This window comes from Phaseolus vulgaris, chromosome 6 (genome assembly GCF_000499845.2).
Source record: "Phaseolus vulgaris cultivar G19833 chromosome 6, P. vulgaris v2.0, whole genome shotgun sequence".
Lineage (NCBI taxonomy): Eukaryota > Viridiplantae > Streptophyta > Magnoliopsida > Fabales > Fabaceae > Phaseolus > Phaseolus vulgaris.
Genome location: NC_023754.2, coordinates 29,497,149 through 29,780,833, shown reverse-complemented (window position 1 = coordinate 29,780,833; position 283,685 = coordinate 29,497,149). Strand labels below are relative to the sequence as shown.

The window sequence follows — 283,685 nt, the reverse complement described above, 5'->3', positions numbered from 1 at the left end:
TTTGTTATTTCTCAATTATAATTATTATTTTGGATTTTTTAATTTGGAATAAGGGTAGTTTTGGAAATTTAAAAAATTGATATGGTGGAGGTTAAAATTGATATGGTGCAGGAAGAATTTGCCATTTTAAAGATAAATATAAGTCATTGAAAAAGTATATATATACTATTATTTTCTCATGTCCAAATCATAATAATAGTATAGAAAAACATGAGCCTAAGAAAAAATAATAATTGTTTTCATTTTTTTTCTTAATCTTTTCTCCAACCCACAAAATTTGTACATATGAAAAGTGACAAAGACGAAGAAGAGACTTGAGTCGTTGAAAGAAAATATGAAAAACAAAATAGAAATAATAATGACTTTTATTTCACTTCAAGTCATTAAGCTTCTTTGACCTTCACCTAACAAAGACTATAAGTACATAAAATTATAATTTATTCTCAATTTTTATATTTTATTAAAAACGATAAATAGTTGATAGTGTAACTTTCTTTTTATTTAGCCTAAAGTGAAAATTGTGGCTGTAATTTAAAAACTTTATAAGGGACTAAATATATTTCAAACTCTAAATTTAATAGGATATTACTTACCAACTTTACTATAATATATTAGGTCAGTTGTGTTTTTTCCTTAAACAAGTATAAATGTGGATCACAAAGTGTGTTTGTATAAATATTCTTTTATGCTAAATATAAATTTTATAATTTTTGTTTTTAATTACATTATGTGTGTCTGTAGAAAATTTCTCAAGCACTGTGCCTTTAATCCCTCAAACAAATTAAAACCTGTTTTTTCAGTTTATGAAAATCAGAAAATGTTGTTTTTATAGTCATGACATATGTAATCAAAATAATGACATGAAGATACTTTATATAATTTTTTACTAAAATATATTTTTAATTCATCGAATTTAATTTAATTTTAATTTTAATCTCACTGAAAATCATTAAATATAAATTAATTTTAGAAATTAAAATAATTAGTTACTATTTAATTTTTTTATGAATATGTATAGTCTACCTATGTATCGTTTTTGTTAATATATGAGTTTTGGTATAGTCCTCCATATTTTTGTATCTTTTTTTTCTTTCTTTTAATAATATTTTTTTTCATGTGATGACAAATGATTGTTGTTATTTGAGGTGTCAGTCTTGCTGAGATGTCAAGTTGCATAGATGCCTAACATGAAAACTTTTTATATAAAAAAAAAATTAGAGACTTTTTATAAATTAAAAAAAAAATTGGTATTTAAAGTAGTTTCTATTATTAATAAAAATTTATAAAATAGTTTTTAAGTTGATATTTAACCATTAACTACCAAGATTTTAACTACTTACTATTTTATATTATAAATTAGTATCTATTAGTCTTTTGAGACTAATATATAATCTAAGTCGCCAAAACTTAGGTAGTTATTTTAGATACAAATTTAAAAATATTTTATAAATTTTTATTTATAATAGAAATCACTTTAAAATATAAATAATTTTTTAATATATAATTTAGTTAATACAGTGACTAATTATTTTCGATCTTTAAATTTGATTATTATTTAATTTTTTTTTTTTAATATCTTCGTAATTTAAACATAATTATTTTATTCCTTTAAATTTAAAGTAATTTTTCGGTAACTTAAATTTAAAAAATAAATTAATATATCTGATTCAAAATTGAATATGATGTTCCATTATATTTCTATGCATAAAAAACCAAACAATGGGAAATTAAAAAAAAAAATGAGTCTTAACATCTTATGTCTATAACCTCCTAAATTTTACCCATATATATAATGAAATAAAAGTAAAACAAACAATATCTAATTACGAATAATATATATACTACTTTCTCATATGTGTATCTCAAAAGAAATATCCCTCTTCATAGGGATTTAATATATACATCAAAAGTTTTAGCAACAAAACAAAGCATTCAAATAAAACTATCTCATTCTCTAGCTGCGGAGCTCTATTACCTGCAATCTCATCTCCCGTGTAAAACACGATCATCACAAATAAAGAAACAAACACAAACAAATAACGAGATAAGCTATCTATATAAAAAGTTTTGATATAATTCAAATTTTAAATTAATAAGCATAATTCATCAATTCTCATACGATTTCTCAAACCATCATCAAGTGTCTATTACATTCATAAAATTCATATTTCATATGTCAGACTTCTACTGACTCATAACACATAGACTCTGGACTCTACTTCCGGAAGACTCGTGCGTTGACTTAGACTCAGAGATCTGCACGTGTCATACTATCTCAGTGTGAAATATGCGCATAAAGAATCTCAATATCATATCTCTCCTAGTATGATATGGTTAACTCATATAACAAGTCAAGTTAGTTATCTTTCAAACAACTTACCCATTCATATGAACCTCCTTCGACTCTCACCACCTGAATAACTTCGTCTATATGATTTCATTATCTCAGGAGAGTCAGGATATCTCCTTCTAGACGAATCCCTAGTCAATGCACATCCTAAACAATCTTAACACGGTATTTTCTTTCCTGAAAATACTATGTTTTGATTAAAAATATATTCTAAACATAAAATTCTCCCACCTCAAACAATCAAATCATTCCACAATTTAGAATTTCCAAAACACCCAACAATTCATTCACTAATCATATAAATGTCTTGAATCAAAAGGATTCCAAAGTGTATCTAAATAACATCAAGTTTTACTATCCAAAAAGAGAGACAATAAAAGGAGAATGAAATAAAATTATCTTCCAACTACAACTATATCAACAGTATTTAATAAAAAGGATGAGGAAGCCACAACATGAAAATTAAAGTTTGATCACTTATCTCCAAAAACACCAGAATTCATATTACAATCAACATAGCTCTCAAAATAATCAACTCATAATTTACTTTAAAAATTGTCACAGACAATTTTAGTTCATAAACTGAATCATCAGGAAATATTCAAAATATATGCTCTTTAAATCAATCATAATCTGAAATCACACAACCACCTCTCATCAAAGTAATTCAACAAAATATTCAAAAAGAACCGTTCAACTCATTTATATTATCATTCAAACACTTTCAATTCTCAATCACAAATAGTTTCAACAAATTATTCACCTTAAAATCAATATAAAAGATTCAAAATCAACCATTTCAGTCAATATATTACTTCACTCTTCAAAAGAGACAATCCTGCAAGCAAAAACAATTGAAATTGGTGGCCACGTCACCTCCAAATCCAGAATCTTCTAACCTAGGGTTTCATTGAAAATAATAAGACTCTTATGTTGATGCTCACTAAGAGCTCCAAATCTACCAAAAACCTAAAGGTAATTAACCTGCACCACATAGTCCTAATCAAAATCTAACTATATAACTAGGACCTTGAGTTAACAGAGATTAACCCGTACAAAATCTAAGATTAATCCGTACAAAATCTAAGATTAACCCGTACAAAATCTACTAAGATCAAAATTAACTCAAAAGAAAAAGAGGCTAAGAAGGAACTTACTCTATCTGAGATTTTGATCCGGCAAACTTATAGGGTTCACTACCAGGAGTCCAACGGCAGACTCCGATCGTCAAACTGATGAGTGAAGAGAGAAGGGAGAGTAAGGAAAAGGGAAACCTTCAGAAAGATGGTGTGGTTTTTCTTAAATGAAACCTGAATAACTGATTTTTCATATGTCCGTTTTCATTTTAAAATATTCAGGTATCATTTAAAATATACCACTTCTACTCTAAGGTTATTTTCTAGATGCTTACAATGTCAACCTTTTTGTATTATATAAATAAGTTTAAGTGATTAATAACATATTTTTTTAGCAACCTTAGAAATAAATTATCAAATATTTGTTGAGAAATTTGTTTATAATTTACATCCCAAAATCTAGTGAAATAGAATGAAACTTGTATTTACAAATTATAATTACGATTATTAATCTAAAAATAAAAACTCATGACATTGTAAGAAAAATGAAGAAAAAAGAAAAGAAATGTATATATTATTGTGGACGTAATAACAATCACTTTTATAAGAGAGCATAAAAATAAAAAAACGAGAAAACATTTTAAAAATAGTTTTTTTTTAAAATTAAATACATATTAGTTGCATACTTTTTTAACAATTTAATTTTAATAATAAAAAGAAATTATTTTGAGATTAGAAGACTTACAAAACCAGTTTTAAAATTGGGACAAAAAATAGTTTTAGGTTTAAAGAGTAAAAAGTAGGTGCTGGAGGGGGCCATGAAGTGAAAGTGAAAAGTTATGAGTAATTAATTACACAAAACCTATAAGATACATAAATGGACCATCTCATTCATTTTTTTTTTCTTTTACAGTTATGTAGGTGGTTAGATAGATTTTTCAATGGACCCAGACAAAAAAAAGGGCAAAAATAATTTAAAATATTTCAATTAACTTAAAAATAATTATGTATTATTCATAATAAAATATTTCATAAATACTATTTTTTATCAAATGTATTATATTTATAGTAAATTTCTTTATTTTGAACTAGGTTACAAGAAGAAGTTTGTACCCACTTATATTATATATATATTTAAAAATAGTTTGATAACGAGTAAGATAATAAGTTCAACAAATATTCATAAAAAATAATTTTTTTATAAGATAACATCTTCCTAATCTATAGTTAATTTTTTTAATTTTTATTAATCATATGATATTTGGTAGACTGTTTCTTGTGGTTATCACATATCATACTCTTAATCTTTCGGTAATATAACTTAATGGTTTTTACTTGAGTGTTCAACTATAGTTTTTAAAAATATTTAATCATTCGATTATTTTGTAATTGGTTTGTTGACAAATTTGTTTTATATAAAAGCATTCATGTTAAATATCATTATGCAACTTGACATTAGAGTGACACTTCAACTAACAACAATCATCTCTCATCACATAAAAAAAAATATTATTATTAAAAAAATAAAAGGGGAATTATATCATATGTTAAAAAAACAATTTATAGATAGATTATCGTATTCATAAAAAAAAATTAAAAAAAATTAATCTTTCGTTAATATAACTTAATGGTTTTTCGGTAATATAACTTAATGGTTTTTACTTGAGTGTTCAACTATAGTTTTTAAAAATATTTAATCATTCGATTATTTTGTAATTGGTTTGTTGACAAATTTGTTTTATATATGTTAAATATCATTAGGGATTATCCAGGTCTTGCCGCTTGTGAAAGTATTTTCCGTGGGAGTATGGGGGAGTTTATTGGAGCTTTCTCTGTGTTTCTTGACGTTCAGAATGCTTTGGTTGCTGAATTTTATGGAGTTATATATGCTTTAGAGGAAGCTCAAAAGTTGGGTCTTACTAATGTCTGGTTGTAATGTGACTCTGTCTTGGTTTGTGTTGCGTTTACTGCTAAGACAAATGTTCCTTAGATGCTTCGTAATCGATGAAATACTTGTCTTAATTACTGTGGAAAGTTCAGGTTTAGGGTTAGTCATATTTTGTGTGAAGGGAATGCATGTGCTGATAAGTTAACTAATTTATGATTTATTCATAGAGAACCCTTTCATCTAGTCTGTTCTTAGAATTCTTTATTAATAGGTATAACCTACCTATGTATCGTTTTTGTTAACATATGAGTTTTGGTCTAGTCTCCATATATTTGTATTTTTTTTTATTTTTTTTAATAATACTTTTTTCATGTGATGAAAAATGATTGTTGTTAGTTGAGGTGTCAACGTAACTGAAATGTCAAGTAGCATAATTATGCCTGAAAACTTTTTATAAATAAAATAAAATAATATATATATATATAATTTTTATAATTTTTGTTTTTAATTACATTTTGTGTCTGTAGAAAGTTTCTCAAGCACTGTGCCTTTAATCCCTCAAACAAATTAAAACTTGATTTTTCAGTTTATGAAAATCAGAAAATGTTGTTTTTATAGTCATGACATATGACATATGTAATCAAAATAATGACATGAAGATACTTTATATAATTTTTTACTAAAATATATTTTTAATTCGTCGAATTTAATTTAAATTTAATTTTTAATCTCATTAAAAATCATAGAAATTAATTTTAAAAATTAAAATAATTAGTTACTATTTGATTAAATTAGATGACATTTTATAAACTAAAAATATTATTGGTATTTAAAGTAATTTTTATTATTAATAAAAATTTATAAAATAGTTTCTAAATTGATATCTAATCACTAACTATCAAGGTTTTAACTACTTACTGTTTTATATTCTAAATTAGTATCTATTAGTCTTTTAGGAACTAATCTAGAATTTAAAATATTAATCGCCAAAACTTAGGTAGCTAATTTAGATACAAATTTAAAAATATTTTATAAATTTTTTTTATAACAGAAACTACTTTAGAATATGAATAATTTTTTAGTATCTAATTTTTTTTTAAACAAAAGCTTTCATGTTAGGTATCACTATGTCACTTAAGATCTCTGCTAGGCTGACACCTCAAGTAACAACCATCATTTACCATCACATGAAAAAAATATTATTAAACAAAAGAAAAAAGAAAAAAAATATTATTAAACAAAAGAAAAAAGAAAAAAAATATACAAAAATACGGGGACTAATTATTTTCGATCTCTAAATTTGGTTAATATTTAATTTTTTTTTAATTTCTTCGCAATTTAAACATAATTATTTTATTCCTTTAAATTTAAAATAATTTTTCGGTAACTTAAATTGCAAAAATAAATTAATATATCTGATTCAAAATTGAATATGATGTTCCATTCTATTTCTATACATAAAAAAAACAATGGGAAACTAAAAAAAAATGAGTCTTAACATCTTATTTATTAAAATAAATAAAAAAGTAGCTTAAAAGACTAAAAAGTAGGTGCAGGAGGGGCCATGAATTAATTACATAAAACCTATAACATACATAAATGGGTCATCTCATTTATTTTTTTCGTACTATAGTTTGAAGGTACAACTTCCACTACAATATTTTTTTTTTATGTATTCAATATTATTTTCGGATTATCCTACGTAGTTTGAAAGCCACTTCGTAATATCCTTCCTCGTTCGTCGTGCTCTAGTATATTTTGGATATATTTCTTTTATGATCTCTTCGAGTAGGTTGGTTTCAGATCTCTCGAATAGATTTTACGTGCAGAATCAATTTGATTGAGTTATAATTTGTGTTAAGAAGTGGTTTTAAGCCTAACTCAACCCCATAAAACCGGTTCATGGGGTGAGGTTTGCACCCACTTATACATTATGAAATGTCCTTATATTTAGTCGATGTGGGATACCATGTAAGAAAATGATAAAAAATGGTAAGAAGAAGAGATGTTTCTTATTCTCTTATGTGTATATTACATCACTTCTTGTATAGGAAATATATAGGATTTCTCTCCCCCAAATTACAATATAATTAGGTAGGATACTAATAATGAGATTCTATAATTATTAAATTAATGGCATATAATTGGATACAATATCGTCAAATATTGCATACAATAATTGCATATAATTTGATAATTATTATTTCCTTAATACTCCCCTCAAGTTGGTAGGTGAAGATCAAGAACCCCTAACTTGTGTCGTAGCGTCAAAAATCGTTCCTTGCCCAATGCCTTCGTAAAAATATCTGCAAGCTGATACTGTGTCAGTACATATGAAGGACTGATTATCCCAGCTTGTAATTTTTCTCGCACAATGTGGCAGTCTATCTCAATGTGTTTTGTGCGTTCATGAAATACTGGGTTTGCTGCTATATGTAATGCCGCTTGATTGTCACAGAAAAGTTGAGCTGGCAAGTTACATGGCACCTTTAAATCCGATATCGCAACCAAACAAGTATTGGCCATTGCGCGGTATTCTGCTTCCGCTGATGATCTTGATACGTTTGTCTGTGAGATAATAGAGGAACAAAGAAAAATGCAATATCCAGATACTGATCTCCGAGTTGTCTGACAACCTCCCCAGTCTGAGTCGCAATAAGCTGTCAATGTCAGATTGTTTTCGGATGGCAATAGCAATCCTTGTCCTGGTGATCCTTTGATATACTTTAGGACTCGAATTGCGGCATCCCAATGAGGTTTCCGTGGATCCTGTATATATTGACTTAGGGTCCGAACCGAAAATGCTATGTCAGGCCGAGTAACCGTGAGGTATATCAGTTGTCCCACGAGTCGCCTGTATTTGACTGGATCCTTTAATAACTCTCCATCGTCTGGTGTGAGTTTTAGGTATTGTTCCATTGGAAATTTGTCTGGACGAGCACCTGTGAGTCCCGTATCCTGCAAAATATCAAGCGCATATTTTCTTTGGGACATGTAAATACCAGCTTTGGAACGGGAAAATTCAATCCCTAGAAAATATTTTAGGTCTCCAAGATCTTTAATGCGAAATTGTTGTAATAAACAATCTTTAACACGCTGAATTTCTGTCAAATCATTTCCTGTCAAAAGGATATCATCCACATATTGTGAATAGAGAGTAATCTGTCTTGGACTGTTGAAATCCTACAGATTTAATCACATAAGAAAATGTTAAAAACCATGTTCGAGATGCTTGTTTGAGACCATAAAGGGATTTGTTGAGTCGACATATAATGTTCTCCCCCTGTCGATGATGCCCGGGTGGCAAGTCCATGTAAATAATTTCATGCAATGTGTCATGTAAGAAGGCATTTTGCACATCTAGCTGGTGAGTAAACCAATTTCTGGCTGCTGCAATGGTGAGGAGACACCTCAAAGTTGTTAATTTTGCTGTTGGTGAAAAAGTTTCAGAATAGTCGACACCTTCAATCTGAGTGTACCCCTTTGCGACAAGGCGCGCCTTATATCAGTCGACGCTACCATATGAGTTGTACTTTATTTTATAGACCCATTTGCATCCGATGGGTTTCTGCCCAGCGGGTAACGGTGTCAAGGTCCACGTTTGATTTAGCGGCAAGGCGGAAAGCTCTTCGTCCATTGCTTTTTGCCAATTTGGATCAAGGATAGCTTGAGCATAAGTGTGAGGTTCTTTGGTGGCTGTGATGTTAGCAAGATATGCACTATGTGTAGAAGAAAATCGTGAATTAGAAAGAAAATGATGCATAGGATACCTGGTTCCATTCGGTCGGTCTTGGGCAGTGGTCGAATGATTGGCTTGGGATCCCGTTACGTAGTCTTGAAGCCAGGAAGGTTGGGTTGATGTGCGACTGGATCGTCGAACAGGAAGGTCGATTGAAGAAGGTTTGGTAATGGGTGCTAAACTTCTTGGCATGGGAGAAGAAGGTTGGTCTACTGGAGGTTCAGGTGTATTATGACGAGTAGGAGAAGGAGGTTCAGGTGTATTATGACGAGTAGGAGAAGAAGGTTGGTTTGATGGAGGTTCAGGTGCATTGTGACGAGTAGGAGAAGAGAGTTGGTTTGATGGAGGTTTAGGTGCATTGTGATGGGTAAGAGAAGAAGGTTGATCGAGTGAATGTTGGACAGGAGTGGGTAAGTCAATGTCAATAGTGGGCAAAATACCTTGTAATGGAGGTGATGATTGTGTCTATGACTGTTGGCAGAATGGGAAAACACTTTCATGGAAGATGACATCCCAACTTGTAAAAGAAGTGCCTGCATCTATATAAAATAATTTGTATGCTTTTTGACTCTGAGGATAACCAATGAAGATGCATTGTTCGGCACGCGAATCAAATTTTTGCAACCAAAAGTTTTTAGGTGAGAAAGTGAAGGTGGTTGATTATATAGTAGTATAAGCCTGATATCATATTAAGAAGTGGTTTTAAGCCTAACTCAACCCCATAAAACCAGCTTATGGGGTGAGGTTTGCACCCACTTATATATTATGAAATGTCCTTATCTCTAGTCGATGTGGGATTTCCAACATACTGACTTTATTTTTAATATTTTGAGCTTAATCTTTAAATTTTTATACACTATTATAGTTGGTAATTATTTTATATTCTCCTATTTTATAATTAAAATATTTTGATCCTTATTAACTAATAGTTTCTTTTGGTTTATCGACCTCTCTACCTCTTTTGTTATATAACTTAATATATAACTTAATGGTTTTTAAGTGGACAAGTATAGTTTTTAAAAATATTTAATCATTTGATTATTTTGTTATTGGTTTGTTGACAAACTTATATAGAGAACAATTTATATAGAACAGTGAAGCATTGAATGAAGTAGGCGTGTAGCGTGTGTGAGTCTAATTATGCCATTATACATCTTTATCTTCTCTTTCAATTTTCCATCTATTGCAACTCTCAATATTTTAAAACTATCATTACACTTCATTCCACTACTATTTTTACCTTCTTTACTCTTAAAAACAAATTACTATTACAATAATATTAGTTGTTATCTCTTAAACAAGGTTTTCATACAATTTTTTTTTATCTATAGTTATCTCTTAAACAAGATTTTCATATTTTATTTTTTTTATGTATATGGTGGATTACAGAAACAGTTGTGAACATTTTTTCTAAGTTATCCTACGAGTTATGAGGCTCGGATACTTTAAATGGTGTGTCCGTGTAAAACACACGTATTGGATATTGACATTCATAAAATATATATCAATGAAGTGTCTAATTTAAAAAATATTAATTTAAATATATATATATATATATATATTAATTTTTTTAAAATTGTATAAATTTTTATTGTATTACAAAAATAAATAAATAAAATTTGAATCAGCCATAAGAAAATTTTTTACTAAAAAAAGTTATATATATTTTTCTGTCCTTATTTTTTTTACGTGTTAGTGTGTTTAGTATGAGTATCCGTGGGTATGGGGTGACGTAGGTTACGCGTTGGAAGTGTTTGGGTTTGGATGCGCGTCGTGGAAGCTTCGGCAACATGTTTTTGCGTTTGCGTGGCTTTTATTTGATCACATATTTGACGTGAAAGTGTGTGTTAATAATGTGTGTGGGTAACCAACCTCCATTAATAATATTCTCTTTCTTTTATATATTTGTGGCTCATATTCCTTAAACACCTTCTTTTATTTATTTCACACACTCAAATATTACAAACTCAGACCAAATATAAAAATAGTGTGAAGGGAATAATGTCAGTGTTGAATTTTAGACTTTTATGTTCTGTCTATCTGTTTCCTGATAATGATAATGGATTCTTTACCTACTCAATTTTTTCTTCTATTAAATATAACTGTTCTTCTATATTCTGTTTTTTACTTTTTATCATCCAATCTAACTTATCATGTCACTAATAACATTTTAACTAATTAGATATCTAATATCAAATATAAATAAAAATATTTTATAATATATAAATAGATATAAATTTTATTTTATAAATTGATTTTATAAAATTGAGTTAAACTTAAAGTGCATTTTTTATAAATGTTTTTATCTATAATAATGTAGAATCTCCAATATATCTCTTCATGTCGAGATCTTCCAACTCATACATGAGACTATATATTATGAGTAGTTTATGACATCATAAGCTTAATACACATTCACTAAGATAAACTTTAAATAACTCTCATACCATATTAAAAAGTATATTTTAAACTGACTTTAATACATATTAATTATTAAAGAAATGAACTTTATAATCGATGTGCATTAGATCTCTAATACAACTTTTGATATCAAGTCTAAAATAAGACTTTTGTATGTATTTTATTTTAAAAAAATCATTATAAATATATAATTTTTTACATATAAAAAAATATATTTATTTTATTTTAGTATCTATTAGTATATCATCTTTCATTTTACTCTCAACAATGTTATTAGACAAAAGTGATATTTTTTATGACATCAACATTATTAATTTGACAATTTTAGTAACATTACATATCATGATTTCATTACTACTGAGAAAGTTGTTGACAATGAAAATAAAAGAGAGGGATGAAAATAAATAAAAAAGGTACTGAACCTAAAATACTTATATTTTCTAAAAAAAAAAACTTAATTCTTCTGAGTAGCACTACATAATATTAGTAATATCTTAATTTAATCCTAATGTCTACAAAATATATAGTTATTGTCATAAATTATATGAACTAACTTTTTCGTTCCTAGAAAGTGTAGAGTTTATATTAATTTTTTGTTGTCCAAAATTCACGTATATTTTGTATATTTCTCATCATTTTCCTATATAATAGTGGTTTAAGGTTCACTTAAGTTAATAAAAATAATAAATTCTTATATTTCCAATGTAATTTTAAACAAATTGTCTATTATATATTATTTCTCATTTATTTCTTATTAAAATCAAATTCAATGCATAATAAATTATAATACGAAATTACTTTTTGTATTTGACTAAAAAATTATTTTTAAAAAAAAATTAATGTTGTTTTTAATTGTAGATTGATATTCTATAGTTATTTTTAATAGATTGATAAAGTGGAACTTCAAATTGAATCGATTTTATACGCAAATAATACATTTTAATCATTTTCACACTACAGATACTTCGATGGTCTAAAGTTTGAATGAGAAAAAAAATGATTTCTTATTATAATACATAGACAAAAACATACATAAAAATTTATAAAATAGTTTCTAAATTGATATTTAATCATTAACTATCAAGGTTTTAACTACTTACTGTTTTATATTCTAAATTAGTATCTATTAGTCTTTTAGGAACTAATCTAGAATTTAAAATATTAATCGCGAAAACTTAGGTAGCTAATTTAGATACAAATTTAAAAATATTTTATAAATTGTTTTTTATAACAGAAACCACTTTAGAATATGAATAATTTTTTAGTATCTAATTTAATTAATATAGTGAATAATTATTTTCGATCTCTAAATTTGGTTAATATTTTTTTTTTTAATTTCTTCGCAATTTAAACATAATTATTTTATTCCTTTAAATTTAAAGTAATTTTTCGGTAACTTAAATTGCAAAAATAAATTAATATATCTGATTCAAAATTGAATATGATGTTCCATTCTATTTCTATACATAAAAAAAACAAACAATGGGAAACTAAAAAAAATGAGTCTTAACATCTTATTTATTAAAATAAATAAAAGAGTAGCTTAAAAAACTAAAAAGTAGGTGCAGGAGGGGCCATGAATTAATTACATAAAACCTATAACATACATAAATGGGTCATCTCATTTATTTTTTTCGTACTATAGTTTGAAGGTACAACTTCCACTACTTTATATTTATAAAATGCATTTTTCAATAATGTCTCTCCTATTCAAAATTTTCAGATTATTCAAAAAGTAACAAATTTAAACATGTTATTTTAAATTATATAATTTAGTTTTTTAATGTTAAACAACATTCTGGTTCCCAATTCTTTGAAGCAATTTACTCTATTAATTAATTAGTAGTAATTTTAAAAGTAATGAGGTAACACAAATTAAAAATATAAAATTAATTTTTAATATATTAAAATTAGTTTATCAAATATTAAAAAGTAAATTTTGTGGAAATTATAATAATTTTTGTCATAAACAAACTTACATATAAATTGATTTTAATTTTAAAAAGGTTAATTTTACTGTTATTTATTTAATTTTTTAATAAAATTTTGTCCTAATACTATTAAATTATGATAATATTACTTTCGATACAGAAATTTTCTTAAAAAACATAGATAATTTTGTATATTTTATTTTATTTTTATTTCTTTTACTTTTATATTATTATTAATGTTAAAAATAAACTCACAATAAATTTTAATCACCAGATAAATTTGATTCTCACAATTATAATTTTATTATTATATTTCTTATTATTAATATTATAAATACTATTAATATTATTATTATCACTAATATTAATAATGATTAATACTATTGATATTATTAATACTATTTATATTATCAATATCATTAATAATATAAATATTATTAATATTTATTATATTATTAATAATGCTTTTATTATTTATAAATAATATTAACATTATTTATATTAATAATATTAGTAATACTATTTATATTCTTATTAATAATTTTAGTATTATTAGTATTATTAATATTATTAAAAAAATCACTAAATTTAGATAATTTTCATCAATTTTAGTCCGAATTATCTATTGGTTTGAGTACGTAAGTAATACTAATTAACTTGAATTTATAATTAATTTTTACTAACTCCAATGCGTAGGATAATCCGAAAATAATATTGTATACATTTTTTAATTTTTTTTTAATTTTTATTTTATTTTTTATATCCACTTTTATGATGCGTTTTTAATCGTTCATTAATTTACTTATTGTTATTAATATTGTCTACAATCTCTGACTCCCATAACTTCTCAACTGTTTTTTCTTACATCGCTAATAATGTTCTTAAATTGCAGCGTACGCACTCTAGCCTAGAAAAGTTGTTAGAAGAAAGTGTCTTTGCTAAGGGATTTATACTTTTTAACATTTTTATATAAAAATAAAATAAAAATGAATGGAAAGCATTTTTTTTTTATCCTCTACCACTAACACACATTTCACGCGGTAGATGTGGTAATGACGTGACAGTGTGACATTGCGCGCAAATGAGTGGCGTGAGCTTCAAAATAGGGTAGAAAAAAATATATTACATCAGTTCTTAGAAACAATCAGTGTAATATATATATTTTTTTATTTTTTTTTTACTTAGAATAACTCATATTACATCGGCTAAGTCATCTAACCGATGTAATATATGACCCATATTAAAAAAAATTGAATTTTTTCATAAAAAGTGAGTCATAAACTTCACATAGGTAACCACTTACAGACACACCGGTAACCAGTTGTTGTGTGTCAGTATATGTGGAGAAACCTACATCGGTTAAGCCATCTAACTGATGTAATATATGATTTTTATTAAAAAAATTGATTTTTTTTTCATGAAGAGTGGGTGACCATAAACGTCACATAGGTAACCACTTACAGATACACGGGTAACCAGTTTAGTGTGCGTTACTATATGTGGAGAAACCTACATCGGTTCAGTCATCTAACCGATGTAATATATGATTTTTACATCGGTTAAGCCATCTAACCGATGTAATATATGGTTTTTATTAAAAAAATAATTTTTTTTCATGAAGGGTGGGTGACCATAAACGTCACATAAGTAACCACTTACAGACACACGGGTAACCAGTTTTGCGTGTGCCAGTATTTGTGGAGGAACATATGGCTGGGTAGTGCTGGTAGGGTTATTACACCGGTTAAGTCATCTAACCGATGTAATATATGGTTCTTATTAAAAAAAATGAATTTTTTTTCATGAAGAGTGAGTCGACATGAACGTCACATAAGTAATCACTTACACACACGGGTTACCAGTTTTGCGTGCGTCACATAAGTAACCCCTTACAGACACATAGTTAACCAGTTTTGCATGTGCTACGGATCATATATTATAATATAGAATCAGTGTCACATCCTCATCAAATATCACATCTACAACGTCAATTAATGTCACACAAGCGGTGTCAAGTCTGTGTTAATGGCCGAAGTGTCAATAAAACATTTTTCATTTTTTCATGGAAAGTGTGATGAGCAAGGGAGAATATATTGAAGTGTTCACAGATCTATATAATAGATAACCCAACAAAATTCCATTGTTCTCATTCCTCTGAGCTCAAAACACACCAAATTATGGAAAATTCAGAAGGGAAGAAACATGTTGCAGTGTTTAATTTCCCCTTTGCAAGGCACTCTACTTCTCTCTTAAACCTGGTGCTGAAGCTAGCTAATGCTGCTCCCAACTTGCAATTCTCATTCATAGGCACTCACCAATCCAACAAAACTCTTCTGATCTCAAAGCCCCAGATCCCTGACACCATCAAGTTCTACAGTGTAAGCGATGGAGTCCCAGAGGGTCATGTCCCGGGTGACCACCCAGTTGAGCGAGTCAACCTTTTTCTTCAGGCTTGTCCTCAGAACTTGCTAGATGGCGTAGACATGGCAGTGGCTTACACAAAAGAGAGAGTTACTTGTATCATATCTGATGCTCTTGTGGCACCTTCTCTCACTGTGGCTCAGCGCTTGAACGTTCCATTGGTTTTAGTTTGGCCTCCTTGGTCATACTCACTCTCTGCACATTTTTACACTGATTTAATACGCAGCAGGTATAACTCTGCAGCAGGAGACACCCCTTTGAATTTGGTTCCTGGACTGTCTATGATGCGAGTTGAAGACTTGCCAGAAGATACGATCATCGGTGTCGGTGAAGAGGAGACACTGTTTTCAAAGACATTAGCATCATTTGGAAGTGTGTTGCCTCAAGCTGAGGCAGTGGTTGTGAATTTTTACGAGGAACTAGACCCACCGTTGTTGGTTAATGACATGAGGTCAAAGTTTAAGAATTTTCTTTATGCTGGTTTTGTCTCTCTTTCACTGCCTCTGCCACCCTTGCCTCCATCAGACACAGATGAAACTGGGTGCTTGTCATGGTTGGACAAGCAGAAGGGTGGGTCAGTGGCATATCTTGGCTTTGGGACAGTGGTGATACCATCTCCACATGAGATTGTGGCAGTGGCAGAAGCACTGGAAGAAAGTGGTTTTCCCTTTTTGTGGTCTCTTAAGGAGCATCTCATGGGTCTTCTGCCAAGTGGGTTTCTTGAGAGGACAAGTGGAAGTGGGAAAGTTGTAGCTTGGGCTCCTCAGACTCAGGTTTTGGGACATGGTTCTGTGGGAGTGTTTGTGACTCACTGTGGTTCTAACTCAGTGTCTGAGAGCATATGCAATGGAGTGCCTATGATAGTGAGGCCTTTCTTTGGGAACCAGGGGTTAAATGCGAGGATGATTGAGGATATTTGGGAGATTGGTGTGAGAGTGGAAGGTGGGGTGTTCACCAAAGATGGGTTGGTGAAATGCTTGAGGCTGATTCTGGTGCAGGAAGAGGGGAAGAGGATGAAGGAAAAGGTTGTGAAAATGAAAAGGACAGTGCTAGATGCAGCCGGTCCACAAGGGAGTGCAGCACAAGATTTCAACACTTTGCTGGAACTGGTTTCTAGATCTTAGTTCATGGCCACTGGTTGTAGCACTCAGCATGCAAGTCATTGTAATTTTATTTTCACATTTTGTTTCTTTTTTTTTTAGCTGAATAATAAGATAAATGTCTCATCTTTCATTGGTGGGAGAGTTTATCAGAAATAAAACAATGGAGAAAGTTGGATGGGGATGCCCACCATTCAAAGTAGAAGGAAACTTGAATTTCAGCAATGAATGTTGTCTTTTAAGCCTTTTTCTTAAAATTTCAGTTATTTAGCTTCTCTTTTTGCATCTTACTTTTGTTCAAAATTTCAGATAAAGTTATGAACACATGCATTCTCTATAGGTGCTATTTTTTACTAATTAAAACTTGCTAAGATTCGCAAACACATAAGAGTTGATTTACAAATACTGATACATTTCTGGACACTAATGCTAATTGCTTTTATTTCTTTATCAAGTGATCCAAGGTTTAATTATTGGTTTACAAATGATTTGGACAGTTGTTGGTTTTTAAAGTTTTTTTTTGTGTATTTCTTAAATGAATCTTAATTATATTTTAGATTGTGATCCGGTTTAATTAGTATTAATACTTCACTAGTTCACTAGGAGAACACTAGTTTTCCTAATAATTATGTATTATTCATAATAAAATATTTTATAAATACTATTTTATATAGAACAGTGAAGTAGGAGTGCAGTGTGTGTGAGTCTGAATTTGGAGAATCCTCTGCCCTGCATGTTCTTCTTCACCCCACGCCTTTTCACCACTGTGGCCCCCACATGTTCTTCCCCTTCCAACCAGATCAAAACGTTCCTCTCAAAGGGTCTTTATTATCAAATACTTCAACTTTTCACTCAACTCCATTTCTCCGCCCACTCTTCCATTCCCTTTCTTCTTCCTTCAGTCATCAGGGCAAGCTCCTCTGCCCAATCTCATGCTTTTGCCACACAGCTTCATTGCTTCGCTCTCAAGACAGCCTATCACTCTGAAGCAGTTGTGTCCAATTCTATCATCACCATGTATGCAAAGTTTTCAGATGTTGAATCAGCACGGCAAGTGTTTGACACAAGCTCTCACAGAGACCCCATCACCTGGAACTCCTTGATTAATTGTTATTTGCAAAATGGGTGTTTCGAAGAAGCTTTGGAAGTGTTGAAAGATGTGTACTTTCATGGTCTTGTTCCTAAGCCTGAGTTGCTAGCTAGTGTGGTATCCGTGTGTGGGAGGAAAATTGGTTCAAGGAGGATAGGGAGACAGATTCATGCTCTTGTTGTTGTTGATGAGAGGATAGGACATTCAGTGTTTCTGTCAACAGCTTTTCTGGATTTTTATTTTAGGTGTGATGATTATTTGATGGCTTTACGTGTGTTTGATGGGATGGAGGTGAAAAATGAGGTTTCTTGGACTGCTATGATATCTGGATGCATTGCTAACCAAGATTATGATGGGGCTTTTGCATGCTTTCGAGCAATGCAGGCCGAGGGAGTTTTTCCAAACAGAGTGACATCAATTGCTCTGTTACAAGCTTGTGCCGCGCCAGGCTTTCTTAAGCATGGGAAGGAGATTCACGGTTATGCATTTCGTCGTGGGTTTGAATCATGTTCTACTTTCTCATCAGCACTTATAAATATGTATTGTCATTGTGGAGAATCACTGCACCTTGCCGAGCTAATTTTTGAAGGGTCTTGTTGTAGAGATGTGGTGTTATGGAGTTCAGTCATAGGGAGCTATTCTCGAAGAGGGGATAGCCACAGAGCATTAGAGCTTTTCAATAAGATGAGAAGTGAGGAAACTGAACCAAACCATGTAACTTTGTTGGCAGTGATCTCTGCCTGCACAAATATATCTTCACTAAAGTGTGGTTGTGGACTCCATGGCCATGTCTTTAAATGTGGATTTAGTTTTAGCATCTCTGTGGGAAATGCACTTATAAACATGTATGCCAAGTGTGGTTGTTTAGATGGTTCTCGTAAGATATTCCTAGAAATGTGGAACAGAGATTCTGTTACGTGGAGTAGTTTGATCAATGCCTATGGCCTTCACGGATGTGGTAAACAAGCTTTACAACTTTTTTATGAAATGAGGGAGAGAGGAGTGAAACCTGATGCAATCACCATCCTTGCAGTTTTATCTGCTTGTAATCATGCTGGTCTTGTAGCTGAGGGACAACAGATATTCAAGCAAGTAAATGCAGATTGTAAAATTCCGTTAACTATTGAGCATTATGCATGCCTAGTTGATCTTCTTGGAAGATCAGGCAAGCTTGAAGATGCTTTGGAAATACTGAGGACAATGCCCATGAAACCAAGTGCAAGAGTATGGAGCTCTCTAGTATCGGCTTGCAAGCTTCACGGCAGATTGGACATAGCAGAAATGCTAGCTCCACATCTTATTAGATCAGAACCAAATAACACTGGTAATTACACATTGCTGAATATGATCTATGCCGAACATGGTCATTGGCTTGATACAGAACAAGTGAGGAAAGCCATGAAACTACAAAGGTTGATGAAATGCTACGGGTTCAGCCGCATTGAGGCTGGAGATGAGAGTTTCTAGCATGGCAGAATGCGCAGCTTTATACAAGAGTGGAAAAGAAATTCATATGATTATGGATACCAAGACATTGTGCATTGGTTAGTGTATATTCTTAACAAATATCAGCTTTATTTTTTGTGAAAAACGTACGTGCTAACAAGTCTACCAGGTGGATTTGTTTAAAGGAACAATGCAAGGTCACATGTCTGACATAATAATGTCTTTATTCTATAGGATTCTCTAGAAAAGTTTACTCACAGTACTCCAAGACGTTACAGGCTTATTACCCTTATTCTCTTGAGGGTGTTTATTGTATTCTGGTAAGCTTATTTGGTGCTTCCTAACATACCATGTATGATATATCCGTCATGCTCCTTCAATTTTCTGTCATCTTACCTTACTAATATTATTTTGCAGAAAGTGTATAACTCAGACAAGATTAAGGCAACTTTAAGATAGAAAAGAACTGTAAGGATACTTTCACAATGATATGAAGAAAGATTATTTTCGACTGATGAAAGTTTTAGACAGAAAAAATAGGATTGTAAACTGATGTAAGTTATAAATATATCACTTTTCATAGAAAAATATTACATCGTTGTGTAGGGTATTTTTGGCTTTCTTCCTCTCTGTTTTCATGTTTTGATTTTTTTTTTCTTGTTCCATTCCTTTCTATTTTTCCTCTGTATAAAAAAAAACTATTTTTGATATGTGAACAAAAACTAAGGCTTTTGTGCTGGAAAAGCTTCTAGTTTTTTTTTTTTTTTTAATTAAATATAACCTTCGTAAAATTTAACAAATTTATAATAATATCTAAAAAATATGGATACACGTCAATTTATAATAAAATTAAATATATATATATATATATACCATATTCATTTTAATCCATACTTAATTAATCAAAATTATAAGTTTAATAGACTTTTTTTTGTCTTACTTTTTCTTTCCTGATAAGTCCAAACACAAATAATCAATAACTAACGTAACGGACTACTTGTAATTCTAGAAACAGATTTCGAATTTCTTCATTTTTAATAACTAATAAAAAAACACTATACACGACTTAAGAGGATAAGTTTCCATTTAATTGGCACTAATATTATTAATGAAAAATTTAATAGTAACACTTCAGTTTTAAAATGAAAAAAAAATGTTTAATAAAAAAATTCTGAGTTAACTTTCACAAAGAAATTGGTGTTTTATATATTTCTTCTTCTTAAATTCTTTATAAAATGCGAAGTTTATAAATTTACTTGTTGATTATAAGATAAAAAATTTGTTTATCAAAATTTTAGATAAGTTGAGTATTTATAAGTATATAATCTTAAAACTAACATTTAGTTATATCTTGAAAAATATATTAGATGTATTTCGGAGCCTGGATTAGCTAAAAAAGAGAAAAGAGATTAAATGGAACCAATTACTTGTATTTCTCGTGAGTGAGGTTTTGATAAAAAGGTAAATGATAAAATTCATATTTAACATAATTATTAAAAAGTTCCTAATCATAAAAGCTTTACTCAATTTTTGTTTTTCCATTAAAAAAAAAATAAAAATAAAAAATAAAATAAAAAATAAAATAAAAATAAAATATATATATATATATTAATATTATGTTCACATAGTAACATGAGAGTGTATTTTATTTTGTTTCTATTTTAGTTTATTAGCAAAGCTTTACAATCTTACTCTATATATCATGTTGACCTCTAGTCTCAAAGTTAAATGTTGAATTTGAAATACATTTTTTTTGTATTGTTGATGTTTTAATTCTTTTTTCCCAAATAAACATATCAAAGTGAATGAAAATATATGATTTATTGTTAAAATAGTTTTTGCAAGGCATGTATTTGATCACAACTATTAAACTAATTTATAAATAATTACATATATTAATAATTATTAGCTAAATTCAAGGACATCACTGATAAGATTTCAAACCAAATCTTTTATTTAAATCAAGTTGTTAACTTAACTTATATATGATTAATATGTATACCATTTTTAGAAGTTATTTTTAAACTTATGATAATTGAAAACATATTTAATAAAGTATTTTGATGCTGTAAGTATTTAAATTTTAAATAGTAAACTTGATATAAAGATAAATAGTATGAAAGTTAATGTAAGTTATAAAGGATAGAAAAAAAATATGAAAAATAAGACAGTGATGTAATTTATAAGCAATGTAAGATTTGATTGAAATTTCAAATAATACTTTCATGAATGAAGAAGGTCAGAGTAAATAGTGAATTTTAAAGACTAAATTGAAAATGACTGGTTATAACCGTTGTATCATCTCATAATTCTCGAAAAATTAAAAAAAAAAAATCAACTTTCACTCTAATTGAATTGGATAACATTTTTTTATATTTAAGGACTTTTAATTAATCATTTTATGAGTTATGTTAGTTCCAAGGACTAACTTTGTTTACATTATTTAATTAAGGAGACACTTTCACGAATTTCTTCATTTTAGCTTATAAACAAGAAACCAGATATGAAATATGAAGTCAAGAATCAAGAATGAAGAAGATACTTGTTTTTGTTCCTCTATTTGACATATTTCTTTTACACACATTTCTTCAAACCAAATAATAGAAAACTGTTTCTTCCACTCAAAGGGAGGCACAATAAGAAAATACATTCAGAAAGGACGAGCGCTTGATCAAAATTTGAAAGGGTAAAAACTCATTTGATTTCTACAACACTTTTTAACTTCTGATATTTGCTATCTTCTTACAACTAATGTTTAGTATCTTAAAGCCTGAAGTTGAAATGGCTGTAAGATTTCCATGTCATCACTAAATGCCAGAACTTCTGGTTCTGAATATCCTAAAGATGTAAAGAACAAAAAAGTAGAATCCTTGTCCTAAATCCGCTTGTGACATTACCCGACAAACACCACTTGGCCCATATGATTCAACCAATCTCTAGGACCACTTCACTGGGTTGTTTGCTTCCTCATTCATCAGATACCTAACTCTACTACACTCACTCAATCAAAATGGCAACTTCTACATTTTTCTATTGTGAGGTTTCTAACAAAAATATTTTCCAGCAAACCAGATAAAAAATAACAATCCAGAAGGTAAAGGAATGCAACAAAACCACCAATTTGGACAGATACTTGTGCATCATGAAATTCACTCAGTCACAAACACACACACACAATTAGTACACCAAACCTGAACCAACTTTGAACCTATATTCCTGTGTAGCTATTTCATCAACACTGTTAACGAAACATGTGGATAAAACAAACAGCAAAGAAATATATAAATGAAAATTTACATTTGAAAGGCAAAAAAGGCACTTTTTCATTGAACAACCATGTCCATGTGCATCATGTGACTTACAAGTGCTGTGGTGTATGAGGGGGAGAGAGATTTTGCGAAGAGGCCGCATCTAAATCATTATATTCAACAGAGAAATTCAAGAACCCGCCGCTACCACTATCGGCATCCTCATCACGATCGTTATCTACTTGACCAACATCAAGATCAAGATCAACGTCAACATCAACATCCACATCCACATCACTGGCTGTGCCTTGTTCATGTTCATGTTGTTCATGTTGTTCATGTTCTTGTTCCTGTTGCTGTTCTTGGAGCCGCTGCTGAATCTCGCGATCATTGATGAAGTCTCTGAGCCTCTCCCTCAAAACCCCTAACTGGCGTTCCAGAAGGTTCTTCTGCGACTCCACCTGCTCCACCGTCCACTGTAGCGACTCGATCACTTCAAGATCGTACTCCTGTTTCTGCTCCACCACCCTCCGGAACTGCTTCGCCTGAATTTCCACGGCGCTCTTCTCGCTCTGCAACCGCAGGATCATCGCCATCGCCTCCTCGGCCGCGGAGGCCGCCGCCCCCCTCTCCTGCTCAATCTCCGCGCACGCCGCATTGAGCCGCTGGCGCTCCGCCTTGACCATCCTCCTCAGGGACACTACGTCGAACAACTCGTCCTCCAAACTCTCCTCCCTCGACCCACTACCACTACCACCACTATTATTATTATTATTATTATTGCTATTACTATTTTCCGTTTCCTCCTTCAAGTTCTCCTCTCTCCGCGGTTTCTCCTCATTGGAGATGATCGGAGACCGCAGAAAGCGTAACCCGAATAGGAAGATCAATAGGAGTCCGAGGATGTTGAAGATTCGCGAAACGTAGCCTAGTAGGAGAAACCCGCAACCGAGTTCAGTGAGTTGGGTGAGGAAGTTGAATGTGGAAGGGAAATCCATGAACATGAGGAGAATGAAGCGGATAAAAAATCGGAGGAACCTGTGGTAAAATCCAAGAACAGGAGCCACCAACAAACCCAGAGTCTGCATCTGCGTCTGGGTTGGGTTGGGTGAAGCTACCCGATTTTGACACCACACCCAATCTTAGCGTCAAAGGGATGATGCAATCCAATCCCAATCAGAGAAAGGGAACGAAAATATAAAAAAAAACAAAAACTAGGGATTTGGATTTGGATTGGGATTGTGAATAGAAGCAAAACGAAAGCGAAAAGGTGTGTGGAAATGGAAATGGAAGAAGAACGTTGGGTGGCGTTACAAGGGTAGAAGGAGAAGTGGCGTCACTCTTGTAAGCCCAGAGAGCGATGAAGTAATGCAGTTATGTATGTATGAATTCAGATTTTGGATCTGACCGGTTACCGAAGAAATAGATGTGTGAACAATCACAATTACTCCGACTATTTCAGACATCCATTTTTCCGTACCGTTACCACTTCTACTTTTTTTCTTTTCTTTCGTTTAATCAACTTTATAATTCACATTTTCTCACTTTCATAGCTTCACACACTTCAAAAATGTGTAATTACGATCCTATCCACTTCATCACACAGAGATCAACATTAAGACCGTTGTTGATAGTAATTCATAATTATTAATAATAATAATAAATAGCAATGATGACGATTATTAGTGCTAATAAATTCTTTCGCCTCCCTTTTATAATAATAAAAACTCACTTTTAAGAATTGGACTGTCCATTTAAAATGAACAAAAGAACACACTAAATACTGAAACAGATAGTTTACAAAAATTAATTTTAAATAAAGTTATTCCCTCTTCCAAAATTCCTATGCAAAGTTTTTTTAATGAACGACTAAGGTTTGCATTTTTCTTAATTTTTTTCTTTAATTAAGAGTGATTAAATTGATTAAATTTACATAATTTTGTTTGTATTTGAATGATATGACATATAAGAAATTATGTTAAATTTGAGGTTAAGATTGAGATTTTTAAGATTATTATTGTAATTAAATATTTAATTTTATAGTAAAAAATTGTCTAAAGTTTTAATAAAAAATAATATATTGAATTTCAATGTGATTAAAGTTTTTTTTTATTAATACTCGTAGTGATAAAAAAATTTGTTTTGATGGAATTTTTTTTTACGGATTCAAATTAACATTGCTATACAAATACATTTATATCTTGTACTAAATTAATGTCTTTATATTTCAGTTTCACTCTCTAAGGCAAAATAATAAAGTTATTTGTTCTTTGATTTTGGTAGATTTTCCTCTTCTAGATTGGAGTATCATATCTTTATTTTAATTTTCTGTAAAAAAATAATAAGTATGCATCAATGCAGTTAATAAATTGATTTACTTGATAAGATATTAATTTATATTTCTTATGGGAAAATAATTTTCCTTTATTTTTTTATGAATTAAAAATATGTAAAATATATTTTTTTATCAGTGTTCTACCCACTAAGTGAATGCTTACTATGTATTTTAAGTTTTTCTGTAAATAAACAATTAGACAACAATGTTGATGATAAGTTAATATGATTAATAATTATTGGTACAAACTTGCCTTTTTATAAATTAAAATATAAATAAAGTAGAAAGTATTTTATTATTATTCTATGCACCAAGTGGATAATTAATATTTATCTATAAAAACATAAATAATCATGAACCACATCTGATAATCAAATTCCTTTTAAAACAATTTGATGATAAATCAATGTGCTGATAATTATTAATTTGTACTTTTCTATGACAAAATAACTTTCATGGTTTTTACGACAAAAAATTTAACATTTTAGTAAAAGTAAGAAGAAATTCTTAACTCTGATGTTAGATGAGAGTTAGACTTATTGTAGTTTCAAAATATACATTAACAAAATGATAGATACTATTTATAAGTTTTTAGATAAATAAAAATCATTTACGATATTTTTTTATAAAGTGACACACATTTATTTTATCTTATTTTACAATATAAATAAAACTTAAATACTATGAAAATTAAAAATTAAAGTTTGAAAATATAAAAAAAACAACTTTATATAAAGGACCGAATGGTTCATTTATAGAAAAAAAATACACTTATCTTTTTCATGGTCTTTTTTAAATGACGTGTACATGATTTACGAACTCATATATAGAAAAAATACACTTACATAAAAGAATGTGTGTGTGTGAAAAATCATTAATTTAGGATAATCACATTATTGTAAAGTGATTAGCTTCTAACTTAGTAACTTGGAGAAATATCCATGATAGAAAAAAAATTAATGATATTAAAATTTAATCTTAAAATAGACAATTATCTTTTTATGTAATTAATAAAGTGGCATTCATATTCTTAATAACTTGAATCATATTTGAAAGATATTTTCTATATTAAAATAACATTTTTTTTAATAAATATTTTCATTCTATTTTTATAAGATGGTTTATAATTTAATGATTACATAGCTTTTATGATATTTTAAGGACATAATAATTAAATCATTCAATTTTATTTATAAATAATATGTAACTTTTACATTTTAAAATTTTAATTTCTAATCTTTTTATAATATTTTATGTAATATAATATTTTAAAAAAATACATATAACTAAAGTAAAAATTAAAGAAATTGAAGGATACCCAGAGGAATGATGATTGATAAATTTGTGTAAAGTGTGTGAATGGTTACGTCAGAAAAGATTGAGTGGCATGCACGAAGAAAATGAATTCTTTTTAGGTTAGATCCTATCATCAACAACATTTAAAAAATGTTAGATACTTGATAAACCCTAGTTCTATCTACAGCTCCTGTTGGAAATTGGAATATGCACATGAACACCATATCCAGACATCAATTATTCAGTTTTCACTGTTCAGGATATGTTTGGATGAAGACATTATAGTTTTCATTTTTTTTATATACACTCCTTCTTTTACTTTTTGTCGACTTAATATTTCTTTTCTTTTGCTTTTGTTTCTTCAATTAAGTCAAGTTTTTCATTTTCTTTTAACTTTTTGTCACAAGAACAACTGTAAAAGATAAGTTAAATGTTTGATATAATAAATGCATAATAATAATTTAGCGCTTTCTTGAAAATTGTACCAATATATATATATATTTATAGTAAATCTGTTATGTTGGATCGAGATTAACGCATAAATTATGATTAAGGATGTATTTTCATAATTTTTATTTTAGGTACGGTCTAACCTTGTTAATATCCTCTTGATTTTAATGTATTTTGAAAATGTCATTAAGTCGAAATCGGATACCAAATTTCTAGGTTTTGTCAATTCCAGCAATTACATCATTAAATATTAAATATTGGATAATATGTTTGACACTTTTCTTTTAAATTATATTATTTCCATTGCCAGTTAATTTGGGGAAAAAACTAGTATGAATTAGTATTTGAAGTGCTTGAGAGATTGACTAGTCCCCTGCAGTGCAAGCAATAACAATATTTTTGAGGAAAAAACACGTTAGGTTAAAAATTTGAAGCAATTTCAGCCTTTGATAATAAGACTGATATCCATTGACACTAACATTTGACAAAAAAAATGATGTTAACTTTAAACACTTGCCTTTTAAACAAACCAACAAAATGTGGATCCCATTTTGTTTCAAGAGCAATGCACCCTAATTCAGTTCTATATTGATTTAAACGACTGAATCTCCTCAATGCATTACCCAACTAAAGTTTTGAAAAAAACTAGCTGAAAGATCTCTCAATATGTAATGATTTATGAAATGTTTACTAATTCATACTTTTACAACAAGATATTTGAAGTTAGAAATTGGGATTTAAATTCCTTAAATACAAGTAACGTTGAAAATTACACGTCAATTAAAAATAAAGATATTTCATAATATATGTGAATGGAAATTTTATTTCAGAAGTCAGTTTTATAAGGTTGAGTTAGGTTTAAAGTTTACTTTTTAATATGGTATTAAAGTCATTTAGAGTTTATCCTAAAAGAATTTTATTATCTTCATTAGATCACTCGTTATCGAACTGCTATCGGATCATCACCCATTATATAGTCTCATACACGAATTGACATGTGATAGTCAAATTCTCCAACTTTGTAGTGTTTGATGTAGGAATGAGGAATGAAGTGAAACTGATGTCTTCTCCTCCAACTTCTTTCACAATATGCTTCCTCTTAGGATTTCTTCCTCATACTCCAACCTTGAAGCAATCAATTGATTTTTTTGTTTTCATTTTGGTGAGAATGTGTTTGATTTAGACGAAAGAAATAGTAATAGCTCAAATAAAAAGAAAAAAAAGTTGACAAAAGAGAAATAGTTGAGTAAAATTGAATCTTTTGTCATTGATACGTAGAAATATGAGAGAAATACTAGAAACGGGTTTGTAAAAGTAATGTAATTTGATAGCAAATATAGAGAAATAAAAGTAGAAATAGGTAAAAAATAATAGAGGGTCGTTCAATATACTTGAAAAGAAATCAAAATACCAAATCAGAATTTTAACTGACTTCATATGTGAAAGTTTTTTGCTATAATGCTGTGCAGAAAATGACTTAATGGGGTTAAAATAACAGTGGCAAAAACTGTAGCCTATGCTGTACTAGAATAGAGATGTCAGTACCAAACTTTAAGAAGCATGAACATTCCAATAACTTTATGTACATCAAATTCCCCTATTGCTTACAACTTACATTGTATTTGGTTCTAACATGTAGTCAGAGAGGGGAGAAGAAATAGAAGCAAATATTGTACACATAATTGGAGAATCATAATTTGGCTCAGGCAATTTTTGTGGGAGAACTGGTAAAGGAGCTTCAAACTTCAGCACTTGAATCAATTGCCTTACAGATGGTCTAGAAGTATAATCTGGATTGGCACACCAAAGGCCAGCAATCACCAAATGTTTCATTTGTTCCTCATCAAATGCTCCCCCAAGTTTTGTGTCTACCACTTCAAGTAACTTTCCCAATTTATAGAGCTCCCAAACCCACTCAAATATGGTAATTTGACCTTCCTTGGCATTGAGATCAACTGGTTTTCTTCCAGTGGCTAATTCCAGTAAAACAACCCCTAGACTGTATATATCAGATTCCTTCCTAGCCTTCCCTGTAGTGAAGTATTCAGGGGCTATGTAGCCTCTTGTCCCTGCTAGAATTGTGGTTTGGAATCCTTTCTCATGATCAACCAGCCTAGCTAAACCAAAATCCCCAAGCTTAGCATTGAAACTTGAATCCAACATAATGTTGCTGGATTTAATGTCCCTATGAAGCACACACTGGTCCCATTCTTCATGAAGGTACAACACTGCCAGAGCCAAGTCCATGGCAATGTTGTACCTCATCTGGCATGTCAAGATGCTTTTTCCACCATATAGGTGGGAATCTAAGCTACCCTTTTGCATGAACTCGTATATAAGGAGGAGATCTTTCTTCATGTGGCACCAACCAATTAATTGTACCAAATTCCTGTGCCTTAGTTGGCTGATGATCTTAACTTCACTTGCATATTCCTTTGCTCCTTGTCTAGATTCACTTGATATCCTCTTTATAGCAACATTGGAGTTCAATTCCTTCAAATGGCCTTTATACACACCACCAAAACCACCCTGTCCAATCTTTTGTGACTCTGCAAAGTTATTTGTTGCACTTGCCAATTCTTTATAGCAGAATCTTTTGGATCCAGTGACCTTTTGGAATTCATCATCCATGCCCAGATCAAGAATTGAATCTTCTTTTTTCCCTTTAGCCATCCTCCTCCACATTAAAATACAAACCAACCCTACAATAAGGAAACTTGCAGCTATGCCTACCCCAACTTTTAGTCCCATCAATAAACCTTTGTTTCCCTCTTGTCTAGAGCTAATATTATCAGTGGAATTTGGTGAAGGACTAGGATTTGGGATTGGTGAAGGACTAGGATTTGGGATTGGTGAGGCTGGAATTGGAGGTATCTTATTTGACACATTCTCATTAATTTGTGAAGTTGAATGGAAGGACCATGAGTGCAGTGTGTTCAACTCAAACATAAATCCTGTAGCAGCTGAGAAGCCAAATATAACCCACTCTGGTAGGTAATATCTCAGGTCAACATTGCATGAGACATAACTTTTTACTGGCTTGGCGACATTGAAAAAGTTTCCAGTGAAAGAAACATTTAAACTGTGAGTAGTTGCATTGTACTCAATTACACAATAATAAACTTTCATTTCCCTAATATCAACGGCCCATGGAACAGTTTTGTTAGATCTCATAGAGTTGAAATTTATACCTACATGAGGGCCAGGTGGATCCCATGAATTTGTATGAGTGTCAAACTCCACTGCTACAAATGGATATTTAGTTGAATCCAACAATTGGTTACCATCCAGAAGACCAAGACCACCTCCTTCTTGTATTTGATGGGAAAATGGGAGCTCTGGATCTGCAAAGAAAAAAGCCAAGCCATCTCCAAAACTAGTCTCATTTGAGAAAATGACAAAGGAAAATTCGGTAGTGAAGTCAGTGATTTTTCCTGTGCTCATGTCCCACAGGTGCAATCTCTCAAAACTTGTGACCCTCCCAACACTATAAGCATTACTTTGGTACCTTGTGGTTTTAGTGAGTTGGATTTCTGACTCTGACAAAGTAGCATCTCCTTCAACCTTGGCATCATTATTCTCAAATCCCTCGTGATGAAATGAAAGTGGGTTTGCAAAACCAACCATAAGAAGAAGTAAGAACACCATTCCCACTGCATAGCACAATAGATTGTTGGTTGCATGGAGACCAACATGCCAAGGATCCATCTCTGTGAAAGAGTTGATTTAGAAACCTTTCTTGGCCATAGTAACCATATAATACTTTGATTTTCTTAGTTATGTAACTTAGACAGTGATGTTATTCGTTGTTTTTTATGAGTTTTGGATTTGTGTTATTGTCTTAATTCTGCTTAGCCAACCTTGCAACATAGAAAAGAACTTAATTAGAATTCAATTGTTTTGATTAAAATCAAATTCACCAAGTCATACTCATGGGACCCATACGATGTGAACTCCAACCTTGCAACATAAAAATTATTTCATGAAACATATTCTAGCATTAACATTTTGTTATTAGAAACAAGGATATTACCACGCGGACATCGATACTCATACGACACTCGTAGGATATATATATATATATATATATATATATATATATATATATATATATATATATATATATATATATATATATATATAGTGCTAAATTTAAAAAATATTTGTTAGAATTTTAACCATTGTAACATGTTTCTAACCCAATTTTAAAAAATATAAATACATTAGTTTTCTAAAAACTCAAATTTATTGTATAAATTTTTATTATGATTACAAAAATAAACAACAAATCCTTTTGAAACAACTATAAAAAAAAACATTTTTCTACTATTGAAACAAATTGTGCACATAAATCTTTATTATCAATTTATATAATTCATAATTATATAATATATAAATCTGTTATCCCGTATCCTACGTTTAGAGATTATGCATATCTTTGTGAATATATTTGTGTTATCCGTCTGTGTTACATAGGATACTACTTCTTCACCAAACTCATACACAACTATTCTCTCTATTTTTTTTATCTCAAAATGAACTTTCGCAGAAATAAAAAAAGACAATAATCAATGATCAAAGACGATTAAACCACTATGTCAGGGGAAGTAATACGAGGAAGGTTCCATTAATTTACATTAAATAATTTTTAACTACATTGTGAGTTTTTGAAAAATATTAAAGTAGAATACGTTTGATATGACTTACAACTCCCTTCATATATTTGAATTATAAATGTGTCACAAGTTTGTTTCCCTATTGTAAGAGAAGACAAATGCTAAAGTTCATTAAGAAAATTCCTTTTTTTTGCAGCCGAAGAGAAGCTATCCTTACAGCAATGAAGGTGACACAAATTTTAATTAAAAATGTGGTATGGAATATGAGTTTATAAAAAAGATAATTTCATAATATCTTTAAATTTTTTTATCAAACATTGAATATAATAAATTTTTTTCTTAATTTTCTCACACTTTCTCAAATGATAGAATTGTTCTATCAAATGTCTATCTTTAATAAAATTTACTAAATAACCTTTTTAAAAGAGTGTTAAAATTATTATAAATTGGTCTTTCAAAAAAATGTTAAATTATTGTTTGGATGATTTTCTTTTGAAAAAGATAAAAAAAAGTTAAGATAGAATGACTTTATCTTAAAAAAACTTATTTCCCAATGATACATTTTTTAATAGAATGTTATCGAATGATTTTGCATTCATTTTAAAATATTTTTCAGAGAAGAGGTATTTTTGTTCCAGAAAGGTCTTTCTGAAATAGATAATATTTTATGAGGTGCAACAAAATTTTAAAAAAATATTTAAGGACAAATTGGTTATTTTGTATTTTGGTGGTGCGGATGGGGGTGCAAGGGATATTCCACTCTGTGGAAGAAAGACTCGGAAAGGCCCGTTAGAAGAGAAAGGCCCGTTTGAAGAGAAAGGCCCGTTCGAAGAGAAAGGCCCAATACAGTTTCTAAAACCCTTGCTGCAGCTTTTTCTCTGAGCTAAAACCTAAAAACGCTTCCGTCGTCACTCTCACTCCGCCACAACCGTCGCGTTCAATTCCAAATTGGCCATTAACGAGGTATTCCCACTCTTTTATTGGCGTTAATGTATTTGATTTAAGCGCCTTCGTATTTCTTTATGCTTTTGATTTTGCCGATCATAGCGTTACCTACTTTTAATTGTTTCATCATATGAATTTCTTTTTTGCTCTCTCTCTAATTCATTTTTTGTTTGTTTCGTATTTTATTTCATGATTCTAATTCCTAAATGTCAAATTGGTTGAACTTTATTTACCTTGCAGGCTGGGTTGTGAAAGATGAGTTTGTTATCCCAAAATGTTCGCACTAAAAACGAGGTTGTTAAGAGCAAGAGGGAGGTTGAAGATGAAGTCGAGAATAATGATTCTCTGAAAGTGAGGAAGAGGAAGAAAAAAATCGAGGGGGAAGAATTGGCTGTCGAACAAGTGAATGAAATGAAGAAACTTGAGAGCTTTTTGTTTGGTTCTCTCTATTCCCCTGTTGAGTTTGGAAAGGAAGATGAAGAAGCGGAACTCGGGAAGGCTGCTGAAAAGGTTCCAGATTTGTTCTTCACTGACCGTTCTGCGGATAGTGCTCTCTCTGTTTACCAGAAGGAAGATGCTGACTTGTCTGAGGGAAGTCGTGGCCATGATGATGAACTTGCTTTGCAAAGGAAAGCTGTGTGGGTGGATGATGAAGAAGAAAATGCCACTGTGAACATAGCCAAGGTTTTCAGATTGAGAAAGCTGAGGAAGGTAGAGAACGAGGAGTTGATCTCGGGTTCGGAGTATGTCTCAAGATTGAGGGCTCAGCATGTTAAGCTGAACCCAGGAACAGAATGGGCACGGGCTGATTCAAAAATGGATAGAGGTTCCGATGATGAGTTGACTGATGATGAAAACGAAGTGTTTGTGAGCCGAGGTTTTGAGGATTTGGATGGTGTTCTCAAGACAAATGAAGACCTGGTTGTAAAGAGTGGTGGAAAATTGTTGCCCGGAAATCTTGAGTACTCCAGACTTGTGGATGCAAATATACAGGATCCTTCTAATGGTCCCATCAATTCAGTTCAGTTCCATCAGAATGCACAGCTGTTTCTTGCAGCTGGATTGGACCGGAAGCTTAGATTTTTTCAAATTGATGGCAAGCGGAATGCTAAAATTCAGAGCATCTTCCTTGAAGATTGCCCCATTCGAAAAGCGTCTTTCTTGCCAGATGGATCTCAGGTTATTGTATCCGGAAGAAGAAAGTTTTTTTATAGTTTTGATTTAGTTAAGGCTAGAGTTGATAAAATAGGTCCTCTGGTTGGTAGGGAAGAGAAGAGTTTGGAGGATTTTGAGGTATCTCCTGATTCTAAATTGATAGCATTTATAGGTAATGAAGGTTATATATTATTGGTTTCAACAAAAACAAAGCAATTAGTTGGTACTCTAAAGATGAATGGAACAATTCGTTCATTAGCTTTTGCTGAGAATGGACAGCAGTTGTTAAGCGGTGGTGGTGATGGCCATGTTTACCACTGGGATCTGAGAACGAGAACTTGCATGCATAAAGGTGTAGATGAAGGTTGCTTAAACAGCACAGCTCTATGTACTTCACCAAGTGGGACTCATTTTGCAGCTGGTTCAGACAGTGGAATTGTGAATATTTACAGTAGAGAGGAATTTCTTGGGGGCAAGAAAAAGCCTATCAAGGCCATAGAGAATTTGACTACGAGAGTGGATTTTATGAGATTTAGTCATGACTCTCAAATATTAGCAATCTGTTCAGGCATGAAGAAGAGCAGCTTAAAGTTAATACATATCCCATCGTATACTGTGTTCTCCAACTGGCCACCCTCTAACAGGAGCCTGTATTATCCCCGCTGTATTGATTTTAGTCCAGGTGGTGGTTTCATGGCTGTGGGAAACGCTTCAGGCAAAGTGTTATTGTACAAGTTGCACCATTACCAGCATGCCTAAGGTATATTTAGAATACTGGCAGTTTTGAGGAGTCTTAGTGTATTTTTTTGTTGGAAATTTTGAGACTTGATTTGTATTTTATCATTATTAATCAATGAAGCTTCATGTGTTTCTTCTTCGAAGTTAGAAGTTACCAAGTTTCATGTATTTTGTCACAATTTTATTGGGATTTAACTCTCCTCTTCTGTTCAATTTTTTAAAGTTAATGTTCATTTAATTATTTATTTGTTTCTTATGAATTGTATTTTGTCATTCTTCAAAAGGGTGATTACTTTAAGAACCGGCTTATCTGTTATTGACATGGCTGATATGTGATTTGATATGTTTATTGTGCGTTCATATATTTTACTGTAATTGTAACTTGAGATTGCGATGTTACTGAATTTCGGCTTTTATTTCTATACATTGTTTACCTGTTTCTTTTTTCACCATTATCTTGTCAGTTTCGTCAGAAATAAAAAATGATTGAGAATGCAAAATCTCAACAAATTGTTAGATTTAGTAGCAGAAAGGGAATTTTGTATTCGTTGGAATCAAGCTTAAACTAGCTGTTTCCATAGAAGCTATTGTTGTTGTAGTGTGAGATCTTGCAATGAGACATTGATATCTTGGTTAAAATGGTTATGAAGCTTGTGATTACTGTAAAAATGTTACCCCAAGCAGTAATCAAAATCATTAAAGCTGCAGGTGATATCTTGCTTAAGTACCAATACCAAAAACTCACTGTGTGTAGGCTATATAACAGATAGAAGAAAAAAAAACTATGAACTACATAATTCAATAACTAAATTATCCAGATCTCCCAAATATCCATCAACTGAGCTGATCTGAGGTTGATTCCAACGAATTTGAATATTCAAAATGTTTCAAATCATTTCAATTAAATTTAGTTAGTATTTTATAAGTTTAAAATACTTGATAAATTTATATGTTTTAAATTAAGTATTTATTGAATTAAGTTAATAAAAGTGTTTTTTTTAAATATAATTGTTATTTTTTTCTTCTTCTAACTCGTCAGTCAACTTATCTCTCTGAGTCTCTTTTAACGGTCAACTCATCTTCATAGAAAGAGTAATTTTACTAATTACAATTTGTAAATATTTTTCATCATTTTATTTTTGCCAATCATAAATAATGAAATTTTATTATCGACTTTAATAGTATGAATAATTAAAAATATATATAATAAGATCAATTCATTTTAAAGGAGAGTCACTTTAGCAGCCCACAATGCATACCAAACTCAAAGCTTCACATTTTTTGGGATTTCTTTTTCCACACTGACATTTTTCTTCTATACTCATAAATACAAAAATTCTCACTTCAATCTGAAAGTCATGTTTTAGCATAAAAAAAAAATTATGTAATATGAAAGTCTTTACTTTCAGATGGTGTAATTTGAAAACTTTATTTATTTTTGAACCGTATAGTCCAATTTGCTTTTTACTTTAAAATTATATAATTCATAAAAAATACTTTTAAATTGTATAATTTAAAATTTATTTCTTTTATGGAAAAAAGTTTTCGAGATGCATAATTTAATGGTCATTTTTTCATAAAATAACTTTCAGAATGTGTAATGAGAAAGTTTTTTTTTTGTTAATTACACAATTTGAAAGTTGTTTAAACAAAAAATAACTTCTAAACTACACAATCTAATACACTTTGTTCTTTAATTCGTCAACAACACAACGTACAGACAAAGGTGAAGAGAATGAGAAAGGAGACACTTTGGTCTTGGTGCAATTGAAACTATGGAATGCAGAATAAAAATGAACATTTAATAGGGTTTTTAATAATAAAAATCCAAATTTAAAATGTTCTCTTATAATCTTTGAGTGTATCTGTGGGATAAAGGAACTACAGCAGATCTTTCTTAATTATAGGAGTTAAAAATATCAATTTTAAATTTAGGAGAAAAACAAATTAATCCCAAATTTAAATTCAAAAAATATTTAAGCAAGATAATAATAATAATAATAATAATAATAATAATAATAATAATAATAATAATAATAATAATATAGGTCGTTAACAACAATTTATATACATTTTCCCCTAAAACTCTAATCATCTATTTAAAGACAAAACAACACCAACTATGGAATTCCAAAGGAGGATACCTTAAATAACACGATATTAATTTCCATGACCCAAAATATTCCAATAATCATATGATATCAGTTACACAAAACAATTAAGGAAAATTCAACATTTCATGTATCCCATACTCCATTGCAACCATGTCTACGGAAGTAAGTATGAACACTAAGCATCATTACCTTTTGAACAAGATAAACTCCAATGATGTCTGGTTTTGCAAGCAACTTCTTAATTTTCTTTTAGGGAGTTCTCAATATCTATTACAAACCGGTATTTGACGTCTCTATTTATGAGCCTCTCAAGAGCTTCATTGGCATACTCAATCGGAATCACCTCTATACTTGGGTGAATATCGTTTGCAGCACAGAAGTCAATCATCTCTTGTGTATCTTTTGTACCACCTGTAATGCTTCCGGCAACCGTCTTCGATCCTGTCAAACAGAAGATGCATATTTAAATGCAGTTCCACTGCATACATAAATTGAATTACCCGAATGAAAACTGATAATCCCTACAAAAGTATGCTTCAAAAGCAACATACCTATATTAAGACTTGCAGGGCTGAATTTGACTTCACTAGGGAAACCAACTAGGACAAAAACACCATATGGCTTCAAAAGTGACATGTAAGGATCAAATGGGTGATCACCAGATGCTGTGTCGATTATAAAGTCCAACGATTTTGCCAACGCCTGTATGCGAATCACCATCAGTTTTGATGACAAAGTACGAGGTCTGTCAATATCAGTGTTTTATTCATGGTCTGAAGCAAATTTTACGAGTAGATGTTGTAGTTAATTAGGCTTTAAAACGAACAAAATTGGTTTCCCGAGGCGTGAGTAATCACTGTCCGTAAGGACTTATCCGCGGTGTATTCCGAGGATCAGAACTAGCAAGTTTCTCTTTATTTGAGTAATACTCAAATCAAACCCAGAATTATTATAATAATAAAATATTGAAGAGAGAGAAAGAAAAAGAAAATGTGAAGAATGGAGAAGAAGCACGGTAGAGGGTTTCAATAGGATGAAGAACCGTGAGTGAGAGTTGTATCAAGCAAGAGGATGGAATACGGTATTTATAGATGAAAAAACCCCAAGTTACCGCATCTTCAAACCCTAACGGAGCCGTGACCGTCGCCGGAGTTGGAGGAAGACCCACGGGAAAGGAGGAGCCAACCACCCACGAATCTCGCAACGTTCTCCAGATTCCACACGATCAACAGAGCGAAGGCGTGAGCATTCCCAGTCGTGCGGCTACGATTCTGGGTGGAAGGGGCAACGACGCGCGATAACCTCAGAGCAAATCCGGTCTTCGCTGAACCTCCGCGATCTCCTCCAACGGTCACTGAAGAAATCTAGGGTTTTACCACTTACTCTGTTTTCGTTTCACACATTCTGTTTTTCGTTTTTATTTTGCTATATTAGGTTCTTGTTTACAACAGATGCTTCATGTTATGCTTACCCTCATTTCCTCTTGATTAGATGAAAGAACAAATTTGTCTGCACCAAGCAGGCTCAGTGCCTCTTCTTTCTTGGATATACTAGTGCTAAAAATTGTTACACTCAAACCAAATGCCTTTCCAAATTTCACTGCCATATGACCAAGGCCACCAAGACCAATCACCCCTAGAGATTTTCCAGGTTGATTCATCTTGTGGCGCACCATTGGAGAATAAACAGTAACTCCAGCACAAAGCAAAGGAGCTGCTGAAGCCAATGGATAGCCTTTTGGTATCGTGAAGCAGTACCTGCAGATGCAACACCAAATATTATATGAACCAGAACTATAATCAGACCAGAAGACCTTATAAAACTCACAATTAGCTTCTAGCCATCTATTAATTATACCTCTCATGGACTACTATGTAACTTGAGTATCCTCCTTTTGTTATTGTACCATCAAAATCAACACCATTAAAAGTGAAAACTGATCCCTTGCTACAAAGAACTTCTTGTTTTTCGTTACAATACTCACAATCCCTACACGAGTTGACATAAGTCCCCACTCCAACATGGTCACCAACCTTGAAACTGTGGACATTAGTGCCAACCTTTGTCACAATCCCTGCAATCTCATGACTGACATGAAAAAGAAAAAAACATATTCAGATTAGGTAAAGTACATAGGATTCTCAACTACTCATCCACACACACAAAAAAAAGCACGCATACCCAGGCACAACAGGATACTTTGAGTCGCCGTGTTTATTCCTTGTCCAAACTACATCAGCGTAGCAAACACCACAGTGTGTAATCTTAATATGAACATCTTCAGTCCCAAGATTCCTGAACAATCATATTATCATAAGAAAAAGGTCAGAAAGTCAACTTTTATCTCAAGACAAGAGAAAAATGATAACAAAAATATATACATGACCAAATTGATATCAGTATGTAGCACCCAACCAGGAACTGCTACAACTAGTAACTTTTGGAAACAGGTTCCCATGAAAAAATAGTATGACCATTTTTACAGAAAACAGATACTCCACCACCACCAGTCCATTCTATAAAGGGGGATATGAGAGAGACTTACCTGCGACTGAATTTGTAAGGTGATAGAACTCCGGATGCATCTCTTGCTGCCCATCCCAGGCACTGTTCATCACCACCTTTGGAACTCATAATCTTTCTACTCCAGCATAAAGCAATTAACTATCAGTTTACTTTTCATCACATAGAAAATGCAAGAATTTACAGGTTATTATTATCCCCATGTAACTTCTAACAAATCAGAGAAGTCAGGGAGAGATAGAGAATGCCACATGCCATAGAAATGGAAAAAATGTAGCAGGAAAAATCCCTAATCATCAATATTCAATCAAGAAAGCTGTATTTGACATAATTATTCCATGCTTGCAAGTGCAAAGAGCAAAATCACAGGCTGAGTTGATAAAAACGGATATAAGAAGGCAAAAAATTATCTAATTAATTAACCCAACAACCTAAAGATCCATCAACAGAAGAACATATTAACCCTTTTCTTCAATTCAACAAATGGTAGTAACCTTGCTTATGAACCTAAACTGAGATGGCGAAAATTTACCAAATAGCTTTGTAAATTATAATAATTGAGCGAAAATGGTTGTTAGTGCGAAGAGTGATGAGAGAGTCACCTGTGGTGTGTTTGAGTAAGGATCCACAAAACCAAACCAATGGATGAAGATGTAAAATAAATTGCCCTTTTATTTTTTATTTTATTTCTTAAAACAATTACATCACCCATCACATTAATTTAAGGCAAAGGAAAATTAAATTCAGGATTCTTTTCACATTCATATTTATTAATTAATATTAACACCCAACAAAGAAGACCAATCTCTAAACTCAATAATAAAAAATGTGAAATAAACACCTATGGTGTGTTTATTCTCTTAATTTAAGTCAATTCATTGAATGTTGTGTATTCTTTTCTCATTCAGATTTTTATTAACATATTTTTAATTTAATTGTTAAATCTAACTCAATCTCATATTAAATAAAATTTATATTTATTTTAAAAGAAAAAAATATCTTAATTTATTTATAAAATAAAATTTACATTTATTTATAAAAAAGAAATATTCTAATCTATTATTATAAGACAAGAATTGAGTTTTTCCAATGTAAAATGGTCAGCAACATCCATTTGAATAGTTTATTCTACAAAAAATCCTCCTTAAACAGAGTGTTTGAAGGAGATGAAAAAATTGCTTTTACTGTTAAAGGATAGAAGTTTTGGAGTGGCAAGAACTTTGGGAGAGTTGGCAATTCAGCTTCAAATTTAAGCATTTGGATAACTTGCATCACAGAAGGCCTGAATCTGTAGTTTGGATGAGCACACCAAAGCCCTATAGCCACCAACCTTTCCATTTCCTCCTCATCAAATTCTCCACACAGTTTTGGGTCTGCTACTTCAACTATCTCTCCCAATTCATACAACTCCCAAGCCCACTCTACCACTGTTACCTTCCCCTCCTTGGCACTTAGGTCTATGGGCTTTCTTCCACTTGCTATCTCCAACAAAACTACCCCAAAACTGTATATGTCAGATTCCTTATAAGCTTTCCCTGTAGTCACATATTCTGGTGCAATGTACCCTCTTGTCCCAGCTATAAATGTTGTTTGTGACCCTTTCTCATGATCCACCAACCTAGCCAAACCAAAGTCACCAAGCTTAGCATTGAAACTTGAATCCAACATTATGTTGCTTGATTTTATGTCCCTGTGAAGAACACATTTTTCCCACTCTTCTTGCAGGTATAGCAATGCTGAAGCCAGGCCTAGAGCTATGTTATACCTTATTGGCCATGTCAAGAACCCCTTCCCATATAAATGGAAATCCAAGCTTCCATTTGGCATGAATTCATACACAAGAAGGAGATCTTTTTCTCTGTGGCACCAACCAAGGAGTTGCACCAGATTCTTGTGCCTCAACTGGCTAATGATCTTAACTTCAGTAGCATATTCCTTTACCCCCTGCTTAGACTCTCTTGATACCCTCTTGATAGCAACATAGGAGTTTAGATCCTTCAGAAAACCCCTATAGACGCTGCCGAAGCCACCTTGTCCCAGCTTCTCTGACTCTGAAAATTTAGGAAAATGATAGTTTGAGAAACAATAGAATTATATACAAGTCGTAGAAAAAATGTGGTTGTAAATGTAAATTACCTGAAAATTTATTTGTTGCACTTTCAAGTTCATTGTAGCGAAACCTCTTGGGTCCTATTCCCTTTTGGAATTCATCATCCATTTGTAGATCAAGTTCCAAGATTTCTCCCTTTCCTTTGATCCTTCTCCAGATCAGAAAACAGGACAATCCTAACAATCCTAACAAAACCACCAAACCCATCCCAATTCCTAGCCACTCAACTACTTTGTTATTACCATCAGAACTATGACTAATTTGTAAGGTTGAACTAAAAGACCATGACTTCAGAATATGGTTCTCAAACAAGTCTCCCGTAGCTGCTGAGAACCCAACCATAACCCTCTCTGGTAAGTGCTTTCTCAAATCAACTTGGTATGAAAAGCTATTTTCTACTCGACCACCTTTTTGGTAATTGTAGCCACTGAAAGAAACACTTAAACTAAGAGTGGTGGAATTGTACTCAATGCTACAACTGTAAGAATCATTAGTTGACATATCAGCTAGCCATGGCACAGTTATGTTGGACTCCATAGAGTTGAAATTCATACCCACATGAGGGTCTTCAGGGTCCCATGGATTTTGGAAGGTGTCAAACTCCAGTGCCACAAATGAGTGGTGAGTTGAGTTCAACACTTGGCCACCATCCACAAGGCCAAGACCACCCCCTTCTGTGATGTTATTCAAAAGGGGAAGCTCAGGATCCGCCAAGAAGAATGCCAACCCATCTCCATACAGAGCTTCATCTGAATAAACAGAGAAGTTAAATTGAGTAGTGAAGTCTGCGAGTTTCCCAGAACTCATATCCCATAGCTGCATGTTTTCAAGAGGTGTGACACGTCCAACACTGTAACTGTTGCTTTGGCCTTCCCCGTTATATGTGACTTGGATTTCTGAACGTGAAACTTCTGCGTCTCCTTGCAGTTGCAGCCTTGCATCATCTTCCCAAAAGTGGGAGTAGCTGAACGTTAGTGGATTTGTAGGAGGAAGGAATGAAACTGTTAGCATTGCATAGCACAACACAAGACTTAGTGTGCTAAAACCTCCATTCCCCATATGCCAGTTACTCACTTTTGGTATCAATCCAACCTAACATGCATACGGTTAACACTTCAAAAGGCTTCTCATGTATTATATATACAATAATTGTTAGAAATCTACACAGATTTAGTACATTTCATATTTCATATAATATAAATGAGTATAAACCTCACATTATAAGTCAGTTTGATGAGGTTGAGTTAAGCTTAAAAAGTTCACTTCTTAATATGATATCAGAGTTATTTCGAGACTAGCCTAATAATGGTTTGTTGGACTTATCAGGTCACTCCGTTATCGGACCGTTATCGGATCACCCATAGTATATTGTCTCACACACGAACTCTCACTCTCTCAACGTGAGGGGATGTGTTCTCGTGAGAAGTGTGTTGGAGATCTAGGATATTTCATAATATTTAACTAGATGGAATTCTCATTTTATAAACTGATTTTACAAGATTAAGTTAGGTTTAATGTGTATTTCTTATTAATAATTTATTTTTCATTCTACTTTTGTCAGATTTAATAGTAATTTATTTTTCAGTCTGACTTTTGTGAGATTTGTTATATGGTTTGTCTGATATTGATACTAGAGACAGAAAATAATCGAGTTGGAAATTACCAACGTTGGAAACAATCCAAGTACTTAGTAACTTGCACAATGCGATGGTAGGATATGACGACGTCTTTTAGGTTTCATGATACAAGTTTAATAATATTCATATGATATGGTGTAACTTCTTGCATTTGGAGTGGTGTGATAATATCAAAGTTGAAATGTTTGGCTTAAAGGTGACAACAGACAGCTATGAAGAAAGTGATGACATTGTTTGACAAACAAAATAAGAAAAAGTATGACTCTGCTGCATTCGGCACCATTGTGCTTTGTAAAATCTTCAACGTTCAATCACTCCACCAATACATTCAAGGGGAAAGACATAATTATTGTTGCAACCCAAGTAGAAGAACAACAACAATGTGATATGAGTTTCTTTGGGAACTTCTTTACAATGGAAAATTATTTATTCCCCAAACTCCTATATAAACATTAAATGGAAAAATAAAAATTCAAATTTAATAGAAGAGAGTAAATAGAAGAGATTAAAAAAACTTTAAAAAAAGTTGGCAACATAAATTTAGTATTTAATTTTAATTAACAAATATTTTATGTTGAAAATAATTATATCTCTTTTAAATTACAGATATTATTTTATTTTTTATTTTTTTACTCTTAAATATATTTAAGATAAAAAAAAATTAACATTTTATTTAATAATTTAAAAAATAAATATCAAATTAAGAAAAACATATTTTTATTAAAAATATATATTATTTTTAGTTTATTTTTTTAATATATTTATATTTTATCATTCTGGTGGTTTTTTTCTTAAAACAATTCAAATTTATTGTATTTAAATTTTTTTAATTTATATTTAATAATTTTAATTATCTGAACGACTATTGAAAATTATTTTACACAAAAATAGTTAAACAAATAATAAATTTGTATTCAGCAGTTAACCGTATATTCAGATTAGAATATCCCAATGACTTTTAATATGAGTAATTGGCTTCTATTAAAAGAATTGTTCATATTTAATATAATTGCCTAAAAAAATACTGAGCCAAAACAATTATATATATATATATAATATTTTATGATTTAAATTTAATTAAATACATATTAAACATATCATAAAAGATAGATAATTTATTAAGCTTTACAGTTAATAATCAATATCTAATTTATAAAATATCAGTGTTATATTACGTAGAATGTAGGTAGGCGCAATTTTAATTCACATATAAAACAAAAATATATACAGTAGAAATAGGGGGAGTAGGATTGTACTTACATTTTATTATTAAATTAAAAAAATATTAATATTATATAAGCTAATAATTAAAATTAATAATATTTACTTGTTAACTTGCTGAGGAGTTTGCCTACGGTGCATGATATTATTTTGGGTAGCCAAACAGTGCGAAGTTAATATATTTTTAAAAAAACATGATAAAAATGTATTAATTAATAGTTAAAAAAATTCATGACAAATATCATTTTTCAAGAGAATTACATAAAAGAATATTAAAGCAGCAGTAACATCTTATTTGAATAAATATATAACATATAAAAAGAAAAAAAAAAGTATAAAAAAAATGTAAAAAACACTTTTTCGTTGGACGATATATCATGTTGTCAGTGTCAGTACAATGTAGTTTTAGTAAGTAGAATTTTAATTATAGTTTTTTAAGATTATACAATTATTTTATAAATACTTAATTGATTAAAAAATAAATAAAGTTAATTGAAACCTATAAGTTATTGTTGGTGATCCCACATTGACTAGAGATGAGAGTCTTTCATAATATATAAGTGGGTGCAAACCTAATCCTATTGAGCCGGTTTTATGGTGTTGAGTTAGACTTAAAGTCTACTTCGTAATAATTATAATTTAACCTTAACTTTATCAATCTATATATAATTTAGAATTTTTTATAGATTACAACAAAGAAAGATGAATGTAACTATCTCTGAATTTTTTGTTAGACAATTATACAAAATATTTAATGTAAAACCATTGATTAAACTATATCTGAATATGGCTTAGAGTAATTATTAAGTGTATTATAATAAGGAATATTTGAATCTCTTGATGATGTTGTAGGAAATATTGATAAAAAAAAAGTTTTATTTCAGTGATGTGTCAATAACCTAAGTTTAAATAATTATCTTATTTTATCTTATCTCAATCAACCTCTTACGATTACATAGTACAATCTAGTATTCAAAGATGCATAAAAAATATATTAAAATTATTGACATTAATTAGTAAACTATAACATTTGACTTTGTTTTAGCTTATGAAAGTCATATGACGGAACGAAGTAAAAGCCCATTGGGCCTACTTTTATGTTGAATCAATTATTGTTGTCTCATGAATCAGTGCTTAACTTTAAGTGCCACGGTTCCCTGCACCTATTTTGACATTCGAAAATACTCTTTCTCACTTTTCAATTGTTAAATTTTTTTAATTTAAGACTTTCTGTTGTTAATTTTATTTTATTAATGTGATTTTTGGTTACCAATATTTTAAGAAGTAGACTTTAAACCTAATTAAACCTTATCAAATCGGTTTATAAAAAGATATTTTGCATTTATTTATATATTATGAAATATTTTTATCTCTAGTTGATTTATGATCTCTAATACATCTCCTCATATCAAAACCTTTAACTTGTGTCTGAGATATATATTTATGGATGGTTTGATAAACTCAACAAAATATCCTTAATATAATTCTAAATAACCCTGATACCATATTAAAAAAAGCTAATTTTAAACATAACTCAACTTTATAAAATTGAGTGATTCTAATACATTCAAAACAATATTATATTTATATCTTATGCCAAAAAACTAAAGTAAATGGCAGATGTAAACACTGTGAATTAGTAAGTAAATTATATAAGTGTTAGTTTTATTTTAACATAAAGAGTTTAGCCAAATGAAAAATGGGAAGCATATCCGCAGAACTTTACAGGCTGTTGATGGTGCATACTATCTGAAGGATGAATGATGAATAATGAATAATGAATATGGTTCTGTAGGTATCCTCGTACTATAATAATGACTCATAAAACTAAGTGACTACTATTCTTTTCTATTATCTCATAGCATCTACAAATCTGAAATCTCACTCTCTCTCCATTCAATGAATCCTGCATTATTTAGTTTACACTCACTATATTCTAAATTTATAAAAAATTATATATAAAATATTTTCTATTATTAATTCCATTTTTTTATGAATAATTCACATGCATACCTATTCCAGCATATCCAATAATTATACATTGTTTAGTTTAGAAATTGAGATTAATTACTTTAAATATTTTTTTTTAATTTTTAAAACATGTAAAAAAGTTGTGATAAAATTTCAGATAATACTTAAATATATCATTCTATTTGAAGGAGTTGGAAATATTATTATTACTGTATCGGTCGGGTTCGTACGACAAGTGGAGGTGGAGTTGGTTAGAGTCGACCGACACGACCAAATTCATTAAATCCAACAGAAAATTAACGAGATTAAATCGTGATTAAGTATTAGATAATATCCTTAATTATGATCTAAAATCTTAATCCGATCCAATAACAAAGTACCCATAACAATCATATAAATAGTCACAAATTTCAAGAATAAGGTATGTCATCATTACACATTAATTTTATCAAACACTAATACCGAAATCTTACTTAACGTCGAAATATCTATATCATCTGAGTTTGGAGTATGTAGAAGAAAATGATTACCATTAATATTTATTTTTTCAAGAAATAAATTGTCTCATGCCTGTGATGGGTGTGTTTATCTATGCCGGAGTGCGGAGGGAATGGGAAATGGGTAATAATTTATATGTCTGTCTGAGGCAATTAATTAATTAATGTATTAATGAAAAGTTGAGAGAAGCATGAGAGAGTGGGTATAATTTATTTGAGTGTTAGAGTAATTAGATATGTTAATTAATTGGGATATGAGTTGAGTCGGTTTGACTAATAATGGGCATGATTTGTTGATGATTGACACGTGTAGTTGGAGATGTTAGAAATGGTTATTTTGATTGGCATTCCTTAAATAGAGATTTAAGGTACAGTGTGAACATACACAACAATTAATGAAACCATTGATTGTTTAAGGAAACAAGATATCTTGATTGGCCACAAAATCTCCATCACGTGGCCTTTGCCCAATCACTTGCGTAAGTTCCAAAAGTGTCCTATAGTATAAAAAGGGTTTAGTGTTTGGGTTCAGTGCCCTTTAATAAAGCACTATAATTAAACATTTCTTTATACAACAACATTGCAAATGCTTTATTATACTCTTCTTTCAACGTATATCATGTCTTACAACTCAACCTATTCTCTAAATTGCAACCTTCCATTTTAGACTATGCACAAAACATACCACCATAAACTATTATTTCACCACCCTATCCATTTTTAATACATATTAACACACAAACATAAAAATACGTAATAATTTATAAAAGATAAGATATAAATCACGAATTTATATATTATATAATTATGAATTATATAAATTGATAATAAAGATTTATGTGTATAAATATGTTTCGATTTTTTTAATAAAAATATGTTTTTCATAACTGTTTTAAAAGGTTTTTTTTTATTTTTATAATTATAATAAAAAATTATACAATAAATTTAAAATTTTAAAAAAATAATATATTTTTTATTTTTTAAATTATGTTAGAATTGTCAGAAATTCAATAAATATTGTTTGAATTAGGAACTTTACTTATAGGACATAGTATCGTATTAATGTCGATGTTCGATATGTGTATCTCTGACACGAAGAGATCTTTTAATAGATCTTTTAATAGAAAGAAGTATGTGTGAATCTTTGATTTTTAATGCATTAATAGCTTTACAAAAATATCCATAATTGTGATAATACAGCCACAAAATGTACAGCGTACTTTCTTTGCCTTTCAGTTCATGATTTTTGGGAAGGATATGTGTAGGGAAAGAAGAAACTATTAAATAAGTTAATTTATATCATATATAAAATAACATAATCTTTTATAATTGTTCTTTTCTCGTTTTTGTCTAAATATTTTTTTTTATTAAATTAAAATAATTTTTTGATTTGATTAAATACTTTTACTTTTTTTTTCTAAACAGAACACATAACCTCTTAATTAAAAAATAATTATAGAAATCCTCAATTTTTTAACTTTTTAAAGTTATTTGTTTTTATATCTTATTTTTTTAAGTAATAAATTCTGAATACTCCCTTTTTTTTCCTATATTCATTTTGTATAGTTTTGACCGATGTTTATTTCTCGCTTATGGTAGTTTTTATTAGAACTCTTTAGTTTTTTTACCATATCTTTTGATAGACTATTTTCAGTAGTTTTATTTAATAAGAGTTAAAGTATTTCTTAAATATTCTCATTTTTTTATTATTGATTAAAAGATATTACTGTATACATACATATGCTTGATTTGAATATAAAAATGAATATTGATATTCATTCATTTTTATATTAGATTATTTCCCTATATTCATTTTGTTTGAAAAATAATATTAATCATCATATTTGATACAAAATTTTAAGATTATATTTTTGTCACTTCATTGGTTGAAAGTATGATATAAAAAGTGGTGTTCTTTTTTATAAATATCAGATTATTAAAATGTTCCATTAAACTATAACGATATTAAAAAACATAGAATTCATATTTACAAAAATGGTAACAACAATCAATGTTTATAACTCTAACTCTTGAAGAAAAATGCAAAACCAATTTAGTCCTCATATCCTAAAACATGAAAAAAATAAGTATTAAAAATAATTATGAGGTTCGGACACTTCTTTTAAATGATGTATCCATGTCGGACACACATATCGGTGTCGACACTCGTACGATATTCGTAGAACACTTATTGGTGAAGTGTTCAATTCAAAAAATATTTGTTAGATTTTTGAAAATTTTAGCACGGTTTTATAACACAATTTTAAAAGGTATAAATACAATAATTTTCTAAAAACTCAAATTTATTGTATAAATATTTATTATGATTATAAAAATAAGAAACAAATTTTTTTGAACCTTTCATGAAAAATATCTTCCTGCTCCCAAAAAAAATCTGAAACATACTTTTACACATAAATATTTATTTTTAATTTATATAATTTAAAATCATATAATATATAAGTGTCCTACATTTTAAAAATTATACGTATCTCTGTGTCTGTGTCGTGTCAATATCCGTATCTGTAATGCATTTAAAACAAAAATAATCATGTAAAAGAACAATGGTTACAGAATAGGAGAAGTTGTGAAAGGTACCCAAGATGCAAAACTTTGGCGGTTAATTACAACAGTGAAAATAGACAATTACAGATAGATACGCAAGTTAAAATTGTAAATAGTAGATAAAAAAAATAATTGAAGTTACAAAATATATATATATATATATATATATATATATATATAAATTTTTATATTGTTTAAAAAAATAATCACTATAATATAAAGATATTCTTTTTAATATTTATATGATATGTAAACCTCGATTTCTTATATACTTATATTCATGACATAACAAAAATATTTTTATAATAGTATAAGTGGTAAGTAAAGTATATTAGTATATGAGTTTTTTTTTTATAGTATTTCATTTTTTTTAATATATTTTTTACGTGTGTTGATGTATTGTTGTTTGAGGTATCGTGAGATATCAACATGAAATTTTATATATATATATATATATAAAAAAAAAGTATATTAACAATAGTTATAGTCAATAAATTGTTTATAAATTTTTCTAATTTTTTGAGCTGCATTTTTTTCATGAATATTAGAGGAGATAACTTCAGTTTTAAACAGAATTGTTATAAAGATAAATGTTAGATGTGGAAATATATTATCTTTTATTTTTTAGCAAACCTAAACGTGTGACAAATTTTGTTACAGTATTAATCTCAAAAGAACAACTTTTGATACTATTCGATTGGCTGAAATGTTTGGATAAAAATATATTTAAATATTGTTAGAAGAATGACGTTAATGAAACGTTAGAGATATTTTAAACTCTTCCTACTAAACACTTTTTGGCAAGATGATAGAAGTTATATATATTTTTGTAACTTTAAAAAATATTATATCATTTAGTATTTTATTAATAAGATCATATTTTTTTTTCAAAAACTTACACTTAGATTTAAGTTTTATTCATATAAATTATATCTATTAATTTTTTTATTAATTTAAAATTATTTAATGTTTTATTTGTATAGATTAAAGTCGACATAATATTTATTTCAAAAATATTAAAATATGAATTATTTAATTATCTCATAAAATTATAATTTAAAATCAACAAACTTTTTATATAAAATCATTGGTAAAGTAATATTCAATAAAAAAAATATAAATATAGTTTAATATAAAAATTTGAGACTAAAATTGATAGTGATCACTATAAAAAAAATAATTAAATAAAATTAATTTTAAAGATCAAAATAATTAGTTACTATTTAATTAAATTAGATACCATTTTATAAACTAAAAAAAAACTATTGGTATTTAGAGTAGTTTCTATTATTAATAAAAAATTATAAAATGGTTTCTAATTTGGTATCTAATCATTAGCTACTAAGGTTTTATGAGGCTCGAACACTTCTCTTAAATGGGTGTATCCATGTCGGACACACGTATCGATGTCGACACTCGTAGGACACTTATCGGTGAAGTGTTCAATTCAAAAAAATATTTGTTGGATTTTTTAAAATTCGAACACGTTTCTAACACAATTTTAAAAGGTATAAATACAATATTTTTTTAAAACTCAAATTTATTGTATAAATTTTTATTATGATTATAAAAATAAGGAACAAATTCTTTTGAACTAGTCATGAAAAATATTTTCCTGCTCCCAAAAGAATCTGAAACATACTTTTGCACATAAATATTTATTTTTAATTTATATAATTCAAAATTATATAATATATAGATCTCTGTCCCGTGTCCTACATTTTAGAGATTATATGTATCTTCGTGTCCGTATCCGTGTCGTGTGAGTGTCCGTATCCGTATTTGTGCTACACATTTCAACAACTTATTACTTCATATTATTCTAAATTAATCTCTCTCAATCTTTTAAAGACTAATTTAGAATCTAAAATATTAGCCGTTAAAACGTAAGTAGCTAATTTATATACAAATTTAAAAATCCTTTTATAAAATTTTATTGATAATAGAAATCAATTTAGATATAAATAATTTTGTAGTCTCTAAATTAATATATAATTTAGTTAATATAGTGACTAATTATTTTTTATCTTTAAATTTAATTATTATTTAATGATTTTTTTCAGTGTGAATGATAAAACCCAAAAATATTTGATAAAGATAAACTATAAATGATTCTTCACTATAATAATCTAACATGGAATCTTCAAATATAGGAGTAATTAAATTATAATTTTAGAAAGTTGAATGAATGTGGAGTATGAAGAAGTTGAATAGTAGAAATGGTGGTTAGTGGTTGTGTTTCAGATTTTGACAGTGCATCACATGTACAATGTTACTATGTTTGTTAGTGGTTGTGTTTCATGCAATCACGTGTATTCTCCATTTTCCAATTCTTACCTTTTTCAAAACTATCGTTTCATCTCCCTACCCAAAATTAACCACCACAAATAATAAATTATTTCAAAATAAACTCAACTATCTCACACAATAAAATCATTTCTTTTCTTCACAGAATCCATGTACAATTATTCTTACCAAATTATCATTTTTAAAAAAAATAGATTATTTTAATATAAAACGAGTCAAGGAGATCATATGTTTTCGCTGTCATCAATAATTTTTTAGCCATTATTATTATTATTATTTGTTATGTTATCATTTAAAAGGGGATCGAATCCAAGTCCAATGAATAAATATAAAACATATAATCACTGCACCAGTTAAACGTTTTAGCCATATATTAATTAATATAAAGTTTTGAATCCATAGAAAGCTTGTTCTACTTTAGCCCAAGTGTAATAATACCTCTTCCCTCAACTTGTTATACACTAATTATTTATTTCCATTTTGGAAAAAAAAACAGACGAAACAGGAAAAAGGCACAGTGTATTATTGTATATAAAATTTTCTTGTTTTGCACTGAAAATAAAAAAATAAAAAGGTTGAATATTAATAATAATATTAATATTATTATTATTATTATTATTTAGTTGAATATAAACATAGTTACCTGGGTATGTTACTTGCAACGGATACAATTGTCAATAATGGAAAGCAGACAGAGTGAAGAGCCATTTTCACGCTTTTCGCCAAACCTAAAAGTAGGAAAAGTAAGCGCCCTCGGTTTTGGAAAGCCACGTGTCGCTTCCCCATACGTCACGCTTTTGCACATTACAGGGTCCCCACGATTCCTGGACTCTAAAATAGTACTAGGTTTAACTTTGCCCCACTCGCACCTCTCTTGCGTCTATCCCACTCGCCCTCTCCTTCCGACACGTGCCCGTTGCTATCTAATTACCCTCGCGGATCCTCCCACACATGTCAACTGATAACGCAGCGCGCGAGTAGGTGTGCGTTGTGTACTCCAGCCGGTAAACCTCGTATGCCTCACACGAAAACCACTAAAGTGGTCAGAAAAACCGCTTTTAAGAAGAAAAACCAGAAAGGGATAGTGGTTGGGACCTTTGTCCAAATAAAACCACTCTGGCTTTCCTTATAAAGCATATAATAGTATTGCATCATGTAACTCTCCTAGGATTAGGAACATTCATCTACGGAAAACTTGTCCTTCTTCTTCTTCTTCTCTCTCATTACAAACCCACTCCCATAATTTTCAAGTAAGTTACTTTCGTTCCTTCTTTGACTTTTCACTCTTTATTATTGGGGGGTTTTATTTTTCGCAAAAAAAAACAAAAAACTGTTCCTTTATGTTTTCAATTTCATGCTTCCTTTTCAAGCCAATTTCTTCTCATTTTGTAAATATTTAGTCTGATGAAGGGTATTAGTGTTCAATAACTCTTGTTCTTGACGATCTCAGTAGAATTTTTTTACCAACAATAAACAATATATACAAATGAATCACTTCAGAGTTGATCCAACTCATTTAATTGTTGTTCATTGATGTATCAGGTTGAAGGTGGTATCTGTGGAGGAACCCTAATATAGATATATATATTTTTTCTGATATGGGTAGAGGGAAGATTGCGATTCGAAGGATCGACAACTCCACTAGCCGTCAAGTGACTTTCTCAAAGAGAAGAAATGGATTGCTGAAGAAAGCTAGAGAATTATCAATTCTCTGTGATGCTGAAGTTGGATTGATGGTGTTCTCCAGCACTGGGAAGCTTTATGACTATGCAAGCACAAGGTAATTGATTAAGATCAATTTATTTGAACAAAATATCTTGGCCCTTTCGATCTATAATTCTGGGTGCAACATTATTGTGTCATTTTTTAACACTTTGCTAATATAAAATCTGTTCTATAAAGTGAATATATAAAATTATTAAAAATTTACAGAGGTACACGTTGGTGGTTGTTGTGATGTTGTGCTGTACGAAGCATTATATATATCTCCCACTTGCATTTAGGAATGGAATAAATATATATATCTGTGAGCTTAATTCTTTAATGCTTGCCCTGCTAGAACTTGCTCTCTCATATGGTGTTGCTTTGGTTGATATAATAATCACAACTTCTATGCATGCGCTTCTGCATGGTACGGTGTTAATGTTCATCACTCCTATTATCCTCATCTGCATTAATTACTCTTTCTTGAGGAAACAAAACCAGAAACTGTTGAATAACTTTTGAAAAAGTTATCTCTTATTCTCAATCTTTTGAGTTGTTAAATGCTTCCAAAGTACAATGCAGTGCAGTCAATGTTCCTAGTAAAGTTATGAAAAGAATACAAACGTAACCTTCCAATTTTCTTCTGTTAATCTAATTAAGAACTCACTAGGTTTTGAATAAGATAGAACATAAGGTACCATTTGGGAATCTATAACTTACATTCATGAACTCGTGGATATACGGTAATGCATATATCATTAGCTTTGAGGTTTTTTATGAGTTCATTGAATCTATATATATAAAATGCAGTCTTAAATTGGTTTTATGATAAACTGGTGAAAGAAGTGTATGCATGCGATGATTGTTCCTCATGCGATGTATAAATAAAAACTACGAAGGAACATAGGAGTGAGGAAACAATAAAAAAATGTGGCAATCAATTACATAACGCGAATGACATGTTGTGATAAAGTTCTTTAAATCATTAGGCTACGTCTTCCTGTTGTATCTCTCATATAGAAGATGCATGGATGAAGCTCATGCAAAGGTAGTTAGCAAAATGGGCCATCCAAGAGCAGATAAATGCATGAAGCTCAAGTAGAGGTAGAGGTGTGAAAATGATCATGCCAAGTTTAACTAAATGCATGTTGCTAACCTTCCTCAAACCAGTTAAGTTTTTGTGAATTGAAAGGCTAGCTTCAACAAGGTGTGGTTGATGGTTAACTACCACAGTAGCTCTATTGGTAAAACATTATAGTCCAAATGGTATCTCGTAGGACATGGTTGCAGTTGTTCTGGAAGAAGACAGGGCTTGAACCTTTAAGTTCCCACTCTCTCTTTTAGGAAAGATGGTTGGAGAAGATTAAGGAGATAATTTCTTTTCATGTATGTAGCCTGAACCTATTGATCAGGAAGTTTCATGGGTTACAAACCATTTTGACATTTTGTGGTGTAGTTGATTGGTATGTTCACAACAATGGTGATGACTGTCTTACTCATTGTGAAGAAATAAAAATAGTGAGAGCTTTGGAATAGGTTTAGTTGCCTTGAACTCTAACACTATGGTCTCAAATGATAATAACACCATTCAACTTTTCTGGTTTGTTTGTGATGAGAAAAAGAAGAAATTCATTATTGAAAATTAACAATACTTGGGGATACTTTCAATATTCTTTGGGTAAGAAAAAAATATCTTGACAACCCACTTTCCATAACCCTTTAAGAACTCTAAATATCGATGAAATATTAAACTAAAGTTATTTAATTAAAATATAAACTAAATTAATTATTGAATAAAAAAAAGTAGTAAAAGTAGTTGTAAGATATAGTGGTATAAATTTTCAAAGTTGATAAATTATCATTACCTGATCCTTCTTCCAATAACCTTCTTATAATATGATATCAACAATAAAGGGTAAAATAAAGTATCATTTTGATGAAGATTGTGGTTTAATATCATACACTAGGTACCAATTAATTGCTCTTCATCAAGAAAAGAATAAATAATTGTTAATGGTGTTAGTTTATTATTTTAATTAAAGCCCGAGAGAAATAAACACAAATAATTGGTTAAGAAAAAAATCAGGTATTATAATCCTATCAGTTCTCTACTGATCTAATCTTGTCACTTCCTAATTTCCTTTTATGCAGTTGATATGCATTTTCTCTAATTCAATTTATCTCCAATTTCTTTAACATATGTTCCTAATTTCTTGTTGTTTTAAACTTGATGCCATGCGTTTTATTATGTTACATACTCATTTTTCTTATTTATTTATTTATTTTTCTGATAAAAAATTATCTTTAATTTCTTAAGTTTATGTTAAAAAAACACATATACTTTATTTTTAGTTGCAATCATTTTAGACCAATAACATTCAAATTCCAATAATTTTTTTTATCGAGGAGAGTCAATCTTCAAGACAATAAACTCAATTTCCATTATTCTAATAATCACAAGAAGGTTCAATAGTTAGAAAATGAAACAACTACATAGTCTTCACAAGACAAAGAATCACGTATCAAAGTTGACAGTGAGGAGGGAACAAAAGAAAGTATTGAAATAGGTTTTGTTTTCTAACCTTTTAAGGCTAAGATCTCAAATGAAAGATGTCATAACATTTAACCAACCAACTCTAGTATTTTTAAAAGGAGAAGAAAAAAAGAATATTTGTTTAGAAGTTGATGAAATATATGTGGAGGATTAAAACCTTTAAAACAAAAATAAAAGATAATTTCCATCAACATTTTTTTGGATTGTAAGTTGGATAGGCCACATCTTCTACATTTTCAATTCTTTCTTTTAGTAAAGGGAATAACAAGAGTTGATTCCAACAAAGTCAGAGTAGGATAAAATCAAGAGTGTGAGATTGTGTTAATTACCTAAAAGTCTGTGGGATTAGATGGCATCATTTTTCTTTATGTAAGATTTTTAAGAGACAAAAGTGATTTTGTTCTAACTCTCTAATTAGAAGATTAAACAACTCATTTGGTCCTTACAAAACATAAAGGAATGATTACCTTTTATTCTTATGAGGATTTTTATAAAGGTATTTGTTGGAACAACTAGCTCTAGAAAAGAGGGGTTAATACAATTTTGGATTTTTTTGCGAAAAAAATTATAGTAAACAGTCTAACAAACAAGTAAAACAACATATTTTTACACTGGTTCAGAGACTAGATCTATGTCTTCCTTTAGCAAATCACTTACGAGGTTCCACTAACAATAAAAAAAATTACAATTCAAAAATAAAATCACTTCTAGTTACACGAGTACATAAACCAACCTTGATTTTGTTTTCTTAAGATTAAGAACTCTCAAAAGAAAGAAACATTCTTAGAGAGCATAAATAAAACTCAATGGATAAACTTCACAATGTGAACAATTACAAAGACAAATGCTCATACTACATAGAATACTTCAAGATCACTGGAAGGTAGAAAGAATTGTATAGTAGTTGTGTGTTCTTCATCTTTATCTTTGACTCTTTGTATGAAGTCTAGAAGATTATCATTGTAACTTTGAATCAACTTACACTTAATATATGCTAGCCATTAAAGGAAATCTTCATCCTTACTGGCTTAAACGCTTGATAAAGAAATATTTGCTAGCATTTTGAAAGGGCTTATGCCTCGACTTTGCTCATGGAAATAATTCAAACATTACTTGCAGATATCATAATTGAACATAAGGTGTTAATACATTTGTTTCTATATTAGTATAACTATTTAATCATTTGTATAAAATCATTTTTGTACATAGATAATATAGTTGTTTCATGAAATCATTTTCAAAACTTGTATTTATCTAAAAAAATTATTTGATCATTGTGGCTTATTCTGTTAAAAAATTTCAAATTATAAGATCACATGGTCTGATAGATCGCCTAATGCGAAAATTGCATAACTATTTAATGATTTCATGGATCTTACACATGTTAGAGTGTTCACATAAATTAAACACAAATTCAAATAGATAAAATACTTAAATTATTCGTTATCATCAAAACTTCATAAATGGTTATAAGATTGTCTAGTAAGATTGTCTAATAATACTGTCTAATTAGACTATCTAGGATCTCTTAGTATTTTCCAAAAAATTATATATACTCAAAATTTTAAAAAAATCAAACAACTTTGAAGAGAACGTGAATTCTTGATGAATATTCATTTAAAGTGGAATGTTAGATATTACAAAGGAAATATTACAAAGGAAAGGATATGGGATAACGTACTTAAAAAGGTTAATTTGAAAATATATATATGATTTAGTATTTTGGAATTACTTTTTATATCATATGATATGTAGATTTTGGAATAAAATAAAAAAATATATGCATGTTTATTGATTTCAAGAATATTTGGATTAGCGAATGATAATATGTTTATTAATCATATTACATATTTTTTTATATATTATTTTATCCAAAATACTAAACAAAAAAGTTAGTTTCATTTTAACACGCATATACACATACACCCATAACTTGTTTAGATGACATTATATTATTTTTTTATTATATATTTTACTTACATAATAGTTATATCTCGTGCTTAAATTAATGGTTTTTTCTTCATTAATAAAATAATTTTGTCTACAATAAAAGTTTGGTTATTTTAAAGGCCCTCTCTTTGAAGGTATGTATGTATAATTTTAGATATATTTATCCTATATATCTTTTTAAAACTGGACCGAGTCGTACACAGTTTCTTATGGAATTATTTCTTATATACAGTATTTTAAACATTATATATATATATGATGTTTTATTATACATATTTTATTTTTCTTATTTTACCTTTATAATTATCACTGTGAACTATTATTTTCCTTGCAATAATCTTATATTTTTAGTCTTTCTGGTCTTTCCTACCTTACATCTAGTAACTATACTTCTCATATCACTCTTATCTTAGCATACAAATTACATATTATTTAGTAATTTAACTTTCTTTATCACTTTTTATTTTTCATTTATATTTTTAAAATCACAAAGAGTATATATATATATATATATATATATATATATATAAATAGTTGAATTCACAAATTATATCATTAACACACTTAATTATTTAAATCTTAATTTATTAGAGAATTGGACCTAAATCTCTTAGTTGTAATTTTAATTCCTCAACAACCTCAGTCAAATAATCTTTATAAATAAAACATTTAAAGAGATCTAACTAGAAATGACTTATTTACATTATTAGTTTCAATCAAATGTCATTAAGATGTTTGAAGTTTAAAAGCATTTGTTAACATAAATTAAATCTTAATTAAAAAAACAAAAGGTAATATAAATATTAAAAACAAAAAATAATGATATAGGTAAGTAAAAGCTCAGATAAACAAAATTATTTTACCCTATCTTAACAATTGAAAATTAGCTACTCATCATTATTCCAACAATATATATTTTTACCTAAGGTGATTGAAACAATCATGAAACACCAATGCTCATTATATTTAAATTTCCCAATAATTACTTGTAAGAGTGTAATATATTAGTTATTTCAGATAATTAAAATCCAAAAGTATAGTACAGGTGTTCAACAATTGTTAATAATACAACTATCAATACATAGCTTAAATATTAAGGTCCAACCCCAATATCAGTACATTAAAACTAAATTACATGTAAAAGAAAATCTAAACAAAACGAAATACTTCAAAAGCAATAATTCTGTTTTATTTTTTTTTCTAAAAGAAACGAATTAAAACGAAATAAAGGCCAGGAATAATTAGAAATCTCTTGAACCTTTGCTAGACTGTAGCTTTTTTTAACCGTTAGGGATAATTTAATAAATAGGCAATTTTTTAACAATGAAAGGATATAAATAAGTTTTATTTTAAAAACGATCTTGTTTATAGTTTAGTTTTTAAAATAACACTGAAGTGGTGTTTTCAAAAATAACTATTGTTTCTTGTAAAAAATTAAAACTGTACCTTTTATTGGAAATTGATTTTAAAATAATATTTTCTTTGATAAAATCTTATTTCAAAACACGACCTACTAAAATATATAAATTTTTAAAATTTGACTTATTTTGATAATATATTTACAAAATTTACCTACAAATAGAAAAAAAAATCATAAATTTGAACATAATTTTCTACTAGATAAGACAATTCTTTTAGGCTCATTCTTTGCCTAACAGTTGAATTCTTCAAATAGAAAACTTTCACAGCCTTATAGTCTTCAATAATTTCACAATTTATCCACTCCAACATGAAAATAACATTGAAATGACATGCTTCTACGATAATACATTAAAGCCACAATTTCAAAGCTAAGCATTATATAGATAGATGTCATCCTTTACTCTTTCAAAAAAATCCAATATTTCGTTGAATGACTAAACTAAAATCATAAGTTTAAAAGCTATGTTTAGTTTGTCTCCAAAATTATAATATAGATACTTCTTACAATAACTAGATTTTGTAACGTGCTGAACTGAATCTTTTACTTGAAAACAAAATACTCAGATACTGTTGTAATGTCTGGCAGCATGAAATCTGTTTTTGAGCGCTACAACAAGCTAAAAGAGGAACATCATCACCTCATGAATCCGGTTTCAGAAGAGAAGGTAACTGTTTCTACACCATCCTTCCTTCCACTTTGTTTCCAGCGTTGGAGCATTACATTACATTTTCTTGAATTCATTAATTCGCAAAAGATATTTTTGTTCAGTATCTTTCAAATGATACATACCAAAAGTACAACCACAGTTTTGAGGCCGATGCACAAGTCAACCCATTTATGCATTGATGTGGCTAACTACTAATTGTTAAGTCTGATATAAACTGTATTTCATAGCCAGTATATATAGCATATAGAGAATCTTCAAAAATTTAAATATTCTCAGTAATGAATAAAATAAATGTCTTCTAAGTATAAGAATTAAAAAATAAATTTAACTACATTAGTAATCAAACTAACTTACACCATCCATAAATCTTGCCTTTACTTTAGGGTTTACATAATTACCAAACTCTTAATCTAATACCCTATCCTTATTATAATAGGTTTAATGATAAGTTTCAGAAAACTATAAAGTGAACTTAACCTCACAAAATGAACATGCTAAATTACAATCTGTCCATCATTCTTCCCTGACTAATGTTATAAAAACAGAGTAAGAGCTTATGTTGGGTCCAATAATTCCACTCATCAACGTCTATTTCACCAATTTATAGTCCGTCTTTGATAATTAGGATACTAGTAAGGTCTAACTAATGCTTAAAGTAGTTGCTCCCCTTCAAATGGATTGAATGACCATGTCTACTACTATTTTAAGGGTACTACTATGTTGAGAAATTTCACATAGTTTACTGTAAGTCTTAGGGAGCTTGGATAACTTCATTTATTGCTTTAAAATGAAATCTAAATTTCCTTTTTGATAAACTTTCTTGTTCTGACATACATGTTTATAATTGAAGTATTTGGAAGTTCCATATATTTCTCTTATACAAGTTCACTTAATGTCTATTGTTTTAAAATGGAATCTAAAATAATTATTCAAAGTGCTTTAAAGGTATAGTTGACCTTGATTGAGATGGTTCACCCTATTCAGTATCTTGCCCACCAACTGTGAATGGTATAGTCAAATTATCAATATTAGCTTTTATATCACCTAATTGCCAACCAATCCAATCCCCAAGAGAACAAAGTCAACTCCTTCCAATCTGAAAAGCAAAAAGTTTTGTATCTCCATTTTCTGCGGTTGCAGCATCAACTCTTGACATAACTCCTTGGTACTTTATGTTGCACAGATCATCCTTACTTTGATGGATACCAAATTGTGAACTCCACAATCCATCATCCCTACCTTCTGACTTCCCAAACATTTCCAACACTTTCAAGGATCCTCTTATAGCCAGTCCCACTATGCTGCTATGCGGTGAAAGTTGAACCCCTTGGACCTCCATTGCCTGATAAGCTGAATCCTTAACATTCTCCTCGCCTTCTTCCTCAAACAATATCATCTAGTATTTGTTCTTACAAACGTAATTAGGTCTATATTTCTCTTAACATCCGAATCACTTCCTTGATCCAACATTTTCCCCCATCTTTTTCTCTAACAACTGCTGGAATCTTCCCAATCTCCTTTTCAGTTATCCTCAATTGCTTGAAAAATCTATTAACTAAAGTACCTCTGATCTCACACTTTCACCCCACTTTTTAGAGTCCGACATCACTTTCCATGTCAACCTCTATTGCCAATGCTTGATTCTTCTCTACCGTCACTGCCTTCTCTACCAATTGAGAGAACATGGATCATAAAGTCCAACCTCGGTTTGCACCTCCTCTTTTATTCAGTTCAAGAAAATGCTCATACAATGTTGCTCAATTCTCCTAAAATAAGCTCCTGGATATCTAACAAAATTTTCAACCATATCTACTACCGACTCTATTTGTAGCAGACCTAGAAGGATTTCAAAATGGATTTTTGATCAAGAAGGGTTGGAATCTCTTTACACCGTTACCTTGAATTGCTCCTAAGAAGGATGTGGGTCGTCATTACCCCACCACTGAAACCAACCCGAAGCTCTTTCTCTTCTGTTGCTTCTTTGATGCAAAAGTACCGTTCCAACTCCCAGCCTACTGGTCCACCTGAATGCGTCGTCTCCCAACAATAAGAAATGGGAATCTAAAGTTTTCTCCATTACTCCCTAAATAATTGTCAGGGACTCCTCATTCTGAGATGTGACATTCTTCCTAGTTTGATGCTCGCTCTCTACAATTTGGATTGTTCTCCATCAAGCACATCAATCATTTCCTCAACTTCCTTGAGTCGGACCTCTTGCACCTTGCAGTGGATCTGTCGCTCCTTCTTTTCTTGCCCCAATATGCATTCTTCCTCCAAAAATCTATCCACCGATTCCAATCTTGTTCCCATTTCTCATACCAACCAAAATGCTTCTAACCTTTATTTGTATGCAATACCCATAAGTCCATAATGGGGCTTTGATACCAAGTGCTAAATCTGGATCAAGATTCTGAACAAAGGAATAAATCGTTACTGGCGAACCCTAGTTCACCAACCTGCCCCAATGTGGACACAACCAAGAACTGAAGTACACAAAAAAGAGTGCATTTCTGGATGTCTGACAGATCTAAGGTTCTTCCCCTCTGTTTTGGTCTATTTCAACTGCTGTTCTTTCCTTCTCTAAATTTCCTTATTTATTCTCTCAGCTTAACTAACTCTGACCATAGGGAATGAAACGCTCTTCTAACAACAGCAACCTCTTAAATAACTCTAATATGTCGTCTGCTTCTCTTTTATGTTTCCTACATAAACCCTCTTAATCAGCATCATAACCAACATGGTGCCTGGATTTTGAATGAGAAAAAACCAAAACAGGGGTGAAGGACATTGGTATTTTTAAAGAGAATCTCGTAAAATGCAATTATTTCTTCTAAAATATTCTGAAGCATATACACACTGAGGTTTTCCTATTTAAGAATGGGTAAGGAAAACTAAGGAGAACTCGTCCGTTGATTAAAATGATTCCAGCATCAAATCAAGAGGTTAGACATGAAACTTGAAGAACATTATATCCATTTAATAACCTTCTTCTATACAAACAGGAGCTGTTAGATTCCCACATTACATCTCACAAGGCATCCAAGTTCCACTCTAGAGTGTAATACACCACATTAAATCTTCCCTTTCTGATCTTTTAAAAGCTATTCTGTCCAATTATTTTGGCTTAGCTCAAGGGAGTTGGGATAGGCAGTGCAGAATTGAGAAAAGATTAAAGCCACGGTAATGACAACTTCATGTGCCAAAATAACATATAGTGGATCCTGTCCCCTTCCCCTCTAATTTCTATGCTTAAAAAGACACTAGTTGCTCCCTACGAAAAACTATCTTAAAAATAAATCTTGAGGCCACATATAACAAAAGAATGATCTGGGAAAGGAACTCTAGAGGAGGCATGCAACGGATCCATGCCTAGCAGCACACAATGCCAGTTTGAGGATGGAAAATACATAAGTGACAAACCGCAGAAAATGAAGATGTAAACAGGACATTAAACGATTATTATAGGCAATATGAGAAATGGGCAAAAAATTTACGAAATTAATAAATGATCCAAGAAAAATACAAATCGACGTAAGTTAGATAACTGATAGGTATAAACTAACTTCACCAAGCTCATTTTCAAGGAAAATGTAACTTATTCACCTAACTGAAGTCTACCATTAGTGAAACAATAAACTTGAGAGATTATCAAAAACAAGGTTAGAACAAACAAAACTACTTGCAGCAAAATAATATTGTACAGGACCATATTAGCAATACTTTTAGTCTTAAAAAGCATCCTTAAGTTGGTTTTCAACTCTAACGTTACTATGTTAGTCCTCCAATTGTCTATCCTGCAATTCTTTGATTTAAAATTAGTTCCTTAAGTAATAACTGTTTAATTGATATCTGCGTTTCTCTTCTTGCTAGTTTTGGCAGACAGAAGCAGCAAGCTTGAGGCAACAGCTTCAGTACTTGCAAGAATGCCACAGGTAAAAATATAAATAAACTAACACCCATTAGAAGCATTAATGCACTATATGAGCAAGCCAAAGGTATAGAATCGAACAGGTTATTTGATCGGAGTTGACTCCAGTAAAGAGATATGTTAAGTGACCAAGTAATGGGTACCTATCAACCATTGATTTGAATTAGTGGGATAAATTTACAATGCATCTTTTTTCAATTCCTCAGAAGATGTCTCTACTTTCTCACTTTACACATCCAAATTCTACATCGCCACCTTTGGGAAGAAAAAAAATATTGAGGGCATAAAACCGGAAAAGGAAAAGGGGAAATTTTATATTACAACATCCAAAAAAGAAAAACGAATCCATCTTTACTTCTTTTTTCTCTCGAAGCATTTCCAGAGAATGAACTTAAAATATATTAAAAAGTACTTCACATATTTGTTATTTGTTGGTATGTCAATCTGTTCATGTCAAACGCTTGAGGCACCCCTCAGCTGTATGAAATGTGAAGATGTTACAAGACCCAAAAGGTTGATTCAGTAGCTCATTCCTGGAAACAAACTTATGGTAAATCAAACAATTTTGTTCTACAGACTCTGTAGAGTTTTATATCAGTTAAACACGTGATGCTATCTTGGAAATTTTACTGATATCTTTAAAAGGGGTAATGGACAGCTTAGTTTCTTAAACAAAAAGACAGAAATGCAAAAAAAACTTATTTCAGAAACTTACGATATTTTTTTCTGTCAAGAGATAAACCAATTTAAAATTGAGACAGCATTTCATTTTTTCTTTCTTTCGGCAATAGCAGGCAATTAATGGGTGAAGAACTCACGGGTTTGGGTATCAAAGAACTACAAAATCTGGAAAACCAACTGGAGATGAGTCTAAAGGGTGTTCGCATGAAAAAGGTATGATTGTTCAGTTCAAATTAAACCTCTTCTTCCCTATAAGATTTCATCCTTTTATGGAAAATTTATAACTTACAAGTTACATTATCATCTATGTCCCTCCAGGATCAAATTTTAACAAGTGAGATTAAAGAACTACGCCAAAAGGTTTTTAAAAGTCTTGTTTTATTCTTGCCGATATTGACTAAGATTTTCCCAAAAAATTCTGACCAATTGTCTTTAACGCCATTGCAGGGAAATCTCATTCATCAGGATAATGTTGAACTTTATCAAAAAATGGACCAGATTCAAAAGGAAAATGCAGAGCTACAGAAGAAGGTAAATAATCCAACACATTATATAATTCAAAAAATCTATTATTTCATTTTTTCATAAACGCACGTGCATGCCTAAGACTAACAGAGGCTTGTACAATGAATAAGTCAGCACATACACAGACACTTCATATGAATAAGGCCATGTCAAAGAGATTTCACTCATTCATTGAGCTTAATTCTATTTATCTAGAAGCTAAAGGCTTAAAGTTTCCTTTAGATAAACCTAAACAGAAGATTTTGGATGTTAGGTTTATGGAAGCAGGAGCACAGGTGAAGAAAATGCGGCATCCAATCCTTCTTTCATGGTCAGAAATGGATATGATTTACATGCACCTATCGGTCTCCAGCTAAGTCAGCCACAGACTCAATACAGTGAATCATCAGCCAAAGTAATGAAACTCGGGTATTCCCTCAAACTGATAATAAATCGAGTCAATAATTTTTCCTTTTAATTTCACAAGACCCTAAAAACTTAATTTCTGTACCAGACTGCAGCTGCATTAGCAAAAAACTGTTCAGTAATCGGGGAGGGTTGTCATTTTGTGACAAGAAGCAACTATGTTACAACTTCTGCTTAGAATGATCAAACTTTCTATGAGTTCAGTCTTGTAGTTCCTCAACCATATTCGTTCCATCCAACACTACAATGCATGTATGGTACGAGATTATCTATCAAGAAGCTTATGATTGCTGTTAATGATTAGACATAATGATTGCCCTTGTAAAGTTTAAGCAATAAAAATATCAACAATTGAGCCTGGTGTTGTTTTCTATAAATTCTAAATACATATTTCGAGATCAATTAAATCAAATTTAGAACACAACCACCTGCGCCTATACATTCAATAAGTCATCCAAAACACATTGGAAACTATGTAGGTCAGAAAGTAAGTGACAAATAAGCATGACTGATGATTCTTCAAAATGAATTATAAAGAAGTATTGTTCACAATGAAGAGGAGGAAATCAATATCCCCAAATCATACAAACCAATATATTCTGCAATAACATGGGCCTGCTTCATGCATAGCTTACACATGAAGCAGAAACAGAAACTTATCAACCGATAATAGGAAAAATATTCATCTTCAGACAAACACACCTAAATTTATATTTAAATAGTTAAATCATCATTGCTGATTCATACTACTAGACTTTCCTTATGGCTGATAGTACATTATTCTAATTTTCACAATCTAACAAATTCACATCTTTGTACTTGCAATATCATAAGATTCTGCATATAATGTTAGTCACATATCCACATGTCAAGTGGGACTAGACTGTATCTCCCTTTCATCCCAGTCAAGTGCCACTAGAGCAAACAATATAGACCGGGAATTGAAGACATTAATCTTCTGGACTCAGAAGGGTTACTATATAGAATAGAATATCATATCATATCAAAGGTAAAAATAATCATAGTGCATAATGCAACTGAAAAGAGCAATGGCAGGGCATGCTACAGCACTTACAATTTTTGTGAATTATTCGCACATAAAATCAGTATCAAATTGCCAAGAATAACAATAAAGGGAGCTTTTTCTTGCAGATGCTTCAATCATGCAATATCAAAGGTAAAAATAATCATAGTGCATAATGCAAGTGAAAAGAGCAATGGCAAGGCATGCTACAGCACTAACAATTTTTGTGAATTATTCACACATAAAATCAGTATCAAATTGACAAGAATAACAATAAAGGAAGCTTTTTCTTGCAGATGCTTCAATCATGCAATAGAACAATCTGAAGAGATATTAAAATTCAGGTACATATTATAAAGAATTAGCCATGGATTAGAACAAGTTAAGGCCAGTAAAAGCAGGAGCAGACATTAAGGACAAATAAAAGACTTAACAAAAGGAAGCTTATAACATGAGTAAAACCCATCCTTTTAAAAACCAATCTGCGTCACCAAACAAGATTGTCAAATCGCAATCCTCAAAGTCATAATTTTTTTATTTAAAATTACTTTTGTGACCTAACTTGACATCTCATACAAGATAACAGAAATAAACTATTGATTTGTGTCAGCCATGTGACAGTTGACAGATTGACACTAACATTGACAGTTGATGCAAATGCACAGATTGTTCATAACTATATTAAGGGATTAACTTTCGAGTACTTATTAATGTATAGCTGGGTTTTCCCATCCAGCGGCCACCCAGAGAACATGGTCATTAATGTGTATAAATATAGTCTATTATTTCAAAAGTGCCCAATAGTAAATGAACATGATTGTATATAATTATCAATATGATTAACACTAACCACCATTAGGTACTTCAATAAAGTCATTATATTATTTGACTACTTGTGAGACAAAGTTAGCCAATACTAGACATTTCAATGACCACTAAAGTTTATTTCTCTATAGGAAAAGCAAATAAATTTAAGATAAGCCAGACATCCATCTTATCATTAGTTGGTTATTATAGTTGAGTAACCAATGTACTTAGTGACATTCATGATAGGTCAAACATCCTGTCCTTTTTCTCCTTTCTAATACTCTCAATTTTCTCTCATGTTGTCCCCTTAAAGTCCCTTCATTATTATATAATATATAGTAAGCGGAACCTATAGCAGTACAATAAAACTTGCCTTCCAGTTTAGTATGTAATTTGCAATCACAAATAACTCGATATCATTCTCCATTTTAGTCATCCCACTTGAACCCTATGGGTGACATCCCCCTTAGTTTCTCTATCATTTTGTATTATTAATCGTAGATATTAGAACTTAGAAACGTGTAGTATGACATTTGTTCCTATCTTTAATTCCAAGACATATTCCTCGTCTCTTGCAAAAAATTCCAATGCATATTGTCTTATCCCTGCTTAAGAAAAAAAAACTTTGTTTCCCTAGTTGTCTCAAAGTTCAAGTTTGATGTTAACTGATTTCCTTGATTCCTCAATTAAAACTGTTTCATCTGCAAAAAACAAGCAAATAGGGATAACATTTATCTAAGAATTTAAGGATGAAGATTTTTATAAAATTGTTTTATTACTTTATATATTTGTTTTTCATTGTTCTTAAAAATTTTGTCGTGCAAATTTTATCAATTGGGATATTGTATATTATGCAGGGACGTCGAGGTTACACCGAGCTGATAATCTTGCACAAAAAGCATCGAATGAATCTATAGAATTTTTGGGGAAGGAATAGTACCATTCCAGGGCTAGTCCCTTGAAAGTAGATGGGAAAAGTCTGCAATGTACTTCGAAGTTCTCATAGAAGGTGTCCGCCTTGGTCAGGTATGCCTTGATGTGTGTCTTTGGGTCCAACAATCCATCATACTTTTCAATGGAATGCCACTTCCACTTTTCGGGAAGTTGAGCCTTCATCACCTCATTTAATGGAGGCATTAGAACAACCTTAAAAGATTGTTGTCCATCACACACCTGTCCATCATTGGATAGATCCGAAGCTCGGGATTGGATGTCAGTCTAAAATTGTTGAATTCACGTCTCGGACAAAGTGAACTAGTTGTCTTCCATCCTCAGTAGGTTGCTTTTCTGATAGGATTGGATGAGATTCAGCAACCTGCTCGGTGCGTTGAGTTCTGAATTGCAAGTTCTTCTTCAACCAGTATGCATTCTGGTCCTGGTTGAGTATTGCGAATTGCTCATGGATAGCTTGCAACTCAACCCGATGCTGGTTCAACTTGCGCTAATGTTAGTTATGAATAAGCTCCAAATCCTTGTCAAATTTGGCATGCATGCTAGCTATTGCATTTTGGAAATTCTCATTTTTTGGAAGAAGAGTCTCCACATTTGATTTTAGGGCTCTGACAATCAATGGGTTCATGTCAAGGTTTGACGACGATGATGCAATAGTTCTGCTTCTAGTAAAGACCACAAGACTTGTGATCGGGGAATAGTTTTACACAGGCTTCACAATGGGCGCCAAATGAGGAGAAATGGAAAAATGCTTGTAAAGATAAACCCATGTTCCCCTTAGATTTAAGGCAATCTAAATACAGTTTCCTCCCTTAACCCTCTAAGACGGTTTTTAAGGACAAAACTGACATGGCTCTTAAGCTCTAAACTTCAAAGTAGACAATACCTTGAATGTGGTGATTGACTCTCGCAATGCTATCTCAATCAACTTGAGGTCAAAATATTGACACATCTGTGAGAATGAAAAAGTGGTTTCAAGGACGAACTCTCGTTCTCTTAGCTCTAAACTTAGGGACAATGGAAAAGCGGTTCTAAAGACGAACCCGCATTCCCTGTAGACATCGACTGGGAAGTTTGTTTAAATACATTTAATAGTCTCACATCTCTTAGGAGTTGAAGTCAAAACAATTTAAGTACACATTCCTTCCTTAATCTTCTGAGACACCTTTCATGAGCAAAACCATAATGATGTATATCAAATGTAATGATTGACCTTAATGATGTATATCAACGAAAGTTCGGAACACGTACTCTACAATCATTTTGACACCCATACAGTTTAAATTTGAATGTTGTGTTTATAGTGTTCACGCAATAATATTAATAACAATAATTATTATTAGAAAACATTTGTACCAAACACTTTAAGTTTATCGTCAAATCCAAGACTCAACCCTATTCAGGAAATGAAAACTACCAAATTTTAGTATGATAGGGAATGAGGGAATTTGCATTGAATCGGTGAAATGCATAGATAATTGAAAGAATACAAAGGGCATAAGTACATTTTGGGCTCACACTAGCTAAAAGCTATAGGAGTAATTGTCATTTGATACCGCACTAGTTATAGCTGGAAACTATGAATATTAGACGCTTTTGCTCTCTTTTTTCAAGGCCAAATAATTGTATTATTACAAAAACAAAAGGTAGATAGCAATCACAATGTAAATAACGACATCTAACAGTAAAACTAACTAAGTCTCATCCTATCATTAAGCTTATAAAACTATAACACAATGTATTTTCTTTCAATGAGTTCATTTTTGTTCACATATAAATAATGTATTTTGATTGGATTGTTTATAATATTTAAAGAAATAATTTATTGAAATAATTGTCATTGTTATAATCAATTATATGAAACAAATTTTATTTAGGACATGCTATGTTAAAAGTGCGTTTAAGATGTTTCATTTGGATTATTGAAAACAATAAAATTGTTGTAGGAAAAAAATGAAGTCATTTTTATATAAAATTGCCAATTATATTTATTATATTTTAAGTCCGAACAAGTCCCGTTTTTTTAAAATATTATTCTTGTAATTATACAATTATCCTCGAATTTAAATTAATTTAACTGTCTTTCGCATTTTAAAATAATATAGAAACTAATTATATAGAATAAAATAATATAATAATGCGGTTATAGTTACTATTTGATAAATTTACAAGGATTAAAATGCTAATTATAATATAATTTTCAAGAACATAATTAATACGAGAGAATAAGATTATAAACAGATATTTTTATATTAAAAGAGGCTATATAATTATAATCCAAAAATATAATTCAATCCAACGCGTCACTCCAAAATCCAAATATGATCAAATTGTATAATTAGGCTCCTCTAAAATGAGAAATCCTTTAGGATGTGTTTATTTTCAAGATTATGATTTTGGATCCTTTCATGTTTTATCAGGTAACATGATATCGTATTGAAGAAAAAAGATACATTATTTATTAAATAGAGATCCAACATGATTAATTTTCGCAACCAATAATTATATTATATAAACATTGCTTAATATAAGAATATCCAAATCCCAATCTTACATTCAGAATGAAAAAAAAAATTACTAATGTTACTTTTAAATATGTTTGATTATTTAGAGTATAATCCAAGGTTAAAATATTAAAAATAAAAATTATAATAAACAATCTTTAAAATTATGATTAAAAGTTAGCAAGTTATTTTTCAGCTAATATTTGTTTCCTCACTTTATTCTCAATAACTAAAAAATTTAAATACAAAAATAGTTATAAGAGATATCTTCATGCTACTTCTATAAAAAAAATGTAATAAAATTTTTGTTTGCTTTAAGACAATCAAATAAAAATAAATCCTTCCAAACTATTCTCTACATTACCCATCTAAAAATAAAACATAATAGCATAATCAACTATAAAATAATTGATTATATATTGTTCCATATATTAGAAAAGGTCTTTTGAAAGAAATAACAGTTTATAAACATCTTCTTTAATTCATTAATAAATTGAGACACTTTTAAGACAAAACCATAAAAGATCTATACAAAACTAAAAACAAACAATATCTCAAATTTAGCAATGCAAATTGAGTTCGAAACAAGTATAATTAAATATTGAAATCATCCCTAAAAATTATATCGCCCTTTACATAAAGGTAAACTAAGTTCTTCTAGACATTCTAGGATCAACTTTCTTTACCAGTAATAATATTTCCTTATTTTTCGAAAGCTCTCTCACTCCTCAAAGTAACTTACACTGAACACTCATTTAGTTTGAATGATCAATGTGTACGCCCTCACATGTATACTTTATAGGTTTTGCCACAATAAAAGCTATCTCCGAAATCGGAATCAGTCATCAGTTTCATCTCCAAAGTATGACCCTCTCTCCCTCCAGAATTATGTATGCGTTCCATATAAATTACTAGAAATCATACTGAATAGTTTTTTTAAATATTAAAAATAGTCCTTCAATATTAGTAAAATACTACTAAGGAACTATTTTAACGAATATTCAATATTATAGATATTACTTATAAATCTCACACACATGAGTTTCTTATCAAGTAATATTTTGATATGAATATCATAAATATGATTTATTTTTTAAAAAGAGTTTGTTACTAAAGAATATTCAAGGATACTTCTAAACCTTTACTAAAGAATGAAAGAGAGTACTGTTCAAATGACAAAATTGATGGTTATTCCCAAGGATTCATGATTGTAATTATATAAAAATTATTAATGGTAAGCGATACGGAACCATTACCAACCTCGATAGATAAGCTATCTTAATTATCTATTTATCCAAAACATTACCATTAACATATGTAAGCTAAATAAATTAAAAAACAATTAACGCTAAAAAAGGTAAAGCAACAAACACAAACACAATGTTGCACCATTTGCTACTTGCAATTGGCATAGAGCGGGGGAGGAAAAAACCACGAATCAGCGGATTCTCATTACCACAGAATCCATATCGATCTCTCACAAGTCGCAAAAAGAAGAGAAAAAGCCAGAAACATGAAAATATACATCAAAACTTCAAAACAAATGGGGGCAAAAACAATGAATCACTCGCACAATCATATATACGTTAAAAGAAGGCTAATAAATGCATACGTATGTATGAAGATGAATTTGAACCGTACCTTGGCAGATCCGTTTGTATTCTATAGCTTCCTCGTTCTCCACGTTAGGTCACAGAACTAAGCATAAAACTGTTCACAATAAGCAAAAGCGTAAGGTGAGTTAAAAACGGCGGCGAAAACGAAATGGAGAAAGAAAGAACCGTGTGATTGGCGACGAGAAGCGAAGCACGAGCGCGATCGGCGAAGAGAAGGAACGAATGGTTTTTCATTGTGAATGATTCAGAGATTAAAGAGGAATCACTAATCAGCTTTCTCACGAGATGAGTCTGGTTTGAAGAAGGGCATGGGTACTATTACAACGGCAACGTGGTAGAGAGAGAAGAAAATATCTTCGTTAAGAGGCATTAAATTAATAATTAATTATTGGAGAGGTATAATCCTCTGCGGCAGAGGTAATGGTGATCTGCACAGCTATTACTCACTTCACTCTTAATTTAATAAGGTTTAAATATATTTTAAATCAATGCAAATTTCAATATCTACTCCTCCTCTCCTCTCCTCACCGCAGCAGACACACAACACAACGACAGGAAGATACGTATAATTTTTAAAATATAGAATATGAGGACACAGATTTATATATTATATAATTATGAATTATATAAATTAATAATAAAGATTTATGTACATAAGTATGTTTTAAATTATTTTTTAGAGTAAAATGATATTTTTCATGACTGATTCAAAAATATTTGTTTCTTATTTTTATAATCATAATAAAAATTTATACAGTAAGATTGAATTTTAAAAAAATTAATATATTTTTCTTTTATAAAATTATATTAAAACCGTATTAAAATTGTCCAAATCTAACAAATACTTTTTGAATTTGACACTTCACGGACACGTGCCTTACAAGTGTCATACGAGTATCGATGTCCGATACGAATATCTGACACCGACACGCCTGTCTGAGGTTCATAGCGCTCCTGAGAGATATATATGTAACTTTTTAATTACTAATATTTATATTTTTAAGAGTTATTATTATTAATTAAAATATACTAAATTTATATTTAATTCATAGTGTATTAACATATTTTGTCACTGATTATTCATTATATACAAAAATAATAAATTTAAACAGAAAATAAAATTATATATAATAATTTTATTTTAGTGATATTTTTTAATACAAATAATATAAAATTTATTATGCATAATATTTTTAAAATAAAAATTCCATGCACTTAATTTAAATATATTACTTAATTTGATTATACGCTTAAAAATTAAAAGTAACAAAAAAAATATGGAGAGTGAACCCAGACCAATAATATTCATAAGGATTTAAACTATATTTGAGTCGATTATTTTATATTAGTTTTACATTATATAAAAATAGAAAAAGAATAGGAAAAGAGTGATAATTATTTTCTATATTACATACAGTTTTCATATATTACAATTATTAATTCTGAAAATACAAAACATATCCTTCGTCTATAGATAAAATTCATGTTTATAATATTTTAAAAATTATTTTGTAATAATTTTAAAATAAATTATAACTTTTGTGTAAAATATAATTATTTTAAAAAAATATTAAAAGTAAATTGATAAGGATGAAAGTAATAATTAACATATTCATATTAAATAATAAATATTTTACTCAATTAAATTATGTGTTTAAAAAATATAACTATTTTTAACTTAAAATATTTTTTTGTTGTATTGATTATACTAATTAATATTTTTTAATCTTAAATTATTGAAGAAAACAATAAGGATTAAAAAAGGACTTAAGAAATGTCAAAAATTTAAATTTCAGTTCATAATATACCAATGCTATTTTTCACTTTTTATTTGTTAACTTTTCTTAACTATTTTTAAACTCGCAATTATTGTTTTTCATTTTTAATTTATAAATCTAAATTGAGTTTTTGTTTTGAGGACAATTTTGTTACAACACTCTTAAACACATACAGTTTTTCTAAAATTAACATTAAATACTAAACCATAAATCCTAAACCCTAAATTAAATCAACTTACATAAAACTTAACACACCACATATAATATAATTAATTTTCCTGAACACATCTTTCAGCTATTTTACAACCACATAAGTTATCTCTACATGTAAACATGTAAAAATAACTCCATAATACATAATATCTTCAATTCCATTTTCTTCTATTCTCATTATTAATATCATAATAAGTCTAATTTTTATTGGAAATGAACTCGAATCATTTAAGATAAATATTTTATTAATATTTTATTTAAGGATTATTTATCTTAGTTAATGAGGATCGAGTAGAGACTTATCTGTAAATGATTTTCGACACTTAAGTTAGTAAGAACTTAGAAATAATTATAAGTGAGTAAGAGATATTTCGTTAAAATAAATACTCTTTGAAGTTATATTTATATTCTTTTGAGTCTGTCAAAATATTCACATAATTAATATCTGTTATGGAATATAAAGACAATTTACACGATAATCGAAGCCAGTTTTCTAAGATATGTTCAAATTATGTGAATTTACAAATGATTAATGACAATTATTAAGTATTATTTACTCACTATTTTTTTCGGTATTTTTGGTTCATCGTTATCTATAAGACTTAGAAGAATTTAGATTAATTGAAGACATAATTTAAAAACAATTATTTCATATCAAACCCTAAATCATAAATCATAAACCCCAAAGTCTAAACCGTATTCTCTAATTTTAAAAAAATGTTTATATAAATGTATAGATTGTGAAGTTTTGTGCTAAGCTTGTTTGGTTTCTAGGGATGAAGCTAAAAACATCTAAGCAACCTAGTGAGGAGGATTGAGCTTTAGAAAAAGGTAGTGTGAAGAAAAATAAAATAAAAAGTTGTGTAGGGAAAGTGTTTGATAGAAAGACAATGAATGTGGACGAGAAGAGAGGAAGTAGTGGGCAAGTTGAGCATGATTCCTATAGCTTTGGCAACATCAAATGCTTAAAAATTATTAATATTTATGCATTTAAGAACACAAATGTTCCTTTTCATGCTCCACCTTCCACTTATCTTTTCACTACATAACAATCAACATGTTGATAAGGAACATCAATTATATAAATGTGCTAATATACAAGTCTTTCTAAATTATATTAAACATCACAGATTGTATTTAACTTTTTCAGACCTTATTCTAAATCACCTTTCTTCATGTTTCTTTTAGTATAATGACACTTATATTAGCTTTTGATTATCATTCTTAATAAATAATGTTCATACTCTTGGGTTTTTAACAGATAACATCCCCTCGTATTTCAATAAAGTGGTAATTTTAAAATATTATATTAGTTGTAAATAAAAAAATTAAATTTAGAATGTAAAAGTAAAGATTTTTTATAAAATATATAAGTATTTAATAATATCATAAAATTTATACTGACACTAGATTATAAGTTATTTTATAATATAAAAATATACAGTTTAGAAAAAATATTATTTTAATATAAAATAAATATTGATGAAATCTATTCATTTATAGTTGTATGTTTTTATTACATTGAATCTTTATATAAACATTACTAGTCTAACGTTATTGGATGTGTTTGACAGAAAAGATATTATCATTTGTTTTATAAAAAGTAAATAATAAATTATTATCATTTAATTAAAACTAAACCCTATAAAAAATTTACTATTTTTATGATAATTTTTTAGTATGTAATGATGATTTATATATATATATATATATATATATATATATATATATATAATTAACTTTAAAGTTACTTTCAGTACCAAAAATGCTTTAGCACTTTCACAAAATTGATATGAAATAAAAAATACATATTAAAATAATGAAGTAAATATATATCAATTTGAAATAAAAATATCACCTTTATAAGTATAAATATTTTTTTCCATTGATAACTAATAGTAAAGTTCTGTAATAATTAATTAATTTGATTAGATTTTTGTGTAACGTTTTCTTAAAAAACTACATTTAAAAATAAAAGGATTTTGTAATACGATTTAAGAAAATGTCATAAAATATTTATGTGATTTACTCAATTTGTTTGAATTAAATGTTATCTAAAACAGTGTTACAATACCATTTATTTAATGAAAAAAAAAATTGAAAAGGCATTGTGTAACAGTTAGTTTAATAGGAAGTGTAAGTTGTTGTATAAAATTGGGTCAAGTTGACTATGTTTTAAGAGGTGATTCATAATTTAATGTTTGCAATGGAGCAAGTGGGGTGTTTGTTTGTTTGCAAATGGTAGTTTAATTTGGAATAGTTTATTAGAACAAGTAGTAGTAAAAAGCTTAAAAGCTGGATTTTAATATTCATCTCTGTGACCTAAATTTGACTGGACTTTAGTTGCAGCTTCTTCGGGAATAGTTTTAAGGTGGACTCAAGTTTAATATTTCCTAGTGGCTAGTTCCACAAATAATATATATGCTTTATATAATAAAAATATATAAGTTGTAGCTGAATGTATTCGGTAAATTAGATTAATTTTGGACGTATTAATTAAATAAAACATGTATGAAAATTAGATAATATATTTTAATTCATGTTGAATAGTAGAGAGCTTCATTGGATTAACACATTTTTATTCTTAGGTCAAGTATATGACTCTTTTTGATATTCGAAAGAAAAAAATAAGAAAAATTTCTTCATAAATAAATACTTTTAAATTAAATAATTTTGAACAAAATTTCTTATAATTTATTTATTTTTCTTATTTTCTTTATAAATGTTTACGAAATTCAAACATGTTATTAATTGAAATTAACTTAAATGAGATAATTATTTATGATGAAGAAGGGTAATAAACCAAGTAATACTAGCTATTTACTTTAATGCCTATTCTAATGCATGAACACATCTTAACAGTTAAAAAGTTTTTTTTTTTAATGTAAGTTTTTAGTATTTTTAGGGGAGAGAGTAAGCTATAATTAAAAAGTATTAATTCTAATTTTATATACTTTTATTATAATTTTCAACCCTACTTTTTCTCTTCAATACATTTAGAAAATTTATATAACTTCATAATTATTTTTTAATAAAATTTAGATTAATTAGTTTTATTTCTTGCTGGTAGAACTTGTCGATATTGGAATTTTGATGGATAAATAATTTGAGTAGTTGTGTGGTTGTGAAATGAGTAAAGAAATAATGCTTCCAAACTTTTCCATTTTTTTGTTTTCATTAAATCGAACCATTTCAACAGAAAATTCATGTTTCTTTGCATATTTTTGATAAAATTCTAAAGTTCTTTTTTTTATAAATATTGACAAAAAAATGGTTCAAATATTATATTTAAATTATTCGATGAATTTTGTTCTCTACTAAATTATTCAATGTTTAGGTGATAAATTTTAAATTGTTTTACAAAAGAGAAATTTTTTTCACACAAAAATAATTTATAATATTTAATGCTTTTTTTGAAAAATATTTATTGATTTGTTATTATAATATAGTTTGTTAATAAAAAAACATACATATTTATTTTTCAGTAACTAAGTAAAAATGTAAATAAAGAAATATTTCGATAGGAAAAAGAATAACATCTATTTTTTAGGACACCTTAAGTATAATTAACTATAAAATTATTTGTAGAAATGTTTGATTCTAATATTTTATATCAAGGTGACAATTTATAATAAAAATGAAAAAAAAAAAGGGTATAAAACTTAAGATTAATGCAGTTTAATGAAACCGCTAAAGAGACCTAAAATGTATCACTAATTTGTTGGGCAACCATTAACCGTTACGCCTTTGGCAAGCTGCGCGAGTGGAGAATGTTCACTGTGATATTTCCCACCAATTTTAATTTTAAATAATTCTGATATGATATTTAATTTTATAAAATTAGTTTCTAAGATAAAGTTTATATTTTTTTATATTTTTATATTTAGTGATATGAGATTTTCAATAGAAAATATGCGATAACAGAATTTGAAGGTATTTTCGTATTACAAGAATTCAGGAAGTATTTTTAAATTTAGAAATATCTTTCTAATTTTATAATATGAAATGTAATTTTATGATTAAAAATACCTTCTAGATTATCAATATGAGAAATGTAAACAAATAAAAATTACATTTTTAAATTGTAGAATCTATAATGTATTTTTTGAGGATAGAATGGTCTTTTGCTTAACCTACGGAGTCTCAAATAAGTTATGGAGGAGAATACCCAAAAATGAGAGGAAATGTGAATATCAATATCAAGACTCTTTCTTCTTACACCGGTGCAGCAGCCCAATATGAAACATGTTTATAATTGGGACTGTTTCTTCTTGCACCTCCATATCTTCTTCTGGCACTTCCATACATAACATGAAAATACATTTTTATCCTTCTTGTGCCACCTCCATAGAATAACTTCCGGATTATGTAATCCAGAAACCCATTTGAAAAAAGACTTCCGGATTACATAATTCGAAAGTTAAAAAAGACTTCCGGATTATGTAATCCATAAAGTAATCATGCATCTGAAAAAAGACTTCCAGATTATATAATCCGGAAGCTAATTACAAATTTGAAAAATGACTTCCAGATTATGTAATCCGGAATATTACAGAGGAGCATTTTTGGAAATACGAAAATCTATGGAAGTGAGAGAAGAAGGTATGGAGGTGCAGGAAGAAGCAGCCTATAATTGGTCATGTGGGCTTTCTTGGCCCATGTATGCCAGGACCAAATTTTGTGGATGGCTGTTTCTCCCTGCACCCCCAACAAATGACTTCCTGCACCATCATTTTTATAAAAGATTATTTTATTCCTTTTAAAAATGACTTTCAGATTACTCTTTCTGAAATATTTCTAGATCATACTTTTCAGAACACATTTTATAAATTCTGGAAACACATTTTGCTTATAGAACTACTATTCCAGAAATACCTTTTGTTTATGGAATCCTTATTCCAGAATTATCCAAAATTATCAAGGATAATTCTGGTATTGCATAGAAAAATGTATAGGTGCAAGAAGAAATACTCCTGGTAGATTAAGTCAAACTGACCGGTCTAGCTACAAATTAAAAATATAAAAAGTTTCAGTTTGTAAACCTTTTTGGGAAAAAAATGTAAATCTTTGAAAGAGAATAAATTAGAGAAAGTGGGACTATTGTCGCTTTTGTAATACTCAAAATTACTAACCATTTCTGCCATTAGCTATGCATCACAGTAAGATCCATATTCAATGACAAGTGCTAAACCATGTAACAATAGCTATTTACTTGAAAATATAGGTCTTTCATTTTCTACATTTTGCATGTGTTACAAATAAGTGTTTTTTTATGCGTGGTATTGTAATGAAACCATTAAGAGGCACAAAACCTATGACTAGTTTGCAGGGCAACCATCAACGATTACGCCTTTTGCAGTTGGGCAAGCTGCCAGTGGACAATGTTCACCATCATTTCCCCACCAATTTAGACTCCTGTTTTCCAAGCCCAATGTGAAGTAGAGTAAAACAGTCATAAAAGCAACCCCACTGTCAAGTGCCGCTGACAGAACATAGTTGTACCTCTGCCACCATTTCTTTCTGTAACGGAAGATAAAGAAGTTAAAAATTGTCCCCACCAAGATCCATGCATTGTAGTTCAATGGTGTTGCTGGTGGCATCATTCCAGTTGCTCCCAGGAGAACTGGGAGGTTGATCAGTGGAATCCATGACTGTTTCGGAAATGCTTTGTGCAATAGCCAAACAATTACGGGTCCTAAAGCCCCACCAAGGAAAAACCAATTCATTGCACTGTAGTTTCCTTGAGAACCAAAGATTCGCTTTGGCCCCACAAGGCCCCAAATAACTGATGCATCAAAGAATACACGGTCACCAGGGCATGTCCATGGACTGTCTGCAGGAAGGAGATCATCATGACATATGTTCTTGATGGAGTTCAGCAACCACCATGCTACCCCAATGTTGATGGTTCCAGCCAGCATTGTACCAATGAACTGTGCATGCATACACACATGTGTGAATAAATTGAGTACACACACAGAAACTACAGAATAAAATGCAATATCTTTGTCAGCATATATACAAGGTGAGCTATTTTTGTGTGTGCGCTTTATTAATAATGTACCTGAACCAAGAACATTGATCTTGGAGGGATTTTCATGTAGTGCCCAAGTTTGAAATCACTGAGGAAAGAGACAGACTGGGCCATGCTAATGTAACCATAGGTTTTGAAGCAGACATTTGCAATTGGTCTTCCCGGGTAAATGAGACCAAAGACATACTCAGCGATGACATTCAAACCTGGTGTCTGAACACACAACAAAAAAGGGCAAAAGTAAAAATTTAGATTATGTGGTTCCGTGAACAACGTACCTATTGTTTAAAACGACAGGAAAGCTTTCGAGCTAAAATTAAATACAAGATGCAAACACTCTATCAACATCTTATCTTACATTGTTCTGAAGTAACCATTGAGAAATCATTTTAGGTATTACTGTACCTAGTGTTGTGACGAGACATTCATGCCAATTCAGACATGATTTTTTTTTATATATCAAATTGAAATGTGTATATATTCATATCATTTTGTGGGTAAATGTTATAAATAAAATACATCATATATGTTGATCGAAAAGCACAAGCTTTTAGTATAGCTAGTATTTGAAACAATATTAGAATTCCTATGACGATTCGCTTGTAGCTCGACCTATACCATAAGTGGTCTTTCAAATTGAGTTAAATTTCTGCAAAAATATGCATGTGTTATATCATATAACAGGGTGCAAAAGTTGCAGTCTCTAACCTGGTTTGTGGTGGCAGTAATGATGCTAACGGGGAGGGTAAATCCAAAAGCTAGGGCTACCGCAAAGAGAAGTCCCCACCAGGGCATTTGAACCTGGTCCTTTAGAAAGATGCATAGTGCGAGAGAAACCACAAGGGTCACAACCAGCAATAAATAAAACCACCACGAAGGTATGTCTTTGTATCTTTTCATCAATTTTGTGTGAATATCTTCTGTCACGTTGAAAGAAGCACGATAGCGCTCCATAATCTCCCTGCATGTTTGGTAATACGTCAACATATGATCTTTTGTTTAATGATATAGCTGATAGTCTAAAAAAATATAAATTTGTGTGCCTTACATGTTAAGACATTGCATGTGAACCTTGAGAAAATTGTGGAAAGAGTCATATTCTTCTAGACTGACATACTGAAGGTCCTGAGTACATTACCTAACCTAATAATCTAGTGTTCCGAGAATATTTTCTCAAATGTAAGACATTTATCGGTTTGCACGGCATGCAACTGTAAAGTGTGTATTACATTACAAAATTTGCAACCAGGACAATATAGAATTTAGAACATTGTACTCCGTGTTTATTCCAGAATTTCAAAGGCAGTAACATCAGTCTTCTTTACTATCATCTTATTACTAAGTTAATATAGTAAGAAATTAAGACAAAATAATTTGAGTGGCATTACCTTCCATAGAAGCAGAACACATGTGTGAGGGTGGATGCTATGGTGGCAAATCCGAAGCCATAACTGAGGGCGAAAAACACACTGAGATGAATTCTCCCTTGCTTTTCATACTCTGCAACATTTAACTTGAAATGGTCGTCTACAATAGCAGGTATGTTGTACCTTTGACCTTGTACTGTAAATAAGTGTGAAGAGAAAATGGGAAACCTCTTGGCATTGTACACATTGAGGCCCCAGTAAGCTATAGGAGTAACAACATAGACTATTAATGTGTAGCCCACAAAAATATTGACAATGGCAAAGAAGGGTGAGATAAGAGGGCTGAACAAGAATGATGTCACAGCAACCCAATCAAGTGTGAGGGCTCCAACTCCAAGGCCCCTCATGCCTGAACCTATCTGCTGAGCTGTGACTGACTTGGAGAATATCCAACACACCCATGAGATGTTTGTGAGCGTTGTGAACAAGTATCCAGGGATCACGTACCACGCCATACTGCACAATAGTGCATAAAAGAAAAACTTTGTTCTTGCTCTGTTGTTATCCGTCTCATGCATTGCTCTGCATGGCCACAATGTCTATAAGTATGTCATGAATGCATATTGACTCAATCAAGATTTTGAGTCAGTTGTTGAATGGATGGGTTACTGATTTTTCTTCTATCCAAAAAAAGTCGGTGGTTTGGTTAATCAAACGAAGTGATATGGTGAAGGGTGTTGATATGTTTACACCAAAAATAGTAACAAACATATACTTCACAGATCAATCAAATAATATTTTAATGTGTTGTCAAGTGTCTAGAATATGATGAATTATTAAATGAAAAAAGTTTTGTTGATACTTTTCCAAAAAAAAATCACTTAACAGCACTTTCATAATATAATAATAATGTATATTAAAATTTTAAATTAAAAAATATTATTATTTAAGTGTCGGTATCAATATTTAAAGGGTGTCAAATTGTATCATCATAAAGGAAAAAAGTTTTGTTAACACCAGAAAATAGTAAATAAAACTACTCCACAACCCTTTATAATAATATTATTTTATTTTAAATTAAAAATTAAAATTAAAATAGTTAAAATATTAATTTATTTGTTTGTTAAGAGTGTGTTTTTACTTTATAGAGTATGAATGTATCATGATCCTTCTTTAAAATAACAACATCGACACCAAAGTCGAACTCAAATGACACTTACTCCACCTTCACCTTTTATGAGACTAATAGGAAAATGATGTTTTGATAACCCAGTTGTATAGAACACAGGTTGATGTGATGAGTTTAAAAATAAAATATATATAATAAAAAATAAATTTTTAATTAAATTATATCAAAAAATATTAAAATAATAATATTAAGAATTGTAATATGATTATATAAAAAAATGTGGATTGTAAATGTATCATTACTTATAAAAAAAATAATTTTTCAAAAGTAAATTATATTCTTAAAAAGATAATTAAAAAGACTATTGACTCATTAGTCTACAATAGGTTAAACTAAACTATATTTTTTAAAGAACGTAAAATAGGATTTTTAATAGTTAATAAGTTGGAAGTTGGAAATTTGTAAGTTGCATTTTTTATTTTATTTTTATGTCTGATTTCACGAAGAAGTTTTAAACATTTTTATACTATAAAAAATTGCACTGTTTTAAAGTAAAAAAAAAAAATGTTTTGTTTTAATAATACACAATCACATTGAGAGGAACTAAAGTGGTGACTAAAAAAACTGAGGAACTAAAGGTGGTAAAAAAATTGTTAAAAAAGTAAAATGGTCAAATAAAAATTTATCCGAAACAAAAAAATACAAATTTATCCACACAAAAAATAGATATATTTATCTTATAAGATTTATAATCCACTTGAAAAAAAGTATAAATATAGATTTCTAACTATATGTACTAAAATCATTACATATTAAAGTTAAGATAGTGAAATTTTTATTGAGAGAGTAAAAAAGAAAATTTAAAAAGATTAAGGTACTAAAAAATCATGTTTATATGAAAATCAAACTCAATCTATCTTCTATCGAATTTGGTACATGTTCAAATGAGTTACGTATGAATATTTAGTGCATTTTGTAAATTTAGTCATTCGTTAATAGTATACCGAATGACATACACGAGTAATTATTCACTCTATAGCGCAGATAAATACGGGTTTGTATTTTTGAAAATTTGAAAAACTAATTTGAGTAAATATTTTATAATATAATTAAAATGTTATAAATATACAACTTCTTTTAAATGTGTTTTAATTTGAATTTTTTATTTATTTGATGAAAAATAAAAGTTGATTCAAACTATTACAATAAAATTAACTACTATATGACGTATATGATAAGAAAATAATTATACCTAAAATAATTTTTTAAGAAAATCAAAATTATATATTGTTATATATAAATTGAAATATATAAATATTTCAAATATATTTTAATTTATCTTTTTTATTTTATGTAGAAGACATTAGAAATTAAATGTGTAGATGAAATAATTACAGTGTTAAAAAAATATATCACTAAATAACATAATTCTCATAAAAAATGGTTATAGATAACACATCAAATTAATAACTAATATTTTCATCTCTAATTTTTGTATCACCTAAGAGTAGGTTTTTTATTTATTTTGTAAGTCTAATATAATAATTCATTATTCATTTGAATACAATGCTGAATACTATTAAAATAAATATCAAACATAATTTTATTGGTTTTATAATTAATTTCATAATGATTATTAACATAAAAATGGGCATTGACTTCTTAGGAAACAAAAGTAAGTCCAAATCGAAGTCAATGCATTTTGCACCTCCCTTTGAAGGTGCACCCACATAAGGTGATGAAAAGATAAAAGTGTCCTACTTCAAATTTATGAAATATATTTTAAATTTTACAATTCAAATTAAATTATGTATTACGAAATATATTTCGAAATCTAAATATATATTTTGAAATGGATTTGTAGATTTAAAAACATACTCTACACAATTCATAATGTATTTTATATTTCAAAAATATAATTTTTTTTAAATCATACATTTTATATTAAAAATATTGATATTTCATATTTTAAACTTATAATTAAAAAAAAAGACAATCCAAATCTAAAAATAAGCGTGATAGAGGTTGAAATTACGGAGTTGCAGGATGAGTTAGCCCCACATTGTGCAACTCCATACCTTCTTCTCTCACCTCCATAGATTTTCGTATTTTTAAAAATGCTCCTCTATAATATTTTGGATTACATAATTTGGAAGTCATTTTTTAAATTTGTAATTAGCTTCTGGATTATATAATCCGGAAGTTTTTTTTCAGATGCATGATTACTTTTCAGATTACATAATCTGGAAGTCTTTTTTCAAATGCGTTTAAGAATTACATAATCCGAAAGTTATTCTATGGGATGACACAAGAAGGATAAAAATGTATTTTCATGTTGTGTATGGAGGTGGCAGAAGAAGATATGAAGGTGCAAGAAGAAACATCCTTGATTACAAAACTAGCCCAGTGGGCCATATGCTGTTTATTAGCCCAGTGGGCCATATGCTGTCTATTAGCGTGGCGCCCATATTCATTGACTTCCTTCAGGCTTAGTAAGTCGTTTCCATTTTGGTGGCTAAAAAAATATACTTAGCAAGTTAACAAAATTATATAATTAAAATATCAATATTTTGATTATCGAGTGGTAATAAAAAAAATTGAAAATACCTCGTTGGTCAAACTCAATTGTTATGTTAATTCTTGACGGCCAGGTTATTTTTTTTTTTATAAAAATTCCTTTTAGAATTTATTTATTTATTTTAAATATTTTCTCTTTTCATTGGAGACTTGTTTGTTTTTTACTTAATAACAATTAATAAATTATGTATTTTAAATTGTTCAGTCTTTTGATAAAAGCAGTAGTAATAGAAAGTAGTTTACATATTATTAATTCAAAAATATATTTAAAAATTCGACTGTTATATTTTATACAAAAGTCAATAGTAATTTTTTGATCTTTTTAGAGTGTAAAAATTGTATATAGTGACATTAATTAAAGTCTTAAAATAATTTGGAAAAATAAAAAATAATAGCCTTAAATAATTTTGATTGACCTACCGGAAAACTGAAGCTTGGACAAGGGAGCCTGGCCACCACATATGTGGTGGTTCAACAACGTATTTCCTCAGTAACCCAGCCCACCCGTATCCTAGCACCTGCACATGCATCATAGATTTTAGAAAATTAATATATATATATATATATATTAAAATTATTAAAAATTCAATAAATAGTTTTTCAATCCCATATTTTACTGGTATTTGAGTGTTGATGTACAAAATATGTGTGTTGGAACCTGTGTAGTAACTATGAGAAGCCAAGAGGCGAAAAAGGAGATGCCGCGTCCGTAAAAGGCTTTAATAATGTTAACGATGCCAACAGCGTATGGAGACCCGGACCCGAAAGCGCTTCCGGCATTGGCGAACATGGTAATCAGCACGTGCTCCTTCACGTTAAACGGACCCGGGTTGAAGGAGAAGCTCCTGGGACCGAACCCGGGGATTGTGAACTTGGTCTTGGGTAGAACCACGGCCATGAAGTGCGCCACGGGAAGAACAGCCACCTGAATGGAGGTCTGAACCATGATAAGAGGCTCGGTGCGGTAGGCGAAGGACTGGTTGATGAAGGAGAGGAGGCAGCAGAAGAGAAGACCCAGGAACCACACACGGAAGGTCCATATTGGTTGGGTCGGGTCGTCGGAGTTGGATACTGTGAGACGAACTTCCTCAATGGGAGACACCTCGTCTTCGTCCACTTCGCTTGTGTTTGGGTTCTCTGTGTCGAACCACATGCTGTGCTGTGCTGTGCTGTCAGAGACAAAAATGGAAAACTTTTGTTTCAGACTTCAAATAGTAAAGGAAAATGATTTTTTACACGCCACACTTTACACTAAATATTAATTTTTTAACTTTTTTAATTTTACAAATTATTTTTACATTTTTCATTTTATCTATATTTTTATTAAAAACATCTTTTTATTTTTTTATTCAAATTATCATCACCTAATAGATAAAAAGATACACTTGATACTTCTCATAATAATATAATATTTTTAATTACAAAATAAAATAAAAATAATAAAAATATTAATTTAAAATGTTTGGTGTACACATTTATTATTGATGATGTAAATATATCACCTTCTCATTTTTGAAAACTTTGAGAGTGTTGTTTTTATTCTATTATATTTGGAAGTCGTAATGAGGAAAACTAGTTTTTCCTCGCAGCAAGGAAGATCTTTCCATGCATAAATTTCTAAGAAGACTGATATGTGTTTTTTTCTATAAGGCTTTTCACCCTCGTTTGTGTGTTCATATTGAAACTATATGTGTAGAATAAATATTTGTGAAGTATTTAATTTAAAAAATATTTGTTAAATTTTTAATAATTTTAATAAAATTTTAACATAATTTTAAATAAAAATATATATTATTTTTTAAAAAATTTAAATTTATTGTATAAATTTTGAATATAATTATAAAAATAAGAGACAAATTATTTTGAAGCAGCTAAAAACATTTTAGAAATTATAATGTATGTGTTACAAAGTTTTTGTGAATAATTTTTTTTTTTTTTACAAATGTTTTGTTTCTTTTCGTTTAAATAAACTATTTCCTTTTTCTACTTCAAACCAATTTTTATACAATGAAATTCTTATTAAACACACTCTTAATTATCAAATTAAGAAAAGGTCATGACAACCAAGAGTCAAGACAAAACTAAAATTACATAGACATATATATATTTCCTAAACGAATCACATATGATTAAAAAAAAAATTTAAAAAATGCATACCTCAACTAAACTTTCAAGCATGTCCACCATTTTTATTATAATATTTTAAAAAAAAACCATTCTATGATTTTGAACGTTTTAAATTTAATTTATTTTTAAATAAAAGCATATGACATGAACATAAATGAAAGGATCATCATTTAAGAAAAGAGATTATATTAATGTATTTTTAAAAGCTTAAATTAAATTAAAAATGCTAAGTATCACTGACTTCGTTTTTCCGAATAACAAAAATAAAAAGTCATTGACTTCATTTTTTTAAAAAGAAATGGAGAAATAAAAAGGTAGAAGTCGAGACATTTTCATATCTTATAATAAAACAAAATGTCATATTTGACGCGTTTAAGAAGTTCTGTTTATGATGTTGAGTGGGGAAGTCTAGGTCTTTTGTCTTTTTGTACTGTCTAGCTACATATTAAAAATACAAAAAGTCAGTTTGTACACCTTTTGGGAAAAAAATGTAAATCTTTGAAAGAGAATAAATTAGAGAAAGTGGGACTATTGTCACTTTTGTAATACTCAAAATCACTAACCATTTCTGCCATTAGTAATACATCACAGTAAGAAACCACATCAATATTCAATCACAAGTGCTATAAACCATGTAACAATAGCTATTTACTTGAAAATACTGGTCTTTCATTTTCTACATTTTGCATGTGTTACAAATAAGTGTTTTTTTATGCGTGGTATTGTAATGAAACCATTAAGAGGCACAAAACCTATGACTAGTTTGCAGGGCAACCATCAACGATTATGCCTTTTGCAGTTGGGCAAGCTGCGAGTGGACAATGTTCACCGTCATTTCCCCACCAATTTAGACTCCTGTTTTCCAAGCCCAATGTGAAGTAGAGTAAGACAGTCATGAAAGCAACCCCACTGTCAAGTGCCGCTGACAGAACATAGTTGTACCTCTGCCACCATTTCTTTCTGTAACGGAAGATAAAGAAGTTGAAAATTGTCCCCACCAAAATCCATGCATTGTAGTTCAATGGTGTTGCTGGTGGCATCATTCCAGTTGCTCCCAGGAGAATTGGGAGGTTGATCAGTGGAATCCATGACTGTTTTGGAAATGCTTTGTGCAATAGCCAAACAATTACGGGTCCTAAAGCCCCTCCAAGGAAAAACCAATTCATTGCACTGTAGTTTCCTTGAGAACCAAAGATTCGCTTTGGCCCCACAAGGCCCCAAATAACTGATGCATCAAAGAATACACGGTCACCAGGGCATGTCCAGGGACTGTCTGCAGGAAGGAGATCATCATGACATATGTTCTTGATGGAGTTCAGCAACCACCATGCTACCCCAATGTTGATGGTTCCAGCGAGCATTGTACCTATGAACTGTCCATGCATACATACATGTGTGAATACATTGATAGCACACACATAAACTACTGAATAAAAGAAAATATCTTTGTAAGCATATATACAAGGTGAGTTGTTTTTGTGTGTGCGCTTTATTAAGAATGTACCTGAACCAAGAACATTGATCTTGGAGGGATTTTCATGTAGTGCCCAAGTTTGAAATCACTGAGGAAAGAGACAGCCTGGGCCATGCTAATGTAACCATAGGTTTTGAAGCAGACATTTGCAATTGGTCTTCCCGGGTAAATGAGACCAAAGACATACTCAGTGATGATATTCAACCCTGGTGTCTGAACACACAGCAAAAAAGGGCAAAAGTAAAAATTTAGATTCTAACATACTTATTGTTTAAAACGACAAGAGAGCTTTCGAACTAAGATTAAATACAAGTTGCAAACGCTCTATCAACATCTTATCTAACATTGTTCTTAAATTCCGAAGTAACCATTGAAAAGCATTTTAGGCATTACTGTATCTAGTTTTGTGTCAAGTTTCTAACTTCATGTCAATTCAAACCGGATTTTTTATCTATATAAAATTGAAATGTGTATATATTCATATCGTTTTGTGGGTAATTGTTAGAAATAAAATACATCATATATGCGCATCGAAAAGCTCAAGTTTTTAGCATAGTTAGTATTTGAAACAATACTATAATTTCAAATCAAGTTAAATTTCTGCACAAATATGCATGTACTATCATATAACGGAGAGCAGAAGTTGCAGTCTCTAACCTGGTTTGTGGTGGCAGTGATGATGCTAATGGGGAGGGTAAATCCGAAAGCTAGGGCTCCCGCAAAGAGAAGTCCCCACCAGGGCATTTGAACCTGGTCATTTAGAAAGATGCATAGTGCGAGAGAAACCACAAGAGTCACAACCAGCAATAAATAAAACCACCAGGAAGGTATGTCTTTGTATCTTTTCATCAATTTTGTGTGAATATCTTCTTTCCCTTTGGAAGAAGCACGATAGCGCTCCATAATCTCCCTGCATGTTTGGTAATACATCAACATATGATCTTTTGTTTAATGATATAGCTGATAATCTAAAAAAATATAATTTTTTGTCGTAATGTTTCATGGCCTTACAGTTAAGACATTGCATATGAACCTTAAGAAAATTGTGGAAAGAATCATATTGTTCTAACCTGACATACTGAAGGTAGTACATTGCCTAATCTAGTGTTCTGAGAATATTTTCTCAAATGTAAGACATTTACTGGTTTAACATGCAATGTAAAGAGAGTATTACATTAAAAAAATTTGCAACCAGAGCAATATAGAATTTAGAACATTCTACTCCATGTTTATTCCAGAATTCCAAAGGCAGTAACATCAGTCTTCTTTATTATCATCTTATTACTAAGTTAATATAGTAAGAAATTAAGCATCACCACAAAATAATTTGAGTGGCATTACCTTCCATAGAAGCAGAACACATGTGTGAGGGTGGATGCTATGGTGGCAAATCCGAAGCCATAAGTGAGGGCGAAAAACACACTGAGATGAATTCTCCCTTGCTTTTCATACTCTGCAACACTTAACTCGAAATGGTCGTCTACAATAGCAGGTATGTTGTACCTTTGACCTTGTGCTGTAAATAAGTGTGAGGAGAAAATGGGAAACCTCTTGGCATTGTAGACATTGAGGCCCCAATAAGCTATAGGAATAACAGCATAGACTATTAATGCGTAGCCCACAAAAATATTGACAATGGCAAAGAAGGGTGAGATAAGAGGGCTGAACAAGAATGATGCCACAGCAGCCCAATCAAGTGTGAGGGCTCCAACTCCAAGGCCCCTCATGCCTGACCCTATCTGCTGAGCTGTGACTGACTTGGAGAATATCCAACACACCCATGAGATGTTTGTGAGCGTTGTGAACAAGTATCCAGGGATCACGTACCACACAAAACTGCACAATAGTGCAATAAAGAAAAACTTCGCCCGTGAAAGTCGTTGGTCATCTTTCTCATGCAATGCTCTGGATACAAAAAAAAAACCATTTATGTAAGTATAGAGTAGTTCATAAGTACATCAATACAGAGTCTGCATACTATGTGATTGCATGTGAAACTTTTATTGCTTCGCACATGTTTCCCTTGTTACATACTTGATTTCTCGGTGTTCATTTTAATGTTGTTACCTCACAACTACACAGCTCCTAAAGCTACTGTAAGGTGTAAGAGACCATCCTAAACATCCACATAAAGAGAAATTAACGTTATGGTTGAAGACTAGGTGGTTCTGGCGAAACATCATTTGACACGTTTAAGAGTTAACAAGTTTTGATTGCACGGTATTAGCATTTGGTCAAAACTCAATGATTTTTCCCATGTGTGGGTTGTCATTGTCAATATATCGGAATCCAAGTCAAGTAAAATAATGATGATAGAAAATCTTGTATCGGTAGTCCATATCAGAATCTAAGTCAAGTAAAATAAAGATGATAAAAAATCTTGTAAACATTAATGTGTCAAATATAGCATACTTTTTAAAATGATAAACTCAAAATTGATTGAAATTAGCATGATGGGTCACGTGCTGCTGTGGCCATTTTCTCCATCTCTCATTCATAGTTCGTAAGTCGTTTCCTAATAGTTGTTCATGCTTAATTGTGAGGTCAATTCAGGACCACATGTTTAAGCAATGGAAAAGTGAGATTAAATGCTTGATATTAACGTTGTAGTAGTCAACTGTGAGGTGGTCCCAAAGTCAGCTGTGCTACAGCTAGACTAGAATCTTGGAACCCAGCTGGGCCAGCTCAATGTCTTTATTTGAACAAAATACAAAGTCTTCTTTATGTCTTTCTCTTTCTAGGAAAATTAATGAAGATTTGGCTAAACTATTTCTATACACAAATAATGAAACCCTCTTCTACGTTATCCTCATTCAAATAGCACTACTGTGAGTGCACTTGATCTAAATTCAAGTCAGATTCATGCATGGGGTAACCTTCCATTAGAGAGGTATTAATAAACTTTTTCTTTTGTTTAAATCCATCACACTTATGCAGACACTCACGAATACAAAAATACGTATAATCTCTAAAATGTATAACGCGGAGATACGGATCTATATATTATATAATTATAAATTATATAAATTGATAATAAATATTTATGTGCACTAAGTATGTTTCATTTTTTTTAGCAGAAAGATGATTTTTGGTTCAAAATGATTTTTTCATTATTTTTATAACCATAATAAAAATTTATACAGTAAGTTTGAATTTTTAGAAAATTAATGTATTTCTCTTTTTTAAAGTTGTGTTAGATCCGTGTTAGAATTGTCAGAAATCCAATAAATATTTTTTGAATTAGACATTTAATCGATACGTCGGATACATGTACCATCTAAGAGCGAACTTCATATATCACGCTATATAAATATTTACTCAAATTACATCTTTTCCATGTTTTACTATTTTACAAAAATATCTCAACCTCATAAGTAATCCAAACACTTAAAAAAATTGTATTCTAGCAGAAAAATTGGTTGTCAAAAAATCATTTTCTTAAAAAATATAAATACAAAAAGTACATATATTTTAAAAAAATTATTAAATTTTAAATTAATAATTAATATACCTAGAGAAGATGTAAGCGTCAATTCAAATAAGAGAAAACAAACTGTAATTTTACATCATCATCTCATCACAAACCAATGCATTATTAATTTTAATAATAGTTGCACAAATGGTAATTTTACAAAAAAATAGATTGACAGAATATATTTATTAAACTCTTAATAATTAAGAAAAAAATAAACCTCTGTTGATTAAAAAAGTTACTGATTTGACAAAAAATAATATAGGAGACGTATTATGAGATGAAACAGAAATGTAATTATATGAAAAGAAGAATGCTTATAAAAAATTATCAAAAAGTTTGATAGAAAAAATGAAATAAGGAAAAAATTGACATACCGGAAAAGTGAAACTTGGACGAGAGTGCTGGGCCACCACATATGGGCCGGTTCCACCACATATTTCCTCAGTAATCCGGCCCATCCATATCCTAACACCTGCACACACGCCGTCAATTAAAGGCCCGTCACAATTTGTCAAATTCTCTCTAAATTTGCTATTAAATGACAAAAATAACTTTAAATAAATGGAGGGTATAGATAAAAATTATTTTCAAAATTCTTTATCCAAAAATATTTTGACTTTAGATTTTCATAACACATTTTTTTGAATTTTGGAAATTTTAGAATGAATTTCTAATTTTGTGTTTCAGACTTTTTTTCCAGAAACTATTTTTTTTAGTTTTGAATTGTATTTATTTAGTTTGAAATTTTTAAAAAATAAAATAATAGAATGGAAGTTAAAATTGATACATGCAGAAAGAAATTGCTCACAATTTTAGTCATCTGCAAAAATCGATACAATACTTTGTAGTAGTGATAACATAGTCATTAAAAATTAATTAAACTGTGTATTCAATGAGTTTTACTTGTTGTACAGCACTTCAGTAATTAGAAAATTATAATAAACTCCACATTAGAAAACTATACACAACATGATAATTATAAAAACATAATTATTCCATTTTTAAAAAAAGTAAAATAATTATTCTCGTTATCATCAATTTGAACGACTATAAATTGCACCTTTGATTAAAAAAATGTAGAACAAAAAAAACTTAAATAGAGAAGATTATATGAGAAATTTATCTCCATATTTTAAGTGTAGTTTTTTCTACAGAATAATACTTTATTTATTTACAAAATCTAAACTCTGAATCCAAATGATTCAACAGGGTCAATTGGAGAGGAAAAAAAAATATATTTGGAATAAAATTTAGAAAAGGTTTGAGTAAAATAATAATATGAAAACGGCAAATCATTACGCGATTATGAAAAGGAAAGCTTAGATAATTAATATATGATTTTATAGTAATTTAAGAATAATTAAAAATAATTAGTGGGTGAATAAAGTGGTGGTTGGCACTAACCTGTGTAGTAATGATGAGAAGCCAAGAAGCAAAAAAGGAGATGCTGCGTCCGTAAAAGGCTTTGATAATGTTAACGATGCCAACGGCGTAGGGCGACCCGGATCCGAAAGCGCTTCCGGCGTTGGCGAATATGGTAATGAGGACGTGCTCCTTCATGTTAAACGGGCCCGGGTTGAGGGAGAATGACTTGGACCCGAACCCGGGAAGAGTGAACTTGGTTTCGGGTAGAACCGCGGCCATGAAGTGGCCGATAGGGAGTGTGGCGACTTGAATGGTGATTTGAGTGATGATGAGAGGCTCCGTGCGGTAGGCGAAGAACTGGTTGAGGAAGGAGAGGAGGGAGCAGGAGAGGAGACCCAGGAGCCACATCCGGAAGGTCCATACGGGTCGGGTCGGGTCGTCGGTGTTGGCGACCGTGAGACGGACCTCTTCGATTGGAGAAACGTCGTCGTCGTCGTCTTCTTGGGATGTGACCGGCTTCTCTGGGTCAGAAACGGAGGTCATGGTTAGAGAGAACGGGATTTAGATGGGTGTGAAAAAGTGTTGGTGTTTTTTTGTTACGTTGGATTTGAAAGATATAAAGATAAAAGGATTTGGATTTGCACGTTCCAAGTCCTTGTGTGGGGTTTGCTCCTCTTTTTCCAATCACTAGAGTGGTCTAGTCCTCATTGGTTTCACACTTTGGATGAGGTCACATTCTTCACTCCATTGCTCATTCTATGCCAATCAATATGCTGCACACTTTTTCCAAAAACTAATAAATAATAGTCTTATATATTATATCACAAAAAATTATAATAAAATAACAGGTGAGGTGAAGTGTTTGTAATTTAATAAAATGGAATAGTTTAAAAGGTGTAATCTCTTTTTTGTGTGATGAAAGTTTTCTTTTCTAGATTTCGACAAAATAAATATTAATGGTGTTGTTAGGGTTCTTCTGGTTAGTACTTGTGGTGGTATTTATCACAGGAGTATAAGATAATTTTTGTGTGGTTTCTCTGTGTTTTCTTGATGTTCAAACGACTTTGGTTGTTGAATTTTATGAAACAATAAATACTATTGAACAAATTCAAAAAATTATTATTATTAGTTTATAGTTTGAATGTGATTTTGTCTTGTTTATGTTGTATTTATTGCCATGACTAATGTTCTTTAAATTGTTTGTAATAGGTAGAACACTTGTCTTAACTACTGTGGAAAAAATCATATTTAGGATTTCTCACATTTTGTGTGAACGAAATGCATGTGCCGATAAATTTGTTAACTTCGGTTTTATTCATAAAGGGTATTTTCATTGGTATAATAGGTTTCCATCTAATATTTTTTTAGAGTTATTTATTAAGAGATATAAATTATCTATGTATCGTTTTTGTTAATATATGAGTTTTGATTTAGTTCTCATATTTTTTTTGTATTTCTTTTTTTTTTAATAATATTTTTTTCATACGATTACATATGATTGTTGTTTATTGAAATGTCAGTCTAGATAAGATGTATGTTATGATTGTTGTTTATTGAAATGTCAGACTAGATAAGATGTATGTCAATTATAAAAATTAAGATATAGTTTTAGTTATTAAGATATTGATGTAATAATGTATAAAGGTAGTCCAATTCATTTAGTATTTTGGGAGATTGTGTTACTTGTTTCTCACCTTTATGAGTGAAATAGGTCATTTTTTTTGGGTATAATTGTGGCAAGTGGCTTATGCAGATACGCGGTCGGCACATGTATACGCATGATTCCTTTACACTATTACTCCAAAAGTTTCTTACCCAACTTGCCTTTTCATGATACACAAAATAAAACATCACGGGTTTTTTTATTTTTAAATTCTTCCAAGTTGAAATTTATCACTGTTAAATAATTTTTTATATTCATAAAATTGGTTCAACTTGACATTGATAATACTAAACTCGTTGCGATTTAGTTATTATATTAAGCTCTTAAGTTATCATCATCATCATCCGTATGTGATATTTATAATATAATATTATGAATTGGAATCTTTAACACAATTTTTTTAAGTTAAAATTTGTTAAATATGTGTGAGACTATATATTTTGAGTGGTATAACAGTAAAAGATCTGACAAAATCAATAAATTATAGTTAAAATAGATTATAAATAGAAAATAAACTTTTAAAGTTTAACTTAATCTTACCGAATTGATTCATAAAATGATATTTACGCCATGAAAATTTTTGATATTGATTTAATGTAAAATTTTAACATATGATAAGATAAAATATTATAAAAATATATATATGGACATTATTAATTCAAAGAGATGGAAATAATATCATAAAGAGATTTATACATTTATTAAATATTGAATTTTAAAATATTAAAAAAATAGAGACACCAATTTAGACTTCATATTTATATAAAAGTAGTTCATGTCAAAGTAGCACTTGATTAGCGTAGAAGTAATATCTAACGATAATAATCCGCGATGAATAAAAGTTTGTGCCATCAAGACCAACTTTTTCTATCACTAATTAGACTAAAGAAAACATTTACAAATGCTAGCGACTGATTAAGAAAACAAAAAGAGTTTTTTTTTTTTAGTTGTTAATTCATTTATAATTAAACGATTAATTTCTTAGTGAATAATTTTAAGACACTGAGTAATAAGACTATAAAATATGGATATTGGGTTGAAAACTACATACATAAATCACTTTATTAAAAAATTAATTCAAACTTCATAAAAGAAAAATTAAGATACCAACCCTAAAAGATAGTTCTTTAGAAAAGCTCTTAAAATCTGTAAAATATTTTTTTTTTAAATATCATAGAACCTAAAAAACTTCCGTTATGATTTGTTTAAATTATGGAGTGAAATCGAAGAGAAAATATGAGAATAGTGAAATTGTTTTGATCAATATAAATAAAGTAAAAAATAAAGAAATTGTGAATAAATTTGTTTTGCCTAATAATAAACTTTATGAAAAGAAAAATTATAAGTAATTTGATAAATATAATAATTTTAAAAATTATAAAATAATATATATAATAATTTTTTATTTATATTACTATAAATTAATTTTAACCAATAAAAAATAATTATTATAATTAATTAAAAAATATATTATTATTAGTGTTATTATTTAATTTTACTTATTATTAAAAAAATTATTTCATAAATTAATTAATTATTTTTATTTTAATTATCATTTTGTATATGTTTATTAATATTTTTTCTTATTTTAATTTATATTATATAGTTAATTATATTCATTTTAGTATAATATCAATATTAATAAATTAATAATAATATAATAGTTATAAATGTATATATAATAAAATATGTTCATAATTATATTTTATTATATATACCTTTACAACAGTGTTTTTTTTTTCATAAATCTTTGCAACTATACGAAACGACGAAATTCTTTTATCTCGTTTTTTTATTTTTAATTGATTTTTCAATTATTGATATTCGTATTTTCCTATCTATATTTGTTCGTGGAAATCTGTAGTGGAAAATAAATACACCCTTTAAATTGGAATGCACAGGTAGAACAAAAACTTTTTTTTTTTTATCTTGGCATATAGAAACGTACAAAATAAGAATTTGTATTAAAAGAGTTATCAGTATCAACTAAGTAATAAATATAAAAAAATAAATATAGTATTTTTTACCATATTTATCAAAGTTATTAACAGTGATAGTTGGTTTTAAAAGAACAGATTGGAAAGTGACCAATATAAAAAAATATTTATCTTATTTAATAGTAAAAAAATATTATTCTTTATTATATTTCATGTATTTTATTTTTCAGTTAGTGAGGGGGGAAAAATAATGAAAATATACATTTTCATGTATCTCAAGTTGAATATTTGCCTATAACTTAAATTTTTATTTTTCTGCCTAAAATTTTTATTTTTTATGATAAAAATACTCTTTCTTCTATTATTAGTAAGAGATTATATACTAACATTAAGTTGATAATATATATTTTTTAAAAATTTCAATTTTTACTTAAAATAACGAAAATGATTTTTCTTTATATCATTACTTATTATAAGTTGTATACTGGAAAACAGTTCTCAATATATCTTTACTCTTTCCCAAACAATACGACATTAGTCATATTTTCACTTTATTTGATTATTTAAAAGAATTTTTAATTAAAAATGTATATTTTTCCACTATGATTGAATAAGACTTTGACCAATTTTAAGGTGACTTTAATAGTCTTATCGTAATTTGTATAAAAAAAATAAAAATGTGACATATTCATAGAATCATTGGTGAAAATATTTAAGCACGTCGTGATTTGTGGTTAGATTTTCAGGGCTGAATTTTGATTGATATCATTTTCAATAATGTCCTTTTAGTGGAATTTTATTTGATGCGTGAAAGGAAAATTATTTATGATATGCTTTTCCATTATTGAATATGCTTTTCCATTATTTATAATCAACTCATTCAACTATTACAACCAATTTGGGAGTGGATTTTATTTCTTTTCTATTTCTTCTCAAAGGATAAGGATTAGAAATATGAGAACGATAATTTTTATTCGGTGTTTAATATTTGGTGGTGTTTAATATTTGGTGGTATTAATACTGGACAATGATGTACTTATTCTCTATTTATATAATTATTATAGATTTTTTGTTATAAGATTATATTAAATGTTTTAATCATAATTAATAATATATTACCTAATCTTTCATTATTTATTAGTTTGCTAATCTTCTATTTCGATATCATGGTTTCAATTGTGTCGGTTGACTTTGATCAGGTGACGGATCTTCAAGTGTCTTACGGACCGACTGGTACATCATGAAAACTACTTCCAAATAGTTTATTGTGTTTTTTAATTAATTTTAATAGTGTTAAAAACAATTTAAAAAAATAAAGATTACGTAATAGTAAAAACTACTAAAAGAAAAACAAAAATAAAAAATTACATATTACACATTGAAACAAAAATTAACAACTTTTCTAGTCCAAATTTAGATTTCACTTGAAAAATAATTATTAATACAAGCGAAATGATATTAAAAAGACAAAGAAAAAGCAAATATTAATACTGTTTTAATTACTATAAGTAAATAAGAAAAATACACCCAAAAAATATTAAAGTAAAACAGTAAATAAAGTATAAATAGACACAAAAAATTCTAAGCTCCCTCATAAATTCATCACTATCAGTATAGTCAATTTTTGAAGTCAGCAGAAGATTCAATATTATTGTTTCTTGTCTATTTTGTCACAGGTCTTTATTTTCTTTATAAAATTTAATTGTATTCTCATGTGCACAGTGGTTTTTTAGTACTGTTAGTTATATATTATTGTTGGTAAGAATTTTAAAATTTTATTATAATAGTTAATAAAAGGTGATAATTTTCTACTGGATGATTATTTGAATTTACATATTAAGTGCGTCATGAAGAAACTGTCTTTTACATTAAATTTTGATTATGAAAATACTTAATTTTTATATTTATTAATTTATCATCTGTTTGGGAATCTATGTAAGTTATTGAAAAAAATAAATGTTAAAGTTTTTTTGTTTGTATTAGTGAAAATTACAGTTAATCAGATATTTATAATTGTGCAATCCACATTTACTTATATTTCGAAAAATTCATTACACGAAATATCGAACTTATTTAATAAATTAACAATAGTTTTTCAAAATTCATAAGAAAATGAAGATTAAACATTTTAAACAAGAAATTGTCATTTTCAATGATAAAAAATAAACCTTATAATATTTTTCTTCATCTTCTCATGCACACATCTTATTATTAGAATATTAAACCCTAAACCCTAAACCCTAAACCATACATTTGAGAAAACCTTCCACACATCTTTAAATACATTTAGAAAAATCTTCCACAAATCGTAAGAATTAAAGATTTTGGTAGTACACTGTGAAAGATAAAATATTTTTTAAAATCGTTGTTCATCTTTACAAATAATTTGACATCTTAACATTGTTGTTTCATTAGCACAATAGCATAGTCATTGTTAAGAATTTTGTTGGTGAACTTAAGCTTTTCCATTGAATCTTAATAAAAATATACTTGGACGAGTTGATTAACTTAAGAGTATAATCTTTTATATTTTAAATTATGTAATCTAAAATATAAAATTTGTATTTTGTGTTGTAGAATTCGGAATCCACACAGGTTAACTTTTTAATTTTGTAATCCACAAAGTCTTTAAATTCTATATATATATTTTTTAAAATGGTAATTTTGGTATTTTCTGAAATAGGGGGTTCAGGAAGAAAACATGGAGGTGGAGGAAAAGTTTTGCCTATTCCAAAGTTCAAGGCCCAAATAGTCTCAATACTCCTTTGGCAGTTTCTTCCTGCACCCCTACATTTTTCTTCCTTCACTCCATAATTTTGTAAATTCCGAAACTGACTTCTACCTGTTATTTGAATTTGGGATCTAGGAGTGTGTTATGGATTCATCAATCTAGAAGTGAATCATGTTGCTTTCGGGATGAAGGAGTGTTCCGGAAGAAAAATTTGTATAAATTGTTGATTTTTGGATTGTTGAATCCGAAAGTTTAATTTCTATTATAGATTGGTGGATTCGGAATGATTTTTTCAATTATAGATTTCTAAATCTAAAATGCATATTTTGAATTACAGATTGGTGGATCCGGAATAGTTTTTTCAATTATAGATGTTTTGCATTTTTTTTTATTTTTGATTAACACTGTCATTCATGTACTACTGGAAGTACCAATTCAGGAGAATACTGGACGCGCCAATCCGAAAATTTACCGGATTTCATAATATAGAATACAAAAAAAATAAATGTACAATTTTATATAGAGACAATTTTGTCTTTATACAACCTTGTGGGGGTGCAGGAAGAAAAATGTAGGGGTGCAGGAAGAAACTTCCTACTCCTTTTCACTATTAGCCCAATTATTGGTTGAGGCTTGCATTAACCCACCAATTCGGCATTTCGGCAACAATAGTGTTTACAATTTTGAATATATTAATTTTATTATCTTTATCTTTATTGTTTAACAGATTATAAGGGAAAATTACATGAATAAATTAAATTAAATTAATTTTTAAGTGTTTGGTAAATGATATTTTCCAAATTTTAAAAATCTTACATGGTATCTGGGTAGTTTTTAAAAATTGAAATATTATTGAGTTTGAATTTCTTTGACCGACTAAACATATTTTAATAGTAATTAAAAAATACATAACATATAACTAAATTAATAAAAAATATAAATTCTTTTTATCTCTATAATTTTTCAAATGTATAACTTTAGTCTATGTAAAAAGTTTAACTATATATTTAATTCTTTAATTTTTCAAAATTATTGGATCTATTACTATATTTTCTAATTGTTACAGAAAAGATGACATGTCTATCCGTTGTAGTCGTGTCAATCACTACCTAAGGTAAAATAATAATAATAAGTATCCTTGAGTTACATTACATACGCGTTAATCACTTTTTAACCTAAGATATTAACATCAAAGTTTAATAAAGCGTTAATTATATATTAATTATGGAATAATACATTTAATTTAAAAATTTATCTTGACGTCAAAAAGTAAAAGAGATTGTAAATAAGAGATGAGACAATGACTTGTGTCTCTAGGCGAATTTGGAATGATTAATGTTTGATATTATACTATAATAAGGCATAAACTATAAAATAGTAATTTTGCGTCAGAACAAATTTTCAATGTTATAGAGAAATGCAAATCTGGGAGTTCATAACTGCTACCGGGGAAAGATAAGAATTGAATTTTTATAGCAAGGGGAAGTTTCCAAGAACCTCAACTATTGTACATTACAATTCATATTCTGGTACTAGTTAATTAGTTTTTCATCTTCAAATCCCCTCTGTTATTGCCAACAAAAAGGGACGAATAATCCTCTTACCCTTTTGAACTTGTCAATACCCAGTTGCTTTCGCTTTAGCCGGGTTCAACGTTTGAGGTTTTTGGAAATTCATTCGTCAGTTTCACAATCTGGGCATTCAACGAGGTAATGCATTTCTTCTTGAGTGCTTTTTTTGTTTGTTTTGATTTGGCTGAGTTGAATAGAATCTGAAAGACTGCAACTTTGGTTCAGGGTTTGGTTCGTAGTGAGCTTGGTGGCTTTTGTTAGAAGATTAGTGTAAACCTACCTATTGGGGGTTGTTAGATGTTTGGGTAGAATTCTAGGTGTGCCTTAATTTCAACCAATTTAGATTTGGATCAATTAATTGGATTGCGTTGGATTTGTTGACTTTGGTTTTGAGATTGCGAATAATATCGCATTCATTGGTTGTTGGTTGTTCTAAAGGACGTGAGATTTGAATTGTCAAGTTTATGAGATAGGAAAATTTAGTCTCTGAGTTGGGGTTTTTGGATCTTGTTGTTTATTACCTATCATTTTTTGTTCATTAGTTGGGAGGGTATTCGGGGTTGCTGCGGGAGGTTTATGGAACTAGCTCAGCATAGAGTTATGGAGAATGGGGTTGGTGAGGAGATGAATGGTGAAACTTCTGGACGGCTTCCCCTCAGGGATCGCCGTGTCTACCCTGGTAATCCTGCAGGCTTGGTGAGGAAGAGAGCTTATATATTTGATGGCTCAGGGAACTTTTTTCTTAAGGATTGGGATCTGGCAGACCTTTTTCAGAAAGAAGAGAAGGAACTGGGGTTAGGGGAAGGCCGAGGGAAGGAGTTTTCTTGGTACCATTTGGAATTACCGAAAGGAAATCAGAAGTTGGCACAATCTGCAGAAACCCTGATTGGTGTTTTCTGCCCCCCTTTGAAACTCCAAGACATTCTTGCACTTGTTAGCAACGGGCCCTTTTGTGCTCATGTAGATGGGGCGCTTGTCTTCCGTGTTAATTCTCCGGGTCCTCCCTCCAGTGACTTCACATTTAGGATTGCTGCTAGAGTTACTGAACATTCTGTAATTACCGTGTCCTTGGGACGTGTGCCCAGGTTAGGCTTCTCACGCGTGGGTGAATCTCTTCTTTCAGAGATTCCTACTCTTGAAAGTTCCTCTTCTATAAGAGGTCAGCAGGAGGAAAGAAGGGGGATAGTGATCAAGGAGCATGTTCTTGAATTTTTATTGACTATGAATCACTCTGAGGAAGCTGACAACCCTGTTCCCAGATCTGTCTCAAATCTTGTAGTCCACATAATTGACACTCATGTAGATCAGCTTCAAGATTTTGTGACTAAGCTTGAGATGGAGTTGGACTCTGTGGAGCTGGACTTGGATAAAGGTAATTTCCATGATACTCTTCCTCAATCCTCGCCCCCTCTATTTGTTCTGAACTTTCAGTACTCGTCAGAGTTCCAGTTACAAATTCATGCTATTCTTGATTCCTGAAAGAATGCCTCAGTTTTTAACTTTCTATAAACTGACTTAAAAAGAATACTGATGTGAATTTAGACATACTCCAAGGCTTGATTGTCTATCAGATGCCATTTTGAAGTTTTTGATGATTAATTTGTTTGATATTTCTACCTCTGATTTTATTCAACGAAATTTGTTGATGACATTAAGTGAATATAATCCAACAGTCTGTGTTAGTTTGTAGACATTGAAAATGACAACACAAATTTAAGTTGTTATCTTTTGTGCATGAGAAGAGATGAAAGAGACCAAGTTGCAACTAAAAGCGTTACCCCAAAGCCTCTTTCTGATGGTTTCTTTCATGCCTGTTAACTGAATTAAATGATTTCTTTATCTAGTATCTTAATGACGTTTGTCCTTGGAAAGATGTTATATGGTGCACTACTAGTTTTTTCATTGTTGGCTTGTTTATTCTTGCATTTATCTCAGTGGACTATTAATCTAATGGAACAAATTACTAACTAGTTATCAGTAAAAGGGAAATGTAAACAACTCACTTTTTATTTTGGGTGAAATCCATGCAGTACCAGTATCCACGAGGTATGGAATGGGGGTGTATGTGTATCTCAATGGATTATTAATCTGATGGAACAAATTACTAACTATTTATCGGGAAAAGAGAAATGTAAATAAATAACACACTTTTTGTTTTGGGTGAAATCCATGTATTTCACCAAATTTTGTGTGATGTCCAAAAGATTTGCTTCATATTTTTTCTTAGTTAGGCATACATTTACTTAATGGTAATATGATTATTGATTTTGTGAAAGCCTATATATATGTCCATACATTTCAAGGCCCACGTAATATATTTTGACACCAAAATAAGGCATTGATATCCTTGCACATGCATCATTGTGCGTCCTTTCTTTGTTAAGTGTAGTGTTCGAGGTCATCATATGCTTGGCAAGTTATTCGTACCTTTAAATGTTTTGTCCATTATTATGCAATGAGGAGGCCACGTGAATACCTTTTAGAGCATACTGTTTGCAAAAAGTGACTGTTTTGGATGCACACGAAGTTGTTTATTGTTTACACCGCAGTCCCTAGCCAAAAAGTCAAAATAGGGGAGTAATTCCTTGCATAGCTCTGATTTATCTTAAAGAAAACTGAATTTTCTGCTTCCAACATGTTTTGTTCAAGTTTCTTCTGGGCTACTTCCTCGATGTGCGATATTTTGTAATGGTTTTATAGGATGGAGTAAGGAACAATTGTTCTGCTTAATGTAGGTGGTTATGCTCTGAAGAAACAAATGCTAGATGACAGAAGATTCCCCAAACTGCATATTAATTTGCAGCGTCTCTTGCAGGTTATATCGATCATCTGTTCACTGCCTCTGATAAAAAAGCATCAAGCTGTAATTTAAATAAATCTTATTTAAGCTCATTCTATTAGTGATCATGAATAATTAAACATCTTAGTTTTGTGATCAAGGCATAAGGATTGTAATTTCATCATCATAGTATATTCAATGGCATCAAGATTGAATAAGGGTGTCTTTTGAATTCATAAATGCAGACAGATCTGGGAGAGAGAGGGTTTAGAAGGATAGTTACGTGCTTCATTCTGCATGCAGGAAAATAGGGTGTCCATTTTCCTTTTGTCACAATTCTAACAGCTTACTCAAATTTACTTTCAAAGAAAAAATAGCTAGGCTTTATGTAAACATAATTGTTACTGGACAATGATTCTCTGCTTTATTGTATTAGAGGGGAAAATGAACAAGGAAAGAACAGAGTGTCAATGAGAACCCTCACCATGATTGGAATGACATGACTGTTTCTATATGATATGTTCTCATATTTATCAAATCAAAATTTAATTGTATGGACTAAATTTCCTTTTGGTTTTGTATTAATTAAATTTCTATTCAGGTGATTGCCCATGGGGAGCAAGTATATCTCCGAGTCAAAGAAAAATGCTCTTCAAAAAAATGGTTTGCCAGTGATGACCTTGTTTCCCTTGAAGAACTAATTGGGAGGTTAAGGAGGATGAAGGAGAATGTAGGGTTTATAGTAAATCGTGTCACAGCAATTCAGGCCAGTCTAGACAGCTGGCAGTCGGAGCAAATAAACAGGAAGCTGTATTATCTCTCTTTCCTTTCAATAATATTCCTTCCTCTGTCAATCATTACAGGAGGTTAGAGCATCTCAACCCAATACATTTCTTTTTCTTGTCTTTTTTACATGTGTTCAGATAAACACAAATCCTTGATTTACAGACTGTTAAACTTAAAACATTGCAAGGGTCTTCTCTAGATCTATTAAAAGGGTCACTCAGCATGTTATCCAAAATTCAAATCTTACATTGACGGCAAATAATGCCATTTGCCAAAAAGTATACGAGTGGAGATAATTTTTCGCAGCAGGTTTTATGAATTCAGTTTGACTTAGACTTACTTTTTAAGGATACGTTTTAAGTTGGTGCCACCATCATGCACAACTCAGTTTTATTTTTCACCTCTCAACAAACTCTTCTCCCCAACGTGACATCTTAATCCGACATTTTAAGCAACTTTTCTCCTTTACAATTACACATCACCATCACCAGTGTTATCGATATCAAATAACGGATCATATTCCAGACTCCAGAAGTCCTTTATAGAGTTATAACGGAAAACATAACGGGGGTGTGACATCACTAATTTTTACTTGTTTATAGAAGTACACAATCATGATCCACAACAAATTGCATGTTTGGATTCATCTTAGTCTTAATAAAAACCCGCTTCCATTTTGCCTTTGACTTAAAAGCTAATTTATTAGTTTGGATGTGAATTTGTTTTGCCTGTAAACATGAAACCTTTTGCACCGATATTTACCTGGTGTCACTGAAACTTCACAAGCACTCCCTCCAACGGTCAACTCTTATTAACCACCGATGCTTAATCAGTTTATATTTGTTATGAACTTTTTGTTATCAATATCTACTGGCTATTCATACTGGTTTGATTTTTTCTTATTTTTGAACTCTTATTGCAGTCTTTGGCATGAATGTTGGAGGAGTTCCATGGACAGGTCAAAATGCCCCAGATCTAAAAGATGGTTTCCGCAATGTCATCTTACTCTGCGTTGCAATGTTATTTCTTGTACTACTCTGCTTCATTTTCCCGGCCATTTATACCCGTGTAGCTGCTGCATGGCGAAATAAGAGAGCTCTGAGCAGAACCTGGTCACTGAACAGGAAGTCATTGCTGAGGAGATCACTTAGAATGGGAGATCAGGACAGAGGGGGCTATCTTCGGATTTAATGGTTCATGTCATCATTGCCTATTCCATCTTCGAATGAACAACATTAAACTCGCTTGAAAGCAATTTTATCAGCTGCTTTTCAAGGACACATACATAACAAACTTAATAAACTGACAATTGTTGTCAGCAAAACAATCATCTGAAATCTAAATGAAATTCTCATGAAGCACCCTTCTCAGATAGAGTTAGATGGAGATTGTGATAAAGCTAAGCTATGTTGCTTATTCTTTCATTGTCCCCCTCCCCCACGTTTAGAAGAGGAGACGTGGATCTATTACTTTCTGTTATGCCTCATTTCAAACTTGTACAGTGTAATTTTCTTTTTTGGTTTTAGTTTCTAATATTGTCAATAGATCATGGATAACCATGCCAAGTTGCTTCCCTGGGATTGTAATTACTATTCTTCTGCACAATAAATTTCTATTTTTCTCACGAGAAACAGTCAAACAATTGGTATCGATTTTCTTTAATCAATGGGAAATTTTAATTCCCCTTTTCTTGTTTTGTCTGTAGAATTTAGCTGATAAATACTTGATGTTTCTTGAAGTGAAAAATACAATAACTCGAACTTCAAGAAAAAAGATTAATTGTTTAATTTGTCTTGTGACCTATGAGGTCGGACACGTCATTTAAGATGTTTTCGTGTCGGATATACGTATCGGATGTTGACCTGACATACATGTCTAATTCAAAAAATATTTATTACGTATAAATATCTTTTTTTACAAAACTGAAACATAATTATGTATACAAATCTATACAAATCTTTACTATCAGTTTATATAATTCATAACTATATAATATATAAATTTGTGTATATGTATCTTACATTTTAAAAAAATTTTAAATTATATTTATTTTGGATTTCTCAAAACTTGGATGGTAATTTTTCTTTTACTTCTTCAGTAAGTTCACTTTTACTCCTAAATATGAAAATGGAAAGAAAAAAAAAATTCTCTACTTAAAATTGGCAACATATAATTTCTTGAAATATAGTATTCAGTAGTATTTAGTGTGTCATAAACATGTACTCCATCACATTTTGCCTAATTATAGAATTATGACAATGTCAAAACAACCAATGAAGGAGTTGTGTGGGTAGTTCTACGTGTCACATAACCCAACCAAACACCCTGACACGACACCGTTTGGGGGAGATCATCTAGAACCTTCGTTCTCTGAGTTTCTCTCTCATTCAAAGTAGAAGAACTAGAATAATCTGCCACCTTCCTCTAGAACCGACATCGTTTTCTTTTTCTTTTGCCATTACAAGGACCAAAACCCTAAACCCTTCTCTTCTCAGAGATATAAAAACCCATCTCACCACCTTCTCGTCTCTTCATTTCCCTTCTGATCAATCTTCCCTCCCGGCTATGGCTGCCGTGCTCCGCTCTCTCCGCCGCCGCGATGTCGCCTCCGCCACCTTCTCTGCTTACCGCTCGGTAGCACCTTCGCCTCTTCCATGCCTTCTTCTTTTCATTATTTATATGATTACTTGTTTTGATGGCTGCTCCATGTTACCTTTTCCGATTTGATTACTCCAGGCCTTATCTATTTCTGTTCCTTATGTTTTGTTTTGAGCTATTTATTTCTTCATTTTGATCAGGTTTTGCTCTAATTGTTTAGAATTTTAGATTTCTATTTGTTCGTTATTGAAATATTGAAATTCTTTATCTAGTGTTTTCCTGGTTGTGGGATATCGATGTGTCGCTGTGAAGAAACTTATGGTTAAGGAAGAACATATGCTCTAGATCCTTGAATTTGCTTCTTTAGAAGCTGCGTTATGAATGTGATTTTTATGCAAAAGTTTTATACGGGTTACATAAGCAGTTATTGTACTGGCTCGAGATTTTTCAAAATCTTCCGTGTTTTGTGGACTTCGTAGCTGCTCAATGATACTGCTTTTATAAATTATAACCTGTGTTTTTCATGAATCATGGCCTACTTTTCTAGCAATTCTTTAATTGTTTTATTCTACATCTAACCTTAAACCTCGTTGTCCTTTCTTTTAAATTTTCTTGGACTTCTGGGTACTCCAAGAAGTACTCGGGTTGTTGTCGTTGTCCATTGAGTTCTGTTCTGAATAATGTGTGGCAACTATAGTTTTGGAAGAAGATTTTTATTTTACTTTCGCATTGTTATGCAGTTGACGGGAAGCACTAAGCCAGCATATGTAGCTCAAAAGTGGTCTTGTTTGGCTCGACCATTCAGGTGTGATTTGTTGTAATGGTTTTGTAATAATCCTACTCATTTGGTGTTTATCAAAATTACTCACTGTGATTTCATCTTCACCGCAGTTCGAGACCTGCTGGAAATGATGTCATTGGTATTGATTTAGGTACAACCAATTCATGTGTTTCCGTCATGGAAGGAAAGGTAACAGTAATGCGTTTTCACTTTTGGATTGTTCGTTCGTGTATATATGTTAGTTGTGCTGACTCAAGATATATCTTTTCAGAACCCCAAAGTTATCGAGAATTCGGAGGGTGCTAGAACAACACCATCTGTGGTTGCTTTTAACCAGAAAGGGGAGCTGCTTGTTGGTACCCCAGCCAAACGTCAAGCCGTAACTAACCCGACAAACACTGTCTTTGGTACCAAGCGTCTAATAGGTAGACGCTTTGATGATCCTCAAACACAAAAAGAGATGAAAATGGTTCCGTTCAAGATTGTTAAGGCTCCAAATGGTGATGCGTGGGTTGAGGCTAATGGACAACAGTATTCTCCTAGCCAAATTGGTGCCTTTGTTCTCACCAAGATGAAGGAAACTGCTGAAGCTTATCTTGGAAAGTCAGTTTCGAAGGCGGTAATTACTGTACCGGCCTACTTCAATGATGCTCAGAGGCAGGCAACAAAAGATGCTGGTAGAATTGCAGGTCTTGATGTGCAGCGAATAATCAATGAACCCACTGCTGCTGCACTTTCTTACGGGATGAACAACAAGGAGGGTCTCATTGCTGTTTTTGACCTTGGAGGTGGAACATTTGATGTATCCATCTTAGAAATTTCGAATGGTGTGTTTGAGGTATGCTGATTTATTTCTTCTACGTCTTCCATTCCTTCTTAACCTGTCAAAATGAATAATAGGACAAAATTGTACTGACAACATCTTCATATTAAGGTGAAAGCAACAAATGGTGACACTTTCTTGGGAGGAGAGGATTTTGACAATGCCTTGTTGGATTTTCTGGTGAACGAATTTAAAAGAACCGAGAGTATTGACCTTTCAAAGGACAGGCTTGCACTTCAGAGGCTTCGTGAAGCTGCTGAGAAAGCTAAGATAGAGCTGTCTTCAACATCTCAAACTGAGATCAACCTGCCTTTCATTACTGCTGATGCTTCTGGTGCTAAGCATCTGAACATAACATTGACTAGATCTAAGTTTGAGGCTTTGGTAAATCACTTGATCGAAAGGACCAAGGCACCCTGCAAAAGCTGCTTGAAGGATGCTAACGTCTCTATCAAGGATGTTGATGAGGTTCTTCTTGTTGGAGGGATGACTAGGGTACCTAAAGTCCAAGAGGTGGTTTTAAATATCTTTGGAAAATCTCCCAGTAAAGGAGTAAACCCTGATGAGGCAGTTGCCATGGGGGCGGCAATCCAAGGTGGTATCCTTCGTGGAGATGTTAAAGAGCTACTACTCCTGGATGTAACACCGCTTTCTCTGGGTATTGAGACTTTGGGTGGTATCTTTACTAGGTTGATCAACCGCAACACTACTATTCCCACTAAGAAGAGTCAGGTAATCCTTAATTCTACTAGCGTTTTCTTAAGAAATTTCTTTCTAATTTAACATGGAAATCACACATATACAGTCAATATACACGAGGTTGATGAAATGTTGTTTAATTAAAGGCCCCCGTGAAGAATAGTGCATCTACCGTAATATATAGACAGTCAAGGTTTAAATATACAGGCTTTTTAACTTAGTACATGGCTATGTTGTTGAATCTTTTCTGACTTGTATCATTGTTTCAGGTCTTTTCAACTGCAGCTGACAATCAAACTCAGGTAGGTATCAAGGTGCTACAAGGTGAGCGGGAAATGGCTTCAGACAACAAAATGCTTGGAGAATTTGACCTTGTTGGTATCCCTCCTGCTCCCAGAGGTCTTCCTCAGATTGAGGTCACGTTTGACATTGATGCCAATGGAATTGTTACCGTCTCTGCCAAAGATAAGTCTACTGGGAAAGAACAACAAATCACCATTCGGTCATCTGGCGGACTCTCGGAAGATGAGATTGAAAAGATGGTGAAAGAAGCAGAGTTGCATGCCCAGAAAGACCAAGAGAGAAAAACTCTCATTGACATTAGAAATAGTGCTGACACAACTACTTATAGCATCGAAAAGAGTTTAGGTGAATACAGAGAGAAGATTCCCAGTGAAACGGCCAAAGAAATTGAGGATGCAGTTTCGGATTTGAGAAAGGCGATGTCAGGGGATAATGTTGATGAAATTAAATCAAAGCTTGACGCTGCAAACAAAGCTGTATCCAAAATTGGGGAGCACATGTCGGGTGGTTCTAGTGGTGGTTCCTCAGCCGGTGGTTCACAGGGTGGTGGTGACCAGGCTCCAGAGGCAGAATATGAGGAGGTCAAGAAGTGAGGCGAGTAAGGGTTTGCATCCCACTTATTCTTCTGATGTATTGTCTAGATCATAAATTAGAGAGATCAATCATCTTTTTTTTTTCATTTAGCATATGATATAAGGTTACTTATTTTTGTACTAAAGGTTGGAGTTCATTTTTTTACCTTGAGGCCTTTCCAATATGTAGTAGTATTATGCTATTTGAATGACGATATTCGAAGTTTTGGCTTCTGTTCATGACCATGATTCATAATAAGCTGAAACTGTCAATAGTTTGCTTCTGTTACTTACAGGATTAGATTCTTTTGATCAAGTTTCGTCCTTATAAAAATTCAATAATGCATTTAGTTTTTCCAGGATTAAATTTTTTAGTTCAATATAATATATCTTCAAACTATGTCAGACGTTTTCTAGTAGAAATTGAAACTCGTATTCGTATTGACCAAAATTAATTTAGGTTAAATATGTAATTAGCTTTTAATAAATAAAAAGTACGCATTCACAATCAAAATTGGCTCGATTTGCATTCGTGGATTTATTTCCTAAATGGTACAATTCGTTTTGGTATTTTCTGAAAAAAATATTTTCATAATAGATAAGTTTCCCATAATAGATAACACAAGAGAAGTCGTTATCAAGTTTCACAAATTCTCTACAAAAACCGATTTTTGTAGTATTATAAGCACGACTTAAATACCTATTCTGGAAATAGAATATTTTTTTCAGAAGAAATATCAAAACCAATTACACTATTTTGAGAAAAAATAAAACTGCATTGAGAAAAACCGTGGTGAGTATTGATCTATCAAAGTTTGATAAATTTTTAAAATTTTATTTTAAAAAATGTATCATAGATATGAAACTATTCTTTTAGTAAAGTATTTTACTCAAATACTTTTAGAATTTTTGAATTGGTGAGTGGAAAGTTGAATTAAAATATGAGAAAAAAATGAATGTGTTTGGATTAGGATATGTTAAAAAAGTGAATGTGTTTGGGTTAGGATATGTTAAAGTGAATGTTTGAAGAAAGTTTATTGAGATAATATGATAGTTGTAAAATTTTAATTATTTTAAATACAATAAATTGTAAGATTATAAGTTTATCCTTATATATAAAATGTTTTTATTAATTTTGTGCATACTTTTATTAATTAAAATAATTTAAAATTTCATCTATAAATAAAAGAAAAAATATAAAAATTAAATAAGTAATTAAATATAAGTATAATTTATTATTTTATTAATTTAAATTAATTTTATTACTTAAATTAATTTATTTAAATAATTTTGATATTATTTATGATTTTTTAAATTATATTATGTTATATATATTATTATTAATAATAATTTTTATTATTAATATTATTATACGAAGGATATCATGGTCTTTTTATCTCATTTTATTCTTTTTTTTTTAATTTTTTAATTATAAGAGGATGTAAATACTCTTAACTTTTTATAATTTCATTCTCAATTTCATACTCTTATAAAAGCAAACCAGGGTGATATCTATTCACCCCACCCTCAATTTTCATCACCTCCAAAAAGCAAACATACATTCAAAGTGTGTTCTTTCTCTAAAAAATATTATAAACAAATTAAAGTTTGATTAAATAAAAAATAAGTAATTATTGAATAATTAGCTCCAAAACGTCGTGTCTTTTTCCATATTCTGTGGTTGAAAAAAAAAACAGGGAAACAAAATGTTGTATTAATCTATTTATTCAATTTTATTTGTGTTTGGTAAAATAATTAACTTTTATTATATATTTTAGTTTCTCTCAGTGTCATCGGATTAAAGTAATATTTACACGTTAAAGACAAATATTTCATTTATTTTTAATTAAGTAGTTGGTTTTGAATTTACTGTTGAAAAAAAAAACTAATTGGTGTAATATAATGAGTATGTTTGTTAATGTTGAAAAATTGCCTGTGAAAAAAAGCACAGTCTGAAGGAAAAAAAACAGAAAACTTAATTTCCCAATAAGAAAAAAAGTATTTTTTTCTGCTTTTTTTTAAACAAGTTCTGAGGAATGTTAAAGTAGAGAGTATGAACCCATATTTCGTAATCATTTTTATTTCTATATAACTATTAGAAATTGATTTCTCATACTCTTTACCTTTAATTTTTTTCATAGTTTCTCTTCATTTTATATTTCAATTTTTCTTCATTTAACGCAGACATAAAATATCTCTGATTTTAAATTTAAAATTCTTAAATAAGATTTTAAATTTAAAATTCTGAAATAAGATTTTAAAATTAAATAAAATTATATATATATATATATTAATATGTAAAATAATAATCATGACGTGACTGTGTATCATGGTTACTGAACCTATTGGTTGAGTATTTTTCTTTAAATCCACGTGTTAAGTTTCTAGTGGTGGATAATAATGTGAGATAAAGGTTTTCAAAGCTTCTGTTTGGTTGTGGAAAAAAAAACAAATATAAAAAAAATCGAAGTTGTTTGTTTCAAATAAATAGTAAAAAAATAGAAAATATAAATGTATTTGCGTTTGTTTTAAAAGAAAAGGAAAATAATGAAAATAGGAATTATAATGTTATGCTAATATATTTATATATATATATATATGCTTTTTTTAAGCTCTCAGTATAGAGAAAAAAAATTAATTCTTTTACAATTTATAATTATTATTGTGTATATAATTTTTATAAATATTTATTTTTTTAAAATTAGAAAACGCGACTTAAAAAGTAATATTTTATTTTTATTGCACTCTCAATTAACACACATAATATTTATTTTATATCAATTAGTTGTAATTTCACATATTATTCCTGTAACTAGAAAAAAAAAGTCTCTTATATTTATTTATTGTTATTTTATGCAAAAGATTTTTCATAAAAATAAAAGGAGTATTTCGAAATAAAGAAATAAATAAAAAGAGTCCGACATGGCAGAAAGCATAGACTTGAATATCATTAGCGTTGTTGGGAGAGAAGCGAGAGTGAGAGGTTTAAGAATCGAAACGGACCCTAACCCTAACCTAAACCCCACAACGACGCCGTCTTTCGCCGCAAAACCAATGGGTAGTAGCAGTAAGAAGAGGAGCTCCGTCGCGGAGGAGCAAACCCTCGCCACCGACGATTCTCCCAAACCGCTCAACAAGAAATCTAAGAACACTGCCGCCTCCGGTGATGGCCAGCAGGAGCCTTCAGTCAAGCCAATGGAGAGGAAGAAGAAGCGCAAAGCCTTGGACAAAGGGCGCCGTCTTACGTCATCACACCCGCAACCCGAGCCTGTAGCTTCCGAATCCAAACCAGTTCCTAGTACTGCCGGCGGCGCTCTCCCGGAGTTCCACATTGGTGTGTTCAAGGACCTGGCGGGGGCATCCGAGGCGGCGAGGCAAGCCGCTGCGAAACAAATGGTGACGGAGTTGAAGGCGGTTCAGGACGCCTATGATGCGCGTGAGGAGAAGGAGAATGACGAGGGAGGATTCAAGTTGGAAGCGGATAAAGACGATGGATTGGATAATTGTGCTCCGTCTGTGAGATACGCTGTTCGTAGGCTCATTCGCGGTGTTTCGTCGTCCAGAGAGGTTTGTGGTATTGTGTAATGTAGTTCTTTTTTGGGCATTGGAGTGTTGGAACTAGCTTTGTGTTTTATTTTAAATATACGAATGGGTGCTTTACGTTTTCATGATTTTTTTGGTACCCCATTGTGTCGTGTTTTCTTCCGTTTAGATAATAAGCGTTCTGTTAAATTGTTTGAAGGCTATGTTTTAAGCTTTTAAATGAAAGAAGCATGGATGAATGTTCAGGCTACTGTATTTGAAACGCTGTTTAGAGGTAGCATGGATTATATATAAGGCATTTTGTTGCAACTTTTATTTAGAAAGAGATCTCACGATATTTGATTATCGTTTCTCTCTCCGAACTGTGTCAGGAAAATATTGCTGATCATGTTTAATTTTTTATCTTTATGTTGATTGTATAGGTTTTTTCTGGAATTAGTAAAATCTGCTCGTTGACGCTGGAAGTTTGCTTGCTGATTTGTTGCTTAAATAACACTTTTTTTTATTTCCTTTTCAGTGTGCGCGACAAGGCTTCGCTTTAGGTTTAACTGTTTTAGCTGGCACTCCTAACATTAAGATTGACTCATTCCTTAAACTTGTAGTCAATTTGCTGGAAGTAACTTCATCAATGAAGGGCCAGGTAAGACATCAGTTTCATGGTTATTTTGTTTTGGAACATTTAGCATGATAAGTGTTATATTGCATACTCTTGTGAAACTGCAGGAAGCAAAAGATTGTCTATTGGGGCGCTTATTTGCTTATGGTGCTCTGGCTCGATCAGGAAGACTTACAAAGGAGTGGAATATAGATAAAAACACTCCTTACATAAGAGAATTTATCACTGTACTTATCTCCCTTGCAAATAAAAAGCGGTACTTGCAAGAGCCTGCTGTTTCAATAATATTGGACTTGGTTGAAAAGGTTTGTATATCAATTAGAGTTGAAAAGGTTTCAATAATTTTGAGAATTTTGCCTATAAAATGAGTATGTTTTGATTGGTTTGGGTTTCAATTAGTCATGACATGATCATTCTTTATTTACATTCCGCAAAAGGATTTTTGCATCCACCCATATACATGTGTAAACTTTGTGGGGGGGGGGGATTTTCTATATTGTGCTAGTAAATATAGCTGTGTTTCCTAGTAAATATAGCTGTAATATTGTGAAAGGAGCCTTTTTATGGGATATTTTGGTTATTTCTAGGACTAAATTGCTTGTGCTTGTGCAATTTCTTCTGTGTCTCAGGCTTTTGTTATTCTCCTTTTGCTGCTATTTAATGATTCACAAACATTTCTACCCTTGGCATGGTATACGTACATGCAAGTGCATAGGTCCTCATAGGCACTTGCAAACAGCCACTTGCATTGTTGGAAGTGTCTAGGATACAAGTATATCATTTTCTGATAGGGTCATCCGCCGAACCTTGAAATTCTGTCATTGGTCATTTGTTATACAGTGTGTTATTTGACTAATTGTCACCGTACTTGCTTGTTATTCTGAAACTCACTTTACACTGCTACAGGCTATATGTTTAATCTCTTAGGCCTTATTATTTCAAGGCTATTGCTTATTACATATTTTATTATTGTAGTTGCCCGTTGAAGCAGTGGTGAATCATGTTCTTGAAGCTCCAGGGCTACAGGAGTGGTTTGAAGCTGCTATTGAAGTAGGAAATCCTGATGCTTTGTTCCTTGCTTTAAAACTTAGAGAGAAGATTTCTATTGACAGCTCCATATTTGGAAAGTTACTGCCAAATCCATTCAGCTCTAGCCAGCTTTTCTCTGCCGATCACTTGTCCTCCCTAAGTAATTGCTTGAAGGTAGATTATATACATTCATGAATGTGTGGTCAATATTCTTTTGGATAAAGTAATTAAAAGAATTTCTCACGTATTTTTTGAATTTGGCAGGAATCAACATTTTGTCAACCTCGGGTTCATAGTGTTTGGCCAGTTTTGATAAATATTCTATTACCTAATACTATTTTGCAATTAGAAGATGCAGCATCAGCTTCAAATTCATTAAAGAAACACAAAAAGAGTCGAAAATCCAGCTCTTCTGATGAAGAGATTGCTAGGAATCTTCAGTCTTTTTGTGAAATTATTATTGAAGGATCCCTTCTCTTCTCATCTCATGACCGGAAGCACTTAGCTTTTGATATTCTGTTTCTTCTTCTCCAAAAGCTGCCTGCATCTTTACTTCCAGTTGTTCTGTCAAATAAAGTTGTTCAGTGCATGGTAGATGTACTATCAGCAAAAAACACGTGGCTGTATAAAGTAGCTCAGCACTTTCTTAAACAGTTGTCAGATTGGGTGGGGGATGACGATGTCAGAAGAGTTGCTGTTATAGTGGCTATTCAGAAGCACAGCAATGGAAAATTTGATCGCGTAACACGAACAAAACATGTTAAAGATTTTATGTCACAGTTCAAAACTGAACCTGGTTGCATGCTTTTTGTTCAGAACTTAATTAACCTGTTTGTGGATGAAGGTAATGCTGTGGAGGAACCTTCAGATCAGAGTCAAACCACAGATGAAAATTCTGAAATAGGATCTATTGAGGATAAGGATTCTCCTAGGACCAATGGGAATTCTGACTCTTTGAAGAGTTGGGTAATAGAATCCCTTCCCAGTATTTTAAAATTCTTGAAGCTAGATGATGAAGAGAAGTTCCGAGTACAGAAAGAAATCTTGAAGTTTCTGGCTGTTCAGGGTCTATTCACTGCTTCTCTTGGCTCTGAGGTAACTTCGTTTGAGTTACAGGAGAAATTCAGGTGGCCAAAATCCCCCACATCGAATTCTCTTTGCAAGATGTGTATAGACCAGCTGCAATTGTTATTGGCAAATGCTCAGAAAGGGGAGGGCCCTCGTCCCGTCGCTAATAGCACCGAGCCAAATGATCTTGGTTCATACTTCATGAAGTTCTTTGGCACCTTTTGCAACATTCCTTCAGTTTCCCTCTTCCGGTCTTTAGATGATGTGGACCAAAAGGCAGTAAAAAATTTGCAGGCAGTGGAAGCAAGATTATCAAAAGAGGTAATGATGCCTGTGACCGACTATTGATGCTTAGACAAAAGATAATGTGTTCCTAATTTTTTTCTCACTATGATGAAAGCTTGGTAATTCCATGTGCTAATGAATATTGTTGTATGTGTGAGAATCCACGAAATCTTCAAGTTGAATAGGATGGTGTTTTGTTGTTAGTTGTCTTGCCTTATGTAAGGCTTCCTACGCTCCCTGTATTTTGTGCTTTTCTTGTTTTAGACTTTTTTATACTTATATGATTGTTTCCCAAGATCTGGTATATTTTGCTTCTTAGTGTCTCTGAGCAGACTAGCTAAAAGTCGGGTCGGTTTGTGTTTATTGTTAGTCATGCTTTACATGAAAAGTTAGGAATATGAAAGATAGAAACACCAATACGTTCCTTGCAATTTACATGGTGAGAATACAAAAGTTGTTGAATCTGATAAACAAAAACAGAAATAGGAAAAATAACTGGATGATGGTACACCTTAGATACTGGTTATTTTTATGTGAAATTTGCATACGTAATTTCTTATAAGCGTGTTTTACTGTCTATGTGTTTCTGTATTTGTACCATGAAATAATTTAATTTATTAAATATATATATTTAAAATTAAATATTCTTCTCTTTTATATTTTGTGGTCAGGAAAGGAGCCTTGATTGTAGCATCAATGCTAATAGATTGCATGCACTGAGATACTTGCTCATCCAGCTGCTTCTGCTAGTACTTCTTTCTCCAGGGGAGTACTCGGAAGCTGCATCTGAACTTATTATTTGTTGTAAGAAGGCCTTTTCTGGTTCTGATCTTCCTGAATCCTCTGGAGAAGATGTGGAGTCTGATGATGCTCCTGAATTGATGGACGTTCTTGTGGATACATTACTCTCTCTGCTTCCACAATCATCACCTCCTATGCGATCTTCCATAGAACAGGTTATGATGAAAAATGGGTGTTTATCTTTAACAACTTTCATTGAATTGGTTATGATGAAAAATGTGGTGTTTATCATTTACAACTTTCATTGAAGAGGTTATGATGAAAAATATATTTTACAACTTCACAGTTGTACATCAAGTAGATTAGAATAACACATTGTATTACCTCAGTGCATACGCATACTATGCATCTTAACATTGTGCTAAGAGGACCACATAAACCTTTACCTAGGACCATGTATGGAAAGTGTAAATTTCATGTTTGGGGATAGTGATTCTTGATGTTCAGGTATTCAATTAAAAATGGAAAGTATGTGGTCAAACTTCTCCCCAATTTAAACACCTAATGCAGCTTCCTCTAGATTTCTGTTTTTCTTAGTCATGCAGTAACCATAAAATCTAAAAGCAGCATTTGCAAGTCTTGATGAATTTTTTCACCTTGTTGATGCCAGTTATGATTCTTGAACTGTCTATTGTTGATTGAGGCCATTGTTCCAGTATTATATCCCCACTTCAAATAGCTTTACCTGCTTGGTATTTGCTTGTCTTGAATGAAATCTTGAATGGATGATATGGACATGCTAATCGGTATAATGAATTCAATCTTAGTTGGGTATGGGTTTCGAACTTGTGATGTAGATTTGTTTGAGATGGATTGACTATTGTGCTTAGGAGATTTGTTGGAAGATAATGTCCTTTAAGAAGGCATAGTTGTCTTTGGCTGGACTTGTAATTTTAATTTGACCTAGATATCATGTCTTATCTACTGGCTTTCTATTTATCTAACATGGCTCTATGTGTAGGTATTTAAATATTTTTGTGGTGATATCACTGATGATGGACTGATGCAAATGTTGCGGGTCATTAAGAAACAGTTAAAGCCTGCTAGACACCCAGATACAGCAAGTGCAGATGATGATGAGGATGATGATGACTTCATCAATATTGAAGAGGAAATTGATCAAGCTGAGACAGGTGAAACAGGTGAGAGTGATGGGCAGACAGATGACTCTGAGTCAGTAGTTGAGGTGGAGGAGGCTGACCATGACCATTCTGAAGCTTCTGATGATGATTCTGATAGTGGGATGGATGATGATGCTATGTTCAGGATTGATACATATCTTGCCCAGATGTTTAAAGAAAAGAAAAATCAAGCTGGAGGAGAAACCGCCCATTCCCAGCTTGTGTTGTTCAAACTTCGAATCCTTTCATTGTTGGAAATTTTCCTTCATGAAAATCCAGGTAAGAATACATTGCTTATATTATTTTTCACTTCTTGGGTTAACTTTATTCTCAGAGCACTACTATTCTCCTGTTGTATATACATATATATAGTAAGAAAAGCTAAAAAATAAAAAGTGCTAATTTACATTTTGCTGTAAACAGTTTTAAATTGCCATGCATTCTTAAATATGTAAATTGGGAGTCAAAAGAATGAAGAGCATTATTGATCATCAGACAGGCTTTTTGGAGGGGTTCAATAGTTTCTGACAAGCTTTTAAAGTTTCCTTCTTCTAGTGTATTGCTCAATTTGTCATGGTGTTTTGCTACTCTACAGGCAAGCCTCAGGTTCTTTTGGTCTACTCAAATCTGGCTCAGGCTTTTGTTAACCCTCACACAGCTGAAGTTAGTGAGCAGCTTGGACAGCGTATATGGGGAATATTACAAAAGCAAATATTTAAAGCAAAGGATTATCCTAAAGGTGATGGAGTCCATTTGTCCACTCTTGAATCTCTGTTAGAAAAAAGTCTGAAACTGGCTTCAAAACCATTTAAAAGACAGAAGTCTGCATCAAAGCAATCAGCTGCCTCGAACAGACAAAAGATGGTTTCGTCTCTTGCCCAAACCTCGACCTTCTGGATTTTGAAAATTATTGATTCAAGGAATTTCTCTCAGTCTGAATTGGAGAGGATTATTCAAATTTTCCGCGACGTACTTGTGGGGTATTTTGAAAGTAAGAAATCTCAAATCAAATCTGGATTTTTGAAAGAAATATTTCGAAGACGACCATGGATTGGACATGGTGTATTTGGCTTTATTTTGGAGAGGTGTGGAAGTGCAAAGTCAGATTTTCGACGAGTGGAGGCTCTTGATTTGGTAATGGAAATAATGAAGTCGCTGACATCAGGCAACAGTGATGAACAGAATGCATCGAAGAAGATTCTTAAGAGCAGTTTGGATAAACTATCGCGTCTAATGAAAGAATTAGCGACTAATGTGCCAAGTAAAGCGACAAGAAGGACAGAGGTACACAAGTTTTATGTAAAGGCTTTGGAGATGTTGTCTAAGCATAACCTCACCAAACATTTTCTTAAAGCTTTGGCACCTGATACCGAAGCTGCGCTTGAGGCTCAACTTGGTGACCAGTTCATTACTTTGAAGAAGCTGGAAAAGTAAACATTCACCATTTAGAATTGCCTCCACAGCCCGACTCAAGTCTTTTGCTGTATTACCACACTCCACAGATGAAAAAACAAGTTGGAAAATACAGCGCCGTTATGAAAAGCAATTCCTGAGAATTCATTCTGCGCCACTTGTATGGTGAAAACGGTGCTACGAACACCCTTAAGGTGTTTGCAGTAAGAAATTTTGGTTAAACTTTTATAATTGTTTAATAGTTGTTATTTTTGTTTGTCTTTTGGACGTGCTATGGATTTTGTAAACTTATTTATTTACGAGTGGTGAAAGAGTTTATGGTTTTAAATTTTATTGTCTCGATAATCTCCCGCGAGCGATACTCATTCAAAGGCTTCTTGTTTTGCATTTTTGTTGATATATATATATATATATATATATATATATATACTCCACAATTTTTCATTCAGTTAAGAATTTGGCATCCATTGCCGGGGGTGCTACATATTCTCTGGGCAAAACACAGACAGTACTACCATGTCCATTATTACTTGTTGTGATATAATGTTTTTAATATTCAAGCCTGTGCTTGCTCGGTACATTCAGATATGAAAAATGAGTACATAAAAATGAGAAATTAATGGTCCTTTTGACTAATTTAACAAACCCAAAACTTGAAATGCACAATGAACAAAAAAGCCTTTTTCAAAGGAGGTTAGGTTGTTGTTCCATTCTATTTACTTTTGTAATGTGTACAAGGTAAACTCAAAAAACACTAATTCTCTCGGATCTATTCCTAATCTTTAACGATTCTATCCTAGAATTTTCACCACATTTAAGCCTACTTTCTGGCCTACAGATTGTTTTGACAATTACTTCAGTTTCGAAATCATTTGTACAACTATGCCACCAAATCCTGGAGCAAGTGGTCAACGCCACAATCCAACTGTTACTACTACCAAAACGAACCAACAAACAACGGCCACAATCCCTGAAAATAAACATAATCACAAATTTAGTCTAACATACCATAACGTCACAAACACTAACACAAAATGGAATAAAGCCTTGTGTTGAGCATACCTCGTGCATGTAATCAAGCGCCCTCAAAGGAAGCAAATAAAGCAGCCACTTTCTTTATTAGCCTACCCCACATGATCAGTTGATCATCATGTTCCAAAATCACAAAGGGTGGACTGCTACAAATGCCCATTGTCTGCTTCAGAATCGCTCCCCGAGGAACTACCTGAATCCGAATCTGCAATTGCGATTAAACATTAGCATTTCTTTCACCGGAAAACATGGCTTCACATGCACAAACCAAAAGGCTATACTGAGAGCAAGTGAATACCACTCGACGATGAGGAGTCACTGCTTGAACTGCCTGAGCTACTAGAACTACTACTGGCACGCCCTCCACCAACATCTTTATCTTTCTCAATCTCCACAGGGGGGAACATACTCATTGGCATCTCGTCTCCAATGTCAATATCCTCTTCCCCTGCTTCTACTTCCTTTGACTTCTTCATCTCAACTGCACTCCCATCAATCTTCTCGCTAGCAGCCAATTCCTGTCAATTGAATGGTACAAAAAAATCAACAGAGTTAATATCCCATTCAACCCAAATGTCAATGTCTAGGCAAATTATGCAAGTCATTGAACAAAAAAAGTGAGGTAGATAATTTACCCCATTCCCTCTGCTAGACTGCTCATTGTTGTTGTTCATATTGCCCATCAATGCCTGCCTCTTAATCTTGCTAACCATCTTCTTATAATTAGTCACCAACCGATCAAGTTCCCAAAGGGTCTCTGTGTCAACAGCCTCAATATCAAGCTCGATCTCATCCCCATCCTGCTTCAAATGCCCGTTCCTCCTCCTTATGATCTGCACCACCTGTTCCATTTTCTCTGCTGGCAAACTCTGCAGTCCTAATCCAAGCTTGTGTTTCTCTTCAAGACTCATCTCCCTCTTGTTGGGGTCCTTAGCCTTCGGCTTCGGTTGTTTCAAAGGCTTCACAGGAGGGGCTCGCATTGGAGATGGCGTGCGCACCGGAGACTGCAGCAATGGTGGGTTTGATGAACTTGCAGGGGGCTGCGGAGGCTCTTGTTGCAATTTCGCAGGAGGGATCGGATTCTCCTTCTTCTTCACCCTCTCCGGCGGCTCAACGTGGCTCCAAGAACTGGCCTGCAATTCCTCATCGTAATCTTGATCTTGTCTGATCCAACCATCAGATTTGTCACGCATCGGCCGATACAGCTCCTCAAACCTCATCAGAAGCTGCTCCGCCATGGTGTATACGTCATGACCCTTAGGGTTATAAGTCAGAGCATTCTTGAAAGTTAACCTCACATCAGCAGCGAAATCCGAAGGCGTGGAGTACACGCTCTTAGAGAGATTCGACTTCACAGTACCCAGATCCATAGGTTGCTTAATTATATCATAGTAATCGTGGAGACCCATTCCGACAACATCGACAGGAACATTGAAGATCCACCCATGTTTGTGTTTCATCAGCTTCTGCAAAATCTGCGAACAACTCTTCATCGTGTTCCCAACTTCCGAATGTGACCGTTTCATTTCCTTCACGGAATTCAACGGTAAGGGTCGCTTGTTGCCGGAAACCTTCTTGCTTGACGGTTTCTTCATGTGGCCGTTGGAGCTCTGCCCAGGCTGTAACTTGCCAGATTCGATTCGATTCCTGCACTTGCGAACCTGTTCAAGCTCCGATACGAGGCGATTTTTTATGTCGTTGAGCTCCTTCTTTGTGCACGAAGAGATGCTGAAGCACACGTATTGAGAGTGACTTACGCCCGCGTCGTTCGATCGCCGGTTGATAGAAGAAGCATCGTCGGACGCCGATTGGGTCCTTTTGCTATTTGCTAATTTAGGATTAGAATTAGGGTTAGGGTTAGAGAAAGGTACTTTTCCCATGAATCCAGCCCCACCGCCTCTATGCTGTGGCCAATTAGGTTCGTTCCGGTTAGCAAGGACGGCGGAAGCCATAGAAGTGCGAAATCACGGCCGTCCGGTGAGATTCCACCGTCTCTCCGGCGTGAACTCTCCAATGTGGGTCGAACAACGCATAGGTCAGCGGTGAACTGGGAATCACGCGCGACCAGTACCTTCACGCGCTGTCGGAAACCCTCACGCACCGCCGGCAGAGACACTAATTTGAAAGAGAAAACCGGAAAGTTTAGACGTAGCGTTCAGGGTTTGTAGCTCGGGTTACCCTAATCTGTGCGAGGAATGAAAGGGGCAAGAGCCGCTTCTTAAAGGCAATGAGATCTGCCCGTGGGTGCTCCGGGAAGCTCTATCCACCGTTCATTCGTTCTTGATTCATCATCTGACGGATCAAATTTTTTTCTCAGCTGTCCCAAAAGCTGACCGCAAGATCTGGCACAGAGGGTGGTGATTTCTTTATTCTTCCACGTGTTGCATTCTGGACCGGTAGATGGAGGAGGTCCGTTTTTTATTTGGATTTGAGTTTGAAATGCATTTAGAGTGAATGTGTTGTGCATTTAGGGTTTGACAGTGGATTGGGCCCACATTGGTGACGTGGATAGAGGCCAAAATGGCGTTTCCAGCGTGTGGGAGGGAAGTTACGCGCAGCGCGTGGTTACCAGGAAAACGCGTGTCAGTGTGAAGGGTATTATAGGAAATCATGTTTCATTTGGAAGAAGACTTGTTCTTTGATTCTTATGTTTTCACCTAATTATAATATCACCCACATTGCTACTTTTTATTATTTTTTGGACTATCATTTTTCTTTCTCACACAAAAATAAAAAATAATCTAACTCACTTATCAATTTAGAACCTGTCAAATCTCAAAAAATGCATACTCAATTTTACTATCTCATTTATTTATTTAAGAAAATATTCAAACATTTCATACTATTTCAATTTTAAAAACTACCTTCAAAATCAAGGTGTCAAAAAACTAAATTCTCAATTTAATCATTAAAAAATATTATTATCAATTATTTTAATTAATTATAGAGATGGTGTAGCAACCTCTCATTATAAGAGACTGAAAAAAGGATTTTTTGTTCCAGTGATATTAAAATTCAGGTGCCACTTTTTTTTCTTGGTTTTAAGATCTGTAGGAGAATTTTAACATTTTATATAACTAAAGTTGTCTTAAACAAATATTTTAACATATAGATTGTATTACAATCTATATAAATAATTATTTAAGTATATAAAGTATATTTGAAATGAATAATTTAAATTGTTATGGTTAATTGACTATGGTTTTCTCTAAAAAATATTGAAAATCAATTTAGAGACAAAGTGCAAGTATGAATACTATAGATAATAATAATAATAATTTGAGATGATTGAGAAGGAAATGTTTATGCCTTAGGTTGATAGGGGTGTGATGAAATGTACATTTAAATGATAAAACAAAAAGAACAAAAAAATAAGAATGTGTAATTGAAAAAAACAAAGAGATGTATTCGGATTAAAAGTTTATATAAAAACTAAAAAATAAATTATTTAACAAGTAAATAAAATAATATTTATGTTACATATCATCCTGTAATTTTAATAAACTTATTTTACAATTTAAATAACAAACCTTATCTTTTCTTTATCAGTTATCACATTTTAATACAATGCCAATAATAAGGTTAATTTTTTAAATTTCATTCATATCACTCAAAGTCTTTTAATTAGACCAAAACTATATAATACAATATTTGTCTAGTTTTGCATAAAAATAAGGAACTAAGTGTAATTGCTACTCTTTTTTTCTCATTGACCAATTAGACTATGTGTAGTACATAATCAAACTACCTATACAATTGCTAGTTTTGATGTTTTTTTAATATGACTTAACTTATCTATTAACCAATTAAACATAGTTATTGTGAAAAATGGATTTTATCTGAAATAACCCTTTTTAGATAGTTTTGTTGTATAAATTTATCCACAAAAAATATTTAACTATAGAAATTTCTGAATGAAAAGCAATTCATAAATCATGGAGTTGTCTAAAATTAAAGGTCAAAGAGAACAATACTTCTATTAGTGATAAATCCAATTTATTTTATGTTTGGAATAATTGCTCTAGAATGTGTATTTTATTTTTTATTGTATTTGGCTAATTGTTTTGCTGGTGTCATGTAAAAGACATAATGAGACATTGGTGGAAGTTATGGACGTTTTACCAATAATTTAGTTCTAATAAAATTTATTTTTCCTTTTTTTCAAAAATATATCAAAAGTAATATACATTAATTTTGTAATAAATGTCTCCTTACAGCAACAAAATCTACAAATATATGCTTTTATAGATACTGCATATGTGACCAAAGCTAATAAATGTTAAAGTAGAGATGGAAAATTCTCTAATAGGCCAATAAATAAGAAGATTAATAGTTTTAGAAATATGTTGTCTTGCCAAATTATACAGCTTTGTTAATTGTAAAATAGGCAATATAAGTTCATTACTTTTAGAAATTTATGACATTACCAAATTAGATTACTTAAAAAATTAAACTCATTCAATTCAACTGCTAATACAATTGTTCTAATTATAATACCCACATTTTGGATAAAGAACAAGAAAATAAATGTGAATTGAGTTTTGCGTGAATTTCTAAATATGTAACTTTAATGGTAATTATTCTTATAAAATATAAAATATGTGTGGAGAGTATATTCAACTAAATCTCATATGTTTTTTAATTAATAATTTCAGTTACTTGATCTTCTTTTTCAGCAACTTCGTATTCTTTTTTTACAACAATAGGGTGTGTGTTATCAACCTCTTGGTATGATGATTCAAAGGGTGGAGATACCTATAGGAATTTACTTATGTTTAAGTCGGTTTTGGTTCTTAAATATTTATTAATTATCTAACTATTGAATTAAATGCATTGTTATTTATACTAATCAATAATAGACTTGATGGATCTATTACCTTTTTTTCACTTTAGAATAGGTCCACTAATTAAGTTTTATTTTATAATTTTGACTTTAGTTAATAATTAATATTTTTTTTTGCTATATTTATGTGTCACTACTTTAAGAAATACATTAAGCACAATTTAATAAGTCATTCGATCTTTCGACCTATCAATTTTTTAAGTTAGTTTTTAAATTGGGTGGAAATGTTTGGATTGAAGATACTTCTTCTTGTTACTTTATGATATATTGGCATTAGTTTAATAATAAAATAAATTAATTGTCTTAAAAAAATTAAATTTTTATTTTCACTTATTTTACATGCAATAATTTGCTTGAAAATGGATTAAGGTAGTATCAAGAGAAGTTGAACCACCTTATCATAGTATTTAAAGCAAAACAAGTATGTCCATGTTATATATGGAGAAATAAAATTTTGTATGAATCCTCTCAACCACAACAAAGAAAAGTTACCTTATAAATTGAATACATTTTTTTTTTATTTCAAATTTACAAAGTAAGTGACTTGAAAAAGATAAAGAAAACTAACCACATGTAATATACACACTTTTATAAATTTTGTAAAAAGTAATTTTTATGATTAGTACCAATAATTCTAAAAAATTAAGGTAGAAATTATAAATTATTTGTAATAAATAAGTTATAATAAGTAGTGTAACAAAACATGATTAACTCTGATATCATATTAGGACATATGGTTAATTCTAACTCATTATTACAAAATCAACATCTTATAAGATAAGAGTTATCCCATTTATATACTATAAATTAACATTCCTATTTCGGTGAGATCTTTAAACATTTATAGTCCTAATTTTAAATTTACAATAAATCATATTCACATAAATATCGTAAAAGGATAAGTGGTTATTGAAGCACATAAACAATATCAATGTATATATTTTATATATTTTTTGGATATTCATCCATGCATATTAACTCTTTGGTGTTATCTTTTATATTTTAAAAAAAATACAGGTATCCAAAATATTTATAGCATTGAATGCTTTGTGATGCATTTAAAAGAGGGTTTTGAAATCCCAATATTGTTGAGATTTGTAGTTGGAAGCCACATGCATGCCTCTTATCATTTTTTTTATACAGTCACCACATTCAATTTTACCCATCTTTGAATGATTTTGTGTTAATTACTTTCTCTTCTCTCATTTTTTATGTTTTCTATATTTTCGTAAGAATCAATCAACATACTAAAATATATTATTTTGATAAAATAATTATACAGTTTTTTATTTATTTATTTTGCTTCTATTTCTTTTTTCATATAACAAATTTATAAAAAAATTATTTAAAAACCATTGTAAGTATTAATAGTATATTATATAGAAGATGATAATAATGTTATTGGAATTATAGAGATGGAAAAAAATATTTTGCCCATAAGAATGTAAACAATTAAAAAAAATCACATAGTCATTGGCAACTGTAAAGAAAACGTAGCAATTCTTTCCAAAGTTCATAAATTTCAAGATTTATTTTTAAATTTCACACTTTAAAATAACAATAAGTTACAATGCTATTTATTTTTGGGTAAAATGTATTTATATACTTGTTAAATTTTAAATAGATTTCTTAAAAATACATATTACTCTGTTTCTTTAAAGTTTAAATATTTTTTGTTATTAGTAGTAATAATAGACAGAAAACTAATATTGATCACGACTTTAATATTTGAATTTTACAGTTATTTTATTTAAATGTATAATTAATAGTATATTAAGATTTTTTTTATATATATTTACATTTTAGTAGGATCTAAAAATATGTTCAGATTTTAGAAAGACAAAAATATTAAAGAAAAAAATATAATATTTTTAAAAACATACATGTATGTATGTTACTTTTTTTTAATAAAAGAATACACAAATAAATCTAGTTATAAAATTATAATTTTAAACAGTTACGATGCAAAAAAAGAAATACAGACTATGGTCCATTTAAAAACAGTGGTGAGTAAGCAAACTTGGAGAGACGTAGTTAAGAGTGGCAAAACATTATATTTATTATATAATTTTAGAGATAAATTAAATGAGTATTTTGGATTATATATATATATGTGTGTGATTTTTTTATCTCCGTCTCGTATTGAATAAAAAATATAAATTTTATTTGTTGAAGATTTCACATTAACTAGAGATTATGACATTTTATAGTATATAAGTAAGTGCAAACCTCACCTTATAAGCCAATTTTATGAGGTTGAGTTAAACTTAAAAATTCACTCTTTAATATGGTATCAGAGTCATCTCAAAGTCTATCATAACAAGAGTTTGTTGGGTTTATCATGTCACCCGTTATCCGACCCAGTCTCACGCACGAGTTGATACTCTAAATATATGTTGGAAATTCCACATAAACTAGAGATTAAAACATTTCATAATTTATAAGTAGGCACAAACCTCACCTTATACGTTTTATAAAGTTGAATTAGACTTAAAGTCATTTTATTTGTTTATAAAAAACAAAATTTGTAAAAGAATATGAAAAGAATCCTATGAATTTTCATCATATTTAAAGGACTAATCATACCTTTGTAAAAAAGTATTATAACCAAATTTTAATTTTTAAAAGAAACTTAAATTAATAAAAAAATCTATATAAACTATCCACTAGAAAAATGTGTAAGCTCGTATCATACTTCATAAGCACTTATTTAAAATCATTAGTAAAGGAGGATTTCGTAACAAACAAATTAATTTAAAATTATTAGTAGAAGGACAATATGGTAGGGAATGACAAACATGTTGATCTAGAATAAACATTTATTTATCATTATATTTATAAATACACATGTGTTATACTCACATACAAGGTGGAAAAGAGAGGGTGAAAGAAACAATATTTCGTGTCACAAAAGTTTCTTACAAGAGAGAAAAATATTCACTAACTTAGTGAATGTTAGTACACATATTAAAGAAAATAATCCCCTAAGAGTGAAGGAGAGAGATAATTATAAATGATTTGTCATCCTTATGCTTCTTGAAGTTTGATTGATCAACTTTTTATTGTCATTTTTGTTGGTTGAGATTAATTTTCATGTTCTCGACTCTATGTGTCATTTGACTAACAATTTTACTCTATTTTGTCCTTATCCATCAATTGATCCTAATATCTCATAACTATTAATTGACTATTTTACCCTTATAACAACATATATAACATTTGTTTTGTAAGATATGATTAATATTTATAAGATATGATGTAAAAATATTGATTTAGGATAAACGTTTAACTAAATTTTAACACTATAGAAACACACATTTATTATTTTGTATAATAATAATAATAATAATAGTAGTTAAATTTAAGATTAGTTCACCTACACATATAACTTACTAATTGTTAAATAATTTAGTATCATATTAATTAATATTCAGCGATTTTATAGAAGAAATAGTTAGTTTTGTAGTGTTCATTTACCTATTATCATTTAACTTCCACATATAGACTTCTTTAAGTGCTGTTAAAAATTAGTATTGCCATTGGGAATTATTTTTCACTAAAAAATAAATTTTATTTGAGTTGAGTGTTAGCAGATAAATTAGTAATATTTCACATTTAAATTTTGAATTAAACTATTTTGTATGAGTACTTGGACTTGTCTTTCACTCCCTTTACAACATTGAGGTTGCTACACTTTTTTTTTGCTTCCTTTTGTGCCAATTTTGTTTTACTCTTTGCGTCGTTTACTTTTGTCTGGTCATTTCGAATGCGTGATCAACATTTTCTTTATTTACCATTTATGGTTATCATTTTCTCATTGATCTCAAAATGTGTGTGACTGTTTTTCTTATTTAAATTTTAAATAAAATAGGTTTTTTTTAGTCATTTAGTGATTTTTTTTTATTTCATATTTGATCTTCTGTCTATTGGTATCGCCATGGAATATAAATTATATATTTATTTTAAGTTAAATTTAAGAAATGTTAATTCCTTTTAGCATAAATATTACATTAAAGTGTTTCTTGTACTATATTTTTAAAACGTATTGTAATTTTAAACCAAAAGAATGATGTAAATATAACATGAGAGTAATTAAAAAATTAAGCAAAAGAAATAGAAATTGCGAAATAGTAAGACGGATTAAAAAGTATTTTCTAATAGTATTGTTTATAGTAAGATATTTCTGAGTTGATAATTACATTTAGCATGTTAGTTTAGAAGTATGAGGATGAGATGATTAGCGATTAAAGTAGCATGATAATGTTGCAATTACGCGATAACCACAGTTTTTGTATGCTTCCATCAATAACGCCCTGAATCTATGGATGAATCTCAAGACAAAAATGGTTAAACACAATTCCCCTGTGATGTCATGGAATCACATAATTATTTTTAAATTAGAATAGAGATAAATAAAAAATAAAAATATGATAATAATTTATTTTTTTAAATTAAAATCAAAATAAATAATCTGAATATAGATAAGTAATGTATGAAAAAAAAATAAAGAAACAAGAGTCAATTAATAAATATTAGAATTAAAATAAACAAAATAAAAATTATACACCTCTAGCTAAAAATTATAAAAAAACAAAATTAATATTAACATTTTTTTAACTCTTATCATATAATTTAATAATAATGAAACACATATAGTTTCACAGTTTTAATAAACTTTTGTTCCAAATTAAAACGGCTACGATGATGAGCAAAGGAAGAATAAACGGGGTGGGATTTGACGGATTGAAGATGTGTAATGAGCACTTCCTTTTTAAGCTCAAAACTTAATTTAAAAACAACATAAACTGTCTCAGGTTCTGGCGGCTGCTAAAAATTAAAATACATAATTCAATTCAACCCTTAATTATTTTGGTGCCATGGTTTCTACTTTTCTATTTAGAGGTGAAAATAAGTGTAATACATTTTTAATATGAATTAAGCTTAGCATTTAAAACTACAAATACATATAATTAATGTCATTAATTCATCTTTCCATCCTCTAAATACATGTATGTATGACAGATAGATATTAATGCACTACCATCTACTGCCACTGTCTCTTAACTATTATTATTGTTACTATTTCATATTATTATTATTATTATTATTATTTGTGTGCGTGTGAAATGAGTTAAAAAGTATTTATTTATACATAATTAAAATACATTAATCTTTGCGGGTAAGTATTTTTTTTTATGTATAATAAAGTCAAGTATTACTTTCAATATTTTTAACTTTTTTTTATCATTTTTATATTAGAGCTTAAACATGTATTTACTGCTATTCTTTGTGTTCGATTTCAATCTAAACCAATCCGTTTAAATGAAACTCGTGTTATCAATTCAAGTCTCAAGTTGAGACCATCTCTTAGAAACTATTGATTTACGTTCAATAAAAAATATATTTCATTATAAATCAAATTCAAAATTTAGTTACTTTACACATGTTTTTATGAAACCTTTTACGTTTAAAATTAATGTGATCTGAACATATAATAATAGAATATATAATTATTATAAATTCCTAATTTAATATTTTGAATATATTAGTATATAATTGGTTTTAGATTTCTTTTACACTATTTGATTTATGTTTGAATTCAAAGATAAACCAAAGATATTACAGAATAAATAATTATTTACGAAACTTCAAATACGTATAATATTTAGTAAATGTGTTTGTTCACTTGGTACAAAACAAAAGTGAGATTGGACAATGTGTTTCTCTACTTCAAGGGTAAGACTACGAGGATGAGGATGAGCATGGGGATAAAACGTTAAAAGAATAATTTTATCATCACTGTTGTTAGATAAACTCAAATTGGATTACCAAGTTTCTTACTTCATGAGATGAATTGGTCTTGTATGTTTTAGAAGGTTTATCCTCCATTTTTATAATACTACTACCAACGCATAAGGAAAGAAATAAGATTAAAAAGGTTAAATGAAAACAGAAACAGCATTTGCAGAGGGCAAAATGGGTCATTAGGGAAAATTAAAGACATGGAATGCAGAAAGTGATGACCAAGACTTAATGAATGAGAATGAAATATTAGTAATGGGTTGACACAGACTGCTCATGCCCATTCTGCAGCTTCTGAATTCTGATAGAGGAATGGATGACGGATTGCTGTCTGTTTCTATCATATCATCTAAAGATCAATTCTCCATCCTTTATTTAAACAAACATTCTACCACATTTATCACTTCAAAATCAACTTTATTAAACTTTAAATGGGTATGATTTTCAACCTTTTTGGTATAAGCTTAGTTTATTATGAATAAATCTTAATGTGGTCTCCCCCCGACAATAAAAAAACAATGTCAAATAGTAATATATTCATGAGGAAACAGGTTTTCATTCTTTTCGTAATTGAAATAAGCCGCAATGCCCAACAGAACAGATTACACAATCATACCAGGGAAGGGAGTTCGATGGCAGGAAAACCTGAACAAAGAAGTTTACAGAATTACCATAGTTAACAAGAAAGTAATGTGCCAACCAGCTCCCGGTTGCTCATGACAAGAAGAAAAACAACAGAGAAAAATTCATATCCGCACCAGATCAAGTACAAAGCTACTTGAGAATCCATTTCAACAAAATCGTTGGTGACATTTAAGGATTAAAAGAGCATTATAAACCGTGCCACAGACCCCGCAGCTCAGCCTTTACTGTCGAACAAATGCCAACGTACAGCTTTAACTGTTGTCGAACAAATGCCAATGTCACAATGAGAGCCCCAGACATAAGCACTACCTGAGTGAGCCTTGATAGACCGATCCATCCATGTTATGTTTCATAGTATTCTCCATATGATGGGCAATAAGTGAAGGCACAAAAAATCATACACATTCTAAAAAATTATCCTAAGTAAAAATTGGCCACAAAGAAGAAAATAGCCCATTGGAGAAGGATGAATCTTGTGTCTTCCCCGTCTAGTAGGCAATAGGTATTATATATTCCATCCAATGTTAAATCCTATCCCACTCTGAAGTTGATTATTTTTTAGTAGACAAGTACCAAAACTCCACAACCAGTAAACTGATAACAGTCCCGAGGCATCTCAAGCACTTCAAACCCCTTCCACGTATAAACGCCTCAGTTATGCCTCTCTTTAAAAAGGCTGAATTCTGTAGCCATGAACCACCGAAGGAATGTTTTGATTCTTCGGGGACCACACGTGGCATCTAGCAAATCTTCACACAGGAATAATCCGTAACTAGAGGTATAACCACGACCCTGTCTGATTGGACGACCTTAAATCAATTGATTCATCTTCGTAGCTTTTTCGTACCTCGGTCATTAGACTGATTAACGATTCAAAAAATCCAATGCACAGATCCACAAAATGGATTTGAAAGAGAGAAGTTCAATCTATATACCGTTGCTAATGTGTACAAGGTAAAACTCAAATATTAATTCTCTGCATTCTATTCCTAAATCTTCAACGAGTCTATCCTAGGATTTTCACATTTCAGTCAACGTTCTGGCCTACAAATCGTTTTGGTGATAACTTTAGGTTCCGAATATATTTGTACAGATTTATAACACACCCAAATCCTCGAGCAGGTGTCCAGCTCCACAATCCAAACCGCCACTCCCGAAACCAACTCACAAAACAAACAACTATCACAATCCCTGAAATGAAAGATAATCGCAAATTTAGCCAGCCAATCATTCCATCTCTGAAAAATCTCACTGCACCAAAAGAATAATATACAAAATGACATGGGCATACCTTGTCCATGTTTTCAATCCTCACCCTCAAAGGAAGCCAATGAAGCATGCATTTCTTCATCCACCCACCCGCATGATCATGTTTGACCACTAGTAACAAATATCCCTCACTGCTACGAATGCCCATTGTCTGCTTCAGAGTCACTTCCTGAGGAACTCCCGGAATCCGAATCTGCAATGGCAATAAAACTTTTTTTTAAGTTTTTTCCTCAGAAAAATAGTTTCAACCACAAACCAAAGCCTACACTAAGGCAGGGGAATACCACTTGACGATGAGGAATCACTGCTTGAACCGCTAGAGCTACTAGAACTACTGGTTGCATGGCCACCAGCAACATCTTTATCTTTCTCAATCTCCACAGGCGGGAACATACTCATTGGCATCTCATCCCCAATGTCAACATCCTCATCTCCTGCTTCCACTTTCTTTGGCTTCTTCAACTCAGTTGGCATCCCATCAGCCTTCTCACCGGCAGGCAATTCCTGTCAAATAAAGCACCAAAAATTAGTTACTGGTAACGACATTACTGTCAATGCTAAGTAAGAATTCGAGCCCAAAAATAAAGTGATCAAACTGGTAGAAGATATACCATATTGGCTTTGTGTGGAGCCACATTGTTGTTGCCCATCAATGCCTGCCTCTTAATCTTGCTAACCATCTTCTTATAATTAGTCACCAACCGATCAAGTTCCCAAAGGGTCTCTGTGTCAACAGCCTCAATATCAAGCTCGATCTCATCCCCATCCTGCTTCAAATGCCCGTTCCTCCTCCTTATGATCTGCACCACCTGTTCCATTTTCTCTGCTGGCAAACTCTGCAGTCCTAACCCAAGCTTGTGTTTCTCTTCAAGACTCATCTCCCTCTTGTTGGGATCCTTAGCCTTCGGCTTAGGTTGCTTCAAAGGCTTAACGGGTGGGGCTCGCATGGGAGAAGGTGTGCGCACGGGGAACTGCAGCAAAGGAGGGTTAGAAGAACTTGCAGGAGGCTGAGGAGGCTCTTGTTGAAATTTCGCATGAGGGATCAGATTCTCCTTCTTCTTCACTCTCTCTGGCTCAACGTGGCTCCACGAACTGGCCTGCAATTCCTCCTCGAAATCACGATCATGTCCAACCAAATCTTCGAATTTCTCATGCATCGGGCGATAAAGCTCCTCAAACCTCGTCAAAAGCTGCTCCGCCATGGTGTACACATCGTGACCCTTAGGGTTATAAGTCAGTGCATTCTTGAAAGTTAACCTCACATCAGAGGCGAAATCCGAAGGGGCCGAGTACTTGTTTTTGGAGAGATTGGACTTCACCGTTCCGAGATCCATAGGCTGTTTAATTATATCGTAGTAATCATGGAGACCCATTCCGACAGCGTCAACTGGTACATTGAAGATCCACCCATGTTTGTGTTTCATCAGCTTCTGCAAAACCTGCGAGCAGCCCTTCATCAAGTTCCCAACTTCCGGAAGCGACCGTTTAAAATCCTTCGCGGAATTCAACGGCAGGGGTCGTTTGTTACCGGAAACCTTTTTGCTCGATGATTTCTTCGGGTGGCCGCCATTGAAACTCTGCCCAGGTTGCAACTCCCCTGACTCGATTCGAGTTCTGAATTTCTGAACCTGTTCGAGCTCCGACACAAGCCTATTCTTGATGTCGCCGAGTTCCTTCTTCGATAAGGATCCGATGTTGAAGGACACGTATTGGGAGTGAGTTACTACTTCGTTGGATCGCCTGTTGATAGAGGAAGCATCGTCCGAAGCCGATTGGTTCCTTTTGCTATTTGCTAATTTAGGATTAGAATTAGGGTTAGGGTTAGCGAAGGGTGCTTTTCCCATGAATCCAGCTCCACCGACTCTATGCTGCGGCCAATTAGGTTCGTTCCGGTTAGCTAAGACGGCGGAAGCCATAGAAGTGCAATATCACAGCCGTCTGGTGAGATTCTGTCGCCGCTCCGGCACGAGCTTTCCAATGCCGGTGAAACAAAGCATGAGTCAGCTGTACTAAGAGTCACACGCGCGAAGAAAACACCGAAGCGCAGTTGAAGATGCTCACGTGCCGCTGGCGAAAGCACCGATTTGGAAGAGAAAACCGGAAAAAGTTATAAGCTTAGCGTTTAGGGTTAGGAAGTGCGGGTTACCCTAATCTGAGCGAGGAATGCGAGAGTGCTAGGGCCGATTCTTAAAGGCGATTAGATCTGCCCGCGGGTACCCCGGGAAGCTTCCTCTGTTGTTGATTCTCAGTTTAACTGTGATCCAATGGATGAAGGCGATTTCCCAGCTGTGCCGAAAACTGACCGTAGATCTAGAACCAACGGTTGTGATTTCCTAATTCCACCACGTGGCGTTCTCATATCTGGTTCATGGAGAAGGTGGTGCTTTGATTTGGATTTGAGTTTCTCCTGCATTTGGGATGAATGTGTTGTGAATTTGGGATGATTTATAGTATGTATTTTGGAAATAAATTAACAGTATTGTTTGGATAAGCATTTATCCATTATATTTACTAATAAACTAATAAATATTAAATCATTTTAATTAACATTTAATTTTACATAGTTCTACACTTTCGAAAGAGTCACAACCATCAATGCAAGCTAATCAAATCAGGTTTTTTTTTTAAAAATATTACGAACCTAATAATTTTCATTTACTTTTATTTTATGATTCATTAATAAAAAAGGGATACTCATAATATTTAGTAGAAATAAAAAAAAAATTATCATATAAAAAGTATAATATACCTTATAAAAATATCATCTAATTCTTCTCAAATATAATTTTTATGTTTACTTTTAGTTAAAGTTTAATATATACAATTTTATTTTATAAACCATCTGTATAAATTTAACCTGGAAAAAAGTTATTCTCCATTTAAAAATCTTAAAAGGGATCAGGCTTGTTAAAACAATCCAATTACATTTACATATTCAAATTTGTAAAGAAACTTAAATTATATAAATTTTTAATTATTAAATTTAGAATAAAATAAGTATTAGGTATAAAATGAATAAGTAATCAAATAGATTAACCTAGTGAAAAATATAAAGAAATTAAGTTTTACAAATATTTTAATTATTTAACTTTTACTAATTTTTTTAATAATATTTGAATTAGTGTCTATAAAATTAATATGTAATATTGATACATGGTAAATGAACAAATACAGATAAATATTGAATTTTTTGTAGTTATTGTATTACTTAGTAAATTTTATTTAGTATATACTTTTTGCTATTCAAATAGAAACTTCAATTTGTAAAATATTTGATACTCTATACAATGTAAATTTTTAAATGTTATAGTGGTGCAAATTGTAGTTTTCTAAATATATAAATAATAGAAAATGGAATAGATTATGTAAAAAAATGCAAGATTGAACATACTTGTAACATTTTGATATTCTTCAATAAAGAAAAACAAAAAATTTGCCTCTTTAATTATTCATTTTACTCTATCTTTATATATTATGGAAAAAGATAAAACAATAGTATTATATTAATACATTTTATTTTTTACCAGTCAATATTAACTTATTTTTAAAACTATAATTTCATTATTAATGTAACATTATCTAATATTATATATAAATGGAATTTAAATTGATTTTCTATTTACTAAAGATTATTTAAATACAAAATTTAAAATTATTTTGAATATTTAAAATCTTTTAACTTCAACTTATTTTAATTTTCCTTTAGAATTGAGATGAAATTTTAATCAAAGTTGAAATTTGAGAAATATATAATGAACTTATAACTTTAAGAGTTAAACTAGTTTTAGATGTTTGAAGTAGTTATCTTACATTAGAATTAGCTTTAATAAATGCATGATTAAATTAGTTATATTTTAATCTTATCAAATATTTAACAGGCAATAGTCTTCCTGTCCTTTTTATTTTTTTCTCTAATTTTAACACCTATACACTTTTTATATCCTTTTAATTGCTTAATTTATCATTTAAGTCCCAATAGATAACTATAATTTTTTATTAGTTTCTTCCTACAATTAAACATTTTATTTGTAATCACATGGATGCAAGAACTATCATGTTTATTTTTTATTTTTTTTAACCACATTGTTATTAAAATGAGAATATATATATATATATAAAGACATAAGAGAATTCCATTTTATTGAGGGAAATAGTATTTTTTCATCTTTTTTAAAGCAGAAAAAATAATCAAAGTTTGTGTTTTTGCAATTTATTTTAACAATCTTTAGTCCTTGAGAATTTACTCACTATTGATATGGAACACACACATATACATTTTAAACATGGAAATAAGTACTCTGAAGAAAATTTTATGTATCATTCCAACTAAAAAGTTAGTCCCATGCAAAAATGCAATAACGAAACAAAATTTATGAGGTACCTTTAGTGAATTAGGTAGGTTTAGATGCCTCAGAAAATGGTTTTATGAATACTTGTCCATTAAAAATTTATCTCCAAACCTTTCATCCCAATAATTATAAAAACAAATTTCTATTACATTATGAATTATGTATGATTTTTTTTTTAATGTTAAATAAACACCCTATTATATTATTAGAAATATTCTATTTGAATGTTAGGTTGAATGGTTGATAAGACAAAAAAATCATTCAACTTTTCAGTCAAAAGTAATAAAGTAAAAATCTCGTCGAATAAGTAAGTTGATCTAAATTAAGAACTATAAAATATCATTAATGATTTATTGAATCTGGACCAACGTTATTAACAATTAACAATGAATACCCAATAGAAAATTATAAATAAGAGAAAATTTCATATTAAAAGGTATTGACTTTTCTGTGACCTTAATATCGACTTGAACATTAAAGTATTTGCATTTACTCCATCTTTACACTTGATGGAGTATTATAATAATAGAACATAGGATTGAAGATATTCATCTCTTATATTGTTATATTGTAAGAACAAGAAGGAGCAAAGTATTTGAAGTATGTAATTATAGAACAGCAAAAGAAATATATTGATAACTACTAATTCATACATAATAATTTGATGGGATCCACTGAAGAACAGAAAGTGTTATATAAAAATATATTAATACTACAACAAGTGTGTTTCTTTGTATATCAGAGTGACAGCACAAGCATTAGCTAGCGAAAATAATAGTTGGGTCACAGCAACACTCATCCAAGAGGCAACAGCAACACAGAGCCGCAAGGCTGCATAGGACAAAAAATAAACAAAGTTATTCAATTTTGGAATAATTTTGTTTTTGGTTACTTTTCTACATATTTACCACATTTATCTTATCTTTTAAATTATAAATACTCTGACAAATTTTTAATTATAAAAAAGTTGTTTTATCAACAAATTATTGATACAAGTTTTGAAGCCATGCCATTAAAGAGAAATTCTAATTTTATTAACAGAATCAATAAATATTTACATTTAAAAAAAAATTAGAAACTGGTATAGTAGTTTTTTTTTTAATTTTAATAGTAAGCTCAAATTTAGAGAGAAAAAGCATCCAAAGTGAAAACTTAATGTTAGTTTTGCTTAATTGAAGATGTTGCAGTATATAATCTTACCATCCCTCAAGGAAACCCGGTTCTCTTCTGGGCGGTGGAGCAGCATAGTACTGCGGTGGCGCCGCCACCGGAGGTGGCCCCTGGTAAGGACCTGCGTGGACATAACAACAACTACTCAGTAATAATTGACAAAAATATAAATTGAAAAGTTTTAAATTCAGGCCATTACATATGCATTGGACAAAAACTTGATCAAGTGACAACTAAACAACAACTTTCTTTATTGCCATACAAAAGAGAGAATTAATGAAATTCAAAGTAAGAGTTCAACATGATAATTTAAGTGTAAATCTCTATAGGTAGGGTGAGTATTGGGCTCAGTCCCATGTGATAAGCTAATGGTCGTTAAGAAATTGTTCAGATCATCAAAATTTCTTAGTCTCATTCACTTATGTCTGAGGTTAGGTGATTATAGAGTATTAGGCCGAATTCGATGTAGTGTGTTGAATGATCATTTGTCAATTTCGTCTTAAAAGATTTTTCCTCCATCAACATAAATTGTGGGAATCCGCACAATTAACGTGAGTAAAAAAAGAGTATTTTTTATAGAAGAAGGCCAATAACAAGGCGAAATACAACAAAAACAGTGGGAAGAGACTAATATATATACACTACATATGCATGTATATAAACTTACCTTGAGCTGGGTAGGGATAGTCATATTTGATCTCATTCATCTCACCAAGAGTAAGAACCCTTTGCAAAAACCAGGTAGACCCAAAATATTTCTTGGAAGAGAGGACTTGTTCTAGGGTTGGAACAATACAAAGTTTGATGTGTGTGTATAGTGTATATATATATATATGTGGAGAAGAAGGCAGGGAGAGTATAATTGGTGGAGAGAATTAAGAAGAAAGATCCAGAAATGGCATTTCATTTCATTTCACACTAATTGAATGTTGACATGTAACTTCAGAGCCACTATTTGATGCTATTACATTTTTCTTTATACCTTACTTTGCAAAAGTTATCCACCAGCCACAGCCACCATCTTAGAAGAATAAAACAACTTCTGCTTTTTTAGCTATGGATTCCATAGGAAGGTCACTCTTTAATCTAACAACAAAATTTAAATATAAGCCATAAATACTATTTTTTTATAAGTAAAATTTTATCCATGCAAAACTTAATTATTACGTGTTCTAATTTCAAATATGAAAGATAGCATCGTTAAGATCAATTACAACATTTCTTATATTCTTTTTTTCTCATCACGATTTTGTTCTTAAAAAACACTTTGGTAGGTTGGAGGAAGAAAGAATACATACACGATCTTTATCTCGACTCCTAAACAATGTTGTGAGACTATATTAACGATACAGAAATATTAAGTAAAAAACATATATATATTTTTTTTAGGTTATTCTTGAGAGGTTTCTGAAAAGCTTGTTTGGGTTGTAATAAATAAAAAGTTGAGAAAAGGGTTGGATTGGTGTTGTGTAGCATGTGAATTGAAAGTTTGGGTGCAAAAAGCAGTCACATGTGAAGTGAGAATGGTACCTATCTTAGCGTTTTGGGTTAGTAGAAGCTTTAAACTCGAATATATTCCTTCTATAGTTGTACACGCTATTACCGCGTCCCATAAGTGCTTTATGGAAGCTTTAATTAAGATAACCATAACTTGAGTAATTATTTAAGAATCTAACAACGCTATCTACCTCTTCATTTATTCAATCTTTCTACACCAATCTCTTACTTAACATATTCATTAGTATTTATAAGTTTGTCCTTGTTCATTATTTATAGCACTTTTTTGCATTTTGGGCTCATGGCTATAAGGTGCCCCAACTAGCTTTACATTTAGAATTAGAAAGATGAGAAATTTGACTTCAAGTGATTCTCACCTTGAACTAATGCATAAACATATTTATGAATTCAAAAAATTTATTAAATGGGCTTCAAATATTTTTGTCTTCTATAGTTGCTTAAATGGTTTACTCACAAACAATATTTAATGATTTTACTCACAAAATTGAAAGTATTTTTTTTGTTCACATAGTAATTTACATTTTAAAGGACATTCTAAAGTATAAATCTCTTAACAAAAACATAATTTTTTTTTCTTTATTGTTACCATGTTGGAAAAAAAAAACATCTATTTGGAGCAAAAGTGAAAATAAAGAGGTTCACAAAACAACCACAACATGTAATCACTTATTAGCTTTGCATTTTATTTTTTCATCTTCGTGGATATGGGAAATGTCCAAATTATTCATGAGTTGGGATTCTAAATTGCATAACTAAAAAATGTGTCTTAGATTCCACAATTCATAAATATACTATGGATTGTATAAAACTCGGAATACGTTTTTAAATATAAAATACATTTTATATTACATAATTCAAAATGTATTATAAATTATACAATATAAAATACGTTTATAGATTGTGTAATTTGAAAATGTATTTTATATTATACAATTCAAAATATATTTTCAAATTATTGTATAACTTAGAAATTCAAAATATATTTTCTAAATTATATAATTTAAAATATATTTCTATATTACAAAATTAAAAAATCCATAATTATATTATAAAATATCTAATCGAGAATAGATTTCTCAATTACGTAATCTAAAAATTCAAAAATACGAGATTACATAAAATTTATACAATTCAAAATATGTTTTTAGATTTAAAAATATACTTCATATTGTGTAATTCAAAATGTATTTTTGAATTCCACAGCCTAACGACCATTTTTGTCATTTCAATACCCATAGAGGTGTGGGAAGAAAAGATAAGGTGAAAAAAGTAAATATATATATGACCCACATTTCCTTTCACAGACCAACCCAACCTTTGGATCCGATTAACTATTCTATTTTTGTTTCGATTTTTTAGACAATATATTAAATAAAATGTATTATGAAGAAGATATTGTTTTTTTAGTGATAATTAAGATATGTTTTTACTATTTTATATTCTATTTACGTAATATCTTATTCTTAATCTCACGTTAATTTATTACCATATGTTTAAGATTACACACAACTTTTATGGGTTTGTTATTAATATATATGAATTTATCTTAACATATAAAAATATAAATTTCTTCTAAAAGATATTTTATAATAAGGATAAAAACAAGTGTATATATATATATATATAACTGTAACACATGGGTACTCTTTGTCACGAATAATTATCGATTAAATCTCATTCTAATATTATAATAGGAAAAGATTAAAGGAAGATTAGAAACAAAATTATATATAATATTAAAACATTAAATACAAAAGAGTGTTAATAAATACGTATAAAATGAAGTGTAAAGGATCAACTTATTTGTATAAATAAATTATTTCAACATATTTTTATAATAGGTGACGAAACATCATATAAATATAAAGTATTTATTAATTATCCTAAAATAAAAATGACTTAACATAAAAAAACTTTTCATAGATATAAACATTCGAATCAAGAGTTGAGACCTATTTTAGAAAATAGCAACACATAGATATTTATTGAGTTTTTTTAAGTAACTCTGTTATAGAAGTTTTTATTTCCATGTTGCAGAGTTATTTAATATTGAATAACATATCCGTCACTTTGAGTTTTTTTTGTTGTTGTTATTTATTTATAAAACAATGAATTTATAGTAACAACTCCCTCCAGCTTTCAAAAAGAGATTGGCGGAAAGAGGTGATGAAAAGAGCGAGTTGCGGTGTGAAGGCATAATGGAGTTTCAAGAAAATAAAAAAATTAAAAGGGAAGAAGAAGATGTGATGGGGCCAATCATGTATTTTTTTTTTCATCATCATCACTAAATAAAAACTAATTTTATATAATAAAATAATTAATTATTATATTGATTAAATTAAATACTATTTTAGTAATTAAAAAATTATTAACTTTTAAATTAATTTTTATTATTATGAATAGTTTTTAAATTGATATCTAATTAGCTACAAAAATTTTTGCTACTAAATTTATAATCTAAATAATTAGTAGTTAAAATCTAGATAATTAATTAGATATCAATTTAGAAACTATTTATCGATAACAATTTTTTTTAGTTTCTAAAATAGTATCTAATTTAACGAATATAACAATGAATTAATTTTAGTCTCTAAAATTGTTTTTTATTTAATAATTTTATAGTAGTGTTTCTATCAAATATCTTTTCTAGACGAATCTTCCTCTATTTTTAAAGACCAAGTGAAACTCGTTTAAAAAATACGATTCTCACTTAAGTATCTCCGAGTCAATTTTGATTTTGAAAAAAAAGGGGGAAAATAATTATGATTTTGTTTTGGATGGGAGCGTTTAACTAAACCCTGCGCACACGTCAAAACGGTGCTGTGGGAAATTAAAAGCTTCTATCCTAATTGCCCATAATATCTTCTGTGCTGTGATTGCAACCTTTTGTTCCTTCTGCAGTTCTAGCCTTTCATGCACACTCAAAGTCTATGATAGAAGGTGGACCAAGACCAACATCATTTTTTTATTTTCTCCCGTTCTCAACTACCCTTTTCATTATTCAACTTTCAATCTTTAATTTCACCCTATTATCTAACTATAACTTCTCATTATCGCTTCTTTCACTCTGCAATTTTATAAAAAAAATTATGAAAATGAGACGATTTTGAAAAATGTATTCAAATTGTGTCAACATAATATGACTATATTATGAATAATAATGCATGACACGAGTTTAGATATGGGAAAAGTAAAGTCGTGTTCATGTTTGTTTTCATTTTATTTTAAATGAAGTCACCTCAACATATTATAATTTTATTTCTTTTGGTATTAAACTCAAGTCGTGGTATTATTTTCTCTGTACACACAACTTATCCATATAAACTATTTTTTAAAAAATTTGTCTATATGTATAAAAAAATAAAATTATAAAGTTGCACCAATTGGATTTAAAAAACCTCGTTACCTGCATTCTTTTTTAATATGAGTTCTATCATATCTGCATAAGTTCATACAAAAATATCAAGGAGACAAGTTTACTGGTTACTGATGGTAGATAAATATCTTATTAAACTAAAATAAAGCATTGACTTTGAGGGACAACCTTTTTTGGACTCTTCAATGAAACAACATGTATACACCCTCCTATGTTTTAATATGCTAAAAGCGTTTATAATTTGCCTTGAGAGATCGATGCCAAATAGAAAGAAATTCAAAATGGTAGTAACCTTTTCTAAAGAAAAAGAGAAAATTTACTTGTGTTAATAGTACATTAAGAACTTACAATGTTTTTATACTGTCTCTTAAGTTTTGTTCCTCAACAACTAACAACCATTCTGATCTTATGATAATGAAATATTGTGAGAACAAATTCAAAGTAAAACGTTAAAAGAATTAAATGATAAAATTGTTAACAGAAAGAAAAAGACCATAAAATGAAGAGACAAATTAATAGTACATAGCAATATGATATATAAGCATGATCGACATAGTGTACAAAAATAGAAGGCGAAAAATAAAAGCTAATAATATTATTCCTATTACATAAATAGGATTTGAAAGAAAAGATAGTGAAGAAATAACATATTCAGCGATAAGTAAGTAGAATCTTAATCGGTAATCACACTGAACCGTTATTTTTGGATAATCAGAGAGAACCTTGAGTAACTTTGTTCATCACTTTAACATCTTGACCCAACGTCACCGCAGTTTGTCTCATCTCAGAAGTGACCGGTGGAAAAACGCCTTGGTACGGAGGAGCGTGCACTACGCCACCCTGTGCAGTATAATAAACTTGTCTCCCACTTGCACTATCGTACGCTACCTGTGCGTACGGAGCACCCGTATTATCCACTATCCCACTTGGCCGCACCACACCGAATCCTTCCGTATACGCGGGAGCCTTAACCGGTGGCTGCCCTGGCGCCAAGTTAGGCTGCGGCGTCACGCCGCCGTACACCGCCGCTTCACGGTAGCCATCTGAAGCCATTCGCTGCACCGCGTAGTACCCCTGGGTGGCTTGAGGCCGCACCACAGGCGCGTGATAGTACGTCCCCGGCGCCGAAATCATGTAAACCGGCGCATCTCCTCCACCGGAGGCAGCCGGCGGATAGGATTCGCCGGAAACATGTTTTTCCGGCCAGTAACCCGGGGCGGTGGCGGGCAAATTCGCCGGAGGAAACTTCTCAGGCAGCTTCTGAACGTAATAATCACCCGCGGGGTAATTATCCTCGCTCTTCCTCCGATATTGCTCGCTCTCCGCAATTTGCAATTGCTGCAGCTGGCGCCGAATCGCGCTCGGATCAGAAGCCGAAACTCTATCGACAAGGTTCATATTCAGCCGCGACTGGTACTCCGGCGGCGGAGCGACGGGCTCCGGCACCGGATCATGAAATTTGACAGCCGCAGGCGGAATCTGAGACGGCGGAGGCGCGACGGCGACACCGGCGCCCTTCTCGAGATCGAAGAGGAAATCGACATTATTTGGTTTAAGCACAGGTTGGAGCGGTGCGGAAGCAGGAAGCGGAGTAGGAAGAGTATCGGCGACAAAGAGGAATAATCGCATGCGGGCGGGTCTAGCGGAAGCGCGGTAGAGGCGATCGTACTCGTGCATCATGTGGTCGAGGTCGTCGTCGTTGGTGACGGAGATGAGAGCGTCGAGGTCTTCGCCCGGGAGCTGGTACTTGAAGGTGAGGCTGCTGCCGTTGCTTTCTTGTGGCGGCAGCTCGCAGAGGGCGGAGAGCTTGGCCAGCAGGACGGAAAACTTTATGGAGCGGTCGACGGCAAGGATCTTGGTCTCGCCGCCGACGTATGAGAGTTGGTTGTCGTGGGAGCGTGGGTGGATCTTCCCGGCGTAGCTGCACATGAACTTTACCTTGTAATTTTGTTGTTGTTGTTCGTCCCATGGAGCAGGAGGGTTGTCAAAGTCGATCTCTCTGGAGCGTGGAGAGGAGTCGCCAGACTCAGGGTATGATTGGTATGAATAATTCTCCATCTTTATCTTCTTTTTCTTCTTCTTCTTTAGAATTCTCTGTGAGAGTGCGATCCTTGTTAAGCTTCCATTATGGCTTGTTTTGTGTTGAGAGAGACAGGATCTTGGCAGAGACACCTTTCATACCTATGAGAGATCATTCAACTAAATTTATCCTCATAATATAATATATCCTTTTTCATTTCAAATATCTAAATACACTTTTTTTAATACGTTTAATCATTGATACTAATGTATTTCCTTTTTATCATATTATTCATATTATCGTATTATTGATACTACCGATTATCTTTCTTATTCGGTTCCATCGGTCTAACTTTTCTATTTTCGTATGGACTTCTCATACTTTTTTTATCTCTTTATTTTTCATTTCTGTAAACTCCAAGTTTTGATTGTACATACAAAAGATAATTCAACGCTTAACTAAGATTTTTGTATTTGATACTTGTGTGTTTAGTATAAAATGATTATCATGAATTATTTATTACCTGGATTAAAGATATGGACGGTAATTAAAAATATGTTTTTAATATGATGATGTCGATCAGCCTAGTCGAATATTAACTTCTATTTAATCATTCGACCACTAGTACACATTATATCAGCAATTTTAATTCTTAAAATATCTAAAAAAAAATTAAACCACTGTAATTTTAACGTCGACAAAGTATTTTAGATAGATATATTTTGTTTTGTATATTGCAATTTTATTATTATATTATATGATCAATTCTATTTATATTTTTTTCTTAGATTATCTTTAACTAATACTCTTCGAGTAGTGAGAGAAATGAAATACATTAAAGCATTAGGTGATATTCTTTATAAGATTTAAGACATTAATTACGTGTTTAATATCTATTCATAAGCTCAATATTATGTTGAAAGAAGTGTGGTGATAGAGAAATTAATATCGAAGTGCGATATAAAAGGGGAGTTTAATTAAAGATAAGTTAACTCCAATTCCAAGTTAGATTATATTGTTATTATTACTCACTGGATTGTTTATAATTAGAGTTGTGTGCCTTGTAAAGCTGGCATCTTATTAGTCAAATTACATCTATCTTCTCCGCCAAAACTCTATTATTATAAATTCTAAGTTTCATACTAATTAATGTTTTAGTCTTCTCTCTCTATCCTAATTAATATGATTACTATTTTTTAACATTTCGAACTCTGATTATTTAATCTCAATTATACTTTTATTTAGTATTACTATAGTAGTCATTGTTGACTAGTAAAAAAAAATACTAGTAGGTATTGTTTAACATTTATAATTTTGGTGCAGAAACTTTAAAAATATGAATACGTTATATTTCGTAATATTATTGTATAATTTATTAGTTATATTCTCTCATGCAATTCTATCTTCTTTTCCTTATTTTACAATAAATGGAATTATATATAATTGTACCGGTCGGATCCGAACAATTAATCAGTATGCGATTAGAACTAATCGATACAACCAGATTCATTAAGCCTAACAAAAGATTAACAAGATCAAACAGTGATTAAATATTAGATAATACACTCTTAATTATGATTTAAAACCCGAATTAAATTTTATCTAATAACAAATGGTCCATTAATCATATAAACAGTCAGATTTTGAGAAAAAGATTCGTCATCGTCACACATTAATTGCACCGAATACTAAGATCTCACTTGAACGTGTCTTTTACAAGTACTATCTGAACTTGAAATTTACAAGGGAGAGGAGGAGAACAACGAAAGGAGAGTTGTAAAGTTGTTCAGTGAAGAAAAGAGGTAGAAGGAGAGACCGACTGAAGAGAAAGTTAATTGTTCTCTCAATCTTAACGTCATTATTATAGAACAACAACAAAATTAAGTATAAATTATTATTTATATTATATAATGATTTTTTTTTAAAACATAAAAAAAGACAAAGAATATTAGATGAAAGTATTTTTTATCCGAATATAGTAGTAAGTTTTATATACTAAATACTTTTAATATAGGTAGATTAACATAATAATGACGAGGTAATAGTGTGTGGATGATGAATGTCCATGTTAGGTGAAACCTACTGAATTTACTAGACATACACCTAAGCTGGAGAAATAACTCCCCTCTATCTAAACCTAAGTATAAAATTGCATGTTAATATCATTTTTTTAAATGTGTTTACTATTGTTTAAAGAAGGAATGATACTTTCTCTTCTGGAAAGTGTATAGTTTTTAGTTAGTTTATAAATGTTAATAAAAAAACAAATAATTATATTTTCTTCCATATTTTATATTTATTTCTCATTTTAAATAACTCTCTACATATTATTATTATTATTATTTATATCATAAATAAATTATATTCAGTAATAACACACAGAAACTTAATTACATTTTAATAGTAAATAAAATATGAATGTAAAAAATGAAAATTGCTTTAAAAAAAAATATTTGAACTTATTTAAAACTATTATCAGTGCTAGTATTTGCTTCAGTGTTGCTATGTTAGCGGGAAAGACAAAAATAAATAATGAATTGTGTCTTTGTTTTTTTATTTACTTAAAATACTTTTTTATTTTTTAAAATATTTTAAAAAATAAAGGGCTTCTACAAAAGAGAAAGATTCAATATTTGATTTATCTCAATTATTAGGATATCTTTCGTTATTGAAATTTTCTAAAGTTATATGATACAACAAATCATAACAAGTGCTTTTCATACCAACATACTCGAGTATTTTCCTTTACTTATTTTTTAAGCAATTTTTAAAATAGTAGTATTTTTAGGTTTTTATACATTCCCATATGAATTTAATTTTTTATTACAAATTAGATGATGAAAATAATAATTAACCCAGGGTTTCTTAACAAGACATATCAAATCTTTAGTAAAAAACACATGTATAATTTTAATAATTTTTTATAATATAGTTTGCTATTAAATTTTAACAAAAAAAATTATCAGACCATAAATAATTGGAAGTATAAATATTAAAACATCCCTTTTAGATTGAGTAAAAAACTAAATTGTAATATTATTTTCAAACTCAATCATTATTATTTATTTAACCCAAATTCATTTATCCAACATTATATATCCATGTAATACCAAATTTTTCAGGACTATATAGCAATATCTCTTTCAAGATGATGAATATTGTAGAAGATAAAATATTTGTGAGTGATCTAAAAACAAGTAACACGATCAACAAATTGATAAAAAGTTTAACTTATTTCACAAAATCAACTTATACTCCATTTTATTAAACAATGTGAATTTTATGTCATTTTAAACCTTAAAATTGTGTGTAAATAATAACAATCTTCAATTTTATAATTATATAAATCATACTATTCAAAATAATTGTAGTTTTAATCTTTTAAAAATTTAAATAGACTGATATTTGAATCCTTAATGAAATACTAATATTGAATAATTTTTTAATATACATAAAAAAAACTTAAATTAATTTTTAAGAAGTTAGGGACTTTTTTGTTTTGTTTTGTTTTCTGATAAATACAAATAGATAGGTTGGCTAACCCTACACGACAACACTGCAGTGAGAAGCATAATTAAATGTGTTGGTCCACTTAGACTCATATTTATCACTGTCAAGTATTTAATAAATTCCTCTAAATATCTTCTCAAATTATTTAATAGTGACTCAGTCACAAAACTCAATTAGTGCAGTTCAACGTTAACGGTTATTGGTTGAGCAAGATAATGTTGTAAAATTTTCTATATGGGTTTAATTTCTATACGTCAAAAAATAGTATTTGTTATTTCTTTTACATATTTTTCTGATTTAAAATGTTTTCGTTGATAAATTTAAATTTGTATAGTATATCTAAATATGAATATGTAAAGTACATTTAAAGATAACTAAACATTTGGCTTTTTTTACCTTTCAGAGCTATTTTTAAAAACCATTACAAAATAGATAGATTTAAAAATTATATGAAATATTGGTAAATCGTGTTTTAAAATAGTTTTTTTAAAATAAAAAGTTGTATTTTAAAGCATCACTTTGTTTTCTAACTTTTTTAAATGTAATCTTAAAACTATGTTTCAAAACACGTCTCTATTATTTTTTAAGAAATTATGTTTTAAGATATGGCATAACTTTTTTCTTTGTAATATGTCTAATTTGTAAGTTAATTTCTTAAAACTATTTATTCTCAAACGTAGTTAGAATTAAAATAACGATTGTTTTCTTCTTGGTCAGTTTACTTTTTCTCTCTTACACTCGAATGATCTCGTCGTATTCCTCTTTCTTATCTACTTTTTGTCTCTATGAATTTCGAGTTCGGATAGTACTTGCAAAAGATACTTCGATACTCAAGTAAGACTTCGATGTTCGACACTCGGTGGTATTAGTACTGAATGATGATATACCTGATTCTTAGAATCTGTGACTATTTATATGATTATCATGAATTATTCGTTATTTGGTCGGATTAAGATTTTGGATAATGATTATAAGTGAATTACATGATGCTTATTGTTAATCATCTGTTTGGATATAATGATTTCAGTTATATCAGTCGACCTTAACGGGATGCCGAACTTCCTACGATCTCGATCGGTATACTATTCATAAATATCTCTAAAGATACATTAAAAAAGATAGAAGCATATTTGATCATATTGTTATAATCCAAATACAATTTAATTTATAACACATGAATTAGATTGTGTTTTAATAACATTCAAGAATTAAATTATTATATTTTAATATAAATATATAACATCAATCTAAAATAAAAAAATAATATTTGTAGACAATTTGTTGGTGTGTTTCCCTTTGCAGAGGGAAGTCTTCTTGGTGTTGGCATTATCTAGAATGGAGGTAGGGCACACTAATTCAATTCAATAATCTAACTTGCACTCTCTATCCTCAAAGAAGTCAAAGTTGTTATCAATGTCTGGTGGATCCCATTTTAACGAAACAATTGAAAAAAATGATTTCTTGCTGATTGAAAAATAAAGGGTTAGGTTTTGACTAAAGTCTTAATCATATAATATAATAACAATTTGGATCCACATGTCATCCCTATGTTATCTTCTTCAAATAAACTCATTTTAATAATTTTCAAATATTAAAATTAATTTATCTTAAAGAGAGAACACCACTAAAAACCCTAGAGTCATGTAATATTTGTTTTTGATATAAATACTTTTTTAACAGAATAATGTGTAGCGATAAAATTATTAATTTAGATTAATTTTTTGAAAAAATGTTATGGATATACTAAATTCATCACCAATAAAATGCAATTTGAATAATTATCTTCTTCTTAAATTTCAATAGTCAAATTCATTTAGAGATTTTTTAAAAAAATTGTTTCAAGATTAAAAAATATGTAATTTATTTTTTTTATATTAAATTTTCATCAACAACATTAATTATTGATGATTTGGCACATTACCTCTAAATTTGAAAACCCACAATATTTAAATTTGTAAGGGTGCAAAAAGCAATTGCCTAAGAACTCATGAAAAAGTTCACATATACTAACTTATAAAGTCCATATGTGTATAAAAACAACACTTTGCCTGTCACCTCATCTTCATTATCTGATGAAAATTGATTTTTTTTCAAAACTACTCGACAAAATAAACTATTGCTCTTAATGTAGGGAAAAAATATATATAAGATTTCTTTATGTATATAAATTGTTTTTTATTTTTAATATTTTTTTAAAGTAACAATACATGATTTACTATAATATTGATATAAAAAATAAAAGAGAAAACATAAAAAAACAAAATAAGGTATAAGAAAAAAAAAAGAAATAATGGAAGTGTTTATTACGTATATTAAAAGATTAAAAAAAAGTAATTGTTCATACTTTAATAAATGTGATAAATATTATTAAATATGTATCTTTATTTTATTTTAATCCGATTACTTGTACGGTGTATTTATAGGATTATATGAATTCTTATAATAGTGGAATCCGATTAATAGAAATAACAAATTTAATTATTATATTAGACAAACATTCACTACACTTTTAAGTATGTTATTCTGGTGCTTTAAATGGTTATTTAAGTTTCAAGAGACGTAATGTATATTACAAAACCTATTACATAATTACAAATAAATGTGTCAGACTAATCTATAACATTAATAAATAGATTATCTCTTATAACTATTTTTTTATATACTTACGATTTTTTTTTAAGTAACTGTTTTTCAAATTTAAATAATTATCTACAATATTTTATTTACATAATAAAAAATACTCATAAATTTATTTATTTTTACAATTAATTTTTATCAATTTTTTATAACTTAATAATATTTTTTTAATAATTATAAAATAATAATATATTTTTTAAAACTAAAGTGGATATACATAAACATGTGTATTTCCACCAGTATAAATAGTATGTCTTTTTTCCACTTTGAATTCCAGTAATATAAATTTCCCACGGATTATTGTATTCTTGTAAAAGGAAATCATCATATTTGTTAATAGATAAAATGAAAAAAAAAATGAAAACAGAAGTATACATTAAAACAGGGTGGTCAAAACTTTTTTTGAAAAATTATACTTTAGAAACTCCATCAGTTAGGAGTAAATTTATAATTAAATAATATAAAAAATAATTAAAATAATAAAATTGAGAATTATAACATGAGTGTAAAAAAAAAATAGACATTTTTTTTATATTGAGTCTTTTAAGTATTTATGACTTGTGAGTGTTTTCGTAAAAAATCTTGATACTATTCTCTCAAATTGTTACATTTTATTAATTATTTTATCGATACTTTCATTTCATTTTAAAATTGTATGTGTTTCATTTAACTTCAAATTTCGGTTGCTAAAAGTTTTTATTATAGATTAAGAAAAATAATAATTAAGAAGTTATTTTAAATTTAATTTAATTTTATAAGATCGAGTTTTGGGTTGGGATTTTTTATCATAGATAATCTGATAATAAAAGTTGATGACAAATGACCACATAATACGTCTAATTATTTTTCTTTAAAAATGATTTTAAATAATTTTAATACTATCTTTAAATAAACTTTAACCTAATTTAATCTTATAAAATATATTTATAAAATAAATTTTATACTTACTTATATATCTAGAAAATTATTTATTTAATGGATATTAGATCTAAAAAATCAACCATTATGTAAAACTTAATTAGTGTTTCAGAATCTTATGGACAAAAATATATTTTATTCTTATTATTGAATATAAGTTCCTTGCATTTTAGGGAGAAGGTCGATATCATGCAGCATATGGATAACAAACATGGAACACGACAATTAACCATATACAGACACTTCTGATGTTGACAATAATTAACATAAATTTATTATATTAACCAATGTATTTTTAAGAAAACATTATATTTGCGGCTAAATTAGTTAAGTTCACTAAATACTAGTTTAAAAAATATTTGAAGACAGATACACGAATATGAATATTAAGTATAATTATAAAGTCTTACTCATGTTTATATTACTTCAAAATTTTAGTTTCTATTCTTTTATTAGGTCAAATTTGACATTGTTTTTAGTTTTTCTAAAATTATGAATTATGAATTATGAATTTTGATTTATGATTTTTTAAAAATTTTAAAATTTAAAATTTTGGTTCGTATTACTTATCCTGCTGAAATTTTTTTTTCCTAATATATAACTTTTTACTGATATTATATTTGAAATACTGAATTAACTTCTGGTTAAATACTGCACTACCAAAATCAAAACACAATTATTTTATGGGGATTAAAAAATATATTTGAGGTAATTATAAAATAACTAAGAATTTAATCTCATATTTATAATCTATAAGTTTTTAACACGTATTTTAAATTATACGTATTCAATACTATACTCATATAATACTCTCATACAATACGGTAGAAGATAAAGTTTTAATTTTATAAACACATCTTTTAAATTATACGTATTGAATACTACACTCATAGATAACTAGAAGGTAAAATTTTAATTTAAAAATATTTGTTAGATTTTTATAATTCAAATTATTGTAATATAGTTTTAAAAAAGAAAAATTACATTAATTTTTTTAAAATTTTAAATTTATTATATAAAATTTTATTATAATTATGAAAATAAATAATATTTTTTTTTGAATTAACTATGAAAAGACATTTTTATTAATTTATATAATTATATAATATATAGATGTTTATATTATACAGATTACAGGTCTTTATGTTATGTAGAATTTACAACACTCAAAGCCAAGGTACACGACTTTAATAGATTAGTTGGTTTCACCAACCGTAAGAAAGATTTGAATATGGAAACGTGGTTTTTGTGATAAGAGCATTTATGAAACAACATCCACAAGACAGTGACATGGCCGAACTCACAGAACCATCGACGCTTCCCTACAAATGAAAAAGGTTACGATCACTTTCTTTACTTCATCGCTCAAATCACAATTTAATAGGTTTCGCTCTGCAATTGCAATTTCCTACTTCCTTTTTCGCTTTCGTCGTTTCTTCTCCCGCCGATTCCAATTTACTTGTTTCGTTTTATTTTTCAAGGTTTGAATTCAGTTACGAAGTTGAAAGAAGAGGATCGTCGGTGTTTCGAAATCTCTGAAGATGGGGAAAAAACGTGTAATGTTGCCGGCTAAGGACGTTGACTTGTCCTCAATTAAGTACGAACGTGAAGTGGTTCAAGGTAATTTAACTGGCTTATTCTGCAATCATGCTGATTTTGCAGTTTCTGATACTAACATCTGATTCCATTTTCTTTCTTTCTTTCTTTTGTTTGTTTATTTATTTCTTGCAGCTCCGCATTTGACTGGATTTGTGTTTAGATTATTTGTGAGGATACTTGAACTTCCGCTGATCGGCCCTATGATCATTAATGTTTTGAAGAAGCAAAATAAAATTGACAAGGTGTGTGTTTTGTAGCTGAAATTAGTGACTAATGTCTTATTCTTATGTCTCATGGTTAAAGGTGTTTTGTTTCAGTTTGTCATTGTTGTTTATGAACAATACTTCAGTTGCGTGTGCTCGACAGTAGCATTGCAAATTGACTATATGTTGTCCGTTTATTTTTCTTTCTTATTATGACAGATATTGCAGCACACTGTGATACCTGAGGAACCCATGTTTAAGCCTGAATATCCACCTCAAGGTGGCTCCCTCTCCTCATCTGTGAATGAATTGTTTCTTTTCAATATTGCAGTCTTAATAGTATAATTGTATGCTTAAATTGTTGGTGGGTTTATATGTTGGATTTACTTAAATTTGAAGTTCTTTAAGACAATTAGAATGGGATAGGAGGAACAAATTTCCCTTAGATAATAATGGATATTAGTAATTGTGTCAAATTATTTGCCTTACATTCGAGGATGCTTGCTTATTATATAACCCTCCTTGATGTTTGTAATGTTACTTTAGAAACGGAACCTGGTGTTGTTGTCCTTGAAGAAGATGGGAGACCTGAAGATCGAGTTGTGTCTGCCTTGAAGTGTCTTCCACATTATGATGCTGCTGAATTTTTGGAAAATTCACATGCATCCTTTCGGTACTGGAAAATACGCGACTATGCTCATGCTTATCGATCTAGAAAAGTAACCCCATCCTTGGTATGTCACATTTTGTTGCCATCAACTGAGTACAGTTTTGTCTTCTCTTTATTCAAATTAAATTGTAAAATGAAACAATTTCGCTTGGAATTTATAGGTTGCCGAGCACATAATCTCCATTATAGAGGAGAATGGAGGAAATAAACCTCCTATACCACTATTGATATCCTTTGTAGCTGAGGAAGTCCGAGAGCAGGCGGCAGCATCTACTCAGAGGTTTGAAGCAGGTAATCTTGTATGATTCTGATGCTTACCTAAATCTTTCACACATGATTATGTTGAGACATGGTGGGAACAGACACACAGTTACGCAAGTTATATTCTTGGACTTTGATCATGTAGGAAATCCATTGTCGATATTGGATGGAATTTTTATGGCCATCAAAGATGACATCGATTGTTATCCTCATCCATCTAAGGGTAAGTATATCCCGTCTAAGTTCATGTATATCTTGGCATCATATTTTGTCCAAGTAATTGAAAAAAGCCTTTGAATTTTCTTCTGATGATGACAGGAGCATCGACATGGATGCATGAGGTACGTACTGTAAAGAAGGATGCAGTCTGTGTTTCAAGACTGCGAAGCTGCGGTGTCATATTCGTAGGGAAAGCAAATATGCATGAGTTAGGAATGGGTACAACAGGAAATAATCCTAATTATGGGTAAGTTTATAATATGTTAATTTAAATCTTGATGTCACTATCTGCATAATGATTTTTTCTTGCTTTTCCTAATATATTTACAGGTTTTAAATTTAGCCCATTCTTCCTTCTTTCCATATATTTATCTAATATGTTAACAAATGTCTTTGTGTTGTCATTCACTTCACTTGTTTTTCATCTTTTTTGTTTGAAACATAAGAAACATTATTGAAAGGTACAAAATGTGATATGGCAACATAATAGACTCTGTCTCATAACGAAGTTGTGTCAATTATTATATAAAGAAGTAGAAGAGTAGCAGGGGATTGCACCCTCGTTTAAAATGAAGAGAGCATGTGTAAGGGAATCTGCCAATGTGACAGTTAGGGGCAGTAAGGAATCTGTTGAAGGGACTAAAAGGAAGGAAGGGAGTGAGGTTGGGGTGGTAAACAGGAGTTGAGTGCGGAATTGGATGTGAGGTTAAAGGTCTGTCAAATGACCTGCATTGTCTTTTCTTCTTTGTTTTCTGTTATTTCTTTCTCAGTTTTATGCAATTACTGGGCCTGATTCCCTAGTTATGTGAACTGAGAAGAAGTTTCTATCACAAGGACACGTGTCAAAGGCCTCTAGGAATTAAAGGATAGTTTTCCACACCAGTAATTTCCGTGAATCTTACATAACATTGAAAACTGTTTTGGTTTGCTTGTATTTTTTAGTGTTCATCAGAATCTACCTCCGTTGATTACTCAACTGATTTTTCTTGAGTTGCAGAACTGCAAGAAATCCTCATGCACCTGATCGGTATACTGGTGGATCTTCTTCAGGTCCAGCTGCAATTGTTGCTTCTGGAATATGTTCTGCTGCATTGGGAACTGATGGTGGAGGTTGTACAAATCTAATGTATTAAACTAATTTTTTGGCAAATTTTTTATGCAATATATTTTTAAAATTTTTGGAAAACGGCAGGTTCAATCCGTATTCCTTCTTCCCTTTGTGGTGTGGTGGGATTGAAGACGACATATGGGCGGACAAGCATGGAGGGGTAATTTCTTGTACTATGCGATGGATCAATCATTACTAGCTCTTTATGTCTAGTATTTGCTCTTCAAAAAAGTTTTTTTTTTTGTATTTTGTACCACATTGTAGCAACAATTATGATTTGTGATCCTATTCCTATTAGTTGGGGTCAGGATTTTGACCATTTTCTATTCTGACTGTGAAATGAAATTACTATTTTCTCCCTGGGCATTCATATCAAAGACAACCCTGAGAAGTTTGGTCAAGGAAGAAGAAAACCATGGTTGAAAACATAGTTAACAAGATGTTGAAGAAACTCCTTTATGGCTAATTGAAGAAAGTTTGTTGTATTAGACTTAAAATATATGAGCCAAATACCTCATGACTATGAGGGGGAAAATCAACAATTTAATCTATTACATTGAAAATGCCTCTGTTTTCATCTTTTAGCTTCTTATTCAATATACCATCAGATGGCATTGGTGTTCTCTATTCAATTGGTTAGAATTAAAAAGGATATGGAAACTAAATATTTAGTTGTATTAGAAAACATTGTAGTGTTTGGCTAGCTAAAGTTGTTATGTATTGAGCATTCACCTGTTTTGGTTTTATTTACAGGTCATTATGCGATTCTGGGACTGTGGAAATTATTGGTCCTATTGCTTCATCAGTGGAGGACGTCATGCTAGTGTATGCAATGCATACTTCTCACTTTCTCTTTTATGCTACCTTTTTCAGACTAACTCTTTCATTTTACTTGACTGCTCTCAACTTTACACGTGCATGTGGACTTCAAGCTGTTTGGTTTAGAAATTCAGTTGTTGATATCAAGTATAAAACCCTTATAACTATGGCTTGATTTCTTAAAGATATATAACAGATCTTTTGGTCCTAATGATTCAGGTATGCGGCAATGTTGGGAGCGTCGCCTGCAAATAGAATCAGTTTAAGACCGGTAAGTTTTGTTGTTGTTGTTGGAAAATTGCCTTAATTAGTCACCCTAAGCCTGCCTTATTATGGCCTCTTTGAGCTGCCTGAACTGCAACCTCGAGTACATTAATTGCCTAAAGATGTGACCAAGGTAATTCTTATAAGGCTTGGACAATTCTCATCTCAAAAACTGGTTTAATTGTGTTGAATTAGGTCACAAGCCTAAATTCAAGAAGGAACTACATAGCTAATTTTGTGGATTGAGTTAGTCTCTTCAAGTAATTTTTCATTAAATAAAGCCAAATCGTTTTTTCATAACAAAATTAGTGACAAGAAAAACTAGGGTCCAACTTTGGAACATTGACCCCAGTCATTTAAAAGCACTAACTGAAAAGGAGATGTATCAAACCTAGGAGAGTAGATTACCGTGACGTTGACAATTTCTGTGTCCCAGCCATAACCAAGTAAACCTGTACCTATAATAACATTTTACGCTTCCCTTGTACTGCTACTCTTTCTAAATAATATTTTTTAGACCTATAATTCTATGTTATGGATGTGTATATGACATACGAAGTACTAAACCAACTCGAGTGTGTTTTTCTATACTTTATTCTCTATACAAAACTTAGCTATTAGTGAGTAAGTTTGATGCATATATTTTTGTGTTTATTGTAGTCACCACCTTGTTTGCCAACTCTGTCATCCAATGACCATTCAAATGCCTTGGGATTTTTAAGAATAGGAAAGTACACTCCGGTAATTACCTTATCCTTTCAAAATAGATTTTGTGCAGTTTTATGTGACATACTTTTTCTAAATAATATATTTATTCTTGTGAAGTGGTTTAATGACGTGCATTCAACTGAAATATCCGATAAATGCGAGGATGCACTTAATCTACTGTCAAAGGAGCATGGTTGTGAAGTAAGTTCATCATTCTATCATTTAATACACTAGCATGATAGATTTAAACAGCGCTAAGTAGTGTATATTTATTTGAAGATTATAGAAATTGTTATACCAGAGCTTCTTGAGATGCGAACTGCGCATGTCGTTTCTATTGGCTCTGAATGCTTATGTTCGCTGAATCCTGATTGTGAAGACGGGTATGTTTGAGTATATACTGAAGCCTGGTAATTTCATTTTGTAGTCCAAATTGTTAAAAGACACCTTCTAGTCTGTTATTAAAAGTCGTTAATATTAGGCCGTGCCTATAGAAGTTTATCGTGGCTTCCTCTATTTCTTTGCTTCCGTAGGAAAGGTGTAAAATTGGCATATGATACTCGGACAAGTTTGGCTCTTTTTCGGTCATTTACAGCAGCAGATTATGTTGCAGCCCAATGTATCAGGTGAGAGAAGACTTTATAATAAACATGACAAACATATGTTCCTGTACTTACTCATGACCTTGGAAAATGATATATTACAATTGTAATGATATCTTGACACCCTTTGTTTTGTATACAAGTACTTAAAAACTTGTTATAATAATATAATAATATGAATGTTTAAATTAACAAGATAATTTTTAAGTATTATATTATCATACCATTATAATAAAGATGTCAAGTAATTGTATTTTATAAAGGGTGTCAAAATATAATTTTTCAATCTTTTAAATTAATAACCGTCAGAACAGACTGACTAATGTAAACCATACTAGAAATTGTGTATGTAGATTCTAAAATTTATGGTAAATGTTTCAGACGAAGGAATATGTATTACCACATGGAGATTTTCAAGAAAGTGGATGTCATAGTAACTCCGACCACTGGGTATGTATAACATGGTAGAGTACTCCTTAGTGTAAAGGACCCCTGCAATTATTCAGTTCATTTAAGCGGATTTGCTTTTTTTCTATAATTCTTTGAATGGCTTGGAAATTAGTTTTTGACAGTATGGATAACGGTATATATGTTTGATGGCATTATTGGTATGAAAATAGCTATATTTTCACGATAGTATAAAAAATATACTTATTTTTTTATAGATGAATATTAATTGTTAATATGTTAATTTTGTTAAATGGAAAGACACCTGAACCCACGACTCATTTGTTCTTCTTTTCTATTTTTACCCTCAAGTCATGTTTCTTCCATCCAAGAAATAAAAAGATTGAAAGACAAACGGTCCTATCAGATATGATCGTCTCAGGTCTGTTATATTAGTGGCAGCTCTAGTGGGTTGTATTTATGGATAATTTTGGGGAGGATGGGACTGAAAAACAAAGATCATTGACACAAAAAAAAATAAAAATTCAACATCTTATTTTGGATGTAAGGTTTTGGTGTTTTGGCTGGAATACTAGATATGGAGGAACTGCACCTGAACTGTCTTTTGTTTATAACAGCATGACAGCACCCAGAATACCTCCTAGTGCTCTTAAAAGTGGTGAAACAGATATGCAGACTACAGGTAATCAATTAGCGTCACCTTTTTAAGTCACAGCTTCATGATATTTTTCTTCTGAAATGATTTCCATTGCAGCATTGTAATTAATTTTATATCCGATATCATACACTGTTGCAGTCTAATAATATAAAGGACAAAGTACAATTTTGTAAGCATTTTCGGTCTTCTCTAATTAAAATTAATGTTTCTCCGGTAACTAATGAAAACCTTAAATGTCAACCTTAATTAAATGGGTTACGAGATAAGACTTTATTTTTTATTGGAAAACTGTATCTGAAGTGTCTAAACTTGCACTTATTTTTGTTATAATCCTTGTTAAGTTTTTAAATCAAACGATGACATGTGGATGGTTTTCTCACATTACATAGCCTTAACAATGACCTAGAATTAAAAAGGTAAATTTATTCGTTATTATTTAATTTGAGAGCTTAGTAATAAGAATATGAGGAATTTATGTAAGTATTGCCCGAAGTAAACTTGTCCGTTGATAGAACATGAGTTAATGATCTTTGGACTTGTAGGTTAACAAAATAAAAGTGTCACCAACTATAGCCGTAAGACTTTGAATCCATAAACTATTTTATCATGAGTAGAAGAATCTCAAGTTGAATGTTGGTGGCAATTATTTACACTGAACATTGTGTGACTCCATTCGAGCAGGCTTAAGTACAAAACATCTTTTAAATTTTCGGATTGGGTTTGTAATGAGACAATGATATCTTGATTCATTTTTCCTTATTAGAACAAAATCATTCTTGACCGGTCGAAGTAAAATGTCATGCGACTACTCTGCTTATTATAATAACTTGTCTCTTTACATATGTTAACTCAGTTTTTTTTTTCAGCTAACCTTATGCAGTTCGTTGTTCCTGCAAATCTTCTGGGACTGCCTGCCATTTCTGTCCCGGTGAGTGAGAGTGAAATCAATCAGTGATGAATAATGTTTGTTATTTCGTTATGAAAGTAAATGCCATTATTATAGCTAATTTTGAACAATATTTAGTCAGTTTGGATAAATTTCTCACCAAAGGTTTATAAGAGAAGAAAATAAAATAAATCATGAAGTAAAATGAATTTTTGTTAAAAAATAAACTTTAAGCCCAACTCAACCTTATAAAACTTGACCTATAAGGTGAGTTGTCTAAAAAATTATTGTTAGGATAAACTTTAAATGACTCTAATACCATGTTAAAAACCGAACTTTAAGCTTAACTCAACTTTATAAAATTGACTTATAAAAAATGAAATATCTTAATCTCTAGTTAATATGGGATCTCCAATAATTTTGCTCCTTACATTTGTTAAAATCAACTTAATTGAATCAATGCTGAACTTTTGTCTTCTCCATAATATTTTACAAGGAGTGTTGTAACTTGGAAATTAATATTTGTTTCAATTGAGAAGTTTCGATAAACTAGAAGTTAATCTAAATAAAGTGAATACTTATCATATATATGCAGTTTATTTATTGGACTAAAATGTTTTGTGTGCAGGTTGGTTACGATAAAGAGGGACTTCCAATAGGTTTGCAAATAATGGGTGGACCATGGGCGGAAGCTACTATTCTGCGGGTAGCCTCTGAAGTTGAGGTTCGTATATTTTAATAAGGCCTCCCCACTTATTTTGTCATTTTACATGTTTTGTTATTATGTTTTTTTGTTGTTTAAGTTCTTCCTAACTTATTCAGAAACTCTGCGGCGAGACAAAGAAAAAGCCCGCGTCATATTATGATGTTCTGAAGGCCAACTGAAGCGAAGATATTCTGAAGGCTGGATTTATTTTTTGGGAATTGGCATCCATATACCAAATGCATTGTGCTTTCATATTCCGGGCATCCCATTTCTCCGAACAATTTATGATTTGATAAGTTTTTAGATTTATGAGCAAATGCTCTGTGCTTTCATATTCCGGGCATCCCATTTATCTGAACAATTTATGATTTGATAAGTTTTTAGGAAATAATTTATGCAGAGAAGGGTAGTAATAATTTAAAAACAAAATCAAACATCATTTAAAAAATCACAAGTGAAAAGTAATATGCCCATTGTATTTCATATTTACCACACTGTTAAGCATTAGTTAGAAATGGCAAATAACAAAGTGATTCGGGGGGTCCATCAGCCTACCACTGATATAATAAGGGGGGTTGGGGATTTCTTTCTGCAGTTCATCAATTAGATAAAAAAAAGAAAGTCTTATTTAATTCGTTATTATTTTGGAAAACTCCTTCAAAAATATATTATGGAAAATTTATTTTAAAAAAAACATCCTAAAAGTTTATAAATACGTTCTGAAAAGTTTTATTATGAAAAACCAGAAATATATTTCCTGAATTTTGGATAACATACTTGAAAATATTCTGGAAAAACTAATGTAGATGCCATTTTTAAAAAGGAAAAAATAGTCTTTTCCAAATAATTGGGTTGTTGGTAAATTTGTTGGGAGTGCGGAAAGAAACATCTATTATAAGATGGATCGATATTTTTAAACTAATCAGTCCACCATTCTGACGAGCTAAAAGTCTAGTTCCACGACCTGTTTTTCTATTTATTTAAAATTAATATATTATATTATATTATTTGAAATATACAAATAAACGATAAAATTGTAATTTAAATCATTAATATTTATAATTTATGTTTTAATTACAATAGATAACTTTATTAGAAATAGATAATCATTTATTTAAATTTATCAGTTAAAAACATTGATTAACCAATTAAAAATTTAGAAAATATTTATATAATCAAGCATTTTCAACTTGTCTACTTATGATGATGAGCCAATACTGAGTAGATTTAAAATGAGTTGGTTGGACAAGTACCTCAGAAGCAACTTTAAGCATAATTTGGGAAATATGAAATACCGTATGGTGCATTTTCTGAGTCAAATGAAAGTTTCTGCAGAACCTCTTTAAGCATCCTGCAGGTATCTTGCCTGAATTTGTGTGGTCATCCTATTCTGTCACACTACAAGGTAAGAAATAAATAAAAAAAAAATCCTGACTGGTGAAAGGAGGCTCTTAAAATTATTTAGTATGTATTCATACCGATCAACAATGACCATGGAGCGAAGCTCACAGTTGGCAAAGCTGCAAAGAATTGTTGAAACCAGACAATTATTCCCTACTGTACAAAAACGAAGAGTACATAGAAGCGCCAGTTACTTGAACGTCACCCCATGTCTAAAAATTTAAGGCACCACATGAAACAACGGGAATAGTACTTTTTGAACTGATGCAAACAAAACCGGTGGGAACTAAATTGTAGAGTAATCCATGACTAAACAATATGTTTTCATTTAAAAAGAATCAAAACAACGAACTCAGTTAGCTCCAGAGGATGTGAATAACAAATAACCACATGCAATGCAAGGCATCGGTGAACTTACGGCTTTGATAATTCTTTCTTCTCCAAGTGATGGCTGTAATTTCCAAAAGCACATAGAGTATGAAACAAGAATGATCTATGCGTCACAATTGCTATCTCCTTCTCTTTTCTTGTCCCCAACCTGTGATGAAGTGACAAGTAAAGTTGGAGTCACACATATGAACCCAACATATTGGATGGAAATTTCCAGCTAGATAAAAATCATCGAAGTTATAAGGAAAAAAAACATTGTTTTTTCTAAAGGAAAAATTACATAAAGATAACTATCGATAATTAAAAGATATAGAAGTTATAAGGCAAAAAAAACATTGTTTTTTCTAAAGGAAAAATTACATAAAGATAACTATCGATAATTAAAAGATATACAACTTCGTATTTGGTGGAATGTGTGAAAAAAAGGTATTTGATAGCAAATTCTAGTTACAAACACGAGGAATGCAAAGTTACAGGAAAAAAGATTTTTTTTTTTTTTTGTGCTTTTCTAAACAAAAATTGCATAAATCTTGAAGTACCAATAATCACTAGATATATGAATTAATATAGCTAAAATACATCTGTTCCAATAACATAAAACAGTCAGCAAGAAGTTATCTATTTATTTTTCACAAAAATGTAATAGACACTAACGATTCCCGTGACAGCCCCTTAGAGAAGATTCACACAATACTCAGCAGTTCCCAGTACCAACTAAAAATACTAGACGTGATGGCAACATGAATTCAGGAAAGGCAACTTGATCTTATCTTTCTATCACAGAGAAATATACTATTCTAGTGTATTAACGACTACAAAGCCAAGTATTGACTTTGTAAAACATATAAGTTCAATTGTACTATTCTAGTGTAATTCCCAAATTCTATAGCTGAGTAGTAATTTTTCACAAAAATGTAATAGACACTAACGATTCCCGTGACAGCCCCTTAGAGAAGATTCACACAATACTCAGCAGTTCCCAGTACCAACTAAAAATACTAGACGTGATGGCAACATGAATTCAGGAAAGGCAACTTGATCTTATCTTTCTATCACAGAGAAATATACTATTCTAGTGTATTAACGACTACAAAGCCAAGTATTGACTTTGTAAAACATATAAGTTCAATTGTACTATTCTAGTGTAATTCCCAAATTCTATAGCTGAGTAGTAATTTTTTATTTAGGTAACGGGGAGGAGGTTAGGTCCTTGCTAAAATATCAGTATAGGGTAATACAGTATCAGAAGGTCATGCAGCAAATTGGACATTAATATTTTACCAACTGATATAGTTCACAATAGGAAGATAAGGCCAGCTTACTTTTCGAAAAACGCATGGAGTAATCTCATGATTCACATCTACTACGCATGACTCTTTATGCAAGTTGTTCTCACACAAGGTCTCAAAGACCGATGTCTGAAAAGGTGGTCCTCAGATACCTCTAAGACTTGGATGTGTTCCTCCAATGCACGGCTCCTACTACTAAGTGATCACACAAATAGGGTGCTCTCTCCCGCTTCTCGGTCGTGGTTATTATGCACAATAAGGGAGATAAAGTTTTTTTTTTAATTAGATTCACCTGGCTATAATCTTTGTCATTTGGAAATGTTAAATGTGAATAGCATTATGTTCTGCAGGTTGGATATAGTGTTCTTGTAGTCATGTTTAATCTAGCAATTGGTGGGGTTGAAGGAGTTGGTCAGGATAAGTAAAGCCCTGGGGGAACAAAAAGTATAACATAAAAATTCCCAGTAACTGAATCGTACCAGTTCATGAACTTCAGCCCTCTAGCTGCAAGTTCTTCTTCGGTCTCTCTAACATCGGTCTTCCACCAAGTATCCTCATTACTGTCGATCTGAAAAGAAAATAAAAGTGACTGGGCAAAACCCTAAGAGAACAAATTATAATTTGCCAGAATTTGGTTACGTGAAAAATTATAGGTACTTGCCTGTGAAAAATCAATTGCAGGAAAAAGAGAACGATACTCGCTGATGCTTCTTCTTTTGTCGCAGGGATGAACCCCCTGCATGAGAAAACATATGCAGAAATCTGTAGAGGTTCATATGATGACCTCAATAACAAGCTTAAAGAAGCTTACATAAAAACTAAAAGATGTACTAATATTGTGTATAAACATAAAATACAACTTCTGACAATATTTAGGGGGGAAAAGTAAATGAAGAAGCAACCTTTAACCTTATTAGTGATTTTATATGCAACCCAAATTTAAATTTAATTTGTGATTCATATTTTTATACATCAATTATCCAATGACCTTGTAATAATCTAAAACTTTTATAGAAAAATATCAAAGTTTGTTGAACAGGATATTTCACATTTTTTTTCATTCAAGTCTTTATTAGAAATAAAAAATCAAAATCATTTTATTCGATTTCTGTAAACGCCAACTAGCAACACCTGCTATGACTAAAGTTTGCCAAGCTTTTCCATCATGCAGCAGTATGCCTTTGAATTGTGGCCTAGATAGATTAAATCTCATCAAACACACCATCAGAGTACAAAAGAAAATATAGTTAGAATTATCATTTTTTGAAGGGAATTATAAGCAAAAAGAAAAGGATTTGAATAATTTGAAATTCATTTCTTAAAACTGAAAACAAAGTGGACTTGTGTAGATTTATACATCTGTTAAAAAAAACAGAGTTAAGTGGTAGATTAATTGTTACCTAGCTTATGAAAGAAGCTAACAATTGGGATAGAAAACAATTTCTATTATGGTAATCGTTGCATGGAACTAATAGAGAGAAACATTATTTTATAATGATAATAAAAGATATAGTATTAGACACATGTGAAATCAGCCTCAATGTTGTTGGCCGTCTAAAGTTCAGTGCATCTAAACTTCAACATTTGGAACGCAAAGATGTATGGCACTAGGAAAGTCGCATTTTGGTAGTTAAGGGTTGTGATCAATGACAGACTTTGATACCATCTAGAATTTGAGCTATGCCTAACTTAAGCCCAAAAGCAGTTCATCATGTGAGGATTGCCTAAGCCTTTATAAGCTTTACTTTCGCCATTCATCTATAATCAATGTGAGATCTCAATAACAACCACAGCAATAACAGATATAGTATTTGATACATGCATGCATGAAACCAGCCTCAATGTTGGCTGTCTGTCTATTGTGTCTAAAGTTCAACATCTAATGGCAGTCTGGACTTATTTTCAATGCACAAAAACCTGAATTTAAATATTCCTCTTGCTCCATCCTTCAATCTCAGTGCCTAACATGCAATGCGAGAATAGGTCTATTGACTGGGAAGTAATAACATTTTGAATTCTCCTCACCCCGTTTTAGTTACAAGATATCCATTTTTTGTGACTTGCCCAAGCCGAGAAAGAGAATGAAAATTCCCTGTAGTACATGCATGTATCAATACGATATGTAACTGTCTCCTAGAAGAATGTCTTAGTGTCAATAGAGAGAAAAGGTTAGATTGTAAATTGACATACCAAACGTTCCCGACAAAGTTCAACAGCAACAATGGGAGGGCAATTCAGACTCGAAATTGCAGCACGACTGCTGTTTCCTGCATTTTCCACCATAAGAGGTACCACATCTGTTCTATTTGTGTAACCCTCACCTCCAAACACTCCAACAGCAGTTTGTAGTGTCCTAAAACCTTACATATTATGGCATTTCAGACAATTCATAAGAACGAACATTCCAATACGAAGTACATGAACCTAGAGCACAGCTTTATTCAACTAATACAACCTCATTCAGGAAGACACTCCATAACAGGAACAAGTTAGCATAATAATTTTTAGGGTTAACTAAGTTTTTAAGTATCTCATAAATTTATATATTTTCATTTCAGTTCCTACTAAAACATTTTGTTCTATTGAATGTCCAAAATATTTTTTTAATTTTACTTAAGTACCCAGTCGTTTCATTGTATCATCAACGAAATGATGTGACCATTACTTTCATCCTCCCGACTCATTCCTTTCTTCTTCAATCTCCTCCAACTTGCCAAGAGTGAGTTGACTGGAAAGCTGGAGGAGATTGGAAAGGAAAATGAGGAGTTGATTGATAAGCTGGAGAGAGGAAGAGGGAAGTGGGAAGTGACGGTCACACTATCCCATTGACAGAGTAAAGTATTTGGATAAAAATAAAAAGAATTTGGACAATAAAACAAATAATTTTAATAGGAACTCAATTGAAAATATTCAAATGTGATGTACTTGTAACTTAATTAAGCATGATTTCTATTTGATATTAAAGGAACTCATATTCCCCGCATAAACTATCTGATGTTGTTTCATAGTAGTTAGACACAACCACAGTCCATCACATTCATCAATCAATAAAAGCTGATCATGCTGCACAATGCAGATACGACAAATATAAAAACAGAGCAGTTTACACTGCAAAATAGTGCAGTGTTTCCATATGAAAAAAAGTTCCCAAAAAACACAGGAGGTCTAAGCCAAAAAAAAAAAATCAAAAGAAAGAAATAGCATGCCAACCTCACATGACATGGGAAATTTGTGAAAATGAAAAATGAATAATTTCCTGATCTTCAGCAGTTTGTTTTGGTACAATAGTTTAGAAATTAAGTACTCTTTCAAGAATAAAGAGGCACAGTTTCTCAATCCATACAAAAGCATTTAAGTCGCACACTAAAGAAGCAAACGCATGTTGATACCTCAATAAAGGAGATACTATGACAAGATCAATCCTCTTCATAGTCCCAGAATCACAGACATGTTTTCGCAAATTGTCAACCTGTCAGCAGTAAAAAATATTACACATTCATAACACTAAAGAATCTTCTCTAAACTACATCATGACATATAAGCTTCTCCTTTCTGAGCATGTTTCACACAATAAGTTTGTGGTGCTTTACCTCTTGCCAGCCTAATGGCGTAATATGCGCATCAAAATATTCAGACTTCATGTATGCATCGTAGTCCTTATCTCCCTCCACATTGTGGATCCCCTGTCCGTGCCTAACCTGGACATATGCGTTTTATAAGTTGGTAATATCTTGATTTGCATAGTTCAATCTTAAAATGTACTTGATAATGAAATATATAACATGTCAGCTTCAAGTTCACACCGGAAACAGTGTGTTGACTGAAAGTGAGTTTAATTTCAATACGAACCAGGTGAATGGTTTTGCAACGGTGCAATGGAAACACACATGGACCCCGCCACCACCACAATCCATAGTCTCTGACAAGCCTAAAAAACATTCACACAACACAACAGAAAGGGAAACAAAAGAAACATATATAGCATCAGTCAGAATCCAAGCGAGAGTCAAAACGATAACATCAAAATAAAAACAAAAACCGTAATCATAAGTGTTCCGAACTAGTAATTCACTAAACAATGAGTTATGCACATGAAATCGCATCGAGAGCGAGCTATTGCAGGAAATCTAAATCAACATGCAATTCAACAATTATCAGTAGATTGTTACAGTTGAATCAAATCAATAGGTTGCAATATTCAACTATTTGTTTCCTAATTCTTTGAATCCTGCTTCGGTAGATCTTCTGTTCTCACAACAAATATAACCTAAATGTGCTTCTCTTACACAAGCGCAAACTACGGAAAGCGGAATTTGCGTGGCCATTGGAAGAGAAGAAAAAGGAAAAGCGATGTGAGTGAGGAGGTAACACACCGGAGAAGCAGAGAGCAGAATGAGGAGAAATAAATGGAGATAAGCGGCGATGAAAGCGTGAAGAAGAAGCAAAAGATGGCTGTAACGTTGAGATGCTGCAATTTACAGTGCTCATGCTCATGTTCTTGCCGCTGACTAGAACGGCCTTCTAAATTTTAGTTTAATTTCGTTTCTTTTCTCGTGATGGTTGTTACCGGCGTTATAAACATGTTTTACTTAATAATTCCATAACTATTTGTAAAAATAACATTTTAAAGAGGAAAATATATTAAAATTAGATTAGTGAATCGTTAACAAATACTAAAGTAAAAAAAATTATTAATAATTTATTAAAAAATAAAAAATAAATTGTGTACAATTATTTATTTATAGAAAATAATAAATATATTACTTAGTTAAATTGCATGTTTAAAAATAATTTGTTATTTTTATTTAAACTATTTTATTATCTTAATTGATATTTTTAACTTTTTAATTATATAAATACTGGAGTAACTAAACTTAATAATGCAGACTGAAAACAAATATTAAGAAAATGTTAGAGATTCAAAGATGACAAAACGATTTTCAGTACTGAAATTAAATTTACGACTTAACATATTTCAAATTAAAATAAACTTTTTAAAATATAATGTACAAATATTGAGAATATATTTTATGTTTTCAAAACAAAACTATAAACGGAGTGATAGAAAATCAGTGTGTAGTTTAAGAAAACTTAAAAATTTATAAGTTTACTTTGATATAAAATTAAGAAATAAACTATAGTTAAAAATAATAACAAATTTAAGATGATATCTCAAAGTTATAGTGTTGTATTGATTCATTTTATAAACTTTAATTATACCTAATTATTAAAAGTCTGATTATATTATATTTTAAATAATTATTAATTATAATAATTTATGTTCTCAATGTCAAAAGTTTGAAAGTGGTTTCGAGATAATCCTTTTGTAATTATATATCAAATCAACAAGAGCAGTATGTTTTTGCACAGAATACTACTTCCCTTGATTTTTTGAAGAGTCACATCTTATTTATAGAGTTTATCATCATAAGAATATTATAATAATTTTAAATAATAATATTCTTATCTTTTGTATTCATGATAATATCAAACCAGATTAAATAATGTCAATTATATATTTTTCAATCATATATTTTTTTTCTTCATAATAATATTACAATAAATTTAAATAATAACGATAACATCTTTATTTTCAGAATAATATAACAATAAATTTAAATAATAACAATAGTATACAAATTCATAAGAAATAAATAAAAATCATTTGAATAAAAAATATTTATCAATCAATATCTTATTAGTTATTACCTATTTTTATGTAACTAAAAAGTTAATCTACGATATTTTACTAAAACATAACAACCATTTTTTCAATTATCTCATATCAATTTTCTATCCGTTATTGATCTAACCGAATACTACAATTTCATACAACTGAAAATATTAAATTAAGATTGAAAAGCTTTTTTTTATTCTTAAGATGACAGTCTTATTCAACACTTAGAATTTTAAATTTTAAAATTTTCATGTTGCACCAGTGTATTTCATTAAAACAATGTGTAATTATTTTTTGGTATAACAAGGCTTTATTCTTTCTTCATTTTCAAAATTTCTTTATGTAATTTCATGGACTATTGGAAAAATCTAAAATACATATATTTTAAATAACAACAGAACGTGTGGAAACTTGAATGATATAGTTAAAATATGTATTTAAAATATTAAATTTAGATTGCATAATATAAAAATATATTTTTAAATTATATAATTGAGTTTTGTAAATAGCATAAAGCAATTCTTAAATCCACAAAAAGGAAACTTACCTTGCTACATAGACCTCCAATTTCTCCACTCCGAAACAACAACATATCAATTCAATTCATCCATTCAAATGGCTTTGAAAATTCAGCTCACCTTCCCTTTCTCCTACTCAGTCTCGTCCATCACTCTCTCCACCCACAAGCTCGCCACACGAATCTCGTGCTCCGCCGCTGGTGACGGCGGCATCAGCGACGCTGCACTGGCGTCCGAACTTGCGGTTAGGGTTGCGAGAATGAACGCGCATTCGGTGAAGGCGGAGGAGGCCATGAGCCAGAGCAGAAAGCTCCTCTTCGGAGAGATGTGCGAGTATATGGGCCTGAACGAAGAACAGGCCCAAGATAAATGGAGCAGCATGGATGAAGAGGAGAAATTGGTTTTGGTGAAAGGTTTTCTTAAAGAGTGGGGTTCGCATTTTCATCCCTTGTCCGCGAGGTCCACCAAAGAGATGTTGGAGGAATATCTGTGTCAGCGGAAGGCACCTCCCAAGCCTCCTAGTTCTCCCTCCTTCTTCTCGGGACTCAGCAAGATTATTGGTTTTCCGTAGATAAGTTACTTCATTTAGTTGGACTTCATACTTCAATTTTGTTCCTTGTAATTTTCATTTTCTTTTCCGAAATAAATAAATAAAAGGGGCATGGGGTTGCATGCGGTTATTGAAGAAATGTACACATTTTTTAATATTTTCTCGTAATACGCTAAAAAGAAACATGTAAAACCCGCAAAATGGTTAGGACATATCGATCTAAATTCATTTAGAGCACAATAGTTATTAATCAGCATAGATACAGGTGGTATACGTCACAAAATCCATGCTGAGTATAGTTAAAGAAGTGGCTGCTGTAAAATCCAATTACCCAAAGATAAGTAAGCAAAATATGCAGCGCAATCATATAGTACATATACATAGCTGTATGCTATCGCATTATACAAGTCTGTAGTTTTAGCAGTAAGACCATGAACGAGAATGGTAGAATAGACAGAGCTCCCGGCTGTATAGACAGGTTCTTTCAATTTTTATTCACTCGTTGGTCTTGTCGAAACTAAAAGATATTTTGAAATTTTATATACATCCAGAAAGTTGTAATGATGTATTGCACAAATGAAATGTACGGAACACAAACATCAATCAGAAATGCAGTTGTCTGCAGTGTGAAACTGTAGCTTCGGCAGGACAATATGGACACTTGAATGTTCGGGTGCTGTTTTTTGACAACTTCATAATTGATTGCTTGCAAAGGACGTGTAAGCATGGCAACAGCATTGGAGGATTCTCTTCACTTGCTTGATCCCTACTCACAGGGCAAACAAAAATCGAGTGAAACTGAAATTCCTTGCCCAATTCTACAGGCACCGGCAACTGTTTCATTTCCAGCCACTCCTGCTTCTTTGCTGCCATTACATTTGCCAGCTTTAACAGGGTCGGCAACCCCTCAACTCCTGCAGCAACTGCTACACTCAGTGGGTTCTCATAGGACTGCCCCAAGAGAGTGCAGAACTGCCGTGCGAGCTCTTCAGTTGTCATCTCCCAATGAATCGGGGACATCAACTCAGAATAAGGGGAGCTCTCAAGCCTTCCTGCATACAAGAGGCAACCCATGAGCTTTGGGAACTCGTCCTTGTTGACGGAAGCAAAAGGAGTAAGATAAGTTCGGGCGTATATTAAGGCATCAGCTCGTGTCCCATTTTGCAGGACCTCTACAAACTGCAGTCTGTGAATCTTAAGCTCAAGATTAGAACCAATCTGAAGAAGTTTCTCTCGATTAGCAGAGACCCATGTCAGAGCAGGCTGAAGGTTTCTCTCTCTCATAGCTCCAATAATCTGATGCATTTCCAAAAATTGAGATCTAAGGGCAGTTGCATCAGGCTCTCCAGCCTCATTTACAATGCTATCTCCAAGATCAAATAAACCTTGACGGTAAAAGTGGTTTGCAATGATCTGATTGATAATACGAGTATCAAAGTCCACATTTCTGTATGCCTTAGATATGTCAGGGTTTAACACTTTTTCAAGGAGTTTTTGATACTTGCTGAGACTTGCGTTCAATTCCTTATTTGAACCTTCCAGCTGTTGAAGTGGTCCAATAGCATTAATCTTGAACTTAAGTTCTGTGAGAACGGATTTCTGGTCAACAGGAGAAGAGAGGTCATGGGGTGAATGAATTGTTGCCAACGCCTGCTCAATTTCACGCCCCACCTGGTCAACAACTTCCTGAGACTTGGAAGAGGATAATTTTTGCTTCTTGGCTACACGATCAAATGCATCTTTGATGCTACTCAGATCCATCTTTATACTCAGATCACAAACTCCTACAAAAAATGTTATAAAGAACAATTAATCCTGTTGAAAAAGACATAGTTTTTCTAATGTAAAAGCTAAGAATCTAGCATTACACAAGAGGCACTACACCATCACAGAACCATACACTAACAACCGTTATAGTCCCCCATTAACAATTGTCGGTGCATGTTTGGAACAAAGTTCCGTTAAACATAACTAGCTTTTTTGTAAAATTCAGTTTAGGTGCATTGGAAAGTGAAATTTCCTTCAAACGAGTGTCCAAACATGCTGTTACCAGACATTTTTAGAGCTACAGCACATTCAACTCAAGAAGTCGAAACTATTTGCATATTAGCTGGTTTCTCTGCCAGAACTTAAAATACACTCACCTTATTCCAATTGATATTTGAAGGGAACAATATGTTAAAGCTGGTTATAAAACATCAATACAAAGAAAATACGCAGAAGTGACCTACAAAAATGCCAAAGCCCCAATAAGCTCAATACCATGCATAGAGTTTGTTCTCACCTAAGTCTCAAAATAACAATATCAGAGAATCTTAAACGGGATATGTTTTTTTCTTATGTAAAATGGCCACTTAAACTATGGGTAAGCTGAAATACACTAAGATGATCCGCCAACTTTCTTTATAATCTTGAATGAGAAAGACTCTAGGCTAAATGTTGTACAATCATTATTAGAAACACACGGATAGCTTTTAATAGCTGTTTCTTTAGCTAAATCTTCCTCTTACAACTCAGAAAACAGAGATTTCATTCATATTGAAAAAAACATCAACGGGGGAGTTATTTAAATGATAAACCACAGTAGGATAGGAAAAGAGTTAAAAGTTAAATTCCACTATTTTTGGAGTGTTGATAGAAGTCTCACAACAAGTAGAATAAACAACAAGGGAGAAAAACGAAGAACACTCAAGGCATGGCACAAAAGAAATTTTATCATCACTGCTCAGTTACGCATATAGAACAATTGGATATACTTCTTTAGGTTAATTCGAGAGTACCTTAGACCTTTCCACACTTCCATTTAACACAATGAACAACTCCCCTCTTCCTATTAATATATATCATCACCCACTTGGCTGACTTATTAAACACCTAACTAACCATCTAAGGGTTACGTGACACATTCTCAATAATGGATTTGGACCCTCTTGTTTACAATAAATATGAGAAGTTCTGTTAAATAGATTTAACCATTTATTGTGTTTTTTACTCAATATACACAGTTGAAATATAACCAACCCATTATCCCACTAGATTAGAGGTTTATGTTTTCCATTATTTTTGTTGTTGTTTTAATTGGTTTTTATTTTTATTAAAAACAGGATTCTCCTGTTTATTGTGAACAAAAGAGGATCTCAATACCTAAAAACATCATCAGTTTGTGGAGGTGTATCATTGTCAAAGGGTTTTTGCAGAAGTTTTATATCACCATAGTTTTCTCCCACGTTACTAATAGGGACCAGAACTTGAATTTTATAAATACGTACAGACTAAACTTATAGGTTTCTCCAGTCAGAACTAAAACTTAAAATACGGACAATTAAAAAGCCAAATGAATAGTTTAACCAAAGGAAATAAGATTCATGGTGTTAATTGTATGGCCAAATGTCTGCAAAAGATAATGGAATAATGTAATAGGTAAGTTTCAAGACCAAATACAAGCCTAAAAGATCATCGATAAAGTGTACCAATGAGAGCTGGTTTCCTTGATAATATTTTATCTCTTTTCTTCTTTATAGACATTACCTCATGTCCATAATTTGAAAATTAAAGGGTACTTTCTTTTTGACATATATGAATTCTCAGTTATACAAAGATTACAACCCGAAACCCAAATCACGTCATTATGTGTGTTCCTACATCATAAATGTAATTGAGTGATAAAATTTGTAAGAAAGGAGAATTAGGATCCTTATACAAGTTAATCAAAGAAATCTGAAACCTCAAACAAATAGACTGATATATTCAATCATCTAACAATGACAATGGTCCATCCATTTAGATTAATAATTAATTATGTGACAGCAAATATCTACAAGTGTCGATTTGGTGTTTTGGAGTTGAGCATGGAATTGAAACTTGAAACTGGAATTGCGCCTATTAACTGATTCTAATTTTTATATTTAGATGTCCTTCTGGAAGTCAAATCGTAAATTCCAAGAGCAGTCAAGGGAATTACAAAATAACAAGCTCAAGTCCTTTCCAATTCCTAAATAACACCCTAAAGTTGTCAATTCCTCACCCCAACACTGTGCAACTGCTCTTCCTCTTTCTATTGCCACCACCACTGCAGGTACCTTCCTACATGGCTACCAGCCACCATTATAAACCACTACTATGATCCTTACTTCCACCACCCTGCAACCTCTGCCCCTATTATCACAGTTATTAGCAAACTTTAGACCTTATAATCACACAATTGAATTGAAATTTCACTTAAGTCCTAATTCCATGTCAAACTCTGTGCATGACCATGCAAGAAATCTATAATTCTAAACCAATTCCAATTGTCAGAATTGGAGTTAAAATTACAATTCTAAACCATAATTCCAAATCCATCATCTTAACAAACTAATAGTAACAGTAATTAATACCCATTGGTTTATTTTCAACATTCAATGAAAACAAAGCAACTAAGCTATTTGCCTACAATGACTCCACAAACTACTAGACAATCTAAATGCAAACAAACATATGTTTTAGATGGAATCAATCTTTCTAATTCAACATCATATGTACATTACAGTGTTCATGATAACTGACTGAAACTGAAACTTGCAAAGCCAGCATTGCACAACAAAATTCTCAAATCTACAATTTGCTGTGCAAGCTAAATAGCACGTATACAGAGTATGGCTAATCTTTGCTACAAGACAGAAAAGAGAAGAAGGTAGATTGCAATATTTAAAACAGCAAAATTTCCAAGCATCGGCTATAAAACACAATACTCAAATCTACATTTTATTAGACGAGCTTAATGCAAAAATCCAATCATAAAGAATCAATTTCACCAAGGGATTATATCAAAATGGTAAACGGTGATTCCAGTGTTTGAAGTGACTGTAACATTACAAAAGTCAACACAGTTACAAAAGACCTAAGAGTATGAGACACTCCATTGTCAAAAGAAAAGCACAACACAGCTACTTAACGGCAGCTATCAAAATCCACAGAACAAAATCGAAAGGTGCAAGCAGTAAACAGTACAGCATAACAAACTATTTATTTTCGATCACAAATCCTGTTTCCGAACAAATTTTATAAAAAAAATTATAGGGAGAAAACAATTTCTATTCAAGATTCTACTTATTATGTACTTTGAATCAAAACTATAAACATCTCATCTCAGGAAAGGCGGAAGCAATAAAGAGAAATCAAAAGTCGCATAAACTAACGAACGAAAACGAATTTCTCGGTTATTTGTCATCGTCTTTCTCGGAGTAACTACGAATCGTCGAAATAAAGTTACGGAAAAAGAAAATAAAGAATTCGAATGAGAGCGCGCGTTCTTGCAAACAAAAGAAGAAGGTTTGAAGGGATTTGTGTTACCTGAGAAAGAGTGAGAGGGAGACAGCGAAAGCGTGTGCGATGTGAGGGAGACGAAACGAAGAAAGGAACCAGGCGTGCGACTAAAACGGGGTGACCACCAGACACACGTGCGAAAACAAAAAATCCTCTTCTGGACGGAATTTACCCCTACTCTTCTGCGAATTTACTTTTAAGCCCTTTGGATTTTTGATGGGTGAATCCATGTACATAATAATAATTGATCTGTTTGTTCAGAGTTCATTCAGGTTTTGTCTTTGAGACTTAACAATGGGCCTAAAGTGTAAGTCGCATGATGCCACGTGGACTCTTTCTTCCTACACCTCCATACCTTCTTGTGCCATCCCCATATTAAATATGAAAATACCATTTTATCCTTTTTTTTCACCCCTTGAATTTGAAATAATAAGCCTATGGATTAAGTAATCCGGATAAATTCCGGATTACATAATCCAGAAGTCAATTTCATATTTAGAAAAGACTTCCGGATTATGTAATCCGGAAGCTAATAACACATCTGGAAAAAAGACTTCCGGATTATATAATTCGGAAGCTAATCTTATGTATAGAAAAGACTTCTGGATTATGTAATCCGGAAGCTAATCACAAAAGACTTCCGGATTACATAATGCGGAAGCTAATTCTGAATCTGGAAAAAGACTTCCGGATTATGTAATCCGGAATATTGAAAAGGGTATTTTTGGAATAAGAAAAATTTATGGGGTGGCACAAGAAGGTATGGAGGTGCAGGAAGAAGCAGCCTGCCACGTGGCTCATTTGTGCAGATTAATGGCAAACACCTACTACACCTGGCCCTTGGAAACTCAGACACTCAACAATAAATTCTCTTTTTCCTTTCATAAATCATATATATGGGTGTATAGTTCAAAATTTAAAGAAATTAAATTCATATCCATTGGTTTTTTAATTGATCTTTTAAGGAATTCTTTTGTTATTTGATTGAGAGTATTAAAGGAAAGAGTTTATACATTCAATGGTTTTAAATATACATTTCGTATCCAATTCTAGAGTATAAAGGTAGCGGTCCAACTTATAATTAATTAGATTAATTTGAGATTAATGAATAATTAAATATCATTAAGAATTTTTAGGTTAAGATAGAGGATTCAATAGAAAGCTATAAATAGGACAAGACTTTCATGGTAGAAGGCAATGACTTTTTCAGTTCTAAATTCACTAAACACTTTTACAGTATCTCATCCCTCGAACATACTTAACTGTGAGAGAAAGAAGAAAAAACGAAAGACAATCAGTAGAAGACATTCGGTCTCAGATGGTAAGAACAATACATGTATTCAATATTTACCAAAAAAAATAGAATAATCATCAGAAAAGAAATGAAATGTTTTAAAATAACCATGTGTGTTATTATTCGATTTTTCATAAAACTAAAAATATTATCCATGTATATATAGTTAGAATAATTATATTAAAATGTTGTGTTTTAAGGGTTACTTTTTAGCAATAATTTTTTTCCATTTTGTCTTAATATATAATAAAGCTAGCCAAGTTATAGTCAAAATTTATGTAACTAACAAATCAACTTCAACTATTGAATTTCAAAATTAAAAAACTATACATTTTTGCATTCTTAAAGTTCAGGAATTTGATTGAATTTTTTTTAATAGAAAAAATCAAATGATAAAGAATGAATACTTAATAAAATAATTAATTAGGTTGAAAAAAATATGTAATCTAGGAAGCTCAAACATTCTTCACGATCTTCGCTTTCACGTTTTCGATGTGTACCAGATATGTGATAGACATGAAAACAACATGGTGTCGAATGTATTTAGCTAGATTAGACACAATCTGGTTTGTGAACACACTAGAAGACACTTTTACAAGATATGCGATAGACATAACGTCAAATGTATTTAACTAGATCAGACATAGTCTAGTTTGTGAACTCACTAGAAGACACTTTTAAATAAGTATTATTGTGGAAAGGAAAACACATAACACAAAAGAGAGAATAAAGTATTATTTGAAGTACAAAGATTATACGAGAAAATAAATAAACAAAACCTTTTAAAATTGTATTTTCTAATTTCATAATTACAAATGTAAACTGATAATTCTTAATGTGTAATTATTAAAATAACATTTTTTTTAAAAATAGTTCATATATAATCTTAATATAGTTGATACTTAGGTTGTAATAATGTTTTCCAAATAAGTAGATACTTGTTTTGTTTTTGTAGATAAGGTGTTTGATGATTTTAGGAGGCAGATTTTCATTGGAAATGATGAAAGCAGAGTAGACAAGGAAAAAGGCGAATAAATAGCGATAATGTAGTCGGTGAAGGTGACCTCTGAACACAGTAGCATAGCCATGAGCTTCACCATTCTCAGAACCACTTCCACTCCAATCTGTTCCAAACCCATTTTCTCAACCATTCTCCTTTCTTCACCTCCCACATCTTTCTCCCACGCAAACCCCATTGCTCCCCCCACTCTGTCCATCTCGGCCACACCCTCTCTCCAACCCAAACGTCGTTTTCGAGGTGGGATTGTCGCCATGGCCGCACCTGGCTCACTCAACAAATCCGAGGAAGAGTGGCAGGCAATTCTCTCCCCTGATCAGTTTCGCATTCTCAGGCAAAAGGGCACCGAGTAAGAACCATTATTTCTTCTCTCTCTCTCTCTCTTTTATCAATTAAGCTTCTCAAACGTTGGAATCGCGTCAAAAAATTAATGGGTATGTCAAGTTTCTTCGATTCTCGACTTTCCCTGTATGCCAATATTCAAGAATGGAGTCAAGTCATGAAAACACAGTTTTTTTTTTTTTTAATTAGAAGCTGTTTGGATAAACTTCTCTCTAAAACGGGTAGGATAAGAAAAAGGAAAGTAAAATAAATTTGAGTTTTCGGCGTTATATCTAATCAACTTTACTTACTTTGTGTGAAGATATCTTCTCTTAACTCCACCAAAAATTGAAGTGTGTAAGTTGATTTTAGCTTTATAGTGAAGTCAAATGCATTTTACTTTCTTATTTTATACTCGTATAAGTGCTTATAGAAAAGTGTATCCAAATAAGTCTAAAAATTGGGAGGGTTTGATTTCACAAGTTCGCTTACTGCTGGATCATGCAAGGTATGTTCTGAGTTATTGCGCGTGATATAGGTTAATCCATTGTAAGTGTGAGAAGATTTTAAGCTGCAGTCTAGATGTTTGTTATAATGGAAGATTGTGGACACATATGGCTTGTGCTGTGGTTGCGGACAGTTGTTTAAAACCATGATTGTAGTCTTTCTACTTAGTTTTATGATCACAGTAGTTAGAGGGATTTGTAATGGTTTGTCCTAGCTAATTGGAGTATATCTTGAAAGAGAATGTTGAGCGGAGAGAGATTGAGACTGCATTACTGATTTCATGATACAATGTTTGGTCTTTCTATACTGGTAAATCTGACAAAACTCTAGTTAACTAACTTGTTCTTACAAGGCCCGGATGAGTTTAAGTAAACCACAGTTCCTCAAGGTCTCCCATCACTTCTCGGGACACATCCGAGTTCAAGTCAGCATGAGAGTATTTGAGTTATAATGTTATTCAACCTCACCTTTACATGTCCCATGGCAACCTATTTATACAATTTAATGATGGACTTTTACTGTCATGGAACTTGTTTAGGCCCAATCTTCCTACTGATCCACATTTTGCAGTTTATTAGTGAGATAATCCCTGATTAATGCCTTTAATTAAGAGTTAATTGAAGGTTTGCTCCTTCGGTAATTTATATGGATGATCAGTTTGCGACATGATCGAGGTGACAGAAACGAAAACCTGCAATATGATCAAGGTGACAAACGAAAACCTGCAATAACTCGGCCATTGCGCCAGCTAGGCCGAGAAGTCTACTATGTAATCTCCTCTTAGATGCGTTCATTAGTATGTGTGCTTGCAGTAGAGACAAGCTGTGTGTTGTCTATATGCTTATGGTCCTGTGCTGTGATAACACGCTCACAATATGTACCATGATTAATTTCCCATATGTGATTCCGGCACTCTGAGTGAATGCTTAGAGATGCACAGAGAAAACCTGAGGGGAGAGAATAAAGAGTGGAGTTGACAAGTCTGAGTAATTTTGAGTCTGCACTGAATTTTCGGTGGTTCTTAATTTTCTTACCAACAAAGTCCATGGCAACAGAGTTAGTTTGAAGATGGTAACTAGTCCCATTCAAGATGGGAATTTGTGTTTCTATTGTAAGAAAATGTTTTGATATGATGCAGGTTCCCTGGAACTGGAGAGTATGACAAGTTCTTTGGTGAGGGAGTTTACAACTGTGCTGGTTGTGGAACTCCTCTCTACAAGTCCATTACAAAATTCAATTCTGGTTGTGGCTGGCCAGCCTTCTACGAGGGTCTTCCCGGGGCCATAAATCGCAATGTGAGTTAGTATAGTTTTATCTTAACAGCCTTTTTAACTAGTGTCTAGTTAAGAACACTTGTTAGGAAATGAAGAAAATAAAAAGTAGGATTTGATACAAGGCAAAACTTATATACAATATCTGAAGTATTTTTATAACCTATCAACATTTGGGTTTCATTTTGGCAACATATGCTTACTTTTAATACAAATTATTATCTGTATTATTGAGGTAAAACTTCAATTCTCACTGGAATTAGTACCTATGGAACTACATCTATATTTTTGTGCTTTATTGCTGGAAAAGCTTTAGTCTTTATTCAAAACATTAACTTTATTTTGAATCCTTATCTGATGGCACTCATCTTAAATTGTATCAGCCTGACCCTGATGGGATGAGAATAGAAATAACCTGTGCTGTTTGTGGGGGACATCTAGGTCACGTTTTTAAAGGTGAAGGATTTCCAACACCCACTGACGAACGCCACTGTGTCAATAGCATTTCACTGAAATTTGTACCAGCCAATTCTCGGTAAAATTGAGTCTGCTGTTTAGACATGACTGCTTAAGTATTTAATATCAGTAAAAAAAATGTGTAATGTGCTTATATTACGAATGAAGTTCATGAAAATGATGACTAAATAACAATGTCACGTAATTAAACAGTGATTTGATGATGTGTACCTTTATTCCTCCCTTGCTGCAACATTCTAACATGTCAATTTGTGCTTGGTTTGTATTTGATATGTTGGAAAGGTTTTTAGCCTATTATAAGGTATGCAGATAATGATGTTTATTTTTATATTTTGGAATTGTTACCCTTTGGTGATACACCAGGCCTTAAGATTATAATAACGAGCCTAACTCACATTTTGTTAGTAAGCAACTATTTATTATTTGAGAATTGATGCACTGAGAAACCATTGGGTTAGATAAAGATGTGTTTATTATTATTATTATTATTATTATTATTATTATTATTTAGTTAAGGTACAACATTGGCTGCTTTCAATATCTCTGAGAAACTGTTTATTAAAGATTATACGATGACAATGAATTTTAAATTGAATAATGCTTTCTTTGGGTCGAAAAAAGGACATTAGTTTGGATATGTACAAATATATTAATAAACAAATTAATTATTTTAAGTTATAGTTATAGTTATTTCGCATAAAAATAAAGTATAATGTACTTGACACATTGTAATACCAGAGATGTATAACAGAATATTCGTTCCAATATATATTTTAAAAAAATAATATATTCCAAAAAGAAAACTATATAGATTTTAGGTCATTAGATTCATACATGAATAGGTACCAGAAGAATATATGAAGATGCGTGGACCATCACTTGAAGTCAGTTTGAATGTCCACAAAAAATATCGAAGCCTCAATTTGGCCACAAATAAATTTGGGCAAGATTAAATTGAATTTAATATTGGATTTTATGCTTTATAATATCTTAGCACACCTGACAATCTTTTTTTATTAACCTATATTTTTGTTTGTGGGTGTATTATACAATGGAAGTATTATTTTATATAATAAATAATATTTTTAAATATATAAATTTTATTTTAGGTTATAATAAATAGCTATTTTTAACTATTAATCTTTTTCAAAAGAAAATTATTGAAGTCCAAATAATAAAATATATAGGAATGACAATGCGGGTTAGTCACCCCACACAGGTTCGTGTTTCAGTCCGTATAAGAAAAATATTTTTTTTCAAAAATTAAAATTTCATTAATTATAAAAAAAATTATTCTTACGGGTGAAAAAATTAAATTTTATCTCTCTTTATGTTCATTCAGTTAAGATTAAAATATAACTTAAAGTTCTAGAATTGTTAGAAGACTTGATTAGAAATAGTTAAAGTTTTGTTTTACATATATGTATGCAAATATATAAGAGTATCTCTTCAAAATTTTAGTTTTGTTTTACATATGTATGCAAATATATAAGACTATTTCATCAAAGTTTTTGGTACCAAATATTTTAATAAAGATGACTAATTTTTTAACTATCTTATTAAAATCTTTTCTTTATATTAGTTTTTTATTAATAAATTTTAAATATAAGAATTTATTTAAAACTAAATTTACCGTCATAATTAATATTAACTTCTCTAAATATTAACTTCTCTAAATGATTAAAATAAAATATTCTTTTTTTATTACATTAAATTTAATTTTTTTAAAAATAAAATACAAATTATACTACTATAATAAATGAATGAGGTATGATTTTTTATGGAAAAATAAAACCATCCTTCTCTGCAGATTATGCGAGATGGACCTAAACGGATTAGCGAGTTAGATTAATGATATCCGTCCCGCATTGACATCCTAATAATAAAATATATTGAAAGTTAATAATTATTAAGAAATGAAAAACATTAATAAATTAAAAGAAAAAGTGGCAGAAATAATCTACACAGAGCACAATTATTTCCGAAAAAAGTCAAAAGAAAAGGTTTAGACGAGGCAATGATCCCGGATTCTTTTGTGCTTACCGCGTTGTCTAACGGAAAAACTAAAAGAAAGGGAGAATGATAATGAATAAAAAAATAGTTTTTGAAAAAACTGACATAGCTCAAGAAGAAGGAAAGATAAAAGACCTCTGAAATTCGGACAGGTTAACTACCATTCAGCGCTATTAAATTTTAGTACAACTGTTGTGTGTCAAAGTACTACAATATTGGTATGCCTCAAGATTACCACTCTCAAGTGAAACCAGAGCCTTCCCATCAGCCTATGGACCCTCAAATCTCCTCCATGATTCCCACAAGCTCATGGTTTACACCCAAAAGGTAAATGTAATGCTCCTTTTCTGCTTCCTTTCCCCCTCTAAGATCCGTGCTAGTAAAGGTCAGAAAAATTCAGCCTTTCTCAGTTTTGGTTATGTGGGCATGGGAAGAAAAGATTAAGCAATTCTGGGTCTTTTTTATTTTTCATCTTTTCTTTGGTGGTGGTGGAGAGCAAATCTTTGTTCTTATGAAATGTGTTGTGTTCTCTTTTATCTTGTTTTGTAGGCTACTTGCCATATTTTGTGTGATTAACTTGTTAAACTATGTGGATCGAGGAGCCATAGCAAGCAATGGTGTTAATGGAAGTAGGGGAACGTGCACTGAGGGTGGTACCTGCTCTTCTGGTTCTGGAATACAGTAAGATATATTCAAGATCATTTCTCTAGCTTCTTGGCATTTAACTTTCCATACACTGGTTTCAAATTCTTGACTTTATTCCAATTTTTAGGAGTGGGTTTGTTGATGTTTTCCATTTCAAAGCTAAAGGTTCTCATAGGGTAGAGTAGAAATGATAATTGAAAAGGGGAGGGAGAAGCGAAACCAAAAATGGGGTTGTGAAGGAGGAGGTTTGGCAGATGGAAAAAGCATTCCTTTTGTCACCTTTTTCTTTGGTATTTGAAGTTGGAAGATTCTTATTAATTCAATGAATCATAAAAATGAACCATCAAATTACTCGCGACATATGAAATTCCAAAGATAGATTCTACCATATATACTAAAAGACAGTTATCACATAAAAGGAAATCTGAATTGCTGTTCAAAATAACACAATTATTGATTATATTTTGAAAGTGTACCCGTAGCCATTGTTGAAGTAATTTTCAGCTATATGGTAGTTTTTGTCTATATATTTTTCTCCTTTTGTGCAGAGGGGATTTTAACTTGAACAATTTTGAAGATGGAGTTTTATCATCTGCTTTTATGGTTGGACTTCTTGTGGCTTCTCCAATATTTGCCTCTCTAGCAAAGAGGTAAAAACTGCTTGTCTTGCAATTAGTTGAATACTCTTACTGCTGTATTTTACCAACCTTAAATATTCAACCCATTAATGCTTCAGAAGAAGAATTGTAAATGACAAATTCTGAAAGTTGAACCAGCTTTTGAACCACCATAGATCCGCTGCATTAAATTTCAAATTATCTTTCTTTATGTACAATTTAATATGTAGCCAGGACAATCATCATGGCTATGACTTTCAAATGAGATCGTGTCTAAAATAATTTGCAGCATAAACTATCATTGAATTTGGATTATCAATTTATTCACCCATTAGTCCGCTAAAGTGAAGTTCTTATATTTGTCTAACATTACTATTTCAAAACGACAATTTCTAGCCTATTATTGCCTTGTACATGTACCACATGGTTGTTGTGATTTATAATTACTATTACTGGATTGAATATTAACCCTAACACAACTTTTATATTTTGCAGTGTAAATCCATTTAGACTTATAGGAATTGGATTATCAGTTTGGAGTCTTGCAACCCTATGTTGTGGTTTTTCTTTTAATTTCTGGTCCATTTCAGTCTGTCGCATGTAAGTCGTCTAATTCCTTTGTTTTTCGAGTTATGCAATTTTGGTTGAGTAGTTAAACAGTAATGCTAGTCTTTTTTCTGATGTTTTCAATATTCTTTATAGGCTAGTTGGTGTTGGTGAGGCTTCATTTATAAGTCTTGCAGCACCTTTTATTGATGACAATGCCCCTGTTACTCAGGTTTGTTTCTTTCCCTTGGAAGCGGCTCCTGCTTTCATGTTTGAAGAATGCTCTCAGATGTCTTTTGTTATTAAACAGTAAACCAATGGATTTGTGGAAGTTTGGGTGGGTTGAAGATCAATCTGCAAGTATGATTTGATGTTAACATATGCTATCTACTGGTCTGGGGGATCATAAATAATTATCATGTGTAGTAGATTGTTGTTTGCTTCATTCAGTTGTGATCAAGAACCTTAAAGTTAGTACTGTATATATACTAAACAGAGTTTTAGTGATACTTAGTGCTAGTAATCATTCATAAAGAATATCAGCTCGAATCAGAGTAGTCACATGATCTGTCCAAATTGTGGTAGTTGGAATTTCATCTGTCATTATGATTGATTGCTTTCTTCTTTCCCTGGTGAAGAACTCTTTCTCATATTGGGTGTATGAATCAGAAAACAGCGTGGCTTGCAATATTTTACATGTGTATACCATCAGGATATGCACTTGGCTATGTCTACGGTGGTTTTGTAAGTGGTTATCTGCTTTTTGTACCACTATTGAATAATACTAATTGTAACACCTGTGGTTAGTGGAAATATACAAGTTTCATTATTCCAATTTTTATTTATACAGACTTATTTCCTGTAATTTGAATATAGGATGGCAGCACAGTTATCTTTCTAAATTTTAAAAACGAAAGTTAAAACTGTAAGTGATTAAGCAGTTTGAAAAGATATTTTCTTATAAGTAGGAGATGGATTATAATTATTTTGGAATAGCAATGTCCTCCTTCCCTTTCATTCATTTATTCACTACATTACAAATTACAAGAAAATCATTACATAGAAACTAATTTAAGAGACAAAAATAATTAATCACTAAATTGACTAAATTAGATACTATAGTAAAGATTAAAAAAATTATTAAATCTAAAGTAGTTTATATTATTAATGAATAGTTTATAGTAACTAAACTTTGATAGCTAATTAGATACCAATTTAGAAACTATTTATTAATAATAGAAACTGCTCTAGTTACTAATAATTTTTTTAATCTCTTAAATTGATTTCTATTTAGTGATTTTCTTGTAGTGATTACAGAAACAAAATACTGACCTTTAAATAAATATTCCTTTTTGTGTTTGTTATCAGGTTGGAAGTCATTTTGGCTGGCGTTATGCATTCTGGGTAGAGTCTTTGTTGATGCTTCCATTTGCTATTTCAGGATTCTTTATGAAGCCTCTGCAGTTGAGAGGTTCACTTTTGTCTTGCTCTTGTGAACCCTACTTCAATTTTTCATCTCTAAACTACTCCTGGATCCAGGTTTTGTTCCTGCTGATTCTGAAAAGGAACTCACACCCGAAGCAGTTGTGTCAGTAGTTCAAGGTATCTAAGAATTATGCATTATCTAAACACACTTCTTTTTCAAAGACCCAAATAGATAGGAAATTTGGTAAATATTATGGAAGAAAGAGAAATATTGTAAAGGAATGTGAGGAGAGGTAAAGCTTATCTATAATCTATAGATTATAATATATGTATAACTCTATAATGGAAATATCTTCATTTGGTATACAATTTTTGTTTATTCTGGATAATATTTTTAAGTTAAAATTTCACAAGAATATCAATATAAAAAAGCATGGTTGAACAAAAAGAAGAGAACAGAAAAGAAACTATAGAGAGGGAAAAGACTCCCACTTAGGAACTACTCACATTTTAAGTACAAATAAATTCTAAGTATTTAGAATATTTAATTTTATATAATTAAATATTAATAAAATTCACTTGTGTGGTTCAAAGTTACGGAGGCTTCCAGTGGTAAAGATGAGCCACTGTCCTTAAAAGCAGAGCTTAGAGATAAAAGCTCAGACCATAATTTCAAGTGAGAACACTTACCTTCTTAAATAGTTGTTTTTTTTTTTCCATTATTGATTTATTGTATCTTTTACTGTTAGGCATCTATCATTTAGTGGCTGAAATATTAAAAATTCTATCTGATTGATTGATTCTTCTCTTAGGTCAAAATCTGCAACCCAAATAAATGAAAAGTTTTCAAGATTTTTGAAAGATATGAAAGCACTTTTGCTTGATAAGGTCTATGTTGTCAATGTTTTAGGTAACTCTTCTTCCACTTACTACTCTATCCATTAACTGTGTTTTGTAATATTTACCACATCTTATTGGGAGATTCAAGTCAGAGACTGCTATGTGGATAGCTTACATCATCGTGAACTTTCATATATTAATATCCTATATGTATCTTATTTTAGCAGTCATATTGTTTTACTTTGTCTATTTAGTTCCATAACTTGAATGTGTATTTGTAGGTTACATAGCGTACAACTTTGTCATTGGTGCTTACTCGTATTGGGGACCCAAAGCTGGCTATAATATATATCACATGGTGAGAATTTGCTTCATCCAATCACACCTTATAGACAGAAAATACAGTTTCCATGTAAGATATAGTATGTTTGTATTCTTGTAATATTAAAGTTGGATTGCTTTGGTAGGCTGATGCAGATTTGATATTTGGAGGAATTACAATTGTATGTGGAACAGTGGGCACTTTAGCTGGAGGCTTTATTCTGGATTATATGAATAACACCTTATCAAATGCATTTAAGGTTGGTATTTATATTCATTATTTCTTTCCTGCAAACTATTTTACTTCAGTGTTTCTTCCTTACAATAACATGTAATCTTACAATAAAATGGCCTTCTTGGTCAGTCACATGCACTTGAAATATTAATCCTTTATTGTCAAGGATGCTATGTTTAAATTGCTTCACCAGGTACTTGGGTATTGACCACCCTCTTACGTGAGGCATATGTAACAACAAGTTTTGAGCATCATGGTTGCAGTTTTGAGATTCTTAAAGTGTACATGACAGGGTTGGAAAAAAGGGCTGTGTAATACTAATATTCTGGATTGGCCCTATTAAGCTGAATAGATTAAAAGTGTAGCCAACTAGACATAAATTGATTGAATTGCTCCATATACAATGTGGTTTTATCAATCTAACCATTGATTAATAACTAATATCACCTAGGTTGCTGCTTGTGTCTAATTTATTCATAATTCTCAAAATTGAATAACAAGAAAAAGATAATCAGATGGGTCATATTTTTATATATTTTAAAGTAAACATTATGCTAATCTTGAGGTACATGAATTGGGTATCAGAAGATTAATATAATTTTTTGTTAACGTGATCTGTATAAAAGGAACTTTAATCTAATGGTAGGTTTTAGGATAAAGTTGTCAAATTAAAAGTTATTGAATAATGTAAGGGTGAATGTAACTTACTCGATTTCTCCGTGTTCTCTCGTACTAAACACAATCCTTTTGCAGCTTCTCTCAACGACTACATTTATTGGCGCAGCTTTTTGTTTTGGTGCTTTCTTATTCAGAAGCATGTATGGTTTCCTTGCTCTTTTCTCTATTGGTGAACTTCTTGTTTTTGCCACTCAGGTACTTTCCTTCTATGCAAGGAATCTCTCTTTATGTTGAAACAATATCCTTTTTACATGCTTCTCAATTACCATCCATGAGTATTTTAAGAAATGATTTTTTTGTTTTTTTGTTATCTTGATGTTGCCAGGTTAAATTCTTGATGAATAATTATGTGTTTTTAAGTAAAATTACTTGTACATTTGGGAAATTACATGCAAACTTGCTCTCAAGAAAAACAAGGAGACATCATGTGGTTGGTTGTCATTTGAATTTTATGCTTGTTTCAGGGTACAATGTTTTTTTTATCCCTTTCTCATATCTATTAGCATCCGGAATATATATCCCTGCTTCTTTGGATCAATTTATCTTAATTTTAACCTAGCATAGAAAATTCCTGACTTCTGCACTATATGAGTTGAGAAGAAATGTGATCATTAGAACTATTCTAAATCATTGTTCATTAGAAACCATTTTTGTAACCAGATCAAATGTTGGAAGTTTAGCCTAAAGGTTTGCTTGCAAATTTCTTTTCAGGGTCCTGTGAATTACGTATGTCTACGTTGTGTTAAACCAAGTTTGAGGCCTCTGTCTATGGCTATGTCTACTGTTGCCATTCATATCTTTGGAGATGTACCTTCCTCACCTCTTGTTGGAGTTCTCCAGGTTATTCCTTTGCTAACACTTTACTTTTAAGTTGTTAGTGTTTTGGTGGAAATTGGGACTTTCCCCACATAATGGGGTGCATAAAATTTTGCTTGTTATCAAAAGAAGAAAAAAAATGCTCAGCTTTTAAGCCAAATGTTTATAATAAGAAATAATGCATGTACATGGAAACTGAAAAAGTCAAAACTACTTTATTTTTAGTCCATGTCATGCATGGATTAACATGGCTTAAAATTTATCCCCAAAGTTCCACTGTTCTCATTCAAATTACTTACCAAAGGGAGGGAGAAATTTACAGGTCACAGAATGTATTGCGTTGTGATATATAAGATTCTAATGGTTGTTCATACATAATGATAATCCAGGATAGCATTAACAACTGGAGAACGACAGCATTGATTCTAACATCAATATTGTTTCCAGCAGCTGGAATATGGTTTATTGGTAAGTCCATGGAAATTTCTCGTTCCTTGTTTGTGATTTTCTATTACATATACTTGTTGTCAGAGCTAGGATGTTCAATATTTACGGCACTAATAATTCACCCTTGCAATCATGTCCAACCCAACTTAGATTTAAATAAAAGCATATTACAACCTTTTAAATTAGACCTGCTATGGATGTTACTTGGCCACGTGAAAATTAACTTGTCTGTTATCTATAAGTCAAGATGAACTATTGAAATATCTACAATTATTAGTTCTTAAATGTCCAATTCTCAATTTCTAAAGGTATTTGAATGTGTTTAGGGATATTTTTGCATAGTGTGGATGAGTTTGATGAAGACAGTGAAAATCAAGTATCAAACGTTGAAAGGTCAACCACCATGCCGTTGCTTCTAGGGAAGACTGGAGCAACATCAGCGTCTCCTTCTCTGTCCCAAGAACATTGATTTTCTCATGCCTGTCCAAGCACAATGGTAGCCACTATGATGTAAATAGCAATAGTTTTTAGTACATTTATTAACTATGTATTTGATATTGGTTAATGAAAAATATGTATCAATAGTATAGTTTAGATTTATGATCCATCATCTTGTGCATAGCGCCCCTTGTAAACTTTTTTTAATGACCAAAGATGCCAATAGTTTTTATTGCCGTTTGAATTCTGGAAAGAGATATGAAAAAGAAAGACAATAAAATGTAGAATACACAACCAAGCTGGATTTATTGAACTAACGCCTGACCAAATGAACATAGTCGAAGATATATAACCGATAAGCTCAACAGAAGAAATTGGTACTTCATAAATAGAATGGTACAAATGCAAGCAATGGCATGAACAACAACCCTCCCCAAATGCATCTCTACGCAAGAGACAACTCTCCTGCAGGAATTGATCTCTTAATAAGTTTGTTCCAGGACTCGTTGGTCTCTGTGATAACCTTAAGCGCATATTCCTGTTCACCAAATATAGGTTTAGAGTGTTAAGAATCAGTTGAGACAAATTTGAGACCATGACCAGCACACATTCACATTAACACCAATAATGATAACACACTGCAGAAGATTAACTCCTTTGCTTTTAGCATTTTTAGTGTTACTTTATGTTAAGTTCAAGAATCTATTGTGGTACTCATACACAGAGGAATACATTATATCACTTGTTTCGTAAAACACCCTCTTATACAGTTCAAGGCAACCAACTTCTTCCAGAAAACTGTATCAATAAACATAACAACAACTAACAGACCATTTCAAAGAACAGGTAAAGTGCTAAACTCTTTCATGAAGTACAGAGTAAGGAACTCCCTGTAATACTTTATTCAAGAGATTCATACAGTAAAAATACCTTATTAGCTGCCTGGTTGCCGAGCCCAAATTTATTAGCAGGCTTTCCATCAGGTATCTTGTAGTCTCTGAACCAGTCCCTGATTGCAGTTAGAGTTCCCTGAAGACAACCAAATATTATATAACAAACAAAAGTTGCTCACTATGACACCAATTGAGCATCTGGCACAAAATTAGCATCTTAATGAAACCAGCTTTTTCAGAAGAACTTTCAGGAAACTATTTGGATTCATCTTATATAATAAGCACTTAAGCTGAAAATCCCTAATATCTACTGTACAAGTACAACCAGTACTATTTATGTTTGACTCGGCAGTATTCTTAGTCAATATGCAGTAATAGTAAATAAGCTGACTGCAGTTTGGATCAAACAGTAAAAAATAGCCTACCTGCTCAATATAATCATAAACTAATAAATCAAGAACAGACTTATGAAATAAGTTATCAGCTAGTTAGGTGATAGAGATATTACAGGAAAATGCTTCTCAACGTCATTGACATCATTCACCAATGACGCCTTTGGATCATCTAATGAGATTGCAACTATTTTCCAGTCAAGTTCTCCTTCATCAATCATGGCCAATGCACCCAAGGGTTTGACTTTGAGAACCTCGCCTATTTTCCTCTGTCTTTCACCAATCTCAACAACATCAACTGCAGAGTTACAATGATTTAAGACATATCTGTTGTATTCATAATATAACACCATGACAAAGACGTGAGTCTACAATCATTATTAATGGAATACCTGGATCGTTATCTCCAAATGCTCCATCGACTTCAGCGTTTGCAAAAGATGGATCTTCCCATGTTTGTGGAAGTAAGCCATAATTCCAATGTATATTATAGCTGGAGAACACGTATAAGATGTGTTTCAGAATAGGCTAAGTATGTGACCAAATCAAACTAGCTAGATCAACCAAACACAGAAAAGCCAAAGAAGTGATGAATGAGAGATGAAAAATGCTTCAACTGTTAAGGTAAAAAATAACATGAAGATGGCATTTTAGAAGGAAGGGTAATTATCAAAGGCCAGCAATATACCACACCACTTTTATATCGTCAACAAATCAATAAAATAATGTAAAGAATAGATTTACGTTAAAAGTGAACTTCCAAAGACAAATAATGTAATTTAGAATAAGAAAGGAACAGTATGAGCTTAGAAATTGTATCTCACGGATAATATCGGAGCTTTCCCTTTTTTGTATCCTGTTTTATGGGAGTGAAAGCCTCATCGGTGGCAACCTCCATCTTTGCACTGGATTTTTTAGGAATCTCAACAATGAAGTTGAAGATATCATCACCCGATCGCAATGGAATATCATGCCAAGGAGAAACCTAAATATTTTACAAATTACACTTTAGGTACAAGTAAGATCATAGACTTACAAATTACATTCATTGAACGTTACTTCCATTTCCTAGTTGAAAACCGCAGCATCTCATTATATAATCATTCTTATTACATATCTACACGGTAATTAGCTTCCCAGAAGTATTAAGCAAGTATAAATCATGATGAATCCCCAAAAAACATTGTAATTTGGCACCTGCTCTACATTCCCTTCATAAAAGCAGAGGAAATGTATAACAATAAGGAAACACATACACATGCATGAAACAGAGTATCTCAATTAGCTAGTGAAGTCTAAGAAATATTCAAAATTATTTAACATCAGCCCAAACAAACACTATCCTTAATAACTTAGCAAGCTATTGATCCATAAAAGAAAACACAAATATTAAACCAGACAGTCCCCAATTTACCTCTAACACTTCCATCACACAAATAACAGACAAACGCAGAGAAACTGAAAACATTGCATTTCAATTTCACGTTTCCACTAATCAGATACAGACCACACAACACAACATGTCATTCCACAACAACGATACAAACAGCAAGAAACTTTTAACACCCAACATCTGATTATTCTGGTCGAATGCAAAGCCCACAAAGAAAAAACAAAAATTTCAATTCCCATTTGATAACAAAATATAAAAACCAAACTGACCCAATAAAAAAGGTACCTTCTTGCCAGATTTGTCAACAAAGAAAACTCTATAGTCGAGGGTTTCGGGTTGGCCTTCTTCCTTGACGACAATCTGGGGATTGTAGATGGCCCTGCAGGTGTAAGACCTCCTAGTCCGACAAAATTTGAGGTTGCCGAGGGAAAGAGCAGTGCCACCCACAAAGGGTTTCTTGCTAAGTAGAGTGCAGGTGGAATTGCTCGCAATGGTTATTGCTCTAGTAGCCGCCATGGATGATGCTCTTCCTTCTTCACACACTCTAAAGGTACAAACTTTCGCTGCTGATAGGCCTCTTGCCCTTTGTGGCAGTGTCTCTGTAGTGTTGAGTGTGTTGGGTTTTTATTATTAAATTTTTTTTTTTCTGGTTCAAATTTGGTTATTGGGTGTCCATTTACAATTTGCTCAACACCACCATTGGCTTCAACCGCGCGTGAGGAACACTGCCATATGCATATGAAAGTTAGAATATGACTTTTTCTTTTTAATATGAATGATCCTCTAATCAGTGACACAAATCAAACTCAATAATTTCTACTCTTAACAAATTATTATTAAGCAAAATTAATCCCAGACTTTAATGTATAGATACTCATGCTTTAAATTAAAAAAAATGTGTCTTTAAAATAAAATTAAAAACTAATCATAATATTATGTCCAATTTCACTGCTAGATTAATGTTACGAGACATGTGAATCAAATTAAATTTTAGCTTTTTAATAATAATGATAATGATGCGATGTGTTGAGAACCATTTTTATTTTTTTTAATTTTACTTTCATATATAATATTTTATTTTTCAATTTTTTAAATTAGTATATTTAATTCTTGTAAATTTAAGAAAAAAAAGTCTTAATCTACTTCTCCAAAGGTTGTTTGAGGTTTATTTTCCATAACTAATAAATTATAAAGTCACTTTAAATATTTATTGATATTTAACATATTGGAATTAATATCACTTTAATAACAATTAATAGACACATTATCTCATTCCCATAAAAATGTATATAGGAATTTATGATAATTATAAATCTAGCATAATACATTTAAGCATACTTTGTAAGAGGAAACATCTATCAATATTCATTTAATTTTGAAACAGGTGTATTCATCTTTATTTAACGCATTTTATATTTTTATAAAAATTATGAATTGTTTTATAATTTTTATGCTAAGTTTTATATTAGTTCTTTACAAATTAATAACTATAAAATGTAATTACTTAAAAAAGATTACACTGAGTTTTCTCGTCTCAAATCTAACTACTTATGCTTTATTTTGTTAATTTTTTTTTTCCTAAATCTAAACTGTGTATAGTTTTTCTGCTTAAACAAGAACAAGAAAAAATTATACAATACATCTAATTTAGCTTCTATATTTTTTAGGTCACTTTATTTATGAAACCTTTTTGCTTTTTAATTTTACTCCAATAGTGTTATTATCTTATAAACCTCAATAAGTTAATATCCTTTAGTTGTTATGCATACAAAGAAACAAAAGGGGTTTCTTTGTTACCATTGGTTACTGTGGATTGATTTGTACTACTTTGCTTTAATTCAATTTAATATATGATCTTAAACTTTAATTCTGATTATGGAAATCAATTTAATACTTAAGAGATTTGTTCTGTATTTAAAATATAATTTTATCATTTATAATGATTTTACTAATTTCAGATAAGATTACTCCAATGTGAAAAATATGAATTCGTCATGCCAGCTATTAAGATATGTAGACATTGTTGATAACAAATTAAGTCTAGATGTCGTACTTATACAAAATAATAATAATAATAAACAATAATATATTATATATTTTTAACTGAAAAATATTACGTTTAAATTATTTTTTAAAATTTTCAAAAAATAGTTTGATGTTATTTATTTTTAAATGTTAAATAAAACTAAATAAGAGCATACAGATGTTTGAGCTAATTTATCTCATAAAAATATAAATTAACAATAATTAAATTATTTATCTTTTAATAATAAAAAAATTAAATTAATTTAAAAAAAATTAGAAATATATTTACCTTTATTATTAGTTTGAGCATAACAATATTTTATTTTAAAATAAATTTAGTCATTCTTCATAAGTTACAAAACCAAAAAAAAAACTAATGGAATACAAAACTCAACAAAAATTTATTTTCGTAGTAAAAAATGTTGGATACAACGAATCTTCTTATTAACTCTCTGACACATACAATGATGAAACTGCTCTCTCAATCTCTTGGTCGGAGAAGAATGAAAAAGATGCGAGAAAAGTATAAGGTGGAGTGTGCAATTGAATTTATTTTAAAAAAATGAAATTATGTTTTATTTATATTTATTTAAATTTTTAAAAAATGTCAAAACCGATTTTTCACGAGGTGCATGAAGAAGGTACGCAGGTGAAGAAAAAATTTATCAAAAGAACTAGAAAAGAGAAAAAAAGGCATGGGCCTATAAAACAAGGCAAGCCCAAAAAGGCAAGACCACAGATGAAGAAAATGGGCCTAAACAGAGCCCAAATATTTGATAAAATAATGGCTATAATGCATGCAAGTGGATTAGCACATTGAAGTGGTATGCGAAAACATTTCCCATTATTAATTTGTAAAAGTTAGGGTTTGATTAACGAATAGGGATAACGGTGGTTAAGATATGGTGCAAACTCGGAAGGCATATATACGTTTTGTCGTTTTGCATGCGCTGGAACCAGGATTTTATTCCATGCCATTAGTTATGCTGTCAATTTTCCTCATTTCTCAATTCAACTTCTCTAATTTTATCATAATTATCACTTCTTTAAATATTCAAATTACAGAAGTTCAAATAAAACTAACGAAATTCAAATTTTGTACTAAATCTATTCTTCGTACTTTATTGTAAATAAAATATTTTTTTTATCAGCAATAAGATTGAATAAATAAATAAAATATTTTAATATTTCTTGTACTGAAGTAATTATTTATACAAAAGATTTACTTAACTTGATCTAATAAGTTTAACATAATTTTATTGAATCTTAATATTAGTTTTACATGTTGGTTAATTAAGTACGTTAAGTTAAGTTTAATGATTAAACATGTGTTTTTTTCAGGTATCGAGTTAGAACTAATTACGTTGGGAGGTTCCTACAGTACAACTTCTAATATTGAATTTGAACTCAATTCATGATTAAACCCAGAATGTTAATTAGATTAGTCTAAATATGAAATAAATTTGCATGGTTTAGTCTTTTTAATTATTACTTTGAAATTAAGAAGCTATCATTTTCAATTTACTTTTGGTTTTGAAGAGGTGGGAACCGCCAAGTGAGAGTAACAAATCCACGTTTATAATGCAACATTTCTAGAACACTACCGTGGCATGCCCATTTCTTTCTAGGAAAATAATATTTTCACAATCTTAAAATTTATACAATGTAATAAATTTAATAATAAATATATATAATAAAAAATTAAATGATATGAAAAAAATATTGAAATAATAATATTAAAAGTTATAATTTAATTGTATAAAAAAATATGGTTTATATATATCATTACCTTATTTCTAAGCCAATATGTCCAAAACTGGACTCAACCTCCGAGTTTGTAGGATTGGCGTCAACTAAGTTGGAGAATTATTTGAAAACTTTCACACCACTATTATTTTATACCCTTTGATCATAACACTAATACTATTTTTTTTCTCTAATTATTGCTTAACTTGTATTCACACTCCTTAGCATACGACAAAACTATCATCTCTACAATTTTTAATATCCTTTTAATTATTGTGTGGACTCTTTAATATGCCGGTTCTCAGGCCCACACTATCACTTACCCATCACTTTTCTCTTCCACACATGCCCTTTGCCAATTGGCTACATTTTTCTTTAGTCAATGGAAATTTTGTTGCGTTTCAACAAAAAATGAAAACTTAGAAATGTTGTTCATAATTAACCAACCTTTTTCATTCATATTTGGAAAATGACAACTTACCAACTGGTAATTGATTGCAAGCATCCACTTACCACATATCCCACTCGTGCTTGCACAATTTTGTTAATTTCAAATGATATTTGACCCGGAGAATGATTAATTGATGAAGAGGGACCTAAAACAGCTATTTAGCATCGATTAAATATTACAACATTTTATATTTCATTCATAATATAGTATCATAATCATAGTAAAAGTTTGTTGGGCTTATCAGACTATCTGTTATTTGACCGTTATCGGATCATCCATAAATGTTATCAACTGTACGAGTTGTTACTCTAGACGTGAGGGGAATGTGTTGGAGATCCCACATCCACATCATCGACTAGAGATTGAATCATTTCATAGTATATAAATGGGTATAGACCTCACCTCATAAATTGGTTTTACGAGGTTGAGTTAGAGTTAATAAATTACACTTCTTTTCTTAATACTTGGGAAAAATGAACAAAGGGGTGAAAGTGAGTTATGAAAATTTGAGGTTTGAGACGTTGTGAGGGACCACATGCTGAGGAACCATCCTTGGATTTGCAAAGCTATCATCAAAATTTCAATGTCTAGTTGGTGAAGAACACTGCCAAAGTCCACAAAATAACAAACGGTGGAGGTATTTATTTGTCAGCATGAAGGGGGCTCTAAAATATAAAATAGGATGAGTGTTGTCTATTATCCTTGGTTGACAATAGGCTTCCATGGTTGTGTATAACCCCATTCACATCAACAACCTGTGACCATCACAATGCAACTGTGTTATATGTTGGAATACAGTGAAGGTAGAGTAAACAAAACAACAATTGCTGCTCTGCACTGACCAACATGATTCAATCTATTCATTATTAAGCTTCTTCTGCATCTTACAGCATTATTTTTAAGATCTTTGTAGTTTATATATGTATATATGAATATGAAAGCAAGTTCTGAAGAATTATACTCACTTCAATTGAGACATAATTGATTGTTATGCATGTACATGGGATGTTGTAGTCTGAGTATGTGGCTTTCTTTCTTCCATGAATGGCCATTAAGCAACCATTACTGTTAGCTACATGAAATTTAAGTACCAAACTAATAAACTTCTTCTGACTTCTGTTCCAGGATATTTTCTTCAGCCGTTTTTCATTGAATGAGGAGTTTTAATATGGAGATTTCATCAATCAGAGGGTTACCTCAACTGGTAAGATGCATATCTCATGCATATAGTGATTCTTAATTGGAATTAAGGTAAATAAGTTTACACTATGGATACACTTTGTTCTTTCTGTCTAATGAGTATAATGATTTTTCAGGGGATAATGGAGGATCCTAACTTTCTTCATCAGTGGCAGTTAAACCCTGCTGATACAACTAGCTTAACAGGTGCTGCTTTTGGTGAGAGTTTGCAAAAGCTCTCATTCTCTGGTAACTCAAACTTCAACCTCAAAACAACCATGGAAACATCACCAAATGGAAATGAAAGACCAACAAAACAGCTCAGAAACAACAGCTGGAATAGCAACAAAAGTCAACAACAGACACCAGACACACAATATGCTTCATGCTCAAATCTTCTTTCATTTGTTAATTCGAATTACTCAAATGAATTGGGACTAGGGAAACCTAAGGTGGAGATGGTGTGTCCTGAAATTGATAACAGTAATCTTGCAGAGATGTTGATCTCTCAAGGAACCTTGGGGAATCAAAACTACCACTTCAAGGCCAGCCAAGAGGCCAAAAAGATTGAAACACGTCCCAAACTTTCTCAACCTCAGGACCACATAATTGCTGAAAGGAAGCGGAGAGAGAAGCTCAACCAACGGTTCATTGCTCTATCTGCTCTCGTTCCTGGTCTAAAGAAGGTGCCCAATAATGTTGTTAATGCCTTTTAATTTTTTCATTGTGCTTTTGAGTTTAATGCTTATGTATTTCATAAAGATAATGTGTTGATTATTGAACATACAGTGGTATTTCATTCGATTAGGATATTTATGTGAAATCTTTGAATGTATTAAGAAGTGGATTTTAAGTCTGACTCAATCTCATAAAAGGTTTGTCCAGTTATATATTAAGAGGTGAGATTTGTCCAGTTATATATTATGAAATTTTCTAAGAGGTAAGACAAAAAGAAAGCTATTAGAATTAAATATCTAGCATTATAGATAGTAAATAGGAATAGTTTTTGTGCTGTGGAAGTTGTTACTATTTGAATTTTATCACCCACTTCCTTAAAGTCTCTTTTTGCTTTTTTTTTTTTTCTTTCAATTCCCTATTAACAGATGGACAAAGCTTCTGTTCTTGGAGAATCAATCAAGTACATGAAACAATTGCAAGAGAAAGTGAGTACTCTTGAGGAGGAACAGAACAGAAAGAGAACTGTGGAATCTGTGGTAACTGTGAAGAAATATCAGCTATCGAGTGATGCTGAAGACTCTTCCAGTTCAGAAACTGGTGGTACATTGGACGAGGTACTACCTGAAATTGAAGCAAGAATTTGTGAAAGAAATGTTCTCATAAGAATACACTGTGAGAAGAATAAAGGAATCATAGAGAAAACGATCAGCGAAATTGAGAAACTCCATTTGAAAGTTACCAATAGCAGTGCGTTGTCATTTGGGAGTTTCATTCTTGATATAACCATTATTGCTCAGGTAAATTCTGCACTTATTCCATTGGCTAAACTAAGTTTCAATGTACCAATAACACCTGCTTCAAATAATTAAAAAACAACTGTTCATGTCTAATACAAAATGCTCAATTGGTACGCATCATTTGCTGTTTTTCATTAATTTGTTCCATTAAGATATAATTTTCTTTCAGTAAGGAAACCGTTTCTGAAAATTGCAGATGGATATGGAATTTTGCATGACAGTGAAGGATCTCGTGAGAAGTTTACGCTCAGCTTTTTCATATTAGTATGAACAAGTTTCATATCTAAATCATGACCACTTTATGCATATTCCATCATTCTCGAAAGGTTCACGAGGAGTGCAACCAAAATATATAGCAGTTCATGCAAACTATTATCAAGTTTATGTTCTTCGATAATAATTCTGTTTTCAAGGCCCGCAATGTCTGCCACCTTCACCATTGCTCTGAGGTTCATTTTGCAGGAGGGTTTTTGCATGATCAACTTGTTGACAGTGTTATTGTCACCCTCCTGTTTCATGAGTGAATGTAGAGCTTTTTATGATTTTTTTTTGCAGGAAGTTGAGAAGATCAAATGTACCTGTTTCAATATCTATTTCTTAGGGCCTTTGTTGGGTGATTGTTATGTTTTCTTTTCAGAACTGTTATTCAGTTACTTTTTATAAACAAATATGGTATTTTTTACACATTAGATGTTGCAAGATTTGAACATCATGTTGTATGTTGTGTAGATATGAAAATTACAAGTTAGAGTAAGTAAACAAGTTCGAAATTTCCCACTTTAAATAAATATGAAGTTTTGTTTTAATATGGCTCCTTCAATTTTAAATAAATATGAATGTCTCGTTTAATATAATGACTTCAATTTCAAGTTATGTAGTATAGATACGGATACCAATATAAATATGAGGATGAATTATATAAATTGACAATAAAATTTTATGTGCATAGATATGTATTTTACGAGTGTGTTGGAGTCCGATATACGTGTCCTACATAAACACATCCTTTAAGAGACGTATTTAAACTTTATAGATTTCAATCACGATCACATATTGAATGACTATCTTTAAATACAAAATTAAATTGCCTATTTTAAGATAGAATATTTTTTAAAGTGCTAATTATTAATTAGAATGTTGCTTTTCATCTTAATTAATAAGCATTTCGAATTGCACGTCATTACTTTTGTTTTATGCGTACGGCTAGGTCGTCTGTTAATTGTACTTATGTTTAAATATTTCTACATATAGATATGGATATAGAGAGATCATCAACATAATGTAATTTTTTTGTAGGTGTGAATATAAAATAAGTTCTGAATAAATTTTATATACATGTTTGCAATTAGACAGGGCTTATAATGTTTTTTTTTTTAAATGAAGAGAAGTTGGCATTGGACACTTATGTCACTTGACAATTATACACAACCGGGTCAAGAGGCTATAAAATTAATTACAACTTGATCCAGACAAGCCAGAACACTTGAAGAGTTTTGTCTTCATAAGATTGCTATCTATGTATTTTGTTTTAACAATGTAAGTTCTATCGATGTTGGGATTTCTTTATAATTATAGTCCCATAAAATATTGAAATCTTATGATGACTTTATTTATATTTGACTCACATATTTTTATCATCGACCTAATTTGTTCTTGTTCGTGTAGAGGAAGAGGGTGATCAAAAATAGATTAAAATGATAAAGTAATTTATTGTTGAAATCCTTAGGCCAAAACTACAATTAATGGCTGGTGAGCAACTCTTTATATTTTTACCATCGACCTAATAGTTCCAGATAAAATTCCTCTCATAACTCACATTTCAACCTTACAATCCAATCATTAAATAAAAACAATTTTTAAAAATAAAATAAAAAATTAATTACTGCATTAATTAAATTAGATAATATCTTAGAGGCTTAAAAAAATTATTAATATCTAAAATAATTTTTATTATCAATAAAATTATTTTTATAAAATAATTAACTATCACATATTTAGTTACCAACTACTTTAGATGAAGACTTTACTTAAAAAAGAAAATGTTCCATACTAATACGTGTTGGTCCACAAAGATGAGTTCAAATGTGAGATGTTGTAGCACTTAACAACGAGGTCCTATTAATTAGTATTAAAAAAAATTATCATATACACTAATATAATTAGCTTTGATTTTTATAGACAAATTGGAAATTCTCCATCTCAGGTAAGATCGATTAAGGATCATGGAATCATTTTCTATATGATAGGAATGATTTTTTCACAAGATTTATAGTTCCTACTTTAAAAATTATATTTTAGTTACTAATAACTTTAAATATTAATATTGATAGGTAATTATATATTATTTAAAAAAATATTTATTAATAATAAAAATTATTTTAAATATTAATAATTTTGTAGTTACTAAAATAATATATAATTTAATTAATATAGCAATTAATTATTTTAATGTAGTTTAAATGAAAACCAATACCTTTACTGATGTAATGTAAAAAGCATTAGTATTATATGTTCAGTAATTATATTCACTAAAAAAAATTATCGCAAATAATCAATTTACTTAAGGCAGTAAATAGAATACTTAGGACTTGTGTTCTCAACAAATTAATTGTTCATTAAACATTACTTAATCGGGCCCTCTCAAAACGAAATCATTTTGAAGTTCAAATAATATCATAAATTTTGGGATCAAAATCTACATATATTTTGAAACCAATTATTACTTTAATCTATTCTAAAGATATGCTTTATAGAAATAGAAGACAAAACCTAACTTTTACAGGACAAATGTGATTTGATTAACTTTTGTTCATGCAAGACTATTAAAACATAATATATATATTTTGTATAACCAAGAAGACATCAAGGTGTCGTGGTGTAGTTGGTTATCACGTCAGTCTAACACACTGAAGGTCTCCGGTTCGAGTCCGGGCGACGCCAAATGATTTTTGTTTTTTGAAACATCTCATAATCATGTAAAACGTCGTCGTTTGGGGCTTCAATTTCGTCACCGCACTGAAAGCCGCGTAATTGGGGAAATCTATGGTTAATGGAAAAAAATTAGGAAAATTGTATCCGCCACGAATAGCCACCAATCACATTTCTCCAAAAATAAGTTTCTCCATCCTCATTGGTCCACGTCATCACCCCCATAACCTTCTATCCAAAAACCAAACAACTATATATACACGCATTCATTCACCATTTCTTTTCCCCAACCAACCCAAACGAGAAAACACTTTCATCATCGTCGAACCACTTTCGATTCGCACCATGAAATCGCTTCTCTGCTTCGGAATGGCGTTCCTCCTGTTTCATTCCTGCCTCGCCTCTGAAATCCCCTACCCCAAGGCCATTTCTGTATGTTCCACTGATTCAATCCTTTTTTTTAATAAAGAAAGATTATTATCGTAGGTTCTGAATCTGATGTTTGGCGTTTGTTTTGTTTGTGCAGGATTTGAGGGATTCAATTGTGAAAGGATTAGGGATTACGGCTGAGGATGAAGTGAAGATTACGGGTTTCGATCCTCGGGAAGCTGAAGTGGGGCATTCCGTAGAGTACCGATTCGACTTAGAAATCGATCATCAGGTTATTCCCTTCAAGCTTCTGGAAGACGTTAAACGCTGGGATTACGTCGATCTTCCCATTTTCCGAGCCCAGACCCAGGCCCATACGGGCTTGGTCCAGAAACGGGCCTCGGCTGGCGCGCTTCCCGTTCTTGCTCCCTTCATCCTTGCTGGGCCCATGGAACTCTGGATTCACGACGCCAATAACATGAGACTCTCTCTTCCTGTAAGCCCTAATTTCAACTCAACCTAATTTTTCCGTTGATTGATAATTGTAGTTTGTAGTTGTGGATTGGTAAAACGATTATTTGGCTGTGTAGCATGACGTGGAGGCTGGTGTGTTGAAGAAAGTGGTTTTGGCGGACGGAGCGGCGGTTACCGTTAAAGGTGCAAGATCCGTTAGTCTCCGGCAACCGCTTGATTTTCCTCTTCCGTTAAACCGGACGGAGAATGGTTTCGCTAACGGTCTTTTAACTCTCGCTGAACATCTTCGCCATGCTTCTAGAACCCAGGCTTCTCCGATTCTGTCGCTTAGAATTGTTGGTCCCACGTCGATCGCAGCAGCGCCGTCCGACTCAACGACATCAACCTCGTTGAAGCTCAAACGTCTTGCACCTGGTCTCGTGGAATTGTCTTCGCCCTTGAAGAACAAAGAGGTGGAGTCATTTTCGAGAGTTAATATCGAGGGTGAAGTGCCCACGTTTCTTACACCCACTCAGTTTTCAACTTTGTGGCCTCTTTCTTCGATTAATGGGTCGAATCCGAACTTGTTGGGGTTTGAGAAACTGTTACATTCTGTGTTAGGGCCCAAAGCTGACAAGAAAGGTTCCTTTAGGTTGTTGAAGGCTGATGTTTCTGCTCAGACTTACGTGAAGATTGGTTTCAAAGCGGAGAAGAAGGTGAGTGAAGGGGAGTTGGAGGGTTACCCTGCGTGGAGAACCAAGCCTGAAACGTTGACGACACATTTTGAGGTTCTGGCTAAGGTGGAAGGGGAGAAAGTGGTGCCGGAGAAAGTTATGCAGTTGAAACCTGTTGTTCCGGAGGATAATGTGGCGCCCAATTTGCTCAATGGGAACGTATCTATGTCGAAGATTCAAGACGTTCACCCTCCACCCAACCCCTTTCAATTGTAAATTGTGGAAAGGAGAAGGGATTGGTTGATTTTGTATACTCTACTGAGAAATTATAATAGAGAGAAAGATGCAACGTCTTGCTTCACTTTTGATTTTGGTATGTACAACAGTTAACACACATGTAAATTGTAAGTAAAGAGAAATTTGTTTTATTTGGCAATCTTAACATTCGCTTCTGACACTTTTCAAATCAACTATTTTACTCAATCTATTTAATCGCATGTTTGTATGTTAGTTTGCTTCTGCATGTTTTAATTTTGCACTGTAGTTCGGCAAGAAATTCCATTATAAGCCAAAGACCGTTTGAACATAAAATTCACTTCTCCATGGTCTCTCAAGTCTCGTGTATTCACCTTTCTGTCCAAATAGTTCAATCTGTGGTCATTGATTTCTTTTTAGCAACAGCAAATTTACTACGATTAAATTCAGCAGGCTTTTCAGAATTAATAGTGTTAATGCATTTATTATATTTATTTTTAACATGCTTTTCTGACTCAATTTTTTTTATGATTTCATCTTCTTTTCTTGGAGCAAAATCCTCTTGTTGGTGAGTTCCCTCCTGCTATCTTAGACATTCTTTGACTTGATGATGTCTTTCTCTTACTATTTTGCTTCTGCTCATTCCTTATATTCTCTTTTATTAAGTTAGCATTTATACGCGGTTTGTTACTCTGGTGTTGGTGTTGGTCTACTTCTTCATAGTTTTAGCGGCAGATTGCAACTTACGTTCAGGAATTTGAATCAGAGAAATCTCATTTCAAGCTCCATCCCTCATTTTTTGTGTATAAAGCATTATCTTTCTCACGTCCTTTGGTTCTTTGACTTCAATTTGAAAAAAAAATACATTTTATTCAAGCATGCTGATTATGTTCTTTTTGTCTCTTCTTTTTTGCTTTGTTTCTGTCTGTGATTTCACAAGTGTTTTTTTAGGGGAAGTAAAAAGACCCTGTTAATTACAAAATTGAATTGTGTGGTGTTTTACGTTATTCACACGTGTTTTTGTCGGGGGAAAGTTAAAGGCCTGTTACAAACTTATCAAACAGAACTCAAATTTCTAATTTTCATCATTTGTTTGTGTTTGTGTTTGCTTTGTTTTAAAATTTTAACAGTATTTTGAGTTTCAAATTCCTAAATGTAGTCCTCTTGACTTTTTCTTTTTTTAATTAAGAGACTTATGAATATTTAAGTATAAAAAGGAACACTTGATGAATCTCACAACCTCATTAACATCATTAACTATAGAGATTTAATATTTTGACTTTGCAACGTCATCCATTACAACAGGAAGATGAATAACAGAATCAAAACACGGGAAGAAGATAACCAGGAAACTATATAAAAGGGGAAAATATCAGTCCAACAATGTTTCAAGTATAATTTCATGTGTTCAACTCTATTTCTCAAGTCATCACGTACTTAATGACGTGAAAAACCATTTTAAAAAAAGACCAACTTAAATTATTTTAAGCCATATTGAATAAAATAATAATATAAAATAAAAATTAAGGTATCAAATTGATTTTCACGTCGAATAACATGTTTTCCTTCTTTATGCTTACGAAATGCATTTGGTTTGAAGACACTTATAGAGTGAACATGCAGATTAAAATGGATTTAGAACGATTAACTTGAAGTATTTGAAATGCTCCACTTATCAAAATGAATTTGATCATCTTGGGAGCATACTTGATCTCTGGGTTTCAAATAATTTAATTACTGGAGAATCTACATGTTTCACATATTTGTCCTTCTATTTCTTTTATTCATTAGTCGCTCAGTGGGTAATTGCAATTCTTAGATAAAAGGGAAAAAAAATAGGAGAAAATTTACACAGAATCCAGAGAAATATAAAGAAATGCAGGAGATCTCTGAAATCATGTTTACTCTCTAATCATGTGTAGACACTTTTAATCATGTAAAAGAAATAGGAGAAAAATATCTATACTGAAACATCTAGTTTTTCTAATCGTATACATATAAAGAGAAATGTCTCTGCTTTGTGCCTCATAACCTTGTATTAGATCTACCCTTAGAAGAAGAAGAAACTCATAGAAGTTTCATAAGATAGAGATAGTGCCTTTCTAACCAAACTGATGTTGCACTTTCTAACCTAATTGCTCTTGCAAGTTTTTCTTACTTCCACTTACATTGTCAACTTGTTGAACTTTTTGAAACTGCTACATTTTGTAGTGGGTATACAAAGGTCTATAAGAGATGTTTTAGCTTAGAAGTTTGTGAACATAAATTCAGGCAGAGAAGAAGCTGAAGAAAAGAGATTTGGATCTTTGTTTTCCAAAACTGAATTTTGTTTCTGCATTGACTTCTCAGAAATGTTGCACAAGATAGAAATGTTGGATATTATTTGTTTTTTTTTTTACCTATGGCTGGAGTACAACTCAAGTGGTTTTCAATATCAGTGGAGCAAAACTGTAGGAGCATTTATGCTGTGTAGGTACCATAACTAGCCCAAAACAAAATTCATAAAAACAGAATCATTTCTGTAAGTGAAGGCAGACAAAATATATTTCTGTAAGTGAAGGCAGACAAAATATTTCTGCTGGCACATGCAAAAACCTACTATATGAAAAACATTGGCCACCGACACAGTGAGCAAATTAAAGTGTTTTTCCTGGTAATAATATCCAAGGAATGCAACACTCAGTTCTCACTTTGGATCATATGTACTACTGTTGTAACTACTTAAAACAATGACTTAATATTATAGGAAAAAAAGATCAATATCAAAGAGTTTGAGCTAAATTGTAAATATTAGTTGATAATCAATCATTTTTTAAAACAACAATTCTACTTTAAGAAACCTATAAAACAGAGTTAATTGCTGCCATGAAGAAAAATTACCACTGTGCTCTGGCATGGTGATCCCACATTATTAATAAAAAAATGTCAAATCTTGCTGCAATGTACATGACTAAACTCCAGGCATCCATTATCTGGTTTCTATTCTGAAATTGGAAAGGTGACAGAACTGTTATCTGATCTAGTTAGCCAGATTTTTGGCTTCAATTTATGTGCAATCAATTTCTGAGTGTATCCTGAGATCTTTCCTAAACCCTAAAATAGAAATTTCAACTTAGAACTTGGATTAACAACTATCTACTATATACTGCTAAGTTTTTCGTATATCAATTCATAAAAACAATAATCATAATGTCATATAAGATATAATTATGTGTCTATTTAAATAAAAAAATACAATTTCCTTTATGAAGTCATAACAAATCAATAATCATAATGTCATATAAGATATAGTTAAAGTCTGTTTAAATAAATAACAAAATATTTTGTTTTACTCCGAATGGTTGAAGAAAAATGTTTTTGCTTAGAAGTTTGTGAAAGATAGATTAAGCAGAGAAGAAACTGAAGGATGGAGATTTGATGCTTATCACTGAAAGCACTCTGAGTCCCACATTGATTAATGAAAGCAACCTCCAAATCTTCTTGTAATATATATTACTAAACATATTACGATCACAGCATTGAGCCATGTTGTGACTACATTGCGAACTATTCTTTCGCCTTTTACTAAAGAATACCGTGTATTCATAACTTGTATGGCATACATATATTTTTGAAGGGTACCTTCCTAATGGAAGGACTCTGATATCAAGTTTTAATGTTTATGTTCTTGGATAATTTCCAGTTTTAATGTTATTGAAAGTTTAGCTTGGTGAAGATCATATTATATAATACATCATCGAATTAAAAGAAAATAATATAATAAAATGTTTTGTTTAGCTATTTTGTTAGTTTAAGGAAAATTAGACTAATTTTAGTAGAAAAACAACTATCATTAATTCAGTGACAGATTAGGATCAGCACAAATTTCATATCTCTTATTTAGTATATTGCAACTTTTTTGTTTCATATTTTGACTAAAACTCGTTCAGGAACTCCATGATTAAATTTATTATTATGAATTAAGATCTCTGAAAAGATTTTCTGTTTTTTCTTTAGAAAACTCACAAATTTGAGGAAATTGTCTCCTCTAAAATCTAAAACAATCCAAAAAAAAAAAAAACAGACTTCTTAGACAAGTACTGAGGCAGAGACCTTGCTGTAGAGATGGTCCTACAAGTTCTGTGAGATTAGACTAATTTCTAAGCGTTCACATGACAATGGATATGATAGAAAACAAAATTGAGTAAATTACTAATTTCATATAATTTTATTATTCCTAAAGTAATAATATTTATTTAAGTAACAGTATTGAATATTTTTCTCCAAGTTAATGGTATTTTAGTAAGATATAGAGATTAATTTGAATTTTTTTAGTGAATGATACTATTTTAATCAAATTTTATAACTAGGGTAAAAAGTATTTTGAGTCTGTGTTTAAAATAAAAATAAAATTTTTATAGAATTGCAAGTAAATGCATGAGATTTAAAATATGTGCATTAAAAAACCTGCTGTTCTCATTATCTGGAAGACCCAAATATAAAAAGAATAAGAAGTGAGTGAGACGGTAAGATATATATAAAGAAAAATAAGTGATATTATTTAATGTTTGTAAGAAGTTTGGTGGTTTCTATTTATATATTATTATTTAATTTTGATTGATTTTATATTTTAAATATAAAAATAAATATTTTATATAATAATAATGATATAATAAATTTTATCTAAATAAATACTATATAAAATTTAATTTAATATCACATATCAAATCACGGTTTTATTAATTTGATTAAAGAATTTTGTAAAAATGAATAATTGCAATCTCACTCTTTTTAGATGCATGCACCTGTCAGTATCAAAGGTATGCTGCGTCGGTTGAATTCAGCTTCGTGTTGGTTGAATTCTGCTTCCATCTTAAATTTCAGTTCTAAGAAATATTTAGTTTGCTCAAACACGTTTAAATATTAATTATTTATAATTCCTTAAACTTTTATTTATTGAGATTAATTTCTTATATTCATATTAAAAAAAAATATTTTCTTAAAATTCAAAACAAGTTGTATTGGACAACATAAACTTAATCCTTCTCAATTGTAAAAAAGAAAAAAAAAGATAAACAAATTAAAAACTGTTTAAGATTTTATCTTTCAACTGATGAATGTAGAAACTGTGAAAAATTGAATGAGTGGGACAAAGTGTGAATATGTCACTTCAACATCTTAATACTTTTAAAAAGATGACACCACAGAAGTCTACAATTCAAAGATGACAGGCATATTGTGAATTTATATATATATATATATATATATATATATATATATATATTTGTGTGGATCTTATATATTTGATGGTGGAAAGATCTAGAAGATCATTTCAATTACCATTTTCTGTGTCCATTGTAACTTTTCTAGCACCTTCTTATTATTCTTTTAGTTGATAAAATTATTATAAATGACACAAAATATTGTATTTAATATAATTGTATATTCAAATTCAAAAGTAATGATTATTTTGAGACATATATATATATATATATATATATATTTATTTGGTAATTCTTTTTTCTTTGATCCAATAAATATAGACAGAAGTTTCTAATGTTTGAAAGTTAGAATCATGGGTAGTGTGTTCTCAGTCACACACTTACACAGTGAAACATATATAAACAGTAGAATAATTAGTGAATGAATAGTTTGAATTAGATAAACGTATCTTTCATTGCTTACCTTATTCTTCTTCAATCATTTCATTATTCTAACACCACTGTATAAGATAAGAATTTCACTGACTATTCTATTTGGATCTTTTCTCATTTTCAACCAAATATCATATTTTTCTCAAATATAATTTATATTATATGGTTAATTTAATATTTTATACATGTAATATAATTTCTTAAAAAAAGGATGATGTTGCATTCCACCTATAGTCCAACAGGTTCACCAAATTAATGAAAAGTGGTCCTCAATTCTTTTTGTCTCTCAGGTTAACTTCACATATAACAATTTATTTTTTTCATAAAATTTAGTGAATACCAGTAAATTCAAATTATATTCATAAAAAAGTATTGATTTGATTTGATAGCTTTATGATAGAGTTATAGGATTAGTGCTATATATAACTCTTTCTTTGATGATCATAAAATTTAATATTTATAATGATGGTGATAGTTGTACTGATAGGAGAATGATAGTGAAGTAATAACATGAATATAATAACTGTAATGATATTGGAAATGAATATACAAATATTAATGGTTAATAATAATATAAACTGTTATAATAAAAATTACAACAATAATGTAATGATGATATTAATGATATTTATAAAAGTAATGTCAATGCAATCGTGGTAATAGTGAGGTGGAGAAGGAGAGAAAGAAATAAAAGAATTATCTTATCATCCTGCTTTTTAATTAATCTTTCTTTAAAATAATAAAAATATAAGTAAATATTATATACCAATGGTTCTAAAATATTGGTTGAACTTTCTTATATTTTTCATTTGAATAGTCTATATAAGTAAATAGAGACTTTCTATTGGTTTTTCTACTATTTTTATTGTACTTTCAAAATATATTAATTTTATATTATTTTTTAAATATTTTAAAATATTAAAATCAATGTATTTTAAAAATTCAGTAAAAAAATAAAATAAAAGATTAACAGATAATATAAATTTGATATAAATATATAAGTGATAAACTATATTGAATGCAATAAGAAATAGTAAGTAAAAGAGAAGCTTAATTCAATAATATGATAAAATTACTAATATGAAAGATAGATAAGAACTAAGAAATATGATAGAGAAGGTTATATACTTCCAATAATTTAGATAAATTATTTAGCGTAATATATTTGAAATATTCTTTGCTTTTACAATCTTTTTCTTTAAAAATGTTTAAAACATAAAAATATATTTAAATAGTTTTAATTTTAATAATACTTCTACGTGCTATGAAATTATTGAATATGCAGAAAAAAAATCTATATTAATAAGTTTAATTTAATTTTATAAAATAATTTAAAAAATGTCAGATGGACCCAAGATTGAGTCGGTGTTCACATGCTCAGTCAACTTTCGCGGCAAATTCCAAAACATTTATTTCCTACACTAACTATTTTCATCTAATCATAAAATATGCAAATATTCTATTACAAATAAAAAATGCAATAAAAAATATTATAAAATGAATATATGTAAAATATATAACTTAAAAGTTTATTATGAAATCGAGCTTAAAATGAAAATAACTTTAAGTAAGACATATTAATATAAAATACTATTTGAGGTATTGAATGATTTTGTTTTATATATAGTCATTTAAAGAAATTATATAAGCTAATTGAAAATACTTCTTAAACTTAAAATGAATTTTATAACTATTCATGATTAATGATATAAATCAGAACTTTAATGAAAGAATATCAAACATAATTAAGAAAAAAAATGAAGCGTGACTGTAATTTATTTGATAAATTACTATGTATTGATAATAAAATAAATAATGTACCGATAAATTGATTAAAATTCACACATAATTTACAATTCATATTATATCTTAATACTTGTGTTATCACTGCTTTTGTTAATATTAACACTCAACTTATAATTATAATTTCATGTTTTTTATTTTTATTTTCACAATCCAAATATAGAAATTATAACTTTAAATTAACTTTATTCAACTAAAAATTAGTAGATAAAGCATAATATATTTATTAATTTACATATATTATATTAGCATACACATAAAAATTTAAAATATAAATTTAAGGAAAAATATGAAACAATATTAACATTCAATCAAATGAAAAGAGATTTTTTAGTTATTATCCTATTAAAAAGTAAATTTTAAGTATTTAATAGATAAATATTGTAATCATTTATATATTATATAAAAAGTTGTTTATCGATGTGAATTTCTAAAATATCTTATCTTCTCTTTATTTGCTTTTAGAAACTTCAAAGGTTAAGAAATCAATATTCAACTATTAAATGAGATAAAAAAAAACAAATAACTTTATATAACTTTCCACTACAAGAAAATCATCAAATAGAAACCAATTTTTAGAAACCAAAATAATTAGTTGCAATAGTAACTAAATTAGAGACCATTTTAGAAACTAAAACAAAAATTGGTTTCTAAATTAGTTTCTATTATTTTCTATTATAGTTAAATAGTTTCTAAATTGGTATCTAATTAGTAACAAAGGTTTTTATCTACCAATTATTTAGTTTTTAAATTTAGTTTCTAAAACCTTGGTTGCTAATTAGATACCAATTTAGAAACTATTTAACATTAATAGAAAATAATAGAAACTAATTTAGAAACCAATTTTTGTTTTAGTTTCCAAAATGGTTTCTAATTTAGTTACTATTGTAACTAATTATTTTAGTCTCTAAAAATTAGTTTCTATTTCATGATTTTATTGTAGTGTTTTCTTTTTGGTGTATTGATCAATACACAAAGTTAAATCATTTACCATCTCTCTTTATTGTTCATTGCTAAAGTAAGTCAGGGAAAAAATCAAATTATATAACTTTATATTACATATTTATTTCATTTGCCATTGTTTGTACCTCCTTATATATTTAGGATAATCAATTGATTATGCATAAATAAAACACAATAATTGTGTAAATCCCATAATCAAGTGGTGATGTTTGTTTGTTTATTTCATGAGATCATTTATGATATATAATATGAATTTTAGGTATGAACGAAATAATAATATAATAATTATTTGAATAAATAATCCAAGTATACACTTTTTTTTCTTCCTTTTCTTATACAAAACTTATTTTATATAAAATTCACGTCTTAAAAGTATTTTTTTTTAAGTTAAAAAAACTTAAAACTAGAATTTATGTGTCAAATTTCATTGAGGTTAAAATCCCTTCGAATTTGCAAGTTATTTTGATTTTTTTAACTTCAGTTTTATTTAAAATATACCGTTTAACGAAAAAACAACGTTGTTTAAAATGAATACGATATAATGAAATAAATAAATATATTAAATTAAAAAAATTAAAACTTTTATTTTTTAAAATATAAAATTTTCTTTGATTAAAATACTTTATACAAATAATATATACGAATGAATTTTTTTTAACACCACACATAATAAAAACATATACTTAATACCATATTATAATAATATAATAATATTTAAAATTAAAAAATACATTAAATATGATTCAAATATTATTTTATTAATTTCATATTTTCTACTAGGTGTTAACATATCATCACCTATACGAAATCAGTTAAATTAAAGAAAGTTAGAATTTAGTTACAAACTATAAAATATTTAAGTTGCATATATTGTTGTTCAGTAATATTTTTAAAGAAATTAAAAGTTTTTTGAAAAAATCGAAAATATTGAATTATAATAAGAAATATGTAATAAATAATTTATAGTTAATATTATAAATGATGAGTCAACCGTATACAACTAAGAAGAGTCCCATATAGTCAAAGTTGAAGCCACGTTTTCGTTATTTGCCCATAATTATGTTGTTTCCATGCACGTGGATAAAATTCCATGTGAAACCAAACTCAAAATTCAACGTACAAACCAAACCAAACCAAACCAAACCAAACTCTTTTTGTCCACTTCATTTCCACCAACTCTTACACTTACTCAACACTAACAACCGCCATTCGCCGCCGGTATGATCGCCGGAGGGATTTTCCGGTACGGCTCGGCTCCCATTATTCCCACTACTGCCCTGTTATTCCTCTGCCTCGTTGTTTCTTCGCTCTCAGATGAACTTCAACCACTCATGAAGTTCAAGTCCTCACTACAAAGTTCAAATGCAAGTGTTTTTAGTTCATGGGCACCAGAAAAATCTCCCTGCCTATTCACTGGGATTGTATGCAATTTCAAAGGCTTTGTTTCAGAAATCAATCTTCCGCAGAAACAGCTGGAGGGTGCTGTTCCCTTTGATTCACTTTGCGAGCTTCAATCGCTTGAGAAGATATCTTTGGGGTCCAACAACTTGAGTGGAAGCATCAGTGAGGGGTTGAGGAAGTGCACCAACTTGAAGCATTTGGATTTGGGTGTGAATTCATTCAATGGAGAAATGCCTGATTTGTCGAGTTTGCACAAGTTGGAGTTCTTGAACTTAAACTCCAGTGGAATTTCTGGGGTGTTTCCATGGAAATCATTGGGAAATCTAACTAGTCTTGAGTTCCTGAGTCTTGGGGATAACCTGTTGAAGGAAAATCCTTTCCCTTTGGAGGTGTTAAAACTTGAAAAATTGTATTGGCTTTACCTCACAAATTGCAGCATCACTGGGAATATTCCATTGGGGATTGGGAATCTCACTCAGCTTCAGAATATTGAGCTTTCTGACAACCATTTGTATGGTGAGATTCCGGCTGATATAGTAAAGCTTCGGAAGCTATGGCAGCTTGAGTTATATGATAACTTCCTGAGTGGGAAAATCCCAGTTGGATTTGGCAACCTTACTAGTCTTGTTAACTTTGATGCTTCTTTTAATCAGCTTGAAGGTGATATTTCTGAGGTAAGGTCCTTAAAAAACCTTGCATCCCTTCATCTTTTTGTGAACAAGTTGTCAGGGGAAATTCCAAAGGAGCTTGGAGATCTCAAGAATCTCATAGAGCTTTCTCTTTATGCTAACAACCTCACTGGCCCTCTTCCTCAAAATCTTGGCTCTTGGGAAGGCATTCAATACGTTGATGTTTCAGACAATTTTCTTTCTGGCCCTATACCACCTCTCCTGTGCAAGAACAATCAAATCAATCTACTAGCACTGTTGAACAACAGCTTCAATGGAACAATACCAGAAACATATGCAAAATGCACATCTTTGGTTCGTTTTCGTCTGAGCAGGAACTCACTTTCGGGTGTAGTTCCTTCAGGCATATGGGGCTTGCCAAATTTGGTTATTTTTGATCTTGCAATGAACCAGTTTGAAGGTCCAGTGACATCTGATATTGTCAAAGCAAAATCTCTGGCTCAACTGTTGTTATCTAACAATAAGTTCGCAGGTGAGTTACCAATGGAAATCTCAGAAGCTTCTTCGTTGGTGTCAATTCAGCTAAGTTCAAATCAAATTTCTGGTCACATCCCAGAAACCATTGGCAATTTGAAGAAACTAACCACTCTTACTTTGGATGGGAACAATCTTTCTGGTGTTGTACCAGATTCCATTGGTTCTTGTACATCTCTGAATGAGATAAACCTTGCTGGTAACTCTCTCTCTGGAGCTATACCGTCTAGCATCGGTTCCCTTCCAACTCTCAATTCATTGAACTTGTCCTCAAACAGGCTTTCTGGTGAAATTCCTTCCAGTTTATCATCTCTGAGACTTAGCCTTCTTGACTTATCAAACAATCAGTTGTTTGGTTCCATACCAGAATTACTCTGTATTTCAGCCTTCAAAGACGGGTTCATGGGAAACCCTGGCTTATGCAGCCAGACTTTGAAAGGTATCAGACCATGTTCAATGCAATCTAGACGCTCCAGCAGAGTCCGAAACCTTTTAGTCTGTTTGGTTGCTGCTGTAATGGTTCTGCTTGGAGCATTTTTCCTCTACACAAAACTAAGGCAGAACAAGTTTGAGAAGCCAATGAAGACTACTTCCTGGGATGTGAAGCAGTACCATGTGCTAAACTTCAATGAGAGCGAAATCGTTCACGGGATCAAGGCTGAGAATTTGATTGGCAAGGGAGGATCCGGGAGTGTTTATCGGGTTGTGCTTAAAGGTGGGGCAGAATTTGCAGTGAAACACATATGGACTTCAAATCTAAGTGACAGGGGAAGTTGCAGGAGCACCTCAGCTATGCTTAGGAGGAGTTCAAGGTCACCAGAATTTGATGCAGAGGTGGCCACTCTTAGCTCTATAAGGCATGTAAATGTTGTGAAGCTCTATTGTAGCATCACAAGTGAAGATAGCAGTTTGCTTGTTTATGAGTTTTTACCAAAAGGGAGCTTGTGGGACAGGTTGCACACCTGTAATAAGAAGTCTGAGATGGGGTGGGAGGTTAGGTATGACATTGCATTGGGTGCTGCTACAGGATTGGAGTATCTGCACCATGGCTGTGATAGACCAGTTATACATAGGGATGTCAAATCCAGTAACATTTTGCTGGATGAGGAATGGAAGCCAAGGATTGCTGATTTTGGCCTTGCCAAGATTCTCAATGGAGGAGCAGGCAATTGGACCAATGTCATTGCTGGAACACTTGGATACATACCTCCTGGTAAGCTTTAAACCACCTTATTTTGTGTTCAATAGATACTTTGACAACCTACTTCAATATACTCAATGTGATTGATGATATGAAGAAAGGTTATTTTCATCATTTGATGCATAAGTTGTCAATATATTACTCTTTTTGTGTTACCAAAAAAAGTCATGTTAACTTCTAACTATTTGGCTTAAAGTGAAAAAAAATATTGATGAAAAACTATTTAACCGGTTGATATTTCAACACATCCATAGTTATATTACTTGTTTTCTTACTAATGTTTTTTATGAAACATCAATCACTCCTATTACACACTTATGCATAGTACATCCTTCATTTCTTGTCAACAATTGAAAATGTTTACTTTATCCTTAGTGACTTTAGAGGAGAGAAATCACAAAAGTTGGATCAAGTACTTGTATTGTAGTTTGGTGTTAGGGATATTTTCACTTGTGGGCTTATTGTACTTGAAGATTGATGATGTTGATTTTTGCTATGACAGAGTATGCCTACACTTGTAAGGTGACAGAGAAGAGTGATGTTTACAGCTTTGGGGTAGTTCTGATGGAGTTAGTAACTGGGAAGAGGCCAATGGAGGCAGAGTTTGGAGAGAATCATGACATTGTTCATTGGGTATGCAGCACTAATAGGAGCAAAGAAGAGGCTCTTGAATTGGTGGATCCTACTATTGCAAAGCATTTCAAAGAGGATGCCATGAAGGTGTTGAGAATTGCATTACTATGCACTTCCAAAATTCCAGCTTCAAGACCTTCAATGAGAATGTTGGTTCAAATGCTGGAAGAGGCAGATCCATGCACCCCAAACCAAATGACTGTGACCATTGATGCTTAAATAAGGTGCTCCAAAGAATAGACATTTTTTGAGTTTTCCTCATTTCTAAGCAGCACAAAAATTGAGGCTGAGAAGGGGTGATAAATACTCTTATATATGCCTTGGTCTTGGGATCAATTAGGTGAAATTTTTGTGAGGCAGTGACCTCTGTTATAAACTGAAAAATGTCTTGCAGTTAGAATGGAATTATCTCCTGTTATATGTGTGAGTGATAAACCAAAGGAGGATTAAGTTGTATGTTGTAGGTTTGTAGCATATGTGTAGTAGTAGTGAAATTCTCTTTCCAATAAAATTGTATTTTCTGCTACTTCTATTTGAATCACAGTGTGTAATGAACTTCTAAGTACGAAATCTAAATCTCTGTTTTGCAGAAGGATCCTTCAAACTTTATTATATCACTTATGACACATAATTTCGTAAAATAATATTACTTTTACAATTACACACAGAAAATATACTAGTTTAAAATTGTGAAGTAACACAATTTTTTTAGAAAAAATTGTTTTATTTTAATAAAAAATTATTTCTCTCTTAAATTATAATATGCAAGGTTTTCAACTTATCAATACTTAATTTCCTATTGTATACTTAGCAATTATCTATGTATTTTTTTATAAAATCTTAAACCATTAACTACTTTTAAGAAATTATGTTAAAGTTGATTTTTTCCCTTAAATCTCTGTCTAATCCGATTAATTATTATTTTTATATTAAATTTTATTTTTGCATCTTAAATCTGATGTATTCGTGGTGGCAATTTTTTGTAAATCTTACTACTCTCCTTTTCAGTTTAAGCTATTTATATTTGTATTTATTTACCTGAATTAATTATGTACAGTTTTTTTAATTTTAAATATATTTTTAATTTATATTTCTTATTTTTACTTAAGTTGAATAATTATAATGTAATGCACTCAATATTTACCAATTTAACAATATAATTATGCATGCTAAAGTTTGTTAATTTTTCTCCCCTCTTTTACATGTTTTCTAAGTCCAATTTTCTAAAAATAAAGTGAAGATGTGTAACAATAAATATTTGATATTTGAATCCATAACAAAAATTGCTCAATTTAATTTAAAGTAATATACCAATTTTAATATTATGTATATTAAATAATAAAATTTAAATTAAGATATATTTTATAACATATTTTAAAACTAATATTATTATGAATATAATATTGTATTATACAAATTATTATCTATTAAATAAATATTTTTTCATATATAATTATTTAAATAATTGTTTTTAAAGAAAATATAAGACATTGAACTAAAAACAATCCAAAATATAATAAAAAATCATCATTAATATATATACTGTATCACGTTATTTTTAATTTTTTTTTGTAATTTTTATTTTAATAAAACAATCTTATAAAATTCACACTATCATTAATATTTTATTTGATTGTTAAAAAATGTATGTTTTTAATATTTTTATTTTTATGATATAAGATGGATGATGTTTAAGATAGTGAATCTTATTAAATCTTATCCAACTTTACAGTTAATGCCTTCTATCCTTTCTTCAACTCCCCCAATGATTACTATGTATTCTAAGTTAAATATATTATTAAAACCCATTTCAAATATGTTTTTGGAGAAGACTAAAAAGTACTTGTTAACTGAAATGTGATTCTGGCTTGGTTTGTGTTGCGTTTACTGTTAGGACAATATTACTTGGATGTTTCGTAATTTATGAAATATTTGTCTTAATTACTATGAAAAAATCAGATTTAGGGTTACTCATATTTTTCATAAAGGGGATGCGTGTGCTGATAAGTTTGTTAATTTATGATTTATTCATAAAAAATCCTTTCATTGGTATAATAGACTTCCATCTAGTCTGTTATTATAATTCTTTATTAATAGGTATAGTTTACCTATGTATCATTTTTGTTAACATATAAATTTTGGTCTAATCTTCTATATTTTATGTATTTTTTTTCTTTCTTTTTTAATATATATTTTTTTTAATAATATTTTTTTTTTCATGTGATAGCAAATAATTGTTGTTACTTTATGTGTCAGCCTAACTGATATGTAGAATTTAGGGTTTAGGGTTTAGAGTTTAGGGTGCATAACATAAAAGTATTTTATGAAAAAAAACATAAAACACCAATTAAATGGTTCATTTTAAATATAATAAAACCATTGTAACAAACAAAAGACACCAATTAGTGAGTGGGAAAGTACACACGATGTTTACGTTGGCAAGTGCTAATTGGATAAGGATAATCAGTGTGACATGTTCATAATAAATCCAAAACAATGAAGTTGGGTTCTGTTCCCAACACCCTCTCCACCTCCTTCATCTTACCTTCCCTAATTTTCAAATTTCCCATTTCACTTCCATTCTCTCACCAACAAATTCCTTCTTCAGGTTCCTTCTCTCTCTCTCCACTTTCCAGATTTGTTTAGATAGTTTATTAATTATGTGATACAATGATAGAGTTATGTGGGTCACTTGTCTCATCAAATGTCCGTGTTTCATTACTATTGAATCTGTTTCTGCATTATTATATTGAGCAAGTTTATTCCTTCACAAGGGTATACTAAAATTTGCGTTCTTGGTGTGATGCGCAGGCGGAAAGAGCTTAGTTATTCGCATGCAAAGCATTGATCATAGAATTGAACCAATACCTAGTAGTTTGATGGCTTCAGAAAAAGAATCCCAAGAACTTATCAGAAATCTCTACCCACCAATAGAACCCTACAGTACAGGATTTCTGAAGGTTTCAGATCTTCACACAATCTACTGGGAACAATCAGGAAACCCCAGTGGCCATGTGAGTAGCAATGGATTGAATGTGTTTTTTAAATTTTTATCTTTTCTGTTCAAGCAGTAGGTTTATATGTTTATATTTGGAGGCAATGGACAATTTTTTTAGTGGTTCTAAGTATTAATGCAGCTGTATGAACTGTAATGCTGAAACCTATCTTTACACATGCATGTGTGGTTGGATGAATCTAAGCATTTTGCATCCTTTGGGAATGCTAAATTATACGCATTGGCACCTGGTTGTTTTATTTATTTAATTTGAGGGGAAAGTGTAAAGAACGGTTACAAGAAAATTTGATTAATCATTTTCTAAGCATTTTTTTACAGCCGGTTGTCTTCATTCATGGAGGTCCTGGAGGAGGAACTTCCCCAAGCAACCGAAGATTTTTTGATCCCGACTTTTATCGAATCGTTCTATTTGATCAGGTTAGTTTCTGAGTGCAATGATGGTCTCCCAAGCTTTTGTGCGATGGCAAATTGACAATTATTATCTTTATCAGCGAGGTGCAGGGAAAAGCACACCACATGCTTGCTTAGAGCAAAACACCACATGGGATCTCGTTAATGACATTGAAAAGCTAAGAGAACATCTGGAGATTCCAGAATGGCAGGTTATTTTACACCATCGGTTGTGTACAGTATACATTTTGTTATTCAAGATTCTTATGTAATGAGATATGATCTTCTACCCTATATGATTTGCAGGTATTTGGTGGATCGTGGGGAAGCACACTTGCCCTTGCATACAGCCAATCTCACCCAGACAAGGTGTTTAACTCTCTTCTTGATTATGATTGGTTTCTTTTTTACTATGTTATTACGATGTCCCCTTTTACTATTATTACTATTATTTTTCCAGTACTGCTCAAGATTGTGTAGTCTGTATAATTACGGAGTTTGTTTCCATGCTATGTTGTTTGCTTTTTAAAATACCTTATTATCCTCTTGTTACAAGGTTACTGGCATGGTCCTCAGGGGAATTTTCCTCCTAAGGAAGAAAGAAATTGATTGGTTTTATGAGGGTGGCGCTGCTGCAATATATCCCGATGGTACAGAACTGTCTTTTCACCTGATTTTCTGGTGCATTAAGTTTGAGCATTTGCCATGCATAATAAGGTTTCCTTTTAATGATTTGAAGGGGTTTGACTTATTTGATATATGGAATTATGTGACAGCTTTATACTATTCTATATTCTTTTAATAATTTGATGTTTTCCATTGTAGCTTTGCATAATCTCATATTTGATTTGATTGTGATTTCTGGCTTTCTGCTCGTTAGAATCTTGACTTTTAAGTTTTAAGTGGTTGATATTGGTGCATTTTGTCAGCTTGGGAGCCATTTAGAGATGTTATTCCTGAAAGTGAGAGAGGATGTTTCGTTGATGCCTATAAGAAGAGATTAAACTCAAATGATATGGAAACTCAGGTTAGTGTCTCTGTGGTTTTCTTTTCTCAGCTTGCCTTTCTGTACCATTTCCTCCCATACTCATAACAAGACTTCTTTAAATATTAGTTTGGTTTCAGAGATGCTGTTCCATCTTTTCGGCCTTAGCTCCTCTTAGAACTAGTTTAGAAATCTATCCTTTACAATATCATGTTTTCAACATATCCTCACATATGAAATGAGGAATAATGAGTTTATCTAGGAGTATGTTACCTGACTGGATTGTCTAGATGACTTTCTTGCATATATTGAAACATTGAATGTCATTTAATATGGGGTTTTCTATGTAACTGAGGGGGTTTGGGGCACAGTCTCTTTGTTAAATGTAGAAAGGACAGCCCTAAAATTTTCTTTTCTCATCCCTTGTCTAAATGCTGTCAAAAGATATCAATCCCTTTCTATAACAGTACTTGTTTGAATATGATTTATGAATGAATTCAATATTTTTCTTGTTTACTTATCTATGTCTTTGTTTTTAGTATGCAGCTGCTAGAGCGTGGACCACATGGGAAATGGTGACTGCTCATCTTCTTCCAAATGAAGATAATATCAAAAAAGGGGAGGATGATTACTTTTCATTGGTAAGTTCGTCAAGTTAAGAATAACCCGGTTGTTGTCTGGAAAATGTTTGCTAATCACTTTCCAAATCCCATCCCATTGTGCTGTGTAACTTAATTTGTAATGCTTACTTCCCCTAAATGTATCATTTCTCTGTATGTATGGTTGAAAATTATATGCCATTGCTTGTGTACAAATACGCAGTTGAATTGTAGTTCTTAAAAATACTAATATATACCAATTATATGGATAGTTTGTGTTTTTTAATGTTTGAAGTGCACTGACATTACAAATCTCTGTTCTATATAGATGTTGCTATTGGTCTTTTGGGTGTCCTTGAATTCCGTTATTAGTTTGTGGAAAACATTTTTATCTTGTGGTGAAATAGTTAATAAATTTTGCAGTCTGAAATGAGGAAAAAAAGTGGACAGAGTGACAAAAGGTTGTTTTTGCTGAGCACTGCCCTTTTTCCTTTTATAGGCACTTTAAACTTGTTTTCTCTCTTGTCCAAATTTGTAAAGTCAGACAATCCCTAGTCAAATAGAGTTACTTTTTATATATACATATAAGAAAATCATAAACAAAAAGTTTACAATCTTTTCTCTTTAGTTTAGCATTACTTTACATTCATATATTCTTGTTGTTTGTGGTTGAGATTCTTTAACTTGTACTGATGAGTGATTATATATTTTTCTATCAGGCATTTGCAAGGATTGAAAACCACTATTTTGTGAACAAGGGATTCTTCCCCTCGGATTCATTCCTGTTGGACAGAATTGATAAAATAAGGCATATCAACACCACAATCGTGCAGGTAAAATAACTTTAATAATGTACCCTCTAAAATGTAGATTCTTGATGTTTTTCTTTCTTAACTTTGCAGGGAAGATATGATGTTTGCTGTCCTATGATGTCAGCCTGGGATCTTCATAAAGCTTGGCCAGAGGCAGATTTTAGGGTGAGACTAAAATGTTGCTTTTGGTCATTTGCTCTTTTATGTTGGTTTTTTCTGCATGCTATACTAATTATCGATAAAGTTTCAGGATAGAGATCTTAAAGTGATATTTTCTTAGATTTGATTTCTTCTTATCGAGAAACTCACACAGGAAGTTAAGAACTAAGGTTTCTACACAATGATGTGCATAACATGGTCAAGTTACTGAATCATTCGATGAAACAGGTGGTTCCAGATGCAGGGCATTCAGCCAATGAACCAGGCATAACTGCTGAACTTGTGGCTGCAAATGAGAAATTAAAGAACATAATCAAGAACAAAGGGGAGTGAAGTGAGTAGACAAAGCAAATAAGGAGGCCTACTAATCAAATGCTGCAAAATTATTTCAAGTGGCCATGCATTTAAAATCACTAGCATACCGTGTGTAAACTCAGGTTGTCCTTTTGTCATTGTCATAACAAAAACACCCAGATTAACCCAATTTCTTGTTTGTGCATTTACAATAAGGGAAATAAATTATCATGGTTACGTAGGAATAATTGCACATGGGATTATTTTATTCAGGTTCACTATTTTTTTAAAATCTATTAACTTTACTTGATTACCCAATAAAAGGGTAACAAGTACTCTATACATTTTTATTTATTTATAAGATTCTTTTTAGAAAAAAAGCTATATTTACAAAATCTTTTGATAGTTTAATAATACATTGATTATTTATTTTTAATTAACTGATGTATTTATTAAAAATTAATAAATATTTTAAATGAATGAAATAAAGTTTCCTCCTAATCTGATTTGAGAATAAAAATACAATAACGGTAACATCGGAATAATAACAAAATATCAATGAATTTATTTTTTTCAATCAATGTAACTAATTGTTTTAAAGGGTTATTTAAATCAGTTGAAAGGGTTTTATAAAAATGCAAGTGGCACCAAAAAGAAATCATGTTATTCACAGATCAAAACTTAAGCAAATAGTACAAATGAATCGTGTCTCAACTTACAATAAACACAAATTTTAGTGTGCTGTGGTAAACACAAATTAAAGTCCCCACCCCACGTTAACCACATTTACAAAATAATGAAGGAATAGAGTTGAAAACTGAAGGCCACATACAGAGACAAACTCGGAAGTTACACTACAAGAACACTTTCTTCATCATCCATTTTCTCAACTAAAAATTCAATGATGATATTGAACAACGCCACTCCAACCCCCAACAAATAATTTCTCAAGTGCGTTTCTTGGTGTTGCAATCCTTTGGCACATGTAGACTGTGAAACTTTGGTTCCATAGGAACAGTTAATGCCCTCCTTCCCCAAGAACAAGGACCAGGAGATGCTTCAACTTTGCGTGGCTTTGCTGCCTTTGGCTTCACAATATCTGATGGCTTTTCAATAATAACACCAAGTTTTGTTGCAATGACAACCTTTTCTTTCTTCCTTGGTAAAGCACTGCAAAAGACACTTCCATTGGAATCAAAGATACTTAATACAAACACAATGTGTTTCACAATCTGACCATTACTTACCTCAGAGGCTTTAGAACTTTACGCTGCGTTATTTCGGATTTTCTTTTGAATTTATCATTCACATCAATGGACTTCTGAAGTTTAGGACCCGGATGATTTTTAAAAGGTGGTGTAGCAGATAATTTATGTTGCACCTTGCAGTTGGAGCTGTCAATTTGAATGCTACCCTACATAACGTTTTGGGAAGTCTCATCACACTGTCTAAAATACTGTTTATGCTGAAATATTTATAGGTGAAACATATTCTTCTGTGCATGAACTTACAGATTGGCTTTCTTGTGTTTTTGAGCTTGATTTCTCATCACAACTGCTATAATAATCAGTATCTGGTTCACTTTTTGTGGAAAAAGTTTCACTTTTCTGAAAGAAAATAAAGAGAAAGGTCAAATTTTGTATATTCAATAATAATGGAATGTTCACAATGGAACTGAACTCACTCGGTTTACAATCTGATGTTTCTTCCCACCACCTTTAACTGTGGTTTCTTTTAAAGGTGTGAGAATTTTTCTATCCAAGTTTGCTTCTTTAAGAATTCCCCTTTCCTGCAAGATATAAAATAACATGAATCACATTTGATTAAAATAAATTGTTTCTTGAACATAATCCCTTCCTTACTTACATCAGTTCTCAGCTTAAAAGGCTTAGGATTTGTGGGCTTTAATTTTCTGTACTTCACAGCTGGAGAAGCAGTTGTGGTTGATGAAGATTTCTGTTTTAAGGTCAAAACCATAAAGGTTATATACATAGTCAAATCATTCAATAAGGTGGGACTGAAAGTAAAATCAATCTATAACTACCTTTTGTGTTTTTCTCGAATCCTCATGCTTCCTCCCAAGAAGAGCCTTTTTTTTTGGCATGTTGTTATTGTTACTCATCTCCCTGCAGCCGCCAAGAATTCATTGATTTAACCAAGTTTAAGAAAACAACGGAGAGACAAACATTTTGAGAGAAATCAAATTCCTTACATATTTTCGTGAATGATTGAAGCATTTTCCTTGTCATCATTCTCAGTGAGCTGCCTCCCATTTTCTTTGTCATCATCAGAAGCCAATGAATTTTCCTCAGCGTTTCTCTTCTTGGATTCGGATACTTTTCCCTTAGCAGAAACCGAGCTCCTTATCTCTTCATTTTCACTCCTTTCTGTAGTCATGTTCTCTTTATTGTTGGAATCTGACAGTGAGCTAGTGTCACATTTCGAAGCTTCTGACAAAACTTGAACTAAAACTAAGCTCTCCCCTCTTGTTGGTTCTTGGGAAATTTCATCTCCAAGAGATAGTTCAACACCACTTGCTGAAGTTCCTGGTTCATGGCATCCTTCTAGAGAGCCACATCTAGATTTCTCATCTATCTCCATATCACTAGAGTCATTTTGATGAGGCTTAGCAACCTGGTGTTTCTGAATGCTTTTCTTCACTTTCTTCTCCTTCAAACTTAACATTGAGTTAGTTTCTAGTTCCTTACGATTATTAGAACTCAAGGAATCAAACACACGGCTTTTAACCTCTCTTCCCCTCAATTGCTTTTTGGAGGCAGTCACCGGCAATGATTTGGTTCCTCCTTCTCCATTCTCCTTCACTCCATTGAGTTCAAGCTTTTTCATTGCTGAACACAGTGCTCTCAATGGTGTTTTTAATTCTATAGAACTCTTGATCTTTACCACCTTCTTAGGCGAGTGAAAAACAAGGGCCTTAGACACAACTCTGCTCTTAGGCACCCCAACAGTCAAGGTTTTCTTGCTCTGAACACTTCTAAACTGTTCTACATTGGCAACCTTCTTCTGATGATTCCTTGGAGTGGTCAAGGCCCTGGCCACCGAAGGTGATGGCCTCACCTTAGCATTGGGGGTTGCAGCAACCTTAGAAAGAGGTTTAACTTTAACGTTGTTGTCGGTCATCTTGTATGATAATGAGGAAATGAAGTCCATCCTTGACACCCTTGACTTTGCAGGAGCTGTAAGGGGGCACTTCAAATTTGAGCTGAAAACAACCAAATTGAACTCACAATAAATAAAACGTTCTTGAAGGTTTTAAAAAATAGTAAACAGTAATAATTGTGGTTGAATTCCTGTAATACCAATTATGGAAACAAACCTACAAGTTTTTAGTACAAATTATTTTGTAATCATTGTAGTCATAACTTTTGGCTAAGAGCTTTTAATTCTTGTAAAAATCCATGTCTCCCCAAGCTTAGTGTGTATTACCAATTGAGCCACACACAGTAGGAAACAAAGTAAAACTTAAAACCTTCACTTCTAGCCTCAAAAAGGAAATTAGATTAAACTAAAATGAGAGATTGAATGCTTATTTATATATTTATTTGTAATTCTTACCGTTTTTTTCAGTTTTTAAAATGTTTATGAATACACTGCAGTGACTATAGCTCATCATAAAACTTAGTTCCTGTCCAATAATGCATTTTATGCAAATCAAACCAAGATCCTCTCAGCCTCGTTAACTGATAGTGTGTAGTTTTACATTAGAGATGTGGTTTTCCATGTTCTAGATGTAATTTTCAGAAACTAGAAGTTCTAACTTTTACATCTCTTAAACATGAGTACTTAATTCTCTGCTTATTTCCAGAAGGTGAGTGTATAAACTAGTTTATTGGTTGAACGATGGCTACCTTGCTTCTCTTCTATTCAAAGCTTTTCTGAGGCGTACATTGGGACTTCTGGCTGCCATGACCTGAAAATCCAAGATCCATTCATCTATTCATCGTCATATTTACGTCCATAAGTAAGTAGAATGACTGAAACAGAGTTGAAGAAGAAAAAGATGACTAACCCGAAGAAGAAAACTCTTGTAAACTGCATCAGAGTCCAACTCTTGTTCATGCCTTTGGTCACACCCTGTTGGAAAAAGTCACGTAATTCATAATCCAGAAGCTGAAAAAGATTTGGAATAAGATGCGAAGAAGTGAGAAGTTAAAGTACCAACACGTAAGCAGAACCAGTGGCGGTCATCACCGGGAGGGCGAGAATCAGGTACGGTGAGGTCCACGAACTTGGGAGCTTCGATGTTCTCGTAGAAGTCATCGTCTACTCCTATTTCCTCTTCTTCAATGATTGGTAAACACTTAGTTTCTGCCATAACCTCTTCTTCTTCTTCTTCTTCCCTTCGGAGCGTGTTGCTTTTGTTTTTGCTTTGGAGGGGAATATTGTCCGAATGTAATAAGAAAGACTTTGCTTTTCTAACCGCCGACATTTTTAAAATAAAAATTGTCAGTAACTAGCCGTTATGATCTCAACAGCGGGTTAGAGAGAAACGGCATAAAGGGTCCTTTAGTCATTGCACTTATTTATTTCAGCTTGGATTGGATCCGGACTCTGCGTGATCCAAGCCCACTTGTTCTCATGGCTCAAGCCCACATGTTCTTGTGGCCCATAATATTTTGACCAGTTTGTCGTATTTCTCCCTGCACCCCAATAAATGGCTTCCTACACCCTATCATATTCAGAAAAGACAATTTTCCCCTTTTAAAAATGACTTCTAGATTATTCTTTCTAGAATATTTCTAGAACATACTTTCTGAAACAAATTTTATGAATTCTAGATTTAAAAGTGTGATAATTTTCTAGACTTTTTAAAATAATGTTTTTACATAAATTTGTTGAAATCGTGAACTTAATAAAATGTATACACATTGACAATTAACTAAAGTTTAGCATAAAAAAACTAATTATAAATTTATTTTAACAACTTAACATAGGTGAAACGTTAAAGTATACTAATTAAACAATATGAAAATAAATTTATTTTAACAGTAGTAAAATAATAAATTAAAATATAAATTTACACGTATTAAAAAATCCTATTAATGCAATATTATTTTATATCAAATTATAAATAAGTTAAATACTATTTTTAATTAAAAAAAATACCATTAAATCCATTGTTGTAGACACTTACACCGACTCAAAATTGCATTGTTTCTCTCTCTCATCGCCTACACCAAGATCTGCAACTTCTACACCACCATTTCTTCAACTCTACTTTTTGCTGCTTCCATCACTATCATCATCTTCTTTAGATGTGTTGGTTATATTATTTATGAAATGGTTAAGATAAATTAACACATTAACATGAAAAATGCTTATAGTAGGAAGTTTAAATTAATTTTAATTTTAATGTATTTATTAATTATGTTTAAAATTGAAGTATACCCTCTAATGGACAAATAAAAATAAGTAAAAGGTTGGTGATTATTTTATGAAAATACTTTTGATCTTAGATGTTGTAAAAAAATTGTGATCCAGTTACTTGATTCATTTCACCCAGTGTTTGGAAGGATGATATGATTAAGCTATGTGATTAAGATTTTATATTTTTGGTATATAAGGAGAACAACAATATTAGAATATTGGACTTTGTGGAAGTTGTTCAATCTTTTACTGTCAAGAGATAAAAATAGAAGTTATACTAAGTTATTTTAAACTTTTAACTTGTACTTAATTATTATATATTTTCTATAATTTATAATGGGTTTATTTAATATTTAGAAACTAATAGAATATAAATCATGATAATAAATGTTATTTGTATTTTAAAAAATATAAAATAAAATATTATTTATGTCTTAAAATGAATGGGTAAAGAAAAGTGTTAAGAGAGAAACCAAATTTAGGTAAAATAATAACAATGAAAAGGTTTTTGTCCCCACAAAAAGGCAAAGCAATGACAATAAATATTAAAGGTCCATATATTTATATCTTCTGTCCTACATTGAATGCCATGCAAAATTAGTGGCCTTGCATTTGCCACATTACTTTCTAATTGTACACAAATTTATATCAAAACAAAACAACCTAAAGCTGCTGTCAAATATTTCTCAGAACCCATCTATATATTTTTTTTTTATATTTCAAAGTCTGATTTTGCAAATAAATTACAAATAATAAACCTTTAGTTGGTATACATATTAAGTGACATGAATAATACTTTATGAAACGAAAATAAATAAATAAATTCTACATCTAGAAAAATAGGTTTAAAAGACTATTTTAATTAACTAATTTAATATAACTTGTGAAAATATCTTTAAAACAATACAATTTATTAATAATAACAACAAAACCTTAAAATTACTAATAAAAATAATAATTCAATTTTAAAATTAATATTTATGATTAATATTTTACATTTCTTAAATTTATATATTAACATAAACTTAAATTAGTAATATAAGATCTAGAAAATAAGTAGAAGTGGTAAATTTTAAATGACACTTGAATCTTGTATTATTAGAATGAAAAAAAACATATAAATAGAAAATTCAGTTATTTAGGTTTCATTTTAAAAGAATCATCATTTCTTTATAAGTTTTCTTTTCTCTTTTATTTCTCTTGTTTCTAAGATTTTAACCTCCTTGCTCATCAATTTGACTCATGATCACAGTACGTCATTAGACTCCTGGCAACAGCGAAGACTGACCGATCAGAATATCTGATAGAGTAAGTTCATTTTTGTTCATTTTTTCTTTTATCTTCCTTCTCTCTAAGATTCTGACATCCTCACTAATTAGTTTGACGATCGGAGTCTACCATTGAACTCCTGATAGTGAACACTACAAGATTACTCGATCAAAGTCCCAGATAGAGTAAGTTCATTTTTTCTATTCTCTTTGAGTCAAATTTTGAACTTGTTAGGTTGTCTCTGTCTATGCCTTGCATGTAAATCTTTTAGCTTCAGGGTGAATTTCTGTTAGCTTAGGGACCTAGTGACATAGTTAGATTTTTTACCAGGACTTTGTGGTGCAGGATAATTATCTTTAAGCTTTTGGTAGATTTGGAACTCTTAGTGAACACTTGCTTAAGTTTATGTAAGGGAAACTCATCTTATTATTTTTAATAGAAACCATCTGGATGTTATGGGGGTGACATGCTCACCAGTTTCAACTTTTGCTTGGTCACCAGTTTCAACTTTTGCTTGTAGGATTGTCTCTTTTAAAGAGTAAATTATTATTTAAATTAAAAATAATAATATTTATATTGATTCCTTATTTTTAATATAGTACTAAATTTTTTATTTATAAAATAACTAAAATAAATTTTTAAATAAAAAATTACAATTTATTAATCATATATATTTTTAAAAAATTGTAAACCTTATTTTCTTTGAAAAAAATGAAAAACTAGCCTAGTTCAAATATGAGCTGCAGTGAGGATAATAATCTTTCAGATGGGATTTTGAATTTAAAAATAAAAAAGGATTGGGTTGGATAAATAAGAGTGAGTTGGATTTTGTAAAACAAGTTAAAATATTCATTAGAGAAAAAAATTCTAATTATACACTATCCTATGATAATAAACATTAACCTAAAATAACCATTTGACTTTTTATTTTTATTTACACATAATTAAGTTTATGAAATATTTTGCATTAAATTTAGTTTAACTTTATTTATTTATTTTTACTTGAAATGAAGAGTTCAATTCATGAAGAGTACATTTTTTAATTTTTTTTTGAATTAAGACACTGAATTTAGTTCACTAATTGTTAATGGTGTTTTTTCACAATTTTAGATTATTTGTGATAGATAATAAGTTGACTATGGAATTGTTTTGATATGATAGTTAGTTGTGAATATATTAATGATCTATCTAATACCTACCACCATGTTTAAGGCTATCTGTCCCCCCAATCACCACCTTATTATAGTATATATTAAAACCCACTTTTCCAACCAAAATTTAAATTAAGCTTTTATAAATATATTAAAAGATAAATTTATATTAATTAAAGTTTCTTTCTGAAAAATAAAACTAAGTGAAAATTTAACATTTTGTTCATAGTTAAAATTATTAATTAAAATTATAAAATGGTTAAACTAATTTAATGAAAATAAAATTATAAAAATGAATATTCGTATATGACATTTTTGAGTAACTATAAATTTAATTTTTTTTATTAGTTTTAAACATTCGTAACTGCTTATTCAATTATCAATTGGTTTTATTATATTTCTGGTGTAAATATTATATTTGTATTATTCTTCTTATATTTACTATATATAGTAATATATATAAAAGGATATTTTTTGTGTATATAACTTTTTTAAACTTATTTTTTATAATATTAAAATAAAATAATATAATTGACAGTTATTTTTTTACATTAACAATTATATTATTTTATAAATATTTTATTCAGTTTCATTTTTTAATTAAATAATTTTCTTATTTAGTAATTTTATTTATTTATTTATTCAATAAAATAATAATTAAATATATTTTTTATTTTAAAATAATTAAATAACATATTTTTTAAAAAATAACGAGTATATAGTTTTTAATACCATTTTTATAAAATTATATACATATATTTTATACTGTATTATTTTTTAAATTAATTATTTGTAAAAGTAATAAAAACTATAAAAATAATAAATTATATATATATATATATATATATATATATATATATATATATATATATACTCAGAATCACATTTATTTTCACTGATAATTTAATAGGGATGTTTTCCATATTGGTGTAATGTGTTGGTGAAATTTCTAAAATGGGTAAAAAAAATTATTCACGTAATAGGTAAAGTTGTTAATGTTAAACACTATTTTCATAAATAGAATACCTGAAATTTAAGATTTGTGTATTTTTTAGACGGTTTATTAATTAAATTAATTTTACTCTAAAACAAACAACTCAATGTTTTTTTAAATTATTTCAATATTATAATTAGTTTAACTATTTATTAATTATTTTGTCATTCAAAAACCATTTGTCAATGTAAAAGGTATTAAAAATTATGTTATCAATTATTTTCTATCAATAACATTAAAAGTTAACCTTAAAAACTAAGATATTATTTAGTGTAAAAATTAAATAGTTGATGATTATATGAAGCTCTACACTGTTCATTATTTTTTCTCTGTTTTAAGAATTGTTTGAAGATTTTCTGAACTTGCAAGATAAAATGAGATGAAGAAGTGATTGCACCTGTAATAAGTAGAAAGGGAAAGAGAAGAAGGTAGGTTAGTTTGCATTTAAGTTGGGCAGTTATAACATGTCAAACTTCACTTGGAAAGTCCACACTTAGTTCCATCATCATCATCATCATCACCCTTTTCATTTATCTTTGCTTTACTTTTCAGGCTTTGTTCGATCTATTGAAGATGGATTTTGAATACATTTTGGGTGGAATTACAGCTTCTACTATGGTGCTTCTATTTGTTCTATTCAGTTCTGCATCAAAGAAGGAGGCCAAAGATTTAGCACATGCAGAAAATAATGGAGGCACTATGATAACAACGACAACATCAGAAAATGGAAACCGACATCAAGAAATTTCACCAACCATGGACATCATCATTGTCGGTGCTGGGGTTGCTGGTGCAGCCCTTGCTTGCACACTTGGCAAGGTAGAACAAAGTGGAAACCTTTTCTTTTCATCTGTGTAATGTCTTTTGCAGATATGTTTTGATTCACACACATATATATATAATAATAACAATAATGAAGTTACAAGACATGTTTATATAGGTTTCATAGAACATTTATGCTAAAGATTAATATCTCATTTTTTTCCTTCAACCAGAAAAAAAAAAAGTTCAAAAACTGAAAAGTTGTCTTCCTCTGAACGTTCTTAGAACAACACCACAAAATACATATGTAATGAGATTCATATTCTTTGCAGACATCTACTAGATATTAGGATATTTCATTTTTCATAAATGGGTTCAAACCTCATCTTATAAATCGATTTTATGAGGTTAAATTAAATTTAAAGTCCATTTCTTAAGATCTATAGTACCACTCGCTTTCAGGTTGTTATCAGATCACATAATATATATTTTCACGCACGAGTTTATAGCTTCGGCGTAAGATATTTATAGTTGAGCTTTTAAGTTCTTGCTATTTTCAGGATGGCGTAAAAGCTTTTTACATAATGAATTAAGTAGTCATTGCTGTAAAAGGATGAATGATGTTGATATATGGTCCTTGTTTCAGGAAGGAAGGCGAGTGCATGTTATTGAAAGGGACTTGACTGAACCAGACAGGATTGTGGGGGAATTGCTACAACCTGGAGGTTATCTCAAGCTAATTGAGTTGGATCTCCAAGGTAAGCGAGTATCATCTTTGTAAGATTTGAGTCAATTAGAGATTAAAACATTTTATAGAATAGATGAATGGAAAATTGTGGAGAATTGTTGTAATCAATCGATTTTAGGTATAAAGAACTCCATTTTCCTCTGCTGTTCAAATTCAATACTCTTATTAACTGATGAATGTTGTGAGTTGTTGCAGATTGTGTGGGTGAGATTGATTCTCAGCAAGTCTTTGGGTATGCTCTTTACAAAGATGGGAAAAATACCAAGCTTTCTTATCCCTTGGAAAAGTTTGACTCTGATGTTTCTGGAAGAAGCTTTCACAATGGCCGATTCATACAGAGACTGCGTGAAAAGGCTTCAACTCTTCCAAAGTATACAAACTTTTACCATCTTTTAAGGAAAATGTTTCTGAAAAGGATTTTTTTTCCTTTGCATGCTCAAATTGTTGGAAATCTGTGCAGTGTAAAATTAGAACAAGGGACTGTGACATCTCTGGTAGAAGAAAATGGAGTCATCAAAGGGGTAAACTACAAAAGCAGGAGTGGACAAGAGCTCACAGCTAAGGCTCCCCTCACTATAGTATGTGATGGTTGTTTTTCCAACTTGAGACGTTCTCTCTGCAACCCAAAGGTAAACATCCTAAGTTTTTCTCTTTCTTTATCATATCACTTACCAAAGTATTAATTAGTTTTTATAAATGATCAATCTTCATCGAAGAACTTCTCTTGGTACACACTGTGTCTATTCTGTTATTTTTAAGGTAATTGTACTAAGATAGACACTGTATCTTATATGCGAAACATTTATCTGCATCACTAGTAATGGCTTAGAATTATTTAAGAGTATGTTTTCTACTTAACTTATATTGCACTGAAGTGGGTTTATTTATTTATGCAGGTTGATGTAGCATCTCATTTTGTTGGTCTGGTCCTAGAGAACTGCAATCTTCCATATGCCAACCATGGACACGTTATCTTGGGTGATCCTTCTCCCATTTTGTTTTATCCCATAAGTAGCACCGAGATTCGGTGTCTGGTTGATGTGCCTGCAGGCGAAAAATTACCTTCCCTTGGTAATGGTGACATGGCTCGTTATTTGAAAACAGTAGTTGCTCCACAGGTGCAAAGAAGTATCCTAGTCTTTGGCTTGACATAACATTCTAAATTATCAATGAACATATTCTTCAACTAACAACAATTTGTGTGTTTCAGGTTCCCCCAGAGTTGCATGCTTCTTTTATAGCAGCAGTTGACAAAGGAAACATAAGATGCATGCCAAACAGAAGCATGCCTGCATCTCCATATCCCACACCTGGTGCTCTTCTCATGGGAGATGCCTTCAACATGCGTCACCCTTTAACTGGAGGAGGAATGACTGTGGCTTTGTCTGACATTGTTTTGCTAAGGAACCTTCTTAGACCCCTCCTTGATCTGCATGATGCTAATGCTCTTTGCAAATATCTTGAATCATTCTACACCCTACGCAAGGTTAACATTCATTACTCAAAGCATAGTAGTCATGTATATACAGTTTCACATCATCAGCAAATCAGAAATCAATTTTAATACATACCACTCTAATAGTTATTATTAAAGTCAACAAACTCCTCATATATGATGATTCCTGACTAGTTAATGTGTAAAAGAGTTTAATCATATATATTATCACTTATACACTTCCACCTAAATGATTAAGCTTCTTTTATTTCATAGTGAATAATAACAACAGTTAAACTTTCTTTTAATCAAATAGCCTTGTCATGTTCTGTCAGTAGTATTGGTTTGAGAAAATGTGATAGGTTCTTCTGGATTATGTTTGCAGCCAATGGCATCTACAATAAACACATTAGCAGGGGCATTATACAAGGTGTTTTGTGCATCCCCTGACCCAGCTAGAAAGGAAATGCGCCAAGCTTGTTTTGATTATTTAAGCCTTGGAGGTGTTTTCTCAGATGGACCAATATCTCTACTCTCAGGCCTAAATCCTCGTCCATTAAGCTTGGTTCTCCACTTCTTTGCTGTGGCTATATACGGTGTTGCTCGCTTACTCCTACCATTTCCTTCTCTAAAACGCATGTGGATTGGAGCTAGATTGATTTCCGTGAGTACTTTTTGCATTTCTTAATGGTTAAACATGCACCATCTTTCTCATGTCAACCATAATCTTTGCTGCAACATTATCATATTCCAAATCATGACCAATTCTTGCATCAGTAGAATGTTTAATATATGGTACATTAAAAACTTGTGATTTTGAATCAATTTTGTTGTTGAGATTTTCAGGGTGCCTCTGCTATCATTTTCCCCATTATCAGGGCTGAAGGAATTAGACAAATGTTCTTCCCGGTGACTGTGCCAGCATATTACAGAACACCTCCTACCAATTTGCATGATTAAATATACCACTTGGAGAAAAGACATGCATGAACATATAACCTGTGTTTGCATTCTATGTATCTGTGATTACACCTACTAAGAAGGAAAAATAAGTGAGCCTAGAGGAGAATTGTAGTATAGAAGGCTCCATATATTGGTTTTGTCTGTCTGCAATATGCATATTTTGTCTGGATACAATTTTTAAACGTATCGTGTCTACCTCATACAAAAACTAAATGTCAAATCAAGTCCAAATAAGATCAAGTCCAATGACTGTTTTTGCCTGCACCTCCATATCTTCTTCTGGCATGTCCATACACAACATAAAAATATATTTTTATCCTTCTTGTGCCACCTCCATATAATAACTTCTAGATTATGTAATCTGGAAACCATTTGAAAAAAGACTTCTGGATTACATAATCCGGAAGTTAAAAAAGACTTCCAGATTATGTAATCCGTAAAGTAATCATGCATATGAAAAAAAGACTTCTTGGATTATATAATCCATAAACTAATTACAAATTTGAAAAATGACTTCCGGATTATGTAATCCAGAATATTATAGAAGAGCATTTTTGAAAATACAAAAATCTATGAAGGTGAGAGAAGAAGGTATGAAGGTGCAGGAATCGAATTCTGATATAATCGAACCACCCAAAACTTTTAATTGATAAGTGATAATATTATTAATAGAAGTTATACATATATATACTAATTGATGAGAAATAATATCAATGATTTTTTAAAAAAAATCAATCACGACACAAGGATATTAAATTTTAAAGTATGATCACTTTTTCTTCAAAATCATGTTTTTTTTACATAAATTTGTTGGAAGTCATGTTAAGAATATAATAAAACGCATAGCCATTAACAATTAGTTAAATTTTAGCAGAAAATAAATATATGACACAACTAAGTCTAACAGTTTGTTGTTTATCAAGTATTTGTAAATATAGGTGAAGCATAAAATTATACTAATTAAACAATACAAAGATAAGATTATTTTAACAATAGTAAAATTATAAATTAAAATATAAAATTACACATACTAAAAAATTCCTATTAATGCAATGTTATTTAATAGTAAATTATAAATATTTCATTATACTAAGTATTATTAATTGAATAAAATTGAGTTTTAATTAAATTTTATATTTTAGGAAAGTGTTACTTGTAAAAATGACCAAAAAAAAGTTGGTAAGTTTATAGTAAATTTGGGAGTATACATTCATATTTTCATTTTCTTACAAATAATTTTAAAATATACATTTTTATATCTCTATCCTTAAATTAATTTTTAAAAATGTTCAATGGTTAGAAAATAATTTAATATCACGTTTTTTTTCTGGATATTTAAAATATAATTTATATCTATTTATTATAAATTTAATTATAATATAATTTATATACAAAAATATCTGTTATTATACATTTTAATCACATAAAATTAACTATTTATTTTGTACCGTGTATAAGTTAAATACTAATTTTAATTAAATAAGAAAAGTATATATTTAACCCCAACTCAGCTGAAGATAGAGAATAGAATCTGGTTGTGATTGACAGCTACACCAACACAACACAAAATTCCATCGCCTCTCTCTCTCTTCTCCTCTCTCTCTCTCTCTCATCGCCTTCGACAAGACAGGGATCCCCACTTGGAGAGCACCGCCGTCACTGATTGAAGAGAAACTTCGGTGACGGAGCTCGCCACTGCCACCACCAACGTTTCAATTGGTCACCCTGCACTTTAACCCTCTTTCAACTAAAAATCGGTACTTTCTGCTGCATCCATCATCATCATCTATTTAACTGTGCTCCTTGTTTCGTTTTATTGAAATCCCATCGTTTACATTTTTTGTGCGTTTTAGGGATTTAACGATTTGATCGTTACTTTTTTATGCCATAAAGTTTCTCTGGGATTGGGAATTTGTGATTCAATTTGAAATTCAGAAAGTTTTTGGCACGGTTTTTTACTCAACAAGTACAAGCGTTGAAAAAAAAAAACTTAATGGTGCATGTGGTTGTGATCACATGATTTTAGGTTATTTGATTGATTTGTGCATTGAGAAGGCCTTGGGAACTTAACGATGTCTGTAATATGTGAAATCATAGTTTTGTTTTTGCCTTTTTGCTGTATATTTTGTCTCTTTCCCCTTCCCAACTCAAAGCAGTACAGCATCCTGGAATTGTTTCATTGTTTTATTTAAGGTTGTGTATTCAATTAAAGTCTCATTTCTTTTGTTTTTTGTTTTGTTTTTGGGTAATATGGCCAGACACTGAAATGGATTTGGAGACTGAAAACAGATTAGCTGCTATCCTTATGAGGGAAGCAGCAGAATTACGGCGGCAGTCTGCAAGGGAAGGTGTTCTGGCTTATCTTCGAAAGCCTGACGTACGGACTCGGCCAAATTCGCGATTCCTCACTGCTACTGTACGTGGAGTTCAACAAGGTTATTTTTAGTCATATATTTTAGACTGAGCTTCATTACCATTGCCCTATATTGGCTTGAGTTTTATGGCTGTGCTTCTGAGAAAAGTTGTCAGATTGTGTTGGAATTAGGAAATGATATTTATGTTTCTGTTTCACTGTTTGATGATTGTATCAATAGCCTGTCTTTCAATTGATTTTTTTGAGTGCTGTGTATACCCATGAGTTCAAAACAATTCTTATTCAACTTTAATTTTGGGGTGGGGGTGGGGGGAGGGTGGTTAGGAAGTAGATGGAGGGAAACAACTTACTGTTTCTAGTGGTGACTTGTGGTGGAAGGCTTAAATTCCTTCATATAAGCACATCATTGCAGCCTATGCTGCCACTAGCAACAAATTGCCTATGGCGGTTGGCAAAAAATCTGCCATGTTTCCATGGCACCACCATTTAAGAAGAATGCCCATGGTTTATATGGGAATTGGACATGCAGATTTGTTAGAGATTAGGATAGGTGCGTGTGGAAGTTGATTTTTTGGAAGGAAAGGGAAGAGAGGAAATGTTTTATTTCTAATAAATATTCTTTAATTTGCTAATCTAAAAAAAATGAAAGATTTGCGTAAACTTTAGAGGCTAAAGGATGATTATGTGGAGGACATTAGGAGGCTGTCTGGTCAGTGAGTAGTGCAGATAATTTTCGGCAGGAAATATTACTGCATGGCATTTTGGAACTAGGAAATGCAATTGGAGAAAGAAGAATGTGGTGAACACTTTTAAGATAGTGAACATGGTATGGGTTTTTTTGGAGAATTGTTTTATTGAAAAGAAATTGTTCGAGAGAAATAAGAGAAGTCACAAAAACAGTGGCAAGGTAATGGTGGAGCTGTAGATGTCATCTTTAGCTGCCTCATTATCATACTTACTAATACATTATAATAATATGTCTTGGGGATAATCAAAACTATTAGAATATAAAGTGTAAAGAGAGCCGTGCAAATTATGTAAAAATTATTGTTAGCATTGGCTGACTCCATATATTTTCCTTTTTCTTTGCATGAACAAATAAGAAAAATAGAAAAGAATGCAATAATACCCAATATTGTTCCTTTGCTGGGTGTTAAAAGGTGCATGAAAAATAAACGAGAAAAAATCATTTACAGAATTAGTATATCACCACTCATCTATCCATATTTTTTTTATTACACTTCATCCATCCATATTGTGTCTAAGATTTAGTTTTGAGTTTTTATTTAGTAGTTCTTTAAGATAAAGATTTAATGACATGTTCTTCTTACTTTGTTGAAATAGTGCAGTGTTTTGGCTAACAAAGTTTTAGGTGAATCGTATATTGGACAAAGTTGTTAAATAACCATTACAGCATTGCCATAGCATTTTTTTACCCTTCCACCATAAGCAATTTGTAAACAGAGATCCTCAATGGTGGTACCATCGGCTACATTGACAACCTCAATGTTTATTTGGCAGAATTATGGCCTTCTGCCATCTATCATTCATAACCTTGATCAAAGGGTATGCCTCAAGTTGTGACTAGCATGACACTGGGTCTCATGAGTCATGACTACTTTACCCTAGATGAATACTGAAATTACTTTCATTTCTTTTAAGCGTTTGTGACAGACAAATCACCCTCCTCCTCCTCCTCTGTTGCTAAATGTTTTACATCTAATATTATGTGTACATGACCTGATAGTTTATTAGTAATCATATTGAATTTCTTTTGGTGTTCTCTACCAGCAAATCGAGTAGTGGAAGTGAATGAGATGTGGCGATTGCGGCAAAAAGAACTGGAGCTTGATAAACGGATTAAAGAAAAATCAATTGATAAAAAAAGCAAAGATAGAAGTCATAGGGATGATAACTCATCAAGATGCACGGGAAGACATGCCGATAACAACACTAGAGCCTCTGCCTCACGTTCAAATAATAGAGAATATGGGCTGGATAAAAATGATAAAAGCAGCAGTGACAGAAGTCACAAGGATGATAACTCATCAAGAAGCCCAGGAAGAGATGCTGTAGTGGATAAAAGCCCTAGTTTCTATACTTCATGCTCGAGTGAAAGAGAGCATGAGCATGGTGTGGAAGGTTTAAAGGATGAAGAGCTTGAAGAGTTTCTGCACTCAAGGTATTATTTGTCTCTTATGCCTTTTGTTGTTTTATGTGTGTGCATACTCTAGTATAATATCTCTGATTTTTTTTAGAACTAAAGAAACTCCATTTTGGTATTAGGACCAAACGAGGCAGAGGTGCTGTTGGCCCAAGGATGGATGAGACTGGACCTTACCTTCCTCCTGATGCAGATGGGGAGCCTGGTACTAGTCCGAATGCAAGGCATCACCGTGTTATTTTTGGTCCGGAGAAGCCCTTGTCATTGGGATCATATGAATCTTCTTATGAGGAGGAGCTCCATGAAGAAAGGCGGAAAAAGAGTAAAAGGTCTCACTCTAGGAGCTCGGACAAGGAGCATTCTAAGAGGCGCAAGTCCAAAGATAAATCTAAGCATAAGAAAAAGAAAAGGGAGGAGAAAAGAAGTAAACATCATCACTAAGGCTCTTATGTAACTTGATGTTTTCAGACGAAGGATATAGTCAATTTGGATGAAACTCGTGTTTGTACTTAGCGCATATGATTTTCTGTAACATGAAATGCAAATCTAACTAGCTTGGCCACAGAAAAGGTTACTTAGACAACCATCAAACATTTTAAACTTCAGCTTGGGGCGTAGGTTTCTTAGTCCTTCATCAATTGCTTGTCTTGACCTCAGTAGCTTGTTTGGAGCAATTCACCTTGTGTTTCATCATCATCCGGTCAATATCAGTGTCATGAATATCATGGACATTTTCCTATCCGTGTCATTATAAACATTATATATTATCTTCATCAACCTCTTTAAAATTACAGCACCACTCACTTCATTGTTGGCATTCATTCCATACCATCATGGGTCGTGGAATTTTCCCAAAATGTCAAACCAGAAATTATGTAACATGTAGAAGATTCAATGATGGCCCTTGTTTAAGTGTATGATGGCACAAATATCAACTTTTGTTGTGGATTACCCTATGTAGAAAAATATTTTTGCACTTACACCAGAGGAGTAAATTTCTTTTCAATATACTCCCTGGGAAAAAAAGCTCCCTAGTCCATCAAGACTAAAATTGAAATGTCATCATTGTATTGAAATTGTTGATGACATTTCAAGGTTTAGTCATGGTCTTATTAGGCTTCCAATACTATTAAAATTATTTGTTAATATTAAGTACTTGATAAGTAACCCTATGGAGTAAAGGGGATCATATGCAGATTTGTAAGCGCTTTATTTGATTTTTCTTATTTATTTATTTTGTTTGTTTTTAACATTACTTGCTTTATAGAGTAATTTAATAAATCAAATGATTATAAATAACATATTTTTTTTTAAGTTTTAATACCTCGGACTTCAACTTTTAGTTTTTATTATATTTTTTATTTTTTAATAAATTGGACTTCCTTGAGAAATTTTTAAATTATTGCATTCAACTTTTAGTTTTAAAAATTACATTCTTCTATTTTAATATTAATATTTTAATTTTTAAAGACGTGTTTCATTGTCCTTTGGTACATGTTTTCTAATTTATTTTATTTTAAAAAATTGAATTCAACTATTGTAATCAATACATTGATATTTACAATTAGTAATCCATTTTGATTACAGAAGCAATGGAAAACGTGAGGCCTGGTACTAATAATAATAATAATACAAACAAAAGGAGAAGACAAATGCAATTCAATAATTTTAAGATACTATAATTATTTTAGAAATAGTAGTTTTACCCAAGTTTCAACAATCTTACATTTTGATTAAGGCACGTTATACCATGTCATAGATTCATGATAAAGGTCAAAATTAAAGATACTTTAAATCATTTTCATTTTCAAAATACAAATCAAGATTACATCTATATATAACAGACACTATAACATATAACAGACACTAATACAATACAATAAGAATACAAAAATAAATATAATTTTTATACAATAAGAATACAAAAATAAATATAATTTTTAAAATATAAAATACGAAACACAAATTTATATATTATATAATTATTATAAATTATATAAATTAATAATAAATATTTATATATAAATATATTTTAGTATTCTTTTTTAAGAAAAAAATATTTTTATGATTGATTCAAAAGAATTTATTCATTCCTTTTATAATCATAAATTTATTTTTTATACACTAAATTTGAAGTTTAAAAAAATTAATATATTTTTTTTTTAAATTGTATTAGAATTATCAAAAAAAAAAATTAAATATTTTTTGAATTATTCACCTCATCCATACATCTCGCTACGACGGACTTATCTGAAACATAAACTTATCTGAAACATAAAGTCTGAAACATAAACATGTGTTCAGACACCAACACAATATTTAATAGAGTCCGAATCTTATAGGAGTAAACACTTTAAATAGTGTATGCACAATTGAATTATTGTACCTCAAATCAATGCATTTGTTGTCATTCTCCACTGTCTTACAACAAAATACGATGATGTTGATACACATAACATCAAGAAAAAGAAAAATAATTTTGATGTAAACGTATTAACAAAAATAGATTCTACCATGGATGAGGGCTTGTCCCGTTCTAATCACATTAACTGTTCATCCCCCAACAGTTCTTCTGATTATCTAATGTAATCATCTACGAATCTAAGATGAGTATGTGAAATTTAAGGTGACAGACTGTAGAAAGATCATTGTCATGAATCTTCAAATTGATGATCGGTCTCATCAAAGATCTCCTCCTGCAAAAAGATATTGATGTTAATAAAAGATTCAAAGGAAATAAAATTGTTCAGAGAGATCTTAATAAACTTGGTACCTGTAAAAGCTCTTCAATGACATCTTCCATGGTAATAATTCCAACAGCTTCTTCTTTTTCTGGCAGCGTTGGAAGTGTATTTCCATCTATTTCCAAAATATCTGAGTACATATTTTTTGACCATTTTCTGCTCCTGGAGCCACCCCTGTTGGAATTATTTGAGTTTGGAAAGCTCTTCCACTTTTGGAGTGATCTCTTGCTTTTCAACATATTATTATTCTCTTGGGGGGTCTTCTCCCCATCAATGTCTACCTTCACATCTCTCACTGAGCTCGTTTCACATGCATTACAGAGAAAGGGAGCATTGATTATGATGTGAAAGAAATTCTCAATTTGAAACAGAATGAAAACGAATTGTTCACATTAAGCATTAGATAATCACTGGTTGTAATCTCATTGTGCATAGATAAATTGTTTAACCTAATTTGAGCATGTGATTACCATTGGCATGATTGTTGGACGAGTGTTGACCTGTCTTGTCAGTGTGTCTGATAACAACAGCCATGTGGCTATGGCCCTTCTGGAACTCGTTCAAAATATCATACAGTGGCATCGTTTCTGGAACCCTGTTATTATATGTAATGTAATTTCAGTGGTAGTTGTAATGTGTCTTCCTTAAAACTTGCAAAGCATAAAGAGAATACCTTGGGATTCTCCTTATTGTCACACTTTTCACCGATAACCCTTCTTCTGGGTCAATTCTCAGTAAATTCTTGACCTGAAAGTAAGATGTTTGCATGCTCAAAGTTAAAGCACATGCAATGAATCTTAATAAGTTTGTAATAATCTTCTTGGAAACAAAATTAACAGATTGAAGCTCACAGAAATTGGTGCAAATTTCTCATAACGGAAAATGACTGTTTAATGATGGATTGAAGAAAAACAAGAGACCCGATTCATACCAAGATAAGTCCAATAATGTTTGCAGTCTCCTCGTAGTAGACAGGGACTCTGCTATGCCCTTTCTCCAATATTAGATTCATCAATTCCCTGCTTAAAACAAGCATTGGGTTTGATGATAAAATGCTGTGTAAGATACATAAGGTAGTTTTCAGTTCATAACTTTTTGAGTCACATTTACCTATCAAGCTTTGAATTAATATCAACAGAAAATATTTCTCTTATGGGAGTCATGGCATCACTGGCTGTCTTCTCAGAGAGTTCAAGTGCTCCAGCAATGATTGTTGTTTCATCATGTGTCAGTTCTCCACCTTTTCCAGCCTAATATAATAAAATTCATCATGAACAACAACAACATAAAGAAGGAAGCATGAGTGTCCAAGTGAAAGGGTCTAAATACATAGCCACAAAAGAATATAAGATGACTAATCATACATTGACAACCTCATTTCAAGATATACAACATGTGATTCATGATATGAAGAAAAAGTATTTTCATCATTTCATGAAAAAAACTGAAATTTTAAGCAAATAAATGGATTGTAGACTGGTGGAAATTGTCAATCTCAATATAAATAATCCTTACTGACAATATTCACAGTATTATTCACAGTATTGGAAGTAAATTGTAGCATACTAATGAAGTAACAAGATAAGCACAGAAAATTACAAGCCTTCAACTTCAAGAGAATACAATGAATAGACGCATGCTCAATCCAAAACATCAAAAAGGCTCTGATACCTCATTTCCATGCAGATTTACAAGTGTTTTCAACTCAGCTCTACGGAAAAGTGCTTCATGTCGATGCCCAAGCAAATAGTCCAACAACTGGAAAACCAAATAAAGGGAACAAAAGAAAGCCAAGAAGATCAAGAGAATCAATTATTAACCAATTAAATTGGATCCATGTTTACTCGAACAAAACTAACTAAAAAAGTACTAACAATTGTATGTCACCTTGCTAATTGGATAGGCAACAGGAAAACATATCCATACAAGGACACGGACAAATGGAGCCACTGTTGCACCAATCGCTAATCCATACCGAGAACAAATTGATTGTGGTATAATCTACATACAGGTCAACACATGTCAGAACAATTTTACACTGCAAGAAGAGTAGCTAAGTCCAAAGATACTCTTAAGACAGTTATATGTTAGTGAATATGTGCTATTAAATGCAGCATTCTAGGATCAAAACATCAATTACTTCTAATGATCTGGTCTGAATTATTTCCACTGATGAAGTAATCATAATTCAACACGAGCTTCTGACTTTCCCAACCAGATGCATGTGTTATGTGTAACATATAAGGAGAAAACTTTCTCACCTCACCAAACAGGAGAATTAATGTTACTGAAATCAGGACAGCACCCCATGCAACAACTAGACTATCAAGAAAGATAGGAAGTGCCTGACAAAAGTAACACCCATATCCAATATTAGCAGAATCTTTTGGCATAACCATTTGATTAAATACACACTAACACATGATTTTAGTTCTACCTCCATGGCTGCAGCGTTGCAAATTAGAAGGGTGCAAAGCAACAAATGTTGATTTCTGACAACAGGCAATATCTTTGCTGTGAAGACAAAACACACAAGTTAAAACATCTCTGGATTCAATAATAACCTCCATAAGAATGTTCATTTCTATTTCTTCAGTGATAAAGCTTTCACAGATTAGGAATGATTCTCAGTATTCGAGTAGCTTAGTAAGGGAAAGACTTAATTATTATTAAAACTACAAATCACCAAACACCCTTGACTTAATTTTCTGCCCTGCTTACTATTCCTCCTACCCAATATTTAAGTGTCACTTAAAGAAAGCTGATTAAACCGACCTTGTTTCAGTAGGGAAAAACTAAAATTGAAATGTTCTTACTCTGATTCAAGTAGATGGTTTAAACTTTTTAAGCAATAAACAAAAATCTCAGAACTGATGCATGTTTTGATTATGATGAGAAAATACCGGCATGTTTGCGATCCTGAGGGGTGCCAGACTTGGCAAGAACCTCAAGATCAACAAGACTCAAGGACATGAGTCCTAAAGTGAGCCCTGACATCAATCCAGCAAACAACACAAGCAGCACAATTATCAGTAACCGTATGAAAAACTGAGTTTCACAGCACTTGTATTCCACCGCCATTGAAAAACCACTCTCCAACTGGTTGTCTGTTGTTGAGGATGATGTCCTTGTGTCTCAATCCTAGCAAGAGTTAGAGCAAGAAGTCCATCGCTTTAAAGGGTATCCTAGTTATGTTGAAAAGATGGTTTCTTTAATAAATGGAATGCGTAGAAGGTGGAGGAGTGTTGGGTTTGTTTGAGAGTGGTTTTTTCCCAAAGAAGACTGTTGTCAAATGAATGCTAGAGTTGCTCAAACAGAACACTCTATCTGGGTAGGTCGGTGAGAGATCATAGTCATCGAATCGTTATGTAGCTTGCTAAAGAAGGGACCCACCACAGCACAAGTTGGCATTTTAATAAAGGTGCCATGTGTTTTTGAGTTGGATAATGCCCCTTTACTACTCATGCAGACACACACAAACACGAATACGAGATTGTTCCTGCTTCTGATTCTTGTTCTGTTTCCTTTTGGTAAATTAATGTTCCTCGTTCCACTACTTGTTGGAAAGAAGATGTATATATAAAGAGAACCGGTGAACAAGACACTTCTAACACTGAAACAGGAAAGAATGGATACTTCTTTCTTTCTTTTGTACGTGTTTCTTTAAAAATAATTTTTTTTTCTCTATTGAAAATCATGTTTATAGTTGTGAAAAATACATGTAACTTATTCTAAAGAATTTTTGTGCAGTGATATAAGATCATTTTTTAATAAGTAGTATATATAATTTACATTTTTAATAACTATCTAATAAATCAATTTTAATTTATAACTAGGTCAACTTTTTTTTCTTAATTAAATTTTATAAACTTAGTTATTTTTAATTAATTTAATTAAAATTATATATTTTTAAATCAATTTTTATTAAAAATATTTGCTCAGTGTTATTTTTTATTTTCATTTATATATATATATATATGGTTTGACTTTGTTGTTAAATGTAGTCGTTATTTATTTTTAATTTTTTTATCCGACATTGACAGTGGGATGAAAGAACTAAAGAATATGCAACAGTGAAATAACAACACAACTTGAAAGAACTAGAAAAACTAAATAGATTGGACGTGAGAATATTCTAAAGAGTAATTATATTTTGACAACTTACTATAAAATATTAATATTTATAATAAAAAAAAGTTAAAAATTAAAAAATGTCTTTAATAAAATATTAGACAAAATGTAAAATATTAAAATAATTTTTAAAATTAAAAAAATTAAAAAAATTAAAAAAATTAAAATATTAATATTTAGTGGGGTGTAAAGTGAAACAAGTATAAAATATTAATATTTATAATAAAAGAAATTAAAAATTAAAAAATATCTTTAATAAAATATTAGACAAAATGTAAAATGTTAAAATAATTTTTAAAATTAAAAAAATTAAAAAAAATTAAAATATTAATATTTAATGGGATGTAAAGTGAAACAATGGTCAAAGAATATTTTCCTACTCACTTGACTCTCCTTATAATTATCTAAAGAGTTTCTAAATATAAAATGTAAGTCTTTTTAAATCGATATTTCCTTAAACCATTTTAAAAGATATTTCAAAATCGATTCTTCAATAAAATGATGTTAAAAGTACTGTTAATTATTACAGAAAAATATTACTACACTTTTTTAAGATTATATATATATATTTAAATAAGTGTAAATATTACTTTGCTTTTTGTCTTTTTAGATGCAATTACATGAGAAAGAAGAGTTTATTTCACGATAATGTGAATGAAAGATGAGGTAAGATGGAAGAGATTAGAGCCGGAAATTAAATGAAAAATACGAGGTGTGCATGATAAAAAAAATTAATTTTTAATTGGTTAGATAGATTAATATAAACGATGACTGAAAAAATTCTTATAATGTTACATCACCGTCAACTTCTATATTATCTAATGTAATCTAACAATAAATTCTAAAATTAAATTATTTGATAAAAATATTAAACAATGTAAAAGCTAGAATTTTTCTAAGTAAATTTATCTTTCAACCAAAATATTGTTAATGGTTATTTAATCCTAATAAGTATTTTGGTCGATGAATCTGCTTAAGGATATAAGTTTTGAAAGATGCTTTATTTAATAGGTATGAATTTTTTATCACATCTCCAATGAAATAACAATAATAAATAATTGTCAAAATGATACCTATCTTATTTTTTTCAATGTTAAATATAAAAAAAAAATTATAATTATATTAATATTAAATGATAATATCAAATAACAATTGGATAAATGTTAAATAATTATAAAAAAATATGAAATGTGTAATTTATAAATAAATTATAAAATTAAGAACCAAATAAGAGTTAAAATAAATCTTAAATTACCTCATAAATTAAAAGTGTTTAAGTAATTTAAAACCATAATAAAAATGAAAATGAGTAATTAGGACGAATATTTAAACTATGCAAGTATATATTTATTCTTGTCCTGTATTTAATTGAAAAAGTTAAATATTATCGATACATACATTTATATTCATAATTGGAACAAATTCAAAAAGTGATAATTAGACGGTTTTAAGACTTTTTTTTTTGCTTATCCTTCATTAACTCCTTGACTACTACCCCAAGAAAAGAGAAAAGATAAAAGAAAAAAAGAAAAGAAGAAGAATATCCTCTCATAATTAAAACTAATCAAATCACTTGAATACTGAATGTGTAATTAGATTTTTTTATACATTCATTTTTCAATTTTCTTTTATCATTTTTAGATAATTAGATAGAGATCATGTGATTTTTTTTTATTTTTTTTATTTCAACTCAAATAAATAGAATTTCATCTCTTTTATGATAATGGAAACTTAGATAAAAAAAAACCATTATTAAAAATTAGTCTTCTTGATATTTAAAAAAAAGATAAATCAAATATAAGAAATATAAGCATTATTTTTTTTATCTTTTATCTTTTGTTTAATAATATTTTTTTCATGTAATGATAAATGATTGTTGTTACTTGAGGTATCAGTCTAGCTGAGATCTTAAGTGACATAGTGATACCGCTTTTATTTAAAAAAAAAATATAAGAAATATAATTTCCTAATTTCAAATTTTTATTTAATAAGGAATTATCTTACATTACACAACATCATGCATTCTTCTTGACCAGCCTACAATTCACTCTTTATAGCTCATTTTCTTCTATCCATTTAATGCTTGACCACTCACTTGTGTCTAGAATGTTTTGTTTTTTCTTTTTACTTTTTACTTTTTTCTAAGTTAAATCGTCCTATTTTATTATTATATTTTAAAACAAGTTTAGCTTTTTTTTTTTAATTTGTGTTAAGTGTAGCATTTGATTTTCCATATTTGTGGAAATAGAAACAACCCATGATATATTTTATAAAAAAATCAAAAGGAAATGTTTTTAAAATGCATTCAAAGTGGGTATTATTTTATTTTAGATTAAAATATAATAAAAGTGTATTTCCTTTTTCTTTTTTTATATTATTTAAAAAATTATCCCAACCACACCTCGACACGCAATCAGCTGAAATTCCTTGGAGAGGCCCATTCACATTAACTTTGATCCATTCATTCATTATTAGGACCCAAAATCAACCAACACATTTTTCTGATCTACTATTACACTTATTTCAATTCAATAAAATATCCCAATATTATCTCTTCAGTAACACTTCAAACTTCATTTTCTCTAATAAAAAAATGTCTATCATTTTACCACCAAAAATACAAAATTGATGGTTTAGATTCACTTAAGTGAAAAATCAACGTTTATTCCAGATAGATTACATTTAAAAATTAACTGCATATTTTTAAAAATCAGTAAAGTAATTTATAATTTCTTTAAAATAAACTAAAGCGTCATAAATATTTATAAAATAGTTTATACATAAATTTTATTTTGTTTTTTATTTTCCTCTAATTCGAAAAATATCAAATGGAATTTTGGAATATATATACCCAAAAAAAGTAAGTTTGGAAAGGTAGTGCAGAGATAACTAACCCAACCCAACAGGGAAATCAATACAGTAATAAATAATGAATAATAATGCAAAAATTTATTCCAAAAACAAATAAAATAGAATAAAATAGGAATAAGAAGAATATATTAATGCATGAACCCGAATCCACCGCTTTGAGTTGTGAGTCTCTTTCAGTCACAGAACAGAGGAAGAGCACACTGCACAGATCTGGGTAGTCACTGAAGGGATCTACCCTCTTTCATTTCTCATCACTATTCTAAGGTAATCTCTTTTCCTAATTTTCCCTTTTCCCCACTTTGCTTTTCATGCACTCTATGTGCTACAAGATCACACTTTTAATTCGCAACTCAACATTTCTCATTTTTCTTTCTTTACTACATTCACAAGGTATATGACTCACTCAATTCGATCTGTTTCGTACTTGTACTCCATTTTACTTAACCCCTTTTTTGGGTTTAGTTCCACTGGATCGATTTGCTTTTACTTGTTCATCTTTCATTGTTTATATTCTGAAACTGGTGCTGCGTATTTGTGCTTAGGCGTAGAGTATTCAGTCATTGTAAGATTGGAGCTTTTTGGAATCAATTATGTTATAGTGATGTGTTTGTCAAGTAGGACTAACAACTTCACACGCTTAGAGTTCTATGGGAAGTGATATGAAACTTTTAAAAAGGAGTTTGCCGTACTGAGTTTGATGGGATTGTTAGGCGAATTTTTCTGTGTGTAACTTCGGTACTTGGCACCGCTGAATATGCTGCAAGTGTGTTATATCTTGTATCCTATTAGTAGATGTTGGAGATCCTTATAGACTTGAGATAGGACCAATTCATAGTATATTACTGGATGCAAAACTCACCTTACAAGTTGGTTTGTAACTTTGAGATAAAGTTAAAGTTCACTTATTAAGTTCTATTGGACCACCTATAAATATCTAGTTTCACACACATTATTTATTTCTCAACAAAAGCTGCCCTCTAGCAGCTTAGGCAGCAGATACTTACAATTTTACTTATTTGAAACACACAACCGAGCTTGTTTCTATAACTTGTGGTAGGTCTGAAGGCTCATTATCATGTCAAGGAGGCCAGTAAATCCTTCACGTCGGTTGGCTGATGATGGAAGTATACCATTTGTGGCATCTATCCAGTCTAAATCTCAAAACTCTCCCCTCCTATCTATTGGGCTTGTAATTCTGGTATGTTTTCTTTGAAATATGTATCTTAACATGAAAATAGTCTGATTTCATTTAATTTAAATTGCAATGTTTCTGTTTCTGTTTGATACACCATGTGTGCTCAATATACCTTGTTCCCCCTGTTCCTAACTCAATATACAGTTTTCTCATTTTACTATATTATATTCGTCACTGCTTGATGTCAACACATTGTATTTAATAAATTGACATTTACAAATTTTCAGGGTGCAATCCTGTTGATTGGTTATTGTTACAGCAGTTCAGGTTTGTACTTTGTCACCAATCTGTTCAGTTGAGTCTGGAGCCCTCATAAAGAAAGAATTATAATAAAATAATTAAAGGATTTTAAATTTTTTGTCCGCTAAATATTGTGTTTGAAATGTCAAGCTACCTATCAGAGTGAACTTTTTGGATACAGTCTTTTAGACCTGATCACTGTACAACTTCCTAGGGTATATTAAGTTTGGATTGCGACTTTTGGTCATTAAGAAAAATGTGGTCTTATATAAATGTAACTGAAGAAAAAAACGTGGAATATAAATGTAACAAGTTGCTGAAGCAGTAGCAGAGAGCGCTAGAGGAAAAATATGTAGACTTTTGTGGAGGTCATGCTTTAAAAGTAAAAAATTAAGAAAAGTTCTTTGTAAACATTCATATTTGGAAAGAATTTTGAGGTAGCTAAAAGGGCACGCTAGTCAAGTTTAGAAGAGAACACAAATCCTCTTCTGAACTCGGCTAATTTATTGATTTCTTTGAATTTCTATCCACCAGATTTGGTGAATTAGTCAAACTCATTAAGGGAACTGTTTTAATTCCTCTATCACCCTGAAAAATGCAGTGAAGAGCTTTAATGTCGGATAAGTCTTCATTGTAAACCAACCACATACAAGTTAGATCAGCATGTTGATTAATACATATTATACCAGTCTCATGGATCCTAGTCATCCTATCATTGATCATTCAGTCAACTCAAATATGAATTTTAGCGAGAAAATATTTGTATAAAATACAAAGAAAAGTGGCTAACATCACTGTATAAACTAACAAGAAGATATTCTATTTCATGAACTTGCACTTGCTATAAAATTCTATTGATACTGATATTGACTTTGATTTGTTTGGTCACATGGCAGGTGGAGTTAGCAGTGATATCAAAGATTTTAGTAAACTTGAAGGTAAACAAAACTAACCTTATCCTGTTTTATGTTTGAAATTGTTCTGCTCATGTAGAATTTCCCGTGTAAGGCAGCTTAGGAGTGTGTTTATATGAAACTACGGTAAAGAATGTATGAAATGATTCATTTCCTTTAATTTATTTACTCCTTTCTTTGTCTCCTTTTATTTTTCAATTCATTTGTATGTCTCCCTAAAACATGCACATTTTGATTTTTGACCTCGTGGTTTCATCCCATAGCTTGCTCTTTGGTTAAGGGTGGATAGTTTGGTTTAAAACTATAAAGTTGTTGTTTGTTTTCGTATACTTATCGACATACAAGTATAGAACTATAGATAGGATTATCAGATTTTGCATCGTATTTTACCTTCAGATCTTCAATCTATTAATAACTTCTATTGGTTTTTGGAAACATGCTCAATTATCATTTCCTTAAATTTGTATCCATTTTCATGTTCTTAAATCTGTATTGTGAAATTGATAATTGTTTTCTATTTTCTGTTTACAAATCTCATCAACTAAAATAGTTTTATTGACCGTGTTTATAATATCTTTGTATGCTCAAACATGAGAAATTGCGACTATTTGGGCTTTACCAAGAATGATTTTGATCAGATCAATACTGGAACTAAAGGCCTTGCAATTTTTGCAGTGGTTGTTCCCAGTAAAGCCAAGCACAGAAATGTGTCTCGTGGTTTGGCTGGCTGGAGTGAGGTGGTGTCTATCATTATAGAGAGAAAAGTGGATAATGTATAAACGTGAGTCTTGTCAGCATTGAGAAAAAAAAACTGTTAGATTTCAAGTGTGAATTTGTCCCACATTATTGAGTAGGAATGAAGCTGAAGAGTAGTATATAAGAAACAAGACCCACATACCCATTGCCTTAAGGTTTTGGGTTGGAAGTGGTGTCTTGACTTTCTTATATGAAATGCTTATGACTCATTGGTGCCAAACCATTTTGGCGTTTTCCCACACAAAAATCAATAAAGAGCAAGTGGCAAGAAATTTTGTTTTTTCCGTTTATTATCCTAAAGATATGAGAAAATAAAGAATTGACTAGTTGATGATACTGTATTATATCTTGTGGCTGGTTTTTACACTTTTACTGGGAACTATACGATACTGGTATCATAATGGGAATGGTAGACATTATCAACATCTTTTTGTTCTATAAGTATGAGCACATTCATTGACATTTAATATATAGAATTGTAGATTTCAAATCTTAAGCAATTCTTTTGAATTTAAACAGCTCAAGTGTTCATATGCAGGTGGTACATCATGCTCATCGGAAGTCCTACAGGCATTGCCCATTTTGAAGAAAGCATATGGAGACAGCATGCATAAGGTTTTGCATGTTGGCCCTGACTCTTGTTCTGTGGTATCTAGTTTGTTCGAAGAAGAGGATACCGAGGCTTGGGGAATAGAACCGTATGAGTTAGATGATGTTGGTGCTAAGTGTAAAAGTCTTGTACACAAGGGCATTGTGCGAGTGGCTGATATAAAGTTTCCTCTACCTTATCGACCAAAGTCATTTTCTCTGGTCCTTGTGTCAGATGCATTGGATTACTTATCTCCAAAATACCTGAATAAAACCCTGCCTGAGTTGGCGAGGGTATCGGCTGATGGTGTTGTTATTTTTGCAGGTACATTGAAACTTAATATAGATCTGGATTTGTCTAAGGCATTTGTTTTGGCATATTTATTTCGCTGATTAGGGTCATATTTGCCAAGACCTAGGCTATTCTAGTCATGATAAACTGATGATCTTACCAGTTTTTTATTGTCTTCAAATCATGCTCTTTTACTTTATCATTCACAAGACAACAACTCATGTTGGCTGTGATAGAAAATTGAGTATCGATTCACTTCTGATTTTTTTTCTCCTGAATCTCATTTTCATGCATAGGTTATCCAGGTCAGCAGAGAACTAGAGGTGAAGAAGTGGCCAAATTTGGTCGTCCAGTAAGTGACTGTATTTTATTGAACTTGATGCTTTTTTGACAACATAGGAATCTAAGCTAATGACTTATCTTCACCATCAACTTGATTGCAAAATTGCCCATTCTGCATTTTTTTGGGGCACTACATAGGAGAAATCTATATTGGTGCTGGTTAGTTAGTATAAATAACTGGATGGAAAGGTTACAGAAATATTTTTATTAGGACTCAAAAGAAAGTACAGATAGGACATAGAAAATTGTAGTCCTAGATTGAAGTAAAGGAAGCTTGGATAGTAGAAAGAGAGTGATAAATGACTATAATGCATTGGGAAGTCTTGTTGGAGGAATATAAATATGAATTTACTTGACAATTGACATTACGCTCACATTGTTTTTTAAAAAATGAATATGCACCTTGGGAAGTATTAAGTTACTTCATGAATCGCTTTCTTTATATTTGTTAGTGAATAATGACCAAATCATTTTGAGGTTCATAAATAATAATCAGTGTTTTGTTTTTTTATCAGTAAGAAAAAATAAATAAATATGCTCCACTTCAGTGATGGACCAACCCTAATACATAGTATAGTGAAGGCATACCACTTACCCTACCAAACCACACCCCAACAGAATGCCTACATCTACCAACCAAACAAACAATCCCAACCAAGCTGTCAAATTAATAAAACATGAATTCGTACCACTTAAAGTCCTTACAAAATCAAGCATCCCTCAACAACACAAAGAAAACAACTCAACCGGCATAAAACAGTCACAAGCTTTTAATAATCAGTGTGGCCAAAACATGGAAAACAAATTATTGGTCAGTGATAGAGTTTTAAAAAGTATTGGCAAAGAACAAAGCATTGTCATTAATTCAGCTTCTCCCCTTCTGGTTCTTTTTATGAAGGCCAAATTGCGCAGCTCGTCTTGGTGGATAAGATTTTTTGTTCAGACTGGTTTAGATGAAAATGAAACTGCTGGAAAGAAGTTTGAACAGGCTTCAGTGAAGAAGGCATACAAGCCAGCATGCCAAGTTTTTCACCTCAAATCTTACCCTTGAAACTTCACTCTCTTGTTTTTGTTCTCCACTTAAGTAATGCTTACAAGCCATGCCGATGAGATGGCCATCTTGAGCACCCGAAGGGTAAAGTTCCATAAATTATTCTGTTGAATTATAGTTCCATGGTGACCACATATTTTAGATTCAATTATTATGTATTTTATTGCCAACCCATTGTAAACTATTTTTGTCTTCATAGTGTTCCACATATTTTGTGTTCACAAATTCTCTTTGCTTCTTCGGTAAAGTATGTACTCTTTAGGAAACTCACTGATTGACTCATTTATGGCCATTACAGATAATTTTACTTTATTAGCAGAAGCTGTATTATTTCATTCTTCTATAGTATATGACGGGATAACCATATTTGTTTCTCTTTTCACCAAAACTTCTTCATGTCTATCTACTTTTACTCTTCTCCACAGTTGTTACCGATGGTTTATGACACCTTTGTAGTTTTTAGATAACCAAAAATTTATATGATTAAAATACTAATTTTGAATATTTTTTCTTATACATAATATTGATTTCTCTGAAGGCTTAAAAGTTAAAATAGTCCAGAAATGGGGAAACGACTCCATGTAAATAAAACATTTTAGCTTACAAAATTAGCTTTTAGACTGATAAACTTTATCTTAATTTCTCGGACCATGAATTATATCTAAGTTAATCATCACAACAAAGAGTTATATGTTATTCAACATAACTATAAAATATACTAATTGCAAGGGCTTATATTTTTAATTGTTTACTTATTAAAAAAGTTATTTTATTAAATTTTATTTAAGTAATTTTATTGGTAACAAGATGGGGGTAGTCGTTACTTATGTTTTCTTATCTTTGATTTATCAATTAATTTACTTTATTCTTTTTAAAAAAAAATAACTTGTTGATGAATTCATTAGATAGTTTTCTTATACAATAAGGTTGAGTATACAATTTTTTTAGGTAAATTAGGTGTCTAAATCGTATAAAAAATGTATTTTTGACACTTATCATTGTTGTAAGAATGAAGATTCATACATGTTAATATAATATGCGTCAAAGATAAAGTATAGTCCAAAAGCAAAAAGAGAAGAAAAAAGTTCAGACGAATTGTGACATTATCCATAATTAACGATGTAAGAGTTCCGAAATTTATGGTGAGAATTGATGGAGAAGAAGCATATGAAGTGTTGGGTTGGATCATCTCCCCATATCATTGCCAGATTCATAACATGTGAACTTATCAATTATATGCATAGATTTAGTGATACCGTCATCGATTTTGATGTGTTTCAGTCATACTTTCAATAGTATCAATACAAAAGTCAAAGATAAAAGTCACATGCATCCCTTTACAGTTAAAAATGGTTGCCACATTCATAAAATCTTTAGAATTTTATACATAAATTTCATCGAGTATGCCACATTCATGTTACAACAAAGAAAAGAAAAGAGAACAAATAAAATATATATTTCGAAAGTTAGCAATATATTTAAAAATAATTAGGTAAATATATTTATTTTTCATTTCCTAAAATCATTCTATTCTATTTATTAAAAACTGTTGTACTGGTGAGGTTTGAGCACCCCTTCTTATCATGAATGTTTTATATTTGTTATAGGAGAGTTATATGAGAGTATCTCTTCAAAGCAAGGTGAAGTAAGCAAGGTGAAGTTATTATAGTGTGATATATTCGATAAAACTTAAGTTTGAATATGAATTTTGGTGAAAATTTTGAAAATATATCAGAGTTTTAAGAAGTTTTAATCCTCTCCTCGATCCAAACAAAAGTGAGAGAGTTTTATCTTTATTAATACGTAAATAATTTTTATATACACTAATATTTATTATATTTTATATTTTTTTTATAAATAATATGTTTTATACAGAATTACGAAACTCATTCAAAAATAAATTATGTTTTTTATTTAAGTGATATCAATTTTTAAAACTCAACAAATTATGAATAGTATGTTTTATACAAAATTAAGAAGACTCCTTCAAATTATATTTTTTAATTAAGTAATATTATTTATTTTAAATGATAGTCTGAACGATATCCTAAATGTCAATCTTCATTTGATCTTCCATTTAAATAACAATAATTTATTATTACAAAAATACGACATTGTAAATCAATGTTTTATTATTTATTTATAATATATGAGTGATAAAGTGAGTAATAAGTATTGAAGTTATATATATTTCTAAATTTTTAATCTTGTTAAAATATATAATTAATTAATATGTATTTTCGGATATTAAACCGATTTTAGCTGCAACAAAAATAAATATATACACAAGTGTGTTTAATTCTCACCGTGATAATGTATTCCTTAATTTTCAATAATGGAATCACTACCAGAAAATGATGAAATAGAAACCATTTTTTAGAAACCAAAATAATTAGTTGCAATAGTAACTAAATTAGAGACCATTTTGAAAACTAAAACAAAAATTGGTTTCTAAATTAGTTTCTATTATTTTCTATTATTGTTAAATAGTTTCTAAATTGGTCTCTAATTAGCAACCAAGGTTTTAGAGACTAAATTTAGAAACTAAATAATTGGTAGATAAAACATTGGTTGCTAATTAGATACCAATTTAGAAACTATTTAACAATAATAGAAACTAATTTAGAAACCAATTTTTGTTTTAGTTTCTAAAATGGTCTCTAATTTAGTTAGTATTGCAATTAATTATTTTGGTTTTTAAAAATTAGTTTCTATTTTATCATTTTCTTGTAGTGAATGAAAAGAAGTTTTTTAAATGCTTTAATCAATGTTTTTACTAATCTAGGAAAAAGACTAAGAGGGTGAGGAAAAAATGGATGGAAACTGAAATTGAGAGTGATGTTTATGTCTTTTGTGTGAAGTGGTGAAATTAGAGCATTTGAGTATTGGTTCATGAAAAAATTATCCATAATTGTGCTTACACTCCAACTCAATTTTATCTCTCTACAACTCAACATCTTATCATTCAACATTCCAAATGCAAAATTAACTACTTTCAAATTCTATTCAAGATGTAAATTAGGTGTTAGAAGTTGCTACAATTAATATATATTATATATATATATATAATAATAAGTCAAGTTAAATATGTATAAAAATATATGTTATAATTTATAATGATATTTATAAATTTATCATATATAATTATTATATTAATTTTATTCGAATTAATGTAATTTTTTTATAATAAATATAAAATTTATTATAATACTTAAAAAATATCGAATATATATAAGTTTGTAAGAATATAATATTACATATAAATTCATAGTAATATATTTAAAAAATATAGATATGAAGATTATAATGAATTAAAATATTATAATATAAATTTCTAACAATGTTTAAAAAATACAGATACGCAAATATTGTCATGCATGTGTTTTCGCTGATTCTTAAATAATAATGTTCTACTGTATATAATAATATTGAGCAAATTGATTTTCTTGTAACTCTTGTATAATGTGTTACTTTTTTCAATACTGTAATTGGCAATCATGTATTGGAACTTTATTTTATCATTTAAGTAAATATTTGACTTGACTTGGTTTAATTGGGTTGACTGGTAATTGAATTTGAAATTTGAAATATATAAATCTGATTCTGAAATAATTAATTTTAAACCACATGTCTAGGTGATTATTAATTAATCAATAGTGTGCAAACCATATATTGACTGTGTATTAAATTAAAATAGTTGAACTAAATTTTTTTTGAAATCATTGAATACCAACAATAAAAGAAAGGATTTTAACTGCTAATTTTTGTATTCAAGAAAATCTATTAATTAATGACATAAATATTTTTACATTATAATTTAATATTAAATTTTGGTTGAATTTTGTAAAAAATCAATTTAAAGTCAGATTTAAGATGAGACTTATAATATGATGAAAATGCAATTTTAACATAAAGCTTGAACTATTATTTTATGACTTGCGTACCACTCTAGACTTAATGATACTCCCCTCGTCTTTACATTTCACAAAATTCCCAATTTTAGTTTTTAATTTAATTTTAGAAACTAAGGGATTAAAATTGTAAGAAAATTCAAAATTATGAATAAAAACTAAGAGACTGGGTTGCTAGAGAATATCTTGGTCTTGCTATTTGTGGACGTATTTTTTATGGAAGTATGAAAAAATTTATTGGAGTTTTTTCTGCGTTTCTTGCGATTCAGACTGCTCTGTTGCTGAATTTTATGGGGTTATACATGTTATGGAGGAAACTCAAAAGATGAGACTTACTATTGTTTGGCTGGAATGTGATTCTGCTTTGGTTTGTGGTGCGTTTACTGCTAGAAAAAATGTTTTTTGGATGCTTCGTAATCGATGAAATAATTGTCTTAATTACGGTGGGAAAATTAGGTTTAGGGTTACTCATATTTTTCGTGAAGAGAATGTGTGTGCTGATAAGTTGACTAATTTAGGATTTATTCATAGAGAATTTTTTCATTGGTATAATAAAATTCCATCTTGTTTGTTCTTAGAATTCTTTATGAATAAGTATAGTCTGTCTATGTATCGTTTTTGTTAACATATGAGTTTTGATCTAGTCCCTTCGTATTTTTGTATTTTTTTTTAATTTTTTTTTTAATAATACATATTTCATGTGATGACAAATGATTGTTGTTACTAGAAACGTCAGCGTATCAACTAGGTGAGACCATATATTATGGATGGTATAATAACGAGTGACCTTAACACTTACTAGGATAGATTCAAAATGATTCTAGTATTGTATTAAGAAGTGAAATTTAAACATAATTCAATTTATTATAAGATTAAGTTTACACTCACTTATATATTATAAATTGTTTTAATATCTAATTTAGTCAATATAGGATCTCAAAACAAATAAATAAAAAAAATTACAATTAACCTTATCTTATCTTACTAGGCTCCTCACCCAATGGATTAAAAAAGATGATTTATTTCCTTTGTATGGCCTCAAGTGCTCCACTCTCCTATAAATAGCCACTTCAATCACATTCATTCTCCAAACACAAACAAGAAAACAAAAGAGAGAGGAAAAAAATGACGATGTCCCCATGGCATCTACCCCTTTTTCTCATGGTTACAGTGACAGTGAGCCTAGCCCAGAACAGTCCTCAAGACTACGTTGAGGTGCACAACCAGGCTCGAGCGGAGGTTGGCGTTGGTCCAATCTCGTGGAACCACACCCTCGAAGCCTATGCTCAAAGGTACGCGAACAAGAGGATCCCTGACTGCAACCTTGAACACTCTATGGGACCCTACGGCGAGAATCTGGCAGAAGGGTACGGCGAAATGAAGGGTTCAGATGCTGTGAAATTCTGGCTCACAGAGAAGCCATACTATGACTACAAGTCCAATAAATGTGTTCATGATGAGTGCGGCCATTATACTCAGATCGTGTGGCGCGATTCTGTTAATCTTGGCTGCGCAAGAGCTAAGTGTAAGAACGGTTGGATGTTTGTCATCTGCAGTTATTCTCCACCAGGCAACGTTGAAGGAGAACGACCTTATTGAAACAAATGTTGTCTTTATGTCATTGTTTCCAAATCACCATGTGTAATACTCAAATACACACATATATATATAGCTATGATATGAAGAAATTTCTCACTCTATAATTTAATAAGCATTATTTTCTTTTTATTTTTGCTAGAAAAACTTGTCATTTGAGAATGGTGGTGTGCTTGTTTGGTTCTGGTTATTAAAAGTAAACTTTAATAATCTAACTCAAATTTATAAAATCAATTTATAAAACAAGATTATATTTATTTATAAATTATGAATTTTTTTAATTATAATCAGTGTGATACAAATTTGATGCATAACCTAAAAAAAAAATTATAATTGAATTGTTTTATATTATAACTCCTAAAAAGAAAAAAAGAAGTAATCTTTTATTAAATTAATCATATGTTGACTATCAACACTGAATTGTTCTATATTACAATTGTCCATCTTCTCACGTGAACTTATATTGTTAGAATATTTTATTTTTGTTTTGTTTTTAACAATTGTAATATGAAACATTTAATTTGAATAATTGTAAAACTCTAAATAAACATTATCTGATTGTTATTAAACATTGATTGTCATTAAAGATTAATGGCAGCTTCTGCTAATGACACTTATATCAAATTAGTAACTGTTATTAACTACAAGTGCCAAAAATAAATAACAATAAATGACACATAGTAGGTGAGTTACAAATGCGTTTTACAATATATAACACTAATGTATATATAATGTGTTTTTTTAACGACAAGTAGTATATATTTTGTATATAGTAACAAGATTTTTCCTGAATTTATTCTTAGCATTATAGTTGGACTGTTGTAGGAAAAGAAATATTTTTTTTTAAATAGTTAATTCATTCCTAATGTAGTTTTTTTTTTATCTTATAATCCAATATTATATACATACATATATAATAAGGTTGTTAAGTTTTGATTGGTTAATAATATAATAGAAATTTTATAGAAATTAAACTTTTTTTAGTCCATATTTTTTACCGATTCCAATATTTGATTTCTATATAATTTATTTTAGGTTTTATGGATGGTGAGATTTGGCATAAGGAAGTTAGAGTGATGCCAAAATTTGTTCACGGACTACTTTTGTGTGAAGCAACACATTATCACTTTCCCTTCTCTTTGCTGGCGGCTCACAAACCAATCCCATCATTTACCACACCATGCTACAATTTTTCAATACCATATACTTTTTCAACATTTAATTTTTTTTTAATGTCAAATATATTTTTACTCTTACCAATTTGTAAATCTATATGAAGTATGTGCTTTGTATTTATTTTAAAATTGTTTTAGATTAAATTTTAAAAAATAAAATATTCACTAGTAAATCATCAAATAGAAAAATAATTAATTATTATATTGATTAAATTATATACTATTTTAGGACTAAACAAATTATTGGTTTCTAAAGTAATTTTTATTAATTATCAATTATTTAGATTATAAATTTAGTAGAAAAATTTGATAACTAATTAGATACAATTTAAAAAATAAAAGAAACTAATTTAAAAACTAATAATTTTTTTAGTTTATAAAATTGTTTGTAATAACAACTAATTATTTTTATCTATAAAATTAGTTTTTATTTAATGATTTTTTTTAGATGTTTATGATTAATATACATAAATTAAAAATAATAATTAATGAAAAATAATATTATTATTACTACCTTTAATGTTTGTATTGAATAAAAATATTTGAAAATATTAATTAAAATATAAGATTCTAAAATATGAATTATTTTGATATTAGATAATAAAGCTAAACAACAATAAAATGACGTAGTAATTACGCTCCAGAGTATATATTATTAATTTGTTGAATGTTTTAATTAAAAAAATAATGATACATTAATAATCTATATTTTTTATATAATTATTCTACAACTCTTAATATTATTATTTTAATATTTTTTATATTATTTAATTCTAAACTTATTTATTATTATATATATTCATTTTTAAACTCATTAAAAAGTTATATACATATTTTTTTAATAAAAATTCCAATGGGCACAGAGAAGAATGGTGGGGCCCAGTGAGGTTAATAGGCAGAATTTACTGCTTAATTTGTGGTGGTGCAAGATATACGGGCATAAAGGCCAATTTTCAACTGCTTTTGAAGGAAGCAACTAAAGCTTGCAGGTAAGTCTAAGATGTTATTTTAAACTTTTTATTAAAAAATGTAAAAAAAACTTAAATATTTATGTCCTAAAATAATATTATTAAAAAAATATTGAGGAATATTATTAAAGTTCAATTTAAGTATGTAATTTTTTTTAAAAAAATATTAAAAACCTATAAACTTATATTTTATTTTAATTTTTTACATAAGTTTTAACAGGGTCTAGAAAAGAAACTTGCACCTACCTTCAAAGCAGTACAAACCCCTTGTTCAAATCAAGAAGCATCTTAAGTTAATTTGGGCCGAATTAAAGTTTTATTTGGGTTAATTTGGATCTAATTATAGTTTGATTTGGGTCAAATCTCCAATTTAAAGAAATTTAAAGAGGGGTGTTTCTCCCCGCACCCCTCAAATGACTTCCTGCACTCCATTGTTATCATAAAATACCATTTTACTCCTTTTAAAAACCACTTCCAGATTACTCTTTTCAGAATATTTTCAAAACATACTTTCTTAAATACATTTTATGAATTCCGGATTTATCATTCTGAAAATTAAAAAAATGTGTTTTGGAAAAAATATTTTGAAATGATTTTTTACCTTCAGAATATTTTATTTTGGAAACACACTTTACTTACGGAACCCATATTCTAAAAACACTTTTTGCTTACAGAATACTTATTCCAGAATCATCTAAAATTATCAAGGATAATTCAGATATTACAAAAAATGAAGGGATACAGGAAGGAAAAATGTGGGGGTGCAAAACGAAATTTTCTTTTAAAGATTCAACGTACACCCTAAATCTAGCATCTGGGAGTTTTATCGCTTAGCCCTACTTTAGTGTTTTAAATGGTTGGTATAAAAAAAACTGACTTTCAAATATTGTTTTCTTAAATAGTTAATGTACAAAATACGCTTAAAATATGCTTAGTACTTAATTTCATTAAACATTTTTTATTTCATGATGAAGACAATTTCATTGTTATTAAAAAGTAATAAAATTAATTAAAATTTAATATTTATATAAATGCAATTTAAAAGGGTTTTGGTGTTCATAAACCTTCAAATGATGCAAGTAAGAAGAAGGGTTTTGATGTAATTGAAGCCTATATGGGTATTAGCCTGACAACATCTGAAGATGTTAACACTTAAGCATGGATAGAATGATACTATAAAATGATTAATCAAATATGAAAAATAATATTAATTCATTCTCAAGATCTAAAAAAGTTCAAAAAGAATATAGTATAAAAAAAGTTGAAAATCTTAAGTTCACTACTAATGACACTTAAAATGACCAATGAAAGATTAAAGAAGATAAAAGTTCATCTCTAAGATGGACACGAGTAAAACCTCACTCAGAATAATATAAAAAAAGGTTTCCATTATTGCCTATTTATTATCTCACTTAATAATTTCAGAGTCAGGCTACCTATGCAATTCCATCATTCTTTATTCAAAGAAATTGAAAAAAAAAATTACCACTCAATTATTAAAAAAATAGATATTACAATCGTGGAGTTTACCTCAACTTTTGCAAAATCAATAACCACATTTAAAAGCTAATAAAAAAACAACCTCATCTATAATAATATAATATTTGTATTTAGTTTTCCAATTTTATCTTTTATAATATTAAAATATAACAATTAAGCAAGTTGAGCAGTGGTGTCGGAATTTTATTTAGACGGGTGATATTATGAAAAAAGGTATTGCTACCGTTAATTGGGGGAAAATTTGTTCACCTATTGAGGATGGAGGCTTGAATATCATTAATCTTCATCATGAAAATAATGCATATCTTCTTAAGCTTGCTTGGAACTTTGCTTATAGCGACAAACCTTGGTCTTTACTCTTGAAGGTCAGGGTTCTTAAATCAAAATATGAATTTCGAACAGTTTATAAATCTTTCTCTCTCTGGCCTGGAATTAAGCAATTTTATTCTATCATACTTGACTATACTTATTGGACTGTTGGTACAAGTTCTTTTATTAATTTCTGGAATGATAAATGGTGCTCTACTACTTCTTTAGCAAATATTGCAGGGTTATCTGATGGTGTTAGCATTCCGGATACAGTCTCTCAATTTTGGACAGGTTGTGATTGGAATATTCCCTTCTCTTTACAGCAGATGCCTCTTTTTTTTAATCATATCATGATTAGAGAGGAACAGGATATTCCTAATTGGATTCTAAATGAGTCTGATTGTTTCACTCTTAAATCGGCTAGGACTTTTTTCTTGGAACCAGGAGTTCCAGGAGGTTGGGTAAATTCATTTGGTCTTCATCTATTCCGCCTTCCAAAACTCTAGTACTCTGGAAAATTTTTCATGGGCAACTTCCTACAGATCAACATATTCAGAATAAGGGTTTGCATATATGTTCTATGTGTTCGCTTTGTGAAAAGCAAGATGAATCTATTCAACATCTATTTTTTGAATGTTCTAACGCATTGCATATTTGGAGAGTTGGGTACGACAAATTTTTCTTACTTCTCATTTCTCTAATAAGGATGATCTACTTTCTTTTATTAAGAGTGATGGTAGTCCTTTGGTTAAATTGATTAAGCTTGCGGTGATAACCTTTTCTATATGGATGATATGGCGTATAAGGAATTATGCTAGATTTCAGGATAAGATTGGGGTTTCTAAGGCTATTTCGATAATTAAAGATTTAACTTGTCTAGTGCGAAATTCGTCTAAAACTTCAATGAAGAATGATATGTTGGACTTCAACGTGATTAAGTTTTTCGGTATTAAGACTCGTAGTGGTAAAGTTCTTCGTCCTCTTCCTATTAGATGAGAATTTCCTTCACCAGGCTGGGTCAAAATTAATACTGATGGGGCTGCTAGGGGTATTTTGGTCTTGCTACTTGTGGAGGTATTTTTCGTGGGAGTATGGGAGAATTTATTAGTGCTTTTTCAGCATTTCTTGAAGTTCAAACTGCTTTGGTTGCTGAGTTTTATGGAGTTATACATGCTATGGAGGAAGCTCAAAAAATGGGACTTACTAATGTCTGGCTTGAATGTGATTCTGCCTTGGTTTGTGCTGCGTTTACTCTAGGACTAATGTTCCGTGGATGCTTCAGAATCGATGGAATACTTGTCTTAATTTTTGTGGGACAATCAGGTTTAGGGTAACTCATATTTTTCGTAAAGGGAATGCGTGTGCTGATAAGTTGGCTAATTTAGGATTTATTCATAGAGAATCTTTTCATTGGTATAATAGACTCCCAGCTAGTCTGTTCTTAGAATTCTTTATGAATAGGTATAATCTATCTATGTATCGTTTGTGTTAACATATGGGTTTTGGTCTAGTCCCCCCATATTTTTGTATTTTCTTTCTTTTTTCTTTTTTTAATAATATTTTTTTTTCATGTGATAGCAGATGATTGTTGTTACTTGAGGTATCAGCTTAGCTGAGATGTCAAGTTGCACAGTGATGCCTAACACGAAAACTTTATAAAAAAAAATTATTTATTTAAAATTTGAATTTTAAAAAATTTAAAAAATTGAATTTGAAAAAAAATTAAAAAATCCAATTTCTTACAATTTTACCCTTTAAATATTTTTTTTAAATTAAGTAATTCTCAGTAAAAAAACTACCTACATAATAAAAAAATTACATACAACAAAATTAAAAAATTATTTATTTAAATTTATATAATATATTAATTTAATAAAATTATAATTATTATAAACTTATAATACAACATCTATAACAAAATAACATAACAAATTTTTAAAATATTTAAAAAATACATACCCTCTGTTTCCGGAAAATGACTATTAAACTTTCTAAATTGACGTACTAAAAAAATGCATTTCAAATGACTATGGAAACCAACTAATCGAGCATGCATAGCCTTTTACGTTATGATAGTTTCTAAATTCATTATAAAAAAAAGTGTATCTATAATCTTAAATTATAAAAACACATATGAAAAATACACCATTTGTTACATACCCGTGTAAAAACACTTTCTATATAAAAAAAAACATTGCATTTTAGAAATATAATCAAAGAAAAATAAAATAATTTTCTTCTATACTTTTTATTCATCTTGTAAACTCTAGATGAGAGGGTTACGATAGCTAGTATGATAATTACAACATCTTTTTGACAAAACTATATAAATTGACAGCATCAGAAATTTATTATATATTACTAGTGACGTGGATCCAATCTTGATAATAACTACACATAAGGTGAATATTAAAAAATAAAAATAATATTTGTACCTGAAAATATCCAGATCATGGTGGAATAATAAACAGACAAATAGAACATGTATTTGTTAGCGGTTTTCTAGTTTATTCCTGAAACACGTGGCACGCGTTGATTTGAAGACTGTGATGAATCACTTCCGAGAGAAATGAATACAGTTCATGATGATGAAACATTCTATCCTTCATGCATTGGTTGATGTTTGGATAAATTTGTTTATAAATATTTTTCACCATGATGTAACATTAATGTCCTTTTTTTATCAGCAATAAAATAAATAAATAAATAGGGACTACTTCAGGGGTGGTCCAACCCTTATACAGAAATACTTGACATCAGTCTTTTATTAGAACGCCTGTCAAATTAGCAAAGGGATAACCATACCAACACTAACCAATGTTAATGAATCAACCTCATACAAGCCAAAGGATTTAAAACCCAACTAGAATAAGGGAAATAAGCAGAACGAGACTTTGCATAAATCCAAGACCATACCTTTACTTGCACCGAAGCGAACACTTCAGACACATCTGTCACACCTCTATTAAAGATGACCGAGTTCCTATGTTTCCAGATTTCGCTCACAATGCCAACCCAAATTGTACCCCAAACTTCGTTATCCGAAACAGAAGCCTGACTCATCCTGAATTGTGAAAAATTTGACTTAGGATCCTTGTGAATTACATACGACACACCAAGCCACTTAAAGCACAGACACCAGACACGCCAAGCAAACCTGCAAACAAAGAACAAGTGACAAGATGACTCCTCCTCCTCCCCACACAAACAACACAAGAGATTTTCTACCGCCACTCCGCGCCTTACCAAGTTAACCCTAGAGGCAATCCTATTCTCCAACACCCTCCAAGCAGTGAACAAAGCAGATGGCAAGGCTTTGCACCTCCACAACTTACTATACACAGGAGAATACTCCCCTCCTCTAACCCGCCTTACCTGAACATAGGCAGAGTTGACTGAGAAAGTTTGACTCTCCCCAATCTTCCAGACCCAATTGTCCGCCTCCCCAAAAACCAACTTCACCTCTTGCAAACTTTGAAACAGCTGTTCAACCAAAGACTTCTCCCAGTCGAAAAAGGATCTACGCCAGTCCAAATTCCACACCCATTCACCATTATACCAATACCCAAGCTCAGCCATTTTTGCGTTTTTAGCCGAGCTTAGAGAGAAAAGTCTCGGAAAAACTCCCTTCAAAGTACCACAGCTCAACCAACTGCCCTCCCAGAAAGAAATCTCCTTACCATCCCCCACTTTCCACTTAAACCCATCTTCAAAACTTCTACCCCAACCCTCTGAATCCCACACCTCCTTCAAATCTTTCCACCAGAGAGAGCCCCTACTAGACTTACCGCCTTCTCTCAAACTTCTCCAACCACCATACTTAGAATCAAGAATCTATTTCCACAAACCTCCTTTATCCGTACCCAGTCTCCAAATCCACTTTCCTAATAAAGCCAAGTTAAATTTCCTAAGATTAATGATTCCAAGACCTCCAGAATCCCGAGGCTCACACACCTTATCCCAAGAAGCCCAAGCGATCTTCCTTCCATCAGAGCCCCACCCCTAAAGGAAATTCCTTTGGATCTGAACTAACTTGTCTGCCACCACAGAAGGCAGTTTAAATAAAGACATAAAAAATAACGGGATTGAAGAAAGAACAGACTTGATTAAACAAATTCTCCCTGCCATTGACAGGCACCTGCCTTTCCACCTAGACAGTTTATTCTGAACTTTCTCTAACACCCCGTTCCAACAAGCACTGCGCTTATGACACCCTCCTACCGGTAGCCCCAAGTAAACAAATGGAGTTACCATCACATTACAATTGAGAATAGCTGCAAAATGCTGAAGCGAACTCGAATCCAACCACAACCCGCCCAATTTGCTTTTTAAGAAATTCAACTTAAGCCCAGAAGCTAGCTCAAAACAAAGCAAAATCGCCTTAATATTGAAGATACTTTTGGTATTAGCTTCATAGAAGAATAAAGTATCATCAGCATATTGCAACATATTCACCTTTACTTTAGCTCTTCCAACCTCCAAACTATCAATCAAATTCTTCTCTTCTGCCATCCTAGAAACTCCAGCCAACCCTTCTGCAACTAAAAGGAAGAGAAACGGAGCTAGTGGATCACCTTGGCGAAGACCCTTCCTAGGAGTAAATTCCCTAGTAGGACTACCATTCACCAACACAGAAACTGAAGCAGATTCTAAGCAACATTTTATCCACTGAATCCATTTAGCACAGAAACCCAACCGATCAAGCATATAATAAATGAATTCCCAACTAACCGAGTCATACGCCTTCTCATAGTCGACTTTGAAGAACACACAACTCTTCCTCTTTCTTTTATATTCCTCCAACACCTCATTAGCTACTAACACACTGTCCAGCAAACCCCTACCTTCAAGAAAAGCTGACTGTCTCAAATCAATAATTTTACTAATTACCTTTTTCAAGCGTAGAGACAACACTTTTGAGATAATTTTATACAAGCATCCAACTAACGAAATAGGTCTGAACTCGCCGAGTTGCTGAGGGTTTTCTACTTTCGGGACGAGACAGAGGAATGAAGCATTTGAACCTCTAGGCCAATGACTTTTAGATGCGAAATCCTTCACAGCTGACACCACATCCAACCTTACAATATCCCAGCAGAACTTTAAGAAACCAAAGTTAAATCCGTCAGGACCTGGACTCTTTGAACTTTCACAATTCCAAACCGCATCCCTTATTTCTTCTTCAGAGAAGTCACCGACCAACAACTCGTTATCAGCTTGCGAGATAGAATTAAACCTTACATTGTCCAATTTAACCGTACAAGCTTCATTCCTGGCAAACCTATCTTCAAAGTAATCCTTAACCTTGTCCTTGATCTCAACCTTATCCTCGCTCCACCTTCCATCAACAAACAACCCATGTAACTCGTTCCTCGCCCTTCTCCACTTGTTTTAGGTGCACGTGTAAGGAAAGGTGTTTATAGTTTCTTAATAAATTAATTATTATGCAAGATTAATAAAAAAATTTATTATTTAGACACAAAAGGTATTATGGATCATTAACCCTATTAGAGTGGATGGAGAGGAAAAAATTAATATTTTATGTTTGATGAAATATATATTTATCTAATTTTCTCATTATTTTAATGCAAAATTCTAAGATTAAATACAATATATATATACACCATCGTAATAAAAGAAGTTTAGAAAAGTATACACAAACCATTACAAAATCAATTAAATTATATAATTTTTAAAAAAATTATTTTATGTATTACTGCTTTATTAAATGAGTAAATATCCATTTTTTAACAAAAAGTTGTACAGACGTACACAGACATTCTGATTAAAAGTTATACATTTAATAAATATTATTGCAATTTTTAAATGTAATAAATATATATAGTAAATTCAATAAATAATTAATTCAATAAAATATTTAAAAGAGTGAAATTAATAGCATTAGGTATAGTATTAATATCCATTTAATAGTTAGTATCTCATTAATATAAAATATTTAATTATTTATTTAATATAATTATGTTTATTAAATTTGATTACATTCAACTTCGTCGAGTTTAGGCGTATGTAACTTACCATTAACTTTAATTCAATAAGTGCATTAACTATATTTTAGAAATACTACAATCAATGTTAAATAAAAAAAATTCTTATATCAAAACATATTAAGTACGTTAATATGAATGGAATAAGTAATTAGTAATATAATTTTTTTAATTCTTTTTTAAATGTCATTAAAATTTATTGGATGCAACTGCTATTGTTAAGTTTGGGCTTCAATTAATGGTTAAATAGGTTCAAGTATCCTTCATATAAACATATTAAAAATTTAGATCACATTCACTATATTATAATTAATAATTGCAATAAATAATATTATATAAAAATATTTTTTGATATATTTGTAGAATAGTAACTAATTAGGTGAAGTGTCCTATTATATTTAAGCAATAAATATCATTAACGTGTGGATATTTAATTATTTGTTAAATATAAACAATTTTTTAATCATTACTATGTAAAGGTTTTATAAATTTTTTAATTTAATTAATTTTTTATTTATCCTTAGATAATAATATTTTAATAATTCTTGTTGTAGGTTATGAAGAAAATGTAATTTTTTTTTAAGAATATGAGAAGTATACTTTAAGTCTAATTCAATCTCATAAAACTAACTCATAAAATTGAAGTTTACACCCATTTATATACAATGAAAGACTCTAATTTTCAACAGAAAACTATTAATGATAATTCAATTTTTTTTATATAATTACATTATAATTTTCAATAATTATGTTAATATTTTTATATATCATTTAATTACAAATTTACGTTTTATTATATATTTATTTCTAAACCGATCACATTAATTTTTTTTAATATATATCTTTCCCATTAAAAATTATATACATCTTTAAAGTTTGTGAAAATATTACAATTTTTTGGCCTTAAAGTCCTATAAATACCTGAGAAGAACCTCAATCTTATTCATCAATACCTCCCTTTGAGTATTAGTTTCTGGAAATGGGGTTGTGCATTAAGGTTTGGATTTGTGTAGTGAGTGTGTTGGGGTTGGCGATTGTGGGTGATGTTGCGAAGGCTGAAGATTCAGTAACATACTATCTGTATGGACACAACGATGCACGATCAGAGGTTGGTGTGGAAAACATAGTTTGGAATAACACAGTTGCTGCTTTTGCACAGGACTATGCTAATCAGCGTACAGATTGCCAACTGATCCATTCGGGTGGTGGCGGCATGTACGGGGAGAATATTGCAATGAGCACCGGCGAGATGAGCGGCGCAGAGGCAGTGAAAATGTGGGTGGATGAGAAACAATACTATGACTACGATTCCAACTCTTGTGCTGCCGGCCAACAGTGCGGACACTACACTCAGGTTGTTTGGAGAAAATCGGTGCAACTTGGGTGTGCCAAAGTAAGATGCAACAATGGAGGCACCTTCATCACCTGCAACTATTCTCCCCCTGGCAACTTTCTTGGCGAAAGACCCTACTAACTTCTTTCAGATCCGTTACATATATAAAAGACCCTACTAACTTTTTTCCATTGTAGCAGAATACTTTGTTTTTTTTATTAACAATAAAATAAATAAATAAATAGAAATCATTTCAAGAGTGTTTCAGCCCTTATACATAAATACCTGACAATAACTTCTATTAGAACGTCTGTCTATCAGTTTGTCAAATGGACTTCCAGACCAACACTACCCAACATTATATAATCAACTTCATACAATTCAAAGGATTTAAAATCCAACTAAAATACGGGAAATAAGAAAAACGAGATTTTACATGAATCCAAGACCATACCTTAACTTACACCGAAACGAATACCTCAAACACATCTGTCACTCCACTATTAAAGATAACCGAGTTCCTAAAATTCCAAATTTTGCTCAATGGAGTTCGTAACTCATGTTAATAATAATGTCAGCCTTGACTCTTTTATAATTAATTGACTCTTTTATAATTAATTGAACTAAAGGACTTCAGTGATTGAGTGTGGTTTTGTATTTAATGTCTTTTGTTGTGTTTTCTTTTTTTGTCTCTTTGAATTTAATTAGCAAAAAATTTCTTTAACACCCAAAAATAGAACATATATATTTAACAAATCATTGTAATAATATTTTAAAGTTAAAAATAATTAAAATATTAATTATTAATATATGAAATGTATATATTTTACTGTTGAGAAATGATTATAATATAATAATACACAGGTCTACCGCATGGCTGCCAAGTGCTGTAATTTTCAAAGACGTGTGAGTCCTTTTTTTTTCGGTTGGTCTTTTTTTGTTGTTAGAGTTTAGATTGCCTTTGTAGCAGTCACTTGTTGTTAAAAAAGTTTATTCGTATATGAGTTTATCTTTAAAGAGGTTTCATTTTAATTCAATTAATTTTTATTGATAAAAAACATATAATAATATTTTAAATTAAAAAATATATATAATTAAAATATTTATTTATTAATATGTGAAATATATGTATTTTATTATGTATGATGTTAATATATCTTGATCCATTTAATTAGGCATAGTATGTTTGGAAAAACAGATTAAGGGAAAAAACGATTTTGACAGGAAATTTGGATGTTATCCCAAATTTATTATTATAATTAAAAAAAATCATAATTTATTATTTAAATATTTTTTAATAATAATAATAAATTTATATATTTACATCTTTAGAAAAAAAATTAAATACTTACGTCCTCTCAAATCTTCATAAATATATTTCCTTTCCTCTCCCACTCCAGCTACAAGAAAATAATGAAATAAAAACTAATTTTAGATAAAAAAAATAGTTAGTTGTTATAATAACTAAATTAAAGACTATTTTATGGACTAAATAAATTTTTTATTTCTAAATTAATTTCTATCATAGTTAAATGATTTCTAAATTTGTATCTAATTAACAACCAAAGTTTTTGCTACCAAATTTATAATTTAAATAATTGGTACTTAAAACATTTATCGCTAATTAGATATCAATTTATAAACTATTTAACTATAATATAAACTAATTTAAAAACTATTTCTTTTTAGTTTTTAAAATGATATATAATTTAGTTACTATTGCAACTAATTATTTTGGTTTCTAAAAATTATTTTTTATAACTAATTATTTTGGTCTCTAAAAATTAATTTTTATTTAATGATTTTTTTTATAGGATGTAAATGACAAATCACTTTGATTTCGAAGGAACACAGTGGGCATTGATCATGGAGGAACTCAAATTCTGTGGCTGGGAGATAAACCATTACAAAGGACTTTCAATTATGCTGTAGAAAATCAACGTACAAAAATACCTTATTATTCTTTTGTAAATAATTTATTTTAAATTTGTTATTAAAACACATGTTATTATTTGATTTTTACAAAACTTAAATAAATGTTTTGTCCAACTAAAATATTAGTTATTCCTAAAACTAATAATTTTAGGATTAACGAATTCTGGAAAAAAACTCATCTTCTACTACATCCTCCTAATTGTTCTAAAATTCCGTATTTAAGAAGCCTTCGTCATAAAATTGGAGCTTATCAATTCAAAACTTTCATTTTCTCCCATAAAATTACTATACTTTTTCTCATTGAATATTCTCGGCAAATTATTCAAAGTTGTACTAAGAATTAAAAAATGTTGTACTCTTTTATTCTTCATTAATCTTTTGTCCTATAGGATTTTTTTTTATGTGTTATTCTCTAGTAATACACACACGCTGGCTGCGTGTGTTAATATGTCCTTATTTTGTAAAATAAAACAGAATTTCATTCTTTATAATAAGGACATGACTTTATTTTTCTTAAAAATGACAACATGCTAAGAAAATATATATTTCAGTGTTAAAAAAATCCATGAATATTACATTTGTCTTTGCTTCTATTCTTGCTTATGGTCCTAATTTTGTATTAAAAAAATCCGGAGTTTCCATAAAAAACAATGAATATGTGGCCATGGTACATGCATGCACCAATTATGAAGTAGAAGGGATGAATCATAGAAACATTCTAACTTTTCTTTCTATTTTACCTTCTTTTACACGGTGATAAATTATTATTGTATGGTCAATATCTTCTGGATCACCACACGTACTCCACATTATGTCATCGAATCACATTCAAAATCCCCTATATAGTGGAACCAACAATTAATGACAAATGTACACAAAACTTGGTGATTTTTCTATCATTATTTTACTTTTCCTAGAATATATTATATATAAGAAATACTCCGATCTAGAAATATTGATTAAATGTTTAGGTACATGACCACAACAAAAAACCGTTAGAACGTAGACTTTGTCTGAATTAATATAAAAACTACACATGTAAAATACAAAACCTTCATCCTAACACATGTTTAATGGACGTTAACGTTGTGTAATCAAGCATAGTAAACATAGTTGACTTTAATAGGAACCTAATATCTATTAAACATTCATAACACAAACATAACCTTTTCTGATAAAAAAACAAATATAATCTTTTTGTTATACGTAAATTTATAGATTTATTTATTTAATACTTATATTAAAAAAGAAGAGTTTAACTTTTAAAATATGATCATGTTTATTTTAGTGTTAATATTGTAATAGAATTTGTATTTTTAGCGTGTTATATATGAAAAAATGGTTATCTAAGGCTGACATTGGATGGAAAAGATCATCTCGAGTTTAAATTTCTCAAAATTGAATCTCAGCCCTTATTTAGTTTTTATATTTGATATACCCAGAAAAGCTTATAGATGAATGGTCAAATTTAGAACTAAACACAAATATATGTTAACTGGGATATTAATAAATTTTATAAGTATTCGCCAACATTCATATATTAGTGAATTTTTTCAAAACAAAAAATATTATAAATAATTTTTTTGAAATATATACTTATACTAAAAATAAATAAATTTTAGTATATACATGTATTTATATTAAAACAGATGTTGGAGATCACACGTCGATTAGAATTTAAGACATTTTATTGTATGAATCGATTTTATGAGGTTAAGTTAGACTTAAAGTCTATTTCATAAGAGAACAATATAATTAAATATATTTAATGACTAAAGTAAGAAAAACATGGTTATATAATTCAACAACGATGATAAAGATTATTTTAATTACAAATAATTTTAGCGATCAATTTTAATATATAGTTACAGATGAAAATCATTTTCATCACTCACGTGATATACTTCTTTTACACATCTCTATTGGAGGAGACTGATACTAAAGCTTTTATGTGAATTTAGGAAAGTTAAAAATGAATTATTACATTTTATTTCAAATTATAAAAACCAATTGTAATTTTGTTTTAGAATTATGCATATTTTTGAAATAATGAATAATAATTTTTATCAACCGTTGCAAACATTATTAAAGGAAGAAGAAGTGTGAAATAACAGGAGCGAAACACGAGAACAGGACCATCACAGTGTTAAGTCCTTTGCACATTCAATCCCCTATACAAGAGATACTGTCCTATTCTAGTATAATAACTTATTATAATAGGTTGTGAAGTAGATTTTATTTACTTATTTTTTGTGTGTGTGAAAGTAAACTTTTCCTAATAACTTCTATAGAAAAACTAACTACATCAAGCCTCCCAGAAAAAACATTGCAAGCACATTTCATATAATTTTTTTTTATTGAAATCGTAAACATTACTTATATTTATATTGCTGATAAAAAAAATTATGTTTTATTTTTCTAAAGTTATATTTTTCAAATACGATTGTGATATAAAAAAAATTATATTTATAAAATATAACTTTCAAAAATAAAATATAAATTATGTTTGATAAATTAGACTTAAAAAAATAAAAATAATATTTATCACACATAATTTAATAAAAAAATAAAACAAAATTATCTGTATGTCAAATACGACTTTTATTGTATTAAAAATAAAAAATTAAAATTATATTCTACAAATACTATATTTAAAGACGAAGTCATATTTTTCCATCACCACATAATTTTATCATTTTTCTTCGATTAGTCCATTCTTTATAAAAAAAATCTCAATTTCCAAATCATAAAAGATGCTCACGGCATAGCAGCATATAAATTAAAGCGTAATATATTAAGAACTGAAATTTAACTTAACCTTATAAAATTCTTTTATAAATTACTCACTCATATATTAAGAAATCTTTAATTAAAACTTATCACACTTAAGTGGTTCGAAATAAATAATTAGTGAGATGATAAGTAGAACTTCTGATTCCTAACACCTTGATTCCTTTGTAGTTCGTTCTGTTGAACTGGGTTTGTCGATCTTGAACTGCATCACCAACAAGTTTTTTCTTCTTTTTTTAGCAGCAGCGTTTACAGCAGCTAAAAAACGCTTATAAAACCAGAGGATCAGCATCAATTCACACCTGACATAGTATCATGATCCCAATTCTTCAAATTTATATCAATTTTATAAAATTGATAGTAACACGATCCTAATTTCTCCTCAATTTTATAAAATTAATTAAAAATTTACCAGTTATATAACATAAATTGAAATGTGTTTATATGTAGATCTCTAACGCGGTATCTGAGTATAATATGATCTGCTGGTATTACTCTTCGATCTCATCCATTTTTCCGTGTTCAAAACTTCTCATTTTGTTAATGAAAATGCTGTTAAACAGTGTTTCCATAATGTAATCATAATAATGATGTACCGCAACCTCGTGAGCAAGCAATCTAGTTCCTTAGTCATCCACGCATTAATTCCATTTTGAAAACTCTACTATGCTTGCTCACTGAACCTTCCTATCCAAAAAAATCTCTGTTAAAACCCCTATAAATACCTCGCAAGAGCTCAACTTTCTTCATCAAATCAAATGGGGTTGTTCAAGATTTCATTTTGTATACTGTGTGTGTTAGGGTTGGTGATTGTGGGCGATGTAGTTCATGCTCAAGATTCAATAGCTGACTACGTGAACGAACATAACGCTGCAAGGTCACAGGTTGGTGTTTCAAATATTGTTTGGGATAATACAGTTGCTGCTTTCGCACAAAACTATGCAAATCAACGCAGAGGTGACTGCAGACTGATCCACTCTGGCGGTGGAGGATCTTGCTGGAAGCAGTGGTAACCTAAGTGGGAAAGATGCAGTGAAGTTGTGGGTGGCTGAGAAACCATTCTATAACTACAATTCCAACTCTTGTGCTGCCGGCAAACAGTGCGGGCACTACACTCAGGTTGTTTGGAGGAACTCTGTACGCGTTGGATGTGCGAAAGTAAGATGCAACAATGGAGGCACCTTCATCACCTGCAACTATTCTCCTCCTGGCAACTATGTTGGTCAAAGACCCTACTAATTTCTTCACACTGCTTATGTAATATTATGAATAAATCATGAGTTTAGCTACCATGCATAGATCCATGTTATATGTATTGGAATATATGTGACTTCCCAACTCACATCATCCATCAATAACACTTTGAGGCTCTTCAAGGTATTTTAAAGTTATTTTTGTAATATATAATTGTTATAAGGGATATTAAACTCAAATAAAACCAACATAAATGATCTCTTCACTGTAACACCTAATATTTGGATTTTTTTTTTTTTTTTACCGAAATGGAGTTCGTTTAAAAAAAATTACAAATTTATTAGATATCTTTAGAAATTATTTTATAAATTTTTATAAATAAAATAAATATTTTAGATATTAATTATTTTTTATTTTTTAAAATAAAAAAAATATTTAATTTAATTAGTATAGTGATTAATTATTTTTATATATAAATTTAATTGTTATTTAATGATTTTGTTACAGTATCAAATTAATTTTTAAACTAATAAAATAATATTTTAATAATTTTTTTAAACAATTATTTTACATTTTTTTTCTAATAATAAAAGATTATATTTAGATCACAATAATCACTACAAGAAATTCATGAAATCGAAACTAATTTTATAAAAAAAAATAATTAGTTGTTATATTGACTAAATTAGAAACCACATTTTAGGGACTAAATTAGAGACCACATTTTAGGGACTAAATTAGAGACTACATTTTAGAGACTAAATAATTATTTTTTTTCTAAATTAGTTTATATTATTATTAAATGTTTTTTAAATTATTATCTAATTAACATCCAAACTTTTTGTTACTAAATTTAGAATCTAAATAATTGGTAGTTAAAACCTTTGTAACTAATTAGATACCAATTTTAAAACTATTTAACAATAATATAAACTAATTTAGAAACCAATTTTTTTTTTAGTTTCTAAAATAGTCTCTAATTTAGTTATTATTTGCAACTAATTATTTTGGTATCTAAATATTGGTTTCTATTTAATGATTTTTTTTTAGCGAATAAATTATTATTTTTTTTAAATTATATATATATCAACAGGGAGTGGTCAAGTTGTTAGGTTTGCATTCCTTCACCCTTGTTCCCTAATATACTTATAATCTAACCTCCAACTTACTTGTAACATACTCATAACATTATATATGATTTTGTTTTATCAGTAAAAATAAGTTAAATAAAATAATAGGAATATTTGAATCCTTAGTAACCATATAAACTCTCTTTCTAACTTAGAAGTCAATTCAACTTTTGATGCTAAGTACAACTTATCAAGAATAACATATTCTATCTACACTTCCTCTTCCATAAAGAAATACACGAGAAATAAAGTCCTTCTAGTGATCAGGGAAGCATTAACCACTATACCAGACAAATTTTTTGGTCATATTATCATTTTTATTATACTTATTATTAATATAATTTTTACATATTAATATAATTATTATTAATAATAAAAAAATAAATTATACTCAAATTATTAAATTATTATTAAATTATTATTAACATTATAATTAATATTATAATTAACATTATAATTAACATTATAATTAACATTATTATTAATATTATAATTAATATTATTATTAATATTATTATACATATTATACATATTATTAATATTATTATACATATTATTAATATTATTATACATATTATTAATATTATTAATATTATTAGTATTAATATTAATATTTAATAAATTTAATATTATTATCATCAATTTAATAAATTTAATTTAACTAATTTATATCATAATTTCAAAAATAAAATAGTTATGACAATATATAAATAAAATAAATTTAAAATAAATAATATTTAAAATAAACAAATATTTTATATAACATTTAAATAATTTAAATATATATTTTATTTTACTCAATTAATTTTAAATCAAACACTTATTTAATTTAATAAATCTAATTTAATTAATTTATATTCAAAATTGATAAATTAAATAATTTATTATAACATTAAAGAAATAATTCTAAAATAAATATAATAAAGAATTAAATATTAAAATATTTATTATACATTAAAAATATTTAAATTCTAAAATTCTAAACATGCGTGGGCTATAGCGGACGCATATGCGTGGGTTATGTGGGCAACGCAAAACGGACACATATGCGTGGGCCGCGACCGACGCAAAAAAAATTAAATCAATATATGCGTCTGTTTTGCGTCCAATGTAAATCTTGCGTGAACTTTTACTCATTTTGACCGACGAGAATTGTGTCCGCAAATGGCCCACGCAAAAATTTGGAAGCTAAATCAAGTTTTTCTTGTAGTGATATATGGTAACTGCATAAAACATTATAGTAAAATATTTTAGTCCTAAATATTATTCCAACGCTTTTAGCCAATTATTAAGATGTTATACAGAATTATCTTATTATATCCTCTTGTATTAGAAAATATGAAGAAATTTATTTGTGGTGGGATAAAAAAGCAGCCTAATTGAGGTTGCATGCGCATAATCCATTCACGAAGAAAAGAAACTTTTGTTTCCTTCTAAAAACATTTAACTCGCCTTGATTGAAGCTGAGTGAGAAATTAAAGGCAAAGATTTGCTTCCATGAGAAGAAAATTCAGTGCAAGCTATATATGTAACACGTTCCTCTTCTTTCTGCATATTACATTTGTCTTTGCATCTATTCTTGCTTATGGTCCTAATTTTGTATAAAAATTCCAAAGACTTTTAATAAAAAAATAATGAATATTCGGCTATGGTACATGCATGCACCAATAATCCATTAGAAGGGATGAATCATAGAAAACCTCAAACTTTTGTTTCTATTTTACCTTGTTTTACACGGCGATACATTATTATTGTATGGATCACCACACGTACTCCACATTATGTCATCCAATCACATTCAAAATCCCTTATATGATGGAACCAATGACAAATGTAGACAAAACTGGGTGATTTTTCTATCATTATTTTACTTTTACTAAAATATATTATATATAAGAAATACTCTCATATAGAAATATTGATGAAATGTTTAGGTACATAACCACAACAAAATACCGTTAGAACGTAGACTTGGTCTGAATTAATATAAAAACTACACCTGTAAAATACAAAACCTTCATCCTAACACATGTTTAATGGACGTTAACGTTGTGTAATCAAGCGTAGTAAACATAGTTGACTTTAATAGGAACCTAATATCTATTAAACATTCATAACATAAAATATAATCTTATAGATATGAATGGTCAAATTTTAGAACTAGACACAAATATATGTTAACTGGGATATCAATTTTATAAATATTCGTCAATATTCATATATTAGTGAATTTTTTCAAAACAAAAAAAAAATTATAAATAATTTTTTTGAAATATATAGTTATATTAAAAATAAATAAATTTTAATAAATACATATATTTATATTAAAATAGAGCAACTTAATTTGTATATAACTA

General features: G+C 30.6%; 35 protein-coding genes, 1 long non-coding RNA gene and 2 other non-coding genes across 57 annotated transcripts; 23 read left to right on the top strand and 15 right to left on the bottom strand.

Moving 5' to 3' along the window:
* The first annotated feature begins 15,472 nt into the window (after nt 1-15,472).
* On the top strand, nt 15,473-17,183 carry LOC137832742 (anthocyanidin 3-O-glucosyltransferase 7-like). The gene has a single exon (XM_068641068.1). The coding sequence runs from the start codon at nt 15,583-15,585 to the stop codon at nt 16,948-16,950; it is 1,368 nt and encodes a 455-aa protein (XP_068497169.1). The 5' UTR covers nt 15,473-15,582; the 3' UTR covers nt 16,951-17,183.
* Nucleotides 17,184-17,571: 388 nt separating this feature from the next.
* Nucleotides 17,572-20,203, top strand: LOC137832741 (pentatricopeptide repeat-containing protein At4g31070, mitochondrial). Its single transcript, XM_068641067.1, has 3 exons — nt 17,572-19,560; nt 19,697-19,782; nt 19,880-20,203. The coding sequence occupies exon 1, from the start codon at nt 17,660-17,662 to the stop codon at nt 19,481-19,483; it is 1,824 nt and encodes a 607-aa protein (XP_068497168.1). The 5' UTR covers nt 17,572-17,659; the 3' UTR covers nt 19,484-19,560; nt 19,697-19,782; nt 19,880-20,203.
* A 2,451-nt stretch (nt 20,204-22,654) lies between these two features.
* Nucleotides 22,655-24,225, bottom strand: LOC137832740 (protein FLOURY 1-like). Its single transcript, XM_068641066.1, has one exon. It carries the CDS (start codon nt 23,796-23,798, stop codon nt 22,821-22,823), a length of 978 nt encoding a protein of 325 aa, XP_068497167.1. The 5' UTR covers nt 23,799-24,225; the 3' UTR covers nt 22,655-22,820.
* Nucleotides 24,226-28,402: 4,177 nt separating this feature from the next.
* Nucleotides 28,403-30,544, bottom strand: LOC137833584 (L-type lectin-domain containing receptor kinase IX.1-like). Its single transcript, XM_068641925.1, has one exon. It carries the CDS (start codon nt 30,497-30,499, stop codon nt 28,403-28,405), a length of 2,097 nt encoding a protein of 698 aa, XP_068498026.1. The 5' UTR covers nt 30,500-30,544.
* A 1,726-nt stretch (nt 30,545-32,270) lies between these two features.
* On the top strand, nt 32,271-34,388 carry LOC137832739 (U3 small nucleolar RNA-associated protein 18 homolog). Its single transcript, XM_068641064.1, has 2 exons — nt 32,271-32,370; nt 32,593-34,388. Exon 2 carries the CDS (start codon nt 32,608-32,610, stop codon nt 34,264-34,266), a length of 1,659 nt encoding a protein of 552 aa, XP_068497165.1. The 5' UTR covers nt 32,271-32,370; nt 32,593-32,607; the 3' UTR covers nt 34,267-34,388.
* Nucleotides 34,389-36,386: 1,998 nt separating this feature from the next.
* Nucleotides 36,387-39,609, bottom strand: LOC137832738 (probable cinnamyl alcohol dehydrogenase 1). Of its 3 annotated transcripts, none has more exons than XM_068641061.1 (7): nt 39,485-39,609; nt 38,905-39,000; nt 38,541-38,654; nt 38,217-38,447; nt 37,831-38,116; nt 36,911-37,061; nt 36,387-36,800 (listed from the first exon to the last, which is right to left on the bottom strand). In XM_068641061.1, the coding sequence occupies exons 1-7, from the start codon at nt 39,592-39,594 to the stop codon at nt 36,598-36,600; spliced, it is 1,191 nt and encodes a 396-aa protein (XP_068497162.1). In that variant the 5' UTR covers nt 39,595-39,609; the 3' UTR covers nt 36,387-36,597. The 3 variants fall into 3 exon arrangements, with proteins under 3 accessions (XP_068497162.1, XP_068497163.1, XP_068497164.1); XM_068641062.1 differs by having other exon boundaries at nt 39,415-39,517; XM_068641063.1 differs by lacking the exon at nt 39,485-39,609 and adding an exon at nt 39,314-39,356.
* Nucleotides 39,610-40,010: 401 nt separating this feature from the next.
* LOC137833583 (L-type lectin-domain containing receptor kinase IX.1-like) lies at nt 40,011-42,078 on the bottom strand. The gene is made up of 2 exons (XM_068641924.1): nt 41,019-42,078; nt 40,011-40,933 (listed from the first exon to the last, which is right to left on the bottom strand). The coding sequence occupies exons 1-2, from the start codon at nt 42,049-42,051 to the stop codon at nt 40,011-40,013; spliced, it is 1,956 nt and encodes a 651-aa protein (XP_068498025.1). The 5' UTR covers nt 42,052-42,078.
* A 10,247-nt stretch (nt 42,079-52,325) lies between these two features.
* LOC137832735 (MADS-box transcription factor ANR1-like) lies at nt 52,326-65,451 on the top strand. Of its 8 annotated transcripts, none has more exons than XM_068641053.1 (9): nt 52,326-52,440; nt 52,733-52,970; nt 59,407-59,485; nt 63,359-63,420; nt 64,208-64,310; nt 64,416-64,457; nt 64,545-64,628; nt 64,876-65,030; nt 65,116-65,451. In XM_068641053.1, exons 2-9 carry the CDS (start codon nt 52,789-52,791, stop codon nt 65,129-65,131), a joined length of 723 nt encoding a protein of 240 aa, XP_068497154.1. In that variant the 5' UTR covers nt 52,326-52,440; nt 52,733-52,788; the 3' UTR covers nt 65,132-65,451. The 8 variants fall into 8 exon arrangements, with proteins under 8 accessions (XP_068497154.1, XP_068497156.1, XP_068497155.1 ...); XM_068641055.1 differs by having other exon boundaries at nt 52,338-52,440; nt 63,368-63,420; nt 64,211-64,310; XM_068641054.1 differs by having other exon boundaries at nt 52,338-52,440; nt 64,211-64,310.
* On the bottom strand, nt 63,814-72,231 carry LOC137832736 (uncharacterized). 2 transcript variants are annotated; one of them, XR_011084604.1, is made up of 3 exons: nt 72,095-72,231; nt 71,955-72,023; nt 63,814-63,949 (listed from the first exon to the last, which is right to left on the bottom strand). It is a non-coding gene; the product is annotated as an uncharacterized lncRNA (long non-coding RNA). The 2 variants fall into 2 exon arrangements; XR_011084605.1 differs by lacking the exon at nt 63,814-63,949 and adding an exon at nt 64,899-65,122.
* A 6,896-nt stretch (nt 72,232-79,127) lies between these two features.
* LOC137832734 (oligopeptide transporter 4-like) lies at nt 79,128-86,273 on the bottom strand. Its single transcript, XM_068641051.1, has 6 exons — nt 85,686-86,273; nt 85,448-85,545; nt 81,343-81,903; nt 80,663-80,915; nt 79,985-80,167; nt 79,128-79,853 (listed from the first exon to the last, which is right to left on the bottom strand). The coding sequence occupies exons 1-6, from the start codon at nt 86,178-86,180 to the stop codon at nt 79,239-79,241; spliced, it is 2,205 nt and encodes a 734-aa protein (XP_068497152.1). The 5' UTR covers nt 86,181-86,273; the 3' UTR covers nt 79,128-79,238.
* A 1,502-nt stretch (nt 86,274-87,775) lies between these two features.
* On the bottom strand, nt 87,776-94,181 carry LOC137832731 (oligopeptide transporter 4-like). Its single transcript, XM_068641046.1, has 6 exons — nt 93,508-94,181; nt 92,478-92,575; nt 89,970-90,533; nt 89,286-89,538; nt 88,659-88,841; nt 87,776-88,527 (listed from the first exon to the last, which is right to left on the bottom strand). Exons 1-6 carry the CDS (start codon nt 94,009-94,011, stop codon nt 87,913-87,915), a joined length of 2,217 nt encoding a protein of 738 aa, XP_068497147.1. The 5' UTR covers nt 94,012-94,181; the 3' UTR covers nt 87,776-87,912.
* Nucleotides 94,182-101,179: 6,998 nt separating this feature from the next.
* LOC137832732 (uncharacterized) lies at nt 101,180-106,623 on the top strand. Of its 4 annotated transcripts, none has more exons than XM_068641048.1 (6): nt 101,180-101,328; nt 101,428-101,508; nt 101,596-102,742; nt 104,106-104,185; nt 104,751-105,015; nt 105,858-106,623. In XM_068641048.1, the coding sequence occupies exons 3-6, from the start codon at nt 101,947-101,949 to the stop codon at nt 106,124-106,126; spliced, it is 1,410 nt and encodes a 469-aa protein (XP_068497149.1). In that variant the 5' UTR covers nt 101,180-101,328; nt 101,428-101,508; nt 101,596-101,946; the 3' UTR covers nt 106,127-106,623. The 4 variants fall into 4 exon arrangements, with proteins under 4 accessions (XP_068497149.1, XP_068497150.1, XP_068497148.1 ...); XM_068641049.1 differs by having other exon boundaries at nt 101,188-101,328; nt 101,913-102,742; XM_068641047.1 differs by having other exon boundaries at nt 101,281-101,508.
* A 496-nt stretch (nt 106,624-107,119) lies between these two features.
* On the top strand, nt 107,120-110,946 carry LOC137832728 (heat shock 70 kDa protein, mitochondrial). Its single transcript, XM_068641043.1, has 6 exons — nt 107,120-107,569; nt 108,274-108,338; nt 108,425-108,503; nt 108,586-109,152; nt 109,249-109,869; nt 110,106-110,946. Exons 1-6 carry the CDS (start codon nt 107,501-107,503, stop codon nt 110,730-110,732), a joined length of 2,028 nt encoding a protein of 675 aa, XP_068497144.1. The 5' UTR covers nt 107,120-107,500; the 3' UTR covers nt 110,733-110,946.
* A 2,675-nt stretch (nt 110,947-113,621) lies between these two features.
* Nucleotides 113,622-120,915, top strand: LOC137832729 (rDNA transcriptional regulator pol5). Its single transcript, XM_068641044.1, has 8 exons — nt 113,622-114,278; nt 114,772-114,894; nt 114,978-115,175; nt 115,846-116,073; nt 116,164-117,288; nt 117,924-118,208; nt 119,015-119,453; nt 119,770-120,915. Exons 1-8 carry the CDS (start codon nt 113,634-113,636, stop codon nt 120,606-120,608), a joined length of 3,882 nt encoding a protein of 1,293 aa, XP_068497145.1. The 5' UTR covers nt 113,622-113,633; the 3' UTR covers nt 120,609-120,915.
* A 352-nt stretch (nt 120,916-121,267) lies between these two features.
* LOC137832730 (transcription factor GTE7-like) lies at nt 121,268-123,816 on the bottom strand. The gene is made up of 4 exons (XM_068641045.1): nt 122,255-123,816; nt 121,918-122,137; nt 121,650-121,824; nt 121,268-121,557 (listed from the first exon to the last, which is right to left on the bottom strand). The coding sequence occupies exons 1-3, from the start codon at nt 123,569-123,571 to the stop codon at nt 121,766-121,768; spliced, it is 1,596 nt and encodes a 531-aa protein (XP_068497146.1). The 5' UTR covers nt 123,572-123,816; the 3' UTR covers nt 121,268-121,557; nt 121,650-121,765.
* An 8,984-nt stretch (nt 123,817-132,800) lies between these two features.
* LOC137832727 (transcription factor GTE7-like) lies at nt 132,801-136,598 on the bottom strand. Of its 2 annotated transcripts, none has more exons than XM_068641041.1 (4): nt 134,790-136,598; nt 134,463-134,682; nt 134,201-134,371; nt 132,801-134,100 (listed from the first exon to the last, which is right to left on the bottom strand). In XM_068641041.1, exons 1-3 carry the CDS (start codon nt 136,092-136,094, stop codon nt 134,313-134,315), a joined length of 1,584 nt encoding a protein of 527 aa, XP_068497142.1. In that variant the 5' UTR covers nt 136,095-136,598; the 3' UTR covers nt 132,801-134,100; nt 134,201-134,312. The 2 variants fall into 2 exon arrangements, with proteins under 2 accessions (XP_068497142.1, XP_068497143.1); XM_068641042.1 differs by having other exon boundaries at nt 134,225-134,371; nt 134,790-136,339.
* An 8,505-nt stretch (nt 136,599-145,103) lies between these two features.
* LOC137832726 (uncharacterized) lies at nt 145,104-146,944 on the bottom strand. Its single transcript, XM_068641039.1, has one exon. It carries the CDS (start codon nt 146,647-146,649, stop codon nt 145,303-145,305), a length of 1,347 nt encoding a protein of 448 aa, XP_068497140.1. The 5' UTR covers nt 146,650-146,944; the 3' UTR covers nt 145,104-145,302.
* A 7,884-nt stretch (nt 146,945-154,828) lies between these two features.
* On the top strand, nt 154,829-163,121 carry LOC137832722 (fatty acid amide hydrolase). Of its 2 annotated transcripts, none has more exons than XM_068641032.1 (21): nt 154,829-155,013; nt 155,158-155,296; nt 155,408-155,517; nt 155,698-155,758; nt 156,025-156,212; nt 156,310-156,439; nt 156,555-156,632; nt 156,728-156,875; nt 157,626-157,738; nt 157,821-157,896; nt 158,490-158,561; nt 158,775-158,826; nt 159,480-159,560; nt 159,645-159,728; nt 159,807-159,910; nt 160,061-160,153; nt 160,511-160,579; nt 161,155-161,219; nt 162,062-162,123; nt 162,710-162,805; nt 162,904-163,121. In XM_068641032.1, exons 2-21 carry the CDS (start codon nt 155,218-155,220, stop codon nt 162,964-162,966), a joined length of 1,824 nt encoding a protein of 607 aa, XP_068497133.1. In that variant the 5' UTR covers nt 154,829-155,013; nt 155,158-155,217; the 3' UTR covers nt 162,967-163,121. The 2 variants fall into 2 exon arrangements, with proteins under 2 accessions (XP_068497133.1, XP_068497134.1); XM_068641033.1 differs by having other exon boundaries at nt 154,896-155,060.
* A 775-nt stretch (nt 163,122-163,896) lies between these two features.
* On the bottom strand, nt 163,897-170,389 carry LOC137832724 (phosphoglycerate mutase-like protein 1). Its single transcript, XM_068641037.1, is given in 11 exon segments — nt 163,897-164,185; nt 164,266-164,307; nt 164,607-164,726; nt 166,347-166,435; nt 166,529-166,603; nt 168,058-168,220; nt 169,257-169,336; nt 169,458-169,565; nt 169,717-169,763; nt 169,766-169,795; nt 170,241-170,389. Coding segments are annotated over 11 exon segments (888 nt in total). The 5' UTR covers nt 170,362-170,389; the 3' UTR covers nt 163,897-164,172.
* Nucleotides 170,390-172,159: 1,770 nt separating this feature from the next.
* Nucleotides 172,160-172,633, top strand: LOC137833582 (uncharacterized). The gene has a single exon (XM_068641923.1). It carries the CDS (start codon nt 172,160-172,162, stop codon nt 172,631-172,633), a length of 474 nt encoding a protein of 157 aa, XP_068498024.1.
* A 291-nt stretch (nt 172,634-172,924) lies between these two features.
* Nucleotides 172,925-178,175, bottom strand: LOC137832723 (protein RMD5 homolog). Of its 3 annotated transcripts, none has more exons than XM_068641034.1 (2): nt 177,944-178,175; nt 172,925-174,396 (listed from the first exon to the last, which is right to left on the bottom strand). In XM_068641034.1, the coding sequence occupies exon 2, from the start codon at nt 174,371-174,373 to the stop codon at nt 173,216-173,218; it is 1,158 nt and encodes a 385-aa protein (XP_068497135.1). In that variant the 5' UTR covers nt 174,374-174,396; nt 177,944-178,175; the 3' UTR covers nt 172,925-173,215. The 3 variants fall into 3 exon arrangements, with proteins under 3 accessions (XP_068497135.1, XP_068497136.1, XP_068497137.1); XM_068641035.1 differs by having other exon boundaries at nt 176,637-177,945; XM_068641036.1 differs by having other exon boundaries at nt 177,790-177,945.
* Nucleotides 178,176-180,127: 1,952 nt separating this feature from the next.
* On the top strand, nt 180,128-183,132 carry LOC137832725 (peptide methionine sulfoxide reductase B5-like). The gene is made up of 3 exons (XM_068641038.1): nt 180,128-180,577; nt 182,195-182,351; nt 182,711-183,132. Exons 1-3 carry the CDS (start codon nt 180,297-180,299, stop codon nt 182,864-182,866), a joined length of 594 nt encoding a protein of 197 aa, XP_068497139.1. The 5' UTR covers nt 180,128-180,296; the 3' UTR covers nt 182,867-183,132.
* Nucleotides 183,133-184,773: 1,641 nt separating this feature from the next.
* LOC137832720 (probable sphingolipid transporter spinster homolog 2) lies at nt 184,774-191,994 on the top strand. The gene is made up of 16 exons (XM_068641029.1): nt 184,774-185,144; nt 185,367-185,498; nt 186,011-186,112; nt 186,575-186,679; nt 186,782-186,857; nt 187,295-187,369; nt 187,994-188,096; nt 188,165-188,227; nt 188,645-188,726; nt 188,863-188,960; nt 189,172-189,248; nt 189,358-189,471; nt 190,200-190,319; nt 190,836-190,964; nt 191,330-191,408; nt 191,714-191,994. The coding sequence occupies exons 1-16, from the start codon at nt 185,038-185,040 to the stop codon at nt 191,854-191,856; spliced, it is 1,605 nt and encodes a 534-aa protein (XP_068497130.1). The 5' UTR covers nt 184,774-185,037; the 3' UTR covers nt 191,857-191,994.
* A 113-nt stretch (nt 191,995-192,107) lies between these two features.
* LOC137832721 (soluble inorganic pyrophosphatase 6, chloroplastic) lies at nt 192,108-195,183 on the bottom strand. The gene is made up of 6 exons (XM_068641030.1): nt 194,789-195,183; nt 193,935-194,095; nt 193,503-193,603; nt 193,227-193,408; nt 192,756-192,854; nt 192,108-192,363 (listed from the first exon to the last, which is right to left on the bottom strand). The coding sequence occupies exons 1-6, from the start codon at nt 195,017-195,019 to the stop codon at nt 192,271-192,273; spliced, it is 867 nt and encodes a 288-aa protein (XP_068497131.1). The 5' UTR covers nt 195,020-195,183; the 3' UTR covers nt 192,108-192,270.
* A 4,008-nt stretch (nt 195,184-199,191) lies between these two features.
* Nucleotides 199,192-202,091, top strand: LOC137832718 (transcription factor bHLH18-like). 2 transcript variants are annotated; one of them, XM_068641027.1, is made up of 5 exons: nt 199,192-199,528; nt 199,851-199,929; nt 200,042-200,590; nt 201,008-201,379; nt 201,576-202,091. In XM_068641027.1, exons 2-5 carry the CDS (start codon nt 199,879-199,881, stop codon nt 201,642-201,644), a joined length of 1,041 nt encoding a protein of 346 aa, XP_068497128.1. In that variant the 5' UTR covers nt 199,192-199,528; nt 199,851-199,878; the 3' UTR covers nt 201,645-202,091. The 2 variants fall into 2 exon arrangements, with proteins under 2 accessions (XP_068497128.1, XP_068497129.1); XM_068641028.1 differs by lacking the exon at nt 199,192-199,528 and adding an exon at nt 199,536-199,744.
* A 2,154-nt stretch (nt 202,092-204,245) lies between these two features.
* Nucleotides 204,246-204,319, top strand: TRNAV-AAC (transfer RNA valine (anticodon AAC)). The gene has a single exon. It is a non-coding gene; the product is annotated as a tRNA-Val (tRNA).
* Nucleotides 204,320-204,593: 274 nt separating this feature from the next.
* LOC137832717 (protein TUNICAMYCIN INDUCED 1) lies at nt 204,594-206,245 on the top strand. The gene is made up of 3 exons (XM_068641026.1): nt 204,594-204,739; nt 204,834-205,172; nt 205,267-206,245. Exons 1-3 carry the CDS (start codon nt 204,653-204,655, stop codon nt 206,077-206,079), a joined length of 1,239 nt encoding a protein of 412 aa, XP_068497127.1. The 5' UTR covers nt 204,594-204,652; the 3' UTR covers nt 206,080-206,245.
* Nucleotides 206,246-209,578: 3,333 nt separating this feature from the next.
* On the top strand, nt 209,579-209,695 carry LOC137833759 (U5 spliceosomal RNA). The gene has a single exon (XR_011084818.1). It is a non-coding gene; the product is annotated as a U5 spliceosomal RNA (small nuclear RNA).
* Nucleotides 209,696-215,464: 5,769 nt separating this feature from the next.
* LOC137832716 (receptor-like protein kinase 7) lies at nt 215,465-219,381 on the top strand. The gene is made up of 2 exons (XM_068641025.1): nt 215,465-218,234; nt 218,725-219,381. The coding sequence occupies exons 1-2, from the start codon at nt 215,678-215,680 to the stop codon at nt 219,072-219,074; spliced, it is 2,907 nt and encodes a 968-aa protein (XP_068497126.1). The 5' UTR covers nt 215,465-215,677; the 3' UTR covers nt 219,075-219,381.
* Nucleotides 219,382-221,251: 1,870 nt separating this feature from the next.
* Nucleotides 221,252-225,358, top strand: LOC137832715 (proline iminopeptidase). The gene is made up of 11 exons (XM_068641024.1): nt 221,252-221,463; nt 221,667-221,869; nt 222,190-222,288; nt 222,363-222,473; nt 222,568-222,630; nt 222,818-222,911; nt 223,191-223,288; nt 223,786-223,887; nt 224,565-224,678; nt 224,748-224,822; nt 225,045-225,358. Exons 1-11 carry the CDS (start codon nt 221,352-221,354, stop codon nt 225,147-225,149), a joined length of 1,176 nt encoding a protein of 391 aa, XP_068497125.1. The 5' UTR covers nt 221,252-221,351; the 3' UTR covers nt 225,150-225,358.
* Nucleotides 225,359-225,752: 394 nt separating this feature from the next.
* Nucleotides 225,753-229,627, bottom strand: LOC137832714 (uncharacterized). The gene is made up of 10 exons (XM_068641023.1): nt 229,290-229,627; nt 229,141-229,205; nt 228,980-229,041; nt 227,323-228,333; nt 227,155-227,236; nt 226,977-227,066; nt 226,795-226,899; nt 226,622-226,717; nt 226,358-226,524; nt 225,753-226,280 (listed from the first exon to the last, which is right to left on the bottom strand). The coding sequence occupies exons 1-10, from the start codon at nt 229,558-229,560 to the stop codon at nt 226,058-226,060; spliced, it is 2,172 nt and encodes a 723-aa protein (XP_068497124.1). The 5' UTR covers nt 229,561-229,627; the 3' UTR covers nt 225,753-226,057.
* A 4,612-nt stretch (nt 229,628-234,239) lies between these two features.
* LOC137832713 (squalene epoxidase 3-like) lies at nt 234,240-238,084 on the top strand. Of its 2 annotated transcripts, XM_068641022.1 has the most exons (9): nt 234,240-234,340; nt 234,465-234,731; nt 235,321-235,432; nt 235,618-235,792; nt 235,883-236,051; nt 236,319-236,540; nt 236,633-236,908; nt 237,243-237,521; nt 237,704-238,084. In XM_068641022.1, exons 2-9 carry the CDS (start codon nt 234,486-234,488, stop codon nt 237,815-237,817), a joined length of 1,593 nt encoding a protein of 530 aa, XP_068497123.1. In that variant the 5' UTR covers nt 234,240-234,340; nt 234,465-234,485; the 3' UTR covers nt 237,818-238,084. The 2 variants fall into 2 exon arrangements, with proteins under 2 accessions (XP_068497123.1, XP_068497122.1); XM_068641021.1 differs by lacking the exon at nt 234,240-234,340 and having other exon boundaries at nt 234,349-234,731.
* Nucleotides 238,085-239,329: 1,245 nt separating this feature from the next.
* On the top strand, nt 239,330-243,097 carry LOC137832712 (uncharacterized). Its single transcript, XM_068641020.1, has 4 exons — nt 239,330-239,577; nt 240,079-240,255; nt 241,986-242,376; nt 242,481-243,097. Exons 2-4 carry the CDS (start codon nt 240,087-240,089, stop codon nt 242,797-242,799), a joined length of 879 nt encoding a protein of 292 aa, XP_068497121.1. The 5' UTR covers nt 239,330-239,577; nt 240,079-240,086; the 3' UTR covers nt 242,800-243,097.
* Nucleotides 243,098-244,694: 1,597 nt separating this feature from the next.
* LOC137832711 (DUF21 domain-containing protein At2g14520-like) lies at nt 244,695-248,721 on the bottom strand. The gene is made up of 11 exons (XM_068641017.1): nt 248,006-248,721; nt 247,540-247,616; nt 247,364-247,447; nt 246,990-247,103; nt 246,774-246,860; nt 246,213-246,352; nt 246,034-246,121; nt 245,776-245,849; nt 245,573-245,697; nt 245,132-245,397; nt 244,695-245,054 (listed from the first exon to the last, which is right to left on the bottom strand). The coding sequence occupies exons 1-11, from the start codon at nt 248,181-248,183 to the stop codon at nt 245,010-245,012; spliced, it is 1,278 nt and encodes a 425-aa protein (XP_068497118.1). The 5' UTR covers nt 248,184-248,721; the 3' UTR covers nt 244,695-245,009.
* A 3,505-nt stretch (nt 248,722-252,226) lies between these two features.
* LOC137832709 (probable pectin methylesterase CGR3) lies at nt 252,227-257,797 on the top strand. The gene is made up of 7 exons (XM_068641015.1): nt 252,227-252,368; nt 253,162-253,302; nt 253,527-253,566; nt 254,436-254,477; nt 255,748-256,122; nt 256,386-256,441; nt 257,330-257,797. The coding sequence occupies exons 2-7, from the start codon at nt 253,180-253,182 to the stop codon at nt 257,480-257,482; spliced, it is 789 nt and encodes a 262-aa protein (XP_068497116.1). The 5' UTR covers nt 252,227-252,368; nt 253,162-253,179; the 3' UTR covers nt 257,483-257,797.
* Nucleotides 257,798-262,475: 4,678 nt separating this feature from the next.
* LOC137832710 (basic form of pathogenesis-related protein 1-like) lies at nt 262,476-263,119 on the top strand. Its single transcript, XM_068641016.1, has one exon. The coding sequence runs from the start codon at nt 262,519-262,521 to the stop codon at nt 262,990-262,992; it is 474 nt and encodes a 157-aa protein (XP_068497117.1). The 5' UTR covers nt 262,476-262,518; the 3' UTR covers nt 262,993-263,119.
* A 10,800-nt stretch (nt 263,120-273,919) lies between these two features.
* On the top strand, nt 273,920-274,442 carry LOC137833191 (pathogenesis-related protein 1A-like). The gene has a single exon (XM_068641551.1). It carries the CDS (start codon nt 273,926-273,928, stop codon nt 274,418-274,420), a length of 495 nt encoding a protein of 164 aa, XP_068497652.1. The 5' UTR covers nt 273,920-273,925; the 3' UTR covers nt 274,421-274,442.
* A 5,295-nt stretch (nt 274,443-279,737) lies between these two features.
* LOC137832708 (pathogenesis-related protein PR-1 type-like) lies at nt 279,738-280,384 on the top strand. The gene is given in 2 exon segments (XM_068641014.1): nt 279,738-279,989; nt 279,991-280,384. Coding segments are annotated over 2 exon segments (480 nt in total). The 5' UTR covers nt 279,738-279,762; the 3' UTR covers nt 280,244-280,384.
* Nucleotides 280,385-283,685: the final 3,301 nt, after the last annotated feature.

What these genes read in the sequence shown, in the direction of transcription:
- LOC137832742 (XM_068641068.1), top strand. Translation starts at nt 15,583, where the DNA reads ATGGAAAATTCAGAAGGGAAGAAACATGTTGCAGTGTTTAATTTCCCC.
- LOC137832741 (XM_068641067.1), top strand. Translation starts at nt 17,660, where the DNA reads ATGTTCTTCTTCACCCCACGCCTTTTCACCACTGTGGCCCCCACATGT.
- LOC137832740 (XM_068641066.1), bottom strand. Translation starts at nt 23,798, where the DNA reads ATGCAGACTCTGGGTTTGTTGGTGGCTCCTGTTCTTGGATTTTACCAC.
- LOC137833584 (XM_068641925.1), bottom strand. Translation starts at nt 30,499, where the DNA reads ATGGATCCTTGGCATGTTGGTCTCCATGCAACCAACAATCTATTGTGC.
- LOC137832739 (XM_068641064.1), top strand. Translation starts at nt 32,608, where the DNA reads ATGAGTTTGTTATCCCAAAATGTTCGCACTAAAAACGAGGTTGTTAAG.
- LOC137832738 (XM_068641061.1), bottom strand. Translation starts at nt 39,594, where the DNA reads ATGGGTGATGTAATTGTTTTAAGAAATAAAATAAAAAATAAAAGGGCA. An exon ending in CTTACTCAAACACACCACAG is followed by an intron (nt 39,001 to 39,484) that starts GTGACTCTCTCA and finishes ATGCTGGAGTAG; the next exon opens with AAAGATTATGAGTTCCAAAG. An exon ending in AAGTATCCTGTTGTGCCTGG is followed by an intron (nt 38,448 to 38,540) that starts GTATGCGTGCTT and finishes TTTTCATGTCAG; the next exon opens with TCATGAGATTGCAGGGATTG.
- LOC137833583 (XM_068641924.1), bottom strand. Translation starts at nt 42,051, where the DNA reads ATGGGGAATGGAGGTTTTAGCACACTAAGTCTTGTGTTGTGCTATGCA. An exon ending in TGCAACAAATAAATTTTCAG is followed by an intron (nt 40,934 to 41,018) that starts GTAATTTACATT and finishes CTAAATTTTCAG; the next exon opens with AGTCAGAGAAGCTGGGACAA.
- LOC137832735 (XM_068641053.1), top strand. Translation starts at nt 52,789, where the DNA reads ATGGGTAGAGGGAAGATTGCGATTCGAAGGATCGACAACTCCACTAGC. An exon ending in ATCCGGTTTCAGAAGAGAAG is followed by an intron (nt 59,486 to 63,358) that starts GTAACTGTTTCT and finishes TCTTCTTGCTAG; the next exon opens with TTTTGGCAGACAGAAGCAGC. An exon ending in TACTTGCAAGAATGCCACAG is followed by an intron (nt 63,421 to 64,207) that starts GTAAAAATATAA and finishes TTTCGGCAATAG; the next exon opens with CAGGCAATTAATGGGTGAAG.
- LOC137832734 (XM_068641051.1), bottom strand. Translation starts at nt 86,180, where the DNA reads ATGTGGTTCGACACAGAGAACCCAAACACAAGCGAAGTGGACGAAGAC. An exon ending in TTACTGCCACCACAAACCAG is followed by an intron (nt 80,168 to 80,662) that starts GTTAGAGACTGC and finishes TTGTGTGTTCAG; the next exon opens with ACACCAGGTTTGAATGTCAT. An exon ending in GATCAATGTTCTTGGTTCAG is followed by an intron (nt 79,854 to 79,984) that starts GTACATTATTAA and finishes ATGCATGCACAG; the next exon opens with TTCATTGGTACAATGCTGGC.
- LOC137832731 (XM_068641046.1), bottom strand. Translation starts at nt 94,011, where the DNA reads ATGACCTCCGTTTCTGACCCAGAGAAGCCGGTCACATCCCAAGAAGAC. An exon ending in GTCCAAGTTTCACTTTTCCG is followed by an intron (nt 90,534 to 92,477) that starts GTATGTCAATTT and finishes TTTTGTATCCAG; the next exon opens with AGCATTGCATGAGAAAGATG. An exon ending in GATCAATGTTCTTGGTTCAG is followed by an intron (nt 88,528 to 88,658) that starts GTACATTCTTAA and finishes ATGCATGGACAG; the next exon opens with TTCATAGGTACAATGCTCGC.
- LOC137832732 (XM_068641048.1), top strand. Translation starts at nt 101,947, where the DNA reads ATGGAACTAGCTCAGCATAGAGTTATGGAGAATGGGGTTGGTGAGGAG. An exon ending in ATTTGCAGCGTCTCTTGCAG is followed by an intron (nt 104,186 to 104,750) that starts GTTATATCGATC and finishes ATTTCTATTCAG; the next exon opens with GTGATTGCCCATGGGGAGCA. An exon ending in TCTGTCAATCATTACAGGAG is followed by an intron (nt 105,016 to 105,857) that starts GTTAGAGCATCT and finishes CTCTTATTGCAG; the next exon opens with TCTTTGGCATGAATGTTGGA.
- LOC137832728 (XM_068641043.1), top strand. Translation starts at nt 107,501, where the DNA reads ATGGCTGCCGTGCTCCGCTCTCTCCGCCGCCGCGATGTCGCCTCCGCC. An exon ending in TGTTTGGCTCGACCATTCAG is followed by an intron (nt 108,339 to 108,424) that starts GTGTGATTTGTT and finishes TCTTCACCGCAG; the next exon opens with TTCGAGACCTGCTGGAAATG. An exon ending in TTCCCACTAAGAAGAGTCAG is followed by an intron (nt 109,870 to 110,105) that starts GTAATCCTTAAT and finishes TCATTGTTTCAG; the next exon opens with GTCTTTTCAACTGCAGCTGA.
- LOC137832729 (XM_068641044.1), top strand. Translation starts at nt 113,634, where the DNA reads ATGGCAGAAAGCATAGACTTGAATATCATTAGCGTTGTTGGGAGAGAA. An exon ending in TATTGGACTTGGTTGAAAAG is followed by an intron (nt 115,176 to 115,845) that starts GTTTGTATATCA and finishes TTATTATTGTAG; the next exon opens with TTGCCCGTTGAAGCAGTGGT. An exon ending in TTTCCTTCATGAAAATCCAG is followed by an intron (nt 119,454 to 119,769) that starts GTAAGAATACAT and finishes GCTACTCTACAG; the next exon opens with GCAAGCCTCAGGTTCTTTTG.
- LOC137832730 (XM_068641045.1), bottom strand. Translation starts at nt 123,571, where the DNA reads ATGGCTTCCGCCGTCCTTGCTAACCGGAACGAACCTAATTGGCCACAG. An exon ending in AGTCTAGCAGAGGGAATGGG is followed by an intron (nt 122,138 to 122,254) that starts GTAAATTATCTA and finishes TTCAATTGACAG; the next exon opens with GAATTGGCTGCTAGCGAGAA. An exon ending in TGACTCCTCATCGTCGAGTG is followed by an intron (nt 121,825 to 121,917) that starts GTATTCACTTGC and finishes TCGCAATTGCAG; the next exon opens with ATTCGGATTCAGGTAGTTCC.
- LOC137832727 (XM_068641041.1), bottom strand. Translation starts at nt 136,094, where the DNA reads ATGGCTTCCGCCGTCTTAGCTAACCGGAACGAACCTAATTGGCCGCAG. An exon ending in CTCCACACAAAGCCAATATG is followed by an intron (nt 134,683 to 134,789) that starts GTATATCTTCTA and finishes TTTATTTGACAG; the next exon opens with GAATTGCCTGCCGGTGAGAA. An exon ending in TGATTCCTCATCGTCAAGTG is followed by an intron (nt 134,372 to 134,462) that starts GTATTCCCCTGC and finishes TTGCCATTGCAG; the next exon opens with ATTCGGATTCCGGGAGTTCC.
- LOC137832726 (XM_068641039.1), bottom strand. Translation starts at nt 146,649, where the DNA reads ATGGAGAATTATTCATACCAATCATACCCTGAGTCTGGCGACTCCTCT.
- LOC137832722 (XM_068641032.1), top strand. Translation starts at nt 155,218, where the DNA reads ATGGGGAAAAAACGTGTAATGTTGCCGGCTAAGGACGTTGACTTGTCC. An exon ending in AGCAAAATAAAATTGACAAG is followed by an intron (nt 155,518 to 155,697) that starts GTGTGTGTTTTG and finishes TTATTATGACAG; the next exon opens with ATATTGCAGCACACTGTGAT. An exon ending in ATAGTAACTCCGACCACTGG is followed by an intron (nt 160,580 to 161,154) that starts GTATGTATAACA and finishes TGTTTATAACAG; the next exon opens with CATGACAGCACCCAGAATAC.
- LOC137833582 (XM_068641923.1), top strand. Translation starts at nt 172,160, where the DNA reads ATGGCTTTGAAAATTCAGCTCACCTTCCCTTTCTCCTACTCAGTCTCG.
- LOC137832723 (XM_068641034.1), bottom strand. Translation starts at nt 174,373, where the DNA reads ATGGATCTGAGTAGCATCAAAGATGCATTTGATCGTGTAGCCAAGAAG.
- LOC137832725 (XM_068641038.1), top strand. Translation starts at nt 180,297, where the DNA reads ATGAGCTTCACCATTCTCAGAACCACTTCCACTCCAATCTGTTCCAAA. An exon ending in CTCAGGCAAAAGGGCACCGA is followed by an intron (nt 180,578 to 182,194) that starts GTAAGAACCATT and finishes GATATGATGCAG; the next exon opens with GTTCCCTGGAACTGGAGAGT. An exon ending in CCGGGGCCATAAATCGCAAT is followed by an intron (nt 182,352 to 182,710) that starts GTGAGTTAGTAT and finishes AAATTGTATCAG; the next exon opens with CCTGACCCTGATGGGATGAG.
- LOC137832720 (XM_068641029.1), top strand. Translation starts at nt 185,038, where the DNA reads ATGCCTCAAGATTACCACTCTCAAGTGAAACCAGAGCCTTCCCATCAG. An exon ending in TCATGGTTTACACCCAAAAG is followed by an intron (nt 185,145 to 185,366) that starts GTAAATGTAATG and finishes CTTGTTTTGTAG; the next exon opens with GCTACTTGCCATATTTTGTG. An exon ending in AGCTGGAATATGGTTTATTG is followed by an intron (nt 191,409 to 191,713) that starts GTAAGTCCATGG and finishes GAATGTGTTTAG; the next exon opens with GGATATTTTTGCATAGTGTG.
- LOC137832721 (XM_068641030.1), bottom strand. Translation starts at nt 195,019, where the DNA reads ATGGCGGCTACTAGAGCAATAACCATTGCGAGCAATTCCACCTGCACT. An exon ending in ACGTTGAGAAGCATTTTCCT is followed by an intron (nt 192,855 to 193,226) that starts GTAATATCTCTA and finishes GGTTGTCTTCAG; the next exon opens with GGAACTCTAACTGCAATCAG. An exon ending in GCAACCAGGCAGCTAATAAG is followed by an intron (nt 192,364 to 192,755) that starts GTATTTTTACTG and finishes TTTGGTGAACAG; the next exon opens with GAATATGCGCTTAAGGTTAT.
- LOC137832718 (XM_068641027.1), top strand. Translation starts at nt 199,879, where the DNA reads ATGAGGAGTTTTAATATGGAGATTTCATCAATCAGAGGGTTACCTCAA. An exon ending in TCGTTCCTGGTCTAAAGAAG is followed by an intron (nt 200,591 to 201,007) that starts GTGCCCAATAAT and finishes CCCTATTAACAG; the next exon opens with ATGGACAAAGCTTCTGTTCT. An exon ending in ATATAACCATTATTGCTCAG is followed by an intron (nt 201,380 to 201,575) that starts GTAAATTCTGCA and finishes TGAAAATTGCAG; the next exon opens with ATGGATATGGAATTTTGCAT.
- LOC137832717 (XM_068641026.1), top strand. Translation starts at nt 204,653, where the DNA reads ATGAAATCGCTTCTCTGCTTCGGAATGGCGTTCCTCCTGTTTCATTCC. An exon ending in CCTACCCCAAGGCCATTTCT is followed by an intron (nt 204,740 to 204,833) that starts GTATGTTCCACT and finishes TTGTTTGTGCAG; the next exon opens with GATTTGAGGGATTCAATTGT. An exon ending in ACATGAGACTCTCTCTTCCT is followed by an intron (nt 205,173 to 205,266) that starts GTAAGCCCTAAT and finishes TTGGCTGTGTAG; the next exon opens with CATGACGTGGAGGCTGGTGT.
- LOC137832716 (XM_068641025.1), top strand. Translation starts at nt 215,678, where the DNA reads ATGATCGCCGGAGGGATTTTCCGGTACGGCTCGGCTCCCATTATTCCC. An exon ending in ACTTGGATACATACCTCCTG is followed by an intron (nt 218,235 to 218,724) that starts GTAAGCTTTAAA and finishes TTGCTATGACAG; the next exon opens with AGTATGCCTACACTTGTAAG.
- LOC137832715 (XM_068641024.1), top strand. Translation starts at nt 221,352, where the DNA reads ATGAAGTTGGGTTCTGTTCCCAACACCCTCTCCACCTCCTTCATCTTA. An exon ending in AGGATGATTACTTTTCATTG is followed by an intron (nt 223,888 to 224,564) that starts GTAAGTTCGTCA and finishes TTTTTCTATCAG; the next exon opens with GCATTTGCAAGGATTGAAAA. An exon ending in GGCCAGAGGCAGATTTTAGG is followed by an intron (nt 224,823 to 225,044) that starts GTGAGACTAAAA and finishes TCGATGAAACAG; the next exon opens with GTGGTTCCAGATGCAGGGCA.
- LOC137832714 (XM_068641023.1), bottom strand. Translation starts at nt 229,560, where the DNA reads ATGTCGGCGGTTAGAAAAGCAAAGTCTTTCTTATTACATTCGGACAAT. An exon ending in TTGAATAGAAGAGAAGCAAG is followed by an intron (nt 228,334 to 228,979) that starts GTAGCCATCGTT and finishes GGTTGTTTTCAG; the next exon opens with CTCAAATTTGAAGTGCCCCC. An exon ending in AACATCAGATTGTAAACCGA is followed by an intron (nt 226,718 to 226,794) that starts GTGAGTTCAGTT and finishes ATTTTCTTTCAG; the next exon opens with AAAAGTGAAACTTTTTCCAC.
- LOC137832713 (XM_068641022.1), top strand. Translation starts at nt 234,486, where the DNA reads ATGGATTTTGAATACATTTTGGGTGGAATTACAGCTTCTACTATGGTG. An exon ending in AATTGAGTTGGATCTCCAAG is followed by an intron (nt 235,433 to 235,617) that starts GTAAGCGAGTAT and finishes GAGTTGTTGCAG; the next exon opens with ATTGTGTGGGTGAGATTGAT. An exon ending in AAGGCTTCAACTCTTCCAAA is followed by an intron (nt 235,793 to 235,882) that starts GTATACAAACTT and finishes AAATCTGTGCAG; the next exon opens with TGTAAAATTAGAACAAGGGA.
- LOC137832712 (XM_068641020.1), top strand. Translation starts at nt 240,087, where the DNA reads ATGGATTTGGAGACTGAAAACAGATTAGCTGCTATCCTTATGAGGGAA. An exon ending in TGTACGTGGAGTTCAACAAG is followed by an intron (nt 240,256 to 241,985) that starts GTTATTTTTAGT and finishes GTTCTCTACCAG; the next exon opens with CAAATCGAGTAGTGGAAGTG. An exon ending in GAAGAGTTTCTGCACTCAAG is followed by an intron (nt 242,377 to 242,480) that starts GTATTATTTGTC and finishes TTTTGGTATTAG; the next exon opens with GACCAAACGAGGCAGAGGTG.
- LOC137832711 (XM_068641017.1), bottom strand. Translation starts at nt 248,183, where the DNA reads ATGGCGGTGGAATACAAGTGCTGTGAAACTCAGTTTTTCATACGGTTA. An exon ending in ACATTATTGGACTTATCTTG is followed by an intron (nt 245,850 to 246,033) that starts GTATGAATCGGG and finishes TCTTACTTTCAG; the next exon opens with GTCAAGAATTTACTGAGAAT. An exon ending in TCATTGAAGAGCTTTTACAG is followed by an intron (nt 245,055 to 245,131) that starts GTACCAAGTTTA and finishes ATCTTTTTGCAG; the next exon opens with GAGGAGATCTTTGATGAGAC.
- LOC137832709 (XM_068641015.1), top strand. Translation starts at nt 253,180, where the DNA reads ATGTCAAGGAGGCCAGTAAATCCTTCACGTCGGTTGGCTGATGATGGA. An exon ending in CTATTGGGCTTGTAATTCTG is followed by an intron (nt 253,303 to 253,526) that starts GTATGTTTTCTT and finishes ACAAATTTTCAG; the next exon opens with GGTGCAATCCTGTTGATTGG. An exon ending in TTATTGTTACAGCAGTTCAG is followed by an intron (nt 253,567 to 254,435) that starts GTTTGTACTTTG and finishes GTCACATGGCAG; the next exon opens with GTGGAGTTAGCAGTGATATC.
- LOC137832710 (XM_068641016.1), top strand. Translation starts at nt 262,519, where the DNA reads ATGACGATGTCCCCATGGCATCTACCCCTTTTTCTCATGGTTACAGTG.
- LOC137833191 (XM_068641551.1), top strand. Translation starts at nt 273,926, where the DNA reads ATGGGGTTGTGCATTAAGGTTTGGATTTGTGTAGTGAGTGTGTTGGGG.